This window comes from Centruroides vittatus, unplaced genomic scaffold, assembly GCF_030686945.1.
Source record: "Centruroides vittatus isolate TY-2023 unplaced genomic scaffold, ASM3068694v2 scaffold_861, whole genome shotgun sequence".
Taxonomy (NCBI): domain Eukaryota; kingdom Metazoa; phylum Arthropoda; class Arachnida; order Scorpiones; family Buthidae; genus Centruroides; species Centruroides vittatus.
The window spans coordinates 10,050,035-10,269,080 of record NW_027122718.1 but is presented as its reverse complement, the minus strand read 5'-3'; the positions used below and the strand labels follow the sequence as shown (position 1 = coordinate 10,269,080).

The 219,046-nt window shown below is 29.1% G+C and overlaps 7 protein-coding genes across 13 annotated transcripts; 4 read left to right on the top strand and 3 right to left on the bottom strand.

Moving 5' to 3' along the window:
* Positions 1-14,119: 14,119 nt before the first annotated feature.
* Positions 14,120-76,228, top strand: LOC136989974 (potassium voltage-gated channel protein eag-like). 2 transcript variants are annotated; one of them, XM_067288286.1, is made up of 11 exons: positions 14,120-14,369; positions 48,842-49,075; positions 68,428-68,556; positions 68,621-68,745; positions 68,814-69,209; positions 69,286-69,709; positions 70,347-70,546; positions 71,937-72,189; positions 72,748-72,944; positions 73,153-73,633; positions 73,712-76,228. In XM_067288286.1, the coding sequence occupies exons 1-11, from the start codon at positions 14,291-14,293 to the stop codon at positions 74,245-74,247; spliced, it is 3,054 nt and encodes a 1,017-aa protein (XP_067144387.1). In that variant the 5' UTR covers positions 14,120-14,290; the 3' UTR covers positions 74,248-76,228. The 2 variants fall into 2 exon arrangements, with proteins under 2 accessions (XP_067144387.1, XP_067144386.1); XM_067288285.1 differs by having other exon boundaries at positions 73,153-76,228.
* A 13,355-nt stretch (positions 76,229-89,583) lies between these two features.
* Positions 89,584-104,860, top strand: LOC136990245 (prenylcysteine oxidase 1-like). Of its 4 annotated transcripts, none has more exons than XM_067288636.1 (7): positions 89,584-89,620; positions 89,826-89,873; positions 91,229-91,318; positions 94,118-94,327; positions 99,455-99,629; positions 101,092-101,300; positions 103,043-104,860. In XM_067288636.1, exons 3-7 carry the CDS (start codon positions 91,240-91,242, stop codon positions 103,795-103,797), a joined length of 1,428 nt encoding a protein of 475 aa, XP_067144737.1. In that variant the 5' UTR covers positions 89,584-89,620; positions 89,826-89,873; positions 91,229-91,239; the 3' UTR covers positions 103,798-104,860. The 4 variants fall into 4 exon arrangements, with proteins under 4 accessions (XP_067144737.1, XP_067144736.1, XP_067144735.1 ...); XM_067288635.1 differs by having other exon boundaries at positions 89,586-89,648; XM_067288634.1 differs by lacking the exon at positions 89,584-89,620 and adding an exon at positions 90,914-91,028.
* Positions 104,861-107,732: 2,872 nt separating this feature from the next.
* On the top strand, positions 107,733-123,242 carry LOC136989987 (F-box/LRR-repeat protein 12-like). The gene is made up of 4 exons (XM_067288297.1): positions 107,733-107,809; positions 110,071-110,185; positions 115,722-115,868; positions 121,118-123,242. The coding sequence occupies exons 3-4, from the start codon at positions 115,735-115,737 to the stop codon at positions 122,049-122,051; spliced, it is 1,068 nt and encodes a 355-aa protein (XP_067144398.1). The 5' UTR covers positions 107,733-107,809; positions 110,071-110,185; positions 115,722-115,734; the 3' UTR covers positions 122,052-123,242.
* A 5,882-nt stretch (positions 123,243-129,124) lies between these two features.
* Positions 129,125-186,548, bottom strand: LOC136990180 (1-phosphatidylinositol 4,5-bisphosphate phosphodiesterase delta-4-like). 2 transcript variants are annotated; one of them, XM_067288546.1, is made up of 20 exons: positions 186,340-186,548; positions 169,244-169,417; positions 168,925-169,183; positions 167,842-167,971; positions 167,217-167,332; positions 167,072-167,141; positions 162,393-162,483; positions 162,178-162,295; positions 155,393-155,478; positions 150,389-150,509; positions 148,011-148,096; positions 146,067-146,149; positions 144,078-144,173; positions 143,298-143,391; positions 139,283-139,462; positions 136,321-136,428; positions 136,189-136,250; positions 133,812-133,947; positions 132,840-132,989; positions 129,125-129,269 (listed from the first exon to the last, which is right to left on the bottom strand). In XM_067288546.1, exons 1-20 carry the CDS (start codon positions 186,359-186,361, stop codon positions 129,169-129,171), a joined length of 2,283 nt encoding a protein of 760 aa, XP_067144647.1. In that variant the 5' UTR covers positions 186,362-186,548; the 3' UTR covers positions 129,125-129,168. The 2 variants fall into 2 exon arrangements, with proteins under 2 accessions (XP_067144647.1, XP_067144646.1); XM_067288545.1 differs by lacking the exon at positions 186,340-186,548 and adding an exon at positions 179,891-179,995.
* Positions 159,644-160,923, bottom strand: LOC136989975 (uncharacterized). Its single transcript, XM_067288287.1, has one exon. It carries the CDS (start codon positions 160,455-160,457, stop codon positions 159,690-159,692), a length of 768 nt encoding a protein of 255 aa, XP_067144388.1. The 5' UTR covers positions 160,458-160,923; the 3' UTR covers positions 159,644-159,689.
* A 12,824-nt stretch (positions 186,549-199,372) lies between the features above and the next one.
* LOC136990010 (uncharacterized) lies at positions 199,373-206,017 on the top strand. 2 transcript variants are annotated; one of them, XM_067288330.1, is made up of 12 exons: positions 199,373-199,596; positions 199,979-200,051; positions 202,304-202,402; positions 202,483-202,758; positions 202,887-203,153; positions 203,428-203,685; positions 203,773-203,948; positions 204,191-204,330; positions 204,516-204,661; positions 204,732-204,813; positions 204,930-205,243; positions 205,562-206,017. In XM_067288330.1, exons 3-12 carry the CDS (start codon positions 202,315-202,317, stop codon positions 205,780-205,782), a joined length of 1,968 nt encoding a protein of 655 aa, XP_067144431.1. In that variant the 5' UTR covers positions 199,373-199,596; positions 199,979-200,051; positions 202,304-202,314; the 3' UTR covers positions 205,783-206,017. The 2 variants fall into 2 exon arrangements, with proteins under 2 accessions (XP_067144431.1, XP_067144432.1); XM_067288331.1 differs by lacking the exons at positions 199,373-199,596; positions 199,979-200,051 and adding an exon at positions 201,446-201,601.
* A 4,709-nt stretch (positions 206,018-210,726) lies between these two features.
* LOC136990167 (vitellogenin-3-like) lies at positions 210,727-218,084 on the bottom strand. The gene is made up of 27 exons (XM_067288534.1): positions 218,007-218,084; positions 217,851-217,880; positions 217,630-217,772; positions 217,407-217,538; positions 217,155-217,325; positions 216,877-217,065; positions 216,633-216,775; positions 216,357-216,543; positions 216,091-216,269; positions 215,841-216,009; positions 215,526-215,771; positions 215,028-215,440; positions 214,852-214,955; positions 214,497-214,777; positions 214,291-214,411; positions 214,052-214,207; positions 213,903-213,906; positions 213,616-213,856; positions 213,315-213,527; positions 212,961-213,236; positions 212,746-212,883; positions 212,451-212,672; positions 212,084-212,366; positions 211,844-211,992; positions 211,513-211,755; positions 211,250-211,436; positions 210,727-211,181 (listed from the first exon to the last, which is right to left on the bottom strand). Exons 1-27 carry the CDS (start codon positions 218,047-218,049, stop codon positions 210,895-210,897), a joined length of 4,950 nt encoding a protein of 1,649 aa, XP_067144635.1. The 5' UTR covers positions 218,050-218,084; the 3' UTR covers positions 210,727-210,894.
* Between the last annotated feature and the right edge of the window lie 962 nt (positions 218,085-219,046).

Here is a 219,046-nt window from a genome sequence, read left to right as displayed (position 1 = left end):
ATCGAATTAGAGAGTGACGGACTATAAAGACTCCACGGTAGTTCATTGTTTTAGAGTTAACTGAAAAAATTTTCAAAAAACAAACAATTATTTTTTGTGACATTGTCATAATGCTGGGCTGCAATTATAAATCATATATTTAATTTAAAATATATGCTGTTTACCTGAAATTAGTAGTGCCTATGGTTTATTGATTTTATTTTATTAATTTAAATATTGTCTAAAGTTTTTTTACTAAATACATTTTAATTATTTTAATTGCATTTCTATTTATATTATTCCTGTGTGTGTTAATGTATACAAGTAAATAGTTAATTATCTTTTCGTCTTATTTTTTAAACGTATTGTGTCAAATTTCTTTATTAAACACCTTAATGGTCGTCTGTTTCACCAATATAAAAATAACTAGCAGGTAAGCCCGGCTTTGCCCGGGCAAAAAGTGAAAAAAGTACTATCATATAACAAATATTGAAACGAAACCATATATAGAATTTGGTTATTTTTGCCTTCCATTGTTTTGGATACTCGGACTGCGAGAAAAGGCACAATTTCATTGGTCAAGTAGACAGCAATTGAAAATGTGATAAGATAACATATTTTTTCTTAGTGTTAGCTATAACAAACTGTTTCATTCACATCCTAATATCAAATAGTGATCTGCTAACAAATAAAATTTTGCGAAAAACGGACCAACTATTTAAGCATTTAAGCACCTCGAAAATCACTTAAAGCATATTTTGTGCTGGCCGGTAACCTCGTATTATGTAATTTTCCTATTCGAATGCCACCATATTCATGGGTCCGATAGAAAGAAGGGACTGTTGCGGAAGGTGGTTAATCTCGAGAACAAAGTTAGATAGATGAAAATCGAGACCAAATATGGAAAGCTTAGGGCATGAAGTCCAGATTAACTATATATGAACTTCCTGTTTGGACCGGAAGTTATGTAATTTCGATTCAAATTTCCCTGAACATAGATAGATAACGGAAAGGACACTATTGCTAACAGGAAAAGTATGATGTGCAGGAGCAAGAAACCACTAAAAGAATTGAGAACATTGTGACGAAAAGTTTCAGCCCGGCGTTATGACGATGTCACAATAAATAATCGCTTGTTAGAATTAGTTTGATTTATTTGGTTATGGCAATGAGACACTTGGGCGATCTGCTGAAGAGATGCATCTTGGGAAGACTTTTATGTGAAGCTGGCCTCTATTTAGGTGTTAATAATGTGAAGAAAACCCGGAACTGCACGTGGCTAGCCCGTTGGCCATGCCCAAACCTAGAACAAATTAACTACCGGTGTTCGGTTGTTTTATCCATTTGGCTACCGGTGGGATTAAGAAGGTATCATTCAGAAATGAAAAAATTCGAGTGGCAAGTTCTATATGCTACCTGTCGCGTGTGAATATAATATATATCTTTTATAACGGTATTAATTTTTTGTAAGAATTATATTCAGTTTATGATTTTGTTAAATTTTTTGCCAATAGATTGCGCTACGTGCAAATCAGCAATTGAAAGTACATAGAAATTTAAAAAATTCAATAAATATTTTGGGATGGGATGTACGTCATTATCTAAGTTAGAAGTATTTAAACGTAACTGCCTAGTTTTGTAGTAATTGGTCGAACGGTCTAGGAGTGTATAGCGAACAAACAAACAAACATTATCATTTGTATATTAGATATATTATCTATTTTGTCGTAATAAAAACTATATATTACACTCGTCTGTGAAAAATACAAATTTTTCATTTTAATTATTTTTTTACTTAAAAATCATATAATTTAGACTTAATAATTTCTGGAATAAATAAAATACTATAATTTTTAACAGTACGTTTAATACTTTCAAACGAATTCCTAACATATAGGAATGCGAAGTATTTATTAATGTTATTGTTATTTTAAATCTTAAATCAAGAGTCTATTAAACCGTTTTATGGGCAATTTATACAGATATGGATTCAATAATATAATAACATGTGGCTACACGCCATATTTCCAATGTATATTTTGTATAAATTTATATTACTTTAAATTTGTATATTCCCTGTTTTCCTTCTTTCCTTCCTATTTGTCCATTCTTCCTGGAATGTTCTTGTTTAACCCTCTTTCTTTGGTATGTGGACGACTAATCCCTTAGAACAAAAGAGTGGAATGCAACCCCGAGGGCAAGAAGGCAGAACACGTGGCTCATTCTGGAGCGGGAACCGAGGAGGTTAGACGACGAAATTTGGTCTCTCCAGTGCGTTTTAGCCTCGCATGATAGAGACGAGAACTTTGGAAAGAGAGAAAAGAATTGATTGTGAGGAATAGAAAACGTTATCAGCCCTTCGAACTGATTTTAAGAGAGTGTTAGAAGTGAAACCATTCGTCGGCCCAGTAAGAAATCTCATTCCACGATATCATTGCAACTAGAACATTGCACCAGGTTGTGTGTATCGTCCCAATAATATACAGTGGTATCTTGGAATTCGAATTCAGTTCGTTCCTAGAGAACATTCCAGTTCCAAAGCAATTTTCCCATAAGAATGATGTAAACTGAACTAATCTGTTCCCAGAACTGCCCATTCTAATTCTAAAAACTCATAATTTATGCTAAAATAACACAAGTAAGTGCCTTAATTAAAGCATAAAACATTAAAAATAATGATGATGATAATAATGGACTAAAAGTAATGAGAGAGACACGCATACAACTCTCATGCTTAGTGAGGAGATTTGTTTTTTACCTCAATCGTCACTCTTTCAAGCTTTCTCTGAGGTTCGTAGCCTCAGCATTCTTCTTAGGCGCCGTAGACATGAATGTTATTTTAGAAAGTAACACAAAAAAGTAAGTTACACGAGCAGAGACGTAGCAATGCATTGACAACGAGACAAGTCCTAAAGGCGCAGGGTGTCAGGGGTTCTTGACGATCCTCACGTCTGGCAAACATTTATACGCCACAGACTAAAAAACTAATACATTGCCAAGGGCACCAGAAACATTGCTACCGCTCTGTACGCGAAAACCCTTTCGGAACAAAAGCAGGCGGTGAACTGACGCACTAGACTCGTTCAAAACGTATCCAAACTCGTGCTAACGTTAGAAAAGTAACGGATTTTCATTGTTTTCAGCCCAAAAAGTAACAAGTAGCCCAAAATAAAAATTAATCCAGTCTGGCAACATGTTCGCATCATGTCATCAGTCTGGCAACACGTAAAGATGTCATACACTGTACAATATGACCATCTTTGTTCGTGTTCGAATTCCAAGAAAAGTTCGATTTTTTGGACAAAATTTCCTCGAAAAAAGTGTTCGGATTCTAAATTGTTCGACCTCTGAGGCATTCGAGTTCCTAGGTACCACTGTACTACAACTTGATCAATACTATTCAATGTGCTGCTGATAATACACTGTTCAATTCATTTTAGCCGAAAGAGCATACCACGTTATCTACATGGAAACATCGTTTTCTTTTATGTCTACATATATAGACATAAAAGAAAGTGATGTTTTTATCCAGAAAACTTGGTATGCTCTTTCGGTATGCATCAGCGGCACACTGAATAGTATTAATCAGGCTGTAATACATTATTGAGACAGTACACGAATGACAGTTTTTACGTATATATACGTGTATACTTAGCTTGAATCGTCACACCTTTTTCCGTCACGAAAGAAGAAAAGAAAAAAAGAATAGGGACGGAGACACCAAGAATGAGTGAATCGTCACGAAATTTTTGTTATTAATAGTCTATGTGTATATTGGGCAAATAAGTGGGCGAAGCCCCCGAGTTATATACAAATATTATTAATTTTCAGATAAATTACATAATATATTATAAAATTATTTTACCAGTTAAGTTTCAGATGTTTGTATTTTTCACAAATGAGAAGAAACGTTGGACTCAATCCCTCACCTCATCCCATTACGAACATGGCCGAGCCCACAATAGGTATTGAAAAAGGTCTTCTCAGTGCCCACAGGACAGGAGTAAAAGTAATTAATAATAATTAAAGTAATAAAGTAATAATAATAATAATAATAATTCTAATACTGGGTTTATACGTTGTAGTTTAGCTTTAAAATTAAGCTTAAAATAAATAATTAAATTAGATTTTTAAATTAATTTATTACAAATCTAAACAGACATAAAATTTGTTAGCATTATTTATTAAGAAAGATCTTCAGAGCGTGTTTTTAGCAACAAAAAATCAACCTATATTTTAAATATATATATATATATAATAAATTTTACTTGTTTCTTACAATTTTAATAGAAAAATTGTCAACGTTAGAAGGTTTAAAAAATCATAAATTAATTTGGTCTAATATGAAAGTCATGCGAGTTTAAATTTTACATCTATTTAAATAAATAAATAATGTATTTATTTGATGTATGAAATAATAAACTGAAGTAAAAATGTACAGATATTTTATTTTAAATTTATTATTATTATTAAATTCTTTGATACGTACCAAACTTTGCCAAAATTTTTGTAATTTTTTTTTACAATATTAATTTTATAACATTTTATTAATAAAGACAGAAAATATTATATTAAAAAATAAATGAAATATTTATTCTAAATTTATAATATTGTTTACAATTATAATTTTATGAATTAATTTATTATATGTATTAATGAACAATCTTCATTTAAATTAGTTTTTTATTCTTTAAGTTTAAAAACACTTTAAAAAAAATTATACTGGAATAATAATAAGAATAATCTATAAATATGCAAAACGATCTTATTACGTTTTTTAAAAATTATAATTAAATTAATTTTAAAATCAATTCAGGTTTTTTCCCGTAATTTATTGCTACATTAGTTTAATTTGTATTTTAAATAATTAAAAATAACAAAAATTAAATAAAATTTAGCTTTAAAAAAAATAAAATTGTAAATAAATACACACTGAATTTTTAAAACGATTTTAATATATTATTAATTAATATATTTATTTTAAAAAATATTAATTAAAATATCATCAACGAAATTTTATATTTTAGAAACTTTGTAATATATTTTATTGTACGTGTTCATATCAAAAATATAATATAATATAATTGTAATTTATTAACATTTATATATTATAATTGTTTTAATATGTTACAGCTTTAGTAAACTTCATTAAATCATGAAAAATTTTCTCTTCTAAATTCCCATTGAATATTTTTTCTGTAATTGTTTCTGTAGAATTTATTTAAATTTAATTTAATATTAGAATTTCTGCAAAATATTCCAATGCACGAATTTCTCTTCCAACGTCTAGCATTAAAAGATGGAACTGGAGGCAGTGCTGTATCATCTGGAATATTTCATTTGAATTAAATTATTTGTTCTTTTTTTTATTATTTTTATATATTTATCTTACTGGCTAGATTATATTCTAAACGTTCGACAAATTTATTTTTATCTCTTACCTCTTGTAGCAGCATACAATCCAAGAGCAAAAAGTGTACTAGGGATGACCATAGCAATAGCACCCATTAGGGCATTCCTTAAAAAACTTTGCATTAATTGCATCCCAGTCATTAAATTAGGAACAACACCATTGGGGATGACTATGGATGGAAAAAATGGGAATAGTGCTGAAGTAGGCGGTCTTAAAGCTACGTATGAAGAAGAGGGTCTCCTGGTGGTACTCCGGATGGGCGCGTGTTGATGAACACACCCGGACGATTAGTTCCCGGTCGCTGTGCAACGATGATGTTTGATTGATGATGAGTCGTATTGATGTGCTTCTCGGGATTCACTACAGTAATAGGTCGAGAGAAGACAACACTTGGACTTTTCTGTTTAGCTGTAGCAGTTTTAGATATCAATTTATCCACTGGTTCAATCACTTTAACGGGTTGAGTTTCAATAGTTAATGGAGATTCTGAAGTAACTCGAACTAATATTTCCATAAAATTGCTATTTGTAATATTATTACGATGATTATTTTGCACTGTAAATGGTTTTGAAGTAATTACAGGTTGATGTGTCGTCGTCGTTATAGAAGGTTTTGTAAATGTTAAGTTCGGTTTGCTTGTTAAAGTAGGTTTGAACTTACTGACTGTTGGTCTTGAAGTAAATATATAATTTGGATTTTTTGAGGGATAAAATTCTGGATATCTGTTGTTATTTAAAGGTGAAGATGAAGTGTAACCATAAAATTCCTGCCAACGTTCGATCATGTGCGGAGGATAAGGAGGTGGAGGTATAGGAGGTCGACCTTTTACTAATAACGACGGATAAGCGTTAGAAGAACTATCTAATATATCATCGTAAAAATAAATCGGTGGCGAATGAACATAAGGCGTATGATGATAATCAAATGTCCTATTAGTTTCTTCAGATTTCGAAGTATTTGTTATTGATATGGATGTGTGATTCGAATTTGAATCAATGTTTTTATAGGCAGAAACTGGAACCGTCCTTAAGAAACACCATCCAGAGGAAAAAAGAATAAGTAATTTAAACAAAAAAATTATTTTCATTTTTTCCTTTGTTTTCTTTTGAAATAATCCTGGAAAATAAAATTTTAAAATAATAAGTACTTTTTAAATTTTATATATTATTTATATTATTTAACTTAAAATATATAACTTAATTGGTTAAAATTATTCTAATAAAATTTATCTTTCAAAACCCTACATAATAAGCCCATACTAAAGAAAAACAAATGTTTAGTAAAATAGCTTATGATTTAAATCAATAAATGTATTATAAAATACTAATTAAACTTCAGAAAAGTTTCTAACTTAGTGTGTTTTTTTCTTGTAAAATGAATAAAATATTAATTAATAATAAAGTTTATTGAAAACATATTCGAGATCATTGAGATAAATTTTTATATAGGTTAAGCAAAATTTTATATTGTTTTATACGAAATAATTAATGGTCTTTTACTTAATATCTTAATTATAAATCACATATCCATCAACGGAAACCAACATCCACATAGAAAAAGGAAAGAAAAGAAAATGCAATTGATGCTAAAATTTATTAAGATCCTTGTCATTTATTAAAATATTAAACACTTTACGTGAAAGTTAATAACATATTAATTCTAAACACTAATTTATCATTTAAGAATAGAATTTTTTTTTTATCATTTTTAAACGAAATTCCCATCTTTAATTATTAGGATAAAATTCTGAACCATTTTCCGTTGCTCTCTTCAAAACTTAAGATAAACTTTATGATTCTTTTATTAGCTAATATATATTTCAAGCAAATGTAATTAGCTATAGTATTGTATTAATAATAAACTGTGCGTATATGTTCATTCAGTTATAGTTACAATTTTAAAATTTAACATGTGTTACGAAATCTAAAACAAAAAAACAATCATACGATATAATTATTTCTTTTAAAATTTACAAATATTTCATTTATAAACTTAAATATTGCTATGAGAAACTGGTTTGAGAAGATAATCATCTTCAAAGTTCAAAATTAGTTTCTAATCTATAAGATCAATATGCATGAGCTGATGAGATTATCAAATATACATTGACTGAGTGAATATGCTTATCGTAATAAATTTATTATTATGTTTAAATTAAATATAAATTTTCTTATTTAAGTAAAATATTTCTTTAAAGTTTTCAACCTTTTCATTAATATAAAACACCCAGTAAGAATGAAAAATATAATAACGATATATATGCTTTGCCTATAGAAATATTAATATTTCGAGTTGAAAAATTTAAATTAGAGATCAAAATTCTATGAAAAATTATAAATGATAGCTCTATTTTCATTGTTTAATATAATATATTCAACATTACAGAGCTTAAAATGGCTTTAACTCAAACCTTTCTATCGTTGAAACAGAAAAAATAAAAGGCATTTGCTGCTTTTTTAGAATTTAATTTTACTGAGTTTTCTGAAATTGTAGAATTTCGAATATAATAATTATGCGATTTTCATTAATAATATAATTTTACTACAACACATGTGCTTAATATCTCATTTATTATATGCATCTATATATCTCATCGCATCTGTTATAGACGGAAAATTAATAATAATAAACAATAGATCAATGGATATATATATATATATATATAGCATATATCTCAATATATTCAAGTAATATAAAGAAAATTATAAAATTTACAATAAGTTTTATAGACGTTTAAAATAAATAGCAATTATAAAATATTTAAAAAAACAGGAAAAAAATTTATCTAATACGTTCTTTAATTTAACAAGTATTTATGAATTTACAACATATTTTATTCATAAATTGAGTGAAAGAAATCGGAGAAAAACACCATTTTCTAATGTAATTTGAAGGAGATAAAACAGATATAACTTCGATTAATAGTATCATATTTTATCTTACCGTCAAAGTAAACAGAAATAAATGCATTACTAGTATATTATATAAGTATTACCGAATTTCTGGAATAAGGAAATCATATCAAGTCCTTTTTTTGTAAGAATTTTATATATTTAGAAGTTTCGTGTCACTTTTAAGATTCATTTGTCTATATAAAACTTAATAAAAATTAATTTAGTAATGAATATAACTTAATTTTCTTATAGATTTATGACGTTAAGAAAATGGCATTGATATTAGAGAGTAAGAGAGGTGTGTCCATAAATTTCACATGAATGAAAGATATATACAATATAAAGAAATGCACGAATGAAATTTCATAATAGAATAATAACTGTATGAGAAATCAATCGTCATGGAAAATTTCTATAGTCATTGAAAATTTCTATAGTCATGAAGAGGAAAAGAAAAAGAAAACGTTTAACTTTCATTAAGTCTACTATTAAAATATTAAATTTTAACGATTATAATTTTAAACCTTTATAAGATACGTTCATTAAATTAACTTTGAATATTTCAAAATGTCTTTAAATTATTAAAGATGAAAAATTTAAAAATTTCTTTAAATCGATAATAATAAGTCAAGCAGAATGATAAATAAAATTTGAAAAATTTATGAATTATCACGTTTAATTCCTAAGCTTAAATATATAATCTTTAGTTTATTTTTATTTTTTTAAAAAATAATTCATAAGTTTAAATTTTAATCAAAAATTATTCTCTAAATTCTTAATATTATCCAAAAGTTTTCGCAGGGGGAAAAAAACAAAAAAACTCGAAATTCTTTTCAAACGAATAGAATAAAAAATATATAAATTCGGAATGATTTTTAAGAGTAAATAGAAAAATTATTCCTTTTTAAAAACTAAATTAATGAAAAATAACTTATGTTTTGACGACGTTCTTTGAAATCTCACAATAAAACTATTAAGATGAAAGAAGTATATATAATTTAAAGAAATGATCGAGAAGTTGAAAATAATCTAAAGGATTATTAAAATAATTGCTTTTGATGAAAAGGATTGTCGACGTTTAATATCAACTTAATTTAACATCTCTTTTATCGTGTGATGCGTAAAATCAGTCACGTGTGAGTCACGAGGTCAGGGAATTTGTTTTCGGTTGAGAGCTTTACAGCATACAAATGATATTTTAATGGAAATATTTAATTTCATTTAAATAAGTATTATTATTTTACAAATATAATTTAACAAGAAAAGATAATTCTGCTGCACCGACCAAAGCATAACTACAAGATGTATTTTATTAATATAATCGGATTATACAGTAAGCCGAATGTATGTACAATACAATAACTATATATATAATGAGTACAGAGTTCAAATTAAATGTATATTAAATAAATACTTTAATATATATAATGAAAGATAGAGAAAAATTTAAAAGAACATGTATTGAGTATAAACTGGAATTAAAACAGTATAGATGCTGTGAAGAGATTTCAAGATAGGCTTTCTATAATTGGAAATTAATTGTGCTGAATAAGATGATAAAAAGCATAACTATATACAATTTAATATATCGCTAAAGTTTATAATGATAACTTAAAATGAATTTACCTCGGAGTTAGTTCATTCATCAAGATGAGTTTCCATCACTAGGTATTTAAAACGTTGATCCAAAGCGGAGAGATGAGGTCGATCCGACGAAGTGTGTAAGGAAAATGTCGACACCCAAAGGATCGCATGGTTAAATTCTTCAGTAAGGGTCGGTAGTTACGGGTCGCTCTTTTGTCTTCTCTCCATCAGCAGACCTTCACGAGTAAAAGAGAAGGCTCCTGCTGACCTCATACCCTTAGTTCCGACAGGAAGTTGACATTATTCAAGTTAACTTTACATTATCTTGACAAAAGACGTCTTCCTGGCATCACCGCCACGCTCCTAATCAATCAACTTACCATTGTTAGTTGTTAATTGCTTTTATTTGCCATTATCTTTCTTAGAAATTCATTCAGTTCAATGAGAAATGCACTAATTAATTCATTTCTCATTGAACTAAATCAGTTTCTAATAATGATAATGATAAATAACTAATTAATGTTTTAATATAAATTAATTAACAAGCATTTAATAACAAGTAAAACTCTCTCTTTTTTAAGTTTTTCAACCGCGATAAAGTTTTCTCGTGAGATTTAACAATGAATGCGAATTATCAGTTAAAGTAACTTCATTAATTCAGCGTTAACAGTTTTAAAGATGATAAATTCAATTCCTGAATTTTTATAATAGGATTTTTTTAACTTTTAAAGCTTATAAACATGTCTAGACGTGTCTAGTAATTTACACTCTTAAGTATGATTGATTATCAATCAATTTACAGCCTTTGAACATTGTTTTATTAAATTTACCTTTACTCGACTTATCATTCTTAAATTTATTCGTAACATTAAATTTTCAATATTTTAAGAGTTTTGAAGATCTATCACTTTTTTTTTATTCAAGCACAAAAGACAAACTCTATTGATAATCACTGGTATGAATTTACACAAGGTTTTTTAGAGGTTTACTCCTAAAAATATTTTAAAAATCTGAATATACCAAACTGAGTATGTATTTTGCATACAGTGAGAGTAAACTGAATGTGTATTGAGTATAAATTGAGTATAAACCGAATGTAAATTGAATATACTGTACTTGATATACCGTGTATGTAAACAAAATATAAATTGAATATAGCGGAATATATTCTGAGTATATACATTTTAAAAATAAAAATTATATAATTAAATTCGCAAATATTTATTAAAACATACACACGAAAAAATATATATATATATATATAAATAATAATGACATATAAATTAATTTTATCGAGGAAAACGATGATGTTCGAAGAAATTTCTGGTCTATTAATCAGGTGAATTCAATCAATAAAATGAAATATCGAAATATAGAATATGTTAAACGTTCACGAAATTTTGATATGCTTATAAATATATGTGAAAAAAATAAAATAAAATAAACTTGAATATTTTGTAACAGTTGAAAAGTTCAACGTCAGTCAGTAAAGAGGTTAGGAATTTATACAAATTTTGCAACTAAATTACATTATTTTAATTCTAATTCTTGGCATATTTCGTTTACTTGAAAACTGTAATAAAATAAACTGTATCTACTTGAATTTTCTGTAAATCATTCAGTATTATAAATTTCTATTCGGGATTATTTTTTATACTGTATTTAAAATAATAATAATTCTTTTTTTTATTTTTATTTTTATCTGTACTTATAGAAAGAAAATATATAAAATTTTTATTATTTTTTTTTCATAATTAAAATATATAAAGGAAGTTTTTTTTAATTTAAAATTTAAAGTACCTCGTTATGTAATTAAATGATGTTAAGCGCTATTCCTCGGAGATGGAAAAAAAAGGAAAAATCCTGAGATAAAAATTAAATTAATAGAAATTGTTAAAAGCTGATTAAAATAATAAATTGTTAAAAAATTTATTTAATTTTTAATTAAAAAATTCTTCTGATGTTTCAATTTTTACATCTTGTGTTTGATTTTGGTAGATGGCAGCACTTACGATATTTGATAACGTCTGTATTTTTTAATCTGTAGAAATTGACATGTAATCACGTGCGTAACGAATCGTATTTTTATTGGTAGTTGAATATATTTTAAAATTTTGAATTTTGTAGTATTTGTAACACTGTATTCATTTGCAAAAATATATATATTAACTGTTATATACTAGAGGCAATTTTTAATGATTTTTATAATGAAAAATACGTAATCATTTTCTCAATTTTTTTTTTTAAATAACATTTTTCTGTCAGAGTTATAATAACAATAATAATTATAACACATTTTTTAAAATGTGAATGAAGCAGTACACGTTTTATAACTCACTTCGTATTAATGTTAATTTAGAGTCATTTTACTTAATTTTCTATTTAAAAATGCTAAAAGGTATATTTCTTAATATTCAAATTATTTAAGAAATTCATTAAATTTATAAAATTTAGCAAAAAAAATTCTTTATGTTATTTAAATATTCGGCTTTTATGCGTAATTCTGTTGCACATAAAAAAAAAACTAATTTGTACGTTGTCAAAACCATTGATTAACGATAGAATAATCGATTGATTTAATATCAATTCTGAGAACTTACAACTTAAAATTTTGATATTTTCCATTTTCTTTATGAATAAATAAATTATAACAATTATAATTTACTTAAAATAACAACTATAGAACTGTTAAAAGTTAATAAAATTTTTTTAATTTTAAAATGTAAATTATTTATAAAATTTATTTAATTATTAATAAATTATACATGTATTATCCTAATCGAAAATCTTATTTTTAAATGTATTTTTCGTTAATATATTATTATCAATATATAATTATTTATTAAATTAAAATGAGTATATACAGGAAACTAAAATATTTATAATAAAAATATGTACTGTATATAACTGCGTATAAAATAAATACGTGTTTGTAACTGTAACGTATTTATATATATTTTTATTTTTTATTTTAAAAATTTAAATTTTCTTTTATATATATTTAAAAAAAAAAACTAAAAATAGGCTCTGTAGATGTTCAATTTTATATTATTTTCAAGTAAGATGCGGTAAAAAGTGGAGAAACAATCATTTTAAATAATTCAAGAGTAGCGACTTTCTCTATACAGGTGACATTACTCCATTTATTATAAAGAAACTTGTAACTTTGTTTTTACTCCTTAGAATCAACTGAATGCTCCTGATTTTTATATTTACAATGGGAATAATTTTAAATTGTATACTTTAAAAACAAAGTTTTAATTTAAAATATTAAAACAAAGACAAATGTTATTAAATAATGCTTTTCTTGTTTATTCAATTTTTATTTATAGGCATTTATATCTTCTCGTACTATTTTTTCCAGCCATTTAAAATATTTTAATTATATTTATTAATTAATTTTATTCTTCATTTTATATTCTCTATTATCTAAAATTTTTTCTTATGTAAAATCATCACGCGGTATTTTGAATTCTTGAAAGAATTTCATTTTCTTACTCTTTCTTTAAGAAAATCAAAAAAAAAAAAAAAAAATGTTAAAATACTTTTCTATACAAAATTTTATTTATTTTATTGGCCTTTTTTTTTGTCGTTTTACTTCGTAAATATCTATTTATCACGTGATATAGTCCTCGACTTTATTCGCAGTGTATTAACGGGGTAATTTATCTTCAGTCGAAGACTACGGTCAACAAAGGAATTACAAAAATTTACTATAAAGTTGCGTTAAATCTCTTCGAATAAAAAAAAAATAATATTGATTAAAATAAGTAAAAATAAGAGAATAATGATTTATTGTGTAAAATTTGACTGTAATTAAGCATGAAAAAATAACATATTGATGCGCACGTGAGCTAATTCGAGTTTCGTAAAATGAAAATTCCTTCATTTACATTACTGAAAAATTAGAATATGATACAAAAATTGTAATTAATCTGAAAAATGAATTGTAAAGTATTTATCTTCTTTCTCCACTAATCCTCTTTTACTCTATCTCTTTCTCCTCCTCCTCCTCTTCCTCATCATCATTATCATCATCGACTTCATTAAAAAAGGAAAAATTTGAATTTCTAACATGACAAATCCGGAGAATGCGCAAATGAATGCAGAACGGAATCATTGGCGAGGAGGGGGATCGTTCTAAGCTCAGATTCGCCGTAAAAATTTAATTAAATTCAACTGAGTCTGGTCCAAATACGCCATCTGAATCCCAGGTTGTCATGGCGACGAGACATGCGCATCCGAAACGTCTCTCCTCGCCAGGGAGGCGTTGGTCAAACGAGTTGGGACGGCAAATGTGGTGGTCTGCCACTAAGGCTGTGTCTTGACCTCTGCGGAGGGGATCTATGTTGCCCTAAGTTGACCTCTCACCTCTGACTTCCCCCAAAGGTTTATCTTCCGAAGGACCCGAGATGACAAAATGCCAGGCGGAAGAAGAGGCCTAGTTGCCCCACAGAACACGTTTCTGGAAAATATTATTCGACGCTACAACTCTTTGCGTAAGTACACAATTTATTATTATTTTATTTTTTATTTTTAAATTTAATTTAATCAACACTAGAATATCCTATATTGTTTGAAGCTTCTACAATCAAAATTTTGTATATATAAATTTATATTTTTCTTTTATTGAACAAGATTTTATAGCTTTAAATCACGGATGGTTTAACACCGAAAGCAGATAGCTGTTAAACAACTTATTTTATAAGTAAAAAATAAAATAAATAAATAAAAATATGTAATAAAAATATAAATTTTATTTATTGAAAATCGAAAATGTCTATATACAGAACTAATCAATCCACGTGGTTTCCATTCTTTATTCTGTCAAATGCAGTAATGTGTGTGTGTGTGTAGTTACAGTTGCGAAGCTCGTCTGTATGGAAAGTTCAAGTCGTTTCATATTTATTTTTAATATATTTTTTTTATATATTTATATTTAAAACATTAACTTAATTATTTAAAAATCTTTCTTTGTAATATATTCGTGTTTTCTATTGCGTGTTTCAGGAAGGATTTCAGGTAACATCATCAATTATTGTCACTCTAGAAGTGAACTTGAATCATTCAACTCTTTCCACTTTTTTTTAAAAAAGAATTTTTAATTAAAAAAATTGTAGAATATTTGTTTTTTTTAATTTCAAATTTTGGTCAATTGACCTTTAGTTATATAATACTATGTATTTAATAATTTAAATGGTAATTTTACTAGTAAGATATTAAGTCACTCGTCTTGTAAATTATTGACTTGTGAAATTTCGCATACAAAATTTGAATAGAATATTAAAGTTTCATGTCTAAAGCATTCTTTTATTTAATATTTTTGATATAGTAAATAAAGGAAAAGGAGAAAACTAGATTTAATTCCAGCTTAGAATATACAGAAATCATAAAAGCATTTGTCTATATAAAACCTTTGTAAACATGAGAAATAATTGATAAAATAAATTCTGATAATTAGTTTATGTCATTAACAAAATGTATTAATTATTTATTTATAGTAAAAATTATATAAATCGACGAAAGTAGACTTAATTTTTAAGATTTAATTTTCGTATAACAACCTGTAGCTTCCATTATCGATCTAGAAGATTTAAAAAAAATTCAATTAATTCGTCTTAAAAAATAAATGTTTTGTAAATTATAATTTCCAAATATTGTATGTGTAAAATGTTATTACATTTTTAAATTGAATTAAACATTTTACATCCATTTTATATAATGAATCTAAAGTATTTTAATGGTAAATGATAACGGTACACTGTAGAAATTTAATGAAAATTTGAAGTGGGAAGTTAGAAAAAATATGAAATGTTTTATTTGGTAAGATAATTTTAATTAAATCTGTTTTTAAAACTAATTTATCTTTGTTAACACTTTTATTTTACAAGTTTATTCACTCAAGGCGAAGGAAGTAGACAGCTACCATTACTTGAACGACTTTGGTTAATTATAATTACGATTGTTTTAAATAAATTATAAAAGTTTGTTATAAATAATAAACTAAACGTATAAATTTCTTTAATGTTTATATTACAATTCAATTTGCCCGTAGGCCAAGCATTTATGTAAATAAATACGACACAATGTCTTGGTAAATATAAGAATAAAATTCCGACTTAACTGTAAACTGAAGTAAACTGTATTTCTGAAAGAATAAAAATTAAAATTTGGAAAGTAAATGTTTAGTTAATAATAACAATTTTTCGAAAACTGAGAATTTTTAAAAGTACTAATTTATTTAATTTAAAATATATGCTCTCCACCTCAAATTAGCAGTGGCTTGCCCCTGTACATCATACTTTTCCTTTAACAATGGAGTCGTGCAGGTCATCTACGTAACACTTTCAGGGGAAAGTTTCGAATTCAAACAACGTAACTTCCAGTTTGCACTTGAAGTTCTTATATAATCGGTTAATCGGGTCTCTTGACCCTAAGTTTTCCGTATCTGGTCTCAACTTTCATGTATATAACCCCGTTTTTTAAAGTCAAAATTCTTTTCTTAGGAAAAAAAATTGAAATTTTATATAACAAAGAAAAAGTTTTTGAAAAAAAACAACTGAAAACTAAAATACTCATAAATTTGAATAAAGGAAATTTAATATTTTGATATACAACATTACATAAATTACTTAGGATCATCTACAATCGAGTAACTCATTAAAATGTCATTCGTCTGTGATAAATCACTTGTTAAAATTTTACCGCTATATACTTTATATGATAAATTAGTCATTGCTGTTAAGGTCAATTTTTAATATATATTTTTTTAACTCCATACTTTGTATTGTTGCTTGATAAATTTAAATAATAATTTTACGGTCAGTGTACTTAAACATTATACTTACTATCCATTAAAAATATATTTATTGATAATAATTTAATATAAATGATTGTATTATTTGATATATTGTTTGTATCTTCGTATACTTATACGTTGTTTTTGTTGAATAAAGTATTATGTTTGACAGTTTATTGATATTTTTTAAGTTTGGTATTTCATTGAATCAATGATTTTTTGTCAAAAATAATAAAATATACCGATCGAATGAAATATATTACAATTTTTCTTATATATATAATAAAGATGTAAGAAAAGCATTAAAAGTTAGTCTCTAAAGACGAGAAAATAGAAGAAAATCTTTAAAAAATCAATGATACTTTTTATTAAATAATTTAACATTTTATTTATTCTTTTTTATTTTTTTAATTCTAAGAAATTTTTACCCTAGAGAAAGTTTATATATACAAACTTGACATAAAATTCTCTCTAGACACAATGACAATAGGTTGAAGGCAGTGCAATCTTTAAAAGTGCTTCTGCAGAGAGAATTTTATCCTAGAATCTAAAGTTTATATGTTAAAATATTATTTTCCATGCTTTTAAAAAAAAAAAACCTTTCAAAAAAAGTTTTATATACATATATAAAATTTCAAGATAAAAGAAGAACTTAATTAAGATTTTTAATGATTATTATATTATAAAATTAAATGGTTCTAAAGGTAAAAATATTGTGAATTATGCAAATTCTTGTAAGTTAAATTCAATCTTTTCCACTTTTGTAAAAAAAAAATGGTGAATAAATTTTACATGATATATTTATAAAACTTACATTTATAATGCTGTAATTATAATAAAATTATGAATTAAAGTTTTAAGTCATGAATATTTTAAAATTTAGAACTTTTTGTTGTAAATATTAATCTAAAAATCCAATTTGTTTTCAAATATTTTATTATTTAAAAAAATTCTTAGTTATTAATTAAATATTGTAAATGATAATTGAATTCTTATATAAGAGAAAAATATAAAATTTATAAATTTTTATTAGAAAAAATAATATATTATTATTATTATTATTATTATAAATTTATAATAATATTATTTATTTATAATTTTATAAAACATTCATTTCTTATGGTTTTTTTATATATTTAAAAATTTAGTTCTCTGAATGAAAACATGCTTCTGATTTTAAATTTTTTATTAAATTTTATATTTGTATATTTTAAATATATATATGTATATATATAAATGGTTTACATATATTTTCCTTAAAAATTTTCAAAATTTATGATTATTCCAATACAACATAGGCGTTTTTACGAAATTTCTGAATATTTTACATGGTTTGAAAAACTTGAACATATTTTATTTATTTATAAACTATTTCTAATAAATAATAGAAAAAAACTTTTTAGATGTCGGTGAAGATAATAAAAAAATTCATCTTCGTTACCTCCTTTGTCAATCCTTAAGTAGTAGTTAAGTTTTAAAGTATGATTTTATATTGATTTCTAGAGTTTTTCTAACTTTTAGAAAACAATTAATTGATAAAGTGTTATTTGAAGTAGATTTTTTTCAAGGTATTAAAACAGAAAATTCATTAAAAATAACACTGTGCTACTCTATTTTGTTTCAAACAGCTTTTTTTCCATAATATTTTGAGATTCTTTTAACGATCCTCTTGAGGAACGTTGGTTATGATCTATCCTATATTGATCTTTCAAGTGAACTTTATTTTACTTTCTTCCGTTTTACTTTTTTTTATTGCTGTAGGGTTTATGACATTAATATTTTTCGCCAGTTAATTATTTTACTTTTTTTCTGATTGAACTAATTAGTCGCTACATTTTTTTTCTGGATAAGTTCTAACTGTTATTCTCTCTTTAGTTAATATTTAACCTTAAATTTATTTACAGAATTAGTAAAATTAGTTTCTTTATTCTGTTTATTAATGTTAAGTGGATACTTAGGTACTTTTGCAATTAAACAGTTTATCTTTCTGAAATGGAATAAAGAATTATTTCATTTGTGACTGGAAATAACCTACTCATAAGTCAAGAGTTGAATTTTGTTTTAGAAAAATAGATTTAAAATTCATATTTCCGAAGAAAATTGGCAAGGAGGAAGTTAATCCGATTATTTTAGTGCTGTTCTTACACACCAGTCAGTGCATTAGGGTATGTTTTGTTTGACGTCATATAGGGTAGAAGTCGATTAAACTATCGACGTGTACGTGATAACAGGATCAAAGAACCAGAAAATATACCTGTATAAACGTGCTAAATATTATGACGCAGCATTTACATACCCAAACAACTACTCAATATTATATTAAATGCGCGCGTTAAACGCTTTGCCAATTTTATCCATTATATATCTGTTTAAATTATATGAGAAATTTCTCATAATTTTAATTCAGTAAACTTAAAATAGATTAATTTTAAGTTTATAAATTAAGACTTATGTAAATATGAAAACTTTCTTTTAAACCATAAAATTACATTATTATGCTTAGCACTCGCCATTGCGTGTTGATGAATGCTCGTGTCAAATCACCTTTTTGACCTCTTTACCATATCGAAAATTAGTTCTTGTAAATCGATACTTAAATTTTACATTCTTATTAACTGTTATCTACACAAACGACAGCGGACTGATAATCTAACAGTAAACATAAAGTGTAATATTTCTGCAATGATGAATTCTCGATATCTTTTTTTTATGATCCTAATGAATTTATAAGATTAATGTGGAGCTTACTAAATAGCAATTTATATTCCATAATTTTTCTTTACTCTTCTTTAATCTGACCTTAATTATGTTACTTTCCACTATAACTAGTTATTAAAATATCAAAAATACTATCAACACGTGCAAACAAAGCTCATCTTCATTGTAACACATGATCAACTCGCCCGAACAGATGGTGACGACAAGATGACATCAGAAACACACACACTTTTCCTATTTTTACTCAAAAGAAATTCAATTTCAAAGACAGCCTAGAGATAGAATCGATTCTTTCTTCGTATCTAACTGTTTTGAATAATTCACAGACAATAAAAAAGAAAAACAGAAATACTTCTCGAAACTGTTGCTACTAAAACGTTGAAGTCTGATACTGCTTTACTTTATTTATGCCTTCTGTTGCAACTTGATATCTACGTGATGCTTAAAATATGAAAATTTGAGCTTCAGTTTAATGTCTTCAATGGTGTTAAACTAAATAGGCAACATCTGACTTATCTCAAGTTAAAATATACCAAAATCCTACTTAAAAAGAAATTAAACTATTCGTTAGATCGATTAAATTTAAATGTTTCTAATCGAAAAAATTACACGGATAGATTGTTAAGTCTAAGTGACTTTTATACGAACAGACTTACAGACTTACTTATAAAAAAAAAATTTTTTTTTTTTTTGATATAATTATGTGACATAGAGGAAATGGGTTTCTTTCACCTTCCATAATATCCTGATATTTTCGTAAACAGGGAAATTTTTCATCATTTCTTTTAAAAAAGTTTAATTTAAAAATCTCTTTTGTTAAAGTTTTTCTTTATCTCCAAAGTAATATCCTGTCGAGGCAATTGTTTTTATATGTGTCACTCTTACAAAATGATGTTTGACTTTTATACATTGCTCGCCCCAAGCGCTATAGATTTAATGGAAGAATAGCACTAAAATAAATAAATAAATATTATTCGTCTCAAAATTGAAAATTTCTGAGAATTTATAATAATATTACGAGTATATCTACACATTCTCGGAACTTTTCTTGAATTTTTTATGTTTATATTAAACGTGTAAATGTAAACGTGCAAACGTATAGATACGGTACGTATTATGAACATTTTATAATGGTTCTTGGTGTAGGCCTCATAAATTCAATAATAACTTGCAAGCTACCACAATATCATCTGTGCTACTGTTTGTTTTGTTGTTTTAAACCCATTATCATGAACAATAAATGGAATGGTTGTGAGGCACGAAATATATTCATGCAAATTACTCACACAAAATGCTTCATTTTAAAAAAAATGCAATCTAGAATTGAAACTATAAAAACGTTTACTACGATCTAAAATTTGCCATTTTAAAAAAAGAAAAAAGTTTTTTGGCTTTATATATCTTATAAATTAAAAAAAAGAAATAAAAAACTATAAGTTATCTCATTGTTTTCTGGACGTATAAAGAAAGAAAGTTTTTATATAAATTTAAAGAATTTTCCACCAGATTTTTGTAAGCTTTCCAATTTTAGTTAAGAGTTTCTTCTTTTCAATCTATTTAAATGTCATCTTAAGTTTATAATAAACATTTCCACTAAAAATTTGAGTCTAATAATACTCTAAACTATGGACAACCATTCGTAAATTTGTTCTTAATCAACTTCGAATCAATAAAAACACGATAGTAGTTTTCCTCTTGAGGAAACAAAGTCATTTGAAAAACAGGAAAGGTAATCACAACAAGAACTATAAATATATATATATATATATATATATATATATATATATTGACTTACTATTAATGATTTCAAATTATCTGATGCGTGTTTGTTTGATATTTAATTGATTAAAAAATTTTTTCCGTTCCGAAATGGATCCAAAGAGATAAAATCGAATGTTTTTTTGTGGAATAGAAAATGTTAAGACCATTCAACGAAAGCAATTCGGAGTTTAAAAAAATAATAATGGATCAAAGTGCATTACAGAATTGCATACATACGAAGACATAAAATAAGAAAAATGAAAACTGCAAATCGCTTCGAGTTTTTCAGTTATTTTTTTACGAGAAATATTTTTAGTAAATTCATGAATATAATATTTTTTTCAACTAGAAAAATAGTAAATAAATTTTTTAATTAAATTTTTATATATACATTTTTTTTTTCTTATCTGTAAGCATTTCAGTATCAGGAATTTGCAGAATCGTAATTCTGGTTTATATTATTTTATATAATTTTAAAAACTGTGATAGATCATTTTCCGAATATAAATCTACGATTTTAAGAGTTTATATAAGCTGAACTCATTATATAATATATATATATATATATATTTATTATCTAAAGAAAAATATAAAAACGGATATTTTTGTAGGTCATTGTTTTTCCAATGCTTAACTGAATTAATTTTATTATTTATAAGATATATATATTATATATTAATTTTTAAAATTTACTTTACAAATTTTATTTTATTTGATTTTAAATAACCAAATTAACATTTTAAAAAATTATAATTTTGGTTAATTTATTGAATAGTATCGTTGCAATGAATGTGTATTTTGAAACAGAGAAACTATAAAAAATAAAATATCTTTAAACATTAATGTTTTATAACCCACTGAATCATCCTTAAATTTGATAAATGTGGTAACCTTAGTATACGTCGTTACACTTCAGTAAAAATATCGAAGTGGCAATACACATTTACCTCGTGTTATCAAAACTAAATTAATGCATTTATTAGTTTTTTTTTAAATTAAATTTTCAATAATTTAACGATTAAATTTTTTATTTCATAAATTTTTTTTTTAATTTTAAGTTTTTAAAATTTAAATATTACACATTGGGAATATTTATTCAATGGTAAATAGTATTTCTTTGAAAATAACAGATAATGAAATTTTTATTATTAAAATATCAATCACTTTCGTTGGACTTTTTAGTCATTTGAAATTCATTTTCCGTTGTTTAACACGGCATGAGAAACCGTTAATTCATTCGATTTTCTAAAGATATCGCTTAAAGGTTGACCGTTGTTATGTTAATTTCGGTATAATGACATGTTTGGACATGTCGGTCTTTGTACTCGGTGACAAAATAGCATCGCGAAAGTCGATAGTTCTGAAATCTAAACAACAAAAAAACATGCTCAGAATATTTTTAAAAGTAGCTTTCAAAATTAAATATAGTAGATTTAACATTTTTAATATAAAAATTTTGATATTTGAATATTTGAATATTGAAATTCTGAATCCTCTCTTCAAAAAAGTATTTTCTCTTTTTGTAATAGTATCATTTCTGTAGAAAGTGGTTAGAAACAGCAACGAAACTAGAAATGATGTTAGGAGGAACCTGAATTAGCGCGTGCAAACGTGCATTCACCCCTGTGTAAATGTGGATGTAGCTGTTAACTCTGTGGATGAAAAGTAAATTCTTGGATATTGTATAATGCGTATAAGGGCGTTTGTCACATTTAGTTTTTTTTCCTGTGTTTATTTAATTATTTTAATTAATTTATTTACAAAGGTAAAGATGCCCGACCTTCTGGACTTCCTTGGTTACACTACTGGTTAGAAACGATTACAAGAAGTCGCCAAATTCTGAAAAGTAATATGATTATGATCTGGAAAGATGACAACATTTAAGAGAGATTGTTAAACATGTTTTACTTTTCGCTAGCTTTAATATGGATCAATTTTTATGAAGGAAATGTGTTCATCGTAATTAACAGCTTTAACAATGAGAGCATAAATTTATTTTACGACCTCATATATACAATTAGGTGCCATCATGTTGGAGAATTCAAGAATGAACGTGTAGTTTTTTTTAATGGTTAACGAATTTATTTATATTATTATTATTTATATAAATTTGTGAAATTCATTTAATATAATATTCAGAATACAGTATTATCTCTTAACGTGACTTATTCAATTCTCAATCTCTCAAATCATACTTTTCTGTACTAGATTCGACCATTCGAGTTAAGAAATTCGTCTCAGATCATCACTTAGATTGATTTTTAAGAATTTTATTATTTTGGATTATCAATTTTTTTGAAATAGTTTAATAATTTGTTATTAGAAGTATTTTTAAAAATAAAACATGAAGTTAAAACCAAAATTCTTTCTTTACAATAGAATTTTGATTGTACATGTACTGTACATAAAGAAATGATCATATATCAAAGAATGGATTTAGTTTCTTGATTATATTATGCAAGTTAAACAAACTGACAAGTATTTTTTTTTGATGAATTGTACGAAAGAAACTCAATTTAATAATAGTTTTTTTTTGTAGTAAATCATCATTAAAATGATAACGGTCTGATTGAAGTATTTCCTTCGGATTGCGATTATCTATTGTCAAAGGAATTTCCGATAGTTAGTGTTCAGTTAAAGTTTCTTTTAAGGCTCTTCCGTAAACATGAATCTTTATGATTTAATAAAAAAAAATAATAATAATTGAGATAATCGATAACGAAGTTAATTATTTTCCTTGAAATCTTATCCATTGAGTAATTGAAAGTTAATTATTCTTCCGAATATAGCCAATGTTTTAACGATTATTATGATCTTAGAAAATAATTATATAGAGAAATTCAATAACTACGGCATCTTTTTTAACTTCGAAAATAAATATTGGAAGCTTTTAACGTGTTTACTAGAATAAGACAAAATGAATTAGACAGAGGAAACATGGGAAAGATGATACAAGGAGGGGAAGACAGAATAAACTATACGTTTTTTTATATATATTATATTTGGAAAAGTTTTAAAGGAATTGTTTTATTGGTGAAGATGATTACGAATATTGAATATTTTAGTTTTGGTTTTTGTATCTGATAAACCAAACTTATAACCTAGATAGAACAATAAAGATTTTTTTCTTTTAATTTAAATTCATTTTCAGAATAAAAGATAAATCTAAAGTATAATGCATTTGCTTAAATTTTTCGCATAATTTAATCTTATCGACGATTATCTTCAAGGATAGGTTGTGAAAGGGGATCAAAAGGAGGAAAATTACTCATTATACGGGTTTTAATGTAACTATTTTAGATCGGTTAAAGATAAAGCATTGAAGATAAAGCCTCGACTGTGATTATAGTAAAGAATATGGCATACGTGAAGTGATTTCTGTAAAGTTTTGATCTAGAAAAATTGAAGTTTTGCAATATAAAAATTTCTAGAAAATGAGCAAGATTCGTTATAAAAAAAATTATTTTTAGCTGCTGGAAGAATTTAAAAAGATTTATAATTTGATTCTGATCTAAGTTAAACGTTTGATAACACAAATTTATATTCTCAAATTATATTAACAAATCAAAAGAAAAAAAAATACATGTAAATTTAAAACGATAATATGCTACGTTTGTACTTCAAATATTGAAATTAAGAATTTAGAAAGATTTATTCAATAAAACTATAAAATATACTGTATATTCAGACAATATAAATCCATAATCAATTAATCAATAGGACTGTACTATATCAATTGCAGGCTTATGTTGTTAATCATTAATATATTCAATGTGGTCTTATTTAGACTTTCATATAATTAGCAATTGCCGGTATTAACGTGAGTTCAGATCATACCTTGTATTACCTATCTAGTTCTAGATATTCATGCTCTTTTTTTGGATAGATATATCCAAACATCTATACATTTAAACTTCGATATAACGCTCTTCTAGATAGAGCCAACCTCTTAAAAGTGCCTAATGAATATTTGCGAACGGATCGTCTCTGTAAATATTAAATGGGAAAGTTTTTAGTATATTTAAATCGTTATCACCGAATCTCGTGTCTTTCAAATTCACAAACTCAAACTTACACCTTATTTCTATATGAAATCGTTTCTATTTGAGATGCTTCACTTCAGTGCCACACTCGACTGGATGCTAATTTCAAAGGCATAAAAGTGATGGCGCTAAATTGAGGTACGATTGTACTTTAAATATTAATTATGCCTATTATTTACTCATAATCTATTAAGATACATATAATTATATATATTATACTGTATAAAAAAATATAAAATTTATTGAAATGTATAAAAAAATTTTTATTTATTAATTTTACTCATATATTATTTAAATAGCAACAAGAATAACAGTCGAAGTGTTCGTAAAATGGACGTACTGTACATAATACTAACAAAAATTCTATTTTTTTCATTGTATTTGCAACTAAAATGTGAAGAAAAATCCATTTTTGGCACAAAATTCAAATTAAATTTAAAAAGAATTTACTCTTTAAGATGCATTATTTAAATGAGAATGATTTTGAAGTCTTCCAATAAAACATTATTCAACGTCGCCGTTGGGAAAATTAAACATGTATACATTATAAACAGAAAAATAAAATAGAATAAATATGCCACTCGGATTCTAAATGCCGAAATCAGTTTAGCCATTTGTGAAACATTTATCTTGTTGCTACAAACAATAATAGTTAGCCATTATAGTAGAATTCCACTTTTCTTCTAGCATTACTCTCTAGAATTTATCTTAATAGAATCTTTTAATGCTCTCTTCCTAACTAATGTCATGTAAATTATCCGAAAGAAATCCAAATTTTATTTTATTTTTTAATTTAAATAATTAACTTCAACTGAAAACAGCTTCTTTCCTTTCAGTGTAAGAATTTTGTATTCATATCTATTAACAATAAGTCTGAATCTTAATCACAATTCATGGTATTCGAAATATCTGCTACTTTTATTATTGGAATAAGGCAACGCAACACTGAAGAGATCTGCAAGGGAGGCCTTCCAGGAGGACCTCTTCTCTTGAAGGGATGCTTGCCACGTGCCTTCCGGGAGGACTTACAGTGAGAAACTGGCCCCTTTTAGGTTGTTACACACGCGAAGAAAACTCAGAAAATTTTAAGTAGCCATCCCGTTGGCGAGGCGCTAACAAGCGACCAAAAATTGTTCAGTGGTTTTATCCACTCGGCCATTGGTGGGCTTAAAAAAATATTAAAGCATTATCCAAGAAATTACTGTAAGTTGATTATTGAAATTGTATTTAGAGAATATTCGAAAATTTCAGATATTAATTAACAATGCAAATTCGTTGAAGTACTTGTTTTGATAAATTAGAAACAATAATATTCAGTTCAAATGTATGATGTTATAGTGTAAATATAATTTTCTTTCTACTTCACTTGGAATATACAAATCAAAATTATGATAAAAAGATTAAGTTCTAGTTATGTTTACGAACATTAATGTTAATTTATTTTCTAATTATTCAACAATTAATGTTAACAGATGCAAATCATCTTTATCAGTCTTCCTGCCTGTGACAATAATAATAAATTTGCTCTTCAAATTACTGAAAAATATACTTTTACCTTAAATCTTAGTTACGCACAACATTCCTCTTGGTAGTAACTTAAAAGAGAAAAAAAAATTAATGATATAAAATATTCAAAGACATTAAGTACTTTCCAATTTATAATAAAAATATATTTATGAGTAATTTGTAGATAGTTTTTAATGAAAAAACTGTCACGTGTAAAGAAGCTTATTTTTTAAAAAAAAAGCATTTAAAGTTATGCTCATAAATTTTTAGAATAAATTTATAGAAAAAAGTAGCGCAATTACTCGTTAAATCAATGGCTCATTTTATTACTCGATCATGGAGTTTTATTATTCATAGTTTATATATAAAAATCTTTTATTTCTTTATATTTTAAAAGTTTACATTTTTTATAATATAAAGCTCTTTAAGATAGAAAGACTTTCACTTCAATTTTATTCAGAAATCATTGGATATCTGCTTTTTTCTTTGATACAGTTTAATAGAATTTTTTTTTTTTTTTTTCATTCCCATCTTGCAAGTTCGGCCAGGCCCACAATGGGCGAATGGGTAATGAGAGACAGAGCTTGGCATATCCGGTTTCTCACAAAAAGGCCTTTCTATGGGAAATTGATTCCCTATTTAGTTGTTAGACATGTGAAAAAAAAACCCGGAAAAATTGCACGTGGCTAGCCCGTTGGACAGGCGTAAAACCGCTTAATTCACTGGTTCAGTGGTTTTATCCATTTGGCCATTGATGGGCAAATATCCGTGAAGGACCATCAGTAAAAATTCCTATGGTTACTCATTTGAATTCGATTCCAGCAGCAGTAGTAGTAGTAGGCTGATGCCTTAAACGTTTCAGGCCATCCGGCCGTTTTATATGTTACGTTATAATTTGCACCAAAAATGTTTAATATCATTTTATCTGTAGTTGTATTGGCTTTGTGGATTAAGACACATGAGCGATTTCCCAAGGGAAAATGCCTTCCGGAAAGACTTTCTGTAGAAAACTGGCTCCTTTTAGATGTTATACACGTGAAGAAAACCCGGTAAACTTCACTTGTCCGGACCGTTGATCAGGTGCTAACTCGCGATCAACTACCAGTGTTCAGTGGTGTTATTGCCACGTGTAATTAAAGATAACCATATTCATTAATAATAATGATAAACACAACAGAAAATGGCTTTTATGTAATGGCATTTCCTGTTTAAATGGTATTTTTCTCATTAATTGGAAGCAGAAAGCATTCAATAATTAAAGATTTTTATTATTATTTTTTTAATTGGTAAGATTACAGTGTTTTTCAATAACTATAAAAAGTCTGTTTCTATTATTTAATGTTTTTCTATAGAAAAAGTCAGTTGGAGTGTAGCTGAGAAAAATTTTTTTAATGCAAATTAGATTTAAAGTTAGCATTAAGTAGTCATTGTACATGTAAATGATAAAATTCTAAAATTAATATCTATAAAAATGAATTGAAAATAATAATAAAAAAAAAATTTTATTTGAAATTTTAAAATAAATTTTAAAAATGAGTTTTAATCATAATTATTTATCGTATGATCGTAAATCATAAATGATCTTTAAGAACATATAAACAATGATATCGACGAAATACGATCCTGTCCAAATCACTTTTTTAAACGACTTTCATATTGAAAATGAATAGATATGGCCTATTCTTTATAAAAAATTCGATAATGCCATAAGTGTCATCTATAGTAGAGATGCCATTCTCGAATTTATCGTATAATTCCTTGTTCTAAATTTTCTGACTGAAGATCAAGGACGATAAAAACTTTCGACAGAAAAGGAATTTTTTTCAATCATTTTTATTTATAAATATCTTAAACTATAAAATATAACGATCAAAATTCTATAAAATCCACACTTAACAATAAATTTAATTGAATAATTATCGTGTTGAAATCGAATCCATGTCTTTTAGTAGCACGACGAATGCTCTAGTTTAATTTATAGAAAATTTTCGAGAAAACTTAATTAATTTTGTATTTTTTCAAATAGATTTTTTTTCTGTTTAGATTTTAAGTTAATAAATTTCTTATTTATCCTGAAGATTTTACAACTTAATTTACTTATTTTGTGCTGAAAAACGTGTTTAGCGCTGTATTTTAAAAATTCGCTTTAAATTTTAATAAAATAAATGTAATTAATTATATTATAATAATAATTAAATAAAATTAATGTTATTTAATTTATCTTCGGGATCCCTAATAAGGAAAATTCGTTAATGTACTATTATTTGCATCAATTAACACGAATTAGTGTACATATTTATAGCATATTACGCATTTTGATCTCATTTGTTTCGTAATTATAATTATCTTTTTCCTAAATTCATTAATGTATAAGCGGATTAATTATAATATAACGTTAAATCAAGGATCATAATGAATCACTTGACCTATTCTTATCTATTGAACAGCATTAATGTTGATGAGTGAAAAATTGACGTTTCCTGAATTTTACTTACAGAATATAATTAATGAGCGATGGACAATTATTCATACATATAATTATTCTTGAATTTTATTACTTTTTTCTGAAATTTTAACAATAACAGATACTCAAACGTACTGCCTTTTCAGATAATATTTTTGTATTTTATTTTCCCTTTGTTTAACATGATTTTTATCATTCCAAAAAAATGATAAAAATCATGTTGAAAGGTTTAAAAAAAATCTTCAAACTCTCAGAAACTTTCCTACAGAATAAGATAAAAGTTTGGACTGTGAAAAATCAATCATCAGCTGAATCTTTCCATCGCATGACATCAATCTACATCATTTAATTAATGAAAAGAAAATGATGTTAGATATAATAGATAGCATGAGCCATTTTGTTGAAATTTCTAGAAAAAAAAAAAATCAAGAAAAATTAAATAAAAATGGCTATATTTTTCGTGATAAATCAGTTATATTTCAGTTTATTTATTTCTAAAATTTGTTATTTTAACAACACGAAAAGCAACATGGCGTCGAAGTAACTATTTATAGTCAAATGTTGTTACATTAATCGAATTTCTAAGTGCTTTTTCAAGTATACTCGAAAGACCTATATTTTGTAAGAACAAAACTCGATTTGTTATAGTCACCTGCAGGCATTTACAGAAAGATTTTGGTCTGTAATCAAAGACTTCAAACAGATGTAAGCAACATCTGTCGAATTCAAAGCCTTGTTTTCTTTTTTCTTATCTATATTCCATCAAAAAAAAATCGCCTAAACTTTAAAAGATTTATTTCTAAGAAAGATAAAATATATAGTTTTAACTTAATATCTATAATATGGAGAATTTTAACGAATGTAATGCATATACTTTTCTATATTGATCCTGTAAAAGGACTGTGTGATGATGAATGTTATAGAATCGTATCTTTGATTTTCATTACTTTTAAACCTTTGTAACTGATAATAAACTAAAGAAAAGTGTTTTAATTAAATTTTTTAAATATTTTTCATATAAATTAAATTATTTAAACATATTATAAATAACTTTTTTGTATTGATTCTATAGTAAGATTATGTGATGGATGCTGTAAAATCATCTTCTCTCTTCAACTAGTTTTAAATGTTTATCAACTAATATTAAACTGAAAAATAGCACTTTAATTAAACTAGATTTTATATTTTTCCTTTAAAACAAAAATAATTAATTCGAACAAACCATAAATTAAAAAATGTACTCAAACTTCCATTAATGAAATGTCATGATCGCATACTTCATGCATAGTTTACATCTTAATGAAATTCTTTAATTTAAGAAATTTAATTTATGGATATTTTAAAATATTTTTTTTCTAGTAAACTTTAATATTTCGATAATAATAGCAAGAATATTTATATACGTTTATTTTACTATTTACAAATTCATTATCTTAGTAAATAGTATGGTTTGTAAGTTACTTTTTTTTATGTGTACAGTAGGCGTAAAATTTAATAATAAAATATTTATCCATTCATATATGTAACTAAATATAGGTATAATATTCGGAAAACATGAATAGTTTCTATTTTTATATGACAGGATCTAGTATATAGAGACTAACAACAATAAACGAGATCTTTCTATTGATAGATATGATGCAAAAAAAAGTTTGTCTGTTGATTGCTTCACTTGTTGAACTAAATTTATCTTAATGAACTTTTATTCTATCTTAATTCTAAAAATTCTTAGAATTTCTGTATTTACAAAAATGTATATAAAGAGCGAAGGAAGAAGGAAAAAAAAAAGACAAAGAATGTCACATTTTACTTTCCCGGCTGTTTTATACATAACACAGGAAAGTATTGTAATTCTGTCAAATTTTACCCTCTGGGTTATTTGCAAATCTCGACGTTTTGAAATTTCCTGAACCCCAAAAAAATCAAAAATGGGGTAAAAATTCCGTGAACATTGTGTGTGTGTGTGTGTGGTGTGTGTGTTAGCATCTATTTCGTTTAATATCTCACGATGGGGTAAAGATTAAGAAACGAAATTTGGCACGGTACAGTGCGTAAGGGGCATTGATGCTCTTAAATTTTGGTGGTTAAAAGTCGAGGGAAGATAGAGGGGTCATGTGTCAAATCTCTAGTGGGATCGGACTTAATGAAAAGTTTACTCGTTATTGGCATTTACAATTTAAAAAATAAAAAATAAAATAAAAATCACCTTTATCCTGAAGATTAAACTTTTTGCCATTCTATAATAATTAAAAAATTAAAAGATTTTAGTAAAATCTCATAATATATAGCGCCAAACACAATTTTAACATTATGCAAATGTGTCTTAGTATTTTTTAAACATAAATATTTTTCGCCGGAAAAGTTATGCAACTTTATAAAAACATGTGATGGATAAAATCCGGAATGGTCCAATAATTAAGTGAATTTAAAATTTTGGTTAATGTCACCTATGGTTCCAAAATGGCGGCTCGTTTCTGATTCCAGCAAATAGAAGAAAGGAAACAGTGGGGACGCACGTTCTAACCTAACCTAACCTATTCTAATAATTTTCTTGATAATAATTATGGTAATATATTAGAATAGGTTAGGTTAGGTTAGAACGTGCGTCCCCACTGTTTCCTTTCTTCTATTTGCTGGAATCAGAGACTAGCCGCCATTTTGGAACCATAGGTAACATTAACCAAAATTTCTGTAAGAAGGTTAAAAGCAGGGAAAGTTACTGCAGCATTGTATAAAAACTGATAAAGTCTATTTTAACATTACAAATAAAAGGCAATTAAGCCAAAGTTTCGCATTATCCGAGGCTGTAAATGAATACCGTATACTGTAATTCATAAATAAAAGTATTTAATAAATGATAACATGTGTTAAAAAATGATTTGTTTCTTTTATCATTTAACTTCAGTGCGAGACAAATCATTCATATTAAAAAAAGTAACTACAATAATTTCTCGTAAAACAATCGTACAGTACCTATTAAGTGTACAATACAGAATGTAAAAAAGTATTGTTCTTATATATTATTAAATTCAATAAAGTATAAAAGGAGTCTTAAATGTTCTAGCTATATAAATCTTTCGTATTCGTAATTTTTAATACAAAATGGCCGTTTTAACCGAGTTTTCGGTTATCCCACATAACATCAATTCACATTATCTCGGATAATCGCGGTTATACCATAATAAATAAATTATAATAACGTTACGAAGTTATGAACAATATCTTCTGACAGTGACGTGTTACAAAAACATTAATACTATTAAATAATAATAATAACCGGACGAATTGTGAAGCATTAAGCTTGATTTTCCCTCTTTTTATTTGTATTTGTATATAGATTTTTACTCTCTTCTTCTACTTACAAATATAAATGTCAAATTTGTTTCTAATTAGTAAAGAATATCGTTATGTTATAATACAATATAATTCCATTTTTTCTAGATTCGTTACTTTAAAATTTATTACAATGTTAATGATTAAAATTTAAATATCTCGAAAAATAATAAAAATATTGTGACGTTTCTTGTTTTTCTCTTCACCCTTCTTATACTATATCTATGTAACTGTCTAACAAGCAGTTTTACATCGTACATATCATAGAAATCTCATTAACTAAGTATAAAAACAGTAGTTTTTATATTAGAAAACGAATAAAATCGGAAAATCATTAATAATAGATAAAATATATGGAAATTTATCTTTAATTTCTAATTAATTTTTTTTATAATTTTGTATTATTGAAAAATGTAAGTAGCTATCGTCGATAACTCTTTTTATAACTGTATATCTCATAGATATATCTATAAAGTAGCATAAAATTTAAAAAATTTAAATGAATATTGCGGAAAAATTAAAAGTAATAAAGATTAAATAAAAACTTTTTTTTATTTTTAATTCACATTTTTAAAGAAATATAATAAGATGGCTTTGATAAGTAGTAATTTTAGATAATTATTTTCATAACAGTATATCCCTGAGAAATAATATTCTTCAATATTCTTCAATAATTTTCCAAGAATATTATTCTTAGAATATAAAAGAAATATTATTCCTATATAATTATCTATATAACTATAAATAGTTATCATATAAAATTATTTTTATAACAGTATATTCTTGAGGAATAATTTGGCTGCAATTTGAAAAAATTGTAGACCTATAAATTCCCACTATCCTCCGTCTGTTTGTCCGTCTGTCCTTCCTTAATCTCGAGAACGGCGATAGACAGATACATAAAAGATAAAACAGAAATGGAAAGCTTAGAGGCAGGAAGCCCCGATTAACTATATGTAAACGTCCGATACAAAGCAGAAGTCACGTTATTTCAATTTAAAAACTTTCCCCTGAAAAGAGTTAGATAGATGACCGGCACGACTTTATTGTTAAAGGAAAAGTATGATGTACAGGGGCAAGTCACTACTAGTTTGAGGTGGAGAGCATATATTTTAAATTAAATAAATTAAAAATATGATTAAAAATTGGCATTTTGACAATGCTATATTCTTTTTATATTGCTATAATATTTATTCTATATTATTCTATATCTAATTATATATTACGAATATATCCGTCAAGAAATATAAAAACTATACGATTTTACAACTTACAAACAAAGAAAAAGATACTTAATTAGAATTGTGGATAAAGATTTATCGTTAAATTCTAATCAACGACATTCTCATTCTCATTAATAACTCCATTTTTTATTATTATGTTTTTTTTTTCCTCGAGATATTTTACTGGTACAATAAAAATATCATATTCTCATCCATCAATGTGTTCTCAGTTATATAATATTGAAATATCTGGATGGAACATCCTGCGGATAACATTAGACTTGATCTGTACTAATAGAACACATCATCTTTCTTACATAACCTATACATTAGTGATGTGAATGTGAAGTGAATGCATTAAATTTAAAAAAAAAAAAATTACTTTAAACTTAGATTTATTTCTTGATGGTTTTAAAGTTTTCTATAACTTTAAAAAAAACCATCTTTAATTCGTTAAATTTATTATTATATAACTTATATTCCAAAATTCATTAGATAATATTTAATTTATAATTATATATTTAAAATATTTATAAAACAATGTTATAATCATTTAAATAACATCAAAAGTTGTAAAATCTTAAATAAAAATAAATAAAATCTTATTTTAAAAATTACATTTAAAGCAATCTTTAGTGGAAGGTCATCATTTATTACCATAGAAATTTAAGAAAAATAACACTATTTTCTTTTAAAAATTTAATAACAAGTTTTATTTATTTAAGCGAGACAAACTTTTTTTTTTGTTTTTATTTTCTTTAAATGGTTTTTCTTTCTTGTTTTTACCTCAGATTATTTTTTAAAATAATTTTTCAATAGTAAACAATAGAAGATAATCTTTATGATTACTATGTTTTTTTAGTTCGTGAATTTAAATATATATATATATATAAAATAAAGTCTTTATAATCTTGAAATTTAAATTTATGTAATAAAAAAAATTGTTTTCTTTCTATTTATTGATTGATCATATTTTATAAAACTATTTTTAGTTTAAATACAAACAGAACTTGAAGAATATTATGTTATATAGTGCATTATCCTTACAAAAGCATATATAATTTATTATTATTATTATTATTATTATTTATTAAAAATCACGCAAAATTTCATTTGTTTCGTAATCATAAAACTTTATAATTTCATACATTTTTTTTTTTTTTTTACTATATAATTTATATGTATGTAAGACCTTTAATTTTGTCTGTAAGAGTCGCTCTTTCGTGATCATTTCTACTATAAAATTATGATAAATTATTGAATTTTCTTCGAATAATTGATGAAAAATCATAGGAAATTCGACGACGAATCGATTATTTAAATCGTAGACATTAACGTGACAACATGAAGCAACTAAGTAAACCATAAGAGTAATTAGAAAATGGGATCGTCATAATTGAAGATTGTATCTTGATCCATGCATCACTCGTACTTGTTGATAATTAACCATTAAAATGTTTATCTACAGCATTTTTATTATCTTATAGATTAAATGTAAATAAGTTATAATGAGTTTTATTCTTGTTATATTATTTAAAAAAAAAAAACGGGTATTAAAACACGAACATGTCGCTTTAAATATATCATAATTGATTAAATTGTTTAGTTATGAAAAAAAAAATCTATAAAAATTGCCTGAATTTTAATTTAAAATATATTTAAATATATATAAATTTAATCTTTTTCTGTTATTACGTATAAATTTTAATTCAAAATATTAAAATTCTTTTTTTTTTTAATATTTTTCTCTGTTGTTTCTGGCTCGTTTCCATAAACTTAGGCATTCGTGAGATTGTTATATAAATTCAATTGTGCTTATTTATATTTTATTAATATTCCAATTTTTTAAAAAATATATTTATATTTATATATCATGGAAATTGTATATAAATAATCGTACAATTTTTAAAACATTTTTAAAGTTTTATTTTAAGAAGTGAAAATCCGATAACGACTGAGAATCGTTGTAAGTGTTTAAAAAAAATCATTTTTAAGACATTTTTCGCAGCTTAAACGATATTAAAATGAGATTTTATTATTCTCAAGGCCCATAATTTCTTGTAAATTTCTTAAATTTTCGATACTTCTTTTACAATTTATCGTCAATAAATCTAGAAATCCTCAAAAATAATGCGGTTTATCTTGGACAAAATCGAAGAATTTTCTTATATTTTTAACCGATAAAATTCTATTGATCCATATAAATTCTTATAAGGAAGGAAATATATATATAAAATAATACAGATTTTGTAAATAAATTGAAATTTATTAGGAAGAAAAGAAAAAAAAAAAAAAAAAGACAATTTTCAGTTACAATAAATTTAATTTGCATGAAAGTAGACACTTTTACGTATTTTTTCCGATTGTGTAAATGTTAAGAGAAGTTGTAAATTATTTTTATACAATTTTATAATTGTAATAAATATAAAAATATATTAAATTTTTATATTGTTTTCGTTTTTATCCTTTAATTTCATTCTTAACTAAATTATCTCTTGAAAGATAATTAAGGCTATAAAATATTTCTTATTCTTTAATTAAAATTAATTATTGAATATATTTTAATGTAAACAATAAAAAATTTTTTTTTAATTTAAACTTGTTAATGTTTAGTAAAAGAAAGAAAAATTTAAAACAAAAATAATTTTAAATAAATGAAATTTCATAATTTTAATTAATTTGCTATACAATTTATTTAAAAAAAATATATATATATATATATATTTTTAGCTAATTTAATTAAGTTATAAGCCAGATTTAACTAGAATTTTTATACATTTAATGTTAAAATTTGAAGAGAAGATTAGTAGATTGAGGACAATTCTAGATTACTATAAATGATTATTATTTGCTAAATATACTTAAAAAAAGTCAAATAAAATTGGGTTTTTAGGTCAAAAATGAAATTAAAACGTGCCATACCCTAAGCATTTAATGCTCTTGTAATGCTTTTCGTATATAAATTTATATTATTCAAAATGTTTCTTATAATTTCTAAAAAAGAAATTCTTCCAGAATATATATATATATATATATTTCAGGCATTTTTAATATGAGAATAATGTTTATTGATAATTTTTTTAAACTTTTTATTGTAGAAAAACTGGCTTTATAAATTAAAACTTAATTAATTAATTAAAATTTCTTTTTAATTTTATTATCAATATTTCTACATTTACTAAAATGTCGACGACCTTTACATATCATCCATTTACGATTATCGTTGTCATGGTAACTGATCCCTATCAAGTGATACTATCCTCTTTCGTCTTGCCTCAATTAAATCCAGAAGTGAACATTAAAAGAATAATAATAAAATTTAACAAAAAAAAAAAAAAAAAATGTGAAAGAAGACTGTAAAAGTTTTCAATCATACAAAGCTCTCTCCAGAGTACAGAAATAATTCCATCTTATTAAAGAATCCCTATAATATTTTGTTTCTAAATTGTTAAATATTATTTTACTTTTAGTTTGAAACTATTTAATAAAGAGATTATAGCCGTTATTATTAATAAGTCATTTATATTATTGTTAAATTACTTGAAAATTTCTCTTAAGTAGATGCAAACAGTGCGATTTAATTTCTCTATAGGTGTATATATCACAGTTTTTTAATGATATTTTATAATAAAAACTGTATTTTTGAACATAAATACTTTCGAGAAACTATTTAGAAAGTTTATTTCATTATATCCTATATTAAAAATAAATTTATTTAGAAAGATAAGAGCATTTTACCAACGACTTATCTTCTATTTTTAAGCTCTGAAAAATAAAATATAAAATAGTAAATTAAAAATTTGATTTTAAATAGAATTTTAAATAAATTAAAATTATAATTTTAACAGTTTTTATAATCAAAAGACATTTTCAAATTTATCAAAATGAGATCCTACGCTTTAGCATCGCTACTTTAGTAACAGACTAATAAAAGTGGATTACATTTGTAAACTTTGTACATCCAACCAATTAATTAAATGAGACATTAATGCCAACTCATTAGTTATTCTGTTTGTTTCAATTATATATTTTAGATGATGGAAACTAAACTAAAATTAAATAGGAAAAAAAGGGGGGTAGCTGCATACATAAAAAATAAACTTACATTACTGAATTATTTATTGTTTAATTAATAATATTAAGTCACTAATTTATATTTTTATTTGTGAGAACTTTTATAGGTCATTCTTGTTATTTTTCTTGAACTTTTACATCGTCATTCCAGTTAATATTTTGATCCTGTCTACGCTTTATTCGTTATCCTGTAATCCTCCTATTCTTTATCTGATCCTACAGAAAGAGCTTATACCTTGTAACAAGATAAATTTGTATTTTCTTCCTATTCAATATTGTTTACTATATTTATTATTTTTCATAGAAAATCTTTGCAATATTTTATCTTTAATACACTTATATTTATATTATTATTTTTAATATTAAAGATTTTAGGTTATTTTTTTAAAATTTTAACAATTAAAATTAAAAAGTACAACCAATTTCTTGATTACTGGCCGAAGTTTAAATACAAAGGATTCAATTGAAGTGTAAATTGAAGCTTTAATAAAAGGAATTTAATGGAAGTTTTAGAGAAAAGATATATTTAATGAAGTTCCTACTTTGAAGCTTTGATGCAAAGGATTTAAATGATAACTTACTTCAATCTTGAATCTTTGAAGGAAAGGATTTAAATGATGCTTGTAAATTGAATCTCTGAAGGAGAAGATTTAAATGATACTTGGAAATTGACCTTTAAAGGAAAGGATTTAAATGGTCCTTATAATATTGGATATATAATAAAGAAATTAGAATAGAATAAGTTTATATACAGTTTCAACACAAGATATTATAAATTCTTATAAACTTTTATCAGTTTGATGGAACTCGCATCATTATTTAAATGACATTGAATGAAAATACATTACATCGTTATTATTAACCAGAAACTGTTAAAACTGTCGACTAAAATTAGATAGAAACACGTGGATCTAATTAAAATGACATATATCCATTAACGAATAAAATTCTCCCTAAATGATTGTCTAAAAGTTTCATATATAAACTTAAAAGATTACAAGACGATACATTTGATCGAATTAAAATTTGTAAGCAAACTCTACAAGAAGTGAATCAGAAAAATTTAATTATATCATCATTGTTATTATTTGATCAAGTAGAAGTGAGATAATTATTCGTAATTTTTTCCCCCGAATCTTGATAATCAATTTTCCTTTTTTAATTAAAGAAATTAATTAAGATAACAAATAGGTTATTCTAATAAACGTCATTTCTGATCGATAGAATCGATTAATTAAAAATACATCATAAGTTGAAATATGGATCGATGACAGGATCGATAATTTTCTATCTATCACGCCGTTAATCATTATTATAATTATGAAAAGAGTTGGTTTTAATGATTTTCTTAGATCCGTTTTTATGAAAAGAATACAATTTGACAGAATAAAAATATCACATTTCAGATTTTATTCTTATTTTTTTCGCATTTCATTATCATTTCTAGTCATTACATCTCTGTTTAGTTAAAGAAAATGGATGGAGAGAACCATTTTAAGTATGGAGAAGACGATTGAAATGATATTCTCTTGAAATCTGATGGATTAAAATGATGTAGGAACACTTAAATATGTTCAAAATTACTTTTTTGTAGTCCAAAAATATCTCTTTTTACACATCTGTACAGAATTTTTATTAGGATGCAATGGACATATAGAGATCACAATGTTAGAAAAAGATGAATAGCCTTTGTACGACAGGAATTGAATATACTTTCACCAGTTTCATATTAATATTTTCCTTTTCGGAGTTTGGTTTAAATGTCATATTTTCTACAATTTTTAGAAAACCTTTATCATTGTATCGATTTTTTAGAATCTGTTTAATAATATCTTATTTTTTTCTTACCTTCGTATAATTTCCTACCTGCTGAATTGACTATCTAAAATGCACAGAGTTTTCTTTATTGACAAGCAAATAGTTTAATCTATTAATGAGTAATCTTTTTATTAATTAAATATCCATTCTGTTGTTTCCAGAATAGAATTTTAGAAAATAAAGAATTTTAAACCCATCTCGTCTGGTGAAACTTTAAAATTTTTTATTGTTTATATTAAAATATATTCAAAAATTAATTTTAATTAAAGTATAAGAAATATTTTACAGCCTTACTATTGACATATTATGCTATAATGCTTCAGTATTGCCCATATATGATTATGATGGTCTGGATCGGGTTCGAATCCTCATTTCTTACTGCGCGGTATCTAAATGAAAAATACTACCACAATTCATGGAAATATTCATAAAAGACGAGGAATATCGGATATAAATAAAGAATAATTAAATGTAGCTTTTCACAGTTTGTCAAATCAAAATAAATTCAATACAATTACAATTTTTCTATATTAACTTACAGAAAAATTTGCGCAATTTTTAAAATCCAATAAGAGTTAGACTCAGACATAAGTTTAGTTCTTATAGATAACAATGCAACTTTTTATCAATATTTTATCTTCTTTCTTGGAATAAATATATAGTTTATTCACTACGATTTATATTTTTGGAGTTGTTAATCATCATATTGTCATTTAGAACTTGTCTTTCTACGAACCCATGATTATCGATCCAATGGCATAAGTATTTCTACAGATAACAAAATTATTATTATTATTTTTATCAGGAATTCTAGTAGCTTTCTCTAAATAAACGTGCAGTTTATTCATTAGGATGTAACAATTTATTTCCTTATCAGAGGAGCTTCGTAAAGGAACGAAGACCACGTCTTCACTTTTATTACACAAGAAGTTTACTTTTTCTATCGACAATTAGTTTTTTCCTTGAAAAAATTCATGATTTGTTTTATATTGTTTATATATTTTTTTGAATTATTTATCACAGTATTTTGTAAATACTATGATAAATAAAGTAATAAACGTTATAGAAGCATATATCTTAAATTAATTGATATACATTCAAAGAAATCAATCGTAGATTAAATATGCTTTGCTTAACGTCTTACATTTAAGTATATCACTGATTAAAAATATATTCTTTTTTTAAAATTTCATAAGGTTAGGAACCGGACCTTTAAAACTGAAGCAATGGGTTCGTTTCTTACCTTACAGCAAGTCATTTCTTTCTATGAATGAAACTACAGTTAATAACAAAGATTTATATTACAGGAAGTATTATCATAATTTCTCACTTAAATAAATAAGTCATAAAGTTTTATATCTATTAAATTTTCACTCTATCACAGAAAAATAAAAATAAATTCTTCCACATTAAAATTCGAATCATTTCTCAAAGCTATAGTTCTTAATTACAGTTCAAAGATTATAAATTTGAAAGAATTTAAATTATTCGCGAATTTGTTAGATTATAATAATTGCTTTAACGGGGGGAATTCCATTTTAATATGAAAATTCCAGATGTTAATTATGAGCAAGTTGCTTGTCACAAATTATATTTGCAATATGTTGACAAAGTCGTAAGATATAATGCATTTGTGATTCTAGTTAATAATAGATCTTACACTTCATCTAAATATTTGATAAATTCCTAGTTTACTCAGCAATTATATAAAGTTTCTAAGAATTAATATATATAAATAAACGCATTTATTAATTACGGAAAAAGTATTTTAGAATAAATAATTAAAAAGTAAATTTCTAAAAAACAGAAGAAAGCGTGATGATATGAAAGTATCTCAGGTTCTTGAAATTTTTTTTTTAAATGTTAATGATAAAAGTACAAATTAATGCGTGCAAATTTTATTTAAAAAATTATTTAATTTTTTCATCATTTTTTTGTAATTAATTTATTTAAAAAATATGCCTTAAATATCAAAGATATGAGTTAATGTCGGATGTATAAAAAAACGGTCGCATTTGTATTAAAAAATACGTAGATTTTTTTACGTGTTTTTAATCAAATATGTCAAAAAAGTTTACAAATTTTTTCTATATTAGAAAGTATAATTATTATTATTATTATTAAAATTAATATAAAAATATACTTGAAAACAATTTCCATATTTCTGGTACAAAATGTATTAAAATATTTAATGCATTTTGTGTAAAAAATGTACCAAAATGTGCAAAATTTGTATTTTAGATTTGATATAAAAATATTGACACATTTTTCAAATTTTTTTTAATATATTTTTGGTAGATACTGTCAAAAAAATCCGACAAATTTGCATAAAAAAGATGTCAAAGATATGCAAAATGTATTGAACATGTTTTAATATCAAAAAGAAGTCATCTTGTTTTGAAGTTTTTTGATATAATTTAGAAAGTAGTTTAAGAATGTTTTAAATATTTAGATTTAATGAACTTTATTTACTTTTTTTTATTATTATTCCATTTTATTTGAATAATATATAACACAGAACGAATAGAATATAGAAAATGTTAAGGGCGATGATAAAATTTCTGTATTTCCTTTCGAAAAGATAATTAGAGTTTTCAAAATGTTCCACTTTCTACTAAAATTTGCACATTTTTATTGCATTTTTTTACAGGTTTATATATTAAATATTTAAAAATTTAAATTGGTTTATAACGTTTAAGATCATTATTTATCCTAAAATTATTCATAGAATAAGGGCATGTCGTTGTAACATAGGAGATTATGGTGAGTTTCTAAGAAAATTTGCATTAATTTTTGATGAAAAATATTAATTTTTCATCTAAAATTGTAATATAGATAAAATATAATTACGTATGAATGTTATTTGCATATTGTTAATCATTACTCCAGAGAGTTGCTCTACTTTATGTAAAGGTTAATAACAATGTTGTAACTTTATTTTATAAGTTGCATGGCGAAGGTTCTGTGAATAATAATCATATGGAAACAGTGAAATTAGTTGATTAATAGTTAATTCGTTAAAATATATTTAATGAGTTTATTTATTATATAATTGCATGATCTCTATATTATAATAATTAAGATGATCGATAACGTATTGATATTTTCGTTACAAAAAGAATATTTATACATTACTCGAGTCACTAAATTTATTGATAGTAAATAACGCTGAAAAATTAAGTTTTAGTGCTATAAATCCAAAACATTAAGTTCAAGATCGAAGGATGGGAATCAAGTCAAGTCTTTTGATACTCAAACAAACCTTTTTGTTTATTATTATACTTATCTATATTCAGTGGCGCGTTATCTTATGAGCAAAAAGGGAAATTTCCTGAAGTCTCCACCAACAGGTGCCACAAACTAATCTTTATAAGAAAATAATTAACCCGAAAAAAATGTCTGAAGTCGACACTGTACGTCCTAATTCAAATTTGCTGGACCCTACGAAGCTACAACGTGCCACTGATCTATAAAAAATACGTATGTACGTTAGGCAAAGGCCTCTATACCGTTCAACGTATCCTCACCAAATTTGGCAGGAATATTCTTCGATATCCTAAAGAAAATACTGTGAGGACCTCACTCCCTATTAAGTCCGAGATGTTTTCTACTGTTTGTAATTTCATTATTATAAATACTCAGGTCAATAAATGTACATTTTAGTTGCTAAGACCATTGTTTTTTCACCCTCTCCCACACCCCTGAAAAACCCGAGCGAGGCACACCAACTATTAGTTTATAAATTACAGTTTATATTTAAGTATTACTTATTCAGTACCGAACAAAAGGGTCGACTTGTACTATGTACACACACTACATTTCATGATTATTAATATACTTCTATTTAATGTTTAATTATTTAACACACAGTGTGAGAACTAACAGAGAAGCAAACATATTTTATAACGTTACGTAACAGTTAACGGTATAAATCACAAGCAACGGTCAATTTATAAGCATCTATATATTGAAATCTTTGTATGTAACTTCACTATATCGACTATTTATATTGAGATTTCATATTTTAGTTCATAAAATATATTGGATTTTTAACTTTACGCTATTGAATCGTTAAGTTTCCAATTTCATTGCATGTATATACATTTTATACCAAGGCAATCCAGTTCGGATCAATAGAAGCCACAAAAAATCAGCGTGCATATTCTATGTAATAATACCCTCGATACACAGGAAAAAAGTAATATTAGGTATTCGCATAAATAAATGTATTAACAATCTGCACTTGATCAATGTAGCCAAACGATCAATTCCATCCCATAATATTATATAAAGTTGACTTTTGAGAAGGTCGATTGATTTCTTGAAACATCAATCGGGAAAACGGAAGAAAAACCATTAATCTTCATTGATATCGATTAAAAAAAATTTTAAAACCCTAAATATTTTTATATTCTATTCAATTTTTCTCTTCAGATTTATTCGCTTTTTATTGAAATGAAAAATCTAGAAACTCATTTTCTAGAATAATTAAAGGAGCGAAAAATGACACGTTCTTGGTTTAAAAAATAGATGAATTTCTTAATTAAAGTATTGATTTTAGTTATAATCCGTTCGATATAATTAGAAATATATACATATTTACGTTTTAGTTTCACGGTTATCATCGTGGGCTTCAGTATAGGGGCAAACAGGGCACTTGCCCTTTTCTGGGATCGAGTAAAAATTTCTACAATTTATAATCGTAAAACCTTACACTCTCGTCTATGAGACGTTTTCTCTGTCTTTTTGTATTCACGCAATGGTATATTTTATAATTTACTTATGAAAAAACCCCCCAAATTTAAATAAAAATTTATTGATGTAATAATTTGTCTCCAAGCTTTGCTCCTCCTAGAAAATTTTCTTTGGGCGCACATAGTTATCATTATTATACAGTGCATTTTAGAGTAAACCTGAGTCTAACTCTTATTGGATTTTAAAAATGGCGCAAATTTTTCTATAAGTTAATATAGAAAAATTGTAATTGTATTTAATTTATTTTGATTGTACAAACTGTGAAAAGCTACATTTAATTATTCTTTATTTATATCCGATATTCCTCGTCTTTTATGAATATTTCCATGAATTGTGGTAGTATTTTTCATTCAGATACCGCGCTGTAAGAAATGAGGATTCGAACCCGATCCAGACCATCATAATCATATATGGGCAATACTATTTAATACTGGAGCATTATGGTATAATATGGCAATAGTGGACAATAATGGAGCATTGTTTCCTATCTCATGCGGGTCAGACCCAACCCATAATGGGATTAATTATGGCTAATTATGCATTTGACAATGTGTTAATTAATCAATCTTGAAATTAATGCATTAACAGACTACATAAATATAGAATATTTTTCTCAATTTATTTCTTTATTTTCTTGAAATATTTTATTCTCTGGACGGTCTAGAAAATAATTTTAAAGTAAATAAAATCAGTTATGAAAAAATTAGAGTCGCGCAAAAAATGCTGGAAAATGGCATGTTTTTTGAAGTTATATATAAAAATAATTAAAATAATTATGTGTATGGTAATGTTAAAATGCTAATAATTACGTGATGATGCAGTTTAATATGAGCATAAACTATAAAATAAATTATAATACGAGAAAGGCAAAACATGTACTTTGCAAAGCATAGGGCAATAAATGTTCTTTGTTTTTTTAGATCTAGTTAAAGAAGTGTGTCTCGACAAATCAATAATGCCGTAAACAACTTCCTAAAACAGTATTCGTTTCAAATAATACACGAAAATAAAACATTTAATTCGACAATTATGACAATTAACCTTGATCTATGTAAAAGTTTATTTAATTAAAGTAATTATATTTATATCTTCTGATAATTAGTAAAAATTTCATTATCATTAATTAATATGCAAAGTTTTAAATAAATTATAATGGTATTTTTAAGTAATTAAAACGGATGTTAATCTATTAGACTCTTAAATCTACGTCTATAATGGTTACGACGTTGTTTAAGGGAGATCTTATTTCGTTGAAATCATTAAAATTTAAGTACAGATCACGATAGATAATTTATAAAGATTAATTTCCTTAGCTTCTGTATGACTCTAATGTTATTTCTTATAAGCCAGGGAAAGTATGAGGTTAATTAAGGGTAAAAATAATTCCTTGCTTTGTTGTTACCATATTTTAAAAACAAATAATTAATTAATTAAGGGATAAGCTTTATCTTGGATCTGTAAAATCCATTCTAGTTAATCTACATCTCACATACACAAGAGCCATTGTAGTTTCTAATTTTATCGAGAGAAAGTCGATTCGAGTTGATAAATTTCCCGTACTTCACCTGAAGAAGAAAATTTATCTCTTTCTACACAACTGTTGCATTCCCGTTCTGATGCACCTGTTGTCGATTTACAGGTGAAAAGAGAATAAGTATTAGCAATCCACTTAAACTTTTATCTAGTTACAAAGTCATTTTTCTTTTATTTTTTAACTATTTTTTTTCCTCCTCTTTCACGGGTTATTACTTTTATATCGATGGTTTATATTGTCAACGTCTTGTTTGTCGGTACGTCTACAACTTGTTCTAAATCTCCATTAGCCATCTTGTTGAGAAATAAAAGAATATATATATATAATTTCATTAGAAAATAAATTAAGAATGAGTTTCTATATTATATATATATATTAAAGTGATTTTTTCGCTTTCGATCGATATTCCTTAACAATATGGATCATTTAACTGTAGAAAGATTGATACCATTAAGGAAGGTGTATCTGACAGGAAAGAGTGTTACATAATAAATATATATATATATCACTGGGTGCTGCTGACATTTCGTACGAGTTGTCTACAAAGTTCTCGAAGTGCAGACAATCAGATAACGTGTAAAGCCCATTGTAAAGATAGAAAATTACGTTTTTTGATTTTTATTGATTCTCTATGAAAATTTTTATTTTTATTAATTAATAAAAACATATAAATGTATATAGAAATGTCTCAGTTTTCCTAACTAGCAGTGGATGCATCCCTCAGGAACTCGAAAGGAAATGGTACAATTTTTGAAATCTTAAACACACAAAATATGTAAAATTTTCAATTTTTAACAGAGAAATTCTTTAGGAAAAATTAGAATTTATCTTAAAAGTCGCTCGACGTAGTATAACGTCTGCAGCCTCGGGTCTACAGATCACGTGAACGTACTGTTTTCGGTCTGTTTCAATCGATCATATATTGAAGCTCCTATTATTTAATACCCCGAAGATCACGTGACTGATTGCAAAATAACCTCCGTACGAATATGTACAAACAATAATATTTATTATACAAATCATAATAAATTTTACTATTTATAAACGATATTTTTCTGGTTATTTTCACAGCCATAAGGTTAAACTCCACAAACGGTAGATCTCAATCCCTTTATTATCTTTATTTCAAATAATTGTACGCTCTTTTAAGATACAAAAATGTCATTTTAAATGTATAAGATTAATAAATTATTCGTCGTACAACAAGAATAAAATATTTTATAACAATTTCTTATGAAGAAACCTTAATAATGATGTAAAAAGTCAAACATTTTCACGTCAAAATGCTGATATTCCTATTCATTTAGATGGTTTCTGATAGTTATACATACAATTTCCTTATCTAAATCTAAAAATAAATTAAAGGAAATGATTTTCGAATTTACATTGAAGGGTTTCACTCGGAAATTTGTATTTATAATGATATAAAACTTTATAAGTTGATAAGAAGAATATGAACATTTTACTAACTTCATTTCGATAGTTATATCCTTCATTTATACAAACAAATAATTAAATTTTTTAAGTGAAGAAAACATTATATATTCATTGTTTAAGTTGTTACATGATGGAGTTTTATTATAACTTTCATATAATAGACCTTTTTAAAGTATAGTTATTAATAACGTTTTTCTATTCATGCAGGAACTTTAAATTATTGAATATCTACTAAATAAAATATTACAGTCAAATCTCTAAACAAAGGCCACTAACAATGGCATAAAAATGGCCGCTGTATTGTTGGAAAGTCGGCTTTAATAAAAATTTGACTGTATATAATTATTAATATTAATAATTTCCAACATTTTTAACCGTAATATTATTTATAAAGTATCATACAGGTAGCTAGCTACCTGTTGAAAAGTAAATTATAGTATTTCTTAAGAATTAACTTATTAAATAATTTTTTGATGTGGATATTTAATTATTTTATTATTATTTTTAACGGTTTTATTTAATTTGCTTTATATAATGTCCTCTAAACTTGCAACTCGAATTTTGAACAACTAAGTTCGATGACAATGCATGTTAATGATGTTTCAGGGGTGGGCCCTTCCCACATCCTTCCCATACCGAACAATAAACATAACCAAATGTAGAATTTAATCGGTAATAACATTTGTAAATGATACTTTCAATAAATGTATGTGTAAATGCTTCGTAATGATTATATGGGGAGGATGGCTCTTCCCCAGCATTTTTAAAAGCGTATTGTTTCTTATTATATATTGTCTAAGTTAAAACTTCAGTTTATTTGGATTTTATTGGTTTTTATACTTTTTTAACAGTCGATTTTAACATTTCAATGCAATTTATACAAATTTATCTTCTATAAAATCTGCATTATTACAAGATTTTGAAGAGAAAAATCATTTAAAAAAATTCCGTTAATTGCTTAATTAATTTATTATTTTTCTTATTAAGAATTTTTTCAGATATATTTAAATATTTAATGATTTTATACGGGTTACATTTTTTTTCTTCATTTTAATATTTTATCAAAAATTGTAAGTAGTTTTTTTTAATATACATAATTTATTTAATTAATGTAAAATAAAATTTTAAGTGCTTTAAAATATGGCTCACATTTCACGATTAAATTACTTACTAGTACAGAAAACAAATTTGTATTTTAACATTTTAATGAGCATTTACATTTTATCCGCGAATACATTCAAGCGATTTAAATCTAAACAAATCTATTAAACTGTAACTAACAACGCTTCAGGAAAATTCCACCATTATCCGAAGCTGTAACCAAAAATTCCAATTGCTCAAGTGCTTCAAGGAAGAGAAAGAATACACGTTGAATGTTTCAAAATAAATTCTTTATTTAATTAAATTTTTAAATTTAATATTAATTTACTTGTATGAAAATATATTCTCTATAAATTGTTTATTTTATTTTATTTTATTATTTATTTATTTATTTTTTAATTTTAGCTGATTGCAGTTTTCTTCTCGCAAACGCTCAGATTGTGGATTATCCAATTGTTTATTGCTCGGAAACTTTCTGCAAAATTTCTGGTTATAATCGCGCTGAAGTAATGCAAAAGAGCTGTCATTGTAGTTTTATGTATGGTGAATTAACTGATAAATCGACCATTGCAAAAGTAGAAATGGCTTTGGATAATCAATTACAAGATCAATTTGAAATTCTTCTTTACAAGAAAAATCGTAAGTTATTTCTCTTATTATTATTATTATTATTTAATAATTAGGTAGATTTTACGTAATCATAATCGTTTTTATTCATCTATTTAATTATTAATTTAAATAAGTTATTTAAAAAATAATCATTATTAAGCACGTTCATACTTCTCGACAGTGGAAGTGTATGGAATTTATTACAAGATCCTTTACTAAGTTTCTTTTAATGATGTACTTTTAAATGTCATACATCTAGAAGTATCCTCATTAATTTTATTGCAAGATATCTTGTAAAACTTTAAAAATATATATCTAACTTTTTTAAATGAAAATTAATAATTGATCTGTTTTTCTTAAAAATTCATAACGTAAAGAATTCTCGTTTTTTTCCTACATGAGATGTAAAGAAAACTGAAGTTATTTTAGAGAAATTTATACAAAATATAATTGCCTCCATTAAAATATCAAATTTGTAGTGTTATATACTAAACAGGTTGAAGAATTATGCATTATTAAATACGTAAAATAATTTTATTTGGAATCAACCCCAACATATCAAATACACACAATTTAGTCCATAAAAAATGATTATAGTAAATTCAGTGAAAATATCACTTAAGTATATTTCTGTTAAGAGAATTCTTTTTATTTTCATTATTTTTAAGGAAATAAGAAATTTTAGACATGTTTACTTATGAGAATTCACCAAGAGTTAAACTTTAAATGGAACCACAAATGTTACTTTAATGTTATTTTTTATGACTTTTAATCGAAGAGTTTCCTCTCCCTTGATGTTAGTTTTTAACCATAACATAACAAAATTTCGATCAAAGTTGAAAATAAGATTAAATATTTAAGTCTAGAGATCGGTGAACCAAAAGCTCAAAAGAATTTTTATATGCAATTGTAATTCTAGATTTAATATAATTTCTAAGTAACTTCTATCTTAATAATCTTTAAACTACAGGATATAAAGATATTCTATATCCTACATAAGATACAGGCTTACTGTAATAATCCTTTATAGAATGAACTGTCTATAGGATGTAAAGTAAGTCTTACTTCTTTAATAAAATCCTTAATTTTCTGCAAGGACTACCTACCGTAATAATAGCCCTATTTTTCTATTCTTTGGAAGATAACTACTGTAATACGTCGATTTCTTTTATTGCTTACATCAATAAATACTTTAATAACTTATCCCTTACAAAAATAATTGCCTTAATACTTTATATTTCTCTTAATCCTTACAGAAAATTAAGATATTTAACAAAGTTCTCTTATATTCCTATTGCTTACAAATATTTAAAGTATCAAGTTAGATTTCATCCTCTACAGAAAATTAAGGAATGTATTAAATTCCTTACATTCTCGTTAAGAAATAAGAAATTTTACATCAAATATATTTTATATAAAATCATTTTTATAATTTTCTCTCGCCATTTTCCAAGCAGAATTTAAAGATGATATCTTTGTGACAAATAGAGAGAAAATTCCAATATGTCGAAAGATAAGAATTTCTCAAAGAAACGTTAGAAATCCCTGTTTTATAGCAAATGGCTTTCGCAGATGTTCATCATTCTCCGAATTGTAAAAGATGTTACATTGAATAATATCTTTTATTCTGAAAGGCTGATAAGAACAGAGTGTCGGAATATCGTTTCTTTACAGTTATAAACCCAACTTTCCAAGACTATTTCATCACCATTACAAATAATAAAATAAAAAATAAAATAATAAAATACCTGATATTTTTCAATTCTTATCCGGACATAAGTTGTTTTTTAAGGTTTTGGAATGGTTGAAAAATTGTTCATCCGTTAAAGAAAAAAATATGTCAGATAAATTGGATCCAAAATTTCTCTCTAGATAACGTGAGAAGAATTTTATCAAAATCGATTTCTTTTAATAATAATAAAAAAATTAATATTATTAGAATATAAATTTAATAATAAAATTATAATTAAGTTTCTCATTTCTCGATATTTAATAGGATTATATTTAGTTTATATAGCATCAAATACCTTGAAATGATGCGCTAGATCATTTTCAATCCACGTTTGCAACTTGTTGATTTTAAGAGTTCGTTCACCCCGTCACTAGGTAACGCACGTCATAGACGACGTCATCTATCTACCTACCACTCATTAATTATTCACAAAGAATTTTTTTATTTTATCTCGTGTTTATTTTTCGCTCCATCTCTTTAGAGTGTTTACTTATCGTACTGTAATATATTTTTAAAATGTAACGCATAAAAAATTGTTGTGGTAGTTATTTAATTGGATATTTTAAATTATTTTTAAAATTAAACATTGCTAATGTTTTCGTATATAAAGATGAATTCGATAATGCTTTAAACACAGAAAAAAGAACATGTTACTAAAGGCAAAAGAATGAGTTTGGTAGGACTGATGAAGAAAAATTGGTGGGTATTATCTGTATAAAAACAAAAATGAGACAGCTGTTGGTTACACAAGTGCAAAAGCTGAGGCTATAAAAAATGAGCAAGGCACTATCTGCATAAAGGAAAAATGCCTGGCCTTGGATAGGCATAACGGAAAAAATTAGCAAAAATTATTGTGACGTCTTGCCGGGTTGCAATTTTCAATCATATTTTTAACTTATTTAATTTAAAATATATGCTCTCGATCTCAAATTATTAGTGTCTTGCCCCTGTACATCATACTTTTCCTCCTAACAACAGAGTCACGCCGGTCATTTATATAACTCCATTCTGGGGAAAAATTTTTGAATTGAAATGATCTAATAAATCGGGGCTTCCTACCCCTAAGCTTACCATATCTGGTCTCGACTTTCATTTAACACCGTTCTCAAGATTAAAGGACAGACAGACAGACACAGGCAGTGAGAATTTATAGGTCTACAATTTTTTATTTACAATTCCCCTTGAAAGAAGTTACATAGATGACTGGCACGCCTCTATTGCTAACGGAGAAGTATGATATACAGGGGCAAGAAACTACTAATTTGATGTGGAGAGCATATATTTTAAATTAAATAAATTATAATAAAAAATGTGATTAAAAATTGAAGCCTACGTCACAATAAATAATTACTCGTATTATATATAATTTTATTTGTGGTTATTAAATAGCATCGATTTATTGTTCCAATATGTGCAAATGGATTAATTATGTTTAACTCAATCTTCTTTCTGTCTTTTCCCGGATCTTCTTGATTTCCACTGCTGACCTTAATAAGATCAATACTTCTTGTCTTGTCCATGATTCAATATTCCATGACCTAGATCTAAATATTTTCTTTGTACATCTAAACACTATTTATAGAAACTTTGTTGTTTTAAATGGTCATACTTAACTTTCGCTTTCTTTTCTTTAACAATTAAAATAGTTTCATCGCAAACTGGCTCGAAGGGAATTAAAAATGGGGTGGAAAAAAATCCAAAAATTTTTGGTCAATGTTTACTCATGTTATGTATGTAAATCACGCGATAATTTCATCCGAAACGTCACGCAAATCTTAAATAACCAAAGCGTAATTATTATCGTAACATGTGTAATTCTCTATAGTTAATAACTTCAGACCATGTTTGTGTGTCTAACCGTCAGTTTTAAAATAAACTTTAATTTTAAATTTTTAATTTATATTTTTTCCTCTCTCTCTCTCTCTCTCTTTTAATTTATATCTAATAATAAATAATAAAAATAATAGTAATTATTATTAATTTATTCATTAATATTGATTATCTCGTTAAATTTAAGTGAATAAATAAATATTTTTTAAAAAGTGAATAATTAATCTTAATCCCAAATTGCGCATTTTCTTAATTAATATTACGAAGAGTAAATTAACTCTCGTTAAATAATTAATTACAAAATTTATTTTGAATGTCATTTATGAAGAAAATTTTGTAGAAAGATCATTTTAATATTTTGATTTTTTAAAAAATATTTTTTTACAAATTCAAATATAAAACTTTCCTTGTAGTTTTTTAATTTGATTCTTTCTGTATGAGGATAACTAAATGTAACTAAGTTCTTAGAAAGTATTTATTGATCAAGTGATAATCGGATTAGAGTAGTTACCCTTTGACAAGAATCGATTTACTTGCTGAAAACTTTAAGATCTTTTGTTGATAATAGGGTTTGCCCTTTTATGTTCTACTTCATCTTGAAAATAAATGTTATACATGAAAATTAAACGTCTCTTCGTTTTCTTTATTATCACTTTTCCCTGTTATACTTTCAGAAGAAAGAGAGAGAAAGAGGAAAAAAAAGAGAAGCCGTAAATAAAAAATTACATTCACTCTCGTTTTACTTTGTTATTAATTTTCTTCCATATTTCTTTTTTTTTTAATTTCAAAAATAAAATTAATAAATATTCTTTTAATATTTCTTTACGAAAAATGCATGAGTAAAAATTTTTAAATCTTTATATTAATATTATTACTTTGCTTATTTTATTTTTCAATTGAAGAACGTGTTAAATTAATTTTTCAAGTTTGTGCGAAAAGCATTTCTGAAGTTCTAAATTTGCTCCGTATTTTAGGGCAGAACGTAAAATAATTAATGGTATTAAAGGTTGAGAATTATATCTGCCCCATGTTTGTAGAAATTCGGCAATTTTCAACAACCAAAACTGAGTTAACACGTTCTTGCCCACCAAAGGTGTTCAATTATTTTAATTTTTATTTAAATATGTAAATAAAAATTAATTTTTTTCATTCTATATGTTTTACTATAAAAACTTATTTGCATCCACATTTAGTATAAATACATATAAATTAAATATAAATATATATAAATTAAATATATAACTTTTTTTAATGTTACGTAGATGAAAAACTTTTGAATAAATTATTTATATTCTATTTTTTGATAAAATATATGAATGAAAATTAAACCTTGCTTTAAATTGCTCCTTTCACCTTCAGTTTTACTTTTTATAAAATATGCAAATGAAAAATTGTCTTCGGTTTTTTCAGACTAAAAATATTTTAGTTTTACTTTTTATTAGAATAGAAAATGTGCGCGGTTTTTTTTTCATTTTTATATTTTATTTTCTCATAAATTATATGAAATAAATTAATAATTAAATACTTTTTCTTCGTGTATATTTATTAAATTTATTTATTCTTATAAGTTCTTTTTTTAAGTGAAATAATGAATGACAATTTAATATTTTCACGTTTACTTACGTCCGGTTAGTTTATTCAATTATCGAAAAGGAAAAGAGAAATGTTTTCAAATTGAATTTTTATAATAAAAATGGCATACCTTAATCCAAAAATATTAACTTTTCGATGCGGGTGTGTGTACAGAACACGAAATGACTTGACTTTTCCTTGTTATCTTTTTACCAGAGGGCGATTAATACTCAACTGAAGAAGACAGAAATCTTAACAGTTAATATAAAAGAAATTCAACATCTCGGTACAAATAAATTCAATTATTATTTTATTTTTTTTCACTTAAATTTCGAATTTAACAAAATTGAAAATTGTGAATATAATAAAACAATTATTTATTGTAATATCGTCACAATGCTAGGCTGTCATTTTAAATCATTTTTAAAAATTTATTTAATTTAAAATATATGCTCTCCACCTCAAATTAGTGGCTTGCCCCTGTACATCATACTTTTCCTTTAACAATAGAGTCGTGCTGGTCAGCTGCTTACAGGGGAAAATTTTTAAATTGAAATAACATGGCTTTCGGTTTGTATCAGAAGTTCATGTGTAGTTAATCAGGCCTCCTGCCCTAAGGTTTCCAGACGGACAGACGAACGACAGTGAGAATCTATAGCTCTACAATATTTTCAAATTGAAGCCAAAAAATTGAGATTTTTTTATGATTAATTTTCATTCGGAAATTTAATTATCACCATATAATCGATTATTCTTTTTTCCGAGGAATATAATATAGTTAGAATTATGTATGATTAATTAATCGTAACTAATTCGATTAAGATTAATACGAATGACATTAAATTGACTTGTTAATGCATATTAATAGCACCTGCTGTTCGTAGTGTATCAAAATATGTGTTTAAACTGCAGGAGAACACGTTTTAAAGGCGATACAAACATCCATGAAATTGTTTCTACTCAGCTTTGTTTCTTGTAGCAGTAAAATGTTAAGTTTCTTCATTCGAGCATATTTAAATAGTTTTAAATATAGGCTATAAGTATAGGGAATATGAAAAATATTTTACGTGATGAAAAAGCTGTTAGATTTTTACATAATATTTAAATATTTATAGAATATTTTGTTATTTCAAAGTGATAACGTTATGATACAAGGCGAAAAATTTATACAATTTTGTTATGCTTCAAGTTGCTTAAATTTTTTCTGCATTTTTAGTTAGGAATTCCCTTCTTAGAACATTATAAAAACCTGATATTACCACGAAATATTATAATTTTTAATTCATTATTTTTCAGACTTAATTGAATGAATTCTAGAATTAATCGAGTACTAATTTAATTCAGCACTTCTCAGGTTTAGTTCAGTTCTATCCATGTTTAATCCAGTAGTTTTCGGGTTAATCAATTGCTTTTCAGGTGTAATTCAATGCTTTCAAACTTTAAATATTACATTTTCAGTCGTATCAACCTGTAAATGAGGTTGCAGACGTTCCGATTTTCCGGGATTTTTCCGGATTTTTTCCGATTGCCATCTAGCCACAGGAGAATTTTACTCTAAAAACTGCTCCTATAATGAAGTATCTTTTTCTATTTCCACATTTAAAATGTGGAAAAAGTTTATACTTAAAAATACCTGAAAATCATTGCATTAAATACAAAAATAGACAATTTTTAAAAATTCCTTTGTCAAATCTATCTTATTATCGAAAATACGTTTACTATTGATTAGTCAAATTACATGTTGTTCCGTTTCTAGATTGAAAATACGTGATGAAGTTTCTATATTTACGCTCGTATATTATTACTTTCCTGTTGTAAACAATATAAACTAAATGGTAATAACAGTAATATGAGAATCGTATTATCTGTTCAATTTTGTTTGTTCACAATGCATTGCAATAATAATATCTCTCGCTCATCTTCGGATCCAGCATCTCGATAACATATTAGAGGAAGAGGCTCATAGATCTCTAATGAAACATTCGATCTCATCGTATATAATCATCCAATCGTGTAATTTTTAATTAAATCTTTAATTACCAAGTTTATTTAATTGCTTACATAAATTACATAATTGCTAAGTAATCGTTTCCTGCATTTTATGGTCGTCACTCTTTGTTTTCTAATAACAAATAATATTTCTTACATGCTGAATCGAACGTAAAATATTTCCACTTGTCATATTGAAAAATAAAATAAAATAATAACAAATTTTATTTATTTTAAAGAAATTCCATCAGGCGATTTAATGTCAATTGTCGTGCAATTTTTGCAAATTATGGTATTTAAGAAGGGAGAATAAGGTTTCTTCGCCCTGTTTTCTCGCTGATAGTTACGGAAACAAGTATTGAATTTCGATAAAATCAAGAGGAAAGTGTGTACAGTAGGAATAAAAAAGATATCAAAGAAGAGACAGGAATTTTCTGTTTTATCAGATCAAGAAGTTAAACGAAACAGCGTGAATATAACAACAATATTAACAATTTATCACGTGTCGAAATGACAATTTTTTGAAAGATATTTTTTACCAGAAACATTTTAGTATATGTACTTAATTGGCATGTTTATATTCTTTTCTAGTAATTCTTTGCACTTTGAGTTTATGAAAAATATGTTTACAGAATTGGTTTTACTCTATATGAATATATATATATATATATATGTGGAATTTCAAGGATTGTTCGAGGTAAATTTATTATTATTATATAAATTTTTCAATAGTAAACAGTAATAATTATAAATTAAAGTTTATCAAGTCATAGAATCGATACGTCCGATGTCATATATTAATTAAAGTGCCTTTAACTTATAACATTTTTAAAGTTTTATATTAATGGTAAAAATCAATAAATCTTTAAAATATATCTTTAAGTATGAGAATATTTTATATTATAAAATAAGGCATGCAGATGTCCTCAATAAAAATGATCAATCTAAATTTTGAATGAGATTTTGTAATCCATTATGAAATAAAATAACAAAAAAATATATATGTATAATCATCTTTCAATTTTCTTTTTGTAACCGAAAGAAAATTTGGTAGTAAAATGATCTTTCCAAAGAAAGAAAGGAAAAATAATAATAAAAAAATTAGATATTTAAATGATATCAAGCCAATTTCTTTTATGTAAAGTATCTTATTTCATAAAGTGAGTTCAGTAAAAGTCATGTAGAGATACACGTATAATTAAAAATAAGAGTAATTTCATTGAATATTAATTTAAATTTAGTTTTCTTTATTTCTTTTTCTTTTAATTCACTTTCTAATGAAAATATAATCAAATATTTATAAATGATTTTATATAACACGCATGTTAATAACAGTCATCTTGGCATATTTTACATTTTTTTTAAACTAAAATTAATAAAATTTTATATTAAAATTTATTTGTTAATATCAAAATTATTTAATTAATTATTTTTAAAAAGTGCTGATTGTGATTTTTCCCCTCTCAATTCTCCCTTGATGAGTTAAGATTTCCAGTAATTTTACTTTAAATATAGTGAGAAAAATTGAATAACTGGATAAGTTTTTATCGCTAGAAATATGTCTTTCAATATTAGTTTAATATCTTTATCGATCCTCTTGTACCATGTGCATATATACATGTACAGAAACTGGCAGATTAAGTTCCATACGAAGAAAATTACTCTTGTTGTGTGGTGTATATGGTAAATATTTCAATTCTTTACATTAACTTTTTTTTTAAAATAATTTCCTGATTTATTTTTAGAGAAAAAAGAAAAATATACATTTCTATTCCTTCAAATCAATATTCTGTAACAAGAAACATTCGATTTGCAAGTACTTAACTAAAGTAAGAATGATAAAAATTGTTATATCTAAAAAAAAAAGCAATTTGATTTATTTTCCTTAATTCTTTCATTTAGGGATATACAGAAATATATTTTTTCCCTTCTTTTTCATAATCTTATTCTTCAGTTTTGATACTTAACAATAACAGTAACACAATTTATAAGGGATTAAAATAATATTTTACATAAATTCTCTTTAAAAATCTTTTTTTTTTTTCATTCATAAAATTACAGTTTTTATATATCTTATATCTTAATTTTAATGTATTTAAATAAGTGTTACTAATCAACTCAATGTTCTTTAAATCCTTTTAAAGTAGATATTTCCAATTTTAAATTAAATTTACATAGTTTTTAATTAAGTTTTTCTTAAAGAAAATAACAAATTCAACTGTAATTTTTGATGTTTAAGACAAGTTCTTCGCCATTTTTACTTTAATAACTCTTCACATTTCGTGTATTTAACTTAATCGATATATATTTCTTGACATATTTTAGAATTTATCATATTTTATATATTATTTGTATTCATAAATAAATGTGTATTTAAGTGACAGGCTTTTGATTTGTGTTGACCTACTTGACTTGGTTCAATCGAAATATTTGCCTGCAGGAAAGATTATAATAAAGAGATTTTGTATCTTAGTTGAACGATTTGATGCCAAATTTTGATTTTCTTTGTGCCTTACATTTCTTTCTCTTTTATCTATACAATAAATAGGGGATTGTCAATGTTACTTCAACCATATTTTTTAGATTTATTCTTACATGTTTTATGTACACGCACATACAAATAACGAAAATAATATATATATATTAATAGATAGGAATGTCATTAGATAGATTGTTTAAAGACATTTTTAACCTTTAATCTCACCGGATAATTAAAAAATCAATGGAAAATGAGAAATGAAACTCCTAATGCCGATGATGCCCATTTTACTCTACATCTCCGACAATCAAGGTGACCTTAAACTCGGAAATTGGTGATATTGACGGTTTACGCTTTATGACACAATAAACGATTTAAGAAGAAGTATTTTCTCGTATAAAAATAGAATTATTGATATCATTTGAATGAATAAGTCAAATTTTAACTTTAAAAGTTATTTCTATTGATCAAATCATTTAAGAAGTGCAATTAGAAACTTGAAAAAAAACAAGAAAAAAAACAAAATTTTCTTTTGATAAATTACAGTTTGTTGATTCAATCGATCGCCAATTATTTAAGGAAAATAATTTATAAAAATCTTGAAGAGAATTGTAAGAATAGTCCACCTCCTCCGAAAACATTCGCGTGCTCTCCATTAAAATTGCATTGGAAAAAGAGAAATTGATGATAAAGGATTTTCTTTCGCATCCATGCTTCCATCACTATGTCAAATAAAAAGTAAATATTGTAAAAAAATAAATAAAAAAGTAAGATTAATTCTGTAGTTAACAGACTTTAGTTACTTCAATAATGATTCTTCACTTAATCGAACTTTTCTATTCTTAATCAAACTTTGCAAAAATAATTAAAAGCAAATTATAAAACGAATAAAAATTTCAATATATATATATATATATATATACGTTTATTGAATATTTTCAATTATTATTATTATTATATATAATAAATATATTTTTAAACAGAATTTTAAACAACGCATAATTAAAATTTTCGTGACACTGTCAAATTTAAAACATTTTCGTTTTGTCTGTTAAATTGGGTGTGTCTAGATATTATTTCAGGTAACTTTCGAGACGTTATACTTATTTTTAATGATTTTTATTGGATTTTTTAAAATTCCATCCTCGATACATTCGAATAATGTCGTGTGTCTTTCGCGTACCAACCTGTTAAAAATCGATAAAAGATTATTAAAACTGTTTAGCTATGATATGTTTAACGCGACTTTTGCCACACCCTGTGCATTCAAGAATTTTATTATGACTCAAGAAAATGCTAAATTAATCATTTAAAGTATTTTAAACGCTATAATCAAGTTAAAATTAATATAGAATCGTGTTTTACTATTACATTTTAGTTAATGATTATCATTTAGGATGGAATGCTGAATTTCTAACTGTACGGCCATCTGTGGAGGATGATTGTAACTAGATTATCATAAATACGTTGTAGAGTGACTAAAAATCGCTATTGTGATCGAAAAACAGCGTAGTTTTTATGATATTCGTTATTTTTTCGTGTTACAATATGCCATTCTACAGCTCCTAAAATACTTATTGGGATAGAACATGTTGAATGGATTTGTAGTTTATATTATCGATATTATCAGAGTAAATATTAATTATAAATTAATCTGAATATTTATTCTTATACTGTTATAATATCAAGAAACCATTATTAATATAATTCACAAGTAAATTCTACTTTAAAATTGATATTGTGTTAATCAAACACTGAATATGTCTGATCCCACTTGAGATATGACACATGACTCCTCCTCTATCTCTTCATCCTCTCGACCTTTAACTACCAAAATTTAATAGCCTTAAAGTCCCATATATAGAAATAAACCTGCCAAGTTTCAAAATTTTCGGTTCCAGTCCTGAGATATAATACAAAATAGATGCCAATATACATACATATATACAGAAGGGGTTTTTAAAAAATATTTTTGGGGCTCCTGGAGTGTCAAAATGCCGAGAAATTCGAAAAATAAAAAAGAAAAAGGATGACCATTTACCATACTTTCCCTATATTATATTCGATAAGAGCCAGGAAATATTTCTATGATTAATTGTTTTCTTAATTGTTAAATTTACCACATGGTATGTAGAAATATTTACATAATTATACATAAACCACATGTTTAATGATGACGATATTAAATATAAGGTATTATCTTATGATATTCTTGTCAAAGTTATAATTATTTAATTGTAATTTTAATTATAGATGTTATCCATCCTTGATAATAATAATATTTGTTGGTCTAATATTCTTAGTACTACATTTAATATTTAAAGATGTTTATGGAAAAATACGTGTCTATCTCTCTCTCTCTCTCCATATTATTACAATATTAATAAGATTATAATGAAGAATAAATAATAACATTATTAATAATTCTTTCCTATAATACATTACATATCTGCAGAAACAATGTGTTTACATTGCTTATAATTTTTATTGTAGATAATAAATATGTCTGTGAAGCTTTCAACCGTTGATATTACAGAAAATCGAAGATATCTTCAATTGGATTTAGTTTTTCTAAAGGTGTTAAGTATCTAGAGATGCTTTAGATATGCTGTAATGATAAAAAAACAAAAAAATAATAAGTCTAAGAACAAGATAATTTTTAGATTAAAATTCATGAAAGATGAACTGTTATATTGATTAACCTATTCCATTGTTTGATTATCCTATTCATGATGATGTTTTATTCAATAAGACTTTAAATGCTTCTCAATTGATATTATACGAGAATTTTACATTGCAACCAGCAAAAATTTTTACAAGAACGAGTAAGATTTTCTTAAATGAAATAGCAACATATGATCTGTTGCCATTTAAAAAAAAAAGGTCGTAAAAATATATTTATAATTTCTAAATAGAAGAAATGAAAGAAAGCAATTATTATAATGATGCGGTTTTCGGATAAGATCGAAATTATCGAGTTAAAGCAGCTGAACTAATGCGGTTTTATAAATGGAAAAATGTCGATTTTTCTAGCAAGTACTCGTACAATTTGTGGCTAACTGTTAGAAATGACAATTGAAGCAAACAATCCAATGAAGAAACAATTGTTAACACATAACATGAAAGAGAAAAAAAAAGAACACAAAAGTTGGATGTGTCCTTAGTTGAAAAGCAATAGATTAAGTATTTGCTGATAGATAAAAGACAAGACTTGAATGTAAAGTTCTATCCCAGACGTTTGATATCTGTATATGTTTGGAACCGTTTCAAATTATATAAGGATAAATAAGGAATTCCTTAAAGATAGAAAAGAAATATATTAATTTAATTGTAAAACAAAACCCATAATTTAATTTAAAACGTATTAATTTCTTAAATTATTTGTTTACTTATTTATTTATTTTTTTTATTTTGATAAATGTAGTTAATAAGAACACACTAGACTTCATGATAAGAGACCAATTCTTAAATAAAAGCTTTTACTGACGAGGAAAAAAAATTATACGTTAGTAATTTATCAATTTAAATTAATATGAATAATGAAAGTATCATTTGCGTTTGTTCATATTTGACATGATTTTCATCAATTATACTTAATTTACAAGCTTTCGTCGTTACGTAATTATTAATGCTATAAAATCCACGATGGCTGTAAAAAAAACAAGCTCAGTTAGATATACACGTCGTGATTTTTGATATAAAATTTAGTTTTTCTATTAAATATTTATCAAAACAGAATAGAAATAATTACATTACAATTTTGCAGCGTTTTACTACAAATAATGCTGGATTGTATAAATCGAGAATTTATTGTACCTATACACTCGAGTTTAGACTAATTTGAAACATCTCTTGCACAATTACAAGTTATTGTCAACATTGCTATTGTATATAGCTGCCATTTTAAGAATTTCAACTCTTCTTTAACAATAGGTCATTTTAGTTTCATTCGTCGGTTTCAATGCCTGAAGTAGGATTAGATCCATTGAAAAGAATGAAAGTGAATAACGAGCAATGCTTTAACCTTTTCATTCAAAACGATGCAAAAATTAATGTCTTTTTACATTTTGCTATTTTACTTTCCCTGCTCTTATGCATATGACACGAGAAAGTATTGTAGTTTCGTCAAATTTGACCCTCCGGAGTTTTTGCAAATCTCCACGTTTTGAGACCCCTGAAGCCAAAAAAGTTAAAAAAAAACAAGGAAAAAATTCCATGAATATGTGTGTATGGGTATGTTAACGTCCATTTCGTTTAATATCACGGGTTTGGAGTAAAGATTAAGAAACGAAATTTGGCATGGTAACTCGTAAATAAAGGGCACTGATGCTATAAAATTTTGGTGGTTAAAGGAGGATTTAATGGAGAGATGTATAGTCATGTGTCATATCTCGAGTGGGGTCGGACTTAATGAAAATTTTGCTCGCTATTGTCATTTACAATGCCTTTTATCTTTTCATAATAATTAATAATATAAAAGTTATTTTTTAATGACATCTCATTAGAAAATGGCGCCACACGTAATTTTAACTTTGTGTTATTGTGTCTTAGTATTTCTTAAACAACAAAATTCAACAAAATTACTTCTTTTAAGCTTCTGTTATTATATGAATTTAATATCCTAGTATAATTGAAAATTATCGGACTCTTTAATAGTGTCCTTAACCTGCTGTTCGAGTGCCGAAAAAGTCGAGTACGTGTCCTTGCCAGGATTTTTATTATTGATCAAATTCATAAAATTATTTTATATCATATTTTAAAACTATACGCATGTGAGAATATGTTGAGATTGATATTAGTGAGCAAAAAGAATATTTATATTCCACAAAACTTCACATAACTATACTTTATCTACGAATTAATTAAAAGAATATCATTTTTCTTAATTAAAATATTAAATTAATAAATAGCAATAAGACTCACAACAAAAACTTACACGAAACTAACTTCTTCCTTTTTTATAACAACAATAAAAATAATTTTTAATTTCCTAATTTTATTTATTTTTTCACAAAAGACCCTCTTAACATTCTTTGTATGTATCGCATATCTTTATTGCAGCAATTAAAAGTTGTTCCATATTAAAATGCCGCGATTAATTATGTTAACGAGTGAAGTGGCGATTACAATTGTCAACATTTAACAATAAGAACTGGAACTTATCCATAACTCTAACTCTTTATTTCAATTTATGCTCAGCACTAACATCTGGCAACGAAAATAGATAATAATGTAAAAGTCTAAATTACAAGAAATAAAATTTGTTATGAAAATTTCGAACATATTTATTGGATTTTTTGTTATATGATGATGCAAAATGAGTACTAATCACAAATCTTAGCCATGTCCTGATGGTTCTTTGTGGCATTCTTAACAAATTCGGGAATTGAATACCAATTACTTCATTACAAATCAATTTATTAGTTTAAAATCTTTTAAAAAATCGATAAAAATAAATATTCCTTTAAAAAAATTGTTGTTCTTTGTCTTTTAGAAGACGTTTGTTCATTATTCATTTCGTTTGAATTTTCAAATCCTTACTTTAAATCTAAAACCTCAATTTTTTTTAGAATGTTCTAAAGTAATGACTTTAAATTTTCTGAAAAAAAATTTTAAGTCGCTGCAGCTTGGTGAAAAGTCAAGAATTTTTTTACTTTTTACAAAGTTACAGCAACTTGTAACGAATTGCAAAGAGACATTTTTAGAAATTCGTTATTTTTTTCGGCTTTATTCCATTCCCCCTTGTAACTTTAAACTTTTCTTGTTATCAAATCGGAATCTTTTATATAGAATTTCATCGATTGTCAATATAGCTTCATATATAGTAACTTTAAAATTGACTAGATAGGTGTGTAAAATTTAAAATTAATGCAAAGTAGATAGAAATTCAGAGCCACGAGATTATTCTGTTGCAAGCTTGTTGAACGAATTTTATAAGTGAGGTAATACAATATTCTGCTTTAATATATATATATATAAATTAATAGTTTAAAAACATAATTAATAAATATATATATATATATATATATTTTTCTCTTTATTTTACTTTTATAAACCGTGATATAATACAGTAAATATTGACAAGAATAACATTATTTTTTTATACTAATAATAGCAATCTTATACAAATATTACATTTTCTTTCATATTCTGTACTGTACTTCTACAATATCAGATATTGAGTTCCTTTTTTTTCAGATCTTTTCTTCTGATTTTCCTTTTTATTTTAATAGAAAGGACAAGAAATTATGATTTATAATTCTCTTTTTTAATTAAATAATCTGAAGATATTTTCGTGAAAATTAACTTTGTTTGCTTAACTTGGTGATGACACTTGATATTTTTTTTCCTGGTATTTTTAGAAGAAAGAAAACATCTTACTTATTACATTATATATATATATATATATATATATATATATTTAGAATCTACTCGGGTTCAATTAAATTTTTATAAAGGAAAATCGTATATATATATATATAATTTTCGTGTCGAAATCAGTTTATGTCATACGTTTCGATTTAGTAAAGTACAGAGCGAAATATTAACTAGAAACTAATATTAGGAAGCACGAAAAGGTAGTGGTCACTGGAATTTTTAATGGTAAAATATTTACGTTTTGATAAAAATAATGGATTTTATAGTAAATGCGATGGTTTTTCACGAAACAGTGATAGATTTTATGGTAAAATTTAATCGTTTTTAATCGTAAATATGATGAATTAATAAAAACAAATTTTTGGGGGTATTTTTATATATTTCTAATGTAGTATATTAATAAGAAATGTGTTTGTTTATTAAATTTTATTATATATATATATATATTTAGAAAATAGATAAAAGTAAATATGAACTTCGTATGTCTTTCGTGTTACTTTTATACAGTCTAAACAACGAGTTGCTGAGAAATAATCTTAAGTAGAAGTAAGAAAACGTGATAAGATTTACAAACTGATGGAGAAATTCAAACAACAAGACAATTTATTATATTTTCCGCAACGTTCTAACGTAATACTTTTACGAAATTAGATATGAAAATTCTTGTTTATCAACAAGAAGTCGAATATGACATGTTTGAAAATTGCCGTAAATGAAACGAAAATATTTTCCGTTAACTAACGAGGGAATTCAATATTTCGATGTAAAATATTGATTCGAAGATCGTTTTCCTTTTTAAGTTTTCGAGGTAATTAAATAACTGTTAATGACATTTACTTCCCAAAGCAAATTAATTTAGAATTACAAAATTTATGACTCGTCTTTTATATAATTTTATCTTTTTTTCCCCTTTTTTTATAATTGAAAATAGCAGAATGTTTAATTTTTTTTATTATCAGAATGAATATTTTTCTGTTTTAAAATTGATTTATAAAGCTTTGAATCATATACCCAAAAAAACCCTGTTTGATATATATTAATCAAATTTATTAAACACTTACACGATGATAAATTTATTTATTTAACCAAATTTTTATAGAGAATATTATTTTATCTGAAAATTTTATATTATTTCTCTTCACGTTTTTCAGATATTCATCCAGATGTTTTCGTGTCTTCGTTCTTCGTGAAAACATAAAGAATGAAGGTTATCTGAAGTAATATCTATCACGTGTCTTTCTTTGAAATAAATCTGAAATCTAGAACTGTAGTTGAAATGATAGCTGTATGAACATATCTGTAAATTGCAAACAGTGACCGAGTGGACAACAACAACAACAAAAAACAACAACAACAACAACACTGAATACTTGAACGTTAGTCGTGGGTTCGCGTCTGACCAACGGATTGGTTGCTTGAAGTTTTTTCGAGTTTTTCTTTTGGATTCTAAATAGAGACTCCTAAATATATGCCAGTTTCCTATAGAAAGTCCTCCCGGGAGGTACCCCCACCCCTTGGTAGATTGCCTACGTGCTGGGTTGCCTTATCCCAACAATACAATCCAATGCAAAGCCAGAGTGATATCTGAAAGCATTTCACTGTGGATTTTGTAGATATCATTTCCGATTCGTTATAGATTTCGACATCATTCAGATTTTCATGTATTACTCTAGATAACACTCTTAATCACACAATTGTATTCTGATAAGTAGATATCAGCTATTTTTTCAGGCAATATTGTAGATATCTTAAGAAGTAAAAATATAATCCTAGACTCCATTTTTTTTTTTTTTTTAATTATTTTTGGCTATTTTATTGATGTTTTCGAATAGTTATTTTCTGATATTCGTATAGCTTCAACATATTTATGATATATTCGTGAGCATGGTATTTATATCTGCAAACATTTGTTTTTGGAACGAAGCTATAATGTCAGACAACAAGTTATTTTCAGATATAAATACGTATAGATATTGATTCGACTATTTCCGTTTAGTCTAAGAATTGGAAAAGATTCACGGTTCTTTTTTTTCTGTTAAAAAAATAAAGACCAGGTGTCATCGATCTCACCAATCAAACCCTACACGTCTCTTGTAGACTGGACATCACGAGAACTACATTCTAAATCCAATCGTGAAAATCTTTCAAGCATTTATTTCGATACGCCTCCATAGAAAAGAGAAGAGAAAAAAAAATCCAGTATTGATTTCGAGAAGTTTGAAAGAGTTTGAAAAAGTTTAAAATCAATTCTTCTTCTATTTTTTATTCCTTTTGTTAAAGTGATAACGTTAATAAAGTTTCTTTGTTAATTTCGCACAGGTTTTTACTTTATTTAAATCTAAAACATTTATACAATATCGAACTAGTTAAGAGATTTACATGTACAGGTACAGTACATAATTTTTTTTTAATATAAATACAGGAAAACCTGTGTAAAACGAAATCGGTCCTTTTAAACAGGTGTTTTTTTTTTAAACGTAGAAAATCGCTCCGTTTCGAAGAATTTCTTCGTTTAGGCATGTTTCCGTCTTATTCAAGTTCCAGATTTTACTGTATTTTAAAACTGTGGTGTTTTAGAAGCAAAATAATGCATAATTTTCTTTAAAAACTTGCATATCAAGTCGTATTCATTTCAGATAAAATTTTAATTAAGTCAAAATAATTTCAAATTTTAACTTATTTTCTTATTAAATATATTAATAACACGCTGTTTATATATATATATATATATTAATTTTATACATAAAATGCAATAGAATATAAGAATAAGAGATTATTTGGAATAGGTTCATAAATAGTCAACATCCGAGAGAGAAGCCGCGATCTACTGGTTGGGTAACTTAATAATGGTTGTTCGTGATATTAAACACGTGTTCCTAATTATATCGCAACTTATCTTTTACAGACGTAAGTATAAAGTTGAGAAACATTGTTCTAAATATTTTAAAATACTTTGCAATTGCAATTATAAAATTCTAAAAATGTACTTTATAAATGGTTTTAAAAATTCAACTGGATGTTTATAAAATAACTTTAATAAATTCTGTTTCTGGCTAAGTTTAATTCTCATTAAAAGAAGAAAGAAATAAACTGAAAAAAAAGAAAAAAGAAAAGAAAAGAAGAATGAAAAATGTAGAAAGTCTAAATTGGATCTTCAGATATTGTTAAACTTTAATCCCAGAGTTAATTGAGATATTAATCATTTTGTGGTTTTGAAAAATTTAATTTGTTAAACCAGAAAAATGCAAATTACGATGCCATCGTGTTTCACAATATATTTAATTCTTTAAAGAAACACTGAATAGTTTTAGAAAGCTTTTCTATTGCATTATATATATGAAAATGATTGATTTATCGACAATTTGTGATCTTTATTAAAATGTTTTAAATGAAAAATTTTAGGAACTCCTCTGTGGTTGTTACTACACGTTGCTCCGATAAAAAACGAAAAAGACATGGTGGTCTTATTTTTGCTCACGTTTCGGGATATAACGGCTCTGAAACAACCTCTAGAGGATGACGCTTCTAAAGGTAAATAAACACTTTAAATGTTTTAAAATTGTATTTTTGTTAATTATGTCCCTTTCGCACACAGGTTTAAGTAAATTTGCAAGATTAGCAAGATCCGTTACTAGAAGTAGATCAGTTTTAGTTCAACAGTTTTCTATTCATTTACCAGCAGTTAAGTCTGATAATGTGAAACAATCGCAAATAGCTCATGTAAGTAATTAAATAGGTTAAAAAGTAATATGTTAGAAAAACGAATTTATTAAATATTTATTTTTTAGATGATGAGCTTAAATGCGGAAGTTCTTCCACAGTACAGACAAGAAGCACCAAAAACACCCCCTCACATCCTGCTTCATTACTGCGCCTTTAAAGCGATTTGGGATTGGATTATCCTTTGCCTTACATTCTACACGGCAATCATGGTACCTTATAATGTCGCCTATAAGAACAAAACGAGCGAAGATGTCAGTTTGTTAGTACTCGATAGCATTGTCGACGTTATATTTTTCATAGACATTGTTCTTAATTTTCATACTACTTTTGTTGGACCCGGAGGAGAGGTAGTATCAGATCCTAAAATCATTCGAATGAATTATTTAAAAAGTTGGTTCATTATCGATCTTCTCTCTTGTTTGCCTTACGATGTATTTAACGCCTTCGACCACGATGAAGATGTAAGAATGTCCTTCTTCTTGTTTCTAACAACTATCAAATTACTGTTAACCATCTAATGAATAATTTATTCTACAGGGAATTGGAAGTTTATTCAGTGCGTTGAAAGTTGTCAGGTTGTTGAGGTTAGGAAGAGTGGTAAGAAAGTTGGATAGGTACTTAGAATACGGAGCTGCAATGTTGATCCTCCTGCTATGTTTTTACATGCTGGTGGCTCACTGGTTAGCCTGCATTTGGTACAGTATCGGAAGGAGCGATGCAGAAAATGGTTACACTTACAGTTGGTTGTGGAAATTAGCTAATACCACTCAGAACTATTTCAAGTACAATATTTCGGAAGAGAAAAATCAGATGGAATTAGTGGGTGGACCACCACGCGGTACCATGTATGTCACTGCACTGTATTTCACCATGACTTGCATGACTAGCGTTGGTTTCGGCAATGTTGCAGCCGAAACGGATAACGAAAAAGTTTTCACAATTTGTATGATGATCATCGGAGGTAAGAAAGTGAAAAATAAAGAAATATTTCATTTATATTATTTTATTTTTTTTATTCACGCAGCAAGTTTTATTCTCCAAGGAATTTAAAACAACGAATTCGAGAATTTAAAAGCCAATTATCTTAGTTTTTATTCTGCCAGTTACCGTTGTAATTTAGTAAATATGTAAATCATTTAATTAAATATGTAAATATTTTAAGTAAAAGGAAAATTATTCCGAATATAATTAATTCTTACAATAAAAATAAAATTTTTTTACTTTGACTAACTGAACACTAGAATTGTGAGAAATTCGTTAACTTTTATATGTGTATTATTTAACATTAATCCATGATAACTATTGTTTACAGTCAATTTAAACTAAAAAAAAAATGTTCTCTTATAAATGACTACAGTTGCAATTAATATAATTATAAATATCAGTTAAGAAAATATAGATCATTTAGAGATATTACACATTTCACGTGACAATGGCCAAGAAATTCTAATTTAAAAATGTTTTTTTGCACATTAACTGTAGAGAGGGAATTCATTTATTTTGTGGTAGTGAATATTTCACTATACTAATGAGTTATTTATCGTGAAATCTTGGATACAAATAAAGAAAGAAGTTTTCAATCTTTATTTCTCCCTTAGCCCTCCTTTATGCAACAATTTTCGGTCACGTGACAACTATTATCCAGCAAATGACGTCGGCAACCGCTCGCTACCACGAAATGTTGAACAACGTTCGAGAGTTCATGAAATTACATGAAGTTCCCAAAGCATTAAGCGAAAGAGTAATGGATTATGTAGTGTCTACGTGGGCAATGAGTAAAGGTATCGACACGAAAAAGGTAATTATCAATTTATGGATGTGGATTGTGTTATTTCTTTAATGACATCGTATATAAAACATTTTGTTTTTCACAAAGAAAACAACTGAAATCACAGTTTGGCAATATTTGCAGCTAGCTGTACTTCAAACACATTATTCTGTAGATGCTCGTTTTAAAAACTCTATTAATTAAATTCCTATTATGAGTTCATTTATAAAATTTGGTGAATACGTAATTTCAAGTTAAAAAAAAATAAAAATTAAGTTTTTATTCCAAGAATTTTTAGTGTGAAATAGCTTATTGCAGTTGCTGGTATTTGAGCTTCAATTTCTTAAAAAAATCTTCACGTTTCAAAGTAACTTTTACCGGGTAAAAATAACAATAATAAATCTTTGTTCTATTCTCGTCTAAATTTATAAAATGTGTACTCACTGTATATAAAATACTTAGCGTAAAATCGTCACGACACTAGAAACAAAATAGAAACGGCCGCACCGGAAATCGATGAAACGTCATGAAATTTTTGAACAAGCGAGCCGAGATTGAATGAAACGAAGGAGAGGATTGTCCTTAGGGAGAGAAGCAACAGGGGTAGAGATTTTATCCAAAAGGCGAGAGAAGCGACAGGAGTAAAAGGGTTTGCCGCCCAGTGCGAGGTAGATAGAGCGAAAGGAGCGAACGAGTGGGGGTTTGTCTGGGGGTGGATCCTCAAAAGGGTTGAATCGTCACGAAATTTTTATTATAAATAGACTAAACTGAGAAAAAGTGGGCCAAGTCCGTGGGGCAAGCGAGCGAAGCGAACCATATAACCACGGAATTGGAATGTTTTTCTGTTAGACGTTCAAAAAAAAAATTGTGATGTTCGACCCATTCCGGAAAAGGAATGTTTTTTTGTTTTGGCATCTGGAGGTTTCTGTATGTTCGATTTTGATGGAGAAAATCTGAAAGGAAAGCTTTTTGTGTAATTTGAATAAAAACTGCTTTTTTTTTCCTAATTAATTTGAGTGTGGAGGTACATTTCGAAACTGATCGGAACTTACTTTATGGAATCCTCATTCGAAATAAGATAGATAAAGGAATATATATATTGGAAACAAATAGGCGAAACGAGCAGGGAGATGAGCCGCCATAGGCAGCCAGGAGGCAAAGTCTCCTAGTTTGATAATAAAATCACCAATATTTATAATTTAAAAAAAAAATAAATAAATAAACTACTACAATTTTATATTTTTAAACTTTTACATCATAATTTTACATATAAAAGTTTTGAAATTTTTTATGTAGAATCACACGAAACATAGTAAAATCTCTTTTACTCTTTATGGATCATTTACTGTTTATTGCCATTTCGATTCAAATAATTAATTCACATAAAAAAATCATTTTAAAATATCCAAAATATTTTCAGGTCCTTAGTTATTGCCCCAAAGACATGACAGCAGATATTTGCGTTCATTTAAATAGAAAGGTATTCAATGAGCACCCAGCATTTCGTTTAGCTAGTGATGGATGCTTGAGGGCATTGGCTATGTACTTCAGTATGGATCATAGTGCCCCAGGTGACCTTCTGTATCATACGGGAGAAAGCATAGACACTTTATGTTTCGTAGTAACAGGATCTTTGGAGGTGATTCAGGATGACGAAGTCGTTGCAATATTGGGTAAGTTTATAAAAATAGAATTACAGTATTTTTCGTTCAATTTAGTATCTGCCATAATATTTAAGTAAATTTAGTTAATTTAAGTGATTAAATTTTATTAAATTAAATATTAATAATGAAGGAAAACTTCTAAGAAGCAAACATTAAAATATTTAATAATGTAAATAATAGGAATACGAGATAGATTATATAATAGCTTTATTTAAATTTTAATGATACGCTTTTTGTATTAGAAACTTGTTACAAATCGATAATTACTTTCCCATCTTTGTTCCATTATAAACGAATTTATTTATAGAAACTCATAAATAATGCGATAATAGAATATTGAGAGAATTTTTGTTATAGAAATGAAAGAACGATTTTGAAAATGGATAATTGTCTAGCAGATGAATTTCCATCAGAACAAAAAATAAATTACTTTTTTAAGAATAATCATTTTAGTCCATGAAAATAAAAATAATTTAATCTTTGTGCATTCTTTTCCTCTCCTTTTTAAATACAAGAATTAAATATTAAAATCTTGACTCTTTTTTTTTTAATATAATTATTTTGTAGGTAAAGGGGATGTTTTTGGCGATGCTTTTTGGAAAGAACCAACGATTGGTCAGTCTTGTGCTAATGTCAGAGCTTTAACGTATTGCGATCTTCACGCTATAAAACGAGATAAACTATTAGAAGTGTTGAATTTTTATCATGCTTTTGCCAATTCTTTTGCGCGAAATCTTATCCTCACCTATAATTTAAGGCACAGGGTAAGTTTCTTTTTTGTCAAGTGTTTATAACCTTTGTACTCTTAAGAAAATCAATAATGGTAAGCATCTTAATACTACAGAATCTTTTGTTCTATACAGAAATTGACTAACACGATGTCAAATTTTTAATCTGTTTATTTACTATATAAGCAATTATGCTATTTAAAAGCTATTTTCGATTGTTTGATTGGATATTTTCTTTCTGCAGTTAATATTTCGAAAAGTATCGGATGTAAAAAGAGAACGCGAATTGGCAGAGAGAAGAAAGAATGAACCACTGCAAGAACTATCTCAAGATCATTTAGTGAGGAAACTGTTTTCAAAATTTCGAAGAAACGGCCAGGAGAATAGAATTGGTAGTGCGACTTCTGATGTAGAAAAAGGCGTTGCGTCCAGTCCTACAGATGGACCGAGTGAATGTGCCAAATCAATTAACCGTTTTATCCATCCAACAGATAACACAGATAAGAGTAATTCAACAAGCATTAACAAGTTTACAAAATGGAGTTCTAGTACCAGCGAAGACAACGACGGAGACAATAAAGAAAACCATTTGTCTTCAGACAATGTCCTTAAAAAACCAGACTTATTAAAGAAGAGCGATTTCTTGCATGTGGTTAAGGATGCTCGTTCGGCTTCGACGGGAGGAAGCGGCAATCGAAGTTTATCGAAATGGTCTAAAGTTTTAGGTAGGCAAGAGACTATCGAAGAGTCAGTGGAAGAACAAAATGGGGGAGGTCTTAAAACTTCTTCTTCTTCCTTGACAGATAATAAAAGTACGAGAGATCATGAAAGTGGAAGTGGAATGGCAGGAACTAGTGATCTGATGCCATCGAGGAATTTATCTAGTCCAGAATATCAAAAAATACTTTCAAACTTAATGGACATGAGAGTCGATCTAAAATTAGAACTGCAAAGACTTAATAACAGAATCAATAGGATCGACGAAAATCTAATCGATCTACTAAAACATTTTCCTATAAAACCTTCGAATTCTCGTTCACATCCTCCACTACGCGAACCGGCCATTTCTCTCCCTCTTCTTGTGCTGAGATCAGACAGTCACAGTAGCAGCTATCCAGAAGGAGAAACGAAACGTAACAAAAATGGAATTATGAGAATGGAAAGTGTGCCAATAGTTAGAAGTGAAGAAAAAGCATTATTAGCGAGAAAGAGATCGAAATCTAAAGATACAGTATCTGTTAACTCTTCTCCAACAGACTCTGTGGTTAGAGCCATGTTAGAGACTGAAATTGAAGAACAAGATGCAGATGAAAGTTCACAGAGGAAACACAAAGATTAATTCCATGTAACTCACAAATTATAAAATGACTCTAGAGCATCAAATATTTTTTGGTTATTAGGTAAGTTGCTGCATCGTAGATGCAATGGCGTGTTCTGTAGCAATTAGGATTGAGCCTCAGCACGATTGAGGAGTTATAAATCAAACTGAGAGAATCGAATAATCCATTCGAGTAACATCTTTGGTGCTTGAAAACTCATTTAAACATAAATTGCTACAAATTGCCTTACTTACATTTCAACATTTAAACTGATTAAAAGTTAAAATTTAAATGTTCCTTATCTCTAAAATCATAAAACATTAAATCAAAACAATTTACTATATACATATACATACATATATATATATATGTATATATGTAAGCCTGTATGTATATATATATATATATATAATATATGTTTCTGCCAATGCCAAAAGTTAAATCTAAAATTTAAATATATTATCATCCAAATTAGTTATATAGTAATAGCAATGTGAAGAAAGGAAGTTTTATTGGCAAATTTTGGTGTACCAATATGGTATATAATAAAGGATGCAGTTGCCAATCAATAACAACAGCAAAAAAAATATACATTTTTGCAATTAGTAGTTTAAATTAATTACCAAGACACATGATAAAATAGTCATCTTGCTAGACTAAATTAGAAACAGTGTTTCATTGATTACAGATTTGTATTTAAAGTGCAGGCATTTGGTGAAAATCTATTAATAATTGTGAAATACGTTAATTCATTTTAATAATTAATTAATTCCAAAATAAATATTTTGACTACATAATATTAATGGAATCAAAGTACAATTGCTACCGGAGCCCGGCTTTTACGTATAGACTTCACTGTACTGTATTTTAAGCAGGATTTGTTAGTTTTAATTGCATTGCATGACATTATTTTTGAAAGAGCTTAAACGATATGGCACAGTTAATATCACTATTTTTGTATTAATTTCAAAACATAATACAGTAATAGTAAATTCACTAAATTAGTCAATTCTTTAACTATCCTATTTAAAAAATATGCTATTAAAGAGTTGATCAGTTTGTTTCTTTTTTAGCATACTTGCCAACCATAGCTTATAGATGAGGCTGACTTGGTAGCTAGGAAAGGCTGATTTTGGAATGTAAAGCTGAGAAATAAAAGCACAGTTTGTAGAAAGACTATAGACAACACTTTCAGCAATTTTAAGCACTTGTTCAATCCTCATTCTCTTTATCACAATAATTTGGCTTTTCCTACTAGCAGATTACTAATAGTAAAAACATAGAGTACAGAGTAATAGTACATTGTACCACATATATAATAAGTATTATATAAAAAGTTAATCGTCTATAGAAAAAAATTTACAGAAATTAATAATTCCTTACAGCCTATAGCCTAGAGAATGTGATTTTGGCATGTGACTTAGATTTACAAGAACTTTCGAATTGGCTTTCTCGTACTAAAGAGGGGAAGATTTTATATATCGATATCGTTTTGAGACAAAATTTCTTACACTTCAATTTAAAAAAAAAAAGAAATTAATTTTTCATAATTTAATTATGCAGTTAAAGCTGTCATTGAAATTTCCTATGAGTACAGCAACGTTGAACTGAAAGGAAATGTTAATATTGGAGAAATGGACAATTCCTTTTAAAAATTCCACCATACACACAAACTTGGGATTTTGTGAAGACAATGCATTAGAAATGTAATGGATATTTTCTAATTTAGAGGCTGACAGGCTAACAACTGCTTCCAAACTGGGCAAAGAGGGAGGGTTGGCAACTATGTTTTAGGAATTTGAGATCCACAATTTAAATATTTTATTTAAGTAAATATTTTGTTTTTAAATTAGAAATTTTCAGAAAATATTTTCTTAATCTTTGCAATATCCATAAATTTTCAAACTGAATTAAATTAAAAATCTTTATTGTTTATAAATTTTCTAGAGTGCTTTTTGAAATAACAAGAAATAATCCTAACTTTTAAATTTATTTTTTAAAACACAATGTAAATATTTTAATAGGACATTTTTTATAAAAAAAAATGTTAAAATTTAATATAGAATATATTCCATAAATTTAATTCTTGTTTTTTAGAAAATATTTTTCAAGTTTTCCATATCTGAGAGGAAATAAATACTCTGGTTTATTGCAAGAGGTGATGGAGCATACCATCACCCCTGTGCAACCACCATCTCATTATCAATACGACTATTTTCCATGAAATTTTTTTAATTTATGAATTAACAATGAATGTATTTTACATTGTGCTTTTCTAAAATATTTTTGAATTTAATAAAAATTTTAAAAATTCCATTCGATTACATAAAGTGAAAAATGTTAAGTTATATAATGTCAAAATGAAAAATGTGTATTACAAATTCTTTTAGAAATACTTAAATGAAAAACATATAGATTATTCTAAGAAAAATATTTTTCAAGACTAATTTATGTACAGTAACAATGTATTAGTATTAGAACTTTGAATGTATGTTCTTGGAGATTAACTGCCTCTTTTCAAAATCAGATCTGAGCTTGAGATAACTTATTTCAATTGTTTTTCTTCTCTATGCTAATTTAATTTAAAACTCTAACTAACAAGTAAGTTATTTTTTCGCAGGAAACAAAATTCTAAGGACTAAAAATATATAGATTTCACTAAATGCCTCAATAGCAGAAGAGTCTATTATATATAGTATTAGCAAAATAATACTATATTTCATAACATTAAATCTAGTAAATTAATTTACCTGTTTTATAATTTTGCTATGTCACTTAATATCTTGGCAAGGTGTAATTTGAAAAAAAAAATGATTGTATTATATTCATATAAAAAATATACATATATATATATATATATAAATATATTTATCACTTTTATAACAAGATATTTATAACATTATAACTTTTGTTATGATAAAATGATTCCACTTCAAAATAATATACTTCAATAATGCTATAATATATTTTATATTTATATATAATACTGCCATCTTTCATAATAAAGATCTGCTATTTGCAAGAGTTATGTATAATGTATATTATAAATATTAAATTGTAAAAATTGTTTAGATATTTAATTATTAAAATTTAATTAAATGACTTTTTAATGCTCTATAATAAGTGAAGATATAATAATCTCTGTATTAGACATTGAATTAAATATACCTGTACTAAGTTCTAATTTTAAATCTAAAAAAAAAAATTAATTTAAAATTTTTCAGTGAATTATATAAAAGTTTATATTAATGTAAAAAAAAAATTCAGATAATAGCAGATTTTTAAATGAAAGTCAATATTATATATTATTAAATAATGATTTAATTGTTTGTTTATACATACATTATTATAACAGTCATATATCATACCTAATCATTATCAAAATAAAAAAAAGTTTATATATTATATACTAAAAACTTTTATTTTTAAATAAAAGATTTATTTTAACAATCTTTAATGAATAAATATTAATGATTTTTCCTTCCAAATAATTGATTGTTATTTGGATAACATACTTGATGTTATTTTATTTTATTTTTTTAATATATAAAATTATATCATATTAAATTATTTTTTTGTAATTTAATATATTTTCAGATGATAATTTTCTGGAAAAAAATAAAAATTTAAAATCAGAATTTACTTATTTCCATAACATATATTATTCTTATATTTCACTGAAAATATATTTTAAATTATTTGGAAATTACAAAAATCCATATACACTAATAAAAGTCCAACATCAAAAAAAAAAACTGGTAGCTGCATCCTTATTTTTTATAAATTAATATTTTTTGAAAAAGTTATTTGGCTTTAAATAAATATATATTATGCACATTTAAAGTGTAATTTTAAATAAAATTTCTTAAAAGCATTTATTTTAATACTTTTAATTTTATATAATGAAAAACAACAGCTTTATAAATATATTATTAAAAAATTGACATAAATATTATACATTTTAAATAAATTTTACAAAAAATAGTTTATTAATTCAACCATTTAAAAATAAAAAAAAAATAGTTTTTGTTATGCTTTGATTTAAGATCATAATAATATATTTTATATATGCAACGTTTTGCTTTTGCTGATGTAATTTTACAAAGTAGCATAATATAAATCAAAGTTGACAGTATTGCATAATTTTATGCTGACTTCTAGTACATAAGAAGTAATTATAAACTATAATACATGTATATATTAGTAAGAAAAGAAAAAAAAAGGAAAAAAATACTATTGAATAAAAATCAACAATATCAAAATATAAATTGTGATGCATTCTCTCCTATTCTATGCGAAAAAAATAGTGTAAAAATTAAAATTTAGTTAAATAGTTAATGCACAAAAGTTATAAATGCACACAATAAAAGAAAGAATAACTAGTGCAGTAGATATTAGATTAGACTTTCAAAAATTTTGTAGATAAAAAAAGTATTTGTTTATATTTCATCAAATTACAATATTGCGAATGCCACGGCAAAGAAAAATGGGTTTTAATTTCAAAAGAAATTATTTGTGCGCTATTTAAAGTGAGTGAAATTACTTAGTTTATATGTCTGGTATCTTGTTTAATTTATCTGTATTATAAGTGAATTTTATTCAGAGAAAAATATAATATAAAATGTATAGAATTGCTTGGTACTGTGCACTATATTGATACTTGTATTGATTTCATAATAATAAGATAAATAAATGCACAGTACTGCTGATTTTATATATTGTGACTGCCTATGCAGTAATGTGCCAATGATCATGTTAACTTGTTTGCTATATAAAACATTAAACAAGCAAATAAAATTATCTTCAAATTATACCCTAGAAAAAGCAAACAAAAAAAAATTACCAAAGAAAAAAAATTAATGCTATATAATTTATAAGCCATGTGACTGTATATAAAAATGTACAAAAATTGTATTTTCTTTATAAAGCTGAAATCAAAATTTTATTTATAAAATACAGAGAAAAATGCTGTTATATGTGAATTTGATGTAACTGAATTTGCATGGTTGATTAATAATTTTCCTTTTGAGGGACCAAAGGAAACTGTGAATAGTTTATTTGCACATGGCTATGTCTTTAAGAATGTAAATATTAAACAAGAAAAAAATCATACATATATACATAACTTATACATAACTTATATATAAAGTACAGATATATATGTCTGTAAATAATGACTAAACATAAAGTTATATATATATGTATATATATATATATATTGCTCTCCGAATATTTGTTACTTGAGAAATTACAGCTTTAGCTAAACATATCAAAAGCCTGTGATTTATAAATTTGCCTTAATATTGTTTCTTTTTGTATGAAAATGCTGCAAATGATGATATAAATACAAAGAAGAAAAATGGATTTGTTTTTATGGAAAAAATGTTTCATTCCTTTTTCGGTAACGTTTTAATATTTTAATTTCATAGAATGGACGAGTAAAATAAATGAAAATTTCATGTATCATACACTCATCTAAGATGCAGTATGTATATAGAATTGTTGTGTATATTGAAATAATAAAGCCATCAAAAGAATTTTTTGATAAAATATCTTCATTTATAAACATGTATATCTTCTTTTTTTAAACTTCCAAAATACATTTGGGTCTTAAGAATACAACACAGTTCTCATATTGAGTTTATTTTTTGATTTTGTAAACTATTGACAGATTTTTTTTAATTTTATTTTAGTGAACTGCATACATAAAAAATTGAATATGTTATAAATAAAATTATTCTAGTATGTACTGTACAGTACATAACCGTAAGATCCTATGGACGGTTACAATTTAATACCGGCAGAAGCAATAGGATTGGCCAGCTTGAATGAAGAATAGGGAACGAACACAATTTTTAGGATAAATTATAATTAGCTTCTTTCGGATTTGAAATACGATCCCTCTTTCAAGTAGGATGACACTTCATTCCGCTACCATCTGCTCAACTCTGGTACGGTATTCCTAAAATTAAATATTTACGTAATACTCATCACTATTAATTATCGTGTAAACATTTTTTCTACATTAGCTTACTTTTAACATCGTGGAATTCATTAAATGTAACTCAGTGCACTTATGTTGATGTTGTTAATTGAATTCATCCTTGTACAATTTGTTTTATTTATTAAATTTATATCCATCTTACTTTGCGTTTGAAGAGAACAAATATTCTCTTACATGGTATTTTCTAATTTTAAATGCAGTAATATTAAATTTAGCTCATAGTGGGGTTTGGATTTTTAGGCAGTTTCAGCTAAGGAAAAAGTTAAGCGAATAGGCCATTGAAATCCTAATTTTAGGCAGTCAAATAAAATAGGCAAAATAGGTAATACGAATTTTTATTCATGTCGAATCTCATCAAGACCACGCACACGGGGATTTAACAATCCATTTGTGAAGAATTAAAAAGTAAATAAAAAATAACATATATTTATTTTATACCCGTTCAGTTCCTCCCTAGTCTACTGTATTGTGTTACTCTATACCTCTATTGTAAAAGCAGGCCTAAATAAATTGTTATGTAAAAAATAATGTTTTTTTAAACCCTTTTAAAAATCCTGCGCGCAGGCCTGATTATTACACTACGTAACAATAAACTTTACCATATATTCAGTGTTATATTGACACTGTTCTGTAGCCGAAGGATAAGCCACTGAATCCTGGTAGTTAATCGCGGATTCGCGCCTCGCCAATAGGCTGGCCATGTGGAGTTTTCCAGATTTCCTCCACGTGTCTAACATCTAAATAGCAGCCTATTTCCAGTGCAAAGTCCTCCCGGGAGACATCTCTCCTATGTTTCGTATTCCATCAATCCAATCCATATTTGTGCCTGACGTGCTTTTTATAAACGGAAATTGAGTTTCAACGTCACACGAAGCAGGGTAAATAGAGCAATTTTTAAATTGGGAATAAGTTCTACGTGGCAGGGTTTTTCTTCAAAATACTGATCATTTTTTGTCATTCTTTGTTAAATGAGTCCATAACTGGAATATCAATCGAATTATAAACGGACGTCTCTATTGTCTTCATTGAATCGTAGAGTGCCAATCCAGCCGTTTCTAACTTCTTAATGCTGCTAACTAAATAGAAAAATACCCCATATTTGATACAGAATTTCTAAAAATTTACAATTAATCCTTTGGAAGGTAGCCTACTTATAATCTTAATATAAAGCAATATGTGAACATCAAACCGCCATTAAAAACCTCGCTAGTGTGGCAAGATTCGTCTTTTCTATAACCTTAAAGGCAAAAGGAGGTGTATAAGAATCGTCCAAATTTTGCTCTCTAATGAATATGTTTGCAATAAAGCATCCTAAACAATGTATAGTTTCATCAACAGCTACTTAAATACAACTATTTCCTACATTATTTCTTATTTTTTCCTATTTCTTAAATTAAAAAAATGAAATCATATTTCCGTATTTCAGTATCGTGTCATAATTGGCATAATAAAAAATATCTGCCGTCTTACAATAGCAGGCTTCGAGAATATTTCTTTCTGGTCGTAATTCGTTTGGTGTTGTCGACCACTATATTATTTTCCCGACTCTGTTATAGATAACAAAGGAAAAGTATGGCAATCGGTCAACAATGGATCTCCCCTCATGATTTTCACAAAATTTTGGACTCAGGAGACCTCAAAACATTGAGAAATGCAAAAAATCGGATTTTTTATATATGTATGTATGAATGTTAGTGTGAGGGGACACGACCCTCTTTGAAGCTGAATAACTCCTGTACGAATCGTCAAAAATTTCTGAAATTTTGCAAGGAGGTTGGTGTATTAGGGACATTAGTACTATTAAATTTTGGTGGTTAAAGGTCAAGAGGGTGGGGAAATAGAGGGGGAATCAAGTGTCATATCTCGACTGGAATGAAGATTTTATTGCATTGCATTTCTTTGTTAGCATTTACATTTTTTTTTTTTTTTTATAAAACTCGTCTCTTCCCTCAAAATTAAACTTTTTGTCATTTTATAGTACTGTAATTAAAAATATAGAAAGTTTTTATAACAAAATCTCATAACAGATGGCGCAAAACACAATTCAATTTACCGTATTTACTCGCATATAAGACTATGTTTTTATTCATTTATCACAGCTTCAAATTCCAGAATCGTCCTATACGCTGCGAGCGAAACATTCTTTGCATTTTTGCAAATAATTTTTGTGAACCGTGTATTCGCATTTTTTACCGGATGCTTACCCCTTGTATTTAAAAACATAAATATTTTATCTGGGCCGTTTGAATCGTTCTTGTATATTAGCAAGGTTGAGAGCCGAAGTTTTAAACGCATAAACGTGTACGTCGGACGTTCAGCGCCGCTTTTCTGTAAGCCTAGAAGTTTGACAATGGAGTTTGGAATGTCGAGCATGATTCCACTGACTTTCCAAACACCATTGTCAAACTTCTAGGCTTACAGGAAAGCGGCGCTGAACGTCCGACGTACACGTTTACGCGTTTAAAACTTCGGCCTTAACCTCTCTATTGTCGGGAGTAAAGACGAATAGCAATGGGAAAAGCAAAGCTTTAGAATTGAATTCCAGATTGAAATTCCAAAATCACACGGGAGTCCGATATAAGTTTAAATCCATTCCCACGTGAAAACAGACGATTATATTCGGAAATCAGAATTCGGAGAAATTCATAAGTGTAATCGATGAAGAGTGGATTCAATTGTTAAGAATTAGCAAAAATAAGGTTCCCGATTGTTTATCTTTACGTGAACAAATTATGTTGTCGATTTTACAAGATTTTTTCTTAAAGTTTAAAATGTTAGTAATTTTTGCGGGACAATGTGTGCATTTACGTTCATTTGATATTTTACTTGTGATTAAACAAAATAAAATTAGAATTGTATTAATAAATCTAATTTCCTTTATTTTGATCTTTAAAGTCACACCTCGTCCTGTATGCGAGGTCGTCTTGTATTCGAGTAAATACGGTATTTATCATGATTAATAATATAAAAGTTATTTTTTAAATAAAATCTCATAACAGCCGGGAAAGTTATGCAACTCGTCGCTAGATTTCTTTTATTATTTGAGTTCAGGGAATCTCGTAACGTGGAGATTTGCAAAAAACTAGGAGGGCCAAATTTTATTTGATTCCAATACTTTTCTATTGTTATTTATACACAACACCCAGGAAAGTAAATCGAGCATTTCTGTTTCGTCTTTTTTAAAACAGAAATCTAAAGCTAAATCGAACAATCGCATTTTAAAAAAATATAAAGAAAGCCGAAATAAGTAAAATATCCACAAACACTTTTTAAAATGTACACGCACTAATGCACTCTCACTAACTTTGCCTATTGAACGATCGGAATGCTGCCGGACAGGCTGCAATTGTCTCTAGAACGAAAACAATAGTAGCTCCCGAACTGTATCAGAGTCGATAGATATCAGCTATGTTCTAAAGTAGAGTCAATGTATCAAGTAGCCGATAGCTAGCGCTCAAGTTGTTTTGCAGCGGGAAGAAGTTGTTTTATTCATTTGATTAGTAGGTAATTTTACTGTTTTCAAGCGTTTTTATAATTTTTCTACGAGAAAAGAAACAACAGCATGCCGAATAAGTGAAATGATCATAAATGTATACTCATTGCCATAAAAATTAGCGCACCAAGAAAGAATTGTCAAAATCGAACAACACTGTACATGTGTGAATGTAACGGCGATGTAAGTAAATGATTAAAAAATAAAATCAAAAGGATCATTTATTGCAGGAAAAACTACAAATGAAAGAAGGTTATAGTATCCCGTTGAGCCATCTCTATCGTGAATATACCGTGTGATACATGCAGGCATACGGGTGCCGTATGGTGTGCTGTGGCATCTCAGTCCATAGTTGCTGCAAGCGATCCTCTAGTTCGATCAAACTTTTAGGCTGTCCAACTTGGCGTCCCAGGTGTTCCCAGACATGTTCGATCGGTGACAAATCGGGGGACTGGGCATGCCAGAGAAGTGTAGCAATGTGGTGGAGACAGTCCTGTAACACCTTGCTGTGTGCTGTCGAGAATTGTGGTCGAGTTGGAAAATGGCTTTTGGGAGTCCTGCCATGAGAGACAGCATATCTGGATGTAACTAACATACCACTGGGCTGTCATGGTCCCTTGGACCACTACTAGAGGTGACCGGATACCCCATGATGGCACCCTGGACCATCATACCAGCTGTGGGGCGGTGTGCTTCTCTAAAGTGTAAGCAGAATTAAGGCGTTTACCACGGGGCCTCCAGACACAAACACAGCCGTCGTCAGTGCCGAAACTGAATCTGGATTCGTCAATGTACACGAGCCGGTTCCATTCCGTTGCGGTCCAATCCCGTCGGGTGCGACATAAAAACTGGAAAACCGAATGGCCGAGTGGTCAAAGTAGCAGCCTACCGCTCTGGGGACCCGGAATCCGGACGGGTCGAAAAATCCTCAGGAATTTTTCAGTGAATGTCCGAGTGGATATGTCGGCCCCGTCCCTCACCACCCGGTCGCCCTATTGTGGGCTTGGCCAAACCCATAATGGGCTTGCTAAAAAGAGGCCCTCTTTTTGTCCACAGAGCGGAAAGAAAGAGAGAGGAAAAAACATTCAAAACGGAGGCGACAGTGGATGGTGTCAATGGCAGCACACGTAATGGCCGCTGCGACACTAAATGTTCCTCTCCCAGCCGCCTCGAAATGGTACGGACATGACGGCCGGATGGCCGAGCGGTAAAGGTGGCAGCCTACCGCTCTGGGGGACCCGGGATCGAATCCGAACGGGTCGAATAATCCCCAGGAATTTTTCGGGGGGTGGTCCGTTCGGATATGTCGGGCCCCGTCCCTCACCACCCGGTCGCCCCATTGTGGGCCTGGCCGAACCCATAATGGGCCTACTAATAGAGGCCCTCTTAGTGCCCACAGGGCGGAAAGAGTTAAAAAAAAAAAAAAAAAAAAAAAAATGGTACGGACAGATACAGGGCCTGTAATGATGGCGCCACCTGTGTCCGGATGGCGAACAACGATACATCGGCTGTGTGCATGCTTGTCGGCGGACCAGTAGTCCTCTCAGGCTAGTGATCTGTCAAAAGACGTCTCGAACCTGGGCGCCGTGTATGCGAGCTCTCTCTCGTCCATTGGTCCCAACACCTCGGCAGTGTTGTCAGAACGACCTAGATGAAGGGCGATTCGGCGAGATGAATCGGCTTCTCTTAACCCGATGATCCTTGCCTGTCAAACTCGGTTAGTTGTTCGTATGGTCATCAATTGTGACGTAAAGGCATCTCTAGTAATACGGCGTCCCCCTGAAACAGGTAAACTACAGACAGAATGCCTTTACGCGCTTTTTTATAGGCCAAGTAGTGTGCACTTTAATGTGCTCTGTTGTCATTACGCATGCCAACGCCATCATGTTATACGTGAGCGATCACGTTATAACTAATAACTTCCATACCTGCTTGAGACTCATCAGCATGCCAAGTTTCGCAGCAATACGATAACTCCATCTTAGTGCGTTAATTTTTATGGCAACAAGTGTACTGCTGTCCTTTTACATTTTTATGTGGTGTATAAGCTGCACATTTTATACCTGCTAGAAATACCTGCTGGAAATTTCTTGCTGGTTCAAAAGGATTTCAAACAGGGTAAACAAAATCGTGATCTCCCACACACACTAACATATACAGACTAATATATACAGAAAAAGAAACCATAATATTTTTGCATTTTCCGATGTTTCAATGTTCCGAATCTAAAAATGTAAAAATCTTGGTAGTCATTTTTTGTTCGATCGTCATACTTTCCTTTTATTATATATAACAGCCGGGAAAATAAAAACAGAAAACTTTCATATCTGCAATATTTTTCCAACTGATTAGAACATTTAAAACTGTTTGCAGAATACTGGCATATCAACTACTTTTCAGATGTAGATAAATTAAATAAAAAATAGAATTACTTTATAAATATTTCTATTTAAAACTGTTATAATGCTACGTATTATGTGTGCAAATGTTGTACATAACTCTCTGTTCCTGTAATTCGTGTGTCTGATAGAGAGGTGCATTCGCATTTTTCTATATTGTGAGTCGAGGCTACTGGTGACTTTTGTTGTGCACTTTGTGAACTTGCAAGAACAGTAGTGTTGGTTATTTTTGTTCAATTAATTTCACTAAACAAAGTTTTGTTTTAAATTCTATCTAACATTTTTGAAGAAATACTATATATTAATTAAAATGCAACGTTCGCCGGTTAAAAGAGGGAAACCACCGCTAAACCGTGCCAAACAGGTAGTAGAAAAGATCTTTTCCGTCTACATCTAAGCTTATAACGGATTATAACTTGTTGATAAAGTTTCACAAGAATCATCTTCGGCTGCTATTGATTTGTTTAAGGATATAACTCCCCGTAGTCCTCAAAGACGTCCAGGTGAGCCAAATATTTATTCTACTTCCTTAAATAATCCAAGTAGTTCGCGAAACATCCCAACGACAGTTCTATGGGACAAAATTTCCGACTTAATTCTTTCTTCTAAGGAAAAACTTTCAATCCAAATGATATCTATTAAAGAAGATCGGGACCTTATACGCGAAAGTATCCGAGAAACCAAAAAGCAATATAAAGATATGCAAGAACAAATTAATAACCTAAAACAGCAAATTGAGATCTTAAAATCAGAAAAAGAAATTACGCAATACAAAATGTATGTCCTAATTAATGAATTTCATCGTAATATACTTCTTTATAATTATCGGCCTCGGGGAATATCTGAAAACTAGAAATACTGTACATAATTTTATTACTTCAGTATTGAATATACAAAATGCATCACATGAAGATATTCTGGAGATTACTCAACTGACTAAATCAACGAATCCAGTAATAAGATTAACTCTACAAAACAATCAAATTCGTGATAACTTTTTCACAAATTTCATAAAAATGAAACAACAAAACTCTCTGAATGGACAGATATGCAAATCGGTTAATCCTTGGTAAACAAAATGGCGGCTCGTCTCTGATCCCTGCAAGGAAACAGTGGGACGCATGTTCTAACCTAACTATTCTAATAAATTACCATAATTATTAGCAACCAAATTATTAGAATAGGTATAGACTATAGGTTAGAACGTGTGTCCCACTGTTTCCTTGCTAGAATCAGAGACGAGCCGCTATTTTGTATACCTAGGGTAACATTAACCTGCAAATCTCCCCCGATCTAACAAGGGAATCTAGAATTAGATGCAAACTATTACCCCCAATCTTTCATAATATTAGAAAACAAAACCATCAAGTAAAATTACGTAACGATATGTTAATCGAGATAGACTGACATTCAGTGTTGATTTGGGGAAGCTGGTTCATGTAGAGACTTTTCTTCCTTTTTCCTTACCAGGGACAGCTGCAAGTTGAAGTCCGTTGAGGCAGAGTACATTCCATCAGAATAAACCTATTTTAATTAATCAACCCGCTTGTGATCATGAACTGGAACTGTCAGGGACTTAAAACTAAAATAATGCTGATCAATTTTTCAATCTAATATTTGGTAACTACAGAGTTGTTTTCAGTTTATTGTAATTGTTTTGACACTAATGTTTGTATGAAATAAAAAAAATAAATTATCTTCCTGATTTTTAATATTATCTAGTCCTAGTTTTTGAGCAATTAGAACTAGATTATTGATTATTTTAATTTTACCTCAATGACCCATGCGGGGTCGCACTGTTAAAACGTTTGAATACGATCGATTTAGAAGATGCTATTAATAAAACAAGAATCAAATCTACCCCGGGTGGCGACAACATCCCAACTAGCTTTCTAAAGATGCTTCCTCATCAGGCGCGGACTAAACTACTAAAAATATTTAATTCAATATATAAAGAAATTATATATCCTGACTCTTGGAATTCAGCTACAATTACAATGATATATAAAAAAGCTCCTGATAATTATAGACCCATTGCTTTGCTTTCAAATGCTTTACGTCAATGCTAGCCTCTAAATTTCGTCAATAGACCAAAGATGCGGATCTAGATGCAGAATTTCAATATGCCTACATCAAGAAAAAGGGAACCAATTTTGCAATCTTTCTATTACTGTCTATAATACAACTCAAATTAACAATAAAACATAGGAAAGTATACGCAGCACTTATAGATATCAAGAAGGCTTTATGTTCTATTTCTCCATCATTAAATTTATCAGGTGGTATACTTCAGGGTGACCCCCTTTCATCGTATCTATTCAATTTTTATTTATCTGATCTAGATATCTTTTCCTCCAATCCAGTGATGGGATTGAGATCGCTGACAGAGTTTTTCAATTTTCTGACGTTTAGTTATACTCGCACCTACTAAAATTTCTTTACAAAGGAGAAATTAACAATTAAATCATATGCAATTCGCTACATCTAACAATAAATCCCACTAAACAGTATAATATTTCGTAATAAATGTAAAATTTCACAAAGAATCGAAGTTGTATCTAAATAATACTCCCCTACAAATAGTTAAAATCCTTTGGAAAGTATTCGTATCCATACGGATATATCCCCTATAACTTCGGCATCCGAAAGTCTTAATTTATTCATCAGCTGGTGAAAGCAAGATTGTTTAGCCCGTTGATTTTCATTTCGGTAAGTTTTAACCCAACATGAACGTTTTTTCTTCTTTTTCTCTTTGTATATTCTCGCCAGCTCTAATAAAATTATCTCCTTTTTTCTTTATTCATCAGAAAATGAACCGTTGCATTTAATAAGAAATGGGGAATTCCGTAATACTCTGAATAAACGTAAACCGTCGGTAAACTCACGAAAGTAGTCAAAAAAAGCTACTGTAATTTTATTGGTTTATTATAGGTCACGTGTTTCCGAGTTGCAACGCCAGCGAACAATAGCGAGGTTGAGGCCGAAGTTTTAAACGCAAAAACGTGTACGTCGGACGTTCAGCGCCGCTTTCCTGTAAGCCTAGAAGTTTGACAATGGTGTTTGAAAGTCAGTGGAATCATGCTCGACATTCCAAAACGCCATTATCAAACTTCTAGGCTTACAGGAAAGCGGCGCTGAACGTCCGACGCACACGTTTTCGCGTTTGAAACTTCGGCCTCAATCTCGGTGTTGTGGGACCACCAGAAGACTCGCGCTTGTTGCAGTGCTGTCGCCTACGCGGCTGGAAATCGTGTGGTGTGACTAAGGCTTTACTGCGTTGATAGTAATTTCTTTACAATGAATAAATAAAATAAAAACAAATTAATTAATTTTTGAAAAGATTGATAAATTTTGAATTTTGTCGTATTAGATTTTAATATATTTATAAATTTTTAATAAGATGTAGCAATTTGTTTTTTATTTTTTTTTTCTGTGAATTTTATATCAGAATCAGAGATGGCGCTGGTATCTAACAAGATAAGGATGGTGTTTTGGAGGTTTGACTATTTTTTTTTAATGTAAATTGTGAGTTTTTCTTATAAATATAATATTTCCTATATTTAAAAAAAAGTATCATATTTAATTCTTAAAATCTTTCAAATTATACAAATAAAATTTTATATTAAATATTGGTATAGAGGAGGAATAATTGGAGAGATTGATTGATTTATTTGTTTGTTTGTTTGTTTGTTTTTTCTTCAGATTCTGAATCACTTTTAAGCTTCCCAGATGATTAAAATCATCAAATACGTAAGTCATATCATCATTAAAGCATAAAATTTATATATAGTGAAAAATAAATGAATTATGTGTTTATTAAAGAACATATTTTGTTTTAAATATTCTGCAAGATTTATACAAAAAATATTAACAATGACATGCCAAATTTCTCATTTTCTTAGATTTTACGAAAATATTCACATTAAATGTGTTCTGGGCTTGTATGGAGCCTTGGGTAGAAGTTGTAGCAAAAAATACCTGCTAAGGAACATCTTTTTGAACAAATGAAACACATGGACATGGGCGTAGCCAGGAAGGGGCATGGGTGGGCACGCCCCCCAGTTAACCTGGTGCCCCTCCCCAGAAAATTACAGCCCTCCCCTAGTTAACCTTGTGCCCCTCTCCAGAAAATTACAGCCTCTACTAGGCTCCCCCATAACAAAACCCTGGCTACGCCAATGCACATGGAATGTTTTATTATTAATAAAAAAAACACTCTTAAAGACTATCTTTTGTTGTTAATTTATAGTGATAGAAATTGCTTTGGACTCGGAAGAAAATGTTGGTCTTCCCCTTCTCGTATACGCATTTATGATTAACTTTTGTATTTTATAAATATTTCTCTAAATGATTTGTGTAATCTTCGTTAACTGTTGAAAAATTAACTTAATTACTGTTTTAAGTTTTTGAACATTGAAAATAAGATGCTGACAACAGCTTATTCTCTCATACATACTCTTTTATGTAAATTTTCAAGAAATTGGCTGTGTAATCGATTATGCTTATTTAGTCGATTAATTTTTTTACCAAACGCGACAGTCTTATAAATTTGGTGGAGAAAACTATTTCGAAAGTATGGAATGAAAATATATATTTACTACTAAAAAAAATATATATAATATATATATTTTTTTGCTTATGGCATAAATCACAGAAATAACAATTCAAACTGTTAATTTAAATTAACATTTTAATAAAAATATTATCATTATTATAAAAAATTAATATGGAATAATATATAATTTAGTTATGTATTTTTTAAAAATGTTATTTTATATGATTTTATGTAGCACAGTGTGAATAATTACAACATTATAATGAAAATGAAAAAGTTAAAAGAATTGGCAATATTTGAACAGGAACAACTGTTACCCATTGAACTTCAAACTATTATGGTGGTTGTTTGTAATTATAGCTTAAAATTTTAAGTTAGAGTATGTACTATTTTATCATTATCTTGTTTTATATAGAAAACTAATCATATGAACCTTATCAAAAACTATGTTGAAATTTCATAAATAATTTTTTGTTTCAACAAGTATTATTTTAAATCATTATAATGTTTTTAATTTGTTACTAAATTTACTTCATTATATCAATTTTAGGTAATCAAGCAATGAAAGACTTTATTTTAGAGTTAATATTTTTACTGCCACTTGTAGGAGTGATTTATTCTGAACATTTTCCAAGAATAGGTGAGAATAATTGTACTTTACATTTAATATACAATAAGTTTGTTAAGAAAATTAAACATGAAAATTAATAATAATAATATTATTATTATTTATTTCTCAAGGACAAAGCCTCTTGATGGGGAAAATACAAAACTACAAAACATTAATTACACAATCAGCAAACATAATTATTGTAATAATTATCTTGAGGAATTAACAATCGCAATAATTTTTACAATTATATTATAATTGAAAAACAAAGATGCTAAACAAAGATTATCATAAAATAATTTCCAAAACTTTATTTTCACTTCCTTACTCTCCCTATACTCCAAATGATATTGCTTTCAGATTTTCTCAGTAATTCAACAGTTGAAGATCAAATGACAATGAATTAGTTCCACCGTTACATAATATGCATTCTTGAATATTCTAGAATGTCAGATGATTACGTAAAGCATTTGCACAAGATTTGATTCATCTTTGAACAAGTGCATTCTATTTGCTTAAGGAATTAGCCAATATTAACTGACTCAATCTCTGCATAACCAACTTATAGATCAACATATAAATAATTTTTAAAAAATAATCTAACTTTTTAGCCATTTTTAGACCCATTTTCACTAACTTTTAAAACTACCTCAGTTTGGATGATAAATAATATGGTCACTACACTAACAATACTTTTGTTTAACTGTCCTTTAAGATATAGTAAAATACTGTTGTATGTCTGAACTGCAAGAAAATATGGCAAACAAGATGAGTTTTTAAAATTTCTTTCAAATAGAAATCTATTGAAGATGTGGCAAATTGAGAATGCAAAAAAACTAACAAAAGCAAAGAAAGTATGCTCCTATCATTTTAGAAGTGAAGATTTTATGACACAAATCATATTTGCTGAAAGGGAGGCTTAACTTACACAACTTTAGATCTATGGTATTCACATTTGCTTCTTTGATGTTATTCTTTTATAAATGTAACTTATTAAATAACGTGGTTAAAGTTTACTATGGGACTTGTGTAGTATTAAGGTTTGGGATATTTATAAGGTTTATTATTCATAAAGTTCTCAATAAATCGTCTCTGCTGGTAGGTTGTTTTCCATTGCTGAATTATGGCAGCCCTAGTAGTATGAATTTTACATGGTATTGAAACTTATATTATCAGAATCAGTTATATTTAGTGATATCTTTTAAAATACCAGATACACTATACATAGAGTATAGTGTTGCTAATTGCCATAGAGCAGAATTGACAACTAAGTAAGAATCCTCCTACTGGTTTCCTTTTTTTTTTTTTTTTACTGCTAGTTGTCACCACAAGAAACTGTAATTGCCTACAGGAAATCATGGTACTATACCCACTTTTTCCATTATTTCTTGTTTGGTTACATCTGTTTTCACATATCACTTTATCCCTTTGTTGTTTGACATTCTATATGATAACAATTGGTCAACTTGATTTTGCATCATGTAAAGACATACTTTATGTTAATATTCATTTCATTTTTGTACTCTGGATAATGATACACAGTGATCTATATATATATATATACAGCACTCATTCTGGGAAGAATTTCCCTTCCGCCTATTCCTTTTACGGTCAAAAAGCATGCTACTCTTGTCATCATTCTTTACTGACTTCCATACTTGATAAAACCTGTTGGACAAATTTGTAACTACTTATTTACTTTTACTTCCTACCAACAGTTTGAAATCGCATGCCCCTGTACTTACTTCAAGGTTATGCCTTATCAATTTGATCTTAATAACCAGCTACAATTTGGTACTTTTTTTTACAGTATCCTAACTGCCTTGTTACTTTTTAACTGATTCTTTTAGAAGTGATGATTGTATGCATGCATAGACTTGATTTAAGAAACTGACAACCTCTATCTCTCAAATTGTATATAATGCAGAAATTGAAAAGTTTGGTTCATTTTTGACTCATCCTTATATGGTATAATTTTTTACATATACATATTTGGTATTTAACCTTTTTTAAACATTGCTGACTTAACATAGTTGAAAAAGATAATGTATACCACTGTCTGTTGGCATTATGTAAAAATAATTTATTCTGTGAGTACTTTCGACAATGAGCATGTAGGACAGGCAATTTGAAAAAATGTTGGTTGATGTTCGGTTCTTTTTTCTTGAATTTCAAATGTTTTTTTCTCTCTGAACAATTCTGCCTGAAGAGGACAGTTATATACTGTTGAAAGTACTTGCAAAATAAATTATTTTTACATGTATACCACTGCCTGTTAGCATTATTATCTTTTTCTATTAATATTTGGAATGTATAGCTATTTAAAACTTTATTATTAACATAGTTATAGTTTTTTTATGCTTTATATGAAATATATGATAATCATAATTTAACAGTATATAAATTTATTAAATGTAATATTTAATAAGATCATGGTTTTAATAAACCAATCGTATTAAATGTTACTTAATTATTTATTAATTAAAAATCTTGAATAATTTAATGATTATTTATAATTTTCTACTAAAATATATGAGCTCCTATTTGCTATCAGTTTTTAATAATTAAATGATTTGAATAAATTAATACATTTCTAGTTGATGGTAATCTGCTTTATTTTCATTCTTTTATTTATTAGTTTCTTTAATTATCATATTGTCTATTAATCTAAGTTATGAGAAAAATTTAATAATATTTTAATAAGTTGTTTATCTTATTTTGGCAGTAATTTATAATTGTATATTTTAATAATAGATTCAAAATACTAGTTATATACTTATTGAAATATCTTAATTGACTTAAATTTTTATAAGTTATGATTTTGTTTAGCAATTATTGGAGGGGGAATAGGAGGAACGTCTGCAGCTCATTTTGTGAGAAATTTATTCCAGAATCAAAAATGTGATATTCATTTATACGAGCCTTCCAACATTGGTGGAAGACTAGCCACAGTAGAAATTTCAGGAAGAAAATATGAAGCTGGAGGATCCATCGTTCATGAGAAAAATTTCTACATGAAAAATTTAAGTGAATCACTTGGTATGGCTTTATCTTTTACTAATTACATATAATGACTTCAATATTTTTATTTCATTCAATTTATAATTTATTAGTATATTATTATACCTCTGATATACAGTAACTTATTTCAGTAATACAACATGAAAAAACTAATAACATTTATAACAAAAGTAATTTAATCATATTCTAAGTAAAATATTGATGAACACATTATCTTAAACTAATTTATAAATTTCATAGTTTCTTCTTTTCAAATGGAGTGATATAAGTTCTTTATGTATAGGTTTAAGTGTAATTTTAATAATTATGATATTATGATTGATATTAATCTTTAACTTAAAAAATTGCAGAATCAATGCTATTTTTACTCATGACTTTCACTATAATTAATAGAAGAGCAAAACATTTTGTGATTTAGGAAATTTTGAAATAACAATGCTATGAAGCACTGAATCTTATGTTTAAAATTCTGAAATTTAGTTATTTATATTTAATGGTTAATCTTTCAATCATGCTTTTTGCAGCAAAAGGAAAAAAAAATCTTTTTGACTCACAATATATGAACAGTTTTATAAATTAATGATGATAATGAACATTAATTATGTTGTATATATTAAAAATTATAAATTATAATTGTATTAAAAATAATTATAATAAAAATTGTAAAATTAATTATATAATAATCTGTATTAATTTAAAACAAAAAAATGTACTGTATCTGTAAAAATGAATTATAAATAATGGTATAATATTTTAATGTTGTACTGTATTTATAATGTTGATTGTATAAGGTATTTCTGACACACAATTTATAAATGATCTCTGTTAAGATTTTAATATAAGTTTCCTCTTTATATGTTTTAATATAATATTCCCTTCCGTCTTTGTAATATTCATAGAATCTAAAATTTATTATAGAAAACAATGTGTTTTATTTTTTTTAAACTTGCTCTTTAAATTTCAGGTTAATTAGATCAAAATATTCCATTTTAATCTCACTGATCATAACTGTATATTAGTAACAGAACATTTTTTAAAGAATATGAAACTATAAATCAATTTTGAAGTGAAGACTATCAATCTGACAACAGTCTTTTCAATAGAATTATTTTTAATGGAATAGAAAAGATTTAAATTAGAGATGGATGTTTTCTTGCTATTAAATAGTGTTCTTTACAATAAGATCAGTATGAATGAAAAAATGTTTGATAGAAAGAAGCCATGGCTACTGGCTTTTGATTTTTTTATTCAGTATACAGAGTTTCAGTTTGATATAAATCAGTAACTATGAAGGATTTAAGAATGTTTTGATACAGGCAGTCTAACAATCTATGATAAATCACAAACAGAATGGTAAAAAATCAATTCAGATTGTTTCTTGAATCAGCAATAACAGCTAATTGATTGATCGTATACATTATAATAATTTATCATCATTTGAATCAATAAAAATTTTGTTTTCATTTACAAAATGTATGAAAACGTGTAATAAAATTGATTTTTTATTGAACATTTTATAACGTTTGTTTTGAAATTTGTCAAGAGGATAATGTAGATAAATATAAATTCCCATAATGTAGAAAGTTGAATTAAAATTTACAAATGGAATTGCAATTGAATTTTTGTTAAGATTATTATTATATATTTCAGAAATATTTTTTATAAGTCAACATTTCTTTTGACAAATAATAAGATTGATTCGCTATTTATATTCACCTTAATATACCTTACGTAATATATCTTAATATATCATACATTAACCTAAGCAACTGTGGAAATACAGGATGAGTCAAAAGTCATTTAATGACCTTGTAGAATTGGTATGATAGAAACATCTTATGCTTAGGGACAATCATCTTTTTGTATTAATCTGATGGTTACCATTTTGATTTCATCACAATTTCATTTAAAGGGAATGTGGTCAGGCAATACATAAAATGAGTGATAGGATTTCAAGAGAAATGCAATGGTGAATTGTTTTCCATCTAACTGTAATCTGTGAAAAGTTATGAAGTGAATCTAGTCAATTTCTCCATTTCCATATCTGTTAAACAACATTGAAATACCTCTTATGCATTGAGATGGTTGCCTGTAGGTATAACATGTTTCTAACATAATTTTCGTACTCAATTTAGTTTGATTTTATAAGGGTGATTTTTGACTCACCTTGTATAATGATGCTATGTGCATGCATAGGAATAACCACTTTATTCCTAGTTCACTAAAATTTTATACATGTCAACAGGCATCTGATCTGCTCCTACATGTTTTTCTAGAAACTACATTATTTTATATTTTCAATTATAGTCTCTTTGACTTCTATATTTGAGCTATCATCCAATTCTGCATTTTAATTTAGAAGCTTATTAAAGTATTACATCCTTTTCTTTCACTAATATCTTTTTCTCTTCATCTTTCAGTAAACTTATCTTCTCTGTGTTCTTCCTTTACCTTAGAATAGCAATATTCTATATATGACCTTTTCTTTGTCTTTTACTATCTAACCTCTCATATATGATTATTTAAGTGTCAAGGTAGAACAATCATGTATTATTTTATTTAATTAGTTATTAAATAAAATAATAATATGCTAAATAAATACAATAATCTCTTGTAATATCATGCATATTTGGAGAGAAAATCCAAATGAGTGATATAACAAGGGACTACTGTATATATAAAAATATTCTGAATTATTGTTTGTTAACTGCTATGTAAAATTGTAATTCATGAACTAAATAACTATTGATGTTTGTTATGCCCATCATACATATATTATGGGCAAAACATGTCTGTCCATCATTTCTTCTACCTTATTATTTCATTAGGTAATGAATTCTGTTGCTGAAGAGAGAAGTTCATAATGTGTGAATAAAAATTAAATATTGAGATAAAAAAGAAGTTCTTTCAATTATTAAGAAAAATATTGGAAAAGAATATTTGGAAAAGATAATAATATGGTAATAAAAAAGAAAATTGCAAGAATATAATTCAAATTATAATTAAATCCCTTTAGATTTAGTAAGAACTAGTGATGATTAGCATGTGAGAAATGTGACTGGGTAGAGTTAGTTGCAATAAGAAATTTTGTAGTTTGTTATTTTAGCAGTTGTAGAAGTTACAAATTAGTCTTTAGAATTTTTGATATTCTGTATTGAATATTAGTAATTCATTTTCTGTATGATTAACTTTTAGGAATTTTATATTTATTGTATATTTAATTTGTGTAATTTTTATAACTAATAGATTGTAGAATCCTTATTAAATGTTTGTTTAAAAATCTTTAGAAAACAAATTTTAATTTTGTATGAAGAAAAAAGGTTGTAATAACATTCATTTAGAAATTGATATTTTCTAACACATCATTTCTAATTCATTAGATCACAAATTTGAATCTAACATTGAATACGAACGCTAGATATTACAGGATTATTATTAAGGAAAGTGTACTCTACTCACAATACTTGGTCCTAAGAATCTACAATACATTTATGCTTGAGAGAGAGATGAGAATTAATAATTTATATTTTTCTCACCATGGCTTTGAATCCCTTGGATATAATTTGTGTAATGGTGCTGTTTTCAAAGGAAACTGATATTAGGATGCTTCGAAGTGAATATATTAATTTACATATTTTGATTGATAATGAATATATACATAGAGATACATTATTAGCAGTTTAACCTGTGATGTTAAAGAATAAAAAAGATTAAAATTGTAATTCAACTAGAATTGAAGTAATGTTTTATAGTGTAGCCAACAATTTGTAGATTGACTGTAGTTTAGCTTTAATTTCATTTTGTGCCAAACATTGTTAAAAGAACCCATATTGAAACTTTTAAGTAAAGAAATATAATTTATAGAAAATTAAGGCCATCTGGTGGTGATTGTAGATGATTTTTGTGGGAGACATGTCACTAGATGACAGAAAAACCTGTTTTCCAGAAAGTAGGAGAGCAGTCATCCGGGAGCCAAATCACTTGGTCTTTTGACAGACAAAGTGTCTTTAATTTCTCGTTGTAATAACCAATGACATGCATAGATTTATCAAGTGAGTATAGCTCTTACTTACAATACAAAAATAAAAATGAGGATAGTTGCTTGTGGATGGTTGATAAGATATAATGTTTAATTTCATTAATTGAATCAACTCACTATAACTACACTATTAAAGAATATCACGATAAGGCACTCAAAGATACATAATTTTACAATTACCAGGTAAGAAATGTTGATCGTATAACTCGGGCAACTTGTCTCCTCGGGTGTCTAAACGTCACTGAACGTCAACAGGTTTTTACTGCTCAAAGACATGTCTCCAGCGTGAGAAATTGGTTAGTGTGTCACAGCCTTTAGACATCTTTTACAACTCCTTAGAGTATGCACTTTTTAATTTAGACTAGAAATCAATTTACCAGAAGAAAGATAAGCATTTTAAAGATTTCTGCAATTTCAATTTGAAATCTTTTTTCAAACCTTTTAGACAACATTTGCTTTCATGTAATGAAACAAATTATTCATACATGTTAAATAAAATTTTTAACTTTTAACAATATTTTTCAGGAGCATCACAGTAAACATTTGCTTAAAAAATAATTAACAAATGGATAAACAAAAGACTAAGTCCAAAAATTATATATAAAGAAAGCTAAAAATATCAGGGCTTTATCAGTTATATTGATAAGATCTCTTGGAGATGAACCTTTGAATATCACAATGTTCAAAGGTTCATCTCCAAGATGTTAAAAGCACCCTGAGTCATAAATTTAACAGTGAATAAAATGTTTTTCAGAATCCTTTTTCAACTGATTTTCTTTTCTAAAAATCAATACTTTATTTATTTATTTTATACAATAGTTAGCCTTATGAAGACATTAATAAATGGTTCACTAAATTTTTGGAATATTTATTTAGATATTATATTTAATTTTTTCATGTCAAGGATAAATACAGTACAGTAATATCGTGCATAACAAAGAATAGTCTTGAAATTAAAGAACAAAACATTAAATAATGAACATTGGAAAAGCATTATAGTTAATGTTTGTACCTATAGCATTATTACAACCTTTTTTTGTCCATGTCTTCGATTATATAAAATAGAGAAAATATTTTATAGATTTTTAAGTTATCTATTATTTTAGGTCTGAAAAGAAGAGATCCTGTATCTGGTTTATTAGGAATATATAATGGAAAAGAATATGTTTTTAAAGAAACTAAAAATCAAGCTGTAAATATTGGAAAATTGCTTTGGCGTTATGGATGGAGCATTATTAAACTTTGGTTTTGGATTAAATCAATGTTGGATAATTTTGTAAGGTAGGTAGTTATATCTTAATTTTTACTTTTGATGATTCAATTTTTCAGTAAGTGCTATATATATTTAGGATAAACCATATAAAAACAAGTTACTCTGTATCCAATATACCTTATTATAGATGAACATATAACTATGAATATTTAAAACATGAATTTTATTGTTTTTAAAAATTTTTAATTTTTTCAATCCTTTGTTATGTAAAAATTTACTTAAATTGTAGACTTATTGGTAAATAACTCTACAATTTATGTATTTTTATCAATATTTTAATTAAAACAAATGTTTTCAATCCCATTCAGAGCTCTGCCTCAGGTTAAAAATATATAAATTACAAATTAAAGGAAAAAAAAAGAAACGTATTTTTTGAATGTTGTAAATTTGAAATAATGACTTATATAAATTACTTTTTTGTCAAATTTTGAAGTATGTATAAAAATGAAAACATAAATTAAAAATGAAATAAATTACATAGGCTACACTTAATGATGGTTAATAACATATGTCATTCTCTTGCCTCATTGTGTTATCAAGTAGAGACTGCCAAGCTTTGGATAATGCACTAATATCATGTATACTTCAGGAGCTAAGTTTCGATCTATAGAATTCTTACCATTTTCCCGTCTTTAAACTTGATACAGGTGCCCCAAACGTTGGTTTTATAGATCTCCCAGGCCTCGAGGTGGCATATAATTTAGTGCTCCGGAAGTCTGCTCAAATTTCCGGGTCGGTAACGTATGTCGCCAGGGCAGTAGTGTGCCTGATGTTTTTAATGTCAATATGACCTTAAAAACAACAGGCATACCTTACTATTCACTTAATATTCATTTTACTAACACTTAATATTCAACCGTGCGTTCAATTCAGAATAGGTTACGGGAGCATCAATGTGACCTTAAAAACAACAGGCACACCACCGCCCTGGCGACGAATGTTACCAACCCGGAAATTTGGGCGGACTTCTGGAGCACTAAATTATATGCCACGTGGAAGCCTGGGAGATCTATAAAGCCAATGTTGGGGGCAACTGCATCAACTTTAAAGACAGGGAAACGATCATGCATGCATGGAGGTACCTGTTCAAAGAATTTGAACAGTGCCAGGCAGAGGGGTGAAACGCAACACATGCTATGTTTATAACTCAGGCAGCATTGTTCTGGCAGTTTGACGGGGGATGGCATTTAGTTCTCAACCTGAAGGCCTCAGTGGAGGCTGAAAACATTAGTGTGTTTCTGCCGAATACAACACTGATAAAAAGGTTTTTGTTTGTGATGGTGTATTACTCTCTATAGTTTTAATTGTTAGATGTTTATTTTATAGTATATCACTTTTTACCAACATATTGAAATGAAATGAAATAATAAAATAAAATGTAATAAAATTTTTAATGATTTCAAATAAAACAAATTATTGAATTTTTCAGATTATATTATATTGATGTAATTTTTATTTGTTTTTATTTAGAATATATGTAATACAAGATAAAGGATATGCTTTCTCTGGAGTTAGTCAACTTCTATATGCAATGGAAAAAAATTTTCCTAATTATACTCAGGAGTCTTTTAAAGATTATATGATGAAGTCAGGCTTTTCTGAAAAATTGACAAGTGAAATTGGACAATCTGTAACTCGAGTAAATTATGGCCAAACTACAAATGTAAATGCATTTGTTGGTAAGTCATATTTTAAAATAAATAACTAAGTTTTTTTAAGAGTAGAATTTTCTTTCATTTTGTAAATTGTAATATTCAATATCTAAAAAACAGTCAGTGAAGAAGTTTGGATCTTAACAACTAACTACCTTTTTTTAGATATTTACATAACAACTTACTGAAGATTTTTAAAAAGTTTTTAAGTAAATGTTATAACTTCCTAGGGTTTAATAGTAGAATTCAATTAATACAAATCCATATAAGATTCATGCCCAAAACAAATTTGCATTTGTGATCTGGGAAACAAGCAAAAACTCCTAAATCAGTGCTAAATTAAAAAAGTTCAATACTTGTTCAAGAGATTTCTCAATATTGAAAATTCTTTTCTATTAACTTTAACTTTTCCATCTGAGTGATTGTGATTTTTTTTTTTTTTTTTTTTTTTTTTAGAATTTAATAATTAAAAATTTTTTGATTTATTTTAGTAGATTTTTCAACTTAAAAATGAGGTTTGAAAGTTTATTTTTGGATTTTGCTTACTCTGCATTCACATAATTTCTATTATAAGAAAGATAATCAGCGGTAAAAAATGTCTTCAAATTTATTTTGCATTTTTTTTCCTCTAAAATATTCTATTTATTTTTAAGAACCATTGAATATTGAAAAGTTTAATACTACTAAAATTTCAATCACCAGTTATAATGTTTTTAGCAAAATAAGTTGGAAAGATGGAAAAAGTTTTGAAATGCATAATACAAGAAATATTTGTAAATAAGTTAAAAGTAAATACAATTTTTCTCATTTTTTTTTTCTGAACGGTTTAAACCAGGCATGTCAAAGGTACAGCCCGTGAGGCAATTAGTTGCGGCCTGCGACATCAGTTCACTAATGCTATTTGTTTATTTTTTTATTATCTTGATACCAAAGAAAATGTGATATTTTGTATGTTTATGTTACATTTGAGTTCAACAATTTTGTTTAGTAAGTATTATTTTTTAAACAAATAATACTTAATAAACAAAATTGTTGAACTCTATTATTATTATTATTGTTTTTATTATTTATTTATTTATATTACTTAGAGATGTTTATTTTTTCATTTATTTTTATGTTTAATTTCTTGTTTACATGTTTTCTCTATTTTTTCTTTTGAATTTCAAATTAAAGTCTGCCTTGGCAAGATCATTTATTGCACAATTCTCACTATTTTGCACATAAAATGCATACATATTAGTAAATTACAGTTTATGCTTGTATTTTGAGTCTTCCGATTCTTATTTCCAGATCATTTTACAACCTGCTTCAGGTCTGTAAATTGGCCGAAAATGTTTGATCTGTGATTAAAGTTATTGCTGGAAAACTACAAATGGTGTCTTTTTTTATTTTATTGTGAAATTGCGGGCTATTAAAAAAATGTTGAGTCAGCTACTTTTTGAAAAAATTTTTGGCTACAAAAGCTAAAAACATCTGGCCCACTGTCATACTTGAGACAAAAAATTGGCACTTAAGCAGTTTGAGTTTGACACTCCTAGTTTAAACTCTTGTATTTGTATAAACATCCAAGTGAAATTATTACAATTTTAAATTATTATAAAAATCTTGATGACAATTGTTATTTTTCAATATTTCATTTATTAAAATGTAATTTGTGCTTTATCAAAGAAAGCTTTGTAAAAAATAAGATGATAATATTAGTTTTTTCCTATTATGTATAATTTATCTTGGAAAATTGTTTTTTAAATAAAAATTTTAAAATGTTTTAGGTGCAGTATCACTAGCAGCCTCAGATTCTGGACTTTGGAGTGTCAGTGGAGGTAATAAAGAAGTTCCTGAAAAGCTGTTAGAAAAGGCAAATGTTGTTGTTCATAAAAAACCTGTATTAAGCATTACATTGATGAAAGATGAAAGTTTTGAAATTAAAGAATCAATGGATTCTGCTTCAGCATTATATGATGTTGTAATTGTTGCTGTACCTTTGATAGATGGAATTTCGAAAATCAAATTTAATAATTTTCCTACAAAAATACAAAATTTTAAGGGAAAATACCATCGCACTGTAGCAACATACGTAAATGGAAAAGTTAATATGTCAGCTATTGGATTACAACCTGCTGATCATTTGGATGGAGTCATAACAATTAATCCAGAACTTCCATTCAATAGTTTGGGCAAAGTTTATCCTGTTGATTACAAAAAGGATGAAACAGTTCCTGAGGTTTGGAAAATTTTCAGCCAGAAACCATTGACTGATGATTTTATGTCAGAAATGTTTGAAAGTATTACAGAAGTAAAAGTAGTTGATTGGTTGGCATATCCACAATACACTCCTCCTGATGCTTTACAGCCATTTGTTCTCCATCCTGGATTATATTATGTTAATGCTATTGAATGGGCTGCTAGTGCAATGGAAATGTCAATAATTGCAGCTCGGAATGCTGCTCTTCTCAGTTATTACTATTGGATGAAAACGAGTGACATGATTGATAATGTACAGCTTTCATCTAAAGATGAATTATAAGTTAAAATATATTTAAATTCTCCCTTTAAAAGTATTTTCTGAACATTTTTCCAGATTTATTTTCTCTCTAAAATTTTATGAATTTCATAATTAAGAGATAATCATTTGAAGAATCATAATTACTTATTTCAATAATTTAATAATTAAACCATTTTTAATTTTCAATTTGTGTCATGTTTCTAATATGACTTCACTTCTCAGAACAAAAGAAAATAAACTGCATATGCAAGTATATCATTACAATGATCAAACTATTTCAATTTTAAACTATTGAAAATATTGAAAAATATTTCATGAAATTCATTGTTAAAAATGTCATTAAAAGAATTATCTAAAAATTTCAAAAAAAAAACTTAATTACTAGTTACATAGAAATTTAATGTATACTACTCATTTGCTTTAATGATAGTGAAAATGCATTCATTAAAGTAGTACTCTGTAGATAAAGATATTGTAATGTTTGTTTATAGAAATCTAGAAGTTCCTTTTACTAGAATTTATAATTCTCAATTATAGATGTTTAATAGAACTTTCATTCTAGAAAATAATTCTAATATTAAATATTTCATTAAAGTTAGTATTAAATAAGCTTTAAATTAGTGAAATAAAACAATTAAATTAGGATTATTCAGATGAATTACAAATGTGTGAATGATACTGAAAGATGTAAAATTTCTATGTAGGCAAGTTGAGAGAGAGATGTAAAATATTGTAAAAAGTTTTTCATTTTGTAAAATAAAATTAATGTATGATAATTTCAATGGCAAACTTTGTTTTGATAACCCTAGCAACAAAGTGGTTCAGAATGCTTATGGAGTGCAAGTCATATTTTTTTTATGTTACAGAAATTAACATAACTTACAGGTTATATGCATGAATATAATTATCTTTTGAGAGACCATGAAATGGTGTGGGTTAGGCTATATGCTGATTTTAAATTGCAATTATGAGCTTGCCTATACAGCAATGGCTGTGACCAAATGCATAGTACCGATATATGCAGTGGCAAAGGTTATGCAAAGTTTTTATTGAAATTAGATGCATAAACATTTATTTTATTATATATCTGCTTTCATCTATTATAAATCATTGCTCTGTTGTAAAAATTGGATGAATCAAATTTAAATACATTCAAACCTCGAGTTACGAACGCCCCTGTTTACGAACAAAATTTTAAGCGCCATATTTGCTCCGGTTGCCATTCGATAATTCGATTTCCGAACAAGATACTCGGCAAAAACCCTCTTTGTCGAATGGTTAATATGGAGTGTGCAGCTCATATAGTCTGTCTTCGAGAGAACGAAAATATGGACGATGCGTCCGATTAACCGGCCTCATGGATGGAATGGCCATACGCACGCGGGGAAATAATGCCTTTCGGTAGGTCTTTTAAGGGAAATTAGCCTCTATCAGGCGTTACAGATGTGGAGAAAACCCGGAACACTTGGCCAGCCCGTCTGAGCGAGGCGCGAACCCACTATCGAACTCCCAGTGTTCAGAGACGAAGACCGCTTGGCCACTGGTGGGCCGGCAAGAACCCACAGACTGACAAACGTCTAGAACATGAGCGAGCATTAGTTCTAAATTATGCCATTGTGGTAAACAGCGCTAATAGCCGGAAGCTCGATTTATGGTATTTTATGGTCATTACAAATTATAAATGCTTTATTCGTAATTACTATTAGTTAAAAATGAAAATAAGTTAAATTTTTTGATAGACATCTTACTTATAAATGAATTATTTTTCCGTAAAAAAATTAATACAGTAATGTTTAGAACGGAATGCTTTAACTCGTAAGATTATAAGGTGGAATTATGAATAAAATAAAATCTAAGACGACTTAGTTGATATTTTCTCACTCTGAAAAATGCTTCTGGAAACATTTTCTGGCTACGAACTTCTACAGTTTCAAAGTAATATCAGAACTAAACAAGAAATCCTAATACAGTGAAACCTCCATTAACGGACACTCCGGAATAGTGGTCACCTACTTAACGAGAATTTTTGCACCCCAGATCCCTCAAATAGGGCATCTATTATATACTTCTAAATTTGGCTGTGGTGGTTTGAATTTGTGTAAGTGGTTTAAAATATAGTCTGTGACTATATTTTAAACGACTCGCTACATTCCATTTTATTTAACACGAGTTCCTCAGCGTTGACAGTAATTCAAACAATGAAAAATGCGCTAGTTTTACTTTTAGGATCAGGTGTAAAGGCTGACGTTGCATATGCGCAAAGATGCATCTATTTTCTATTGTGCAAATTCTTACGGGAATCATTTATTTCTGATTCTGATAATTGAGTTTTAGCAGAGACTACATGCGAGAAGTCACTTGGATATCACAGCTTTATCTAGCCAAATCCTAGAAACAATATACCATGTGAAAAAATCTAAATAAGAAATAAATAAAACTAAGACTCCTGTACCAGCAACAGAAATAACAGCTTGTTCTGTTCAAGACATAAGGACAGAAAATCAGGAGTAAGTGCAACAACATTATTTGTTGGAAAACCAAAAGAAAAAAGTCCTACATAAAGACACTTTATTTGTTTATGAATTGGCAATATAAAATCTACTTAAAACACATTAAAACTTATATAAACATTTTATAATTTTTAAAAATAAAATTCTTATCTCTAACTCCATCTTGAGATATTAAACGATATAAACGCATACATATCTACGGATTATTTTTGCCGTTTTTGACTTTTTGGATTCAGGTAGTCTCAAAAATGTGAATTTGCAAAATACTCAGAGGGTCAAATTTGACAGGATTTCAATACGTTTCCTTCTTACGTATACATAACAGCCGAGAAAATAAAAATACTCCAAGGAAAGCCCTGAATAGAATGCCGGATAAATATACCGAGTGCTATACCAGAAAATTCACATAAAAATTCGCTATTTTTTGACTTTAGATGAAAATCTAAAGTCAAAAAATGTGATTCAATTTCTTAATAACTATTTGAGATTTGTATAACTGTTTTCCTACGGTATGTCGCTAGTCGGTTTTTTGTTATAATCGTGTTCCGAGTCAAATAAAAAAATTTCATCGCAATTGGCTAAGTTGAATTTGCAAAAAATGAGATCGAAGGTTTTCCTAGAAGTGAGAGACAGTGGCACACTCAGAGGGTGGGCCAAGGGCTTTGGCACCCTCCAAAGAAAAACGGGGAAAAAAACTAGAAAATTTTCTAAAAATATCTTTTCCTAATTAGAATTAATTATTTTATTTATATTGTATCGTGTCTTATATTTATGAATTAGAAAGTCACGTAAGGTAGAAATTTTCTTGAATTTACATTAACAATTTTTTTATCCGTTTAATTCGGCTCCCCCGAAATTAAATCCTGAGTGCACCACTGGTAAGATACACAGATGAAACATACTATAGGAAATGCGGCTGCACTGTCTAGGATAAATAAACCGAATCGAATGTTTTCCATATCGTTTTACGTTATTCTTTATCTTTGCCTTTTCTTCTCCAACGTCAAGTTCAAAAGAAAAACAAATTTTTTTCCCCTCACAATATGGCGCTTTGTTCTGCAGTGAAGCCACTTCCTGTTTCAAGTCTTAGATACCAAATTTTCTCATTACATTATTATTTTATTTGATTATTATTCCACAGATTTTAATCTGATGAAATTTAGGAAAGAATTATATAAATTTATTATAGTCCTGTGATTCAATCTTCAAGAAAATTATGTTCTTATTAGCTAAAACGCGTAAATGTCTAGCAATGGTTCTACAACCAAAAAAAAAATTTTTTTAATATTTTCGTAAATTAATTCAAAATTTATTAATATATACTAATTTATAATTAAAATTAAGTATTATTTTAAAAATAAACAAACGCCATTTATAATTTTTTTAATAAAAAAATTATTATACGAATTACAGCGCCATCAATTGGAAAAATTTAAAAATGATTCCGTCGTTTGGTCTATTAAAAAATGGCGGCCGGTCATTTGACTAAGTGGATCGGCTTTGTTCAAACTTCTCTATAAAAGGTCAGTTTGTGGTCGTACGAAACGTATAAATAACTTTAACATCTTCCTATTTATAATTTTGAAATATTATTAAAACATTTTTTATTTTAACTTAGAAATTTGAATTTATCAAATGATATGAATGAACTTTATGTGGATATTTCTTATATTTTTTGAAATTATTACATGTTCTTCAAGACTATAAACTCTAAATTACTTTTGTAATTGATGATTTCAGTCTAAATATATTACAATGAACATTATTAAAGTTTAATTAGAATAATACATTATTCTAATTAAACTTTATATTTACTTAAATTAAGAAGGAGCTGAAAGATAAATTTATTAAGATATTGAATTCTTTTATAGACCCTTCCCGTGCAATGAGGATGTCATTAACATAACGCAGGTATAAGACTGGAAAATTGCTGCGTTCGGCAGACTTGACAGTTGTAACTGAGCAAATCGGTAGCCGTTACGTAGCAACCTGGATCTGCCAAATGATGAGTGACATTGCATTGGAACAAAAACCCTCGTTGGTAAGTTTCAGATGGCGTAAATGAAAGATGCTACCAAATGCGGCATCAAAACACTTAATGTGCTCTGAAAGAGCGGACGTTCCCGGAACTGTTGAGTCTGCTGAATGCAGCCAATGAGGGTAATGTGGGTCTCAAATATTTTGTTTCAAATTTCTATGCCAAACTGAAGACAGGAAAACCCATTGAGAGGCCTTGTTGTAATTAGTACTATTGAACATAAAATAATTGAAGTACACTCCAGAACAACACTATATAACATTCTGGGGTGAAATGAGAATACTCTCGGTGCCAGCTATCTTTTTTGCTATACGGTGATGTTCTGCTCGAACCATTCAGGTATGCAAATACTAAAAGCATCTAGAGATGGAAATTATACCTGTCAGTATCTATTCTGTTTGAAGGAAGTGCTATACGTTGATGTTTTGCATAAAACTCACTTTTCCTAAAAATGTGATATATAATGTTGTTGTGGGGATGTACTACAATTATTGCTAATGATAATCTCAATTGTGTCTTTAAGCTGTAGAATGATATGCAGACTTCCTACTGTACAATGTATTTTAATGTTTTAGGGGGTGACCCACCCTCACTCTCACACCTCAGTCTCAAAAATATGACCAATAAAAGTTATTTTTTTTTTGTTATTTAAAAATATATAAAATTAATTAATTCTGTTTTTTCAAGAATAGACTGTGTTTTGATTCTGGACAGAGAACATTAGAACTATGCAATGATTTAGATAAGTTAAATGTTTTCCAATTTTTTATTTTAAATTAATTACCTACTTTTGATATTTACCTGTTCATGACAGAATGTTTATACAGGATGGTTAAAATTAAACTGACTATATTCAGGCATGTTTGGAGCTGACTACTGAACAGAATCAAATGAAACATGGTACATGTGCAATGCAGATCAGGGGGAAGAGATTTATGAAGAGAAAAAATTAACTGAAATTTTTACTGCCGGGGAGAATGTGGCACAGCATGTACGACAATTATAAGACAGATAGACAAAATTTTATTAGGAGAATAAAATTACATTTTACACATTTACAGTATTTGCTCATTGTAGGAACCTTTTCTGTCATGTAACATGAAACATTTCAGGAGAAATCTGGGAGACATGTCGCACTATGCTGCACGTGGAGTGCACGTGCCCCTGATAAACAGCAAGCAGCATACATTTTTGACTGAACAGCACCACATTTTCTCCCAGTGGTGAATATTTCAGCTAATTTTTTACCCCGTAAGTCTTGTCCCTGTGATCTGAATTGCATATGTACCAAGTTTTATTTCTTTTGGTTTAGTGGAGGCAGCTCCATGAATGTTTGAGAACCAACAGTTTAATTCTCACCACTCTGTATAAAAGTTATTAAAATTTAACTTGTGATTACAATATTTTAATTTTCTAATTGGAAAATATATGAAACTGATAAATAAAAAAAAATTGACAGAATTTTATATTTAAGAGTAACAATTTATTTTTTTTCATTGAAGATTTAATAATACTTTTGGTTCTACATCATTTTGAACAGTTTAATGGGTAATTTTAAACTGATGATGATTAGATTTTCACTGAAAATATTTCTTCATTAGAAAATGCTGGCTTTCTGAAATAAACAGATACTTGATTTATTTTTTTCTGTATTTTAAGAATTTTTATTTATTAAGTGAAATTAATTTAATAATAATTATTTGTTTATTTTTAAATATTTAAAAACTATATTAACTTTATTTACAGACTAGATCGTCTTATTTTAGAATAATTGATTACTGGGCTAAGTGTCTTGATATTTATAGAGTGCTTATTTTTATAAACTGTAATGAAGAGATTTATGTCACTTTTTATAATGAAGGTAAGCACATTTGTTTTTTTTATGTCTAATTTTTTTAATTACATAATTTTTGTCACAAAGAATAAAATTTTAACTTTGATTATAATAATAATTTATTTATAAAATTTATATAAATGAACAATGACAATTAAAGCTTTAGTAAAACTTTGAATCAGATTTGAACTTTGTGACTTAAAATTTATATGTTTGTGTGACTTTGTAAGTCTACCTGTATTGTGAATCAAGTGTATAATGGGAATAATTGAAATAATCCTGTTAAAAAAATGTTAGGAACCAATAAAAACAAATAGGAAATTTTAATAGTGATCTATTGGCTTCTACTAGGATGTGAAAACCGATTTAAATTAATAAAAATTTCTATTGTTATTCTAAAACAATATTTAAACCAATAAAAATTTCCGTTTTATATTCTGTTGGCTTTTGATGGAATGATCAAACCAACGGACACCAATGAAAATATTCCACTGATATATATACTATTGGATGATGAAAGTCAATTTAGAATTTCATAATTAATTTGTATTGGGATTACTATAATGATTAAAATATATTTATATATTTGTAGATTGACAAAGTAAAACTAGAACTTTTATATGACATCTTATATACAGGGAAACCCCAGTTGTTGTGGTTAATGTTGCCAGGAAAAAGAAACAATAATCAAAACCATGATGATTGAGAAGAATAATATGAAAAACATATGGGAAATAGGCAATTGTGGCCAAGATTTTTCCAAAATTATGCATAAAATTTTAAATATTAAATATTACACTAGATATTTATGTACAGCACATACTTTAAAAGAAGAAAGTGATAAATTAAATGCAGCTTTTAGTTTTAAAACTTTATTATTAAACAAAAAACAAATGAATTAATTTTTTTGGAAAAACAATGTAGGAGACATTTTGATTCGAAAATTTGTTTCTTCTCTTGTTACATGACTCAATAACAGTAAATGGTGTTTCTATTTCTCAACATGCATTCATTGAACATTCAACATTAGGATCCCTATCCATTATATTTACTTAAGAGATTCACAGGCATGAAGCATTTCATAAAGTTCTTTTAATATGAATTCTTTCATTGTATCTTAATTTCATCATCTCCAATGCTATCACCCTGAGCTTTTGTGCACTTGTTCTACATCCAGATTAATTAGTTCTTCATGAGTAAGGTCATTATCATCAGACTGAAGCAATTCTTGAATATCCTTCTTATCTATTTTAGTTAACCCTAGATCAGTGATTCTCAAACTTTTCCGAGACATTGCCCCTTGATTCCATAAAGTTATACCTAATGCTCCTAACCCTTTTTTCCTTGTCTAAAGCTTGGAAATATTCTTAGAAGAACTTTTCTATGAAACTCAAACTTTATGCCCTTACCACACATTGTTCTCCACATCTGGAAACCATTAAATGCAATATTTCTTCTTATCCATTTTAAATAGGGTTCATATATTCATTTTTAAAAAATACAGGACACTTTTGGTTTGAATAGAATGACAGAATTTTATTACTTATTTAAAAAACACAAGCAAAGAGGGGAAAAAATGTACATAAACCTTAAAATCGAAGTTTATACAATACTAAAGGCTAAAGCATTAATCTTTTGCTATGATGTACTTCTCAGATGAGTGTATTTTCTCAATTATTATTTTCTCAATTAAATGATTATGTAATACAAAGTTATGAAATTCCACACAGTCCTTAATGTAAAAGATTTTAACAATCAGCATAGCTTTCAGTTTCCACAGATAACCTATTCTTTTTGTTTGTCCATAAGGAATTTATCTGGGAAAGCTTTTATTCTCCATTCCTGGCATTTGTGTCAGGAATGCAGCAGAACTCAACAATTTTCTTTAAATTTAAGAATTCATTCATTCTGACATTGCTGAATAATTCAAACCAATTTTCTCCTGTAGATTTTTTAATATCTTTCTCCATATTTGCCTTTTTCAAGATCATTACCTCGTCAAATAGTTCAGTTTCATTGATTGTTGTGTTTTGGCAGACCTCTTCAATAGTTGTTAAACTTTTCTGCACATTTTTCCAAGTGAGAGTGGTTTCTGGATTTTTCAATAAAATCTCCAAGACAAACTATTGAAAGTCAGGGTGTCAGAAGATCATTCTCAGGTGTATTCTATTCAGGTGTCATAAAATTTCTGTTTATAATCAGCGTAACTTTTTCTGTGATGAGTCCATCTTCAGTAAGGACTGTTCCTTTTATGTTGCAAAATTGTTATCTTGTCTGAACTGAAGTTTCTCTAAGAGGCTTTTAAGAATAGATTTAGCTTCAGCAAGGGTGACTTATTATCATCTTTTATTGCACAAATTGTTGCATGAAACATTTCAGATTAACATTCTAGAAATGTGACTGTTAGCTCTTAAACTAGATTATTAAAGAAATTTTTCAGAAGCAATAGTGGTTTATCAAGAGAAAGGAAGTAAGGCTTGAGAACTTTGTACGTTTCATTTATCCTTATTGAGAGCATGGTATAGGGACAGCCATTATTTTTGAGTGTCTTGACATTGTCTTGTATTCAATATTCAAAAAGTCAAAAAAAACCATTGAGTGTATCTACTCTAACAGTATAAATATAAAAATGCTGATATAGTTTTTCAATAATAGCTTGAACATCCATGAGCATAATGCATCATTGTGTAGCATTATTTATGATATGGGATGAACATGAAACACCTATCAGTGTACAGATCAATTTATGAAAACATTGTTCTTTCCTCTTACTAAAATTTGTATTGGTACTATCTGCTGACAAGGCAACAACTTTTTTATCAACATTTCACATTGTCACCTATTGCCATACATATTCTGTAAGTTGGTCTGCAGTTTCACATGGTAAATCTAAAAATTCCAGAACCATTGTTTTGATCTCCTCTTGAGATGAAGTATCGAACTGGAACTATCTTCAAAGCATCATGGTTGTAACTATCTATCAATATTGACACATAATTAGCTTTTTTGAGTTTGTTTCTGAAAATCATGACACAAGGTGCAATACACACACAATGATAGCTTGAGTCTTTTGACCACAAGTGAACTTTTTTTATCATATAGTTTCTGAATTATTTTTGAGGTACAGCTCATCAAACTGAAACTCTGTGTATGCATACATGATAAGCAAGTGTAGCTTCATCAGATACATTTGCTTATCATGTATGCATACACAACCAGAGTTTTTTTCATTTCATCCATTACTTTTTGGAAAAAAAATCTGACACTTTAGTACTTACACTAGCCACCATGTTGTATACTGAATATTTCATTACACACAGTGCATTTCACTTTATCATCAACTTTGCTATCACAATTAGAAGATGTAATAAAAGGTAATCAGTCCTTAGGCTTTCTGTGAGAACACACTTTCTCTTTGGCATTTTGATGTAGGTATGTGGCACATGAAATAATAATGCTATGATGGCTGACCACTATGATAACGTACAAGTCCAATTGGATTTCATTTCACAAATCGCAGCAGAGCAGTGTTGTATCCAGTAAGCTGTACTTAGTTATTGCCATGTCTGCTAGGCAGTAAAACAGTATTGTCCAACTGATAAGAAATTTTTATGTATGAGACATCCATTTCTTATTTTGGACTATTTCATATGTTATACTCAACACAAATCTACAAAACACAGGACATGTCCCACTGAAATTTATGAGGACAACGGAACACAACCTGAAAATAAAGGACAATCCTGTAAAATACAGGATTGTCCTTTATTTTTAAAAGTTTTAAAAAGAAGTTTTAAAAGAAGAAAAGGAAAAATTGTCAGTGACCTCAACCTTCACCTATGGTCACCATTCAGTATACTGTCTCTAGTACCCTTTTGCTGCCCATTTGCTTCTTTTTGCCCCTGTAGAGTTACTACCCACAGGGTCAGTAACACCCATTTTGGGAACCACTGTCCTAGATCCAATATGAATTGCATAATTTCTTGTACAGTACTGTTAATTTCAGAGTCAGATCCTTGGAAATCATTTGCGATGGTAACATCAGGAATGGCATTGAGAAAATCAAAGTACCAGATATTAAACAGAAGACTGACATCTATCATTGAGAAATATGAGACATATCCCCAAAATTGACTTTCTGAGAACAATTGCCCACAATTAAATATTTAAGAACATTTAATGTATTTTTTATTTTTTTTTTACAGCAATACAATAAAATTATTTTATCTTTTAATATATATGAATAAATTTTTGATATAAAATGATGTTATCCTTATATCATTTTTATAATTTGTTTTATAAAGTAGTTACAAGAGAAAAAGAAATAACAAATGACATTAAAAAAAAAAATACAAATGGTAACTGTTGATTCATGCAGATATCCATTTAGCTAAATGTCTGTTGGCCAAATGTCCATAGGTCAGCTATAATTTTAATATGAAAGAGAATAAGTGTAAAAATAGTTGATATTAAGAAAACATTAATAAACATAATAAAATAACAAATAAGTATTTTGATAATTAATAAATATATTTTTATTATGCATATAAAGTAGAGCATCGATTATCCAAATCAATTGGGGACTGAGGTTGTTCGGAAAATCGATTTCGGATACCCGATTATGTACAAAAAAAATACATTATTAATATACTATATTAGTATATCCCAATAATAGAATACTAATATATCCCATGTTGAAATTTTTATCCGTTGCGTGTCGCTTTGCATTGAATTTTCGTTGATGTTAAGCCTAACAAAAATTTTTATAATAATAATCATGGCTATTGTATCATTAAAAATTATTTCTTTATTTTGTACAAACAAAATAAATTTATTGAAAAATATAAAAACAAAAAAAATTATACTTAGAAGCTAATCTAGTATCAAAAACATTCGATTCAGCACGACACACGTCTCAACATAGACTGACCGGAACACTTTCGGTTAACAGGTGTTTTGGTTGATCGGTGTTCGGATAATCGATGTTCTACTGTAATTGGTTATTTTCATACGTTTATTGATTAATTCATTATACAAATAACTATTCATATTAAAAATAATAATGAATTTGATGAGTTAAGTCTAGGTTGCAACTTAGACTCAATATTCTTACTATCCAATAGACATATTGCTTTTCATGGAAATTTAGATCAAATATACCTTACTGAACCAATAAGTTCTATTGCATCTACATTTTCCTGTAAAATTATCAGAAAATTTTAACATGGTAACCATGCAACTTGTTATGAATTATTGCTCTATATAACAATCCAATATAACTTTTCATTAGAATTATATATTAAAAATGATAGTTTTAGTTTAAATATTAAATTTGAATTTTACACTATTTGAATTTATCAAATATTTCACAAAAAACAAATATATATTGGATTGTTATATAAAGCTAATAATACAAATATATATATTTGTTTTGTATAGAATATTTGATTCTATTGCAAAATGTTTGAAAGTTTTTAAAATGAAATACTATTTTTGTATGTTGTTTATTTTAATTACTTGATAACTTAGTTTTTAAAAAAAAATATTTTATTTGTATTTGAAGGTTTTATAGTCAAATGGCTAAATCTATTAAACTGCAGTTGGATGTTGAATTGGGTATTTCTGAAATTTCTGAAAATATAATCCCAGATAGCATTTTGTTAGAGATATTCAATTATCTTTCATTTATTGAATTAAGCCGTGCTTCACAGTAAGTATAATTTTATGAATGCAGAATTAAATTTTGAAATTTTTGAGAACAAAAAGTTAATAGCGTATTATGCTACTCTTGTAACTTTTTAAAAATAGTTTCAATTTGAGATAACTTTAAATTTTAAATATAAAATTTTAACAAGAATTTTCTAATTATTATGTATCATTTTTACTATATTGCAATTTTTAATATGTTAAATATATTCATAGATTGTATTTATTTCATAGAAAGCAAGAATATGATATCAATAATGTTCTAATATTTTGAAGTTCCATTACATAACAATATGTGTAGCATGATAACATTTTTGCTATTGTATCATATCTTTAGTATAACAGAATAAAGAATATAAAAAATAGAATACTGAACAATGGCTATGATAAAATTGACTGTGTTGTAAATGAATGAAAATAATTATTTACTATAATTCATTTTCTTAAATTATATTTTACTACGATTAATGAAGAAATCATAACTGATAAAAATTGAAACTTCCATTTACTAAATAAAAACACTAACGCCAAAATCCAGCAAGGTAAAAGATACTTTAATAAGCAAAACAAATATTTTCAACCATGTTAAATGGTCATTATTATATTTAATTGAGTAAATTCAAATAGCAATTGCAATTAGAATACTAAATTTAAAAAAAAGGAACAACAACTAATTAAAAATTTTTTATTCTAATTGTTCATCATCAGATTTAATTGAGTAATTATTGATGACGGTTTAAAACATTTGTTTATTAAAGTATCTTTTTCCTTGCTGCATTTTGGTGTTAGTGTTTTTTTTGAACTGCATTCAATTATATGAGTTGTTTATTTCCATCTACTAATGTTACTGAGTGTTATGCTTTATCTTTGACTGCTACTGTAGTCTGGCATGTTCTGTCACTATTTAATAATAAATGTTGGGCTTCAAATTGATGACTTTATTCATTTAGTAATCATTATAAAATCAAATCAGAAATGCTATATGGAGAAACAGGTTTAAAAAAAAAAATTAAATGACTAAATAATTTTTAAGATATTGGTTTTTTAGAGTATTGAAATATGAATCAAAAAAGTAAACTTGATTCATCATAGTTAAATATTTTAAAAATACTACTATTCTTCTTTTATGATTTCCATAAGAAATATTACAATTTTAAAATATTTAATCTTGAAGAATAACATTTTTCTAAACAACTAAAATACTCAGTAGCTGCAAATGTAAACAAACCTAATAAGTTGAGACTAACCGTCATCCTGGTAGCCAATCTTCAAACTAATGGTAGCAAACAAAAAACCTACTGGATAACTTGAATTGCTACACTATATAATAGGCCTAATTGATTAAAAAGTTTCAGCTATATACAGTAAAACCTGCCTAAATGAAAAAAATTCTTTAGAATGGAATGATTTTCTATATAAAATTTTACCATAAGCCTGTCTAATGCACAAACAGAAGGAATTTTTGGGTATGGAGTATGCAAGATAACCTGAATAAAGCAAAAATTTAAGATCTCATTTGTAAAAAGTAAGTAAAATCACCTCCAGGTATAACAATCTTGCAGAGCATGACAAACTGTATTCCAAGAACAATTTCAAACCTTGTCAGAAAAACAAAGATCATCTGACAAGGGAATATACAGACACATGGTATTTGTTAGGATTAACCAGGGCAGAATTGAAGTGAAATATTTCAAGAATTCAATTCTCAGAATCTCATTCAGAGAATTGAATTCTTGAGAACAAGCAACAAATGTAATTCATGAAAACAATGAGAATAAGGTAACACAGTGCTGCCAATTTGTCTTGTATAGATCAGTTAGTAATTAATTAACTAGTACCAAGTATTTGAAAAAAGTTTACTATGTTGATAATTACAGAAATTGAAATAAATGATTAAATAGAGTATTAAAAATTCCCAGTCAGATCACAGATGAACTTGATTTTTGTATTAGAACTTCCAATGACAGAGCAAGGCACAAGATTTTGATACTCAAATTGGGTTGTTTGCTATTGTGTGAACTCATAAAGGTCACATTCAAGAAGTATTTGATTATTCAGAAGATTTGAAGATTCAGAAGTATTTGAATATCTAGCAAAAATTCTTGGGAACAATGAGAAGATCTTGCAATTGAATACTCTAATCTTTGGTTGGATTACTTTAAACCTAGTAATAAATTTTTTTACTTATGTTAAAGTGATTTTACTATAAAAAAATGAACATGATTGTGACATTTGGTATAGGTTAAAGAAGAAAAGGGGTGGAGAGCAGTCTCTATAGGCAGAATCAGTGGTGGGAGATGTAACAAGACCTGACTCAGTTGTCTCCAAGCCTTTGGAATGTGTAGATCATGCCCAAAGTAGAACTATGTTTAGTGCTCACATTGAGAGTCAAGATTCATTGAACCATTGAATAGTGTTTTGCCATCAAATTGTGCATTAAATTGAACAAATCTGCTATGGAGACTTTTGATATGATCTGTGAAGCTTACAAGAACGAATCCATGTCCAGATGGCATGTTTTTGAGTGGCATAAAAAATTCAAAGATGGCCAGGAAGACGTCAAAGACAAACAACATGCAAGATGTTCGACAAACCAAGAGTGAGATCGATGCTCATTGTCTTATTTGACACAGAAAGCATGGTCAATAAGGAGTTTGTGCCTGCTGGACAAACAGTGAACGGTACATTTTATGCAGAAATGCTTGAACATTTGAGGATTGGGTCTGCCGCATTCGAAGAGAGATCACCGATACCTGGATGCTCCATCACGACAATGTGCCCATTCACAAATCACTAAATGCTAAAAATTCATCTTTAGCTTTCATCTTAATTCTTTTAAACTGTCTATTTTAATCTGTAGTTCTGTAGTTTTTAAACTTTCATTTCTTTTGTTACTACTGGTGGTTTATTATTTATCATACAAAGAATTGAAGATTAGTGAGTTTCGACAAATGCTTTAATTGTAAGAGTAAGTTATATATAAAAGTTCAAAATTTATTTTCCATTTGCAGTTTATTTCTTAAATACAAATACTCCCCTACTTACAAACAGGTTAGGTTTCCAAGGTTTTGTCAGAAGTTGAAAACTAACCTAGAAAGTACATTTGTACATGGAATAACCATGTATTGTTAGTATTTGATCCTTCAATGTACTTAATGGAATATATTATGTTCATTTACACACTTGCTGCTGCTTAGTAGCAGGTGTTTCGAATTTGATTCTTTGACCTTATGCACATAGTTTTATATTATCCAGTTTAGTTTCCATGGTAATAGAGGAACATTTCTTGCATTTATCTCAACTGCTAGATTTACTAATATATTTTGGATGCATTTTTGAGGCACTAATCATAAAAATTTATAAAAGTTGTAAACAATAGCAAAAAACACCATTACTCCAACATTACTAACATCTCACCAGTGTCAATGAAACATCAGAATTTGCACAAAAACGAAAATCGATGATACACAATAGAAATAAATCCACATTAATTATTTATTAAAAATTTATTATTTATTACTGGCTAAATACTGACTTCAACACCATTCCACGACTGGCAAGAGAACTTTAGAATTTGCATGAAATTTAAATTTGACTTATGGTCAAGTTGTTTGTAAGTTGAACATTTGTAAGTAGGGGAGTTCCTGTATTAATAAACTGAAGTTTGAATTTTTATTGGTTTAATTTCAAATGAGATTATTTTAAATAATCAATATTAAAATATACTTTAAGTGTAATAAAAAGCTTCAAATTATGGAAATCAACAACATTATGATGATTTTTATACTCATATTGAAGCAAAGGAATCAGGAAATAAAGATTTTTGTTACATATTGAAAATACTATTGAAAATTTTTTCCACTAGTCTGTTTTAAACAAAATGACTAACAGCAATTTAAAAAATATATGAATTGACAGTTCTAGGATTTTTTTCAAGAATGTCAAGATTTCTTGTAAATGAAAACAAAATGGACAACAGGTATATTTTGTACTGTACATAATGAATACAACTAACTTGATAGTTATTACAAATGCAAAACAAACAGCTAGATTCTTTATTGAGCTCTAAGGCTAAATGTTTACTAAGCAATTTGACAAGATGCAGGCTGCAGAGCTGTCATCTCTTGATAAATATAATTAATAAATTTAATCTAAATTTTAGAATATTCTGGGAGAAAAGATTGGCCCTGAGTGGAACTTGTACTTGTCACTTCCGTTTATCATACAGATGTGCTGCCAGTTACACTTTCTGGACCACTGTCCAATCTTTGCTTCCAGGTTAATTTAAGATATAACCATATTGGTCACTCACAGTACTGACTGGGGTTAATCTTGGCATGGTATAAGTATATGTAATGAATACAACTAACCTGATATTACAAATATCAAACAAACAGCTGGATTGTTTATCAACCAATCTTTTCTTTCAGAATATTCTAAAATTTAGATTAAATTTATTTATTATATTTATCAAGAGATGGCAATTCTGATGGTCTGCTTCTTGCCAAATAACTCAGTAATCATTTAGCCTTATAGTCCAACAAAGAATCAGGCTGTTTGTTTGGTATTTGTAGATGTTTTGTAATTGAAGTCTGTTTGCTTTCTCTGTTAAAGAATACAAATTGTACCTAATTATTTTATAGAATTGTATAAAGCATAACTGACATATTCAACTGAGACTATTGCAAAGTAAAAAGATATATATAAACTTGATTTATATTGTAGAATGCATTTCTGAAACAAAATCTAAATATATAAAATTACATGTCCTGACTGACTAAGTGACTGATTCATTCATCATCACCCAGAGCAAACCACTGAACCTAAAGAGGTGAAATTTGGTACACAGGGTATATCATGAAAATGCACATTAAGAAGGGATTTTTCCCCTGCAGGGGGTAGAGGGAGAGGATTAAGACTTAACCTGAAGAACGGCTTCTACTGTACTGTTTTAGGTGCGATTATTTTGTGTTTGGTAGTAATAACTTAATTTCCAAACGTACAATATTTACCAAATCATCCAAATCATTTGCCCAAGCAATGCTGGGCTCATTTGCTAGCAAGATTATAAATTTTCAATTGGTTATTTTCCATGGATCGAATGAAATTTTTTTTTATTGCATAACTAATAATTTTATTAGAATATCTACAATAAATTATGATGATATGATATAATTTATATCATTTTTTCAATAAAAAATGCATTCATTGATAATTGATTAACTTTATAAGATTGTTTTTATTTCCTTTCAGAGTTTGTAAAACTTGGTATAGAGTTGCTCACGATGACAGCCTTAGAAAAATAATAGATGTTAGAGGAAAAAGTTTATCCATTAAGCAAGTATGGAAGTTACTGCGATATCAATGTACACCCATACTACGAGATCTCAGATTAAAAGGTTATGTATTTTTATCAAAAGGAAAACCAAACTGGAGGAGAGCCACAGTATCTCAGGCAGTGTTAAGCAAATTACAAAAACAGTGTCCTGATATCAAAACATTATGTTTAGAAGAAGTTTTTTTAGGAGCTCATGTAAATGGTAATGGTTTAAACATTTGCAATTTTCCAAGAACACTAACTTGCCTCAGCTTTAAGAAATGCTTTCTTCATTGTGATAAATTATTTGGAACAAATGCATCAAAATATTTACCATACTTAGAACATTTAGATCTTAGTTACTGTACTTTAGTTTGTAGTCATGATATGATTTATTTTTCTGAATTTAAACATTTGAAAAAATTATATATAAATGGTTGCTATAGAATTAATGATGGAGGTTTAGAACACATTAGTTCCATCTTTTGTAACTTGCAGGTACTTGATGTGGAGGAAACAGATATTTGTAATAATAGTATCATTGCCATATTGAAAAATGGAATAAATTTAAAAGAACTGTACATAGGCCACAATTTAATTACAGACATACCATTTGTTACCATTACAAAAAGTTCATCATTAGAGATTTTATGCCTGCAGAATACATTAGTTACAGATTGTACTTTAAAAAGTTTTGCTGATGTTTTTTCAAATTTAAAACATTTAAATATTCAAGGTACCAAAATATCTGAGAAAAAAATAAAAGAACATTTAAATGTGAAATTGCCCAATTGTTTTGTAAAATGTGATAAAACATTTGCTAAATGTGATCATTCATCTGCTCATTGGTTATGCCATCAAAAATATTAAACATTAAACAATTTTCTGAAGTATATGAAAATTATGGCTGTTTTAGTTATTTTAAGTTAAAAAATAAAAAAGTATTTTGTTGAGCTTTGCTTTGTACATAAAATTATAAAATTAAATCTATATTTAGTACTATGTAATTTTATGGGGTTAATTATTTACGTTAATGTGTAACAAATTATATATGAAAATGTATATTTAATTTTAATTACTTTAATATCTATTATCCCTTTTCATTATTGTTAAAATTCACTATGCTGTCTTTAGGTAATTTTATGATATCATGTGATTTTTTTTTTGTTTTATGATTTCTAGCAAAAATGTCAAATTCATAATAACTGCTTGAGCGTATATATATAGATAGGGTTACCATACATTTGAGTTTGGCTTGGACAGTCCTGAAATCACTGCAACATTTGGGATTGTGTCCAGATATGAAAATAGGGAAAATTAGTTCAGAATTTTTGTGTGGAGAAGAAACAGAAAAAATAAATTACTTATAGTTGCAACAATAATTTATTACTCAATGTTTGTCACAAGGATTTAATAAAAGTAAAGTAATGAAGTAATATATACTTTATTATTATACATAGAATTTTATAATCTTTAAAAATGTGTTGGAAAAAATTGATTTTTAAGCTGTTTAGTATAAATTTTTTTTCCAGCTCGGCGAAGTTGCTCTCCTCAGTAGCAAAAAAATGTTAGTCGAATTTGGTATGTTTACCAGGACATCAGTTTCATTAGAAAGAATGTTTTTCATCAGAAAGATGTGAGCTGCAAAGCCAGTAATAAAATGCCTATTAAACATGAAAGTGAATTCTAAATATTCTTGTAGAGACTTTTATGACCATAAAAACCACTTTCATTTGCAATGGCTCATTTTGGAGTTTAAATAGCTTGATTTAAAAATAAATGGACTTAAAGGTTTTTATTTGTATTGATTGAAAAATATTGGTGACTGATAATTTGTTGGTATTATGTTTTTCTGGTTTTAAAAATGTCTTATATTTTATTAAAAGATTACATAACATTGTAACAAATAGTCAACATAGATCCTTTTTTTTTTTCGAGTTAAACCATTTTCATTTGCAATGGCACAAATAGTTTTAACGAAAGTATTATCTAATGAAAAATACAATGCAATAAGTCTGAACAAGAACAATCATTCTCATCATTTACATAATATACCTTTTTTTTTTTTACAGAAAAGTATTTCATTTACACATTAAAAAAAAATGTCAAAATATGTGTTACACTTTTATAGGAAACCATAAATTTTATTATTTTCTAAAGTAATATTATGATGTAAGTGCTCTGGATGTCCTGGAGTTTTTTATTTATAATTAGGGTAACTGTCCAGAATTGCCTTTCCAAAATTATGGTAATCCTATATATAGAACATAGAATATTATAGGTTCTTTGTAATGAACATGGATTGATTTTCCTTTGCCTATAGAGTCAGACTATAATCAAGTCTTGGAAAGTATTGATATCTAAAGTTTTTAATCTATTCTCTGAAACATGAATTATATTGTGTATGTACAAATGCATTGTCATTTTTTCTAATTTATTACAAGAATCATACTAGTTACCAAGAGAAATTACCATCAATCTATTGATGGTAATTTCTCTTGATGTTTCTCTTTTTATTTATTTTCTCCTAAATCAAAATCCAACAAAAATATGAATGTCTGATCATGATCTGAGAAATTTTTAGTAGATAGTACAGTGTTTCACTCTGTATAAATTTACTACTACACTATTTCTGTAACAGAAATAAGATGTTGCATATCAAATAATTAATATAAGAAATTGCATGTTTTTTTTAAAAGTCTAGATTATAATTGAACATTTATACACTTTGAAAAATTTAGTAGCCTATGAGCATTGTAAAGAATTCACGAATATCCTGAACTCAAAACACTATTGCTTTGGTTTATTTTTACTGCTACTCAGTTGTTATATGCCATTTTTCTTAGAAAGGGACAGCATTTGATATTTGAGTATAATTAAATAAATAGATAAGTACAGTATCTTGCGAGTAATGTGTTTTTGAATGTGACTATGTGAAATGCCATATTTAAGTGCCATACTTTTCTGTTATTCATTTCTGTGTAATATTATACAGTTCAAATTATATTTTCTGGGATTAAAACTTCCAGGAATCCATTGTAAACTGAAAACAGTTAAGAAAGCAATAAGGTCACAAAAGCAGTGGTTTATTGTATTTGATATGTTAATTTTTATTTTCAAGTGGTAGAATATTCTTTGTTTTGCCATCCAAAGTTAAATTCAAATAAATAAAAAAATTACATTGTAATTTCTTAAATACGTTACTTCTGATTGAAATATCAAATATTTTCTTTAATTAATCTGAAGGCAGTTAGTGTGTGTAAAATTAAATAATTTTATTCATGTGAAATATATGTCATGTAGAATCTACAAAAAAAAAAGCATATACAATTTCCCAAGAGAAAAACTTGGTCATTCTATTGTAAATAACATTGCTAAGTTTTTTTTTCAATCATCATTTGTTACAATATGTAATATAGAAATTTGGAAAAAAAATTATATCTAAATTTCAAATATTTTCCAAATAAATTGTAGTAAAACAATTGAGAATTCTATTTATGTAAATAAATCATACACTTGATAAATGTTGATTGGATCTGTCTTGACTATTTTACAATGATAGAAATCATATAGGTTAATACCCAACTTATAGTATTATTTATGTTTGACTTGAGGTACTGTACATTTCCCAAGGTCACATATTATAATATATATGCATGTATATTGTACTGTAATTTCACAGAATGCTGCTTTTAAATGATAACCGACGGGTTAGCTGTGTTTAAAAATTCAAAAAGAATGTGGGTTATATGCCAATTTTAAATTCCAGTCATGATTAAAAGAACATTAATGGTTCAAACAGATGTTAAAATCATTGACTGGTGACAAATTATTGGTGTGTTTCAAAATTAAAATATTTAAAAGGTAATACATTTTGAACCAAATTAAACAGAAAATTAATATTAAAATAAGTTTCTGTTGATTACTACTACTACTATTACTACTACTAGACACAGGAAATTAGTGTAAAATAAAATAATAAATGATATTTTTACATTATGAACCATTCCGACTATGAAAGTTAACATACTGTACTCACTGGCCACCCGTGAAACTTGATTGAAGACATTAATTTACAATCAAGCACATACATTGTATAAAATTTAAATATTTAATAAACATTAGTTGAATTAGAGGGAAATGGATTTCTACATTAGAGTTTAGATTACTTTTTTAATTTATTTTTTAGTCTTTAGTTTTGATTTTGTTCATTATTATTAAATAAAATTATTAAATTTGGTTAAAAAATTATACTAATATTAATGCAAAGTCTGACAAGGAGAGGGGAAGAGTTGATATTCATTGAACATCATTTTATTTCACTAAATTTTATACACTGTGAATGATAGATACCATAAGCAGAAATGAAATAATTAGAAAGAAATTTTGAAATAAATATAATAAAATGCATAAAGTGATAGAGGTTTTAAAGGGGATTGAGTTTTGTTGGATGTCCAGAGGAGAGGGGGTTATAGAAACCTGGACAAGAGATGGGGAGTAAAAATTTCAAGAATGCAAATGTAATTTAGGGACAGCTCCCCTATCTTTAGGAAAATTATTATTAATATTCAGAACTGTATGTTTTGGCACAAGAAAAACTGTCTCTAATGTTACATTGATGTGTACCAATGAATTGTTATAAAGCACAACAAAGTAGATCAATCAGCATATTTAAATGTTAAAACATTTTGCAACTTATAATTTTACATAACAGCAGTTTTAAAATTTGAGAATTAAATATTTTATTAGATTAATTCTTTCTGAATACATCATGCTTGTATTTTGAGGGCTGGTATCAACAAACTAGTTGATACCTGTGCCTTCCACAACAAAAAATTCAAAAATTCATTTTGTCTGATGAGGTGAAAGTCTCAAAAAACATTTAATATGAATTAAAATACAAAAGGACTCCTTCATTTTACAGTGTTTTAGTACTTTAGATCTATATGACACAATCAAAATGTAATAAACAGATCTACAATTTGTTAAGAAATGAAAAAGCAATATTTTAATGGTTGAGATGGCAACTTGTAAACTGCATTCTGGTAATCTTGCTTTCGCTTTGCCATACACCCGCTCGGAGAATGGGGTATATGGCAGGGCAAGTCATACGTAGGTTTTGTTTTTGATTACTGTAATTTAGTGTTGATAACATGCGACAGCATATACTCCACAGAAATGCAAGAACACCTATCATAATACAATACAGCAAGGGTGTTTAAGTATATTGCACTTAACACCACATTCAATTAAATGAATGTTTGAACAATTAGATTCATGAAATATCATACATACTGTAGTGGACATGGAAATTGCATTATCTATGATATATACAAAAGCATTCAACAAATGAACAAAGTAGCATATTTAGCTATGACACACTTTGTGATTTGAAATAATTGCACTGAACTTATCATGTATAGCATATTATATGTAATAACATTTATCATTACAATCTTATCAATACTGTATTGTTTATGAACACTGTCAGACACTTGGGTGATAAGTATCTGTGATAGTGACTGCTGTAAACCTTTTTCAGGTCTACTAATTATATATATAATTTGTTTGTAGTTTTGAATTACAAACCAACCTCAACTAAGACAATATTTTCATCAATTTTACTGTCTTAATTGAGTTTGTAATTCTTCTGCAACATTAGTGTCATAAGATTAATTAATAGCAAGGTTGAAGCCAAAGTTTTAAACATGAAAATGTGTACGATGGACGTTCAGTGCCGCTTTCCTGTAAGCCTAGAAGTTTGACAATGGCATTTGGAATGTCAGGCATGATTCCACTGACTTTCCAAACACTGTTGTCAAACTTCTAGACTTACAAGAAAGCAGTGCTGAAAGTTTGACAACGGTGTTTGGAAAGTCAGTGGAATCATGCTCGACATTCCAAATGCCATTGTCAAACTTCTAGGCTTACAGGAAACGGCACTGAATGTCCGACATACATATTTTCACATTTAAAACTTTAGCCTCAACCTCGCTAATGTCTCTCTCACTTCATAGGTTACCAGTTCTTCAAAGCCTTTATTTCAGGAATCAAAATCTAATAGCTTTGGATCTTGAACTCAGATCATACTGTAGAGTTTGAACAAAATTAGAAAGCAAGGAGGTTTGAAGTTGGAATGGAACAATCCTAGCTTGCAAACTGTTAATTTAAATACTGATAACTGCCTTAAGATATAAGTTCAAGTATATATATAAATTAAAATGTGAATTGACACAAAATGAAAGGGGAGAGAACTAAAAGGTGAGTGTCCCAATAAGTTTGTCATCACAATTTTTCCCCAAAATCATCAGTTATATTGGACATGGATTTTTCACACTAATGCACTCTTTACTTATTTACATTAACAAAAATCTGTTGAATTGATTATCAGCCAAATTTTATACCCTTACACACACACACAGTCTGTTTCAAAATTATACACACTTTTTTCAACAACAAAGACATTACTATTTTTATGTTGTTTAGAAATTTCAGAAAATGTTTAAATTGATGTTGTAGAGCTATCTGACAATTACAAAAATATCACAGATTTTCAAAATATAAATACAGGTGCATAAAAGAAATGATTTGTGATGTCTCAATATTTTGTAGGTCCACCATTTGATTTAATTAATTCAAATACTCTATCAGGCATACATTTTACTATTTTTTGAAGTTCTTGTTTAATATTTTCCCAACAATCGTTGATAGTTCATTTACAGTGTTGTTTATGGCCAAAATGGACAATACAAGATGACTCAATGCCCCAAACATTATCGGGTTCATATCAGGGCTCCACAATGGCCAATCAATTACATTAATTTTTTTTCAGCAAATCAATTTTTAGTTGACTTTGATGCATGAATGGCAGCATTATCCTGTTGGAATTGGCAGTTTTCTTACCCAATAAGTGATAACAGTTCTTTCCTGACTTCATTATACCTTGTATACATACGTGTTTTACCTCCTTTATTATCTATTGTCTACTTGGACATAACTTATTAATAGGACTTTATACCAGTGTTTTGGGTATTGACACAAAGTCCTATTAATAAGTTATGTCCAAGTAGACAATTGATGATAAAGTATAATTAAGGACTGTAAGACAACTAAATGTTTTACCTCTCCATCCAAATCCTGCCCACACCATCACAGAGCCCCACCTTGCTGTCTGCTCATTCTGACTTCTTTATTCTACTTCAAATTATGCCAGTAGTGACTACAACTGTCAGGTCCATCCAAATTCCATTTTTTTCCATCTGAAAAGACTGGCAAACTGAAATTAACACAATTGAACGTGGGCCAGCCATTTTTGTAAATTTTGCATTTTTATGATTATGCATACATCTCCACACAGTTGCTGGTGAAACTGCAATTGGCAATGTTGATGCTGCTTCTCTGACAGACAACTTGTTGACCGTCAGTGGATGAAAAACCTCTTTCGTTTCTAGGTGTAAGAAGTTTAGGCCTTCCGCGTCGCTTATTTCTGCCATAATTTTCACCGAGTTAACAAATTTGTTAGAGATTGACCTCCTCCTCCTCCTTTTAGTTGGTAAATTTTACATTATTAATGCCTCATGGAAAAACACTGTTTTAAATCACATAAAACTGTTTAAAATTGGTGCCACGTTTGTAATAATGAAAGTGCTAAAAACTTAAACCAATAATTAATATTGATACTGAATTAGTACTAAACTTCTATAATTTCAAAACTATTTAAGGAAAAGAAAAAAAGACAACTAATATTAAACTTCTGATATTTTTCTTTATTTACAAAATTTCACAAATAACAAAATCCAAAGCTTTTAGATTGGATTAACAGTATCTTTAATATTCAGAGCTGCAATTTATTTTAAAAAATTTTTTAAATATGCTCAATTTTTTATATGTAACAATTAAAAAACATGCAAACTTTCTGACAATATATTGTTAAACTTAACAATTATAAATATTTGGCATATATCTTCAATGTAGTTTATTTTGCCCTTTAAAGTTTTGTTGAGAGCGTCTGCTTTGCAACATGGACAAATATAGTAGCTGGTATGATTGGCTGACGAAAATCATTGAGAAGATGGATGTGGCGATAACCTGAAAATGAAAAGCATTGTTTATATATTGTATGTGACAGTATTTAAAGTTAATTCTAAATTTAAAGAATTTTATTTACACACAGCATTTTAATAATGTTTAAACATTCTCATTTCTAGCTAGTTAATTTCCTCAGCTAGCCTACCTCTCTGGAGACAGGATCAAATATGGACAGAGAACACACATTTTTCATGGATAGTTTGCCCTTCACCCCCTGGAAAACTCTCAATAGGTATGGAAAAAAAAGCCTTAGTGTCCACAGGGCAGAAAGATTCAAATTGATTAATAAAATTGTTTGACTTTTAAATTAATACAAAAATATTATACAAAACTTAAATATTTGGGAGGAAAAAGTTATTTTAATTCTTTCCCTAAAATGTGGGAGAGGTTACTCCCACATTTTAGGGGATTTCAAGCATTTGAAAGTGTTCAAATGCATGTGAGATTATTTAGGAAATAAACCAAAGCAGACATCATAACTCCTCCAAATTGTGACCTATTTAAATATTTTAATTTTTCATATATCAGTTCCACTGAAGGGAATGGAGAAGAAACCTGCTCAAATGTCCCTCAGTTGCCTATCAATTAGCTTCTCCAATGCATTTAACATAAGACATTGGTTAATGTGATTCTTAAGCCTGGCAAGAAATCTTATTCTGAAGCCAAGGATCACCATTTTCTTGAGTTGCAAACACCCCATTGGCTATTTATGCAATATGTATTATAATGACAGTCAAATATAGCCTGCCATGCAAGCAAGATTATTTTTCTTCTTTAAACTTGATGGGTAGTCTCTGGAAGTCTCCTTTAAACATTTATAATGCTTCTAAATTTCTAAGTTGATTTGTATGGGGGCATTTTTCATATTAGGGTGGTTTATTGGAGTTCTTATATAGCTAGGGCAGTGGTTTGCCTCTTTTCTATATCTATCTTATGTTCCAGAAGGTATTGAGGGATCTTTTCACAGATCTGATATATACAAGGTCTCTATAAAATTCCACTTAAAGTAATAGATCTGGTAGACTCCTGACACACTTTCAAAATCATTTTGGGGTTAGGCAATTTTTGCAGTAACCTGGGATGCTATCTCCTTATATAGTGCTTATGGTGTTCATAGGTTATAACTTTATCAAGAAGAGAGGTGTGCCCTTGTTGGAGTTTTATTCTACTGGTCACTCAGTGTATAGAATAGCATATAGACAAAGAAATGAACTGAGTTTTTAGTGTAGCCATGCATCTTGGCAATTTCTGCAATGTGTTTTTGTTCTATTTTTCTATCTTGTTTGTGGTTGCAATGCATGCAGATTCTTGTAATAATTCTATACATTCAAGTTGCATGGAAAGAGCTAAATACTGCTAACCGAACCAATTTGGCAGAGACCTTGTTTACTCCAGGTCTACAAAGATGCCTTCTGGAACATAAAACAGAAAAAAAGAGGCAAACCACCTTCCAACTATAAACAAATGAAAAGAAAGATTTAACCAGAACTCCAACAAGCCACCCTAATATGAAAAATGCCCCATAAAAAAAAACTCAACTCGGAAATTTAGAATCACTATAAATATTTAAAGCAGAAAAACAGATTTGCATGCATGGCAGGCCATATTCAATTCATTATAATAGCCAATGCATAGGCTGTAAAAGACATACCCCATTGAATATTTAAGAAAAAAAATTTTGAATTTGACTCAGATTTTTTCAAAATTAAATCTTTCTGGTTGTAGATTCTTCTACACATTCTATTCCAGGACACTATCTGAAGAAGGTTTAGAAGTGTAACAGAAATCCCACTTAAGTGAAAGGCCTACTTATTATTATTTCAGTATAGACACTATGGCCAATTTTGTTTTTGAGACACTTGAAAAAGACCAAAGAACAAGAACAGGGAAAAAAACCCAATCAATTGCATAACATTTAGTTGTGTTTATTAGTCAGTCCTTTTTTTTTTTTTGAAAAACAAAACTCACAACCAACATTTATAATGTGAATGCTTCAATTTCATTGATTTTTGCTTCCGTCTTTTCTATTTACTTGAAAAATCTCAACCAACCAAAAGAAGCTCAAAACAATAAAATAAAAATTTGATTATTTCCTGCACTTTTTCGTTTAGCAAATTCCAATATTTTATCATCTGGAAAACCAGAGCAGACTGTCCTATAGAAAGTTTTGTAGAGAGTTAAGTTGTTACAGTTTCTTCGATGGCTGCAGTGTTTTTCCATTATGTCATGATGATGACAGCTGTTCGTTTTAATCTTTATAAATTTGAAACTAAACGAGTAAAATGGCAAGGCCACTTTTGGGACAAGACTATGTCTTGTGACACTCGGGGCTCGACTGCACAGCCATTTTCTAAGGAAAAGAGAAAAATGAGCACACTAACCAATGAGGAAAAGCCGTCACTGGTACTCGGGGTCCTGTTGTAGATTGCAGCGGGCTTGTTCTTGGCTATGGTAAGTGGGAAGATATTTGTACCTGAATTGTCCTGATGTTGCTCTCGTCATTTCACAGGACGGCAAAACGAGAGCAAGAGAATACAAGCATGACACGTGTCGCACGTTTGTCAAAATTTGATTTTGCAACGTTTGCATTTCGAAATTCCCAACAAGCAACTCGTGTGCAAATCTCGCACTAGTGCCTGTTTGTAGAAACAGTGTCACTATTTTGTATCAATATTTTATTTTGACTTGGTTCTCGGTCCCCTGACTACCTACAAGTCATGCGCACGCAAAAAAAACCAAATACTCTGTGCCAAATTGTCACTTTTAAACCCTTTAATTTTGTATATTGGTATGACCATGCTATAATTTTGAAAAAGAAAAATTTCTGAACAAACTAACCTTCCTAATAATTAAATCTTTAAAGGTGTAGCAATAATATCTGCAATTGATTTGATTATATCCATGTTTATATTATCTATATCGGGTGTGCTAGTCTTTAAATTCATAATTGTGTTAACTTCCTTTGCATCGATGGCCTCCAAGACAAAAGAATTTCTCGTAGACAAAGTTAGCTGTGGAGATGGGACAATGATTCGGTCTTATTATAGATTCCATGTGCAGTTGAAGTATTTTGCGAAAGTTTCAGTTATAACCTGATCATCATCTAATATATTTCCTTTGATGAGCAATGATTTTATTTTGGTGTCATCTTTCTGTTGGTTATATTCAAGGAAATTTTCTTATATTTTTCCAAAATTCTGCTGACAAGTCCAATTTCCAATTGTTTTAATTGGGAGGTATTTATCAGTGAAAATCAATAAAATAAAATTTACCAACCTTTGCTATCTATTTTAAATTTCTGCCTTGTTATTAGAAGATTAATTTGCTCAATTATGTTGCAATTTCTACAGAAATAACAAGGTGGATGAATTAAATATTACACACAATTCATGATTTAATAACTTTTGTTCTAGTTCTTTTAGAACATACTTTACACTATTCTAATGCCATTATAAACATTAGCATTTAAATATTTTTGTAATATATGTGAGAGAGAGAGAGAGAACATGTGTATCTCTCCCTGGAAAATATTAAAAGGTTTTTGTTTTTAAGCTTCTAAATATTACTTACCTTCAGCCATCACTGTGTATGGAATTGCATATTCACCAAGTGTCATATTGACTCCTGTTTTGCACTCGTCTTTTACTTTAAATACAATTATGGCAAGTGCAGGTAAACAAATTTGAAACGTGAAGGTTTCGTTCCATCTTGGATTAAAACCTGGGAAAAAAAACTGTGTAAATTTACTGAAATAAAATGTATACAATACAGTATAACAGATACATAATTACTTAAAAGTAATATGTTTAGATAAATATGATGATAATACAACAAGGGGGGGTCATAATTGCTTCCCATTTTATTTTAAAGAGAGCTGAAATTCTTGCACATTAGATTATACGATATTACAAAATACATCCTGGTAAAGGATTTTCAGTCTCACTTTGTTTCAGTTTGGTTGCCTGAATGTCAATGCATATGCTCGTGGGACTTTCAACAAAATTTCTAGTGTTATAAGATGCACAGTTGCCACAATTCTGTCCATAAGCTCCCGAATAATGTTTGGTTTCATCATATAAATGCAATCCTTCTCAAAAACCTAGAGGCAAATACTCACAGGGTATTGTTGGGTGATCTCTGAAGCCACGAGATATCATACCTGGATACTGGATTGAATGCAGTAGGGGTTATTCAGAGTTACATAAACCTCTTGTACCTCATTAGTGCTTCCTGCCTTTCATTCCATGAGCATGTACAAAAAAATATTCTAAGAAACATTGCGAGGCACAATATTTAAAATCCTTTGAATTTGATTTTTTTTATGGGTGAACGAAGTTATTTGACAGAAAAAAAAGATGTATAGATCACATTTTTCATCCATCTTATAATTTTCCTTTAATCATCATAAAGAAAAATGTCATATATATTCATTTCTATATTTTATTGTAAAAAAGAATTAATACAATCATCATGATTCCATTGAAATCTTACTGCATTAATCAAGTTTACTAGTACTATAAAAATTGGAAATTAAAATTTTACCATTATTGCGAACATAATTTGTGCTCTGCTTTGATTCATCGCAAGGATGGCCTTTAATTTCAACTGTTACATAGGGGTCAATGACTTCTCCTTCATAGTCTTCATCTGGCTTTGGAATGTGTTGACCACTTATAACCTGTTTAATGTAGAAATGTAATTTTAATCAATGGATAATGAATGTAAATTACAAAAAGATAATATAATTTAGCAACTTAAAAATTGAAATAATTGCTGAAAGTTATAATGATTTAAAATGAATCAAGTGTATCTTTAATTATAACTTTATCTTGAGTGATATGATCGATGACAAGTAGTTGTACTGTACAGTACAAATAGTTTTTTGCATGATGATGATGTGTTATCTAACTAACAAAATAAACTTTTTCATTCATTGTTATTATTTTCTTAACCTTTGAATATCAATGTTTGAACTAGTATCATAATTTTAATTGTTCAAATTTGAAAACAAAACAAATACACACACGATGTTTTTCTGTATCCCCAATTCTTCTAATTAATTAAATCAAATTTAACTGTTATAAAAGATTTGAATGAAACTTTTTGTCTCTAAATTTGATTAAAATTAAATCATTATTATAATTTGAGGTCATTTTGATTCACAAGGATCAAAATGATCATTAATTTCAATTGTTTAAACTAATACTTCTGATTTGTTTATTTTTAAAAATACATAATTCAAATATTTTCAAATAAAAAAGATATTTAATTTCATTTAAACTCTATTAAAGTGAGCGATTATTTATGACGACATTGTAACAATGTCGAGCTGCAATTTTTAATCGTATTTTTAATTTTTTAATATATATTCTCTCCACCTCAAATTAGTAGTGAATTGCCCCTGTACAGTACATCATACTTTTCCTTTAACAATAGAGTTGTGATGGTCATCTATCTAACACCTTTCAGGGGAAAATATTTGAATTGAAATAACACGACTTCTGGTTTGCATCAGACGTTCGTACACAGTAAATTGGGGCCTCCTGCCCCTAAGGTTTTCCATATCTGGTCTCATCTTTCATCAATCTAACTCTATTCTCGAGATTAAGGAAAGACGGAGAGAAGATTGTAGACCTATAAATTACCACTATTTTTTCAAATTGCAGCCCAACATAGCCACACACTTGTCTGAATCTAAGCATTTCTGAAAACAATTTGAATATTGGAACTTTGGATATTGGGAAACAGTCTCAATTATTTTGATGCAGTGATATTTTGCAATGTTTCAGTGGCATTTGGGAAAATTTGAGATATTCAAATCATTTCAAATTTTAGCATGTTTATAAACTCCAATTACCTTAGTAATAGAGTTTACTGTGAAAAATGAGATTAAAGGATATGCACAAGCATATTTAAAAAAAATTTATCCTGGTTTACAAATACATGAATCTGGGAGGGCCTCCTAACTGATAATTTGTTTATTTCTCTCTCCCTAACACTTATTTGTGAGCCAGAGGGAAACAAACCTCAAAGGCAATAGACAATGCAGATATGTAAGAGAGATGATAGTAGTAAATTGTGATAGTACAAAATATGGTTTCATCGATTTCTGGAGTTTGTATTGAATAGTATAAATTTTCTTTTCAAGTTCGTGTCCCCTGGTTAAAATGTACTCATATAGACATACATGACAGAAATCCACCAAATATGTTGAGAAGTTTTTATTATAAATTTAACATGTATGCATATGCCTAAAATTCCTAAAAAATGGATCTATGTATTAAGACTGAAGAGAGACCTGTTACATCCGAAATACATACAAGAAAATTGCACGTGTCAAGGTCAGTTTGTTCCATCTAGCATAATAAATCTGTCTTTGAGAAAAGCATACTAGCATGAAACATACAAAACAGTATATAATATTTTTAAACATTAAAATAAAAAGGAAAACCAAAGAAGTAAATATAAACCTACAATATAGTAATTTGGAACAGCTATATAGGTCCTCCTCACACACATATTTTAACTGTTAAGGTAATGGATCAAGGAATTGAAGTTTTGACAATAAAAGGCTACATCCTGAAGTGGCCAACATTTGACAACTTGTTGACATCAGACTAGAATAAAACAGCAAGTCTTGAAGGTGCTTCTTTGTATTGATAGAAGAAGAAATGCATTCAGTATGGTTGCCATTGCTAAACTGACAACCATACAGAATGCATTTCAACTGAAGCATATCCAGCTTGGGAAAAGAATCCAACTGATGGTAGAAGCAAAGTATTCTTTAATACCAACAACACTATGATAAAGGCCTCACTTTCTGGCACTCTCTCACAATTTTATAACAATTAAGAAAGATATTATATGTCATCAGTGAAATAGATTAGAAGTACAGAAAATCTTTCTTAAAATTACTTACCTTAATAGTCAAAATCTCTTTGTATTTTTCTTTAGGAGGATCAGAAGGATTATATTCTATATCTATAATAAAGAAAAAACAAAATTAATTTTTTCAGCACTGTGAATGATATAAATGCAATAATACACTAACCTTTACATAAAAATTCTGGTTTCAACACATAACCACATCCACCATTCTGAAGAAATAATGCTTGGTTAAAGAACATCGGTTCATCATAGGTCTGATAATTTAGAGCAACTGCAAAAAAGCATTTAAAATTAAATATAATAAATATTAAGAATTTGTTTAGTGATCTTAAATAAAATGAATTCTTACTTTATTTCTATTTCTAGAAATGAAACATGTCAAATTAGGAAGACTGTTCATATAATTTATTAAAAATAACTTATTCAAGTACTTAATGCTAGAAATTAAATTCGACGTACAGGGTGCATGAAACTCCGTTTCAATAATTGAGGGATAGATTCTAGTTTGACTGCAGGGTCGGCACCTCTTTGATGCCACGTCAGGACTGACACCACTGTCTTGACGGACACGGAAATCGCGATAGCCGTTAGTTATTAGGTTCGCGTATGTAGGTGTTTGGACTCTGAATGGAGATGGATGAAGACAACCGGAAGAAGTGCACTCCACAACAAATTTATCATTTAAAAATACTTGTTTATCTACACTATTTACAAATCTGTACAAACAAAGTTGTTTAAGATGCTTAGCTTATCTGCTAATTTTATAACACAATATAGGGAAAAAGGAGTAACCTTATCAGTAATATTGCGACCCTGACCACACGAGAGAGAGTTTACAATCGTTCGCGCATCAATAAATACCTTAGTTCACAGAAGTTGATCCCTCTTCAGAATCACAGAATCGGCAAATCGACATACTCCTGGTCCGCAAGATTCGGAAGAAGCTTCGATGAATTGAAAGGATGGAAGTCTTTTGATGTCTTGAGAAAGGTAAAGGATGGGCAACGGCTTGAGCAGTAGTCAAAAGGGATCGACAAGCACACCAGTTTACAGAACTATCGACGACGGCAAACTCTGATTGTCATTGACCCCCTCCTTTTTATTAGGGGGTCCTTTATGGGTTTTTTCCATGACCTTATTAGGAATTATTATACGTTGGGGCCAATAGTTGAATTTCGATCGTTGGTTCTGGGTGACACATTAGAAAGATGTGTCACATTTGAAAGGAAGTGAATCCGGAGAAAGATATGATCATATCCTTCCAGTTTTTTTATTAAGTGTTGGGAAGAAAATTTTATTTCCCCCCCATGAGTTTAAGCATTAATTTAAAAAAAAAAAAAAAAAAGTTCACCATATCCTGGCTCACACTAGGGTCAAAAATAAGTTTAAAATATTCTGTAAACTTTTTCAAATTCCACTGTTTCAGATCTGTCCTGCCAAAAAATTTTGTGAAATCAATTTCAAACCTCACACCAAATGGGTCTGTAACAAACAGTGGTATCCACTTCTATTTCAGTTTGTACGAATTAGTAACACAGTTTTCAACATTTAAAATAAAGCTTCTGTTTTTAAATGAGAAAATTGAACTTGCACTAAAACAAGTAACGAACTTCAATTGTTTTCTGGGACAGAAGTTTTTCTGCTATTTAGAGGGTCTCCCCTATTCGGTGGTACATACTGTATCTTAACCTGGTCATCATGTAGTGAAGAATACAATGGATTACAAAAACATCAAATTTGCATTAAGAATGTGAATGTACCAAAAAGTATATGTAGCATATATAATTAAACTATATATACAATATATTATTTATTTTTTCAGCTGTAAAAGTCTCGTTTTAATTGGATCTCATTCAAATGTCGAGTTACAAAAGCAATTTGCTATCCACTTCAAGGGGTGGAGAAATATATCCGGAATTGTTAGATTTATAATGTCATTTATGATCTAAGCGACTAATAAAAATCAATACAGGAATTTGAAAAGTTACACCTACTCAATAACTACAAAGCAGAAACATTTTTGCTTTTTTCAGTAACCGATTTATTAAAAATTATGCTTCAGCCACCACAAAGCTGTTAAAACGGTTACAACAACAGCATTTGTTTGGTGAAAGTTCAAAGGTTGTGTTACCGAAGGCAATTTCCGACCACTTTAAAGTGTGGGAAGATATTTGATTTACTGATATCATTTATGATCTTAAGTTTCTTTTTCATTACTACTATACTATGGTTCTTGTCAAATGAATAACTATGGAAAAGTTTAGTTTTTTGGTATCACAAGCTTAATTCCAACAACAAGACAAGAGATTAATAACATTAATATGTATAATGATAAATGGTGATTGACAACTTAACCAGATTAAACTTCTCTAACAGATAAAGATTATTATTTGACTTCTTATAACCTGCTCCTCCTCCTCTATTCTTATTTTAAGTCAATCTTTATTTGATGCCTACAGTCAAAATTTGTCATCTGAAAGACTATTCTTTGAAAAGATTCTTTTTTTGTTTTAAAATATTTCATTTCTAATTAATTCTTTTGGAATATTGAAGGTGGGACATTGCATTTTTGTAAGGTTGATTATGGATAACAGTGTCTGTATCCATAATAGATGTTCTATTTGAAGAATCTAGGGATTGTAAAAATGTCCGTTAAGTAGAGGGGTCCACTATCCGGGAGTGTCTGTTAATGAAGATTTCTTTATTGTAAAGTATATGAATATTGCAAAATCTTAAATGTAAACAAAGCCTTATCCACTTTATTACAATAGGACCTACTTGGACAACATTTACTTATTTCAGTCCATTGAAGCAGCATTAAAAAAATTAAAAAGTTGACAACTCTAGTGTTAGTACTTTAAAATAAAGGTACTTTTTCAAATTTCCTGCCAGAGATTACAGGATCTGACTTGAAAAAACATTTAGAGAGGATTTTAAGTGTGTTTGACTCTAGAATCTACCCCTCAAATATTGAAACTGAGTTTCATTAAACCCTATAGTATCTAAAAATCATGATATCAGTTATGTTTGACTACCTCTTTTCCATTTTTGTGGTAAAATACAAAATTAAAATTAGTATACTTTATATTAATGTAGTAAATTATACCATAACAAATTTTACTCACCAATTTGACAACCAACATTCCAGAACTGCACAGGATCATAATTACTAGAATCTGTTCTAGTACCTTTAGGATATATTCTTGATAAATGATGTCTGTTATATTTCACATAGTCTTCTCCATTTTCATTAACCAATCTTTCTGCTTTCACTTCTTGAAATGATGACATTTCGTAAAACTTCCCTTTGACAGAAAAAAATACTTAATCACTATTATTGAAAAGAGGTATTTTAAGAAATATTAAAAATTATTTATTCATTATTATTAAATTATAATATTTAAAATTTGAGTGTGTTAAAACATTCTTTCTAATTTATTTGCAATGAAAACTCAGTGAAATAAGAAACAATTAAAGTTAATGTATTATAGTATAACTGTCCTTTTAACCCTTACTGGAAAACAATTTAAGGCTTTTGATTGAAGTGTTTAAATTTGTACTTTTAGCATCATCATCAAACATCCTTATAACCAGCAGAGCCCACAGATTATAAAAAAGGGCATTTTACATTATGCAAGAAGCTTCAAATTATGATTCAACATTAGACCAGCACTCTACAAGATAGCCACAAGACCAACCGGCACTAACTTGGCCTTGAAAACAAGGAATATTGGTTTGGTCAACATATGACAAACAATAGCTATATAAAAATATAGTTGCATGGGATACTGGACAAATATCATTTGTTTCTTTTATATTTGCAGAATAGACTAGAAATCACTCCTCCGACGGTGTCTCTACCTTGTTGTGGTACACCGATGACTCAGAGCTATACCAGCGGTAGTTTAGCTACTGGTAGGGCTACCCTAGCCAGACAAGTCAAAGAGTAGGTGCCAGACAAAAAGAGACACCTTGGTCCTCCAGGTTGGGGGTTTGGACACTAGGCCTGCACCCTATCTCCAGTAAAAAAAAAGACGCTGCAACAGAAAGCTCCAAGAAAGATCTTGGAGATCAGAAGGCGACGTCAGACGCCATAAACTGAATATAGATAATGGAAAATTTGTGATTTCTAGTCTGTTAGTTGATGATGGAACTTTGGGCAAAAAAGACAAAAAACCAAGTGCTTCAATATACAGGCATCCTACTTATTACACTTAATGTTATGTTTTTAGTTTTGCTAACTGTTTTCTTCCTTTTCTGAGCTGAATTCATTTTTGAAATTAGAAAATCAACAAAAAACGAAAAATTTTTTGAAATCTAAAACCTAAACAAGTGAAAATTCTTAACTACCTCAGAAAAAATTGATTGTCCCTCTACTCTATAGCACCCTCACACAGCTTAAAGAACTAGACAGGCCACTTCATTTCATATGGACTGTAAATAAATAGTTGTTATAAAATAGAATAATTCTAAACTTTTTAATGTCTACATTAATCTGATAGTTTGAATGTTAAAAATTGTTGAAATAGCATTCAGAAATATGGCACTCAGAACTTGCCCATGAAATAAAGCAGCTGTGAGATTGGATAAGATACTTATTATGCCAATAGTCCTTTCTTGTAGATGTGTCATACAATATACACCACACAAGTCTAGAAAGATTAGGTCAACAGCAGCACACATACATCATATTACAGAAGGCTTCAATACTAAACACATGTCACATAATCAGGAAAGACTTAAGTTTTTACATGAAACATTTGTAGTTGAACAACAACATAATAGATAGCTATATATTGGTTTTGCATTTGGCATATGAAGTTTTTTAATTACACTTCATATTTCTATGGATTTTTCATGTTCTCTAAAGATACTCTTAGTGACTTTTCGTTTATCTAAAGTTGTTTGAATGAGATTTCATATTATGCAATGGAGTGAGTTAAACATTGTTTTTAAATTGCATTTATGAACTCATCAATTTGAATGAAAAAATATAAAAACATTTCTTATAATGAAAACCCAGACTAGCTAGACAAAAATATGGTGATCTGTATTTAAAAGATAATTTCATATAGAAACAGTTTTTCAATGTAAAATCATTGCTTGACATGCCCAACTTTGAGGAATAAAATTAACCTTAAAGCATGTTTTTTCCTACATATCAGGAAAAATTCTTAGTTTTTGATGTTTTACAACATACATAAGAATCATTAAAATCAGTTACTTCTATTTGGGTTGAGAGACACTTTATTAACACAAGGGTTCTCTCTAACTGTTAATGTTCTCAAAAGACTAAATATCTGCTATATATTGGAGTATTTTAGAAAGTATTTAATATTTATTTTACAAATAATGAAATATAAAATTTTTGTTTGGTATTTTGCCCAGCTCTGCTATTGGATGAGTTCGTAACTACAATTTAAAATCAGTAGATAACCTGCACTCATTTTTAAACTGACTAAAATTAAATACAGGTAACACTTGGGGTGCATTTGTTAATAGTGGTTGTTCTGCGTCTCTGCTACTATGGGAGTGCGCTGCTGTTTGTAGGCATTTAGGAACGACGGTGAAAGAAAGAAAGACGACGGTGCCCGCGCTATCAATAGTATCGTAATGGAGGAATCTACAATTCTAAAATATGAGCCTTTAAAGGCAAAAGAAGGGTCCCAATTGTAAAATTTAACCATAAAATGGATTATTTGTTGAAAGAGCATTCAAAATAGCCATGAAAAAAATTAGAATGCCAGCTACCATTTGAAAAAAATTCAAAAAGATGTGGCCGTCAGCCATATTTTAGTTATATATATATATATATAGTTCATAAGTTCTGTATTTCATTTCTATTTTCTTCTCTCATTCCTACTTTCGTATGTCCTTCTCATTGTCTCAAAGCGACTCATACGTGAACCGTTACCGCTCGAGGGGAAGGGTTGCCCTTTCCAAGAACCAAGTGTCGAACAAAGGAGGAGATTAAGACTTCCCTGAAATTGGGGATATGGACAAAGAAAGTATAGGCCCAAGGCAGCGTAAGAAAAGAAAGGAGACACTTTTCTGGCTGGACATCGGAGGATACAGACATAGTAAGTAGTGCTCCAGACTGAGAAAGAAAGGGGACTACGAATTGAGAGAGAACCTACCGAGACCAGAGAGGAAAGGAGGCTACGAAAACCTCTAAGGCATTGAGAGAACCGAAGAATCTAGGCATAGAGCTACTGGAGGAGTAGAGCGAGACTACTACGATTTTTTGTGAGCATAAAAAATCATCAAGGATGTTAACTACACGACTTGGGCCCAGGTACTTCCTATCTGCATTTTCTCTACTTTTCTTAGTCTATCCATTCCTTTTCCTTGTTAGTTCTAAGATAGTTATAAGGTTAGTTGTAAATTAGTTATTAGGCCTCCCCCCCTTTTTTTTTCTTCATGTTCATTTGTGTTACGCGCATGTTGTATATATGTGAAGTAACAAGAAGTGACCTGCCTTCCCCCCTGTAAAGTTATAGAAGTAACTATATCGAGTTGGGATCCGTGAATTAAAAGAACTGCGTTCAGAAGAAATAAAAGGTGTATTTATTGTGTAATTTTTCTCTCAGTGTCATTAATTGATACCGTCACTCGCGGACTCGCAAATATTTCCTTCCGAACCACCACAAAGACACTTCATCACCACGTGCACTAACTTGCGCTTTCACAACTTCTAAATTTTCATTCATAAAACCACATAATGGACCCCAAAATGAAACTATCTGAGCCATGGAGGACGCCATGTTGCTTTCCACCGTAAACTACTGCTACAAGTGACTGTTTTTGCCGTTCGACGGCGTGCACTCCGACCGGAATTTAAAAATTCCTGTGGAACGCGTTTCCTAAACAGATGTCGCTCGCACAGAGTTACGCGGAGGAATAGAAGAACGCACCCTTGGATTATTTGCAGAAAATTATAGTAATCCTCAATCACTTTTTAATTGACCATAATTAAAATTTTTAAACTACAATGCTAATATGATGTAGTTTAGTTTTCTAAAATCTAAGTGAAACAAATCTGATATATAGGTTAAAAAGATTATAGACTATAATACATATTACAATATACTTTATATGCTAAAAATATTTCAATATTTTATTCTGAAATGGACTACTTACATGTTTTTGTTTTCTCAAATCCTTTAAATGAAGTAGCTTTAACATAATTGACTAGATCTGATAATTCAGCTGCTAATCTGCTATCTCCTTTTGGCTGAAAATTATATTCAATTAATTTTGTGATCTGTTTTGCTTCAAATAGAAAGTAGTTTTGACTAGTAAAATAAAATTCAGAATTAGCAACAGACAGATGATAAACAATGAGATAGACCAATGTCCCTGCATATAGTATAAGGTTGCTTCATCTTTTTTCTGATCTCAGACATAGTAGAAATGCTTAAATACTTTTAATACAAAATATATTACTGAAAATTTTAATCAGTTTCACAAAGTTCTTTGATATCAATTTTTTCATTTGTCTACAATTATTATTACTCTTCCAAAACGAGCAATTATTTGAGACATCGTCACAATGCTGGCATGCAATATTTAATTATTTTTTAAAATTTTCACACAGTTAAGTCACCGACCCAAGCTTTCCATAACTGATCTGGATTTTTAGTGGCACTTTGCCCCTGTTCACCATACTTCTCCCAATAACAATTGAGTCATGGCAGTCATCTAACTAACTCCATTCTTGAGATTAATGATGGACAGACAGTGAAAACATACAGGCTGCAATTTTCAAATTGCAGACCCACACAGTAATCCGGCATAATAATAACTGTAAACATCTATTATATAGGGGCCTCTTAAGAAATTGGATAATCTCAAAAACTTGCTTAAAATGACCTTAATAGTAAGTATATTAATATTAAATAAGTTATTTAGGAAAATTACCTTTTCTTGTCTGGGTTTATCAGTAGGAGGAAGATCTTCATCAGAATCTGAATCAACAGGTTTGGCACTGGTACCATCACCATCTAACTTTTTATTCTGAAATTAGAAAATTGAAATAAGTCTTGTAAATTTAATACAACAAATGAATCAACTAATGAAAATGCCTAACACCTTAAAATGCTACTCTTTCTAAAAAGTGGAAACTATACGTTGGCGTAGCAAATGTAATGTTGTGCTTTGTCCCATTGTAACAGGATTTCTAAGTATTATGGTTTCTACTTATTCAAATTCTCCCGGTAATATTCTTAACGTACCCAGCTTCTTTAGAATACTTAAGGATGTATCCAAATTGACCCAATGGAAGGACCCAGTAAAGTTAAGTCACTCAAGACAGATTGAAAGAGGAGTCATTTGGAAATGTTCTTTGAGCTAAAAGACAATTACCTGAAATTGACTTTCATATATCAAGAATAAACAATGTTCAACAAAGATAAAATGATCTAATGGATTTTTTTTATTTCTTTTAACCATATCAGTCTCTCAAAGTCAAAATGTAGCCATTTGTGACTTAAAAATAAAAAGAAAATCTACCAGAAATTATCTTTTAGTGAGAAAATGTTTATCTGATCAAAAACATTTATTTCTGGCTTGATCTCTTCATTGAAGAGAAACATGTTAAGGTCAGCTCCTGGCATATGCAAGGAAATTATGATAGCTTGATGCAAAGAACAATATTTTGAGATGTCTGTAGTCATTTGATTCCCATGATTATGATTGTTAATATGGAAACCACCCCAGATGATGATTCAAACATCTGACTGCCCTAAGGGAGAAATGAATCAGCAATTATTTATTGTGACATCATTACAATGCCAGGTTGCAAGTTTTAATCATATTTTTAATTTCTTTAATTTAAAATAAATGCTCTCCATCTCAAATTAGTACTGTAGTGTCTTGCCCCTGTACATCATACTTTTCCTTTAACAATAGAGTCATGCCAGTCATCTATTAACTGCTTTCAGGGGAGAAGTTTTAAATTGAAATAATGTGACTTTTGATTTGAATTAGAAGTTAGTATATAGTTAATCAGGGCCTTCTGCCTTAAGGTTTCCATATATGGTCTCTGATTTCATCTAACTAACTCTGTTCTTGGAAGACGGATGGTGGTGGGAACTTATAGATCTACAATTTTTTCAAACTGCAGCCCAATGAGTCTAAAATGGAAAACAATAGATTATTTGAGAGGACAGATACCTAGAACTATTAATGACAGAATTAGATGATTTAAATGTAGAAAAATAAGTGTTAAGTTAGAGATTTTCTTAAGTGTTTCCAAAATCTAAACTACTAGGGAGGAGGAAGACGGTTGATTTCAAAGCCTCGGCAGTTTTAAATCTGATTTTACATTTTGTATTCTCATAAAATGTTCTCTTGTTGCTGGAAAAATGCTACAAAGCAATTTCATATGGGGGACAACAGCTACAAATACTTAATCCAACAACTGATACACACAAACAAATTTGCATCCAAAAATATTGACCTATTCACTAACAGAAGATTAGTTGTGAAGTAAAGATGATTAAAGATTAATATATCCATTCTTGTTTTTATGTAATATTTTCTTTTAAATTAAATAATTATTGGGCTGTAATTTGAAAAAATTGTAGACCTATAAATTCCCACTGTCGTCCATCTGTCTTTCCTTAAACTTGAGAACAGAGTTAGATAAAATCTGAGACCAGATATGGAAACCGTAGGGGCAGGAGGCCCCGATTAACTATATACCGGGTTGTTCAATAAGTTTTGTCGTTCGATAAGAGATAATGCTATTAGGTTCATTGCTTTATTTCATACTTTAAGCAAAATTTTAATGTTTTGAATTTTCCTTGTTTAAATTAATGTTAAAAGTTTTCACTTCGTGAGAATTTAATCTTACAAAGACCTTTAGAAATGTGCTATTCTCGTAAGCCAAGGAAAGAGTGCAATTACCTTTATTAAAATCTTTCGAGCCAAAGATTCCGGTGATGGCAGTTCTTGTTCCTCAGGTTTCACAGGAGCTGAATACAAATAATCTATAAAAACAAAAAATTTACTTTTTATCTATAGTAGTATATACTAAAACTTCTTTTCTATAACTTATAATTTAAAAAAGAAAGAAACTAAGTTCAGAAAATTTTTATTAAAATATAGTCTTAATAATTATATAACAGAAGCTAACATGATTAGATGTAAAAGTAAAACTCTAAACTAAAGCTGCCAAATCAAGATAAGACTAATGAGAAGGGAGATTAATATGAAGCTAAACAATATTAATTAGTTCAAAGACCTTATCTGGCCTAACTAGCATGGACTTATTTTACAAGTAGTAATGAATAGTTTACAATCTAAGTCAATTTGGATTTTAATTTGGTTAGCCAAATTAAAATCAAAATCAGGAATTCCAAGTTTTCAAGAAATTTTACTAATTGATTTTTCATTTTTCTATAATATGAAAATGAAATAATAAACACCATTATTTCACAAACAAATTACATTGAAAGAAAAATAATGATAAATAAAAACTTTTCTACTTTTTAGAATTGTAAAATTATTAAAAAGACAAATACTATTTTACATAAAAGTTACATCTGTTGTGAAACAAACAGTTTTAAAATTTTAATTATTTAATACAGACAATTAATATAGTTAAAAAAGTAACAAATATGAGATAGGGAGGATACAAAGATCCAAATGTTTGCATTTAGATCTTTATGATTATTTTCAGCTTCAAGGATTAAGTTTTGAATTTATATCTATTAGAATGTGAAATAGAATTGAATTGTAATGAGTTCTATTATTTTAACATGTAAATTATAACAGAACTAGAACATAAGAAACAGAACAAACAACAACAAAGAAATATAAATTCATCTAATAGCTATGAAAATAAAATAATACTAATAATACTGAATCTACTGAAATCTTCACTAGCATTTCAGCAGTCACGGCAGTGACTCCCCGCCATGTAAAAAAGTCACTGACTACAGGAAGAGTTACCAATTTTCGGGTGTCGATTTCTCGGCTCCTCAAACACCCGAAGTAATTCCAAATATATCGTTTGAAAGAAAATTGTTTTCTTAGGTAGTGTGCAAAATTTCAAGATTTTCTGTAATGCTGTTGCCAAAATATAAGCAATTGAAAAGTACAAAGATTGCCAAAAAAGCTGCAGTTTCTTCTCCTTTTTCTTCATCCAGCACTGCAGATACTCAGAGAAAACACTACTGGGTCTAAAAAGCTCAAATTTTAAAAACTTAAGCCTTTCTCATCAGTGAGGTGCTTGTGAAACTTCCGGATTGATAGGTCAAAGTTCGCAGGGGTTTCCCCACAGAGCTAATTCAGTTTTACGGCTTAATTTTATGCTTAAAGATAAAAATGCATGGAAACAAATGAATTTTATTCAAAATGTTACTCAGAATTACAAAGCTCAAATTTATGCAAATTAAAACTTTTTATAATGATTTTTCTACACAGTATATGAAAAGCATCAGTCAGCGCCAACCGAAATAAATATTGAAAGCATTCGGTTGGCGAGTGCCAACAGAATTATACATCATCGTCTTATGTCAAGACATAAGACGACGATGTATAATTCTGTATAATGAATTTTCAGTTGTTAACAAGATACAATAAATTGTAATGATGTACGTATAATTCTATATAAGTAACATAATTTATGATTTTGAATTACATGCTAATGGAAATAATTTTTTTTTTTTTTTTTTAACATAGTTTTGAATAAGTATTTATTTATATTGTTAAGCACGATCGTATATTGTCAATCTCGTAAAATTAAAATTCCAATAATAATTTGAATTAATAAACAATGTAAATTATTTCCAAATTATATTACGATTCATTCATTTAAATATTAAAAATAATTACATTTTTACATACCACCTAATATATTTACAAGATGTTCTGCCATTTTCTTTTGTTGTTGAACACTACAATGATTTTCTAATGACAATATCACAGGATATCTAGAAATTAAGATAATAAATTTAATGTGAATAGAACAGAAGGCTAAATTATCCAAAATTAAAGAGTAAAATTAATTTTCAAGAATCAAACTGATGAAAATGTTTTGCTTTTAATATGTACACACACTTTTAAATGGAATATGGTATTTTAATTTAAATTAATTTTCTATTTGTAATCAAATATTTTCAGATGAAAGTAAGTATTAAAACTTATTAACTATTTATGATAATCTATAAAACAGCTCAGAAATTTAATTGTAAAAAGCAATTGAAATAAAGAATTGTATTATTATATTCATATAAACTTATTATTTGCAGCAAAATATCTTAAAATATATTTTTAAAAACAAAGAAACATAAAACTCATCGTAGACTGCATAACTTATCATTACAACATACTCAGAACACCTTGTAAATTTGCAGCAGTGTTTATTAAATACTAACATTTCCGGTTGTATTTAACGACCTTCTTCGAGAAAAAACAACAAAAAAAAAATCAAACACTTGAAACATTTGCAGTAACAAACAAGCGTTTGGAACGTTTTTAAAAGATATTCTAAAAAGAATTGTGCGCTCCATCTCTACGTCGGCAAAGATTAAATAACAATACACATAAGAATAAATAAAACACAATGAAAAATAATAGGCTCCAGGGAGAGATTAAAAATAAAATAAGGTGCAAACCGAACGGCACAACGAACATAGAGAAGGAAAAGAGCTGGGCGGAGATAATAACTAACAGGTTCTGTCCTTAAGTAAGCTTCCGCTTATCCACTTTTCTGACATTTACATACCGCTTGAGCGCAAAGCTGCAGATACTTTACTAGCCTCTCGGAAGTTGATAGATTTGTCAGTGTGTTTTATTTATTCTTATGTATTTTGTTATTTAATCTTCACCGACGTAGAGATGGCACACGTAATTCTTTTTAGAATATCTTTTAAAAACGTTCCAAACGCTTGTTCGTTACTGCAAATGTTTTAAGTGTTCGATTTTTTGCTGTTTTTTCCCGAAGAAGGTCGTTAAATACGACCGAAAACGTTAGTTAGTATTTAATAAACACGGCTGCAAATTTACAAGGTGTTCTGAATATGTCGTAAAGGAACATAGTAAAAATACAGTATTCTTGAATCCTAATACATAACTAATCCCCAAATTCCATAAGCCTAGACTACATACACTTTTGGTATAATTATAAAGATACTTTCTTTACAAGTTTATAATAATGTGATTGACTTGAATCAGAAAAATTAAAGCAATGAGTATGTATGAAAATGGTCAAACATCAACAATTTTTTTTTATTTTTTAGTGCTTTACACAAAGGCAGCCCTAGAATTTGGAAGGCCATAGGAAAAATTTATTTTTGAGGCCCATTAAGAGTAATGAAGTTAAGTAAAGAGTATCTTTATTTAGGTCTACAGTAATATAAAAAATTTTAATATAGAAAATAGATAGTAGAACAAACAATGAAGTAATAAAAATGTGTAAAATAGTTTTACAACAAACTGGAAAATTCAATAGGTGTACAGAAAGTCACCTACAAAACTGCTCTCCTACTTTTATCAGTACAAAGTTCATTAATTATGGAAAAAAAGTCCAGTTCTGCATCAATCTCTTTCAATGGATAAGATCAAAAGAGAAGAAAATCCCTTGACAAATTGTCTATTAGAAGTAGTTCTTGATCAATTTTAACTTAGAAAATGGATTGTTTTACAGATGAAACAGATACCATTACAATTATATTTTCAATAACTACTAATTTAATGATTTAACTACTGGAATATATTGCCAAATGTGCAAGACTCCTGCAAGCACAAGGTCCAGTCATCATTTTTTTGTCTTTATGTAGGGCTGCACCACTATTACAGATAAGGTTTTTATGACAGGTAGTTAGTTACATACTCATATTGTACTTAACTTTTTTCCCATCTGAAGATATCATGTAGTTTTTTAATTTTGGCATATCAGGAATATAGTAGCAATATTTTATTAGTCATTTCCATACACTTCTTACATAGGTCAAGGGCAGACAAACATTTTTCTTTAATTATAAAGTACAAAGTTCAGAAGTTTCCATATTTATACATACATAAATAAAGAGAAGACCGTACAAGAAAAATATATGATAATTTTTAATTAGCAAAGATGCAATCTTCACTTTTTTTCTTATACATTTCATAATAAAACTCTCCCTATTCAAAAACTTAGTGGACTGATGTATAAATATGATACTGAAAATGTATGAAATATTGAAAATGTACTATCAGATAATTTAAAAAATTTCTTTACTTACTGTGAAGCTTTAAATGCAGATTGTCTAATAGCATCCAACACATCTCTAAATAATATTCTAGTAGTAAGTGTATAACCATGATAAACAATTGGCTCATCGTCAGGACCATCCCAGCAATCAACTAATGAATAAAATTTAACAGTTTTATAGATATTCTACAAGTAAAGATTATAAATTAAAAAGGAATTTGCTATCTAGTTGAAAGTTAAAAATATTATGAATTATAAACAACAGTTAAGTATTTTTAACATGGTAATTATCACCTTAAACTAAAGATACTCTTATTAAATATTTGTATAAATTTTCTAAAATAAAAAAATAATCTTTAAATTACAAACATTTAAAATTTATGTTATCTAAGTAATATTAAGTTTCAAGCTGTACCTAAACTAATTTAAATTATATTGCATTTTGAATATCTAATGCAAATACCAGTAATATACAAGGGTTTTTTTCCCAATCTCCACTATCCATGAAAAAAAATTGGATACATGTGAGACAGAGACAGGGTGCACACCTAGTTAGTAGTATATTCCCTCACCACTTAGTGTTGAGCCAAGCTATTTTAAACATTTGCTACTCTGCAGTAAACACGTAAGCATGATGGCGTCAATCCAGTCTCCCGCCAACTGTGAAGTACAAACAGTAACATATCTACAGGCCGAAAGGCTGAATGGAGGTGAAATTCATCAAAGATGTGTAATGTGTATGGTGAGAACTCATGAGCTACGGATGTGTGCATGAATGGTGCAGGAAATTCAAACAAGGATGTGACAACTTTCATGACGAGGGCGATCAAGGGAGGAAGTGTGTGATAACAGAGGATTTGATGGACAAAGTGGATCATTTGGTGCAAAAAAGGCATTGGTTCACGATTTATTAGCTCAGTGAGGAGTTTTCTCAAATTTCAAGGTCCACACTGTATACCGCTGACTGACAGTGTTAAAAGTTGGCTGAATGGCCTGGCAGCAATGTACTTTGACATGAGTATACAAAAGCTGGTGTCACGGTATGATGTCTGCCTGAATCAACAAGGTAATTATGTGGAAAAATAGATGAAGACTATAAATACCTTCTACAAATAAAGTGCTTTTGTAGACCACGTGACACCACACCCATAGAAGTGGTGCACTTATTCTAATAAAAAAAAAATGAGAGAGAAACCACCACACAGCCTTTCTCCCATGATAAAAAATGTGTAGAGAGTGCGTCTGCTAGTGTTGTTAATCTATCATGTCACACAAGATGGAATTAGTACAACAACCATTCTTAATAGAAACCACCAAATTGAAGCCAAATTCAAAACTCCACCACTCAACGAGATCGAAAATAAAAATAAGAATATTATGTAAGACGAGATCTGTTACCCCCTACCCGAGTAAGAAATCGTTGACTCCCACCCACCCCAAAATACCTTACGTAATTTATAGACGGCCCCTTATATGAAGTGTATTGTATGAAGTAAATTGTAATAAATTCTTATTGTATGAAGTGTAAATTATATGTTTGTAAATGGTACAACTAAAGACACTAACACCAAAGATCCAGCAGGTAGTAGCAGATTAGGTTCCTCTGAAGCCTTATACACAATTTTGTTATAAGGTCCTGTATGCAAGTTTTTTTTTTTATATTAAGAAGACAATAAAACCATCAATTTATGAGTTATGTACTGTTCTTGCTGGAGCACAAGCCATACCTTTGAACATTCATTAAATTTTTAGCAGCATATCTTTTTACTATGTAATTTTTGAGGCCTCTTGAGACAAGGCCCACCCTAGGTATGCACCTAATGCACGTACTGGATAATTGCCACTGCCAGCCAGACAAATGTATTTGTTTATTAAAGTGTTTATCTTGCTGGATCTTTGATGTTAATGTGCTTATTTGAACTTCATCCAGTTTTACAAGCTGTTTATTTAAATGGTACAACTATATATATATATATAATTGATTATATAATTACTGTGTATAGAATAAACTTTAATTTTAGGTATTTAACATTAAAATTTACTTTTAGCTTTTCAGCCAAAAAATTGGAATATATGTAAATTAAAAGGGCAGCCTAGCTTACAATAGTAATTTTAAATATGAAAACTTGCACTTACTCTCTTCAAACCAATCAGAGAGAAAGTTCAAGTAACCAACCTACATGGAAATTTCTATCCTTGATGATTAATCAAGTCTTTTTGCTACCTGTTAAACTATCTCCCAGCAAAAACAAAGGAGAAGGAAATGTTGCTTAGTTCAAACCACTGGAAGGAATGGATAAAATTATTTCCACTTCCAGATCTCAATAATAATAATCAAACTTTGCTGAATTTAAGTATGGAACATTTCATTGAGACTGCAATGAATTCAGATGTGTATAACTTGAGGAATCTTGATTCACCAACTGCTAAATCTCATATAACCTACAATACTGTAATATTGTTTATGGGGATATGCAAAAAACAAATTTTTTGCATATCCCCATTATATCAAATTAATATGAAAACATCATACACTCTTCTAGCAAATAATATGTATTAAAATAAAAATTTCAGGTAATTCAGAAATCAAAATTTCAGCCTGCATCAGGCCCCAAGAGGCCAAAAATGTTCATTTTTTTACTTCCTATATGTAGGGGAGACAAGGGAGGAATGGGAGTAGGACATTGGGAGTGCGACACTTGAATTTTCTGATCGCCTATTTATCTATTGTAATTCTTTGTCCCCAAGTGAGAGTGACAGCACTTGTATTTTCTCATAAAATGGCTGATGAATTGTTTCAACAGAAGAGGCTTTAGAAGAGAAAATTACATTACAATGCTCCAGGTAAATACAGAAGTATCAATACCAGTATCTGATGTAATCTAAAATTTTATGTTTAAGATAACTTTTAATGCTTAATCAATTACATCATCCACTGCCGTAAATAATCGGGCTATAAACCGATTATTTACGGATTATAAAGGAGATTGGACCGAAGGTCTGGGTAGCATAACTGGCAACGCGACCGCACGGTAAGCGGGAGTTGCGGGTTCGAGTCCCGCTTTGGGCGGATTCTTTTCTTCCAGTTTAATCTAAATTTTTTTAAATTATTATAATTATTAATTTTAATAAGAGATGGTACCTAATGCCTACCTCACGTGCCAAATTTATTTATAATCTTTAATCATTTATAGCCTGATTATTTACTTCTGTAAATCTGTAATGATTATTTACTTCATCAAACCCGATAATATTGATCAATTACATCATCCACTTCTGTGGATGATGTAATTGATCAAATATTATCGGGTTTGATGAATATTGCTATATTACTTTCTTGCTATTTCCACCATATGCCATATGTCTAGTTATAGCAAGTATAATATAAAACCACCCATGGGAGGACTGGGACACTGCATAATAGGGAGGAATGGGACAGTGAGCCACTCCTCCCTAATAATAATTTTCCTGATGTGGTGTTAAATTTTATAGTCTTTGTTTTTATTTTCAGGAAAAATGCCACAAATGGAAGAAGAAAGATCCAACAAAATCAACACCAGCCAACAGTATGATTCTTCAAGCAGTGAACATGGTGTATGATGAGAGAAAAAGTTTATGGAAAGTTGCAAAAGTCATGAATTTATCAAAATCAGCACTAGCAAAACATGTAAAAAAATTTAACAGCATTTCATACAAGGAGTCTGTAGTATTCTAGTCTAATCTCATTTGTGGAATGGTTCTCTGTGGAGGAAGAAGCAAAGTTAAGAGATTACTTGCTTAGTGCAAGTAAAATGCACTATGGCCCGACAACAGTGCAGATAAGAAATTTGAGTTTGCCGCTATCTTGAATAAAACATCTCCCAGTGCATGGAATCTCAATAAAAACTAGGATATGACTGGTTCAAGGGGTTTATGAGACATCATTCACAGCTTTTATTGCAATCACCAGAAGCCACTAGCTTAGTAAGAACTACTAGCTTCAATAAAAAGAATATTGATGACTTCTTGGACAAACTGAAATCTATTTATGAAAAATATATTAATTTATCTGCATACAATGTCCAATAAATATTTGCAGTGATTGTAAATTCATCATATGTTCTCAGTTAAATGTTGATTCACAGTATTCTGAATAAATTGTTTATTTATAATCATGTAGTAAAATTTTCTTTTGATACCTCAAATCAAGAATTTCAAGAAAATATTGTTGTAAAATACTATAAGATATTTTACAGCAAAACCTTGTGCTGATAGTGTGACTCAGTAAAACTAAGTAAAACTCAGTAAAACTAACATTGTACAGACACACATCAGTAATAACTATTTATATTTGCTAAATAAGTATTTTAATACAAATTTTATGTGAATTTGTTATCATTTTTTATGAACTGTCCCATTCTCCCATTTACTGTCCCACTCCTCCCTTTTATTAGGGAGAAGTGGGACACTTGTCACAGCATACAAAACTTATAATTTTTCTACCAAATGTTAGCATTGAAACTTCCAATACTTTTTGGAAGATACAGATGGTTCAAACTAACAAGCTAAAAAAGAAAGATTCAAGAGTTTTTCTTTGCTTATGTTTTAGACACACTTTTCCCAAAAGTGTCCCATTCCCCACTCCTCCCCTATATATATATATTTTATTTGCTGGGAGAGTGTGTGTATGGTATTTCATATTAATTTGCAAAGGTTCCAGCTTTTGGAGACCTGTGTACAGTGTATCAATTAGGTTTAATAAGAATAAATTAAATTTTTAGTTTTAAACAAAGTTGGTCTTCTATCCTTCCTTTCCAGAATGATCACGCAGCACTTATATGGGGAGGTTTTGACATGTGACCAAGTTTATCAGTTCTCTAAAAACTGATGGGTATTATCCTGACAAACAGGCTACCTTAACTCAGTATAGGGATCCTATAGACATTTAAAAGACTATAAATAGGAAACAATATAAAGGCTGTATTAATAACACACTATTATTTGAAACGATTTTAAATAAGTATTTAAGAAATAATAATTTTTATGAATTACGTACGCTCAACACATCTGCATCCTTGTTCCAAAGCTCTGATGTAACCTTCTACACTGCTTTCTCCGAGTAACTGATCGGCAATTAAATACCTAGAATGTTTTTTTCACTTAGTTTTTATTTAAATTTGAAGTTCAAAAAATGTAAATATAAATTCAATGATTAAGTATATTTAATATAAAAAGCTTCAGAAATGCATAAATTGGTATAATTTATAATTTGATAAAACAATTATTTTTTGAACTACTTTAATGTTTATTAAATTAAATAACTTTAATTTTTCTTTTAACAAAGTTAACAATAATTAAAAATACAATCATCAATTGCCACTAGTCTCATAAGAAATTGGCTAATGAAATAGAAATTTTGAAATGAGTTCAAATAGTCACAAATAAAATTTGAACTCTCACTTATAGTTGGAAACTTCTATGCAACTGTCACATACTCATATATAAACCAGTGGTGTATCAAGACTGAAATGCCATTCTGGTATTGGTTCAGATGCTGAATGCACCTATAACTTAATTGTATCTATAATTCTAAATATTATAAGTAAATAAAATTGTAGAATCTATTCATGGGCATCCACAGAAAATTTTCCAGGAGAGCAAAGCTTGGAGATGAATGACTACATGAATAAATTTATTAATTTTTAGGGTTTTCTTCATAAGTAGATTATAGAATACACTACTGCATCATTACAAAAGACTAAGTGTCTCATGGTCGAAGTTGTAAGGCCTACTGCTCTGGGGGACTAAGGCTTGAGGGGACCGTTATGGGTACCTCTCTATAGTCGAAGTTGGCCAGATCGGTCAATCTGATCGCATCCACGAACAGGGTCGTCGTGACGTTGAGCGGTGTATTCTCGGATTGAAGAAAGAGGCTAAATGCCGTTATTACGTGTTTATTTACAACTAAATATAACTATATATACAGAAAGTATAACAACGTCGGTCGTGGAGACACAGGTCGGAGCACACGAGGTGGACGTCCGAACCGAAGCACGTCGAGCCCAAAAAGTGGTTAGCCTCGACTCTGACGTCACGTTGGTCGGGGACGGTGGTCAGTCGCAGTGTTGCCGACCGCCGCAGTACCCCCTTCCTAGTGTAACGATCGTGTGGCTAACGAAAACGTGCCGGAAATCGGACGCGTCTTCCGGAGCGCGTCGTAGTTTTGGTTTCGGCTTCTTGCTTCGAATGTGTGGTGCTCGATGATTTAGGGTCTTGTACTTCTGTTGAACTGGGAACTTGTTCTGTGTCGGTCTCTTGCTTGTCGTCTGTTGGTGGTCTCTCGCTTGGTGAAAGATGTTCTGCCAGACAGTAAGCTGGCTTAAGTCTGTCTATAGAGATAACTGTCTCTTTTTGCCGTACGCGGACTTTGAAGAATTTGTCTGCACGCTGCAGTACGGGAAATGGTCCGTCGTACGGCGGCTGCAGAGGTGGCCGTACGGCGTCGTGCCGCACGAAAACGTGTGTGCAGCGCTGTAGGTCCTGAGGGACGAATATCTTCTTGGCTCCGTGACATCTCGTTGGGGTTGGTGTCAGTTGGTGCATTTGCTCCTTGAGCTGTTGAACGAAAACTGCTGCATTTGAGTCTGATGGTGTAGGGGCGAGAAACTCGCCGGGTAGTCGTAAGGTCGTCCCGTAGACGAGTTCGGCGGTTGTTGCCTTGATGTCTTCTTTAAAGGCGGCTCGCATCCCTAGCAGCACTGACGGTAAGACCTCTGTCCAGCGGTCGGTCAAGCAAGCCTTGAGAGCCGATTTAAGTCTGCGGTGGCTGTTCTCCACCAGGCCGTTTGCCATTGGGTGAAAGGCAGTCGTGTGTATATGGCTGCTACCCAATAATTTAGTCAGAGCTCGGAACAAGTGCGATTCGAATTGCCTACCCTGGTCGGTAGTGACCGTCTTCGGTACACCGTAACGCGCGACCCACTGACCGTAGAAAAACTTTGCCACTGTCTCTGCCGTACAATCGGCGATCGGGAAAGCCTCCACCCAACGGGTGAACCTGTCGATGAGCGTGAGACAATATATGTTACCTTGCGACGGCGGAAGGGGACCTACAATATCCATATGCACATGTTCGAAACGTGCGTTAGGGACCTGAAGATTTTGGACAGGGCTCCACGTGTGCCTATGAATTTTCGCTCGTTGACATGGAATACAGGTTTTGGCCCACATACGTGAGTCCTTTCTAATGGAAGGCCAAACAAAACGACTAGTTATTAATTTGGCGGTAGCTCTTATTCCGGGATGAGCCAGATTGTGTACGGCGTCGAAGACTTGCCTGCGGAAATTAACCGGGATATATGGGCGAATTTTGTTCGTAGATATATCACAGAATAATTCGGGACCTGCATTCGTGAAGGGCATTTTCTTCAGCTGCAAGGCTGTACTCGAAGACAGTAACTGTTGTAATTCGGGGTCGCTGATCTGGGCTTGCGCGATGTTCGCGTAGTCTATTGCGTTTGGCACTTCGATAGTTTCGATCCGCGACAATACGTCCGCTGGTGTGTTGTCGCTGCCTTTAATGTAGCGGATGTCCGTGCTGAATTGACCTATAAGGTCAAGATGCCTTAATTGCCTAGGGGTGCATTTCTCTGGCTTCTGACTAAAAGCGTACGTCAGTGGGCGATGGTCTGTGAAAACCGTAAACTCCCTGCCTTCGAGCATGTGCTTGAAGTGCCTTATTGATGCGTATATGGCATAAAGCTCTCTATCGAAAACCGACCATTTTCGTTGTGACTCTGTTAATTTGGCAGAGAAGAAAGCTAGTGGCTGCATCTTCGGTGTGCCGTTGGAGGAGTCAACTTGATTTAGTGAGCCGCCGATAGCTATGTCGCTTGCGTCGGTAAAAAGTGCCAGTTGCGCGTTTGGGTTCGGATGGGTCAAGAGCGTCGCGTTGGCTAATTCCTCCTTGCAGTGGTGGAAGGCTTTGGTTGTTTTCTCGGTCCACTGAATTTTGCTGTTGGACTTAAGGTTTGGTCCTTTTAGTAACTCGTTTAGTGGGGCTTGTGCATGGGCTGCGTTTGGGACATTCCTACGATAGTAGTTGAGTAGCCCCAGAAAACGCCTGAGCTCGCGAACCGTTGTTGGAATTTTATATTCCAGTATGGGGTTTACGCGTTCGGGTAGAGGTTTAATGCCCTCCTTGTTGACTAAGTACCCCAAAAACGGTAGTTCTGGTGCACCCAATATACATTTGCTCAGATTTACCTTGACGCCGTACTCTGAGAGGCGATGGAAAACCGCCTCTAGGTGAATCTCATGCTGCTCCCTCGATTCGCTAGCGATTAGAATGTCGTCGAGGTATGCGAAGGTAAAGTCGAGCCCTTGGAGTACCTCATTTATGAACCGTTGGAAGGTCTGCCCGGCATTGGACAACCCGAAAGGCATGAACATGAATTCGAATAGGCCAAAAGGGGTTGTGATTGCCGTCTTTGGAATGTCGTCCTGATGAACAGGAACCTGATTGTACGCGCGGACTAAATCGACCTTGGAGAATATAATTTTACCGAATAGGGAAGAGGAGAAATCTTGCAGATGTGGTAACGGGTAGCGGTCGGGAATCGTAAGTCGATTCAACGCTCGATAATCGCCCGTTGGTCTGAAGTCGCCGTTTGACTTGGGCACCATGTGCAAGGGGCTGGCCCAGTTGGAGGTGCTGGGTCTGCAAATTCCTTGCTCCATCATATGTTGGAACTCTTTCCGAGCTGCCGCGAGTTTGGCTGGGTGCAGTCGGCGGGGTTTTGCGAATACCGGCTGTCCCTTTGTTATAATGCGATGCACGGTGTGGTGTTTGGGTGCCCTGGCCGTCCCTGCGGGATAAGGATGGAAAATGTCGGGATACTTCTCCAGGATACTGCGGTATGTCGACGAGCTGGCTATCAGCGTTACTTGAGTAATCTCTGTTTCGATTTTTTTACCCGTGGTGGCTAGGTTAGTAATTGAGTCCCGGAGACGAGCGCCCTTTAGGTCGATTAACAATCCGTATTGCCGCAGAAAGTCGGCGCCTATGATTGGCTTACTGACGTCGGCTAGTACAAAAGGCCACTGAAAACGGCGGCGGAGGTTCAGCCCGAGCGTAACTAGCTTGGTGCCGTACGTTCGTATCGGTGTACCATTTGCCGCGTACAGCTTTACAGCATGGGGGTCGTCCCGCGAGCCATTTCCTGAGAAGGGTAAAACGCACACGTCGCTTCCGCTATCCACCAGGTACTCGCGGTTAGAAATGGGGTCGAAAATAAATAAACGGCTCTTGTTATTGGGGCTGAAATCGCAGCGGGCCGTTTCGTGCGATTTCCTTAAGGGTTTCCCGACTGGCGGAAAGAGCACGGGGAGCGGCAGCGTTTTGCCTCGCTCCCGTATTTCTGGTGATACCAGCAAGGGTGGCTAGCATCCCCCTTGGGCGTCTTTGAACGCCGCCGCCAATGTGATCTTCCTTGCCTAGACCTGTCTCGGGGTCGAGCTAATCGTTCGATTCTCTGACTCAGGGATTCTATTTGCATCTGAAGCTCGCTTAGCTGAATTTGAGTGTTATCGGGGACTTTTTGGACTTCGTTTACGTTCGCGTGCGTTACTTCGCCTATTTTGTCGGCCATGGTGGCCAAGTTTTCTAATCCGTCGTCGGAGGCTGCCAGGATCGCCTGGGTCTGTTGCGGCAGTCGTTGTAGCCATAAGGTTTTAAGAAAATCTTCCCCTAATTTATTGTTGGCTAACTGCCTCATTTTTCTTAGTAAATGTGAAGGTTTTTCATCTCCCAACGCGATATCGGAGAGTAGCGCTTTGATTCGCCTTTGTTCCGAGTCTGAAAAATCGGCGAGCAGTCTGGACTTAAGAGTATTATAACGGTTTTCGGCCGGTGGGTTGAGGACGATGTCGCTTACGTAGTTCAAAATGTCGGAGTTGAGAGCCGAAACGACAGAGTAGTACTTGGTACTGTCTTTGGTAATGCCCGAAATGGCGAACTGGGCCTCTATATTGGCGAACCACAACTCTGGGGTCTTGTCCCAAAATGGAGGTAGTTTGAGAGCCACTCTGTTCACTTCTGCGGTGGGTTCGGGCTCCGTCATCTTTGTTCGGCTGCTTGACCGGCGTGGAAGGGAAAAAGAGGCCTACCTGAATTTCCGTAAATGTCGTCTGGGCTTCGGGCTTCGGGCTTCGGGCTTGGGAAAGTTCGGTGTTGCTCCCACGTTGTCGATCACGTTCGGGTCACCAGTGAGGGGACCGTTATGGGTACCTCTCTATAGTCGAAGTTGGCCAGATCGGTCAATCTGATCGCATCCACGAACAGGGTCGTCGTGACGTTGAGCGGTGTATTCTCGGATTGAAGAAAGAGGCTAAATGCCGTTATTACGTGTTTATTTACAACTAAATATAACTATATATACAGAAAGTATAACAACGTCGGTCGTGGAGACACAGGTCGGAGCACACGAGGTGGACGTCCGAACCGAAGCACGTCGAGCCCAAAAAGTGGTTAGCCTCGACTCTGACGTCACGTTGGTCGGGGACGGTGGTCAGTCGCAGTGTTGCCGACCGCCGCAGGCTAATAGAAAAAGCCAAGAAATATTTTGAGGGTGTTTGGTAAAACAATTTACATAAATGACTGAGAAGAGGAATTTCAAGATGCCTTTTTACAATTTTTAACTTCTAACTAGCCCAGTCAAATTGCACAAACCCATCAAACTTTAGAATCCGTGTTCCCAAACTTATTCATTTTGCTGTATGTTTACCTTAAATTCTCATCAAAACACTAACAGAGCTTGTTTGTTTTCAGTTTTAAAAAGAATGAAAACATGCACAGCACAATGAAACAGACTCACTTAAATTCACTTGCTATATTGGCTATCAAAGCAGAAATTACCAAAAAAATTTTAAATGGAGCAATAAGAATTTGTCTGTAGAAAACTCAAAACACATTTTCTGATCTGATTATGACCAGTTTAGGCTGTTGTTCAATAATCTGAAAACACAAGTAAAAAATTACTAAGCTAAAACTAATAGTAAGAGCAATTGCTTCATTGAAAATATAATTATGGGTATACGGGGAAGCAGTGGCGTAGCGAACATAACTGGCACCCAGGGCACGACACTTTATTGGTGTCCCCCTCCCCCATCCAGACAACAGTTTGTCTTGGAGATCATTTGGGCGCCCCTCTATGAATGGTGCCCGGGACATGATATACCCCCTCGCCACGCCACGCCACTGTGGGGAAGGTACCCAAATTAACTTTTGTAGCTAGGATCCAAGACATTTAAAACATCCTATGTGTAGGACATACTTAAAACTTTGCTTACATTAAAAAAAAAAAAAAAATCAGGAGTAAAAAATAATTTAATAAAAATAGAATGAATCTTTGCATATAGAAAATTAAAATGTTTTTATATGACAATTTTATAATTGATATATTTTCTTGTGAATATTTATAAAATCTTATGTAAATAATGTAAGTTACTGTAGTATAATTTTTTATTAAAATAAATTACAATTTAATTATATTGCATAACTGATTTATTATGATTATAAATATACTTAGACAGCTGGATGACCAAATGATTAAGGGGGTAACCTACTGCTTTGGGGAATCCCAGAATCAAATCCAGACAGGTCAAAAAACCCTAGGAATTTCTCTCATTCCAGATATATTGGGTCTTGTCCTTCACCATCCAGCCATTTCATTGTGGGCTTGGTTGAACTTATAATGAGCTTATTAAAACAAGCCCTCAGTGCCCACATGGCAGAAAACAAATATATATATATATATTTATGTGGATTAAAAATATACTTACGTGTTATGAGATGAAGCAATGTAATAATGACTTAATGGTCGACTCATATCTTGACAAACAAAATTGTGTTCCGGTGAAAATATAGAATGTTCTTTTGATAGTAACATCTGGATAAAACCTGCATAATTCTAATTTTATAAAAAATGCTTTCATTGAAATTAAAATTAAATAATTAAAAAGTTATATTTGAAAAATTAACTTGGTCCATATCACACCTTTAACTGATAAATATCCTTCTAATTTGCTTTTGTCCGGTTCGTAACGTTCGATGATACTTTTGCAGTCTTCCAATGATACTTTTGTCATCTGAAATAAATGAGTTTTTACATAAATCTTGACATACTATATTACTAAGTATTATTCGTATTAAGCAACTTAATGTAGTTTTTCTAAACAGTAGATTGCAGACTCCTCGAAACTTCCAGATCAGGTAGTGGCAACTTTAAAATGGCCGAAGGCAAGGAATTAATTTAATTGAGGGGTCAAAATTTAGAATTTTGTAAATCCTCAAGAGTTATCTTAGAAATGGGAATAAGAAGGCAACTAAAATCATTATAATCAAAATTTAATATTTATTTTGTATAAACAAAATAAAATTTTAAAATATTATGAATTTATGTCATGTTAAATATGAACATTGTGATTGTACAAAACTTGGATCTAAATCTTAAGAGCAACTATTCAAAAGTGTTTTTATTTTTACTCTTTCCATTCTGAGCATTAAACAGATGTTTTAATCAGACCATAATGGGGTCAGCCAGGCCTGTTGCTCGAAAAATTTCTTGGGTTTTTCAATCCATCCAGATTTGTTTCTAGGCCACCCAGAACAATACCGATAACTCAACCACTTGTCAATCCGACTCAAAAACAGAAAATGTTGTTGCCATCATCCTTTTAAATTTTTGTCGTTAGATAAAACTAATGTCAAATTTACAAGCTGAATTAGATACTCATCATGAAATGAAAACTAGCAGATCAAGTGACAATATTAGTTTCTAGCTTGAAGCACAAACAGATGGATATGCAGATATCTAGTCAAACAAAAAGTACCTTGTGTGGGTAATGATTTTATGAGTTACTATATTTAATCAAAATTCAACTATCCTGACTACCTAGTTTTCATCTTTGTCACCTTGCTGGTTCGTGATAAGCCATAAAATTATTTAATATAAATGTATAAAGATAGATGTCACTAGCAGATGAGCCCAGTATTGCCTGGGCATTTATATAACTACAAAGGTTATCTTACGTAAGGGTTTAATCACACCAAGTGTCCAATTTAACACATTTTAAAAATTCTTTAAATTGTGTACAGTAGAGCAGTGGTTCTCAATCTTTTTGAAGTTGGGGGACACTAAACTTTCACATTGTTTTCCGCGGAACACTAAACTTTGACATTTTTTTTTCTGCGGAACACTTGTGATAACCGACAGTGAATGAAAAGTTATTAGTTTCGTTTTTCACGAACAAAACGAGGATTAACAAACACTTTCTTGTTAATTTACGAACTATTCTTTAATTTGCTATATTATCAGGTTCTTTGTGCATTGGATCCCAACATATAGGTGGTGAGGATACAAAATCCGGTATACATAAAACAACTCGATTATTATTATGAGTGCCTATATGTATACTTAATCTACTTACAAACTATAAGGAAAGAAAGGGAGAATATAAGGATAGAATAAGAGGAAGGTGGAAATACCTGGGTTTTACTCTGGATGCTCCATGATACTGGATGGGGTTACCGTTGTCTCTGATCATCTACTCCTATCATCGAGGCTTGTCTTGGCTCTTTCTTTTCTTCTCTTTCAATAGATCTCTCCCGTTCACTTCATCGATAATCCCACTTTCCTCAATATTGTCAGTGTCGAATCTGTCCAATAAAATTGACAGTCCAGTAGGAAGTTCTTGGCCTCCTTTAACAGACTGGATGGCTTCTTCTCCTCAACCTCCCTCGTCGAGTTTCACTTCCTAACTTCCATCGTTCCGACTCAGAGCCAGTTCTCCTCGACTTTCCTCATCAAGAGCCGAGATCCCTTCTCTCCATTTCTTTTTCTTACTTTGTTTTTTACAACGTTGTTTTTCATGTTGGAGGCATCACTCCCCACCAGATAGTAAAGCAATTAAGAAGGAAGTTTTTTTTTTAGTCAACAGGAAAGGGAGAGAAACAAAAGAAACCTTAAGCCTGACTTAAATTTATAGAATTATTAATTACAAAATACAATAATATGGCCAACAGCCACACACAATACATCAGCTTTAAAGCAGGGGTGGCAAACCTTTTTGAAATCAAGCACACTTGTTCTAGTAGATGACGACATTAGCATTTGCTAATTACATTCCCATACAAAAATTATTTTACATTGTATTGACTTTTCTTTTGCAACAATTTTTAATTGTATATTTGTTTTTTCACGGAACACTTGGGTGCTCCATGAAGCCACTTCATGTTCCGCAGACCATGGATTGAGAACCACTGCAGTAAAGGAATAAAAAATTTTTAAAATGTGTTAGATTGGTCACTCGGTGTGATAAACCGTTATGTAAGATAACCTTTGTAGTTACATAAATCAAATACTATAGTATAGCAAACATTAAAATGAAAATCATAAAGAGTTTGGTTATTTCAGCCTACCATTGTCAGGTTTATTGTGATACTTGGATGGTATGAAATGGTAGTTTCATTGGTCAAAAGACACCAATTGAAAATATATCTTAAAAAATTTAAGTGTGCAACTCATGTAATTTTCTCCAGGTATATAAGTAGAGTTCTAAGGATCCAAAAACAGCCACAATTCCATGGAAGATTCACTGAAGTGCCGGCCTTAGAGAATCTTCCATAGAATTGACTATTTGTTCTTTGGAACCTTAGAATATAATCTTTATCCCACTTGTACACCTGTGTGCAATCATGTAGTCGTCTCCTTATTGTATCTGTATGTACCAATGGATGATGATTTGGTTTTTGTGAAAATCAGACATTACACCACTAATGCTTCGTACACTGCTGGAGAGGCACCACCATTTTATCAGTCTATTGTCTTATGTTCTCGTGCATCAACATGTTGCCAGTTGCAGTTACTGTTGCCTCTGACTTGGAAGTTCCGTATGTCAAAATTACTATGCTATTGCTCGTCCTTCTGACTTTTAATAGTACTTTTTTCGTCTTCTACTGAATGTGCTTTGTATAATTTAATCAGTAAGCAATTGAGGTGCAACTTTTTTTCCAAGTGGAATAGAATCTATTATTATTATTATAATAAAACTAGTGAAATGCTAAAGAACTTTCTAGAATTTATGGAAATAATTATATGATCTGATTACAGAATAATTACCCGACAGAAAATTATATGAAGGCAAATTTGAAGATTCTACAATTACAGTGTATATATTGCATTCTGTTTTTAATACTTTATATACAGGGTTCCTACTCAAATTTTTGTTTTGAATTCCCTGACTTTCCCTGACCAACTTTGTCCAAATTCCGACCCTCACATTTCTTAGTGTGGAATATCAACATAATAAAACAACATTTTACTTACTGTGAACATCAAGTACATATATCCCTCTTTTTGCATAGTCGATACATTCCAAAGACTGTGCAAAAAAGTATAGTAAATGCATCCTGTAGAAACATGTTTCATAGGATCCACAACTTCAATGTAATGAAAAAATAAGCAATTTACAAACGAAACAGCTTTTTTTTATTTTATCATCATTTATCATTATTATTTGTATGTAAATCTAGTAAACACAAGGAAACAAAATCAACAAACAGTATTCTCTGATATACAAAAAGTACTGTACTGCGCTTTAAAAAAGATGAACTCTTGACTTAGAAACATGTAATTTTAAAACAAATCTTTCAACAAAAAAAGGCAACTGTTTTTAAACAGCAATATAATTTAAACAAAAAGTTAAATTTAAAAATTTTCAAATAAAGCTTTTTTTCGCCATGTAAAAAAAATCGATCAGGCTACCTAGTTGATATTCAAAACTATAACATACTACAGTATTACTACAGGTACGATCAATGTTGACAGTTTTAAGCCTTAAAATATTTTGGAAAAATTTTAATTTATGTTACATTATCAAGAGCATTGCAGATTATGCTCTCAAATTCACAATAAAATGTTATTAAAATGTTTAAAATTTTAAAATACTGATTGATCTGGCAGTATATTACATTAGGGACTGTTTGATCCCAGGAGTTTTGCAATGCTCTCCTCAATATTGCATTTTATAATAATTCTTCACATAAACAATTAATCAATGTTAGTTTTAAAAGTGACCTGCAACTTGTCAGTAAAAGTAAACCTTTGTATTAACTGTCAAAACATTAAAACAAAATTTTTAAAAAATTAAACAATTTGATGCGAGTTAAAGTTCTGATTTTGAGCGATTTTAAAATATATTCTTACAATACAATAGAACAATAAGTAAGACTTATTGCATGCATAAAATTAATTCATTATACCGGTATGCGATTGTGCAAGGTTCAGCAAAAGCACCCAGAAAAATTTTCAATGTTTTGAGAAGATGGTTTCAATGATATCAGATAAAGGAAAACAGTTATGCATATAAGAAAGAGAGAAAAATTTTATAAAAGATGGATTTGTACATCTAGTGGTGTCCTCTAATACTAAAAATGTTTCAATAGAAAAATAGATTCTGCTATATTTGTAATAAAGGTTGCAGCATTACTTCTTGCTGCCTGAAGATGACTACAGTTGGTCAGCCATATTCCACAAACCAAATCAACAAGGCAGCTAAGCAGACAAATTCTGACTTTCCATGACTTTTTCCAAACATTAATGAAAATCCCTGTCTTTCCAGGTGTGTAGGAACCCTGTATATAGCAGAAAGAACTATAAAAAGACTTGTTAAATACCTTTTGTTCTTTATGAATAAAATTACGCAATTCTTCAGGACCCATAATTGTTGAATTATTGGCTGTATATCTGAAAGTTTTAATTTCAACAATTACTTAATATTTTAAAAACATTTATAATATAGTAAAAATAAAAACAAATTACTGTTTAAATAATGCTTCGGCATCAGGTCTGGACTGTAAACTGTGAAAAAACTTAACGAATTCTTCGGGATCTAAAGCATCTTCGCCATTAATTTTTATTTTTCGAAAATTTGCTTCCTATAAAATATAAATCATCAAAAGAATTAAATAAAACACCTTAACTGTTAAGGAATATTCTTATAGTAAATTCTTGCATTTCAAACTCATTAATTAAAGACAAATCAGATTCCAATGAATTTAGATTTAATCTTATTGAATTATAAATGTGACTACTTCATGGAGACATAAGATCCACCAGATCTTTTCTTAATGTTACCCTACATATACAAAATGGCGGCTCGTCTCTGATTCTAGCATACAGAAGTGAGGAAACAGTGGGGACGCACGTTTTCTAAACCTAACCTATTCTAATCAATTACCATAATTATTAGCAACTAAATTATTAGAATAGGTTAGATTTAGAAAACTTGCATCCCCACTGTTTCCTCGCTTCTGTATGCTGGAGTCAGAGACGAGCCACCATTTTGTATACCTAGGGTAACATTAATCGCCTTTTCTTGCTTTACAGTCTTTAAAATATAGTTAAAGTTATACAAAGATTTAATACAAAATTAAATTTTACTTACATCAAACAGTGATTTAACGTGATTTTTTTCCATTGAGATATTCATTTGTCCTAAAAGTATAAGACATTCTTTGAAGTTTAAACTTCCATTGTTGTTGCGATCAGCTCTTCTGAATTGATCTTTCAACCATCTCATTTAAAAATTTAAAATAAAAATGATCAATGACTTAATATTAAATGAATTTTGGTTTTAATATAAAAATGTGCTTAGTATCATTAATGAAATATTGAAAATTGTTAAACTAACATTCAGTTTTAAAGCATATTATTTGCATATAAATGTGTGAATGTACTTCAAGTTGGTGTACAGGGTGGGTAGAAAGTAACAAGGTATTGATAAATCTCTACAATTTCTGTATTTTTGAAGAAAAAAATTATAAAATCTATTTAGTATGTACGTTATTAAGTGGAAATACGAATGCATAGCTTAAATTTGATGTAGGCACCGGCACCATCCACCAACGACACGCTTCTCTCAGATCGTAATGTGGATGGATTGCCAGAACCGAAGTTGTGGTCATTAGCTTCGAATCTCAATTCTTGATTATTTCCGGACAGATTGTGGCATGAAATTCCTTTACCCTACTTTACCATCTCTGCACAACACAACCATTGATTTCTATATTTATAGCGTGCAGCAATTAGCGCTCCTGAAAAGCAATCGGCGCTCGCTCCTGAAAAGACAAACGGTCGGCTATCTTTCATTTCATTGCGCGTGCGGTCTCTCGGTCACTGCGCACACCACAGATGAAAAAATTATAAAATTCCATTGATTGGTGTACATATATACACACACTTTATTATAATTACATTAATATTACAAAAATTGTAGCGATTTCTCAATGCCTAGTTATTTCCACCCACATTATAAAGTAGCTCCTCGTTATATCGCGCTTTTTTTTGTCCCCCAAATTTTAAAAGCACTGGAGTCAATAAATTTTAAATTACCAATTGCCATTGAATTTCTTTTTGCAACGAAATACGGTATTTTATTCCTACCCTTGTCCTTTATTATTTCACTGTCAATTCAATATGTACAAAACCTAACTACGTAGTGCAGATTTCTGTATAAACAATAACCTACCTGTCATATTCTTCTACACGATGTAAATTTTGACATATTGCCAAAATATGCTTCAATCCCTCGATCCATAATTCTTTGATTTCTTTATTTGGTGCGACAAGATCCAATGTTTCGTGAGTGGAATTGATCACTAACGAAAAGCAACGATCCTCATCCACAAATATTGGAACCTTCCTATTTCTTCTTACCATAGCTTGCACCTGATTGAATATATCGGTGTTCCATCCTGTTCTAATTTCTTCGATGGTGTACAGGTCGACTACAAAAATATAAGGAAATTTAACAATGGAAAATTAAATTAATATCCATAAGAACTTACCAAAAAGAGGTGGACGATTACAAAATTTTCTCCTCTTCGACTGATATTTTAAACATAAATTCTGAAAATCAAGGTAGTATCTTCGACGATAAAAATGCTTTGCGCTTCTTACTTTATACAAATAACATCCCTTTGATAGTGATTTTAACGCTACTTCAACGTGGCTGCTAACATCTGAAAGTTTATTTTAAATATTAATTCGAAAGAAAACAATTATCTACATTATATTAATTATATTATAATTCTTTTTAATATATAAAAATCACAAATATGTATTGTCTTGAAAATTCTATAACAAAACACAGCAGCCCCTCGTTATATCGCGCTTGTCGGCAGACCAAAAAAAAGCCACATATATCCGAATCCGCGATATAACGAGTGGTTACTGTATTAAAGCTGGAAACAACTGAATTTTGTCTATAGGAAAATGTTTTAAAGAAGTAAAACGTTGAATTTTCGATTTATGAAAATCGTTTTAAATATGAACGTATTAATGAGGCCGCGGGAAGGAAATTTCACGGAAAAAGTAGTTCAAAAAATTACAACCAGGAATTTGTGTGTGCAAACAAGGCACATTTTCATCTGCACTGTACCGTTAACATGCATAATTGTCGAGTTTAGGCCAGGGAAAACCCATGTATCTGGTAATGCAATTCCTTTACACTCCCCAAAAGTAAGTTTGTGCGGGTTTTCTTCATCGTTTACTATCAGCCCAGTGTGGTAAAAGGAACTCAAGCCCGCAGGTCCCATTATGTTCCTTTACCGGGCAGCAAATCAGCTATATGCATCGTTATTGACCAATACAGTGATTTCAGCACTCCAATGTCAATGTCTTGAATCAGCAGTGTTCGTGCAGGATGTGGCCCTCCATCCATAGCAAACTGTGTTAAACAAATATGCCTAGAAATAATTTTTCCGATGAACGTATCATCAGCTGGCACTTAAAATATTTAGCATGGATTCAAATCAGAGATATTGCAGTCAACAGTCGAATATGCTAGTCTGAGATTTCAAACGGTAGCAAGTAATAATGATCAATGTATTGAATATGTTTTGAGATGATTAACAAATCACCACTGTTTTTTCCTTGGCGTTTGGAAAGTCAGTGGGATCATGCTCGACGTTCCAAACGCCATTGTCAAACTTCTAGGCTTACAGGAAGGCGGCGCTGAACGTCCGACGTACACGTTTACGCGTTTAAAACTTCAGCCTCAACCTCGCTAATTACACATCTTACATCCTTCGCCTTATAAAGAGCAGTTAAGGGAGTAATATTTTTCTATTTGTAGACGATAAACGTCTATACTTATATCTTTCGATTGTTACCAGGAAGTCCTTCGAGAGGAGAGGCTGGGGATTTGTTCCCGGATACGGAGAAAATTTGCGGGTCGTAATGGTTTCGATTCCTAAAAATTAATGTTATTTTTACTAATAACGAGCAATTATTTATTGTGACATCGCCACAATGCCGGGCTACAATTTTTATTAATCATATTTTTTTAAAATTAAAAATATATGCTCTCCACCTCAAATTAATAATGTAGTGTACAGTACAGTACATCGTGCTTTTCCTTGAACGATAGAGTCGTGGCGGTCATCTATCTAACATCTTTCAGGGGAAATTTTTTGAATTGAAATAACGTAATTTCCGGTTTGCGCCTGACGTTCCTATATAATCGGTTAATCGGGCCTCCTGACCCTAAGTTTTCCATATCTGGTCTCGTCTTTTTTATAACTCTGTTCTCGAGATTAAGGAAGGACGGACAGACGGAATTTATAGGTCTAAAATTTTTTCAAATTGCAGCCCAAAAAAAAATCAGCAACGAGTTGCTTAACTTTCCCGGCAACATTTAAAACCGAGTATGGGGCGCAGTCTGTTTTTAAACAAAATATAAAAAGTTATGATTACAAAATAGCATTTCGAGGGTAGGGAATGGGTTTTGCAAAAAAAAAAAAAAAATGTAAATACTAACAACGAGGAAAATCATCATTAAATCCGACCCTACTCGAAATATGAACCACGATCCCTTTATCTCCCCCACCCCCTCGACCTTTATCCACCAAAATTTAATAGCATCAATGCCCTAATACACAAACCTCCCTGCAAAATTTCAGAAATTTCCGACAAAAAGCACAGGAGTTATTAAGCTTCAAAGAGGGTGAACAAAATTGTGCCCCCAACACAACCATACGTACAGAAAACACCACAGAATTTTTTTTGCATCTCTCAATATTTCAAAGTCCCAAATACAAAAATGTAAAAATCTTGTGGGGATAATTTTTTAACGATCGCCACACTTTCCCTCTGTTATATATAACAGAGCCGGGTAAGTAATAAAATTGTTTAAGACTGCTTCTTGTTAATAAAACATTCTACATATTTCATTTGTTTAAAAATAATAATAATAATAGTAATGAAATAAAGGAGCCCGCTCTACCACACATAAGCTCTCGACGATGCTGGTTATACCTCATCTTCGCAGATTCGACACGAGTTAAGAAAGTACAGTATTTTTCTTTTTGACAGTTCTTTGCGATTTTTCGAAAGTTCTTTTCTGTGTCTGACCTATCGATTTTGTTGTTTTTAATAATATCAACATACCAATATGTCGTTCGGTTAGTTTGGCCAACGGGCCTCCTTTCCGTTTTTTCGGAAGTACTGTATTCTTGTATGCCTACTGTCACATCGTACTTCAGATTCACGCAATCGATTAATGGATTTGTGGTTAACGTTCCGAACCGACTAACTAAGCTCTTTCTTAATTCCATCAAAATTATCTAAAATTTTCTACATACCAGGAGAGGACATCTTCCAAGCAGCCACCGAGTGCCATAATTCTCACTTCCTCATTCTATTTACGAAAATCCGGAACCTGGGTAAATCTTTCTATCCACAGTTTACGCTTACACAATTCTTTCTGTTCAATTTCCCGAAAGACTTGGATTTTTGTTGAATCAGATTCAAATATTTAACCATGTACTGTACTTCCACATACTGTATAACCTTTCTCCGTCCTTTGTCTTTTTGTTCCACGTGTTCAGCTTCGGGCTATTTTCTCCCGGTGGGGTTTCGGCGTTAATGGGATGTTTAGGAAGTAATCACGCTCCGAATTTAGATATGAATGGACCTCCGGTACGATCACTAATGCTCATTACACGTGTAAATCTACAAAAATTATAACTAATATTTGCAATCCAAAGAGTAGTAGTGGTTTGGGAAGCTTTGATCACAAAATTAATTTTCTAATTACAAATTTGAATTAAATTAATTTCTTTTTAACAATATTAAGAAAAATCTTCTTAATTTGATCACACAATTAATTTTTAAGATTTAGTTTAATATTATTATAAAATTATTTGCATTAATAATTTTTACAATTTGTTCTAATATAAAGAGTAAATTAAAACACGACAACTTTAAATAACGTTTTAACAATAAGACACAGTAAAATACAGAAATAGTTCAATATAATAATTATATTTCTCACTTATTTATTAAATACCTAAACAATGTATTCATTTTGAAAATATCTGTTTTTGTTTAAGAATTGTTCGTAAGATATTCTATCACAAAAAGAACATTTCTTTTAAAAATATTTGTGGTAATAATAATTTTTTAAATATTATCCAATCTTAGACACCCAAGAAGTTCGATGTCTAAATAATTGTAGTTCCATTAATAAAATAAAAATTTTTATCTGTCCAATTTTTGAGGATTTAGGTACTCCCAACTTTTCAATGTCAAATGATGGAATTCTTATGTTATATATTGCTTCGGTTAAGTTTAAAAAATTAAATTCAATTTGCCCTCCCTTGTAATAAATTATATCATACTTTTTTATATAGATTAAATAAAATTTCATATACCTTACTATGAATTCCTAACATCCAAAATAATGTTTTTTATATGATAAATACAGCTCATGTAAAGAAATTTCCAAATTTAACAATTTTTTTTATTATCTCGTGGTGATAAATTATCGAAAGTAATGAATTGATTACAAAAATCCATCTTCCAAAAATTGTTTGTATGTCTTGCTTCAAACCCAATTTGTCTACATAAGATGTTGAATGGAAGATTTTCGTCTCGGATCGTGAAAGCTTCGAAGTCATGGATGACTCTTATATCAGAAACTATTACTCTGAATGTTTTTTTTTCTTTTTTGGTAGTAAAATTAACTTGCCATTGATCTTTCGCAGATAATTGATACTTTTTAACGGAATCCATATAAAGGTCTATTACAGCTTCTATAGGAGTGTCTAATGTTTTTACGGCCAACAGTCGATAAGTTGAAATGCTTGAAAATCTGTTAACATCGCATTCTGTAATTTTATATAAATAAAAATTAGGATTACTATTATTTTAATTTAAATAAGAAAATAACGAAAAGATTTCATACATAAACATTTCTTACCGACCATATAGAATGTTCATTGATGTACCAAATGTTGTCTGGTCTTCCTATTTTTGATATTATATCACGATGATATTCAATTATTTCATCCATTTTATCAAATTGTTAATGTGAAATGTATAAAAATATAATTTTTAAAATTTATATTGTAATTGAATTGAAATTAAACTTGTTTTTAAAATTTACAAAATTTAGTTGCTATAATGAAATGAAAGTAAAAGATATATTACAAGAATTTTACTCGAATTGTACAGTAGCAATAATGATAGACCATTTTTTAATATTATTATTATCATTATTGCTACTGTACAATTCGAGTAAAATTCTTGTAATATATCTTTTACTTTCATTTCATTATAGCAACTAAATTTTGTAAATTTTAAAAACAAGTTTAATTTCAATTCAATTACAATATAAATTTTAAAAATTATATTTTTATAGATTTCACATTAACAATTTGATAAAATGGATGAAATAATTGAATATCATCGTGATATAATATCAAAAATAGGAAGACCAGACAACATTTGGTACATCAATGAACATTCTATATGGTCGGTAAGAAATGTTTATGTATGAAATCTTTTCGTTATTTTCTTATTTAAATTAAAATAATAGTAATCCTAATTTTTATTTATATAAAATTACAGAATGCGATGTTAACAGATTTTCAAGCATTTCAACTTATCGACTGTTGGCCGTAAAAACATTAGACACTCCTATAGAAGCTGTAATAGACCTTTATATGGATTCCGTTAAAAAGTATCAATTATCTGCGAAAGATCAATGGCAAGTTAATTTTACTACCAAAAAAGAAAAAAAAAAAAACATTCATAGAGTAATAGTTTCTGATATAAGAGTCATCCATGACTTCGAAGCTTTCACGATCCGAGACGAAAATCTTCCATTCAACATCTTATGTAGACAAATTGGGTTTGAAGCAAGACATACAAACAATTTTTGGAAGATGGATTTTTGTAATCAATTCATTACTTTCGATAATTTATCACCACGAGATAATAAAAAAAATTGTTAAATTTGGAAATTTCTTTACATGAGCTGTATTTATCATATAAAAAACATTATTTTGGATGTTAGGAATTCATAGTAAGGTATATGAAATTTTATTTAATCTATATAAAAAAGTATGATATAATTTATTACAAGGGAGGGCAAATTGAATTTAATTTTTTAAACTTAACCGAAGCAATATATAACATAAAAATTCCATCATTTGACATTGAAAAGTTGGGAGTATCTAAATCCTCAAAAATTGGACAGATAAAAATTTTTATTTTATTAATGGAACTACAATTATTTAGACATCGAACTTCTTGGGTGTCTAAGATTGGATAATATTTAAAAAATTATTATTACCACAAATATTTTTAAAAGAAATGTTCTTTTTGTGATAGAATATCTTACGAACAATTCTTAAACAAAAACAGATATTTTCAAAATGAATACATTGTATAGGTATTTAATAAATAAGTGAGAAATATAATTATTATATTGAACTATTTCTGTATTTTACTGTGTCTTATTGTTAAAACGTTATTTAAAGTTGTCGTGTTTTAATTTACTCTTTATATTAGAACAAATTGTAAAAATTATTAATGCAAATAATTTTATAATAATAAATTTAATAATTAGAAAGAATATATTAATTAAACTTTGCTTTACTGTTATAAGATGTTTTATAAAAACTAAAGAAATGAACTGAAAAGTTTTTTAAATATGAAAACTGAAGCAATGAATTGAATTGATCTATTCGACAAATTTTTATTTGTAACCTTAATTTAATATACTCAATAAATATCAATTGAGAAAATAATTAATTTAAAAACGAAATTTCAAAAAATTAATTCTGGTATTGATAATGAAACTATTACTCGACAAATTTTTATTTGTGATCTTAATTTAATTTACTCGACAAATTTTAAATTATCACTGCAACTTAATTTTATAATAATATTAAACTAAATCTTAAAAATTAATTGTGTGATCAAATCTTCTTAATATTGTTAAAAAGAAATTAATTTAATTCAAATTTGTAATTAGAAAATTAATTTTGTGATCAAAGCTTCCCAAACCACTACTACTCCAAAGCACAATGTAAAAATGATCTGAAAAAAAAAATTCAGCGACGAGTTGCTTAACTTCCCGGTAATATTTGGTGACGCCATCTGTTATCATATTTTATTTTTAAAATTTATATTTTTAACTATTATAAAATGGCAAAAAGCTTAATTTTGAGGGTAGGGATGGTTTTATAAAAAGTTGTAAATGCTAATAAGTAAAATCGTCATTAAGTCTGATCCCGATCGAGATATCACGACCTTCTTTAAAGGTCGAGGAGGTAGAGAGATGATAACCGAAATTTAATAGCATCAATTCCTTTAATAAACAAACCTCCCTGCGAAATTTCAGAAATTTTCGACAAAAAGCACAGGAGTTATTAAGCTTCAAAGAGAGTGAACAAAATCTTATCCCTCCACACACTAACATCCATACACAGAGAAATTACCTTTCTGAATTCCCCCCCCCATTTTTTCGGCGTTTTAAGGTGTTCTGATCCCAAAACTGTAAAAATCTCAGGGGGTCTTTTTTGACCGATCGCCATACTTTCCCTCTGTTATATATAACAGAGGGATATGGCTCATTTTCCCTCTGTTATATATAAAACAGTCGAGAAAGTAATAATATATAATAAAACTAAAAATAAATTTCTTTTTAAATTCACTTTATATTTCTTAAACATATATTACTCTTTATTTAAAATTAAATTTCAGTTCAAAATATTATCTTATTTACATTGTTCTTGATTTAAAGAGAAATGTAGAACAAGCGCACGTAAAAAAAAGTTTTATTGATATTTAAAATAATTTTAAGATATTCAAACTTATAGAACATGAAAAAAAAATTATAAATACAGTAAATTAGAACATGAAAATAAAAATTATAAAATAAATAATTTGTGACCATATAAGCTACGTGTTTCGGTCGCACGCCTTCCAGCATGGCTGATAACTTTATCTTAAATGACAAAATAGTATACTGTTAAATAAATTATTAATGATTTTATCGTATACTGATATACGTTAAATGGCGATAGTTTAACTTTATAATCATCCGTTTTATTTAAAACAACTAAATTCACTTGTTTTCGAATAGGGCTGCTTAAAATTACAATTGTCTAAAATAATCCATAGTAAAAAAATTTATCACTTACAGAAGTCGTCTAACATTTGACTGAAAATAAAACATGAGAAAATGCACAATAGAAACCACAAGCTTCCTGTACGTCCATTCTTATTAATGTGTAGTCTAAATTATATATTTAACACGATCACCAATAGGCGTCGTGCTATTACAAATAACTTCTATTGCATATTGGGAAAATTATTTATTTAGAGTTAATTATTTACTTGTATACTGACGTTACCATTTATCAGTCAACTATTATATAGAACAATTCTAAATTTAATCAATTGCAATCCGGACATACGAAATATCCGGATTGCAACTGACACAGATTTATTGTAATTTTGCAATCTTTTCAAAGACGTAATTTGAAGACAAATTCGTCCAATTTTATTACAAAAATCGGTACAATTCTCCCTTTACTCCTCCTTAAACAAAATTATAAAACTTCCAGATGAGCTCCTCTTGTTACACGGAGAATAAATAATATTCAATTTCCTGCCAGGTGTCATGCAACATCTGTGGCACAGAGGGGAGTGCAGATGAAAGCACCCAAAGACTTTACAAGGAGTTTCCAGAAAAAATGAAAAATTTAATTGGTTAAAATTAATCTTGTTTTATAAACTCGAATTATTTGCGCTAAATGCCAAAATGGACTGGCCCTGCCTCACGCACAGAATTTATCTTGATATGGGGGGTGTGTATCTTAAAAATTTGCACAAAAATTTCAAAGTTGTTTAAACAAAATTTTTACATACAAATAAGTTGTTTAATGTTTGAATGATCAAGACAAGTCGAATTTTGCGATCGGCTGGAATTCGAACACGTGGACAGCCACGTGGAGGAGCTATAAAGTACACAAAAGAATAGATCATCTATTTGTTTACGTAAGACGACATTCTTACGAATCCGACCGGATGGCAGGAGTACTCTCTTAAATGGGATCCACATCTGGCGTCAACCTGGAGATGCGAGGGTCGGATAATGGAGACAGAAGCGGTACGTTCGCCAGAACAAAGGCAATGATAAACATTAGTGTATTTCGAATAATTGCAATTATTCTAAATAAGACAAACTTAAGAATTCGATTATCTTCTCGATACAAGGCCGAATCACTGACTAAAAAATGTAATTTTTAATTTGGAGTTTTGCACGATATTTTGGCGTAATATTTTAAATTGAGCTATAACATATTTTATAAGTTTAACTTTAAAAGAATCAGATATAGACCCTCGATAATGATCAAAATGATTAGCTATCATTTATCAAAGTATAAAAGTCAATTCATCTTTGTTCATCTTGATCTTCACAACAACTATTTAAATAAGAACTTAGAGGAAGAAAAATTGCATTAGAAGTACTGACGAAAGCTTATTTTCGTCTAAAATCAAATTTCTGGTATCTCGCCATTGTATAAAATAGTATACAAAATAAAATAAGGTTATTTTAAAACAAATTCATCTCAATATTTCAAATATAATATAAATTAATTTTTTAAAATCTCATATAAATGATGTTCAAAATTGACTGATCGTACATTTTCCTTTCCACACTTTTTGACCTCATTCCAAAAGAATTTTATTTAAAGTACTTAGTCTGATTACCATCATCACTTCATAGAATTGTTCAATGTCAATTTTATACGGTACAACTGAATCAGAAAGTGCTAAATATAAGTACTGTACAGTCAATTTAACCCAATTTAACACTAGAGGTAACGCCATAAATTATCAAAATTATAGTAATAAATTAAAATGATGTATAAAGGTAAATTAAGTAATTTTTCTTCATTTCTTTTTTAATAAAAGTAACTTAAATAATAAACTTTACGAAAGCAGCAAGGACATAATTTAATAGCGTGACGTTTTCTTCGATAGTAGAGTAAACACACCAACACTAAAAACTATTTAAACTCGTTTAAAAAATGAAACGTAATACTGTACGTAGCAAATTTAATTGAAATTTCCATGAATTTTAATGTATCGTAACACGGCATAGTTAAAATAATTTCCGTTATTAAGTAATGCCTTTCGTTTAAAAAAGTGAGTACTTATTTACTGTTGAATTTGCGTAAAATTAGCATTAATTTATGCAATTTATCTAATTAATAGGACTTTTTGACAGACCAAACTCACGAATTATCTCTGAAATTCGATACGTTAAGGCTGATTATCACACACACAACCCCTCCCCTCCAAAAAATTAACACTTACGTTAGTACTGTCATTTTTTTACCCAGTAAAATATTGCTACAGTTATTGGAAAAATAATGAAATCTCCTAAAAGGAAATTTTTATTCATCCTACATTATCAGTTTATATTACAGGAAGTATTATAATAATGTTATCATATCCTAAAATCACTTTACGATTTCCTTTAGTAACTTTGAATATAATCAAACTTCAATATACTGTATAACAATGGTTGCATTAAAAAAAAAAAAAAAAAAAAAAAGATAAATTACGAAGTATTTAGATGAATTCAAAATAGAAAAATTTAGTTAATTTTCCATTGATTTCCTGTGTATAAAAAGAAATTAGCCTGTTACGAAATTGTCCAAGAAAAATCCTTGATTTAGGAGGAAGTCATTTGAAGTTTTCTGTTAATAAATATATATATAAAATTTTACTACTTTACGTCCATTACACTGAAGAAAATAGGGATTAGTATCTATAATTACTATAAAGATAAAATTATTAGATGTAATAACGTAAATATGCTCTACGAATGCTTCCGAAAGTGCAGAAATTGCAACGTTTTAAAAATATTCTGTGACAGTTTTCAAGTATTGTAATTTCTCTCTTATTTAAACACACACAATTAAATAATTTATAAGAAATTACATTAAAAAAAATCACTCGTTTTAATTATATTTTTAAGCTAATTTTGCTAAAAATGACTGACGTAACATTTAAGATGAAGATGGACGATTGTAAAATTTGGAAAGAAAAAGTAACGATAAATAACAATTGTTAGGCTATTGTTTTATGAAACAAATAACGCATTTAAAGTTTAAACAGGAAATTACCTTCCGTATTTTCTTCGCTCACTTCATCAATTTCGCTATCGTCTATATCCTCTGATGAATCGAAACATACATCACCACTGTCGGCCATCTTTATTTGACCAGCACAGAAACCAAATTTATTTATTTATTTTTAAATATAGTTGGCCACCGTGCCAATTGCTTAAGAGTCTAATTTTCTGGTTGGAAAATTCTTAAACAATTTCAGGTTTTAATTAATATCATCAATCGAAACTGAGTTATGGTAATAAAGAATTTGTTAAGTATCAGTTAAAGATTAAAATTTAAGTGTGTTTTAAATGGTGTTTCGGCTGAGTTTGCCTTTTAAAAAAAGCTGTTTTATGTTTGAATTTTATCCAAGATATGATTTTAGGTCATTGATTGTTTTCTTTTTACTCTTCAGTTTGTCGTAATGGCAATTATATTAGGTCTACATATAAAGTTGAATGGTTGTTAGTTGTTATTATATAATACTACATAATTCTAAATTTAAGAATATATTAAATATTAATAGTATTTATGAAACCGTGCCGGTACTTATTTTGCAACTTGAACACCAACTATATAGTGTATTTTGCCATGTGTCCGAGTAAATACACTATATAGTTGGTGTTCAAGTTGCAAAATATTAATAAATAAAATAAATTTTTTGTATATTCTTTATGAGTAAGGTGGCAATATTATTAGGCCTATATATTAATATATACTTATATTTTTGTTTTGTAAGGAATGAATACAATTATATATATAATTTAATGGAAATACTGGAGCACAATGAACAAAGATTCAAACCCTGAAGAGGAATTTTGTATATGTAACTAATATACAGTATATATACAATGAAACCTGTGTAAACCGGACTCGTACGGTACCGAATATTTTTCCCCCCGTTTGATAAGTTTCCGTTGTAAACAGGTTTAACAACAAAATCGCCGCTTTTACTATGAATTTTTCCGTTTAGGCAGGTTAACCAAAATTAAGTTTAATCCTTAATAAATTGTACCTTAAAGTAGTTATTGATAAAACGATACAAGAAGTTAACACACATTCTTTAATAACTATAGTAGTTACTATCAAGTATTAAAATTACTGTGGTTATTAAATAATTGCTTTTTTTACATCAAATATAAACAAGTGCACAGTTTAATTAAGTGGAACAGCTTACTAAATATAAATGTAAACCTTTATAGTGTTATAAAATATTATGTATCATTAACTTTAAAAATATGTAAGTCCCTGAGAATTTTTTGAAGATAAGAAGGGCAAACAACTTTACTGATATATTCAAACTGGAGCAAAATTGTTGATCTAAAACATTATTATGATAAAATACTGCACTAAATACGTTACAGAAAGGAATTTTTATGATTAATTTTTGTCTGTTTATGACTAGAAATATATTATATCTCATCCAAGTTTGAAAATTACATTAAAATATTTGTTTGAAGATCGATAAAGTAAGAATTTTTTTAATTAAGAATTATCCTATTTATCTTAACTTTTTTACATTCGCAAGGTCATTCTAATGCAAGATAATTATATAAATTTACACTGTATTTACACTGAAAATGACAATTAAATTACTTAATGAAATGCTAAAAACTTTATTAAACAGGATGTTTTGAAAACTTCGGTAATTAAGGAGTAATTTTTTATATATATATATATAAATCGAAAATATTTATAACAACAAGTGTCCAGAAACAAAATATAACCGGGAAGAAAAATTGATTGACCTTGAAGGACGGCATTTTATTTACTGCTTCTATTCTTTATCGTAATGAAGTGTGTTTAGTAAAGTACTGTATACAATTACATAAAATTAAGTGATATTTCATCTACATTTTTAAAACTAGATCATCGTGTTAAGTCAATAAAGAATTTTGGGTTAATGTAAGCCTTGGTGCCAAGATGGCGGCTCGTCTCTGATTCCAGCAAGGAAACAGTGGGATGCACGTTCTAACCTAACCTGTTCTAATAATTTGGTTGCTATTATGGTAATTTATTAGAATAGGTTAGGTTATAACGAGCATCCCACTGTTTCCTTGCTGGAATCAGAGACGAGCCGCCATCTTGGCACCAAGGGTTACATTAACCAAATTTTGTGAATCAATTTATTTTATAAAATATTCACACTAATTAATCTAAAATTAAAATTTTGAAATCATCGTACATGAATTAGTAATGAGATATTAGGTGTGTTAATTACTAATTATTAAATATTAACGATCTTTAATAAATTATTTTCACACTTTTTCATGACAAATTAGTTTTTAAAAAATATATATATATAGGCTACATTCATTTAATGTTATGTCATAAGTTACAGTAGTTCTTCAAATACATATTACAGATTTTAATGTATGTATGGTCTTGGATTACACCTAAGAGATATCACTCTTGAGAAATGGAGAAATTAACCTTCAAAACTTATTTTTATATCTAAAGATATCAAATGAAAAGTTTTGGAATGCAGAATCTAAATATTGATCTTACAAATCGCTTTTATGAGAGGGGATTTTTATATAAATAAATCTAATTTTTATATTATCATCATCATCACTTGTAAAGGAGTCAATGTCCGATCATTAATTCTTGTTTTGGGGCGTTATTTTTATTTTGTTCTTTTCTTTTTCTTGGTTCCTTTTTTTTGTTGTTACGGACAAACTCCCAAGCACCAATGACCAAAAGAACAAAAAAACGAAAATTTTTAACTTAGTTTGCATCGTTGCCCGATCCTGGAACATCATCCTATGTAAATTAGACAGTGCGGAGCTACACTGGATGAACAATTAAAAGCGGAACAGCCAGGACCAAAAGGAGAGAGAGCTTCAGGTGACCAAGGTGGTAAACGTCAGTGATAAGTTCGAGGAAATTGTGTTTGGCTGTACACTATTTATAGCTTGAGGAGGAGATAAAACGTTTTCTTTATTATGAGAAAGCTGTACAAGATTTTGATATTGTCTGTGGTTTGTGGAAATTATTAGTTTTAAATAAAGTCCTGGTCTGGTACTTGCCTCATTATTATGTAACCTATTGTTGTTTCCGAAAACGGTGAGTTACACGCTTCATATTTTCTTCTCCTACATAGTCTCGTCAATAATTTAACAAAAAAAGAAAAGGAATATTCCATCGTTCTCGTATATACAAAAAAAACATTCTGTATGTGTAAATATTATATGGCATTATTAATGTATTCTATAATAGATTATGAGCATTTAACAAATGGAACTTGTTCATACAAAATATTTCTCTCCCTGAACTTTTTCCTTTCTTATTTATATGGGTTCCCCTTTTAGTATGGTTAATTTCTCACACCAAAAGGGGGCAATTGACTATTTTTGCCCATAGGACAACGAGCCATTGTCCTTCATATAATTTACAAATTTTAAATTTATCAATTATCTTATCAATCTTTAAAAATAATTACCAATTGCATCTATATTTTTTTTTAACAAATCAATTGCAGGAATGCTCCAAGTCTTTCAGATTACAAATGTATTGTATGATGTAATTTCTATTGGAGGCGATATTTTTTTAACAGGTCATTTAAAAGTTATTGCAACTTATCAGATTTTGATATTTACTGTATTATATATATATATTACAAATGCATTACTATTATTGATAGTAATTTATGACAAAATATGTTAGAAAAATGAGTGTTTGTTTGCATCTGCGAGCCAATGCACGAATGTATATTTTCATTAAGGAATTAATATTTTAAATCCAGTTATCGTCTCTATAATGATCGTCCCCTATAGTTTTACTAATTACGACATGGATGCTATTAATAATATAGATATAAATATAAAAAATAAAGTTTAGATTCACATAACAAAGTGACTTTTCCAGATGAGAGTGATCAAATATGCAAAATCTTCGATTTAATTTAGTAATAGAACGTACTAAAAGTTTTCGTAATTACAGAAAATTAGCAGAATACTTTCACATTTGGTAACATGTAAAAAAAATTATTAAAGAGAGAGAACTATTCAGAAAATATTGGTTCTGCAAGCAGCCATTAAGAGTGGAAAAAAATGCTCTTTCTTCACTAATTTGAAAAGACAATTCTATGGAAATAAATGGATAACTTATATAAAATTAACAAAGTATCGATATTATCAATTTTTTTTTTTACGATAATTATTACGTTCTGCATAACGGACATTTCAATTACGCAAATTATTTCAGTGTATGCTCTTTTGTAAATACAATACAATACAACGCTGACATAAGACGTTTATTTCACACACTGAAATCGATCTCGATGAACAGATTAGAAAGAATTTTATAAGTTGAAGAAAATTCAACAAATATCATTGTCTGTAAATAGTTGAACATAAAACTCGTGTGATAAATGCTGAAATCAGAGTACAGCGAACTCTGTAAATAGTAAACACAACGTGTAAAGTAATTAGAGCAATAATTAATGTTCAAAGTAATAATAATGCATGTTGTATGTTGTTTGATTTTACTTTCTAGAACTTACTAAACTATAAATAAAAATAATGGTTAATATCTCTTAAAGGTTAATGTTACCTATGGTTCCAAAATGGCGGCTCGTCTCTGATTCCAGCAAATAGAAGAAAGGAAACAGTGAGGACTCACGTTCTAACCTATTCTAATAAATTACCATGATTAATACCAACAAAATTATTAGAATAGATTAGGTTAGGTTAGAACGTGAGTCCCTACTGTTTCCTTCTATTTGCTGGAATCAGAGACGAGCCGCCATTTTGGAACCATAAGTAACATTAACTCACTCGAATGATCCTACTAAATGTAGTAATTTTTGTCCTTTTTTAAAATACAGCTAGGATTGGTGAAAAATCTTAATAAACACATTAACTTAATGTAACTATTGTTGTAAATTGTTCATAAATAACGATACAAATCAATAGTTACGTGCTACTGTAGAAATTCCGTATTAAAACGTTTCTTCTACGGGTTTATACTCAGTTTAGAAATAAAATAAAGGTTTAAAATATGTTTTTTCTGATAGAATCATTTCCAATAATCCTAGAAGATACTTAAATATTCAATAAAATATTTACGGATACTGCTGCATCGTAAAAAGATAAAGGTGGAGTCGAATATCTTAAGTAATATAAATCGATCTTCACAAAGTGGAGAAAAAGTTAATTTTTATAACTATTTTATCGGAATTTTGGAAGGAAAAACATCTAATACAGTTATAAATTATAAAATATTTGAAGTAATAGTGGATATTTATCAGAATATTCGAATTACTAATATAATGAGTCACCTTTCTGCAAACATTTATAAATAAAAATATTTTTTTATGGAAAAGAAACAAAAACATTCTTTAGATTTTATAAAAAAATTTATTATTTTTTCATGAGATAAATCTAAAACGGCAGATGGTTGGTCGGAAATTGCTTTTGTTTGAATATGAATCTTGTGAAATCTTTACTCATCAGTTAACAATATAATAAATATTTTTAACTTGTACAGGATTTAATAAAAGATCAATAAAATATAAATTAAAATAAGAGTAATTTTAGCACGAAGTATTATTAATTTAAGACTAGATTGACGTATCTTTCAGGTTAATGTTACCTTAGGTAGCCAAGATGGCGGCTCGTCTCTAATTCCAGCAAGGAAACAGTGGGGCGCACGTTCTAACCTAACCTATTCTAATAAATTACCATAATTATTAGCAACCAAATTATTACAATATGTTAGGTTAGAACCTTGCTGTTTCCTTGCTGGAATTAGAGACGAGCCGCCATCTTGGCTACCTAAGGTAACATTAACCTCAGTTTAAAATGTTTATTTATACTGAATTTATTTTTTAAAAAAAGAAGCAACACGTTATATTCTAATATGACTGTTTAATTTAGTGATTTATGCGTTGTCATTTGATCAAAATGTCTCCATCATCATCATCATCATCATAATAATAATAATGTAAAGGAGTTAGATTACAATATCTTATTCTGTCATTGAAATATTGATAAGGAAGATTAAATGGTTTAATAAAGGAGAAATAGAAAGAAAAACTGAAGATAAAGGATGGACTTTTAACTTTCGCTTGCATTTACCAAAGAAAAATTCGTAAATTACCTACAGAAAACATTTTGTCAAACACGCGAAACATAATCTGTTTCCTTATTGATGGACATAGCCAACAGTTTTATTTGGAATTTATCCAGATGCTGCCAGTTCGAATTCCAAAAAATTTCTCACCAAGGACGTCACCAAAATATTTAAGTTAATGACATAACAATAACTCGATAACATTTAATTAATAAGCGATAGAATCCGAAAGCGCTTAAACGTTAAAAAAGCCAAAATATGTTATTAAAACTTCAACAATACACACGAATCTGTCTTTTAGAGGGCAATAAAAGTGCTTAAAAAAAGTAAACAGATTTTCTATAACGAGTGCATTTTCAATGAAGAATTTAAAGCAAAGATGTACTTACCAACATCTTTAGTTTGTTCCATGATTAGCAAATCCCAATTGCTTGTGAAATGTCTACAACATTACTGTCATCGTAAAGCAGCCTACGCCCTCTGGATGATAACGCGCGATAAATGAATACACACACACACACTTTGTCACCAAGCCAACAAGTGTTTCTAGTGTGGATAAAAATATTTTATCATACAAGCAAACTGTTTTAAATCAGCGCGGATATATTTACTTCCATCAAAAATCCTAATTAAAAAAAAATAGTGTAAAATTGACAAATCACGACAGCTAACAGCTGTTTTTTTAGTGACGTGATAGAGACGTGTGTCGTCATAATAAATACACCGAAAGAATATTGCGTATGTTTCCTCTCCACTTTATTTTCTACATAATTAATGTTTTAAAACGTATTTTAAATAATACCATTTAATTTCTTATTAAGTATGGCTTTTATATGACTTATCATCAAGCTTAAAAATGCAATTAATCGGATAATAATAACACAAAAAAGCTGGTAAGATCGTTTAGCATCCTTTATATCGAAAGTGTAAAGTGATCGTTAGATATTTATGCGGAAATTCCATTAAATTCATTAATATATTAGTCGATAGGAATAGAAAATAATGGAATAATAAACCATAAAAGCCGTAAGTGAGTCGTGTAACATCTGCAACTGTAAAAAAAAAACACCGTTTCAGTGAACAAAAATATGCTGAACAGGCGCTGAAAATATCAATTTAACTATCCGATCAGTGTTAATTTTCTATGTATAAATACTTTAGAAAGAATGAGCTATATCTGGTTTTCGTCATATACAAAAATAGCGTATTAAATTATTTAAAAAAATTCTAATTTAACTTCTACTCGAGCTAGTTAAGTAATAAAAACATTTTAAAAAATCACTCCTTACAACTTCACTTTAGAGAATCAAGCGCAATTGATTCTTAATTGGGAACGAAGGACATGTTTTTTTTTTTCCTTGTTTTTTCCTTTAAGTTTGGTCAATTTGTTATAATTTGTTATTCAAGGATTTATTTATTGTCAAATTTTTCTTTTTATTTTTATATTTGCATTTGTTTACACGTCACTTTCGAACACGTGTGAAGGGTGTATAAATAGAAAGTACACAACAAGTGCATCAAACATGCACCTGGAATAAAATCAATAATCATAAAATCAAATATCCCTCGAAAATACGTTACTTTAAAAGTACTTTCAGCAACTTTTACTCTCTCTCACCACGTGTTCTCCAATCGATAATTCGTTCGATCGTGTATACTCGTACTACAACTTTAACCTTGGAGTAATATAATCTATAATCTATAATGAAATAAAATAGTGAATGTTTTTTTTTTTAAATTATATTTTAAGAAATATCATAAAGTCGTTGAATTTTTTAAATTTTTAATGTTTTAGAACTTATTATTTAACTCTGTGTTACACACACAGGATGTAAATCTTACGTGTGTAAGTAACACAGTATCTTAATTTTTGAGAGGTTAAAAAAAAAAATTAGTTGTCATTTATAATAAAGTAACTTAATATATTAAAATTGTTTTATGATTTGTTAAAGTTATATGATTGATAATGAAAAATTCTATAAATATTCATCCATTTTTTAAGACTCTCTTTAGAGATAAAATATAACTTTACTACAAATAATTTAAGTAGATATTTTTTAAAAATATTCTTAATAATATAGTAATTTACTTGAATATGTGTAAAATGAATAGAAATAAATCATTCATTTGAATGAAAATATCGATCTGTAGGCGTAACTTGACAATCGTCAATATACTAGAGAAATGAATAAAGGTTGTTGGGTCATCGTGACAACATTTCCTTCTTTCAAAACGTTTCGTGATGAGCAATTTTAGAATAAAACTATTATTTCTGAACGTACGGGGTTGTCCCATAAGCCTGGAACCATATGACTAAACAATTTTGAGTAAGAAGGAATCAATTGAAGTTATTTAAAAGTTGCTTACTTCTAAAAAATAATAATTATTATTACATATATTAGAAATTAATGTATCAATTTGAGGTGTTAAATTGATATTTCTTAACTATTTTTTGAAATTCCTGTTGGCCCTCAATGTCTTAAAAGAGAATGAATTTTTAATTGTTCTACAAGTTCAATAGTGTAGAAATGATACATCTTGCGTGAATATTTTCTAGAGGAAATATTTTTAAATATCATTAATGTATTATTATTTTTATTTCGAATTTAGTTTTTATTTATCTCTTTAAATTTAATAGAAATTATATAATGAGTAACGATACTCGAGTTTTCTTAAAGTATTAACAGATGTTCGTTGTTTAAGCAGTCATTATATTTACATTATAAATTGTAAGTAAATTTAATTTTAATTTGTAGCATTTATAAGTCTAAAAGTTTTTATCATTAATACATTTATTTATGTGTAGTACATAGATGATTTCAATGACGAAATACACTCATCAGTATTGATACGTGTAGTTTTTGAAGATCTTTGAAGCCTCTCTGAAGCATAATTCAATTGAATTGAATTATGCAAATAATAGTAATGACGATGTCGTTTGAATTGTGTGAGATAAAGAAAAAAAAAATAACGCGGCGGTGAGTCAAGATGAATAGAGAGAGATGGCAAAACAATGATTTGACATCTTGCCAAAAAAAAAGTGCGATAGAAGATGTACTGTGTTGCCTCACTTTATCATTCAGGAAAAACATTTTCATTCATCTTCATGTTTTATACGATAATGAGAAATGTTTAAAAATACCTTTACAGAATCTTTATAATTAAACAGGTGGCTCCTCAACACAAATTCAAAAAGTAGCGACATGGATTTCATTTTACTTTTTACTGTATAACTTATAAATAAATATAACTACATTATCTCCTTTAGTCTCTAAATCGTTTATCAAATGTTATTCAAACAATTCTCTTATTATAAATAACGGAAAATCAAATTTTATCAAAGAATTATATTTATTTTGATCTTGGAATACATTAGCCATTCTCAACGTGAGCCGAGGTGCTCCTGGAGCCATGGAAAACTGAATGAGTACCGACAGATGAAACATATAAATTAAGTAGCCATGGTGAATTGAAAGTGGGATACTTGCACGATTCAAGTTTATCGAAAGGCTGTAGTGATGACACATTCTACTGAAGATGATCGAAAGCCTAAGAATTTATATTACTTTAAAGTTTTGTGCCGTCTTTTGTGACTTATTTTTTCCAAAAATTACAAAAAATTGAAGAGCAAGCAAAATCTTTTCTACTGTCCTTCAGTTCACTGGAATATACGGTGGTTGTGTGCATCAGTAATAGTCAAGTGTATTTGGGAAATGTTTCCAATTCATTTGATGCATAAAAAGGTTTATAGAGCTTTACAATGGCACAAGCAGAATTTTCTCAATATAACGGGTCGCGTTAAGTGAATTGTATCAAAAAATCCCTAAGAGATTTCCTCAATTGTGTGAAATAGCTAAATCTAAATGTAAATCTGGCACTGTCTTACAGAAAGATTTTGTTAAATTTTAAGTCAACAATTAATTAAATGAATATTCAAGACATAATTCTTGAAATAACATTTAAATCTGATAAGAAGAGATATGGTTTCTGATAGATTTATATGTGTGAAGTGCCATTTAGAGAGAAGAATTTATTAGAGTATCTAATAACCAAGATCAAAAATTTGACCTAGATGACAGCAAAAGAAAAAAAAAACCTGTTATTATGCAATGGATGGCGGGCTAATGTCGTATCAATTAACGACAAAGACAAAATTTCGCAATTAGAGTGATTAAATATTAAAACTTATTATTTCTACCCATGTATTATTTAATTATTAGTTTCATTTATAAAGATAGGACGTGAAAAATATATCTGTTGCCTTTGTGCTTTCGGGTTGTCGTTTGCATTGTATTATTTTTTTATAATACAATAAATCAGTGGTCTCCAAACATTCTGTATTCACGACATTCTTAGTGTCTCAACAAGTTTGCACGGAATCCCTGGGACGAAAGAAATATTTAACAGTTCCTTTCATTAAATAGTTAAGTCCCAACTGTTGAGCATTGCATAGCTTCATAAACTTTGTGATTGGACACCACCACTCTTATTTCTTCTTACGTGTTGATTTTTACACGGTACTTGCATTTAATCACTGGATACTCAGCAACTGACAATATCTCACCGTCGCATTGATAAGACCCTGCAAATGGAGAGTTCTGCAGACTTCTTCTACATTTAGAAGAGGCCTTGGCGTTAAAATGGATCTTGGGCCCATGCCAACTACTCTGAAGCGTATTTTTTTGTAATTAGTCATTGAGATGTGCTAGGTGCTTTTCACAAACATTGGATGCAACAAATTACTGATAGGAGCAAACAGTCTTCTCCACTATCTTCATTTTCCTTTACCATAAAAATCATTGAACACTGGTTTGCATTACCTCAACGGAGTTTACCGGGTGGTTTTCAGGTGTCTAATAACTTAAATAAGGGCTAGTTTCTCATATGATCTTATTGGATCCTGGAAAATTATTAAGCGAGATGTAAATGAAACGTTAATTTTTATGAATTTATCATAAATCGAAGCATTGTATTTCTGGAAATGGTTTAAATTGCATAATACCATGCAAAGAATCGAAGATCAATGAGAGTCGTTTTATTTATATATGAAAAGTTTAAAATTTTTAATGTTTTTAAATAACATTTTGCGAATATAAATCCAAAAATTCACATAAAATATCAGAAAGGTTCTATTAAACATGAACAAATTTAGAAATTAGGACATCCCACGAGTTTGTGGTATCGCGATAGAATTGAGGCAGAGCCGGAAAGAAAGAAGCGATCTCTGAACACGTTAGGCACAGAAGAGGCAAACCTGACAGACTGCGGACAGGTGAAACTGTCACAAAAGAGGATATCATTGTACCTGCCGGCCATGGAAAACACGATCCTCGGTACGGTGAGACGATCCAAAAACAAACCAATCGCCATCGATTGCTTTGTTCTCGTATTTTGTTCGTTTTTCGTGCCTATTTTCCGTTAGGCGCAGGCAATGCTGTTTTTATTTTTTACCCCTAGGCCTAAATTCCATTAGGCGCACTCAGTAGTATCGTAGAGCGTAAACATTACCGCTTTAATACCGCTGTATATCCAAAACGAAGTCATGGACTCTTATTTTTTTTTTTACATTTAAATGAACCCTCATTACATTTTTGGATTCCTCGTCTCAATTAATAGAAAATGGCAAAGTTTTATCAAAATCGGCTCATTAAATTTCGAGAACTAACTCTATTCTATAAGCCACATAGAAGAGGCTTTAGGGTATTCTTGATTCATCCCATCGGCAACACCAGATTTATTGAAATTCAATTGTATTACGAGTGTTTCCATGATTAATCTTTAATTTTTTAAATAAATTTTGATTAAATTTCACTAATATCTTTCTAATACGATTATAGTTTGTGTAGTTAGATAATAACTGATTAATAAGATACTGTTAATCCTAGAACTTCAAATAAATTTGGAAAACTTCATTTTCCAAATTCTATTGATTTCGAAGGAAGATAAAAGAAATACTGTAATCAAAAATATACTAAAAATTTTGCATTTAGAAATATTTGATGCCACAGGAATGCTTCGATTGCTGATTTAAGGCAATGCAACACATTGGCAGAGGCTTAAAAAGGCTATATAAGAGCTTTAAAAAAGCGACAGGTACAGTACCTCCCGGGAGGACTTTTATGGGAAACTGGTCTATATTTATTGTTACATTCATTTAAAAAATGCCCAAAAACTCCACGCGACCAGTCTATTGATAAGGCAGAACCCATGACTACCAAGTTTAATGGTTTTATCCATTCGGCTATAGTTGGGCCCGTGGCAATGGCCTAACTAAGATATTGCCCTAGGGGTGATGCGGGAGGAATGAAGAATATTATTTAAAATTTTATAATAAATTATTTACAAAAAATTATTAAATAATTATATCATATGAAATATATATAAATATTGTTTTTATTTACAGAAATTAAGTTGATAATAAAGGCCACAACAAACAATAGAACAAAGAAATCCACTATTAAGAAAGAAAAGAAAAGAAAAAATAGAGAAAGAGAGAGAAGAAGAAAATATATATTTAATTCACCAGTAATTTATATTTAAATGCTAAAACGTAACTAAATAAGCATGAATACAGTTTCCATTTAATCGATTTAATTTTAGCATTTAAACTAGTTATACAATTATCGTAATTAATTATGTTTAATAATTAATTAATTACCACTAATAAAAATACTTTTGGAAATATTTTGACCTTCAAAACTTATTTAAAAAATTATTTAAAAAATAACACATTAGATGTAACGAGGAAATAATCAAAATATAAAGAATTAATTATACAGTAGAGAAATATAAAATATTTTAAAAAATTATTCTATAATAATTTTCACTATATTAACGCTTCATTCAATTCCATTAGAAGGACTGAAGTTATAAGTCCATTGAACTTTGAGACATAAAAGTATCTTAACATACTTTTACGTCTGTGCCAACAAATGGTTAAAAAAAAATTCCTGATTAGAAAACAAAAGTAAACTATTCATTTCAGTATAAATCTTTAAGTAGTTAATGCTAATTTATGAACTACAAAACAATTATCGCAGCATGAATTAATGTCTTCACTGTATGGAAGTTCAATAAAATACAGTACAAAGTAAGTATAGGTTACAATATTTAATAATAATATATAAATACTTAAATACTAAAATTTGAATTTTGAAGATTATAAATGTTTTCCTATTCTTTCTTCTTCTTTTTTTTTTTTTAATTAAAATATTCTGAGTTAAAACTTGGTTTTGTATTGGTAAAGAAAGAAATGTTTTGGCTGCATTATAGTCGAATGTTGTTTTTGGTCTAGATTTGTACGCTTTATTTTTATCGTATGAATGATCTTGGTTGCAAAGTCAAGTACAATTATTTTAGTTCATTATTTATTTCTTTAACATATAAATATATTTTTAGTTAATTAATTAATTAACAAATTTTGTTATATACAAGTATATAAAAAGTAATCGAAATTAACATAGATATTTTAAATGAAATATTTATTAATTTGTACTGTAATAAATACTTTATATTTTGCAATTTTCTATTTATATAGATACTAATTAACTTTAGAAAATAGTTATATTTATGACGAATTATATATATTAATATTTAAAAATAAAACAAACAATCAAAGAATATATTATTAATTTTAATATAAGTATTTACAATAGATGAAATAATTAAATTCTGTGTCCTCGATTGGTTATTTTAACTTGTACAGTATTTATTTCCCATATTACATCTATATATATAAAAACGAATGTATGTCTGTGTGTGTGTGTTTGTCCTTCATGCATTACCACACCATTTATCCGATTGCCATGAAACTTTGGGAAGTTGTTTAATACATTCCCGCGAAGGTTTGTGGCATATGTGAAGATCACCATTTCCCCCCTTTCAAAAATATATTTATATATGGATTAAGGCTTTCATGTCCAACAGATGGCGCTAACTTCTGACGACTTAAGTTTGCTTTTCTGTGAGGCATTATGCTTTTCTGTGAGAATGGACTAAAGAAGATCATTTTCTATCTATCTATATAAATAAAATATAACGTTCGTTTGTTCCTACCGATTCCTTTGAAATTTTGACACAACGTTGCATTCGAATATGCACGTGTTTTTATATAATATACATGTCGAAATTCTCCCTACGGGGGAAAGGGACAGGATTAAGGCTTACTGTGAAGAACTCGGCTTCTATTTATACTATTTTACATGCGGTTTTTTGCGTTTTTAATTGCGTTTTAATAGGTGACGTCAACAGAATATACACTAAAAAGGGATTTTTCGATATTCCCCAGCGGGGAAAGGGACAGGATTAAGGCTTACTGTGAAGAACTCGGCTTCTATTTATACTATTTTACATGCGGTTTTTTGCGTTTTTAATTGCGTTTTAATACGTGACGTCAACAGAATATACACTAAAAAGGGATTTTTCGATATTCCCCAGCGGGGAAAGGGACAGGATTAAGGCTTACTGTGAAGAACTCGGCTTCTATTTATACTATTTTACATGCGGTTTTTTGCGTTTTTAATTGCGTTTTAATAGGTGACGTCAACAGAATATACACTAAAAAGGGATTTTTCGATATTCCCCAGCGGGGAAAGGGACAGGATTAAGGCTTACTGTGAAGAACTCGGCTTCTATTTATACTATTTTACATGCGGTTTTTTGCGTTTTTAATTGCGTTTTAATAGGTGACGTCAACAGAATATACACTAAAAAGGGATTTTTCGATATTCCCCAGCGGGGAAAGGGACAGGATTAAGGCTTACTGTGAAGAACTCGGCTTCTATTTATACTATTTTACATGCGGTTTTTTGCGTTTTTAATTGCGTTTTAATAGGTGACGTCAACAGAATATACACTAAAAAGGGATTTTTCGATATTCCCCAGCGGGGAAAGGGACAGGATTAAGGCTTACTGTGAAGAACTCGGCTTCTATTTATACTATTTTACATGCGGTTTTTTGCGTTTTTAATTGCGTTTTAATACGTGACGTCAACAGAATATACACTAAAAAGGGATTTTTCGATATTCCCCAGCGGGGAAAGGGACAGGATTAAGGCTTACTGTGAAGAACTCGGCTTCTATTTATACTATTTTACATGCGGTTTTTTGCGTTTTTAATTGCGTTTTAATAGGTGACGTCAACAGAATATACACTAAAAAGGGATTTTTTGAAATCCCCTTTACGGGGGAAGTGTTACACATTTATAATAGATACATTTTGAGCCACAACAACGCGTGGCCGGGTCAGCTAGTATGTATATATATATTATCTCATACGATTTCATAATCTTTTTTACGAAAGAGAGAGACAGAGAGATTAGGAGCTTAAGAAACAAAAGAGTGTGTGTTAAGAGGGGAATGGATATCAGGGAGTCTTTTCTTTTTAACTCTTGTATCTTTATGGAAAACCCATGATGGGTTTGGCAGGGACCAAAATGGGGTGGCTGGATGGTGAGGGACGGACCGAAACGGGATTAACAAAAGACAATAGTTTTGCTAGAATGATAACAGATGGCATGACATACCTTTTAACACCCAAATTATACGAGTATTACCTTACATTTAATTTTTTTTTTTTTTAATTAACATAATAATATGACACAAGTCTGGCAAATTTCATCTCCAAACAGGTGAAATATTGTGCAGTTATTTTATTGTGCAATAGCTGAATTCTTCATTTGGAAATTGACTTGAATTGCTTCACGTTTTAAAGTTTTCTTAAGATATTTATTGTTAAAAATAACCAGTAAATACTTCATTTTGATAGTTGTTATGTGGTGATATAATAATTAATTTTATTAACTGTAACTATTATCATCATTTCTCAACTTTTAACGAATTGGAAGATTGTTAATAATACTGTAATTCTAGGGATCGAGATGTAGCAGTTGTGAAACTCGGCATACGTTAATCGCTAAAAAATCAAATTTTTGAACTCAATTAAACGTTCATAAATATTTATCAGATTAAAAAAATTTATAAATTCCGTACGGAATTATCCTTTCCAATATTTCCAAAGGAAATTCTACTGGAAAAGAATGTCGCGCCATCTGTTATCATTTAAACTAATTACTTTTCCTTAATCTTTTTTAAAATAACATTAAATCTCTATGTATTCCTTTAGTTTTTATTATAATAATTATTTAAAAATTTGAAATGGAAAATTACAAAAAATGCATTTAATTATTTGTGTAAATGTAAAAAAAATGTAACAATTAATAGAAATAATTAGGTCTAAGTTTCATATGCCATAACTAGACCACCGTGACTCATTGAGTCACTTACTACTTAAAATTTATAAAGGATAAAATATACCGTAACAGTTAATAGTAACGTTTTATAGATGCGTAACGCCTTCACATATCTCCTTTTATAGATTTCTTCTCGAAATAAACCTAGGATCATCTTGGACTCGAACCTGACAAGTTGAAAGCCTATAACCTAACCTGTGGCGTGGAGAGCTCCTTTTTTTAAATATATGCCGAGCAATGGCACACCCAGAGGAGATGAACCATTGTTTAACTCCGACAGACAGTGGTTATCTCGTTCTTTAAAAGGTCGGTAATAAAACGGGTGCGTATCGGCTAAAGAGTTTAGAAGCGTATAGAGGACAGACAAACGGCCATTCTAATTCATATATATATAAATAACGAGCATATTGTGACATCGCTACAATGCCAGGCTGCAATTTTTAATCATATTTCATTTAAAATATATGCTCTCCACCCCAAACTAGTAGTGCCCCTGTACATCATACTTTTCCTTTAACAACGGAGTCGTGCTGGCCAGCTGCTTACAGGGGATAATATTTGAATTAAAATAACAGGACTTTCGGTTTTCATGAAAAGTTTGTATATAGTTAGTTGGGGCTTCCTGACCTAAGGTTTCCATATTTGGTCTCTTATTTCATCTACCTAACTCCGTTCTCGAGATTAAGGAAAGACAGACAGACGGACGACAGTGGAGATTTATAGGTCTACAATTTTTTCAAATTGCAGCCCAATAAATTTTAACCCAATCGGATGGTTTAATTATAGTTATAAAACGTTAATAGGCAAGTTTAAAAAGTGAAAACACGGCGATAACTCGATAATCCGTCACGAAACTTGTATTATTTTGTTTTTATTCTCATTTGGGGTGATGAATACTTAAAAATGTGGCTGTATTTGTACATTTTTTTCTGTATTTAATTACAACCAAACAAACAATCTCAGACTTTTTAGTAGTAAATTTAGTAGCCTAAATATAATGATGTGGATGTTTTTTAAATAATAATTTTATGCTCTACGTTATCTTAATTTTTTAAAAAAAGTTATTTATTATAAAATATTATCAAAGTGAATTCGTATAACAGGATTTGAATTTAATGGGTCATTAAATTTTACTATAAATACAATTACAATTTTTCTCTTTGATTATATTATAATTATTCCCTAATCTATTTTTATTTAGTAATTAAATAATGCATTATCAATTTATTTACAAACTGGAATTAGCTATTTCGTGTAATGTAATGTAATTAATTAAGACATTAATCTGTAAATTATTTTTAATTATATAGATTTTTGCATTTAGAACGTACAAATAAATGCTTTTTTTTTAAAAAAATCTGTTATCAACGTAAGTAATATATAATAAAAGTGCAATTAACATATCTAATTGACAAGTTATTTTTAGATTGCATTATAATTGACTTATTCAATACTGTCATTGATAACTTCATTATTGTTCAAAGTATATCAGATGTTAAAGACAATTTATACGCTGTCAAGGACATAAAAAAGAAAGAGAAGGTGAGCAATCATGGATCTCCTTTTATCAAGGATAATATAATTATCAGTTATTATTTATTATTATTATTTTTAAATCATCCGTTATTTTTTTTAACCTCACTAAATTTCCTATTAAGTTTATTCTTCGTTTTAAATGTGCCACTTAGTAACTATATAATGAATTTTTTAAAATATTTCTCTGAGAATTGAGTTAAATTTAAGACTTAACTATGTAATGCACTGGTGTAATTGCTGTAATTTTCATTCTTTAAATTTTTTCTGTTTTCTTTTTTCGTATTAATAAATTATAAAATAGAAAAAAAATACAAAGTTTGTGTGTGAGTGTATATTCGCGATACAAATACACAAATGAATATACAGAACAAGTGCATATAAAAATTTTCGGTTAATGTTACCTTAGGTGCCAAGATGGTGGCTCGTCTCTGATTCCAGCAAGGAAACAGTGAAACACACGTTCTAACCTAACCTATTCTAATAATTTGGTTGCTAATAATTATAGTAATTTATTAGAATAGGTTAGGTTAGGTTAGAACGTGCGTCTTACTGTTTCCTTGCTGGAATCAGAGACGAGCCGCCATCTTGACACCTAGGGTAACATTAGCCAAATTTTCTTTATGTATCATCACAGTTATGCAAAACTAATACGAGCAATTATTTATTACTGTGTTGTGCCTTATGTTTTACAGATATACAGTCCCGAATCTGTGCTTTGTAATTTAGTGAGATATACCATAATTCAAAAGCGTTATTTCTTATAAATATGATCTGTATCATTCAATTATTCACTTGTAACAAATTTCGTGCAGTGTCATATTCAGTATTAAATCGAGCGTTCTAAAAATTATAATGCAGAAGGTTTTGTTATGAATCATACTCGGAAGTCTGTACAAATAAAAGAAAACACATCCATTACAATTTTATCTAAAAAAAAAAGAAAAATAGTGTAAAAACCATTAAGACGAAGAATTGTTTACACTGAAAATGATAGATATTTACTACGTAAAATCTCGATTGTTTCTAATGTCAAACTTAATCCTTTTCAATACTGAAACGTCAACAACAACAAAGGAGATTTTAGGAGGAAACCTTCAACAATAGTCAAACAGGAAACTAATGCAATTAACTATTTCAGCTATAGTATTATTTTCTCAAAATATGTTTCCCATTCCCTACCGATATAAATACAAACACCTATTTCAAAATCTAAACCATATAATATTGTGTCCTTACACGAGATACGTTCGTGTCCTTTGGACGATTTATCAGGAAAAGCCTCGTCCATTGTACATTTCGATATTTCTAAAAAGCAGGATTTTGTTAAAACTCAAGGTTTACTTATTTATTCACTGTTTTTTTCATAAATAAAAAAGGAAAATTAACTAAATTTCCATATTTATGATTGTTATAGTCACTAATATCTAATATTTTAAAATATAATCGTAAAGATACTACATAGAGGAGCAAGAAAAGGTTTCTTGTGTTTTTTTTTTCAATTCGATTTAATGGAGCGAATTAATTCCAAGACAACTTAATTATTTTTATCTAAAAAGAAACAAACTATTTGTTAAATAATTTGGGAATTTTCTTTTTTTGACGCAAAGTTTAATTTTTTAAATTAAAATCCTCAGACGTATTCAACCAAGAAGACTTTATTATTATTATTTTTTAGAAGGTTTTAGCCTTTGACGCATGCGTATTATTATATTGTCACGCTTGATATCCGGTGACGTCAAGCAGGTAAGTACCAACGCGAGTTTTGAAATGTGTTAGTAGGAGGAAACATTTCCACGTTGAAGCAATGGATGATTATAATCGATACATGTCATGGGCATGGAAGAGCTGTTGCTGATTTCGGTATGTACTGTACAATGTGTAAATTTTAATACCTTATTCAATTTTAATCTTCTTGATCGAAATCATTCTTAAGCACTGTAAATTGACAACTTGAAGCATTTTGATTTTTAGTTTAAATTTGCATATTTCTCGTCAAAATTCACATTTTATTAATAATTATTTAGCATTAAAGTGCTTGATCATTATAGTAGAAAGGCATGCTATCATCTACATACATAGTAGATGTATGAATACGTTTTAATTTCCTGGTGAAAGCGGTGTTTATTTTACTATTAAACGTTTTTTATTTTCTGAAAGATAATAAATCATATTCTGACATTATTTAGATGTTAAGAATTGTATTAAAGTTATTATAAGCATGAATTTATATTAAATTTAATAGATATCCGAGGGAACATTTTCATCTAAAGAATGTAAATTGATCACCAGAGACTAAAGAAACCCTTCTTCTTAAGGTCAGTTATTTAAAATAATAAAAGAAACTGTATATATAACTATATAAAATTAAATACTATATATTTATATATTATTATTAGTAGTAGAAATTAGATTTTAGTTGTTATCGATGCTCGGAACGAGAAGAATTAATGATTTGTACGTTGCATTATATCTATTTTTAGTAGTATATTTTTCCTATTTTCATACTTTCCCTCGATTCCGGATATCGAACAAAAAGTAGGCCAACTTTATTCTTTCTGAATTCGGATAGTTTGTCGCAATTCTATTTAACATGTATAGGAAATCACGTGGTGTGATGAACATGCAAAAATAAACGACGACTCCCGTAGAGCAGGATCTAGTATCAAAATCTCTATAATTCTTTTTGTATTGTACAATATTATAAAGTTTACAAATGTATATATTTGAAGTAAATTATTGAGAATAATTAAGGACTTAATTAATAAAGAATTAATAGAGCTCTTTATCGTTTGAATACACACTTATTTATGAGATAATTTATCGTTAATTTTATTTTCAGAGAAAGAAATAGATGTTTGGTTAATGTTACCTATGGTTCCAAGATGGCGGCTCGTCTCTGATTCCAGCAAATAGAAGAAAGGAAACAGTGGGGACGCATATTCTTACCTATTCTAATAAATTACCATAATTATTACCAACAAAATTATTAGAATAGGTTAGGTTAGGTTAGAACGTGCGTCCCCACTGTTTCCCTTCTCCCATTTGCTGGAATCAGAGACGAGCCGCCATCTTGGAACCATAGGTAACATTAACCGAATGTTTATATTCAATTTCCTATTTTTAATTAAAAAATGTTTTTAAAAATTATTTATTACCTTTATATTTGATATTAATGAAATCATTAATAATCATTCAAGAGAAACTATCAAACAATTTTACAAGGAAAATATATTTTATCAGGAGTTATTTTTATGTCCTTCACATATTTCCTTGTAAACAATTCTTATTTTCAAAATTTAAAAGATTGAAAATATAATTTAATACAAAAAAACAATAAAAAAATTCAAATAAAACTAGACAAATATTTCTTAGTAAATATAAAATTTTAAATAAGAATTTAAGAAGATAGAGGTGATGCAATTGCATCACTTACCACATAAATTTACATAGTAAACATTAACATATCCATGTATTGTTTATTGTTTTAACAATGAATAAAAATCTCTCTTCTATTCTTTAAAATATCTTGATAAATTAAGTCCTTATTCCTTATAAATATTATTTTCTATTAAAAAAAACGTATGAACTAGAAATTTAGCATAGAAATTATATCAAATATCTTTACATAAAAAACAGATATTAGACTTTTTCATACGTGTAAGAATTCATTTGAAATGTTATCCGTGTTAACATACTTTTTATAAATTTCATCTGATGTGGAAATGTTTTTAAAATGACACTCTTTTAAACTAAGGATAATTGTAGGATAGAAACAATAGCAAATTATGTCATGTGGAACATTAACATCCATCTGACATTGGAACATTCCTTTTGTTGTTAATAATACTAGATTTTGTTTCTTCAGGTGAGGTGACAAAATAATTGTCTTAAAATTAAAATATATATATATATATATATATATATATATAATAGGTTTTGCATTTCTTCGTCTGGAACACATTGTATGTAACACATTTCTATTATTAAGTACAGCTTAATTTAAATAATCGATTGATATTTTGCAACTGTAATTCTTAGGTTAGATCAAATCTCATTATATAAATTTGAAATTATTAGGACTTCCTTATAGTAATAGGACTTATTACTATACAAAGTCCTACAAATGTATATAATTTTATTACATTAATTATAATGTTATGATATTAATTTGTTTCTAAAACATGGATCTTCCGTGTTAAATTTTCTAATTACAGTTAATAAAAAGTATTATTATTATTTATTTTAATTGTAATGAGTATAAACTTATTATATACTAAATACTAGACAATTTATTTGTCTAAAAAACTTTTAATTCGATGCATTTTCTCTTCTCTAAACCGAAGAATTAATTTATTTATTCTCGTCTTCTTTGTGATCTTTGTATCATCTTGATATAAGATGGTGTCAAATTACTTAATGTAGAAGAGATATCAAGTTTTCTATCGTCCAAAGTAACATTATTTGTTATAATTAACTAGAATATAAGATATTATTAATGATTTTTATATATTTGGTAATAAATATACTTTAGTATTTTAATTATAATTTATTTTTTTTAAATTTATAGGTGCTTCTATAATGTGCCACAAATTCAAGTATGTTCAAACGTCAAGATGGCTTCTAATTGGTTTTATTTTACTAGTTTTTGTGACATCATTAGTATTAAGTATGAAAAAAATGCTTATATATAATTTTTTTATCCTAAATTTTATGGACTCAATATATAATTTCTTTTGAAAAATAAAGGTCAGTGTGAAGGTGGAACGTTAACTTTCGAGAAAATAACTGGAAAGGCGATCAAAGGTTCTTCACATAATATGATGTACGATGGAAATGGAAGGGAAGAATCGATTACAATTGTATGCAACAGTAAATGCCGAACAACGTCAGATTGTGCGGCATTCTTAATTAATTATGGAAGGAAAACTTGTTATCAAATGACGACTAATTCGGATGGTAGAAGGGAACTGTTATCAAGCACACAAGATGCAACCAATTATTTTGAAAAAATTTGTTTGAAAGGTATGGTTATATAGATGCGAGTCAGATTGATGATTATACAATTGCGTATAGTAGCTATATATTTTCTGTAATTTAAAAAAAAAATAATAATAATAATTTATTTACGAGCAATATTTACTGTTCTTCAGCTAAAGGATGCAAAAGAGATTGGATGTTCGAAAGAGTTATCGGAAGAGAACTTGCGGGGTTCGATGACCGGGTCATTGGACAAGTGTCCAGTCGTATCAAATGTGAAGAATTTTGTTTAAAAGAAGTTTCCTTTCCTTGCCGCTCCGGCGAATATGATTACGTTCTTCAACAGTGTCGTTTGAGTTCCGAAGATAGACGATCCCAACCATCTTCCTTCCGCCCTTCAATCGGTGATGTAGACTATTTTGAGAATCAATGCGTAACTCGTAAGTATTATACATGCTAAAATTGTGCAAAACATGTACTATTGTTAATGCATGATAAGATTTTACGGTTGCAATTAGATAGTTGATAGGCTCATAAATTTATAAATGTAAGCTTAACGAGTTAACTATAACATAACAGAGTGCTTCGTTCATCGAAGACATTCAAACGTTTGCAGATTATATTAAAAAATACACGTATTATAATGATTTAAAAAAACATTAAATATTGTAATAAATAGCGTGAAAATGTATTTCTGTTTATTATATTTTGTAGATAGTGCGAGCGGATGCGAATACAATCAGTATCCAGATGTAGATTTGGGATTAGCAGATTTGGAAAGAACTGCTTTCAGTCCCGATCAATGTCAAACTTTGTGTGATACAATGGAAACGTTCGTGTGTCGGTCCTTCACATTTCAACCATCGACTGCTCTATGCTGGTTGAGTGGAGACGATACGTTGAGTGCAGGAAGTAAAGCACTCAAGGCAAAACCAGGAACCTTTTATTACCAACGTTCCAACTGCCTAGATCGTGAGTAATTTTTAACGAAGATTTATAATTAAAAAAACCAACAAAACAAAGAAATCAAGTGTTGTTATTATTATTATTATTTTATAGTAAAACTAACATGTTCTCCCGAAGCTATGGTTTTAACTCTCACTACTTTGGAACCATTTACTGGTCGTATATTTGCCAAAAATCGTCCAAGAACATGTGAAATTTTCGGAAATGGACAAACTGTAAATCAATTTATATTACCTTTGGATCCGGCGGAATGTGGTGCAATAAACGAAGTAAGAAAAAAAAAATCATATTTAGGTAGTATAATAGATTTTTCGTGCTATACCTTTCTTATTAGCATCTATGCTTTCTACACATTATCACTTCCAATTCAGATAATTATAATGTGTTTAAAAATTTATATTTTTTACGTGTTTTATTTATAATATTTATAGAAATATATTTATTTATAAATACATATATATAGGCCTATATTTGTTAATGTTTTTTAAACCTTTATATTATTACTTTTAAGGGAAAAGGCCGTTATGTAAACACAGTAGTCATTCAACATCATCCTGTAATTCAGAGAAAAGGAGATAGAATTATCAAACTATTATGCATTTTTGAAACTCTGAATCATACTGTTAGTAATTCTTACAACGTTATCATCAGGTAAAATTATATTTATCTAGAATACACGTATATAGGCTTACAGTACGTATTCATCTATTTGTTTACTGATAATTTCGAGGAAAAACTATTTATTTTATTTTAAAATTACATCAATACGACTCTTTAAATGCCCAAAACACCATCTAAAGTGTTAAATTCTTAATTTGCATGGTTTAAATTTTTAGTGATGAAGGTACAGCTACTGGTGTAGTCAATGCTACGGCACCTTCACCACAGATTCGTCTCAGGATCACGGACAGAAATGGTTTAGACATTAGTGGTGCTAGAGTTGGAGAGGAATTATATCTCAGAATAGAAATTGACGACGATAGTAAGTAATTTAGTTATTTCGATTAATTAAATTTTAAAGTTTTAACCGTAAATTTCCTTATGTAATTTAGGCGTATTCGGTATATTTGCTCGAGATTTAGTCGCAACTAGTGGGAAGACCGATGAATTTATAACATTAATCGATAGCAGAGGGTAAGTGTTGCATGTTTTTATTTCAACTTTCAGTATATTGTAAAGTGTACTTATAATGTTGCTGCAGAGTATTGCAAAAATCCTATACACCTAATTCACTTATCGAATGTTTTTAGGTGTCCTACAGACACAAATATCTTCCCTCCTTTGGAGAAAGTTCCCGGAACTAGGGCTCTACAAGGAAGATTCGATGCTTTCAAATTTCCGGATGATGTTGTTGTTAGATTTCGTGTAAGCATCCACTTCTGTCTAGAAGAATGTGAACCTGTTGCATGTTCAGACGGTGTTAGTTCATACGGAAAACGAAAAAAGAGACAGATTACTGGACCGACTTCTTCGCCAGTTTTGAATGATTATCCTTTGCAACGTGAAATTATAGTCGAAGGAATAACAGTTACGAGACTTACAGATTCCCCAAATTCAGATGATGGTAATGTTTATCGTAGATTTATTGTATTCTTTCGAAATTACACAAAAATATTTAAATGGATATAGTTTTTAAAGAATTTCAATAATTTTTATATAGGAGTACTATAATATACAGTATAGAGTAAACAATCCATGTAAATTTCTACTGACTACCACTATAACACTTTTTAGTATTCGTTTAACGAGTTTTTTCATTGGGACAAAGCTTTCAGAAACGAATTAAAGTCGTTAAGCGAGGAATAGCTGTATTAGTATATCGTATTTTTTATTATTAAATTCTCAATATTGTTTTAAATTAATTGTATAACTTTATTTTCAGAGTCAGACAATGAAAAAGTGTGTACTACGAAGACAATAATGGTAGTCGCCATTATAGCTGCAATTAGTGTACAAATAGGGATACTTGCAGTGTGTGTGACTTGTATAGTGCTCAACAGAAGAACTGTAGATAGAGAAGAACCCGTATCTCCGTCTCAGAGTCGTTTATCGTTTTTTGGAAGCGGAGGAAGAGTGGAACACTTCGTTCCATTCACCAAATAGACTAAGACAATCATTGTTAGAAGACAAATTGATCTCTTCGCGTTAAATAATTTGAATTTTTTAAGAAACGAAACATCTCTAGTCAAAATAAACTTTTATTTTTTTAATATTTACTTATTTAAGTTAGTCGTAATCTTTGTACCATTAGAAATTTTTAACTGAATCGATATAAATTAAAGAACAAAAGACGAAGATTGGTGAAAGACAATATATCTTTGAAATGTAATATATAAATATATATCGTATTACTTTCTTTATAATAAACGTTTTTATAAAATGTAATAAAGAAATCTTTTCTTTTTTATTTGATAATTAATCATTTTTCTCTAATTCTTTTAATTTGGAAGTTACAATGAGATTTACTAGAACAGGTAAACTATATAGGCTCTCACTTTTACCCAATAAAAATGGGAATGATCCAGTGGCCTGCCGTCATTGGAAGCGATGGAAGCGCCGCTTCCACCTTCCAATGACCTTCCCTTGTATTTTATAAAATATAAATTTTCATATTTTAACGTACTTTGAATTAATTAAAATGAATATTTTATTATAACTACATTATGTATCTTTTACAAATTTCTATACTACATGTGAAAAAAAAACGATAAGATTGCTATTGTATATTCGAATAATTCGGTGGCAGAAGGAATGTCGAAACCGGGTCAGTTTCTAATCAGCCAGATTATATAGGCATTAGCACATGCGGTTTACAGTGCACCAACGTCACCCGGTTTAGCTGGTAGAAGCAACACACGCGTAAAGCGTCCAATTTTATATCCCGGAGCGGTTGTGGGCTGTTAGCCGCCCGCTAGATATTCGGCCACCCTCGCCCGATTATGTGAATCATGAGCAGACTAGATCAACGGCGGGCAACCCCCGGCCCGCGGGCCAGCTACGGCTGGCGAAAAGTTTCTATCCGGCCCGCGAGATCTTTAATAGATTATTAAATTGGAAAAATAACTAATTAATAGTTATTTTACCAATTCTTTGTAATTTTCGAAAACGATAAGAGAAATAAATGTAGTATAAACTTTTTATTTATTTATTTCATATTTGCAGACTAAAAAAATTACGAGTCACAAGAAGGCCTCAATCAACTACTACGGCCCGCGGAAAAACGTAAAATTTATTCTGGCCCGTGTTATAATAAAAATTGCCCACCCTAGACTAGATTTATAACTTAACCCAACCGATAGGAGTTTACTGGCATGTTTTTATGATAGTTCTGTATAGTAGACAGGAGTTAAAAAAAAAAAATCCATTAAAATATTTGATATATTTATTCTGCATTTAGTCTGCTCTCCCATCTTATATTACTTACGGGTTTCAATGTTAAACCGGTGATATTACGATTATAGTATGTCTCATCTGTAAGGGAATGCAGAAAAAACGTGTACAATTCTTGTACAATGTTAAAAAATTAACTGTTACTTTGGCATCATCATTTACAACCAAATTTAATGAATGAAACGCACAAGGTACAAAAAAGCTCTAGAATTTATTTTCCTTAAATTTACGATCTAAGTATCCGTTGTCATAAAAATTTGTCTTTCCTATGTTTTCCTAAGACTACAGATATTCGAGTACAAAGTAACTGGTTTCGACTTATTTCTACTAAGAAGTAGTTAAATAATAAAGAAATTAGGGAATGGGGACATAAATAAAACCCTGCCGAAAGTGCCAGAAGTTTACTTAAACAAAAGCGTAACCGAACCAATTACTAACTCAGTACAGTGGGGAACTGATTTCCGTGTACACCTGGTACTAAAACGAATTACAGCAGTTAGAAAACAAATGACTATTAAGTTTAACATATTTACATATGGCGAGAAACGTTTAAAATTTACAAAAGCCCTGTGGCGTCCTTTGAGATATACTAGTGACGCGACAAAAGAGGCATTTGACATTGACCGGTATCGGCACCCTCGGGATTTGTCATGCATGCATTCACTGTACACCTACCAAAATCGTCTGTTTCCATTCATGAGCCACTCGCAGGGAGCAATTTTAACTAAGTGGATTGTTTTATTTTTTAAAAAGTAACGAATATTTTATGTTATTTTTATATACGTTTCTTCGCAAAAGTATATTCATACAATTGAATATTTTGTACCAGGTATGTGTAATTTAAGCCCTTATATCGTGGCTAGTGATTCAAAAATTTATTTTAAAAAAGTTTTGGCTCAAGACCGTATAATGAAAAAGAGAACATTATTAAAAGAGAAAGACCAATGCCTAAATTAAATATAAATACGTCGACAAAAAAATTTCGACATTTTGACGATAAAATTTATGACGAATGACGATTCTTTCGTAAAATTGAAGCAATTTGGAAATCAAAATAGAATAGAATTTAACATTGGTAGACAATATAAAAGAAATATTGAAAATTATAACGAGATAATTACGATTAATAGATATATCTAAATTAATAGACGTTATATGTTTTTTCTCAAAGCGAGAATTGGCATTTAGAGGGCAGAGGGAATTTATTGAATCTAATAACGGAGGTAATTATATTGAACTTTCTTATTTATTAAGTACGTCGGATAATCTATTAAAAATACATTTAAAGAAGTATACGGTTTTTACTGGCTTATCGAACAAACTAATACGAATGGACCCTGACGCGCAATTAACTGATTGCCCCTGTAAGTCGGCTTCTTACAGAAACACAGCTTCCCTATCATCAAATGTCACGGCACGCCACTGGAATGATCAACATTGGAGCAATAAATACAAATGAGAACAATTGTTTAAAGCGAAATATTTATGGTTTCATATATATAAATAGCTGGTCATTGACTAAATTATTTTGTTAGCCATTAGAGACCCGTGTCAATGTGATTATTTGAGACGGAACAGTGATTCTCAGACTCAAGCTTCCATAGTGGGGCCCAGAACAATTTAATAGAGGGGACGTCAAGAAATTATTATTATTATTTATTTCCTAATATATTAGATATTCTATGCAACAGTTTCAATACAATATAGGATTATAAATGCTTGAATTCTTGACTTATTTAAAGTTGTCATCGTGATCATGGCAACAATATAGGCATTGCACCATCAAAATTATATTGAGTGCTATTTTACTTTGTGTTGTTTAAAATATAATTGTGTATTATCAAACACTGCAAGATCATCACCATGAAAAGAAGCCAAGTGGTCGCTGGATTACACTGCATCGTGTGTTAGAAACAACGATAGAAATCATTCTTCATCAAGTTCTTTCCATACGCCTTTACAAATAATGCTATACAGATATTTATGCAAATTAGCATTTAATAAAATATAATTCCTGACGTCAAAAACAAGCAGCATTAAACAAATAATATATTTAATATCGAAGTATAAAATTATCGAAAAATAATGTAAAATAATACGAGCAATTAGGCTACAAATTATTATTTTTTTTCAAATTGCAGCCCAATAAAGTTGTTATATTCTATTTGGCTTATCTCTAAGGTTCAGAGCTTTTTCTTTTTTCAGTGAAGTCTAATTAATTAATGATGATTAAATTCGAAAATGCCACAAACTGGACATCTCAAATGACAGAATATTAGACTTATTAAATAGGCAAGCATTGCATATTCAATGTAACCTGTTAGACTTTAAGAAAAAGAGGAAAAATGCAGGTAAATTAATTAAAAAATATATATTTATTATATGAAATTTTAATTATTAATTATCAAACTGTAAAAAGGTTAATATTATCAATGAAATATAGTTATAAGAAAATTAATAAACATAATTGTAAACGAATATTACGAAGATTTTGAAAATACATTTTAAAAATCCAGCAACGAGTTGCTTAACTTACCTGAAAACGTTTAAAACTGCGAGTGTGGTCCCACCTATTATAATAACTAAATATATAAATATAAAAAAATATAGGCTATATTATAAAATGGCAAAAAGGTAAGTCTTGAAGGTAGGAATGGATTTTATAACAAAATTGTAAATGCTAATAAGTAAAATCGTCATTAAGTTCGACTCTGACATGACCGCTTTTATCTCCTCACCCCGTCGACCTTTAACAACCAAAATTTAACAGCATTGTTCCCTCTTAATAATCAAATCTCCCTTAAAATTTCAGAAATTTTCGACAAAAAGCGCAGGAGTTATTAAGCTTCCAATAGAGTAAATAAAATCGTACCCCTCCACACACGCTAACATCCATACGTACAGAAAACACTCCGAAATTTTACGTATCGAGGCCCACCTGAGTCCAAAAACTAAAAATGTAAATACTTTTAAATACTATTAAATACTTTTCATGAAAAATGTATACCACAAATCGTTTTTATTTTAAAAATTAACGAAATAACTTTGATATAATAAAAAAAAACAGTTATATCAACATTTGATAAGAAATAGGCCGCTATTTTTGATGTTTTATCATATATAAACACTTTATCTTTATTTACATTTTGTATTAATTTTTACTTATTCGTGTGTTATTCAATAATCTTAACGAATACTAGCGATAAGATAATTTTATTGTGTATGTTTACATTTTTTGAATTGTTGAATTATTACTAGAATATAAAAGCCGTCGTCTCTCTTTCTCTCTCTCTCTGTGTGTGTGTGTGTATGTGTTGTGTTTGTATGTATGAATTCCTTTAACTCCTGTAATTTTTGTCCAATCCAGATGAAATTTTGGTTATATTTGTTTTATGTTCTGACGGAAAGTATAAGCTACTTATTTTTCGGAAATATTAGCTATAGAATAAAGGTTTTTATCGATTTCGGATCGATGATCGATCGCGCTTACGTTGCAGCGACTTTTATGCTCGACGAGGGAATTTCCCTTAAGTTACATTTTAAAATATTTTTGGCGAATGGCGTATTTTAAATTTCATTCAATTTAAACTTTAAAAATGATAACTTTTAAAAAAATTTGAAGATTAGTTCTTAGAGACCTAAAAAACACAATACATGTATTTTTCTTACGTATGTTTATTTGAGACAGCTGAAAAATTTTTATTTACATTTTTCAATCCGTGAATCTTAAAAATTAAATGCAAAAATATGCATGTATATTATTTACAAAATATTTTTTTAAAAAAATCACGTAACATTCTGATAGACATTGTTTGATGCAAAATTTTAATGCTCCTTAAGCTCGCAGCTTTCAGGATACTCTACTTCGGCATAATGATCCTTTTCTTTACGTCTTACTTCATCCAACACCCGATTTTCGGATTCTCGAAGCAAGTAACGAGAATAACTTTCCTTCGCTGGCAAGCAGTGGAAAGATTCGTTACGTTTTACGTAACGAGTTGGTACACATCCTTCGGCACACTTAGGCAAAGGATGGGTAGTAAAACAACTCCTCCTGTTCTTACTTCCGTAAAAGATGTGACGGTTCCTATATTCGGTACAACCTTCGACTCCTACAAGAAAAATCCACATTACAGATCTAATGACTCGAGGAGAAGAACGGTAATTCAAATCTACATACCGTGGTAACGTCTGGGATGATCGTAATCCGGAACTTTACATTGGTCATCCGCAAGTGTGTAACTGTATCCGAAAGCTGCTGTATCGTGATAATCGTAACCTTCTGGACCACGGAATTCGTGTTGGCTATCACCATTGTTATCTCCACACAAACCACAGAGTTTTCCACGGTAATATGGTGATGTAAACTATGAAAAATAATATATATTTTACATAAATCTAAAAAAACATTCTATATACAAATTTAAAGAAGCATTATTGTACCTGAATCTGGATGACTTTTCCATCGTAATCCACTTCGAAGCGATACGGAGTAGAGTGTAATGTGTAATGATAACCGTTATAAGTAATGCTAAATACAGTTACTTTGTGATCTCCTTCAGTTATATATTGATAATAAGGTTCATTTTCTGTTACGGTAACTTGCTTATCGTTTACATTAACGACGACAGATGATCCCGATGGAACCCCTTGAACTTTATATTTACCGAAATACACAATAACTTCCTGTAAATTATAATAAGAAATCACATTTTATAATTGTACTTTTCAGCTATTTGACTGCTTTTTCTGCATATATTTAAAGAAATCTTACCTTTTGCTCATCAATCTTCTTTCCTAACACCAAGAAATGTTCAGTTGGAGAACAATCCTTAGCAATAACTTTATAACAATCGATGGGTGGTAATGTATAAGTAACATTGTCAAACGTTTTCACTTCGTCTTTCTGAATCAAGCAGAAAGCTAAACAAAATATAAAGATTTACGTGAATAACGGAATAATCAATATAATACAATCTGCTAAAAACTATATTCAATTCGTATGAACACTTACGATATTCAAATATTCCGTAATAATTTTGTAAGTGTCTATTATCGGAAGATGGATAAGTATCCAGAGTATGAAGATTAGGAACATATATGTGAGTGTAATAAGTAGTTTCGTGGGGTTTGTAAACTCGAACATCAACTACAGGATCGTGCAATGATACATTTAAATCAACACGTACTTGGCTGTCTGGATTCGTTGCGAAAATATCAGTATCTGCGTGAGTATAATAGTGATGTTTAAAGCAAGATGCTGCCTTGTAGGTAAAATTACGGAAATATTCTGGTAGCTGTTACAATAAATATGTTAACATTAGTAAATATTTTTACACTCATTGCATACTATGCAATACATAACCGAATGTATAACTTACGTTTTCGTAAGTGATTTCAAAGTTATAGTGATGTAATTCGGAAATAAGATGCAGATAATGCATACAATATCTGTGATAGAAATGTCCATGTTCTCTTTCTTCTTTGCATTTTTGATAATAATAAGCATATTCGTTAAATCGTTCGTAAGTTACAGGTTCTTCTCTTCTTGCTTCGTGATTTCTTTGTTCCTCTGTTCTGTCAAAATGTCCGCGTACACTAATCTGTAATGAAAGAACGGTTGACACGAAATCAATTTTCAATAATTAACTGTCCTGTACGTAAATTTTTACTTACTTTTTTGTCACTCTTACAATCTTTTCCAAAATAAACGTTAGCTTGTGCATTAACAGAATAATCCAGCTCTTGAGTTTCTAAGTTGAAAAATTTGTGTAGATCATAATGAGGATATTTAACGTAACCAGCGGAACAGACCTGTTGAAAATTTATTATGATTAAATAGTTTAAATCGTTCGTGTTGTTTATTAATATAAATTAAATCATTTATTTACCTTGAAATGTTCCGTTTCGGAAGAGTGGAATGGTGTTCTATCGTAATACAAGTGATATTTGTGATCAAGAGAATCGTAACTTCGATGATAGATTAACTCTGTTGATATTTTACGTTCACGTTGACCTTTACCCTGAAGTTCTCCATGCACAACATAAGTATGCCATTTTTTATCACTGCTAAAATCGCCTAATTCTTCTTCGAAGTGTTCAGATTTGGTTGGTCGATTGTTTTTATCTGTATCGTCATAGTAATCATAGTTGAAACTTGCTTCCAACTGTAAAAGTTTTATATTATTAGTATAAAATTATAGTAAAAATAAACTATAAAATGTAACAAATTAAACCCCTCTTACTTCTGTAGTAGCATCAGTATCAGCTCCGATTAAAGTCACGTTGAAATAATGTGGATTGAAATGAGGTTGGCAAAAGTAATAATATAGTTTCTGGCGTAAATCTAAATCTGTGAAGAAGCTCTTCCAGGATCCACGATCATTCCAAATGTTAGAGTATTTGGCATTGACTCTATATCCTAATCCTAGATAATCCTGGAAATAATCTTCTTCTACCTGTAAAATATTTAAGGATATAATTTAAATAGGAAGTCATCTACTGTATTTATTTATTAATTAATGAAAATTTGAAGAACTCCCTTACTTCAGTTAAATCTTCATCATAGATATGTTCAAATCCTATGTTCGGTATGAAATAAGATTGAAATACTTCATGAGGGATTACCGGGACGTGTTTGTAGACAAATTTGTGATGTTCTAAGTCTGCTAACAGATCAAATTTTAATGGAACGTTTAATGCTGTGCGTAAACGTGATCCTACAGAAATGCCAGATTTCGAGAAAGGTAATGCTACTTCAAGTAAGAATTCAACAGTTTGATCATATCTGAAATATACGAAGTAATTATCAGATATATCTTTTAATTATGAACTTGTCTGTTATGAATACATGTACATTTATTTATAAAATAAATAAAGAAACTCACATAAAGTGCCCATCAAGATGAACTTTGACTTGTTTGGGGAAATAAAAGCCTTGCTTTTCTGGTTCGGGAGTAAGTTCTACCTTGAAATCATTATTATGATAATGTAGGTAAACGAGGTTGTTTCACTTCATATATCAAAGGTAAGCCAGTCTCAGTTGAAAATACGTAGGTCTTGTCTGATCCAACTGCGAAGTGTCTGTACAGGAAAGGATGATGATCGTCTTCGTGTTTTAAAAATGACGTTAAATCTCCTGGATGAAATATAATATTATAAAACATTAAATCTGAACACGTTTAAAAATATATTTTATAAAAAATAATATAAATTACCAACCTTCTTTAAGATAATTCTCTATAACAGATTCGTTAAAATGGAAAAAATCGATTTCTGTACCAAATAACTTAAAAAATATATTTCCGTAAACAGGTCCGTATTGTCTGTGATGAAGATTCAACTGAAAATAAAAATTTATGATATTTTTTAGAATTTTAAAATATATGGAAATAACAATTCTAATAAATTTAATGTAAGAAAAACACCTTTTGATCAATGTCTTCCATTTCCTGCTTGACGGAATTGGCACCACGAGGTGATCTTCTCCCAAAGAAGTTGCTGAAGGTGCTGTCTTTTAAAGGACCTTTGGGTCCAAAAAGATGATCAAAATATCTTTCAAGACCATAGGAATGGAAGCCAAAAGCTAAAGTATCGAAAGATTCTCCTCCCACGTAATCGTTCAAGTGAAGATATAATTTGCGTGGTATGTAACTAGAATTGCTTGGAATATAAACAAACTTCGTAAATCCTCCGTAATCGTATCTTTCTAAAATTAAAAATATATATAAAACATTTATTTCTAAGATAAACTTAAACTTATACATTTAAGTAGATTTTTACCTTCGTATCCTGAAGAAAAGAAGTTATATGCATGATCAAAATCGTAATGGGTGAATGGCTCATGATCGCTCAAGATCTCAAGAGCAATTCGAGATAATTTAGCCCTGTTAAAATATGTTATAAATTAGTTTACAGCAGAGAATGAATTTTTTTAAAATATGCCTTATTATACGTACAATCTTCTGTAGCAAGGGTGAGTCGAATTAGCAAAGAAGTAGAAGGTACTGTAAATGAAAGTTGAAACATAATCGCTAGGCTCGGAATATAAGTTATAAGCAATGGTTTCTACTTGATATTCGCTTGGGTGAGCTTTAAGAGCAATCGAGAAAGCTGCAATTCTTAATTCATAATCTTCGCTAGTATTGGCATAAATTGGAAATACGATTTCTAATATTTCTTCCGGACTTGTGTGTGTTATTCTACGCAAAGCCCACACTGCAGAAACTCGATAATACAGAGGTTTTTCTGCATCTAAAATGTAGGGTCTAAGATATTGAATGGCATCTCTCAACCCACTGTTTCCTAGTACTTTGATGAAGGCAATTTCGTAATAATCATTATCGTGATGGTGGTATTGACTAACAAAATACTATATAAAAAAAATAACATTGGAAATTATTATTTTAGATATTTTTGAAATAAATTTACTACTTTGATTAGAACATATTTCTTACATCGAGATACTTTCTGGCTGTTTCTTCTGTGCAGTGATGACTATCTCTTCGCAATCGAGAAGCATGATCGTGTCCGTAATCATGATCGCGACTATGATCGTCGTGATGATGATATTCGTGATTTCTCTCTTCGTAATGATGATGGTGTACTTTAACACATGTTTCATAAATTAATCCACTGAATGCAAGGTAACAAGCTGTCTGGACATCGTTTCTCCTTCTAACAGAGGAGTGATCACACAATCGCTATGTTTTGAAAAATTAAAATTAAAATTTTTACATTTATTTTAAAAATTTATGGCAAAATTAACTTACGAAAAGAACATCAAAGAGTCTTTCACTGGGTTCTTTAATATGATAAACAACAGTTTGAATAAATTGCTTGGCCACATCTATTGGAACACGTTCTTCTTCTATGAGATGAATTCCGTACAAAATCGAAGGATTTGTACCAACATTGGCTAAAGCATCATAAAACAAATGCCTAATCGATTAAGAAAATAAAATTAGTAATTGAGTAAATTAAAAATTTTACGTGAAAATTTGTTAATTAAACTAAACTAACTTATATGCTTCAGCTTTTCCTTCTACGTATTTTTCATAGAATTCCTGAAAATGTCCGTAATTATAATAAGAAAAGTATCCAATCAATCTAAGGAACTCAATTGGCAAGTCTTTATGAAGATCAGTAGCAGTATCAACTTGCTGATAAAACGAAATTAACTCATCCATAAGTTTAGCAGCCTGAAAGTATTGTAAATATCCATCATCATATTATAACTGGTATTATAATTGTGTTATAGAATGAATTTCAATCGGTTTTAAACCTACTTTTTCAACTTCTAAATCAAAAGGATAAATATCACGATAAAAATGAGCTTCCTTCAAATCGATTGCTTCATCGAATTTATGTTGATAATGACCATGAGTAAAATCCAATTTGTAATACGAAACGAGATCACCAGGCAAATCTATAATTTCAGTTGATTCGGTTTCTTCAACAAGATCAAGCGTACGGCTGAATAATAATAATAATAATAAAATATAATTTAATTTATATTTTTCTAGTGAAAATAATTCAAAAATTAATGGAAAATTGTGCCTTACTTTTCATAAACAAAAGCAGTTTGTCCGTGAGTTGTGTATGGTACGTAAGTTGTTTCTCCTTCAGCGAAAACGTGTTCTATTATATAACTATGTCTATCTCCTCGGAGATTGTAATAATAGTGAGAGTTTACATGAAGTGGATGCTAAAATAATTAAATTAATTAAGTTTTTTTTTTGAAGCGTAATGTTTCAATTTTATAATGATTATAACGAGAGTAAGAAATAATAACATAAATAAAATTACATGTTTTTCTTCTTCACAATCGTCACAGTGTCTTCCATGCAGAGAGTTGTAATCATCGTAAGGTTCCTCTAAGCAGCTGTCGTAATTTCTGGTTTTAGTGACATTCAATACGCTGTTATAATAGGGTGTACGATAGTATGGTTCTGTATGAATAACGTATGCAGTTTCGCATTTTCCACCTTTTCCGTCCTGTTGATAAAGGAAAAAAAATAAAGGTGTTTTACCGAATAAAATTTAAATTTTTCAAAAAAGAAAGGTGTTTTTTGAAAACAAATTACCTCTAAAACAGCATAATATGCAGCTTGAGAATCCGGACGATGCAGATAATCACCTCTTTGATAATGAATAGCATCCTTTTGTTCTAAATTCAGATTCAGAACGTGAAGAAGACCTCTTTTTAGATTTAAAGCAAATTCGGGTTCTTCACTACTCACGTCATAATGAGATAACTAAATATATATATATATATATAATCAATTAGTAAATTTAAATAATATATACGAAGATAATATTAACAATAAATTACCTACCTGTCCATCCAAATAAACAACTCTGAATGGTTTTGATATGAGTTTTTCGAATTCTGGTGAAGCATGGTATTCATAATGGTAATCTTCTATATTACGTACTTTCTTAGCTGTTGCAAGTTCAGGATGTTCAAACTAAATATTGAATATTTAAAAATTAATCCTCTTCTTTTTTTAAAAAATATATTTTATGCTTGTAAAACAGAAATTCAATTATGTACAGTACCTTGATTACATAGTAATCAGATTGACGTTGTATAACAACGTCGACTCTTAGAGATTTGCCTTCATATTCGGGTTTTAATCCCGAAAATCCCAAATATAAAGTAGACAAATAACGATAACGGTATAAACGATCCGGCAAATAACCTGACAGAATATAAAATTTTAAATTAAAAAACTGTTTTTAATACAAAGATTTTAATTGGTCAAGTGTAAATTTCTTACCGGGACCACTTTGATGATGCGGTGTCCTAGCTGTTAAAGAGTTGCATAATATAAATTTATCAATTTATTATTATTATTTTTTTTAAATGAAGGTATTGAAACTTTTCGAAGATCTTTCGAAATTATATACTTAATTCGTTTGTTTAATATACTTACCAAAAACTGCCACAAAACAAATCGCTAGTAAAAGAAGCCGCATGGTTACTGCTTGTGAACAGTTAAGTCCATGGTGGGATTCTGAACTTATATAGAAAATCGAGTGGCCGTATCTTTTATCGAAGTAATCAATGATTGGATGAATTAATTAAATAATCTTTGAACTGTTCAATGACAGGTTAGCTTCCACTTCAGATATGTCACGCAAAGTTATGTTATAGGTCAGACGGAATAGTCTAGACATCAAAGAAACTCAATTGACACGATTATCTATATCGTAATTGTTCTCTTATCAGTTTTATCGTAATTTTATTTATATTTTAAAAATAATTGTGCAATTATTACATTTATTAAGTCTTGTTTTTGCTATTGTAATTTTTTTTTTTTTTTTTTTTTGTAACTCTTTCCGCCCAGTAGGCACTATGAGGGCCTCTTATAGCAAGCCCATTATGGGTTCGGCCAGGCCCGCAATGGGGCGGCCGGGTGGTGAGGGACGAGGACCGACATATCCGGACGGACCACCCCCCGAAAAATTCTTGGGGATTTCTCGACCCGTCCGGATTCGATCCCCGATCCCGGGTCCCCCAGGGCGGTAGGTTGCTAACCTTGACCGCTCGGCCCGCTCGGCCATCCGGTCTCTGCTATTGTAATTTATGAAATATTTAGAAATGCGGGGGAGTTGATGTCAAAAGCAGCACTCTTTCAATAGGAAAAATACAGAAATGATTTATAAATTAACTTTTAATAATAATAATAATAATAATAATAATAAACTCTCCATGGTCACCACCTGGTCGTGGTGGGAGAGCCCAGTAATTTTACTGATCCATAGGGCAATGCAGGCTGGAGCATAAGCTCCTGGTAGGGACACCCATGCCAGTAAGGTCTATGGGGAGAAATGAAGCTAAGAGTGACCACACCCACATTCTGTGGAGATATTTATTATGGTGATAACTAGATCAAAGTGTGATACCGGCTCGGACGTCGCCCGGGTTAACAAGGTCCGCGTTCGTGAGTTAGGCAGAGGCTCACGTTCGAAA

What these genes read in the sequence shown, in the direction of transcription:
- LOC136989974 (XM_067288285.1), top strand. Translation starts at nt 14,291, where the DNA reads ATGCCAGGCGGAAGAAGAGGCCTAGTTGCCCCACAGAACACGTTTCTG. An exon ending in TCGACGCTACAACTCTTTGC is followed by an intron (nt 14,370 to 48,841) that starts GTAAGTACACAA and finishes TTTTAATTTTAG; the next exon opens with CTGATTGCAGTTTTCTTCTC. An exon ending in AGAGGATGACGCTTCTAAAG is followed by an intron (nt 68,557 to 68,620) that starts GTAAATAAACAC and finishes TTTCGCACACAG; the next exon opens with GTTTAAGTAAATTTGCAAGA.
- LOC136989987 (XM_067288297.1), top strand. Translation starts at nt 115,735, where the DNA reads ATGGCTAAATCTATTAAACTGCAGTTGGATGTTGAATTGGGTATTTCT. An exon ending in GAATTAAGCCGTGCTTCACA is followed by an intron (nt 115,869 to 121,117) that starts GTAAGTATAATT and finishes ATTTCCTTTCAG; the next exon opens with AGTTTGTAAAACTTGGTATA.
- LOC136990245 (XM_067288634.1), top strand. Translation starts at nt 89,853, where the DNA reads ATGATTAAAATCATCAAATAC. An exon ending in TGAACATTTTCCAAGAATAG is followed by an intron (nt 91,319 to 94,117) that starts GTGAGAATAATT and finishes GATTTTGTTTAG; the next exon opens with CAATTATTGGAGGGGGAATA. An exon ending in AAATGTAAATGCATTTGTTG is followed by an intron (nt 101,301 to 103,042) that starts GTAAGTCATATT and finishes AAAATGTTTTAG; the next exon opens with GTGCAGTATCACTAGCAGCC.
- LOC136990167 (XM_067288534.1), bottom strand. Translation starts at nt 218,049, where the DNA reads ATGCGGCTTCTTTTACTAGCGATTTGTTTTGTGGCAGTTTTTG. An exon ending in GGAAAAGCTGAAGCATATAA is followed by an intron (nt 216,010 to 216,090) that starts GTTAGTTTAGTT and finishes TTAATCGATTAG; the next exon opens with GCATTTGTTTTATGATGCTT. An exon ending in AGAGAATTATCTTAAAGAAG is followed by an intron (nt 214,208 to 214,290) that starts GTTGGTAATTTA and finishes TATTTCATCCAG; the next exon opens with GAGATTTAACGTCATTTTTA.
- LOC136990180 (XM_067288545.1), bottom strand. Translation starts at nt 179,978, where the DNA reads ATGGCCGACAGTGGTGATGTATGTTTCGATTCATCAGAGGATATAGAC. An exon ending in GAGCGAAGAAAATACGGAAG is followed by an intron (nt 169,418 to 179,890) that starts GTAATTTCCTGT and finishes ATAAACTTTCAG; the next exon opens with ATGTTAGCAGCCACGTTGAA. An exon ending in TCTTGTAAATATATTAGGTG is followed by an intron (nt 146,150 to 148,010) that starts GTATGTAAAAAT and finishes TTGTTTTTATAG; the next exon opens with ATTATTTGTATTCAGCTCCT.
- LOC136990010 (XM_067288330.1), top strand. Translation starts at nt 202,315, where the DNA reads ATGTGCCACAAATTCAAGTATGTTCAAACGTCAAGATGGCTTCTAATT. An exon ending in TGAGAATCAATGCGTAACTC is followed by an intron (nt 203,154 to 203,427) that starts GTAAGTATTATA and finishes TATATTTTGTAG; the next exon opens with ATAGTGCGAGCGGATGCGAA. An exon ending in ACATTAATCGATAGCAGAGG is followed by an intron (nt 204,814 to 204,929) that starts GTAAGTGTTGCA and finishes GAATGTTTTTAG; the next exon opens with GTGTCCTACAGACACAAATA.
- LOC136989975 (XM_067288287.1), bottom strand. Translation starts at nt 160,457, where the DNA reads ATGACGGAGCCCGAACCCACCGCAGAAGTGAACAGAGTGGCTCTCAAA.